Below are 215133 nucleotides of genomic sequence, written 5' to 3'. Positions count from 1 at the left end.
TCACTTAGTTCATAAGTGAACTAAAGATGGATGAGTTACTTAAGTTAATGAAGTTTTTACAGCATAGGAAATGCCTGCATCATGATGCCATATGATGGCAAGATACAAATTTTCTACCGTCTGACCTTCAATATATTAAAAAATTCGTAGAGAAACTGTAAGGGAATAATACACTAAAAGGTTAAGAATTTGGGGGCTTGGTTGGGCAAGTTATGAATAATATGGTTCTTGTTATTTCTCTTTATTTTCCAAATTTTCTAGAATATACACAATTTTATCATCAGAAATACATTTTTGAGAACTGTGATCTAGAGGCTCTTCCCTGGTGGCTCAGTAGTAAGGAATCCGCCTGCCAATGCATGAGACACAGGTTCAATCCTTGATCTGGGAAGATCCCACGTGCAGCAGAGCAACTAAGTCCAAGTACCACAACTACTGAGCTTGTGCTCTACAGCCTGGGAGCGGAAACTACTGAAGCCTGCATGTCCTAGAGCCCGTGCTCTGCGACAAGAGAAGCCACTGCAATCAGAAGCCCATGCACCACAGCTAGACAGTAGCCCCCTCTCACGGCAACTAGAGAAAAGCCCACACAGTAATGAAGACCCAGCACAGCCAAAAACAAATAAATTAATTAAATTACTAAAAAAATAACCGTGATCTAGCCCACAACTTTTTAGTGACACTGTCAGTGGAAAGAACATAAGAACGAGAATATGAGAGTCAAAAAACTAGAACATTCTAAGAAAATCAGCTCCACTTCCCTAGGGGCCCCATACTGAAAGTCATCTAGCTCCATGTACCCAAGTCCTGGGCAAAACAAGAGGATTGAACAATGACCTTCAAGGCTCCCTTTATTTCCACAGAAGTTCATACTGCTGTTACGAATGCTCCATTGAGTAACAGTGGTGGCCATGGGAATTCAAGGTGAAAACTTTCAACTACAGGAAGTGTAATTGATCTGACTGTCCAGCTGCATGCTCTGAAATCTATCATCATGTTCGCATCAAGGTCATGCTTCCCATAGGTTGCTCCCAACCAATGACTGAGCACAGCTGGGCACACCTGGGAGACATGGGACTCCTTTCAGACACGGGCCCTGTCTTCAGCTCAAGGATTCCCCAACAGCCTTGTTGAAACTTCCTCAAATGGCATAGCTATTTTGCACATTTCCATCCAAATTTTCTTCCTTGTCTCCTTCACTCAGGGTCAGGCTTGCGCTGTGGTCTGATGGCTCTCCATTCCTTCCTGGCTTTCTCATTTTTTTTCTCACACAGGTATTTCCTCTATAGACATCTTTGCACATTAATCTCATCTTGCCATCTACCACTCAGAGGACCCAGACTAGCCCAGCCTATTGGTAGACCCACAGACTACACCTGTGGATAGAAAGACCAAACAGGAGACTGCCAGGTTGGCACAGTTTCTCATCGGACCGCACACCTGATTTGTGCTTTCCTTTGTTGTTGTCTTTGTCATTTTCTCCCTTTTAAAAACAAATGTCAATTATAGCCCCAAAAGAGCATTATTCTATCACTTACAGAGCAAAAAACTAATTATATTTCAATAAGCCTTTCCTGGGATTATTTTAAACTCGCTCTTGTTTCTTCAGCCCTATCAGCCATATGTATCTCTTCAGCAACTTCTAACTCCCTATTTCAGATCAGATAATAAGGTCCATTCTTCATTTCTGTCATCCACAACTTTAGAGGAATCTTCCTCTGAGATTTAGAGTACAATTAATCACTTTCATTCAGTGTGACCCCCTTCAGACGGCTAAGGGAACTTTTCTCCCTAAAGTCCTTTATTTTCAATACAGTGGCTTCCGCCTTCCAAGGTTGTTTGTCAGTCTTTGTTCCGCTTAACCACTCCTTTGAAAATGTCAGCAAGTCAGTATCCCCACGCTTCTGCTCACCTCTCCCAGGTCGAGGAATCCTTTGGATTCCTGCCGAGCTGTTTAAAATCTTTTTTTTTTTTTGCAAGCTAAATGAGGCACAGCTTTAAATTCAGAATCTCCAAATCAACACTGCAGAAAAGACACCCTCATGCTTTGGTAATTAGGAGGAAAAATAAGCAACTCTGTAGGAGAGTACTGTCCTTTCTTTGATGAGCTCTGAGTAATTCAGGGACTCCTTGGGAGACATTTCCTCCTCCGAGTGAGGGCCAGGGGAGTGCCACCATCCAGGATGCAACCAGTGCCCCCTTCTGTCCCCTGAGCAAGGGTCCCGCGTCTGCGGACCTTGCAAAAGGAGCATTTCCTCTTCTGGGTGATGTAAGATTTGGCTCTGATTCATGGATTCTTGTAGCTGTTGTTCCTGTGCCAAAAGCCTTACAGAACTGGTACTCAAAGAGAGTAGGGAGGAGACAGCGCCGTGCACGTGCACAAACAAGATTGCACCTTTGTCACAAAAGGTGCTTTGGTTTTGACCCTTTCTCTCCTTCAGCCAGGACGACAAAGCTATCTCCAAACTCATACTGCACCAGAAACCTCACATTGCAGGAGATAAAATGGAACAGACACATAGTCAATGAGGGACAGCCCCGCCAGTAACACAGAGAAAGAGCTGGTCCAGTCTTGGAGGTGTGGGAGTGGGCCTCACAAACTGGATATCTAACTCCAGGGTCCCAGAGCACTCAATCAGCTCAGCACCAAATGTCCCTATTCCCTTGTTTGACCAAAATGACCCAAAGAGAAGGCTGACTCAGCGAACTAATAAAAGATTTTATCCTCCTTCTTTGTGTGCCTGTTTCTGTTTTATCGTCCTCAGGGAATGTAGAAAAAGCAAATATTATCTAAAGCGATTTCCTCTTCTTTAGAGGCCACATGCATGAGGCTTTATGTCCCCAAAGAATTCATAGTCTTTCCCGAGGAGACTTTTCCTAACATCCTCTCTTCGGTTATTTATTGTGACATTTTCAAAACAAACAACTGGACAACTAAAACCCTGTCTCGGATAGAGAGACTCTGGGATATGAGATTAGTGGTCATAGGTAGCAGGAAGGATGCCTGCCTGCGGAACCCAGAAGGCCATCTCGTCAACTTCCTGAACCCTGTTCAATTTCTCATCACCCGTGAGGATTTCAACAACACAGACCAGCTCCTACTCTTCCCACTTGTGAAAGACCACTTTGCAACAGAGAGACTCTGATTTCTGAACATAAATCTTCTGCTAATACTGACATTCCCTGCACACCATTAAGACAAGATTTGGGATTTTCTTAGCGAAATTAGACTGAAACTTTAATGCTTGTTGTTGATCAAATTAAATCCCAGGTTACAAATAATCTCACTAATAAGGAAGGAATTCTATCCCCATTGGTATGGGTGCAATTCTCTTTCTTCCAAAAGTATTCTTTCTAAATCTAAACTCTACTGCAAATCTCCTAACATGGAAGAAATCAAGCAGTGGGTGTCAGAGGAAGGAAATTCTAGAGTTAGCAGCTAAAAGTATAATGAAACAGACCAGGCTTTGGGGACTATGAAAATGTCCTGCATTTAGCAAGAGAATGATGAAAGAGAGAGAAGACACTCCTAGCCAAGTCTGGGGATTTAGAATACATTCTATATTATGAATGGTGTCTCCAAAGGAACTATCTTTAACTACACTTACCTCGATCATGTACATCTCTGGAGACTATTTCAGAAATGATTTGTTGTTTTACAGGTGAACAAAAAAAAAAATACTCATCCCTGAGAAATTAATGTGAAGCTAAATTTTTAACCTGGATAATACAATAAAATGGGATGACCCACTGCTATAAGTTAGTGTGAAATTATTGTGTCAACAGCTCAAACTTAAAAAAAAAAAAAGTTTAATTGACAATAAAATGAAAAATGGGTCAGAAAATACATCATACAATTTTCTCGAGACATTGGGTAGGTAACACATAAATAGTAAACTCATTTGAGGACATTTTTGATCACTGGGCATCTTTGTTAATGACCTGGATGATGAAGAGAGGAAAAAATAAACAAAATGTAAAGGAAACCTGGAGAGAAACAAAATGGAGCTTCAGATGTGAGGTTTAACTCAAGAAAAATTCTACTTCCAGCAGAAAATCACTCAAAATGCAGACCTCTGAAAGCAAGAGTGAGCATGGAGCAGAGTAAAGAAATCTGAGGAGGCTGTTGGAAACCCATGACCGAATTCCTGCTGTGTAATAGGGAAACCAAAGGCCAGTGTTCTGTAGGGATCAATGACACCATTCCCTATAAGAAACATGACTAACCTATTCCCTAAAAGTTGATTAATTTTCACTTCCAATTCTATAGAAAAGAATAACTAAATTCCAGTGAGCTGAGGACAATAGAAGTTTGGACTGTATTTACTGTGATGGGTGTGGGGACCAAGATTCTCACCAACCTTAGGGATGATAACCCATATGACACCAGAATGTTGTGCTTATGTTTCAAAGTCCACAATGTTTGTATTACATTTATATGGTTAGCTTGAATCCACACATAATGACAATGATCTAAGGGAAATTTTTTTTTTTTAAACTCAATGTACATGTTTTGCCTGAAATAGCAGTGGGGAAGAATGGAGTGAAAGTGGAAATTGTTACATGAGAGGTCTTAGCACTCCTAACAGGCAGGGAATAGGTAAGGGAGATATTTTAGTGCCATTTAAAGGAAACACAAGAACCCTGCTCACATGAGTGACTATGTTATGAAAAAAGGTTTCCAGGGGAGTAGCTTAAGTCATTTTATGCTACCCCTTTAATGCCAAAACAGACAGTCTCCTAAGGATGTTAAAATTATCTTGGAGTAACTGTGAAGAAAAGAACAAGTGCTATATTTGTGGAAATGACCATCATCTTCATTAGTGACAATGCAGAATCAATCAAGCAAAGATTACTTATTTGCAATTATTATAGTCCTAGGACTGCTGGGAACATGTTAAACACACTGGAGAAATATGTAATAGAATTATCATTTAAACAAGACTTTTTTAATTTGGAAAATCAAGATTTGAAAACAATTAGTGGGTAATAGAAGTCAATACAAAACTCTCTAAGTTATTAGAGAGTTAGTCATGAAGCTCAAGAGAAATTCAAAGGAGAGTAAACACAGAAACATCCATGGAGGCTCCCTAAAGGATATGGTCCTGAAGATTCCCTGGTAGTTCAGCTGGTGAAGAATCTGCCTGCAAGGCAGGAGACCCTGGTTTGATTCCTGGATTGGGAAGATCCCCTGGAGAAGGGATAGGCTACTCACTCCAATATTCTTAGGCTTCCCTGGTAGTTCAGATGGTAAAGAACCTGCCTGAGATGCAGAAGACCTGGATTTGATCCCTGGGTGGGGAAGATCCCCTGGAGGAGAGCATGGCAACCCAGTCCAGTAATCTTACCTGGAGAATCCCCGTGGACAGAGGAGCCTGGCGGGCTACAGTCCTTGGGGTTGCCCAGAGTTGGACACAACTAAGCACAGAACAGGCAGAAGAGAAGATAAGGTGTTAGTCCCTCAGTTGTGTCCGACTCTTTGTGACCCCATGGACTGTAGCTCTGCAGGCTTCTCTGTCCACACAGTTCTCCAGGTAAGAATACTGGAGTGGGTACCCATTCTATTCTCCAGAGGATCTTCCCAACCCAGGGATCAAACCCATGTCTCCTTCAATGCAAGCAGATTCTTTACCATCTGAGCCAGCAGAGAAGCCTGAAGAAAAAGTACACTCCATAAAATAAAACAATGAAATTTAAATAAAATATAAAAGTAAAATCAAATATGACAGCAAGCGAGTTTCAGAGAAAATGCTCTGGGGACAGCAAAGATCAGAGGGTCTGTGATGAAGAGTGGAGACAAAATATGACACATCTTTGAAGGGCTTGTGTGAGCTCAGATGAGAAAGGAGCTTAGACCAAGGCAGGGGTATGTGCACTTCATAATAAGAAAATAGAGAGCCTCTTAGTTTCTAAACAGGGATTGAGGCTGACTTGCTAATAAGACTCATGCCAAAGCCCAAGCTTGGGTAATTAGAGTCTAGATAAAACATGGTGTTTATGGCAACACAGTGGGCAAAAGAAGAGAAATATTCCAAAGGGGGGAAAAATGAGAGAGACAGTTCAAAGGCACGTTCCTGAGGACATTGTGTCTAACTATCTAACCCAGATCCCCAGGGAGGCAACCCCTGGAGTGCCTGCCACCAAGGGTCTACTGAGTCATCAGAGAAGGACACCAAGTGTAACTCATTTTCCCAAAATGTTCTTTGAAGATGGTAGATGCAGAGAAGAACCTGGACTCTGTCAACTCAAAAGGCAATGTCTGAGTATTTGGAATAAAGACCATAGTACGTGTTGCTAAAAAGAAAACAACTTAAACTTTAAGACTACATGTTAAAAAGAAGATGGAATGAGGCACAGCATAGCTTGTTGTATGAGCCAGAAGCCTCAAAATGTCTACACTGAGGTTCCCCCCATCAGCAACATCACTGGTTCCTAAGGAGAAAGCAATGAGACAAATTGGTGATAGAGCCCCTTGATGAAGGGGGAAAAAAATGGTTACATAGTTAAGAAGGATGGCTAGTCTTATCATGCTCCTACCCTTCCCCAATCCAGCCCTCATACCCAAATTCACTGGAATCTCAGGCTCTGGTATTTACAATGGCACCCTCTTCCCAAATAGTCTCAATCCATACCACTCCTGTAGCTTGCCCACTGGCTCAGCAGTAAAGAATCCACCTGCAATACAAGAGCCACAGGAGATTCGGGTTTGATCTCTGGGTTAGAAAAATTACCTGGAGGAGGGTATGCCAAACCTCTCCAGCATACATGCCTAGAAAATCCCATGGACAGAGGAGCCTGGTGGGTTACAAAGAGTCAGACACAACTGAAGCGACTTCGCACACATGCACGCATACCATGCCTATACCTTTTTGTACAGGAGACCCTTTCAGAGTCCTAACTTTCTATCTTATGCTTCTGCTTCACTCACATATTCTGGGTAAGGGTGAAGCAGTTAATGCTCTATCTTCTTTGCCCGTAACCAATTACAATAACTCAAAGGGGAAGACTGGTTAGGACACCTCACTGATTTCAAGATTACCCTTTGTCTCTGTTTTCATGACTTCCTGATCATTTGTTCTAGAACATTAACCAGAAAGCAATAAATGTTATTCTAACTGCAGTCAGATGACTAATAGAGATGGAGAAGAAGCAATTACTGGAAGAGAGTGGCAGTGCAGATTTCCCCTAACTCTTAGTCCCTGCTTAAGGCTATTTTGCAATGCTTCCAAGGTCTCTTGGAGTATAATTTTTCATTTAATCAGAGTTCACCAGACTATTCTGAACACACTTCCCTAAACTCCTTATTTTTATTACGTATCTTAAAAGTTAACTGTGTGAGTAAAATCTCATCTAAATGAATAGACTAAACACATAACAATTTGTTAGGACAAACAAAACAAAAGCAAAAATACAGTATTTGTGTAGGAAATTTTAGAGAAATCATCTCTGCAAAGGTATGCTTCATAGAAATCTCATAAGAAAATGTCAGTGCAAGCATCATTCAGTTATCCCTAGGAATTGCTCTTTTAGAATATTATCTGTGGACGTTTTTTAACCATAAGCTGACTTAACTCACCACGTAGCCTATCTGGAGGCCTCCTTCCCTCATGCTTGGTCACTATGTGCTCAAAGCAAACAGTTCTTCATTGAGGCTGTTCCTATCTCGCCTCATTCCCCAGTCCCTAAACCCCTTAGATACAACCAGGGCAGATTAGACCATGGAAACCAACAGCTTTATTCTTGCCAACATAGGGGGCTTACTTGACCTGGAACATTACCAGCTAAAGTGGTCATCACAACAGGAAGAGAAAGTCATTCCAGTAGACTAAGATTGTTGTCCTGTTTGGATGAAGCAAAGATTGGCAGATGAGCTAGGAATTTAAAAGGCAGTTCTAAGAGGAAACACAGCTCTGGGGGCTTGGTAAATTTTCCAGCTATCCCAGGTTGACTGGAATCTGTTTGTATATACAGCAGAGTCCAGAACAAGACCAACTCATTCACACACTCCTGGCCAACAGATCCTGTGTCCAAGCACAAAGAAGACATAAAGGAGCCTGAAGGGGAAAAAAAAAAAAAAAACCCAGACCAACTTGAAAATGGCCTGAAGTTTGAATTTTGTCCACAGCCCCCTTCCCCTGTAGATATCAGCAGAGAGTAGAAGCCTTACAACCTGGTGGGATTTAGAGCACAACCCCTGATGTATCTTCAGATGAATGCAAACACACAGCAGCAACTCCACAGAAATGAGACTTAAAGATAAAAGCAAGAAAAAAAATTAGTGTCCACGAAGGGCAGGAGAGAGAGAATTCACAGATTCAATCCAGGTGAGTTACTAAAGGAAAGGGGAAAAAAAAAAAAAACTTTTAGAAGGAAGGAAAGTCAGACTTGATAGTTGCTACAATGTGTGCTAAGTCACTCAGACATGTCTGACTCTTTGCAACACCACAGACTGTAGCCTGTCAGCCTCCTCTGTCCATTGGATTTCTCAAGTAAGAGTACTGGAATGGGTTGCTATTCCCTTCTCTAGGGAATTGTCCTGACCCAGGGATCGAATCTTCGACTCCTGTGTCTCCTGCATTGGCAGGCAGATTCTTTACTGCTTAACCACCTAGGAAGCCCAAGGTCATTATTACCCTGATATCAAAGCCACAAAAATATACCACAAGGGAAAAAAATCCTTAAAGAATAGAGACACTAAAATCCTTAACAAAATATTAGCAAAGTGAACCCAGCTACATATAGGAAGAATTATACACCACGACCAAATGAGATTTACCCCAGGAATGCAAAGTTCGTTTAACATCCAAAAATAATGTAATATATAATATTATTAACAAAGGAGAAAATTCACATGATCCTCTTAAGAGGTGCAGAAAAAGCACTAAAGTGACTATAATAATAGATAAAGTACTGGCAAGGACGTGGAGCAACAGGAACTCTCACACATTGCTGATAGGATTGTAAAATGGTACATCCACTTGGGAAATCAGCTTGGCAGTTTCTTTAAAAGTTAATAGGTTCCCATAGAAACACTCTTAGGGATGTAACCAAGAAATATGAAACATGCATCCACAGAAAGACTTGTATGTAACTGCTCATACCAGCATTATTCATAATAGAAACCGGAAGCAATCTTTGTGCCCAACAAGAGGTGAATGGATAAACAAAAAGTGGTACATCCATACAAAGGGATATTATTCAACAATAAAACAAATGAAGTACAACATGGATGTCACAACATGGATTAAGCTCAAAAGCATGATGCTAAATTAAAGAAGCCAGATGCAAAAGACTGCATATTTAATGATTCCATTTATACAAACTATCCAGAATAGTTAAATTTATAGAGCTAGAAAGTAGAGTCTGTGCTTTACTAGAGGAAAGACTAGAGATTTACAGTATATGGTCTCACAATAATTTTTTGACATGATAAAAATGTTCTAAAAATGGATTACAATGAGAGGTGCAAATATAATGTGTGTGTGCTAAGTCACTTCAGTCATGTCCGACTCTTTACAAGCCTGTAAACTGCAGCCCACCAGGCTCCTCTGTCCATGTGATTCTTCAGGCAAGAATACTGGAGTGAGTTCAGGCAGGAATACTGGCAGATTCCTCCAGGGGAATCTGCCCGACCCAGGGATGGAACCCACGTCTCTTACATCTCCTGCACTGGAATTCAGGTTCTTTACCACCAGCACCACCTGTGAGGCCCACAGGTATAATACATTTATTAAAATTCAAGATATTAAAAAAACTTTTTACAGGTAAATCAGAGGAAAAGCAGGGGTCAACTCAGGTAAGATCTTGTTAGCCACGGTAAGGAATTTGAATTGGAGTTTGGTGGAGAGCCATGGGGCAGTTTCAAGAAAGAACTCCATAATTTAATTTCTTGGGGCTTTTGTGGGTTAGTTTTTATATTTGTTTTGCTTTGTTTATTTCTCTTGCTACTATGTGGACAGTGGACAATAGGAGAATCAGAATGAGACCAGTTGTACAGACTCTTACTCATTCAGGCAAGAAACAATGCTTGCTTAGATGAGGACGACAGCAGTGGGGATATCCGAATAAATTTTACACTCAAGAAAATGGAAGTATTGCTGTTTAGTTCAGAAAGCATGAACCAGGAGACCAGAGGATAAAAAAAATACCAGATTTCCCTTACCTCCAGACGCACACATACAGTGAAAAAGCAAAAGTCACCTAAATCACCTTCAAAGAGAAAGCTGGGTGAGTGTATGACTTACTCAGTGGTTTCTAAGTGATGAACATGGAGTAAACAAGAAAACAGAATGACTTCTAATTATGCAGCAGCCAGACTGGTATTCAAAACGTTATTTACATTTCAGGAATTTTTTTCCTCCAACTGTCTTATGTTTGTTTGTCCTAAAGAAATCACCATCATCAAAAATCTGGGGGGTCTGTCTATAGTTAGGGAATTGCATGTTTGAGGAGTACACGCATGCCTGTTCTTTGCATGGATGTGTGGAGTCCTTGATGGAGTCAGTAAAACTGGGAAAAAAGAACAGAGGCCAAGGAGAGATGCCAACTTTATATCCCTGTGCTGGCGCTCAAAAGTCTTGATATTTCCACGTGTATTTGAATCTCCTGCTTGTTTTAATTATGTTCATTCAGTTCTAAGTGATGCATGGTATCAAGCATGACCAGGAATGGAAATATTTCTCTGTGGAATTTTCTAAATCTTGATTGCTGCAAGGGAAAGTCCTTTAAGAAAACAATTTTTCCAAACACAGATGAGATCCCTGTAACTAAGACCATTCTCAAATGGAATCATATGAAGCTTGTGGCCTATTTGCCCAACTCCTGTTAGTCTCAATGATACGCTCCCCAAAAAGGCAGAAATCCGAGAGAATGCAAGAAAGGAGTGCAGAAAACAGAATCTAGCAAGCAGTGAGTAGGACCCCAGAAGTGTTTTTCATGTCTTGGTTTGTGAGAAGAAAGAGCTGTTTATTCAAAGTGCTGCTTCAGGGGACAGGAAAACACAGAGGAGGACGCCGACCTAGTGACCTCCATGAATTGCTGGCTGAGGCTCAGCCTCCCAGCCTCGCCTGCAGGAAGTCAGCATCCAGACTCCCAACTTCCAGGACTAATCAGGGCGGGTGAGGGGGCCGGCCTCTGGTGAACAAGTCATGAGAATGCTATTAGCCACATTCAAAGTTCAGGGCAACCGTTTCCTCCTCAAGCATTCTGGGAGCAGCAGGCAGAAGCTCAGAGGCCAAGGGAGCAGGCTGCTCCTCAGAGGGCTGGGAGGCGGCGACATTGCTTTTCTGTCCAGGGAAGTTTGATGACAGTGGGTGGTCAGTTTTGGCCCAGAGTCCTGGCTTAACAGGAAATCCTCCTTTCTTCAAGGTCACAGAGTCGCTGTCTTAGAATCACTACTTTATTCTCTGAGTCCATCCTTGAAGCCTCAGGTAAGGCCACCTTGACCAACCTATGATGTTAGCATAATGCAATGCCCTGTCTCACCATCCAGGTGACTCACTGGGGAAAATGGCTTTGACACACACAAATTGTCCTGTCCTCAGTACAATGAAGGAAATGGCAACCCACTCCAGTATTCTTGCCTGGAGAATCCCAGGGACAGAGGAGCCTAGTGGGCTGCCGTCTATGGGGTTACACAGAGTCGGACACGACTGAAGCGACTTAGCAGCAGCAGCGCAGCAGTACAATGAAATGCCAATCCACTGTTAGGAGGACGTGTGTTTCATTAGACATTTTCTGGGGCTGAGACTGCTTCACCCACATCCACTGTCACCCTCTTTTAATGCCCAGGATGACTTGCCCATAAGAACTTGTCTGGGTTATGTGGCACCAGTTATAATCTGAGAACTAAATTCATATCTCACACAGCCATGCCTTTAGTTATAGCATGGTTGTTGCTGTGGGAGCAGTGGATGCCAAAAGAATTGGGCTTACAAGGCACCACCCTCGCTGGGTCCAGGAAATAATGAGAGAGGGTGAATGTTTGGGCCAGGAATAATTAGAGTTGTGCCTTAGGAAGACTAAGTCTGGTCACCTCTACAGGAGACATAAAGAGGAGACATCAGACATTAACTGCAAGTGATCAGCCTGAAACAGAAAAGGCTGAACCTGGAGAGAGGCAGTGTCTTAGCCCCTCAATGGGAAGAGTGTCACAGAACATGCAGATATGTTTCAAAACTACCCCAACTTCTTTTTGTTTCGTTTCTCCTCTCCACATCTTCCTCTCTGATTTCTCTGTTCTATTTCCCCCTCTCCTTCCTTTCCTCCAGAGGATTCCCTTAACTTCCATTAGCCAAACAAACTATTCAATCATTCTATGCATATTCCTGAATGCTCAGTCATGTCTGACTTTTTGTGACCCTATGGACTGTAGCCTACCAGGCTCCTCTGTCCATGGGATTCTCTAGGCAAGAATACTAAAGTGGGTTGCCATTTCCTCCTCCAGGGGATCTTCCCAACCCAGGGATCAAACCCATCATCTTTGCTGCTGAGCCATCAGGGAAGTCTTATGAGACACAGCCTTTCTCTCAAATAGTTTTCATGAGCTGCTGGAGCCCTTGGAGAGGTCTTCCTTCAATCAGGGGTAACCAGGATTGCAGGACTTTGGCCAGACCACTGTGTGAAAACTTCAGACATAGGTTCATTATTTCACAAACACCATTTTAAATATTGGGTTGGCCAAAAATCTCATTTGGGTTTTCTCATCTTATATAAAAATCTGCACAAATTTTTGGCTAACCCAATAGTACATCTTTCAGAAGAGGATCAAGGAGTTCATCCGATTCTAGTGAGTCTCTTAAGAACTTCAAATTTAAAGGTTAAGCGACTTTTAGGAAAAATAAAATAAAATAAAATCACAGAAAAGGCATTGGCTCTCCATATAACCATTGCTTGATGAAGGAAATTATAGTTAGGGAGGCTTCCTTTATAAAATACAGAATTATGAACTTCCTTAATTTTAACAAATATAAACTACGTGGCCTTGTGGACTCCAGACATAATCTATCATCTGGTCTCACACGACTTACTTCTGTTGACATTAGGGTCCCTCACAAAATGAAGGATTGTTCAGTGCTAACATGGAAAGTGACATAAAAAGTATGTTAAGAAATGATAAAGAAAATTCTTTTTAGTTAAATGAACATAGGGAAATGTCACCCTTAATGAGGTCAATCACAAACTTTATAATGCAATTTAATTGGAGTGGAAAGGAACTAAGGAAAAATTCACAGTTAATTTCAAAACGTTCTTCCATCTAATAGTGTGTGGTTCTCTGGTGGCTTACCTTTGAGCCTGTAATTATAAGCTAAGGAGTATCCAAACCCTTGCTTTGATACGAGGAACCAGCTGAGCCCTATGTTAAATGGAACTCTTCTTTCCTACTCTACATGTTTCCGTGTGGAGGGGCCTCCATCAGGGGAACACTCCTGGTCTTGCTGCATATTATGTTCATTCTTTTCCGGAAGACAAGGGTGCATAGTTATTTGTGACAAATGTTGGTCCACATTTCCCAACTAGGCAGAGGGTAGATCCTACATAAACACGTAGGATCCTATCTCTTTTCTTCTCTCATCCCTCACTCTTCTTACCTACATGACATATCTTTCCAGTGTGTTTTGAAGAAGAAACTCAACATTCCACCACAGGTCCTTCATTTTCTTCCTAAAGACTTATGTTCTGGCCTGCTCTCTGCTGACAGAAAGCAGTCTACCTTGTGAGGGAGGTCTATGGTTTTGGAGTTTTGCCAGTAGCCCTGTAAAGTACCCCAAATTTCAGATGAAAGCTTAGCAATCCCATTAGGCTACAGACCCCAAGCTACCTTCTCCCAATAATTCTTCCCCCACAGCAAAGGGGAATTATTTCATATACATCCACCTGACTTCTGAGTCTATCTTCCAACCGAGATTCATCACCAATAAAGTGTTCATACTCGGAATAATAGTAGGATTCTAGATGTTTTTCTTCTGAAAGCATCCATTGCAAATGAAATGAGTCTTTACAAACCCAGGCATATCTCAATATATCTTAGTCTACGTGGATGAACAACTACCATTCAGGCAATTCAAAAGCATATACTCTCATGACATAAATATAACTTACAGAATATAAATTGTAACTTGCACAATAGAAGTCTAGTTGAATCATAGTTGGATCTAGTTGATCATGCACATGTTCTTAGAGCCACTTTCACCCTATCACACTTTATACAACAATAACTTTAACCCCAGAATTGTCTAGGACTGTGTGCTTTACAAAGTGCCTTTCCACTCATCTTCCCATTGAATTCTCACCATAACTCTAGAAAGTAGGCACAACAGTATCAATCCTCCCATTTTACAGAGCAAAAAAAATAAATCTCAGGGAAGTCACAGTGTTTTGCCCAAAGCCACACAACCAAATGGCAAACCCATGACTGTAAGTTTAGTTTCCTAACCTTTAGACAGTCGTTTGGCAAGGCTCCAGCCAGACCTCATTTCCTAGGATGAGCTCTCTCCATGAGGTATTCAATCCGGCCATTCCCAGACTGGCTGGTCAGGAAAGTGGTCATGATTAGACGCACACACCACAGATGGCAGAATAACTGCTTCAGTCTGTCTACAGTCAAGTTCCTTTAAAACGTCCAATATACAATTCAACCTGAAATCAAAAGGCACTGAAGAGCTCCAGCCAGCAGACAGGAGTTCAGTGATGAGAGAGGAGAGCATAGGCTACTTTGGACCTTGGAAAATGATGCTCTTTGAGCATCCCTGTTTTGTAACCACAGAAGTTCCATGGCAATACAATATCTTTTAAAAAATGAAAGACAAAGGAAAACAATTACATCAATACAGTGATAGTGCATTGGGAGAAAGTACAAAAACTTCAGCTCTTTTATTTCTTTAAATTATTCAGACAAATTTCACAAATATCTTAAAATTTCTGGAAAATTTCTTTTTAAAGCGCCAAATCTGTAGAGTAGAGTGAATTTCTATTTTTCATCCAGATAATTTAACTTTGTTTAAAATAAAGCAATCTAAAAAGGGAGATTATATATAAAAAATTGTTTAATGTATAAAATAGCTTGATAAAATGTTTCATTTTCTGCTGTCTTTTTAGAGGAAAAAAGACAAAGATTTTTCCCAGCTGGGGAACACTTTAGAGAGGTGACAGCTCTGATAACAGAATAAGCTACAAACTATTCCACTGCACTGAAACAAACCACCCAGAAGCTAAATACCATGTTGCTCATATGAGTAAGAGAAAGTAACTAATGACTGAACTCTCAAAACACTTACTAGATTTCCTGGAGATTACTAAGGTTTGGAAAGCAGTTGATACAAGCCCGTGGTTTATAGAGTCAAGAACCAGGAGAGTAAAGATTAGTAAATAATAGCATTGGTGGAAGAAATCTTGACACACATGTATGATTACTTGATGGGAAAACACAGTTTAACTTTAAATAATACATAATAAAGCAATAGAAGGGAATAAAGACCAATCTACTAGAACATAGGTATTCCATCACATGACTGTATGCAACCCATAATTACCAAAATGTTCTTGAAAATTAAATAATAATTGAAAAGCACTGCAAGGTTATGAAAATAATAGGACACAAAATTATATATAAGGTATAGGCTAAATTTTGTAATTATATGTATAAACATGGAAGAACTACACAAAAAAGATCTTAATGAACCAAATAACCACAATGGTGTGGTCATTCATCTAGAGCTGGACATCCTGGAGTCTGAAGTCAAGTGGGCCTCAGTAAGCATTATTATGAACAAAGCTAGTGGAGGTGATGGAATTTTAGCTGAGCTATTTAAAATCGTAAAAGGTGATGCTGTTAAGTGCTGCACTCAATATGCCAGTAAATTTGGAAAATTCAGAAGTAGCCACAGTGGCCACTGGAAAAAGTCAGTTTTCATTTCAATCCCAAAGAAACACAATGCCAAAGAAATGTTCAAACTACTATACAATTGCACTTATTTCATATGCTAGCTAGATTATGCACAAAAGCCTTCAAGTTAGGCTTCAGCAGTACGCAAACTGAGAACTTTCAGATGTACAAGTTGGGTATAGAAAAGACAGAGGAACCAGAGACCAAATTGCCAAAATTCGTTAGATCATAGAGAAAGCAAGAGAATTCCAGAAAAACATCTACTTCTGCTTCATTAACTACACTAAAGTCTTTGACTATGTGGATCACAACAAACTGTGGAAAATTCTTAGAGAGATGGGAATATCAGACCATCTTTCCTGTCTCCTGAGAAACCTGTATGCAAGTCAAAGTAACAGTTAGAACCAGACATGGAACAACAGACTGGTTCAAAATTGGGAAAGGAGTACAACAAGGCTGTATATTGTCACTCTGCTGATTTAATTCATATGCAGAGTACATCGTGTGAAATGCCAGCTGGATGAATCACAAGTTGGAATCAAGATTGCCAGGAGAAATATCAATAATCTCAGATATGTAGATGATACCACTCTAATGGCAGAAAGTGAGCAGGAACTAAAGAGCCTCTTGATGAGGGTGACAGAGGAGAGTGAAAAAACTGGCTTGAAACACAACATTAAAAAAAAAAAAACTAAAATCACGACATCTGGTCCCATCACTTCATGGCAAATAGAATGGGAAAAGTGGAAACAGTAACAAATTTTTTGGGCTCCAAAATCACTGTGGATCATGACTGCAGCCATGAAATTAAAAGACGCCTGCTCCTTGGAAGGAAAACTATAACAAACCTAGACAGCGTATTAAAAAGCAGAACAAACTCTTTGCCAACAAAGGTCCATATTGTCAAAGCTATGTTTTTTCCAATGGTCATGTATGGAAGTGAGACTTGGACCATAAAGAAAGCTGAGCGCCAAAGAATTAATGCTTTCTAATTGTGGTGCTGGGCAAGACTATTGACAGTCCCTTGGACAGCAAGGAGATCAAATCAGTTAATCCTTATGAAAATTAACCCTGAATATTCATTGAAAGACTGCTGCTAAAGCTAGAGCTGCAATAGTTTGGCCACCTGACGCGAAGAGCTGATTCACTGGAAAACACCCTGATTTTGAGAAAGGCTGAAGGCAAAAGGAGAAGGGGGCAGCAGAGGATGAGATGGTTAAGATAGCATTACTGACTCAATGGACATGAGTTTGAGCAAACTCCGGGAGATATTGGAAGACAGAGGAACCTGGCATGTTACAGTCCATGGGGTCGCAAAGAGTCAGACATGACTTAGTAACTGAACAACAACACATATGCATTATACATGTACAATACATATATGCATATCATAGAATACATAATATTTATGATACACATATAAACTATATATTAAGACTGGAAGGCAGTATACCAACATTTTCGTAGTGTTTAATCTCTGGAAATTTTGATTGTTAGGGATATTTATTCTTTTCTTCATAAATTCACTTTAAAAAATATTTACTTATCTGGTTGCGACAGATAGTTGCAGCACACATGATCATCTTCATTGCAGCATGTGAGATCTTTGATTGTAGAATATGAACTCTTAGCTGTGGCATGTGGGATCTAGTTTCATGAAACCAGGGATCAAACCTGGGTCCCCTAAATAGGGAGTGCAAAGCCTCAGCCACTGACTCACCAGGCAAGATTCAGGATATTTATTCTTTTCTTGTTATTTTCTGAATTTTTTAAGTGTTCTACAGGGAATACATACTGATTGAATAAATATGTATAAGTATAATAGCAGTATAAAAAAGAAACTTGTGGTTCTTGCTACTAAATTTAACCTCACATTCAATACATTTATAAAGCTAATGAACTTGTATCCTGCAGCCTATCAAACTTTCCAGTGTTTGTGTACAGTGATTTCCTCATATTCAGATAGTTTTACTGAAAGCAAAGAAATTACTTGCAGTGAAGATGCAATGAATATCAGGTTCATAAGACTTTTTCTTTCTGTTTACCAAGGATTAAGGAAAAGGGACACCTTAATGCTTCACCTAAATATTATTCTTTTTAATTAGAAACTAGATGTACTTTTAGAGATACATTTCTGTATAGTACTCAAAGAAAAATGCAATGTTAGGGTAATTTACATCATAGAGATTATTTAAAACTATACAACAATAATCCTATTTATCAATAATCCTTTGGTATCACTTAAAGGAGCTTCCCCTTAGGAATCATTCACTTCCACAAGTCATTGGAGGTGAATTACTTACCTTCAATTCCAACTCAAGCCACCTTACTCCAGATTCATCAATTTGCTCATCAATTTGGCTCATCAGAGAGCCACAGAAGGAAAATCATTTAGCTCTACTCACAGTGTCAGCTGGTCCAGATACAGAAAAAGGATCACTCAACCAAACTAGATAAGAGAAAAGAGAGCTTATAGCTTCCAAGATTTTTTAAGGTTCTTCAAACCCAGTAGTCTTATATGGTTGTGAGAGTTGGACCATAAAAAAGGCTGAGTGCTGAAGAATTGATGCTTTTGAACTGTGGTGTTGGAGAAGACTCTTGAGAGTTCCTTCAACTGCAAGGAGATAAAACCAGTCAATCCTAAAGGAAATCAATCCTGAATATTTATTGGAAGGACTGAGGCTGAAGCTAAAGTTCCAATGCTTTGGCCACCTGATGCAGAGTTGACTCATTAGAAAAAACTCTGCTGGGAAAGATTGAAGGCAGGAGGAGAAGGGAATGAAGAGGAAGAGATGGTTGAATGGCATCACTGACTCAAAGGACATGAGTTTGAGCAAGGTCTGGGAGATGGTGAAGGATAGGGAAGTCTGGCGAGCTGCAGTCTATGGGGTTGCAAAGAGTTGGACACAACTGAGTGACTGAACAATAGAAAGGTGAATGATGGGAGGCATAGAACCTGCACATCACCTTCCCAGGATCGCAAATATTTTCTAAAGACTTCCTTAACTAAAATTGGGTGTTTGCAATTTAAGTACTGTCCCACAGAGAACAAACATACAACCCTGGCCTGATCTAAAAGCAAAATGCCTACCCATCTGTTCCCCCCCGACCCCCAGAAAGAAGGTGGTCCTGTTTTCCAGCAAACAGCTGGCCAGCTGAGGGCCAGGAGCCAGGCCCTCTGGTGCACGTGTGCAGGATTTCAGCTCCACTTCATGGGGAGGAGGTTACTGGGCTACCCTTTGCTCCAGGAGACAGGCAGAGATATTTTCCTGTTGATTTATATAAGGTGATGCTCTCTAAACAAGACATGAGGCAGCTGCTTGGGCGAAGGCAGTGCCTAACATGCATTCCTCATCCCAGTGTTGGTGTTGGCTCTGCAAGGAGTAAGACATGAGCCCAGTCCAGTTATCACAACAAGCAGGGAAATCGGGAACTGGAAACCATGCCAGTAGGAAAGGCAAATCCTTTGATTTCCGTCCACCCTTCCCCTAGCCATCACATGATCTCATAAAAGCAACTGATCTTGGGTCGTGCATTCTTCCTGATAATGTTTCTGGTCCCTTGAAAGATGACATTCTAGGATTTTCAAACCTTTCAAGGATGTCTTTTTCTGAATCACATTTTGCAGATTTCTGCACTGCTTTGCTCCATGGTATGTATAGCTGTTCGTATTTGAATGTTCTCCCTGCCTATTTGGGGTCCTCTAAAATAAATATGACTTGCCCCAACTCTTATCCTGCTTCTTCCTTCCGGGATGTGGCTGGCTGCCATAAAGTCAAGGGTCAAGATCAAAGGGAGGTTCATCCTACGCAAGAGAAAACAGAGATTGTCAGCTGTACTTTCTCCCACTCCGTGAGACCTCGAGATTCATAGGAGGGGGGAAGCAAAGGTTTGGGGATGCTCTCCACCGATTAATGGTCTGAGAAAACAAGGCTGGTTGCCAGCAGAGGGAAGGAAACCATCTTCTATTGAGATTTACAACCAGAGCTCAGTGTAGCCTGCTGGAAAATTACTAAAAGATTGGGTGTGAATCTCCCACTCTGAAATTTCCCTGTACCCTTTTGATAAACCCAAAAAAATCAAAAATCCAATCTCACAGGATCCCCTCAGCATGCAGTGTAGCAAAGCAAGAAGGAATAAAGCCATTCCACTAAAGTCTTTCCCAAAGCCACTGAAATCTCCAGTCTTATGTTTAACTACTCTCTGACCTACAGGAGTTCACGCTCTATAAAAGGACTTCATCCCAAGATCAATTCTAAATTAAAGGTGTCTTCCTTTTAAGAGCTAAGGGAATACAGCCATTACAGGCAAATTTGCCTTAAATAGTTTTCTCTGTCCGACATCTAAGGCAGGGCTTCCCAGATGACTCAGTGGTAAAGAATCTGTCTGCCAATGCAGGAGATGCAAGAGACGCAGATTCAGTCTCTGGGTTGGGAATATCCATCCCTTGGAGTAAGAAATGGCTTACCCACTCCAGTATTCTTGCCTGGAAAATTCCATGGACAAAAGAGCCTGGTGGGCTACAGACCATGGGGTCACAAAGAGTTGGATATGGCTGAGCACATACCCATACACACACATACAGCAAAGGCACAACAGTTATTTCCTTCCAGGCTTCTTCAGCTTGTACAAATCTTGAGAAAGAGACAGAGAAATGATGAGACAGAGATAGAAAAAGATAAGACTTAACTAATAATGCATGTCCACCAAGAATGGATCCACATTTAGGAAGCCACAACACACACCCTTTGAAAGAGGGATTGTTAAAAACCAAGTACACATTTGAAGGTGTACCTACTCATACTTCCAGCCCAATCTGGAAGCCCAGTTCTCCAAACAATCTCTCCACTTCTTATTGACTTACTTTGTCAGTTGTGTTTCAAAAGAAATGTTTTGGGAAATAAAATTATTCATCCTCACTAAAAAATAAGAAGCAGTAACTGCTTCAATTATGCAATGTGTGTCTCAGTTAAGTAATGATAATTGAGCCTATTCAATTGTTTAATAATAGCTGCAGTACTCAGAGTAACAGGGATATTAGTAATGACATTGATGCTGTTATACACAGTGAAAGGACAGCTTATCTTTAACTAAGTATCTCAGATTCTCTCTCTATTGGACAACCATATTGAACTGGAACTGAAACTATAGCTTTACCCTAACAGACTGCATAAAATATTGGCAACATTGATCCCCACTTTTCACTAGAACTTGGTCACATCAATCAAAATTTCATACTTCCAACTAGAGATAAATACTTTACTCCATTCCATTGAGAGCTGGTAACTCTTTTTATTTGTATAAATATGGCTTTTGTCCATGAAAGAGGCTTAATCAACAGAATCAAAATTTTGTTTTCAGACAAGGTTTTTCTTAAGCAACTCTTCGCTTCTCATTTTCAGAGCTTAGGTCAGTCCTGGTATAGACAGGGTCCTAATAAATGTTTCACAGCTGATTGGTAGCCCTTAGGACATGATAAATAATCAATCAACTGACAATGTATTTTGTCAATAGCCACCATTTAATTCATCTTAAAAGGTGGAAGAAAACAACACTTTTTAAAATGAAGTTTTTTCAAAGGCTGAATGAATTTAGTTCACGAACAGGAGTGCCTCTTTTTATCTCATTGCTGTTGCTCTATGCTTATTTCATGTTTCTTTAAAAATGTTTTGGTTGTGGTAAAACCACATATAACATAAACTTTGCCATGTAATAATCTTAAGTATGTAGTTTAGTGACGGTGCATTTAGTGTTATGGAACCATCACCACTATCTAGTTCTAGAACATTTACATCATCCATAAAGGAAATCCAGTACTGTTTTGCCCCCCAATCCCTTCCCACAGCCCACCCAACTCCCAGCCCTGGCAAACACGAATGTGCTTTTGTTTCTGTGGACTTGCCTGTCCTGGATATTTCATATAAAGGAGCTGTCACGTATGTGCTTCCTGTGTCTAACCTCTTTCTCTTAGCAAAGTGTGTATATTTCAGTCTTCACGGTAAGAATCAATATCATTTTTGCCCTCACAATCAAGTTCTAGATTTGACTTCCTCTCTGAATTTATGTGTGACTCCTCTGATTCCTGATATTTAATCCAGAACTTAATTTTTTTCTTTGATAAAGCTTCTTTGAGAGAGCTTCAACTCATATCAGAGCCAAGAGGATCAGCCTTGCTGAAGGTTTCAGAGCTTGACATCATGCTTTCAATGGTGATATTACCCTGGTTTCATGCTTAGATCTGTTAGAATGTTTTTCAGCTGCAAGTTGCAGAAAACTCAAATAATGGTATATTAGGGGCCTTATTAGGGGGTACAAGAAGGGGTTCATTATCCCATATAATTTTTCAAAAAACCCAAGGAAAGATGGTTCTAGGATAATTAGCCCTTCAATGAATGTGTTTCTGTCAATTTTCCATCCTCAACTTGTTAGAACTGCCACCCGCTCTTCATTTCCCACCAAAAGTGGCAAGACTGGTACAGCAGCTTCCAAAATCATCCCATCACAGAAGCTTGTCCAGAGGTGGAAAACGATGGCTATTCCTCCCATACTGACTTTTCACAGAGCACAAAACTTTCTCAAAACCTCCAGCCAATTCCTTCTCCAGATATTTGACTCCTTATGTCACATGTCTGAATCCGTGTATTCCTGGAACAGGCAAGGGAAATGGACTTACAGTGTCAATGTTCACTCCTGAGGCTGGGAAGACCCACCAAGCACATTGGCCCCAAATACCTCAGTCTGCTGGGGTTCTGTGAGTGTGGAAGTCTAGGGAAATGAGAGGGTAATAGGCTACCTACAGTGTCTGCTATAGCATCTCTGTTGGTTTTAAATCACTTTTCCAACCTGAGTGTTTCCCTCAGGTTGGATAGCTTATGACATCATATCCGAATAACTTGGGGGACCAGGAATTCATTAAAAGGGGTTGTTATGACTGACCGCCCCAAAACTCACATTTTACTGACACCCCATAGCTGGTTAGTGGGCTTCCCAGGTGGCCCTAGTGGTAAAGAACCTGCCTACCAATGCAGGAGACATAAGAGACACGGGTTCGATCCGTGCGTTGGGAAGATCCCCTGGAGGAGGGCATGGCAACCCACTCCAGTATTCTTGCCTGGAGAATCCCATGGACAGAGGAACCTGGCAGGCTACAGTCCACAGGGTCGCAAAGAGTCAGACATAACTGAATCGACTTAGCATGCATACATACACAGCTGGTTAACATAAAATAATAGACAGGTAGCTATACTTGGCAGAAACAAGACTAGAATTGCTATGCCATAGAAATAGGGGGTGCAAAAGACATCCTGTCAAGGAGATATTTTGAAAAGGCTTCAGATTTCCTTTCTATCACACTGTCACAGAATGTTCCCTGGTTATTTCCTCACAGTTCAGGGGCCACTTGGACAGGTTCTAGTCAACTGAGCAGCAATCAGGTCATTCCTTTTCATCACCCAACTCACCACTTCCATCAGGAACTAGACCAAACCTACCAGTTAGCGTCATGTAGACAGAGCCTTAATTGAACCAATAAATCTAGGAACCCATCAATTACAGCCATGGCTTACGAGGGAGAAGAGCAGAAATCATTCACAATTCGAAGGAAAAAAGCAATGCACAGTACAGAATGGGAGTCGTCCTCTTCCTCCTCATCCTGTGGGGAGAGGAAACCTTATGAAATGTGAGGAACTCTTGAGCCAAGAGAATAATGAGGCATAAATCCTGCTGATAGTGAGAAGCCCAGCTCAGGAAGTCACACCATAAACCAAAGGATCCTCTGGCCCTAGGAATAGTGATTAATGGTGCTGACGTGACACTCATTAGACACTGTTCTGTGACTTGGAAAGAGTTTGCACTCTTGGTTTCCACTCTTGGGTTGCAGAAACCAGGATCAGTGTGGGTGACCAATGTCACTGATCTGCCAGTTTCCTTTGCACAGCAGCTAGGTTAAGGAGAAAGAAGAGACTTACTTACAACCTTTTCCCTCCAGATGGGAAAACCTGAGACTGTTATCTTTGTGGTGGGTGTAGCTGACTCCCCTCTGAAACTGGAGGATGAGCTGTTCATATTACAATTTATGGAGCGCTTATCAACAGGTTTCAGCTGGCAGGTGGCTCTGGGCAATCAACTTCATTTTTATTTTTATCAGACTCTCTTCTCTTGGGCTGTCATTTGCTGGTCTTGGATATTCACATGGGCAGAAAGCACTGTTGTCTCATATTTGAAATGAGAGTAACAAAAGTTTGAACAGACTGCCCTTTGGAAACTGAGCTTCTGTCACCTCTTCAGATGCCCATCACGTCTCTTTATCACTAAGTTTTAAATCTCACATATTTCTCAGAACACAGAGTTAAACAGGAAGACCAATAACTTTTCAGGATGCACAGAACATTCCTAGGAAGATTGCTGGGATTTTTTTTAAGTTTAACTTAGAGAAAGGACAGGTTTCCACCAGTTATTCAGCAACCAGCTGAGGCACAAACAGATAAGCAATTTGGTTGCTGGAAGAATTTTAGCCAGAGAGAAAGCTATCTGTTTCTCCAGTCTTACTGTCAATGAATACATTTTCTGTAATTTGTTACTTTTTAAAAATAAGTATCCCAAAGGACCACTGTGTCCCAATGATTCTTTTGGTTAAGACTCTATGCTCCCAATATAGGGGGCTCGGGTTTGATCCCTGATGGGAAAACTAGATCCTGCATGCTGCAACTAAGAGCCTGCATGCTGCAGCTAAGACCTGACTCAGCCAAATAAATAAACAAAAATTTAAAACTATACAATTGGGAACTATGCTCAATATTTTATGATAACCTCCAAGGGAAAAGAATCTGTGAAAAATATATGTATTTGTATATATAACTAAATCATCTTGCTATGCACCACTGTAAATTTAAAAAAAAAAAAGGTGGGGGGGGTGAAATTGAGGGGAAAATATAAAAATTTAAATTAAAAAACAACTCTGCAGTTATTCTGCTGTTACTGTCATACTTGAAACTTTTATGGAACTACACCCACAGAGCCACTCACACATAAGAAAATTGGGCTCATTACTTTAAACCTATATTTCATTTAGGGAATAAAATAGAATTCTCTAGCTTATAGACTCACTTTCCTCACTAGTCTTGTTTCTAAATGCTCTTGGTTCAAAAGGATACCTTAGAAAGACTAATATTTGGCCCACAAAGAATATTTGATTAGTGTAGTCATCAAGGGCTCTTTTTATTTAGAAATGAGAGTTCTAGAGATGTTCTCATCAGTAGGAGCATAGAGGTAATAATGCAATGTTAATTTTTTAATATATTAGTTTAGAAAAAGTTAATTCATTGCTGTATCATGATGTCACTTAGTTACAGTGAGGCTCGTTGCTATTAAACTCCTTCTCTCAATGCTATCAGTGCTACCAATTATCCTCCACTATCAGAAACAACCAAAGTCAAATAATTCTACATGTTGGGACTTCCCTGGTGGTCCAGTGGCCAAGACTCCACACTCCCAGTGCAGGGGGCCAAGATTCAATCCCTTGTTAGAACTAGATCCAGCATGCTGCAACTAAGACCCAGGGCAGCCAAATAAATAAGTAAATAAATGTTATTAAATATATGTGTATGTGTGTGTGTGTGTGTGAGTGTGAGTGTGTGCGTATTTCTACATCTTGACAATAAGATCCAGGGAAGCCAAATAAATAAATAAAAATTTTTAAAAATATTTCTACATGTTGATAACATGGATGTAATCACTATACTATTAGAATATTTTCCCAGCTTCTTGCCTGTGACTTCTTTACATTAACAACAAGACATTTATAAGCACTACATAAAAATAGGGTCATGATAGCTGAGCCAGAGAAAAAAGCTATTAGAAACATCATAAAAAGTCCACTGGTTTTTAAGTATGTGTGTAACTATGCAGTATAGAGTTGGGTTAAGAGTTTAAGAATCTGGAAGTCAGATCAGGATTCAAGTCTTGACTGTGCCACTGCTAGCTGTATAGACTTTACCACGTCACTCAGCCTCTCTGAGTGTTAGTTTTGTCATCTCCATAATGGAGATAATAGCAAGGTGCACTACCCACCTCATGTTGTAAGGACTACATTAGCCAATGTATATAAAGCCCTTGCATCTTTCTGGGTATGTGAACACACAGAAATCCTAGTGCTTTTTCTAAAAGTCCACACAAAGCTAGAATTCTGAATGAAGCATCCTTCTGATGGGTGACTATGTTCTTTACTTGCCTAAACTACAGTAAAGTGAATGAAGTGAAAGTCACTGAGTGGTGTCCGACTCTTTGCGACCCCATGGACTATACTGTCAGTGGAATTCTCCAGACCAGAATACTGGAGGGGGTAGCCTTTCCCTTCTCCAAAGGATCTTCCCAACCCAGGGATCGAACTCACGTCTCCCGCTTTACAGGTGGATTCTTTACCAACTGAGCTATGAGGGAAGCCAAACTACGGTAAGCTGAGTTTAAAAAATGGAAATTTGAGAATTTGGAAAGAGATTTTGAAACCTTGCATGAGACTTTATCTTTTCCTCCTAGAAACTGCCTCTTAGCCAACTAAAGTAATTCTCAACACAAAACAGCATTTTCTTTGCATGTGATGCATGTAAATCTGAGATTTGTTTGTTTGTCATAAATCAGAGACTCAGTCTAGCTTAGAACATGCACTCAACAAACATCTGAAGACGAATGCACGGGGTCATCTGATTCATCGTAGAAGAATAGAAACATAGCTTTCTATGGGTAAGTGGCTGTCTAAATACTACAGAAATCAAACAACACTGAAGTATTGGGTTGACCCAAAAGTTCATCTGGGTTTTTCTCACAGAAAACCAGAACAAAGTTTTAGGCCAATCCAATAGTATGACATTAAAACCTACCATTTGCATTGAAATTGCCATAGGAATACGCAAGGAATATGTGTTGAAAAGGAAAGGTGAGAAAGGACAGTCTTCTCTTGAAGCAAATAAACACGGTCTGCATCCGCTGCTAGCCTGATATGTGAATATATGGGTAAGGACAGGTTTGGTTGCTGTTAGAGAAAGATTACAGCAACTAAGGCTTTAAAAAGCTGGTCAGCTATTTCTCTTTCACATGAAAGTTTGGGAAGGCAATCCAAGGCTGGAATGGAAACCATATAATCATCAAAGATCCAGGTTATTCTTTCATGTGCTCTGTCATCCTCCAGTTTCCATCTCATGGTTCCAGCCAGTTGCTCTATCACACCTACCTACTCGCCTGCAGAGCAGAGAGCAAAAAAAGGTCATGGCCTTGCCCCTTAAGGACAGAAAGTACAAAGGAGGAAGTGGTTCACCTCCCTTCACTTGTAAACCACTGGCCTGTCTTGGTCACATGGCCATATCCAGCTACCAGATCCCCAGCTCAGCCAGTAATTCAATAGTATGAAAAAAAGGGCCGAAAAGACAGTGGGAGAAAACTTCAGCCTAGTTCAGAAAACTTCAGCCTAGCCTGGGTGGAAAGTTAATCATTCTTTAAGGACACCATGAATTGGTTCAAATGCTGCTGCATAAAAATGTAGCAAACAGGACTTTTCTGGAGGTCCAGTGGTTAAGACTCCATGTTCCCAATGCAGCGGGCATGTGTTCAATCCCCAGTCAGGGAACTAAGATCCAAAAAAAAAAAAAAAAAAAAGAAGTAGCAAACACCATTGTTGCTGTGCCTTCCATAGTTTATTAAGGAGGCATTAAACTGGAAGGCATCTCTTACTATAGAGTAGCCTGGTTGCAGCATAACCACATTGCCTCTGCACTTTCAGATGCGCTCCCTGCAAATACTTTAATCAGAGTTTAATTTCCTCTGTCTACTAAGCATCAGGTGTTTCCAGAGGCTATCATAGGAAGGTCAACTTTGGCTGGGACCTCCCTCTGGGGTCCATCTTCGTAGCAATCACTGAGTCCCCAGTAAAGATTTTCATCACAGAATCATCCAAACCTACAAACCCAACAGCCTTTAAAGTAAGTATTGAGGGATTTCCCTGGAGGTCCGCTTGAGGTCACGGTTGAGAATCCACCTTCCAGTATAGGGGATGTGAGTTCCATCCCTGGTCATGGAAATAAGTTCCCACATGCCATAAGGTAACTAAGCCCCTGCACTGCAACTAGAGATGCCCCTGCACCACTACAAGAAGTCAGTACGTTGAAACAAAGACCCAGGGCAGCTAAAATTCTATGAATAAATAAATAAATAAATAAATTCAACTTCTTTAAGAAAAAAAAAAATAGCATCAATACTGAAAAATGAAATCAATTTAAATAATAGGAACAGAATGTTATATCAAACTCAAGTAGAGATTGACACTCATTCTAAAATATATATTTTCTTATTTTTTTTAAATCCCTTTATTTTTCAACTTTGACACCATTACCCCTAATTATTACTGGAATCATGGGCACCCCAGCAAAGCCCTCAGGTGAGTCCCTCGCTCCCTTTCACTCTCTCAATAGACAGATTCCAGGCTACACCTTGCCCAGGGTTTCAATTTCATTTCTGCCCCATTGGCAACTCATCTCCAGAGTTACGGGATTGTTGGCCCTGGTTTCAGAAAGAAGGGAGTTGTCTCTGAAAGCTGAGTGTGGAGTCTGCTGCCCTGGTATTTGTGAGCAACTCACATTTGCTCTTAGAATAGGCCATGGGTTGTGAATGGTGTCAACGTGGACAAGAGGCTGAAGCACCTTGTTCTCATCTTCCTGGTTGGCGAGGGGAGCTCAGTTAGTTTCAATAATCTTTCTCTGTGCCAATCTCTTTAAAAAGGGAATTCAAATCTACATAGCAGAGGTAAGAGATTAATGGCCTGAAGCAGCATGGGTGGGGGGCAGGGGGTGCTGATGGTGGTGGAGGAGGGAGACTTAACAGAAGACAGAGCCTTGAGAATGGGGGATGCAACTCAATACCCAAGAATGATTGCCTTTCTAATCATTATTTAGATAAGGTTAATTTCAAATATAGAAACACATTTCCAGGGAGGATTAACCCTAAGTTGACCTCCATTTTTCACACCTTGAGTCTACACTTTGATCACCCAAGGAAATCCAGATCTCCCATGGACTTCAATGGAAGGGATTCTTGCATTCACTTAAAATAATTACAGCAGTGGTAATAATGACATACCTGAGCCCGACACCCCTGGGGTGCTGAAGAGAGGGAGGGAGGCGTGACTCTAGCCCAGACTGTCACACTCACACGGGGGACAGGAAAACACTGTAAGTTGTCTTTTTAGCCCAATTTAAAGTCATTTTATCCTATTATGTAGTCCACAAGGGGACGTCTGAGAATAAATATCTTTCTATCACTCCTGCAAGCTTCCCCTCCCCACTTTTTCACTGTGTGTGTGTGTGTGTGTGTGTGGACATGCACATATATGCAAGCAAACATGCATGCTATGTGGGGGAGGGGGGTAGTGCATGGCTAATCCCTGCCTGTCGGAAGAAAAGCCTCTTTCTCCCAAGATTTCCAGACTCTTCTTACCCACTCAGACCCTTCGGTCCTTTCCTCTCTCCCCTCCTCCCCTCCTCCCCTCCACATCCCACTTCTGTTCTAGTGGAGGGATCCTTTAGCTCCAGGGACTCCCTACTAAGGGTGCAGTGCCAACCCTGTGTAATAGAGGAGGGATGGGGGGTGGAGGTGGGCGAGGGAGACCTCCCAGGGGGCTGCCCTCAGGAAACAGCATCTGCACAATATAAGGCCTCATCATAGCTCCCAGAGTTAACAACCCTGTGAACAGCCCCTGTACGCTGTTAGGTTGAAAGAATATCTGTAGCCCTCTTACTATGTTTTATTGACATATAGCCAATTTACAATGTTGCATTAGTTTCAGGCGTATAGCAAAGTGATTCAGATACATATATATATATATATTCTTTTTCAGATTCTTTTTTATTATAGTTTATTATAAGATAATGAATACAGTACCCCTTGCTATACAGTAAGTCCTTGTTGATTATCTATTTTATATGTAGTTGTACATATCTGTTAATCCCAAGCTCCTAATTTAGCCCTCCTAATCCTGTCCCCTTTGGTAACCACAAGCAATTTTTCTATGTCTGTGAAGCTATTTCTGTTTTACAGATAAGTTCATTTGTATCATTTTTTAGATTCCACATATAAGTAATATTATATATTTGTCTTTCTCTGACTTGCTTCACTCAGTATGACAATCTCCATGTCCATCTGTGTTGCTGCAAATGACATTATTTCGTTCTTTTTCATGGTTGAGTAGTATTCCATTGTATCTATGTCCCACATCTTCCTTTTTTAAATTTTACTTATTTTTGGCTGTGCTGGGTCTTTGTTGCTCTGTGTGGGCTCTCTCTAGTTGTGAAAAGTGCACGGGCTCCAGGTGCTCAGGTTTCAGTAGCTGTGGCCTGTGGCCTGGGTAGTTACAGCACAGGGGCTTAGTGCTTCACGGCATGTCTGACCTTCCCGGAGCAGGGACAGAACCCATGTGCCCTGCACTGGCAGGCAGATTCTCAACCACCAGACCACCACAGAAGCCTATACCACATCTTCATTATCCATTCATTTGTTGATGGGCATCCAGGTTGCTTCCATGTCTTGGCTACTGTAAACAGTGCGACTGTGAACATTGGGGTTCAGGTATCTTTTCAAATTAGAGTTTCTCCGGATATATGCCAGGAGTGGGATTGCAGAGTCATATGGTAACTCTATTTTCAGTTTTGTAAAGAACCTCCATACTGTTTCCCATAGTGGCTGTATCAATTATATTCCCACTAACAGTATAGGAGGATTCTCTTTTCTCCACACCCTCTCCAGCATTTATTATTTTAGACTTTTTGGTGATGGCCTTCTGATTGGTGTGAGGTGGTACCTCAATTGTAGTTTTGATTTGCACTTTTCTAATAATTAGCAATCTTGAGCATCTTTTCATGTGTAGGATTCCTATTATTATTTCTACTGTCACTGTTACTGTCCACTGTTGTTATGATTTACTTCCATGTTCTTTTCCAGTCCCTTTGCTTTATTATCTCCTTTAATTCTCAAAATCCAGATAAGTAGGTCCTGGTATTGTTGCTGTTGTTTCTATAACGATATTGCTGTTTGGAGGATGAACTCACTTGTATAAGGTTGCACAGCTGATGAGGGGCAGCGTTGGGATGTGACACATTGACGTGAGTCTGAAAAGTGAGGCTTCCCAACTCTGAAGGAAAAGAAGCTAATCAGGGCTGGACTGTGCAGATTAGACGCGTGTAATTGTTTTGTCGTGGTCAGCTTTGAGGAAAGCCAATCTCCCTCGCTTAACACTCTCCTCTGTCACCTACTGTGCTCTCATGAGTCCACACTCTTTCATCTCACTTACAAAGGCTTTGTGATTGGCCCCCTGCTTGCTTCCCCAGCCTCAGCTCTCAATGCTGTCTGTCTTCTGTGATCCGACTTTGGGCAAAATCTTCCTAGAAACCCACTCACTGGAGAAACTCACTGAACTGTGTGTTCAGTGTAACCTTCAGCTCTCCCATCAAACAAACTGCAAACCCCTGGAAAGCAAAGAACATGCCTTCAGTCTATAAACTCATCAATTCCTACTCTTGACACCGAAGGTCCAGCTGGATGAGGAACATTTGAGGAGGTTCTCAGACCTCTCTGAGTCACAATTTGATACTGTCAGTCATGAGGAAAGTAACAGCTGCTAAGTCAGCCTCTAACAGGGGCCTCTAACCCAGACTTGGAAGACCCGAGAGGGCTGCCCTGAAGAAAGAATGGTAAGCAGAGAGAGAGGGCTGCCCTGAAGAAAGAATGGTAAGCAGAGACTTTCGGGATGAATTAGGGTTGGTCAGGTAAAGGACAGCAGAGGCTAGGGATCAGGGAGCCATGCTCTAGGCTGAGGAGCAGTACACAGCAGAAGTGAAGGCCAGGGACTTCCCCGGGGTCCCATGGCTAAGACTCCGCATCTCCACTGCAGGGGATGTGAGTTCAATCCCAGATCAGGGAACTAAGGTCCTGCACGCTGTGAGGCACAGTCAGGAAAAAAAAAGTGGAGAACAGAAAGAACTTAACTAGCTGCAAGAACTGGAAGGTGTTCCATGGGGAGGCCTGCAGGGAGTGGATCAACGGAGCTGGAAAGGCAAGTAGGGGCTGAGCAAGAATGTTCTCAAGCCGGAGCTTGCACTTTGTCCAGAAAGCAATGGGCCACTTTTAATATTAAAATGTCTTCTACATGGGACTTTCCTGGTGGTTCAGTGGCTAAGACCCCACACTCCCAATGCAGGGACCTGGGTGCAACCCTTGGTCAGGGAACTAGATCTCACATGCCACAACTAAGAGTTTGCATGCCACAGTTATATTGCTGCATGCAGCAATGAAGAGCCAGAATCCTGCGTGCTGCAACTAAGATTCAGCACAACTCAATAAACAAATGAAAATTTTTAAAAAATAAGCAAATAAAACGTCTCAGGCAGAGGAGTGGCATGATAGGAAGGGCATTTTTTTTTTTTTAACGATCACCAAGTTCTCTATTTCTGTTACATATTCCTTCAAGCTATAGAGTAGAATTCTCTGCAAAGGGACTTAAAAGACATAGTGCTTAAGGTGCTGCTGTCCATGGGGTTGCAAAGAGTCGGACACAACTGAGCGACTGAACAACAACAGCAAAGATGTCACTAGATTTCTGAAGGAAGACTCAATGTGTAATTTCCCCCCACTCAGGTCTATGTAGATAGAGGCCAGAAAGTTGCATCCATTGCTATGGAAGCAATCCTCTCCAGGAGTCAGCAAAAGCTCCTAGAAACCCCAGCATTTCGCCTGTGCCTTTCACCATGCTGTTTGGAAGGTGAAAACATTCAGCCTTTTATGTTTGGATTAAGTAAGGAAAGTTGCAGGGGCCACATACATCCTGAAGACACTGGTTTCAACAGGGTAAAATAATGACTTATTGTCAGCCATGTTTAACCAGCCTCCTGAACAGGAGTGCAGGAAAAGCGGGGAAAGCTTTGGGTCCCCTGAGGAGGGTGATATGTTAATAACAGCCACAGGCCAACAACAGAGGAACACATAGAGAAGATGTGGCACTTATATACAGGGGAATTCTACTTGGCCATTAAAAGTGCTTGCTTTGGCAGCACATATACTAAAATTGGAATGTTATAGAGAAGACTAGCATGGCCCCTGAGCAAGGATGACATGCAAATTCATGAAGCATTCCATATTTGGGGGGTTTCCCTGGTGGCTCAGATGGTGAAGTACCCATCTGCAATGCAGGAGATCTGGGTTCGATCCCTGGGTCAAGAAGATCCCCTAGTGAAGAGAAGGACTACCCACTCCAATATTCTTGCCTGGAAAATTCCGTGGATAGAGGAGTCTGGTGGGCTACATCCCAGGGGGCTGCATAGAAAGGAAGGAAATTAGGTCATCTGTAGAGACTTGGATGGAACGAGAGACTGTCATACAGAGTGAAGTAAGAAAGAGAAAAACAAGTATCATGTATTATCGCTTATATTGGAATATAGAAAAATGGTACAGGTGAACTTATTCCCAAAGCAGGAATAGAGATACAGATGTAGAGAACAGACATGTGTATACAGAGTGGGTGGGGAGCTGGGGGAAAGAGAGAGTGGGATGAATTGTGAGATTAAGTTTGACATATATACACTGCCATGTATAAAACAGATAACTAGCGGGAAGCAACTGTAAGCACAGGGCGCTCAGTTAAATGCCCTGTGATGACCTAGAGGGGTGGGATGGCGGGAGGGAGGCCGAGGAGGGAGTGGATATATATGTACATAGAGCCAACCCACTTCTCTGTACAACAGAAACTTACACAACATTGTAAAGCAATTATACTCCAATTTTAAAAAGCCACGGATGTATAGAATTTATTATGTGCCAGGCACTATCTTAAGGATGCTACATACATATTAGCTCAGTTAATCTAAGCCATAACCCTATGACAGAAGGACCTTTCAAACCCCATTCTCCAGATAAATAAACTGATGCATAGAGAGGTCAAATACCTTGCCCAGGTCAGCCAGTGGATGAGTGACAGTGCTGGAATTCATGTCCTACCCCTCCAGAGCCAACCACACCTTTTCCTCCACCCCCTGTCATCCCAGCTTGAAATGTGGGTCACGGCTTCACAGGAACTGGGGGTATTGCCGCCCCTTCACCCCTTCTCAGATCCAGTAGCCCAGCCGCAACTCTGACATTAGTCCCCTCCATTCCCGTGGCTACAGAAGATCTCTAATTCCCTGGTCTCTTTGTGATTCCAGAAGTGGGGCTGTGGTCCCACTTCTGGGGACAACCTCCATCCTAATCTTGAGGGAAAGAAAAGAACTCCCTAGTTTTAGTAACAAATCACACACATGACTTGTTCACGCCTCATTCCAAGTGCTCTGTTGAAATAGCACCTCCTCCTAGAAGCCTTCCCTGATTCTTTATCAGTTAAGCACAAACACATTACTCTTTAGTCCCTGGTTTATTTTACTTCCCAGCACCTATTACCAGTTGAACTTACATGGTCTATTTATTTGTTTAATGAGATACCTGGTTATCTGTCTCTATTACTGGAATATCACATTTACAATGTTAATTTCTACTCTACAGAAAAAGTGACTCATATGTATACATATATACATTCTCATACATATATATATATATATACACACACATTCTTTTTCCTATTCTTTTCCGTTATGGCTTATCACAGAATATTGAATATGCTTTCCTGTGCTACACAGTAGGACCTTGTTGTTCATCCATTCTATACATAATAGCTCATATCTGCTAACCTCAACCTCCCACTCCATCCCTCTCCCAGCTCCCTTCCCCTTGGCAACCACAGGTCTGTTCTCTCCATCTGTGAGTCTGTTTCTGTTTCACAGATAAGTTCATTTGTGTCATATTTTAGATTCCACATACAAGTGATAACATATGGTATTTGTCTTTCTCTTTCTGGCTTACTTTGCTTAGTATGACAATGTCTAGGTCCATCATTGTTGCTGCAAATGGCATTATTTCATTCTTTCATTCCATTGTGTGTGTGTATATATATATATATATGCCACGTCTTCTTTATTCAGTTTATTCATAAATTCCATGATAGGAGAGACTTGGTCTTTCACTAATGGAGTTTTGGCTCCTAAACAATTATCTGGCAACAAAAGGGGGCCCCTCAGATATTTTTTTTTTAATTCAGTCATTGCAAGGTGAATAAACTTATTGCTGACTGACTTCCCAGCCTCACCTCTGCTAGGACTGCTTTCCTCCATGGAAGCATGAGTCCTCGTCCTTCTTACCTCTTTTTCTCCTTTCACTTCTACAAGGTCTAAAACCACAAGTTTTGTTTATGGGTTTTTTGGAGTTCCTGCTATGTGATGTTCCTCCTCGCCCTGTGAGTCCGTGCTGGGTTCCCCTGGCTGCCTTCTTTCTCTGTAAGGAGAAGTGCACATATCTACCTTCTGGGGTGTGGACTGTCACTGAGAGAGTCTGCACATTGCCAGGCAACTGACTCCCAGCCCTTGGCAGGTTTCCCTTCCCTCTTCCCCGCAGAAGGGAGCTCTGCCATCCCAGCACTACCCCGTGTGGTGGGGAACTCTGTCTTATGAAGTTCTGTCCAGTTTATGGCAGAGAGTTTGTCTAATGGGTAGTGGAAAGATTGGGAGATTGCAAATGACTGCGAACCCTGAGGGAAAGGAAATCTTCTGACCTCGGTGAGAATTAAAACAGCCCTATGTAGGATGTGCCCGGAGGCTCCTCGTCCTGTGGTGAATGAAAGGCATCTTCCCTGAGCAGGAGAGGACACTCCGTTCCCCCATCACCCCACAGCCAACTTCAGATACAGCTCAGGGTCAACCGTCTTCTCCATTCCTTCACCCCAAACAAAATCATGGAGGCAAAACAGGGTAAGAAAGATCGGCCAACTGGACCCTGGCAGCAAAGCAAATCTGGTGAAAAATCCTCAAATGAAGGAGTATGCATTTCAAATTGTCTTTGTTTTTCTAATTCTGGACTCCCCTCCAACAAACTTTGCTCTAAAATGGAAAAACATCAGGGCATTATCTTTGTGTAAATACTAGAATAAAAGAGATATTCCCTAGAAGAAAGGAATCCTAGGAGAGGAATCTATCTTGAAAACATTTCTTTAAGAATAATCAGTGGGGGCTTTCCTCCTGGCTCAGTGGTAAGGAATCCCCCTGCCATGCAGCAGACACTGCTTCTATTCCTGATCTGGGAAGATCCCACAAACCCCAGAGCAACTAAGACCATACACCACAACTACTGAGCCTGCGCGCTAGAGCTCTGGAGCCACAACTACTAAAGACTACACACGTTAGAGCCCATGTTCTGCAACAAGAAAAGCCACTGTAAATACAAGGCTGAGTTCCTCAAATGGAGAGGAGTCCCTCCTTGCCCCCACCCCCTCTCCTCAACTAGAGAAAAGCCCTCACAGCAACAAAGACCCAGCATAGCAAAAAATAAATAAATAAATAAATGTTTAAAGGGAACCTATTAAAAAAAAAAAAAAAGAGTCAATGGTGACTTTCCTGGTGGTCCAGCGGTTAAGACAATGCAGGGAGTGCAGATTCTATCCCTGGTTGGGGAGCTAAGATTCCCACATGCTTTGCAACCAAAAAACCAAAAATGTAAAACAGAAGCAATCAATATTGTCACAAATTCAATTAAGGCTTTAAAAATGGTCCATGTTAAAAACCAAAAAAAAAAAGCTTGTCAACATGTGAACTTCAGAAATCACAGTAAATATTTAATATATAATCTGAACAGTTATCTATAACACATGCTTTTACCAGGTTAGGTGAATCACTGAACATTGTATGTCAATAAAAAGCTACTGGGGGTTCCCTGGTAGCTCAGCTGGTAAAGAATCTGCCTGCAATGCAGGAGACCCCAGTTTGATTCCTGGGTCGGGTAGATCCCCTGAAGAGGGATAGGCTACCCACTCCAGTAATCTAGGGCTTCCCTGGTAACTCAGTCTGGCAAAGAATCCACTTCCAATGCAGGAGACCTGGGTTCAATCCCTGAGTTGGGAAGAGCCCCTGGAGGAGAGCATGGCAACCCACTCCAGTGTTCTTGCCTGGAGAATCCCACGGACAGAGGAGCCTGGTGGGCTACAGTCCATGGGGTTACAGTCCATGGGGTTACAAAGAGTTGGACACGACTGACTAAGCACAGCACAGAAAGCTACGGAAATTCAATTTTTATTTCTATCTGAAATGTTTTAGGGTAGAATGAATTAATTTATTTGCTCACATAATCACTTCAAATCTTTATTGTATACTTGAAGAAAATAGTTTACTCAGTTATCTATATACCTTTTTAAAATTTTGTATTGTAGTTGATTTATAATGTTTCAGGTATAGTGCAAAGTAATTCAGTTATATGTACATATTTTTTTCATTTTTCAGATTATTTTACATTATACGTTATTACATGACTCAGTTAACTTTACTCTTTTTAGCTGTGCAGCCTATGTGGTATGCAGGATCTTAGTTCCCTGAACAGGTATCAAACCTGTGCCCCCTGCATTGGGAGCATACAGTCCTAACCACTGGACCACCAAGGAAGTTCCCAGTTATCTATATTTTTTAAAATATTCTAAGGTCATTTAAGACATTTGTGATGTATTGTCTTACAAATTTCCTTTCCTTCGTCCACAAAATTCCTTTTTTCTCCATAATAAACTTTTCATCACCAGCAACAATTTTTACCGAACGCCTCTCTACATGTAGCAAAACACCAAACGCTTTCATCTTGAATGACAACTATATAGGTCAACATGCTTTGGAACCTTCAAATTGTCATAAAAATCCCTTTCTCCAATGGGTTCTCTTGTTTTGTGTCTCAAGATATTTTTTCTTGATTCTTTTTATCACCTGCCTTTGAAACACCAGATTTTCCCCAAAGCTTTAGCATGCTTCCAGTCTGTAATCTTTTTTTTTTTTTTCATTTCCACAGCTTTTTAAACAATGCAATAGGGACCACATTAAGAAATATTTAAATTGTCAACACCCTTTAAATTTTTATATCTTCAAAATGGAGTCCGTATTAAGTAATCATCAAATCCAAAATATAGAAGTCTCCTTTGCTTCTTTGAAATATCAACATTCCTTGAAAATATTTTTGCCTCAAGATCTCATACAACTGGAAATTATTTAGATATAGCAATAGTTTTCACCTATTCTTCTAAATTCTTCTAAGTCTAGGCATAGATTTATGTCTAGACAAAACAGAATAATCCTCTATTCAACTCCAGATTTTTTTTTCCCATGCTGGACATCGTTTGCCAGCAAGATGTGAGAAGGGAAAGGCTGCACACTCAAGTTATTCTGAGGGTTTCAATCCAACTTTCATTTGCAACTAATTGGTGCAGAAACTAGGCATCTGATTTTCCCACCATGCTCATTTCTAGCCAATATCCTACACCAGCTGCTCAATGCTGATGTAGGTAAGTGTGTTATGAGTTTGGTAAACCCCAAGTTGAGGAGAATGTGTATAAATATGAATAACTGCATGACCACATTTTAGATGGGACCTCTTTAAAACTCAGATCAGGAAGCTTATAAAACTATGATGATAACTGACCAATCCTTTTGAAAATAAAGTAGTTTCAAACATTGGGGAAAGGAGCGCATTTTCTATGAGGAAAAATAAAAACTAAGGAAGACGAAATAGACAAAATGAAAGATTCTTGCTTGCTCTTTGTAAAACAAATTTTATTTTGTCCTTTTGTACTACTTGAGTTTCTTTTTTATCATGTGCCTGCACGTTCCCAAGTAAAAAAGAATCAAAACTTTTTTAATGACCATTTATCCGGGTTAGTAAAACAGAGCTCTGGTGTCAAAATGGTCCAGGAGAGGCACTGCTGGTGCAAACAAGGCCAGCCCCACCTTGATTGCGAGACCTAAGTATTTTGTTGGAAACCTCCCCTGGGACAACTGTCTTACTCCCTCCTGAGCTCCCAGGCACCCCACCTATCGCATACCTCAGTGTCTAGCCCAGATATCCTTCTTGCTGTCAGCTGTGAGCAAATCCCCTTTAAGATGTTCAATTTTTAAAGTACATAAATGTATGTTTCAAGCAATGGTGAACTCCAGAGCCCTCTTCAAGTGGCTATAACAAGGAATGCCCCCCTCAAGGCATCATTTCAGACCCCTCCTTTGTCTTCTAGTATGTAAATCAGAGGCAAGGCAAAGACAGTGAGTGAACTTCTATGTGTGTCAAAATGTTATAGGGATGGTAGAGTTTCTCAATGATGACAGAATCTTCATTTAATCCGGCTAGGAGTTCGGGCTACCAAAAACAAAAATAAAGAAAGAATGGAGCTAAGATCTCATCTTAGAGGATGCTTGTGTAGAAGGCAGGCACATAAACAAACCATTGCAATTTCCTATGATAAATGGCTAAAATAGATGCCACGGAATCCCCTAAAGAGACAATGCCCATGAAGAATTTTAAACAAGAAAGCTGTGTAGTCATAAATACCTCTCTGGCAGCACCATGGAAGGCTAGAAACCAGGAAACCAGAGGGAATGCTCTGACACAGCCCAGACCCCAGCAGATGAGGGCAGGAGGTAACTCAGGGGCAGGGAAAGCAAGCAGACAGGGGCCCAGTCCTTCCTGCAGTAAGTTATATCAGTAACAAGTCAGATAATGTTCACCCTCCATGGAGAAAGAGAGAATGTGTGCCACCCTCTGGTGGCTGACTCCTCAAATAGAAGAATCCCTATTGTTATAGACACACACACACAGTTAATCCCCTACATACAACTCAGTTCCACTCTGAGAGCATGTTCGTAAGTCCAATTTGTCTGTAAGTCCAATAAAGTTAGCCTCTGTACCTGACCAACACAATTGACTATATACCACTGCTTTTATGCTTGCTTCCCAACATCCGGGGCTTGAAATAAAGATACTGCACTACTGTACTCTATCAGTGCCGTACGGTAAAGTACACAAAATCACAACCATTTGTAGAGGATGGATGCACATGACAGTGTACACCAGACATGTGAACTAACTTACATGACTGGACATAGGAACGCATGTTCACATCTTCGAAACTTGAAGGTTTGTAAGTGGGGGATTTTACTGTATTTGTGTGTTGCTTTTGAGAGGAAGGGGGCAGTGCAGCATGTGGGATCTTAGTTCTCTGGCCAGGGATCGAACCTGCAACCCTGCAGTAGAAATACAGAATCTTAACTAGTGGACTTCCAGAGAAGTCCCTGCATTTGTGTATTGTTTACCATCACTCTGAAAGATAACTTTGCTGAAGATATTGTTAATCTTCAAATGTGTAACTGGAAAACGTGAAAAAAAAAGTATTAACACAACCTTAGATCTGAAGTCTTTGTTCTGGTCTGTGGCCTTAAACAATACAGCATTCATTTAAAAACACCATTGTCTGGGGACATACCTAACAGTACAATGGCTGAGACTCTGCTTCCAATGTAGGGCACATGGGTTCAATCCCTGGTCGGGGGACTAAGATCCTGTATGCCATATGGCACAGACAAATTTTTTAAATTAAATTAAAGATAAAAGATACTCCAAAACTGAGTGACTTGAAACAATCATTTATTATTAAAAATTGTGTGTGTGTGTGTTGCTCAGTTGTGTCTGATTCTTTGCAACCCCATGGACTGTAGCCCCCAAGGCTCCTCTGTCCATGGGATTCTCCAGGCAAGAATACTGGAGTGGACTGCCATTCCCTTCTCCAGGGGATCTTCCCAACCCAGGGATTGAACTCAGACATCCCGCATTTCAGGTAGATTCTTTACCATTTGAGCCACCAGGGAAGCCCTATTAAAAATTAAATCACATTAGAATAAAATAAATAAAACCACCAGGGACTGGTTGTAACGTGTGGTTTTCCCTGCTGCCCTTCAGGCTTACTAAGGCACCAGAATGTACTGAGAGTGACTCAGAATCAGGGTTTCTTAGATCTACTTCTTGCTCTGCCCCTAACAAGGTGTGAGATGGTGAACTGATCGGTTATCCCTTCTACGCCTGGTTTCCCATCATGAAACGACTCTAGGCTTCCTCCCGGGTCTAATGAGCTGTGGGTCATGCCATGCATTTCTCCTTTGCCTGATGGAAATGGACCCTTTCAGTAAGTGTGGCCCTGGCCTCCTAATTTTCCTGCACCTCTCATCTTGAGTAAGATAGACTGCTTACTCATTAGTGAACACTTTGTGTTCAATGATGGTAAATAATTACTATTGAAGAAATTCTTCAATAGCTATCACAGCTTTAGAAAGCCTAACATTTAGTCATAGAGAAAGTTAGTTAACATCTCCATCCTGCAAAATACTTTCTCTGTGTGTCCACACATACTCTTAACAGTCTCGCAGAAAAAAAATTTTTTATTTTAATCCATCAACCATCTAATTATCTATTGATCAATATTTAGATTTTATTTTTAATGAGTATTTTACTGAAGTGAATTTAAACAAAAATAAAGGTGATCAAAAATGACTATTTGTTAAGGGAGATGGGGTAGGGTTTGGGAGGAATAGGTGAAAAGGATTAAGAGATACAAACTTCCAGTTAAAAAGTAAATGTCATGGAGATGTAATTAGTATACAGCATAAGGAATATAGTCAATAACGCTGTACTGTATGGTTACAGAGGGTTACTGGGCTTGTCATGTTGGTCATTTGGTGATGTATTTGATTCTCAGATTACTATGTGTACACCTGAACTAATATACTATTGTACGTCAACCATTTTCTAGTGAAAGTCACTCAGTCATGTCCAACTCTGTACAGTCCGTGGATTTCTCCAGGCCAGAATACTGGAGTGGGTAGCCTTTCCCTTCTCTAGGGGATCTTCACAACCAGGGATCAAACCCAGGCCTCCTGCATTGCAGGCAGATTCTTTACCAGCTGAGCCACGAAGGAAGCCCAAGAATACTGCAGTGGGTGGCCTATCCCTTCTCCAGCAGATCTTCCCGACCCAGGAATCAAACTGGGGTCTCCTGCATTGCAGGTGGATTCTACCAACTGAACTATCAGGGCAGCCCTATATTCAATTCTAAAAAGGCAACAACAACAAAAAAGATTCTTTTTTAAACACCATGACAAGCAATGACTTAAACAATGTCCCCACTGTAAAAAAAAAAAAATGTATTTACGTGAAGGAAAACGTGCCATAATATGGTAAAAGCAAGAAAGATACTGGCATTATCATCTCCCTGACTCCAACCCAAGATTAAGAAACATAATAGAGAATTTTCTTCCTTTTTTTATTTGTGATTTTAGCGATAATTTGAAGTTCCATAGATACTTAGATGAAGCATGAAAACGCCAGATCCCAGTCTAGGCTTATGATTTTCCCACCAATTTAAACCAGAAGGCTCCTCTTTTCTCCATGTTTTATTTTGTTTCTTTGGTTTAGTCCCTTAACTGAGAATTTAAAGAGAAAAAGGGATAAATATGAAGTTAAAGTTCAACAATATTGTAGACCTGTTTTCTTTCTCCCCTTTAACATATTATTCACCAAGTTTATGAATATAAGAGAAAATGTCATATCACTTAATTTTCTCTGGGGTTTTAGGGGAGCAATTAGCTTTCACTCTGTTTTGCCTTCTCATAATTCAGCCAAATAGCCTGGATAGATGGAAGGTTATCTGGTTTACTTTTTAATAATTAAATAGAACAATATAAGAGAATTTTTAAGTTTTCTGGATTCCAACCCTGAAAGCCCCGGGTGCATGAAAAATAAAATTAGATTATAAATTGGAGAAGAAACTTGGGCTTGCAGAATCCAAAGCATATAAGGAATCATTTTGGGGAAAGAAGTTATTATTTGGATGCAGCAAATGTTTCAGTTAAGGAACCCCTCCCAGATTGCCATTTAACATAGGTGTAGAAAGAAGGGGAAAACCACGTATAAAATGTACATGAATAACTGGGAATTCCTGCCTCTCATTGTTTGAAATGTGACCTTAGTTTTTGCAGAGAGGCCCAACTCCTTGACTGGAAAGAGATCTTGAGAGGATGTACTGGAGCACTTTGCAAACTGGGGCCAAAAAACTGGACTTAAATCCCATCAAATATGACACCAATTTTCAGAAAATATGGAGACAAAGGAGCAAAGTAAACAACCTGGGGCGCAATCAGCAAAATCCAGATTATGGGAAAGTCTATAAGATGAGCAGCCCAGTTTTTTAAATACATAAATATCAAAGGGGGAGGAGGGAGACACAGAGAAAAGAATCCATAGATTCAAAGACTTTAGAGACACACCTATGTTTGCATTTTATGTATTTTACTTTGAATCCTGAGTCAAACAAACTGCAAAAAAAGGCGATGGGACAATTGTGAATATATGTACCTTGACTAGTTATTTTATGTGATTAAGGAATAATTGCTGATTATTTTTAAGTGTGATACTGGTATTGAGGTTAAGTTTAAGAGAAAGAATCCTTATCTTTTAGAGTAATATCCTGGGATGATAAGAGTTGCTTAAAATAATCTGGGGGCGATGGATAGGTATATATGAGTCAAGATGGGCCATGAATGGGTGCCGAAGAGTTGATGATTTCAAACTGTGGGGCTGAAGAAAGCTCTTGAGAGGCCCTTGGACAGTAAAGAGATCAAATCAGTCAATCCTAAAGGAAGTCAACCCTGAATATTCTTTGCTGAAGGTAAAGCTCCAATAATTTGGCCTCCTGATGTGAAGAGCCTACTCATCAGAAAAGACCCTGATGCTGGGAAAGATTGAGGGCAAGAGGAGAAGGGGATGATAGACGGTGAGATGGTAGGATGACTCAATGGACATGAGTTTCACCAAACTCAGGAAGACAGTGAAGGACAGGGGAGCCTGGTGTGCTGCAGTTCATGGGGTCACAAAGAGTCAGACATGACTTAGCAACTGAGCAACAACAGTATTTAAATGATGAAACATAAAAGTTTATTCTATTTTTGTATACACTTGAAATTTTCAATTTAAAAAAAGTTTTTTAGGAAAAGGAGATTAACAGAGTGTTAGGGAAGATGAAGAGCAGCCAAAGTTTCCACACAGACACAGAGAACAGACTGGCCAAGGGGGACAGGGGCTGAGAGAGGTAAGGACTGGGAGTTTGGAATTAGCAGATGCAAACTAGTTATGTATGGAATGGATAAACAACAAAGTCCTACTGTATAGCACAGAGAACTAAATTCAATATCCTGTGATAAACCCGTAATGGAAAAGAATATATATACATAAAACTTTGCTGTACTGCAGAAATTAATGCAACATTGTAAATCAACTATGCTTCAATACATTTTTTTTTTTTAAAGAAAAATACCCAAGGAACAAATATTTTCACAACATTTCTAATTTGTTCAAGGTGCAGAATTTTAACGGGTTTGGAAAAAATGAGACTCAGAATGGACATCTGCCTAGAACTAGGTTAAGAAATCTGAGTTTCCCTCCCAACTCCTGTTGTAACTACATAAGTTTTTGACTAGTATCCCAGAAAGCAACAAGTCTTAAATCTGACCAAAAAGATAGTGTAGCAGCGCCATCTACTGAGCCCTAGATAATTTTACACAGCAACTTGAAAAATGTTCTATGGTATACAAAAAGTAGGCTTAAGTCAAGCAGAGTGTAAACACAATGCCTTAGAAGAACTTGTACGATTACTTTATTCTATTTTTTCTTTAGTTAAAAATATGAAGATGCATCATGTAACAACAATACATGTAAAGGATGTATACCAAATGGTGAGGCTTTGTCTTGTTTTCATTTTTCTAATTACCACACTGTCGTATTAACTACCACACTGCCATAACACTTCTCACAAAAAAAGACAGACTTAAAACATATTTTGGGCTTCCCAAGTAAGCGCTAGTGGTAAAGAACCCACCTGTCAACTCAGAAGACATAAGAGACACGGGTTCATTCCCTGGATTGGGAAGATTCCTTGGAGAAGGGCATGACAATCCACTCCAGTATTCTTGCCTCCGGAATCCCATGGATTGAGGAGCCTGGCTTCAGTACATAAGGTCACAAAGAGTTGGACACGACTGAAGGGACTTAGTACACACTCAAGCAAAGATATTTCACTTCAGAATTGTGGGGCAAAATGAGGTCCTCCAAATTTCTAAGGTGGTGTGGAGCCCACGTGAGCCGTGTTTGCCAAGGACTACTGACTGCGAGCTCAACCCAACAAGGTGCCTGCTGAGTGCGCCTGCTCCCGGAAGCGGAAGTGATGGACTCCCAGAAGCGGAAACAGTTATAGGAGTTCAGGCTCCGGGAGACGCCTTGGGCCTCTTTTACCACTTCATGTTTCTGGGCATTCGTTTTTCAGTCTGTGAAAAGGACTGTGAGGCATCACTAACAGGTTTTTAATGGAGATTTGAGAGCAACAGCATCACTTCTTCATGCCCTCCGGGAGAAAGGACAAGGGGTTCCCTGAAGCCTCTCCTCCCCTGTGCCTGAGCCAAATTGGGGAATATCCTGGCTTCTACCCAGGGGACCAAGAGAAGATGCTGATGCTGTGATTCTTTCACTAGTAAGTGTGAGGGAAAGATTCATGTTCGAAATCAGGAAAGAGAATAGGAGTCACTTGGTGAGGAATATTTAAGTTCTTCCTTGCAAGACTGTCTTAATCCTTTTATTTACTGAGCTGGTCCACAAGGATGTCAAAACGCCAAAACAGATCCAGCTGTCCCAGGATTGAAGGGGAATCTGGCCTGGCCTGGCCACGTGTCTCATTGCAAAACTGTGTTTTCCATAGTAGGGCCAAAAAATGATTCTAAGTAGAAGGGAAACCACAGCAATGAATGCTCAGAGAATTGAGTTCATACTCAGTTTTATGTCAGGGGTTACATCTGGACAAGGAAAAAGAGGCAGAAAGAAAGCATGGACCTCAGGGTTCTCATAATTTCCAAAGGAAGATGTCAGCAGTGTGTCTTAGAGACTGAGGATCCCTGGAATCCTTGAAAGTGCAGCCAGAAAGCCTTCCAGGTGATCCTCACATGGAGTCATTCAGTTCACTTCAGTTCAGTCACTCAGTCATGTACAATTCTTTGCGACCCCATGAATCACAGCACGCCAGGCCTCCCTGTTCATCACCAACTCCCGGGGTTTACTCAAACTCTATCATCGAGTTGGTGATGCCATCCAGCCATCTCATCCTCTGTTGTCCCCTTCTCCTCCTGCCCCCAATCCCTCCCGGCACCAGGTGAAGCCTATTTATTCATTCTACCTTTAATTATTTGGGTGTTTCCAGCTTGAGGTTATTACAAATAATCTGCTCTGAATATTCTTATAGATGTCTTATGTTGCTTTTATGTACATAGGTTGGGCCTATCCTTTGGAGTGAAATTGCTGAGTCACAGACAGAGTGACCATGTATTTTAATCATCTAAACCGAGACACTTTTGAGAGTAAAGAGTAGTATTAAAAATAATTAAAATGTAGGGTCTTCCCTGATAGTCCAGGGGTTAAGATATCATGCTCCCAACCCAAAGGGCAGGGGTTCTATCCCTGGGTGGGAACTAAGATCCTGCATGCTGCATAGCTTGGCATTAAAAAAAAAATCCCTATTGGGCCAGTGGTTAGGATACCATGCTTCCACTACCAGGAGCTTCTGTTCAATCCTTGATCGAGGAACTAAGATCCTGCAAGCTTCGAGGTGTGGCCAGAATATAGAATAAAAAATAAAATTTATTTACTAGCCAACAAATTTGTTCAATAAATTGGTAGGCCTTTATAGAAAGATGATTCAAAACTGATTTTCAAAAATAAAATCTCTTCTAAAATATTAAAATAACATATACCTCAGGTGGCACTAGTGGTAGAGAACCTGCCTGCAAATGCAGAAGACAAAAGAGAACACAGGTTTGATTCCTGGGTCAGGAAGGTCCCATGGAGGAGGGCCCAGCAACCTACTCCAATATTCTTGCCTAGAGAACCCATGAACAGAGACGCCTGGTGGGCTATAGTCCATGGGGGTCACAAAGAGTCAAACATGACTGAAGAGACTTAGCACAAATGAACACATACCCATGTACCTTAAAGTAAAATTCTAAAAAACATTTGTATTCATAATCTGAATATTTTTTTACAAAACAGGGTAACTATTCTTGGTACACAGTCACATACATAAATTAGAGTGTTAGCCAGATCTAGTATTTTTTTTTTCTGAAGAACATATATTTTAATACAGTCTTACAAATATGTTTTGCAAAATTTCATCAATATTGCATTTTATGCCTAATAAACTTGGTGATTGACACTTTCAGTGGACTCTTCTCCACAGAATATATATTTTAATACAAATGCTCTTTCTATGAGAGAAAGCTCATAGGTACTATGTAAGCTCAGAGCAAAGTGCTTAATGAAAGATCATCTCAATTCTAGTTTCTGTCACCTTATAATGTGTAAATATAAAGCCTAATATTTTCCATAAATACTGTCTTTTTTCTCTATTTAAAATAGTTTTCTTCCAGGGCAGGAATAGTGATGAAGATGTAGAGAATGAACATGTGGATGTAGAGGGGTAAGGGGAGGGTAGGACAAATTGGGAGATTAGGACTGACATATATACACTACTGTGTTTAAAATAGATAGCTAGTGGGAAGCTGCTGTATAGCGCAGGTTGCTTGGCTTGGTGCTCTGTGATGACTTGGAGGGATGGGATGTGGGGGTGGGCAGGAGACTCAGGAGGGAGGGTATATATGTATACACATATCTGGTTCACTTCATTGTACTGCAGAGACAAACACGACATTGTAAAGCAGTTATATTCCAATTTGAAAAACAAACTTTCCTTTAGCAAATACTTTATAAGCAAAACTTAAGAAATAAGTTGTCTATCTAAATTTCTTTCAGATGTTTTGCCACATATTTTTATAGCAAAATTAAAGGCCTTCTCAATTAAATTTACTTTTGGTTAGAATATAAATGTCCAATTAAAGGTAAGAACTCTATCAAACATGTCAATATAGTTCAAAATACAATTTCAAAATTAAATCTGGTACAGTATTTGAGTTTTTTTTTCATTTATTTGCCCCCACCTACTGCCAATTGTTTCTCTAGGGATAAATATCAATGCTTTTCTCATTATAAACTCAGTTTTAAATAATTCAAAGTAGTAAAAGCTTCAAAAGCTGCAGGGTCTTTTAACATTTTGGTTAATATTTTCAATATATTGTGAACAAAATTCAACCAAAATATAAAGGACCCTCTTCTAATACCATTGCATGACACTAGGTATATTAACAAAGTAATATTAAAATGCTCATATATTTCTAATATGTAGAGTACATCATGAGAAATGCTGGACTGGAAGAAGCACAAGCTGGAATCAAGATTGCTGGGAGAAATATCAATAACCTCAGATATGCAGATGACACCACTCTTGTGGCTGAAAGTGAAGAGGAACTAAAAAGCCTCCTGATGAAAGTGAAAGAGGAGAGCAGAAAAGGAAGTAAAAGGAATCCAGATAGGAAAAGAAGAAGTGAAACTCTTGCTGTTTGCAGATGACATGATCCTCTACATAGAAAACCCTAAAGACTCTTCCAGAAAATTACTAGAGCTAATTAATGAATATAGTAAAGTTGCAGGATATAAAATTAACACACAGAAATCCCTTGCATTCCTATATACTAACAATGAAAAAACAGAAAGAGAAATTAAGGAAACAATACCATTCACCATTGCAACAAAAAGAATAAAATACTTAGGAGTATACCTACCTAAAGAAACAAAAGACCTGTACATAGAAAACTATAAAACACTGATGAAAGAAATCAAAGAGGACACAAACAGATGGAGAAACATACTGTGTTCATGGATTGGAAGAATCAATATTGTCAAAATGGCTATTCTACCCAAAGCAATCTATAGATTCAATGCAATCCCTATCAAGCTACCAACGGTATTTTTCACAGAACTAGAACAAATAATTTCACAATTTGTATGGAAATACAGAAAACCACGAATAGCCAAAGTAATCTTGAGAAAGAAGAATGGAACTGGAGGAATCAACCTGCCTACAAAGCCACAGTCATCAAGACAGTATGGTACTGGCACAAAGACAGAAATATAGATCAATGGAACAGAATAGAAAGCCCAGAGATAAATCCACGAATCTATGGACACCTTATCTTTGACAAAGGAGGCAAGGATATACAATGGAAAAAAAGACAACCTCTTTAACAAGTGGTGCTGGGAAAACTGGTCAACCACTTGTAAAAGAATGAAACTAGAACACTCTCTAACACCATACACAAAAATAAACTCAGAATGGATTAAAGATCTAAATGTAAGACCAGAAACTATAAAACTCCTAGAGGAGAACATAGGCAAAACACTCTCCGACATAAATCTCAGTGGGGTCCTCTATGACCCACCTCCCAGAATATTGGAAATAAAAGGAAAACTAAACAAATGGGACCTAATGAAACTTAAAAGCTTCTGCACTACAAAGGAAACTATAAGCAAGGTGAAAAGACAGCCCTCAGATTGGGAGAAAATAATAGCAAATGAAGAAACAGACAAAGGATTAATCTCAAAAATATACAAGCAACTCCTGAAGCTCAATTCCAGAAAAATAAATGACCCAATCAAAAAATGGGCCAAAGAACTGAACAGACATTTCTCCAAAGAAGACATACAGATGGCTAACAAACACATGAAAAGATGCTCAACATCACTCATTATTAGAGAAATGCAAATCAAAACCACAATGAGTTGCCATTACACGCCAGTCAGGATGGCTGCTATCCAAAAGTCTACAAGCAATAAATGCTGGAGAGGGTGTGGAGAAAAGGGAACCCTCTTACACTTTTGGTGGGAATGCAAACTAGTACAGCCACTATGGAAAACAGTGTGGAGATTTCTTAAAAAACTGGAAATAGAACTGCCATATGACCCAGCAATACCACTTCTGGGCATACACACCGAAGAAACCAGATCTGAAAGAGACACGTGCACCCCAATGTTCATCGCAGCACTGTTTATAATAGCCAGGACATGGAAGCAACCTAGATGCCCATCAGCAGATGAATGGATAAGGAAGCTGTGGTACATATACACCATGGAATATTACTCAGCCGTTAAAAAGAATTCATTTGAATCAGTTCTAATGAGATGGATGAAACTGGAGACCATTATACAGAGTGAAGTAAGCCAGAAAGATAAAGAACATTACAGCATACTAACACATATATATGGGATTTAGAAAGATGGTAACGATAACCCAATATGCAAAACAGAAAAAGAGACACAGAAGTACAGAACAGACTTTTGAACTCTGTGGGAGAAGGTGAGGGTGGGATGTTTCAAAAGAACAGCATGTATATTATCTATGGTGAAACAGATCACTAGCCCGGGTGAGATGCATGAGACGAGTGCTCGGGCCTGGTGCACTGGGAGGACCCAGAGGAGTCGGGTGGAGGGGGGGGTGGGAGGGGTGATCGGGATGGGGAATATGTATAACTCTATGGCTGATTCGTGTTAATGTATGACAAAACCCACTGAAATGTTGTGAAGTAATTGGCCTCCAACTAATAAAATAAAATTTAAAAAAAAAAAAAAAAAAAAGGAAAATGAAAGAGGAGAATGAAAAAGTTGACTTAAAGCTCAACATTCAGAAAACTAAGATCATGGCATCTGGTCCCATCACTTCATGGAAAATAGATGGGGAAACAGTGGAAACAGTTTCAGACTTTATTTTGGGGGCTCCAGAATCACTGCAGATGGTGATTGCAGGCATGAAATTAAAAGACACTTACTCCTTGGAAGGAAAGTTATGACCAACCTAGACAACATATTAAAAAGCAGAGACATTACTTTGCAAACAAAGGTCCGTCTAGTCAAAGCTATGGTTTTTCCAGTGGTCATGTATGGATGTGAGAGTTGGACTGTGAAGAAAGCTGAGAACTGTGGTGTTGGAGAAGACTCTTGAGAGTCATTTGGACTGCAAGGAGATCCAACCAGTTCATACTAAAGGAGATCAGTCCTGGGTGTTCATTGGAAGGACTGATGCTGAAGCTGAAACTCCAATACTTTGGCCACCTAATGTGAAGAGCTGACTCATTGGAAAAGAGCCTGATGCTGGGAGGGATCGGGGGCAGGAGGAGAAGGGGATGACAGAGTATGAGATGGCTGGATGGCATCACTGACTCAATGGACATGAGTTTGAGTAAACTCCGGGAGTTGGCGATGGACAGGGAGGCCTGGCGTTCTGCAATTCATGGGGTTGCAAAGAGTCAGACACGACTGAGTGACTGAATTGAACTGAACTGAACTGATATTTCTAAATAATGAGTAGCAAATAGAGGAGGGTTTCCCAGGTGGCTCAGTGGTAAAGAGCCCACCTACCAATGCAGGAGACTTGGGTTTGATCCCTGAGTTGGGAAGATCTCCTGGAGAAGGAACTGGCAACCAACTCTGGTATTCTTGCCTCAAAAATCCCATGGGAGACGAGCCTGATGGGCTATGGTCCATGGGGTAGCAAAGAATCGGACACAATTTAATGAATGAGCACTTTGGAGAAATAAGACTCTTGTCCATTTTTTAACTGAGTTTTTTTTTTTTTTTTTCTTGTTAACTTTTAGGAATTCTTTATATATTTTGCATATTAATACCCTATCAGATAAATGATTTGCAAATATTTTCTCCCTCTCTGTGGGTTCTTTTCACTCTTTTGATAGTGTCCTTGGATGCACAAAAGAAAAGAACATTTTTTGACACATTAGCAAAGTGTATGTGTACTACAACCAATTCCAAATACATTTCTACTCCATAGGGTTCTTTATTTAATAATATGGTTTTTATCTCAGTGCAATATTCTACCAAACTTCATGTTTGTGCTATCACCGCAGAAATATTATCTTTAGTGTTGTTTCTTTTAAGTGAATCCATAGTAGCATTCACCACCATGTCATACATTTTTCTCTTTAATGGAATGAATTTTATAACTTTTACATTGACTCGATCAAGTAGAGTTGAAAATTCAGCTATTTAGCTATTGTGACTTTCTATTTAACATCACTGCATTGTTATCAAATTGTTATCATTTAATAACTGAAAAGTTCCTGTTCTGCTCGTGGAGTGAACACATTGGCACCTATCACTTCATTTTGTATCTGCACAAGATAATTTGAAACTTTAAAATGAGCAAAGTTAATTTGCAATGGTCATTTCATCTTAATGAAAAGTCATGCTTTATGAATGACATGTAAATCCTCCTTTGTGGCTGCTTACAGACTTCCTCAAATAACCACTGCCTTAATGTATGTGCAGACATTTCTTAGATCTATTTGTGCCTTTGGGTTCTCACGTGGTCAGTGATGTCGCTTTGCCTCAGGATGAATAGTTGATATCAACAAATATTTTGTGAAAATAATATATCATCACTTTCCTTGAGAAACTACAGCAGTACTTTTCTTATTACGTATACACTACCATTTATTTGAGCCCACTACTCCCAAGAAAATTTATTGTGAAAGAAAGCATCACCAAATAATGGCATAAGTAAATAGACAACTGTAGATTTATATCAAGCAATACATAGTAAAACCACTGTAGTAAGAGTATTTATATTACCCTTGATTCATTTTATTTTCTCAGCCTCTATTTTCTACATATATTTCAAGTACATCTAACATAATTTCTGAGCTTTCCCACTGACTATACCAGCTGGCAACTTACTGGCTCTATGCTTCTTTCAGGCTGGTATTACACCAAATGGCCAGCAGGGGCAGCAGTGTCAAACGCTTTCACTACAAGTTAAAAACTGGAAATACCTTAGCTATCCCTGGGACTTGAGTGTTAGAAGTGTGTTATCTCTGGTTGCCTTAAAGATTCAACAGTGTGTTACAGTAGAAACTATCTTCAGTGCATATGTGTCCCATGCTACAAGACAAGATCCTAGCAAAAGATGTATGAATAAAGTAGAAGTCCATGAAACCTTCCCTGATTTATTTGAGTACAACAATCAGTAACAACATTTTGCTTAAATGAAAGAGTCAAGGACAAATGCTAAACTAAAAGCATTCTGAAAAAATATACATGAGTCAAAGCTGTTCACAGAAAACCAGGACAAGGCTCCCTGACCATAGGGAATGGCCACCTTCCACTGGCGATTCCCCAAAGTGATTGTTGGAATTTACATCCCCACCAACAGCATAAGAGAGATGCAGTGATTCCACTTCCTCACCAACATTTGGCACCATTTGTCTTTTAAGTTTTGACCATTTTGGCATTTATACAATGGTGTGATTTTACTTCCTCTGTTTAATGAACAGATGAGCACGTGTTTATTAGATATAAGATTTTTTGAGGTGCCTGTCCAAATCCATTTGTCTATGGAGTTGTGTATGTATGTGTAATTTTCTTATTGATTTGCAGCAGTTCATCTGCCTGCAATGTGGGAGACCCAGGTTCAATCCCTGAGTCAGAAAGGGTCCCTGGAGAAGGAAATGGCAACCCACTCCAGTATTCTTGCCTGGAGAATTTCATAAACAGAGAAGCCTGGGGGGTGACAGTCCATAGGATCACAAACAGTCAGACATGACTCAGTGACTTTCACTTCATTTCACTTCACTAGCAGTTCTTAATATATTTGATAAATAAGCACTCATTAGCTATATATGTTGTAAGTATCTTATACTACCCTCAGGTTTGCTTTTTGGCCTTCAAATGATTTGTTTGGGAGAATGAAAATTCTTAATTTTTGCTGTTTGCCATATCCTGTCTGATAAATCATTCTTTTTTCAAAGGTCATGAAGATATTATCCTATGTTGTTGTCTCAAAGCTTTTTTTTTTTAAATAACCTATCATATTTAGATATACAATCCTGCTGGAATTGATATTGAGATAGTATAAGATAGGGATGATGGTTTTTTGTGTGTTGATACAGACTTGACTGAACTTTTTTTTTTCAAAAGACTGTCCTTTTCCTATTGAGTTTCAGTCGGGATCCTTCAGAAATCAGGTAATCGCTGTGTTTAGGTCTGATTATAGAATCTCCATTCTGTTCCACTAATCTGTTTGACTGTCCCTCTGCCCAGTATCATCCCCCATCTTGATATTATGATAACCCTACAATAAATTGATTTCTAGTGGTATGAGTATTCATTTATGTACTTATTTTTAAAGTCTGGCTTGAAGATCCTAGGTTCTTCGCATTTCTATATAAAATTTAGAATCAGTTTTTCAGTTCTCACCAAAACTAAATTCTGCTCAGATTTTTACTGGGCTGCAACATGTCTATGCACCAGTATGGGGGGAGTTGATAGCATACTGAGTCTTAGAGCCATGAATACAGCATATTCCTTTATTTCTTTAGATCTTTTTTCATTTCTTTTGGCAATACTTTGTATTTTTCAGTGCAGACATCTTGCTCTCTTTTATATTTATTCCTATATGTTTTACAACTTTGTGTTAGTATAAACCTTATTTTAACATAATTTTCTAATTGCTTATTGCTATCATATAGAAATCCAACTGTTTGTATTCTGAACTTGTATCCAACAACCTTGTTAAATTCACCTAAGTCCAATGAGTTGCCTATACATTCTTGTAGATTTTTCTGATACACGAAACCATGTAATATGTGAGTAATGACAGCTTACTTCTTCCTTTATAATCTTTATACCATTTTTTTTTATTCTTCATATAGTCCTAATTGCATTAGCCATGACCTTCAGGATTTCTCTCCTTCTTTTTATAATTGGATTTCAATTTGCTAGAGTTTCATTTTGGATTTTTTTCTTCTGTGCTCATGAAAGGGATTGGTCTGTAATTGTCTTTCTTCTAAAATCCTCATCATATTTAGTATCAAGTTTATACTGGCCTTGCTTTTTAAAAAAAGAAAAGGTGGAAAACATTTCCACTTTTCTGTTCTCTGGTAGGGTTTGGTAAGATCGGCATTATCTGTTCCTTCAATGTCACTAGTAGAACTGGCAGGGATTGTTCTTTGTTGGAAGGTTTTAAATGATAGACTTCATAGATTCCAATCACTTAACATACATAATACTATTAAGTTTTTCTATTGCTTATTCTATTAGTTTGGGTACGTTCTGTTTTTCAAGGCATTTGTCTGTGTCATCTTGTTTGTTGGATTTATTGGCAGAAGTTGTTCATAATGTTCTCTTGAAAGAAAGTAAAAGTGGAAGTCACACTAATATAGAAATAAAAAGAAAACCTAACTGTAGCTCTTACAAGTGATTTAAAAAAATGTTCTCCTAGCATCTTTTTATCATTTATAAGATCTGTAGTTAGGTTTCCACTTTATTTCTCATATTAATGTGCCTTCTCTTTCAGAGATTAATTCATTTTATTAGTCTTGTTCTTTATTTCAGTGCAGTTCTGCTGATAGCAAGTTCTCTCCAAAAATATCTTTATTTAATAACAATTTTAGAAGGAAATTTTGTATTACATATAGTGTTCAAAGTTTTCAGTTATTTTCTTTCATCACCAAGAAGATGTTGTTCATTGAATTATGGCTTCCATTGTTTCTGTTTTGGGGTCAGCTGTCAGTCTTATTGTTCCTTCTTTGAGGTTATGTTTTATCACCCTCCAGCTGCTTTTTGGTATTTCCCATTGGCTTTGTTTTTTTAGCAGTTTTACTATGCTGTGCCTACATGTGGTTTCCTTTATATTTACCCTGAGTGGGGATCACAATGCCTCTTGAACCTGATGTCTTTAGTGGAAACTAAAATTTGTTTTGCTGTCTTTTAAATTTCTCTGATTTCAAAGGTAATAAATAATCAAATATTTTCCTCTGATATATAAATTGAAGAAGTAATTAAGAATGCATACAATAATCACAGATATGAGATCAAAATATTAACTTTATTCCAAATAAGTTTAGAGTGGAGGAAAAAGAGAACTAAGATGATAAGCAGCTCTCTAATAATCCACTTGAAGACTAGACTTCAGAACAACTTTCCCAAGAGAGAATTTTCATCTGCAGAACAGGCATCTTTTCTCTGAATTGCAGCCTAACACTTATTAAACCACAATAGTAAGGAAAGAGGGAAATGATCCCATAATCTAGAAGGTGGAGCATGTATGCTTACCTCATGGAAAACTGAGGCAGAAATCTATAAACATTCTCTGTGGCCAAATAAGCCAAAAAACCAGGAAGGAGATAATTTTACATACTCAGTTCTTTCTTTTAGCCTCATTGATCAGATAAACCACTGCTTCTCTCAGGTGAAGGGACAGGAAGGGGTTTCTCCCATATTTTTCCCTCCTGAGGAATCAAGTTAAAATTTCCCCCACTCCATGGTGATAAACTGCCTGAGATTAGCATTTCCCATAAGGTAGATAATCCCTACACTAAGAAGTGTTTTTTTCTATCTGGTTCCTGATCTAAAAGTTTAATTAATTTTTTAGTGCATAATTTAGATTGTCTAGAAATTCCTAAAGACTTGATCCATATTCCTTTAGCTTGTGAAAACTGGCAAAAGTAAATACAAGTATATTCAAATTTCAGTGAAAAAGAACTCATGGTTAGAGAGAGAGTACAAACTGACAAACTATGATTTAGTCAGAAAAAGGAATCATGGAAAGTAAGAATGGCTGAGCTGAATTATGAAGAATAAAATAAATATTCCAAATCCTAGTGTGGAAACAGAGGTATAACAGGGTTAACTTGGGCAATTCATAACTTTTTACTGCTTTACACTACTTACCAATACAGTGAAGGTAGACTAAATAGTCTAACATTTCTTCTAGCTCTAACAGCTCATGTTCCTTCCATGGATAATGTTATGGACGGAATTGTGTTTCCCCAAAATTTGTGTGTTGAAGTTCTAACCCTCTAGTACCTCAGAATGTGACTGTTTTTGAAGAAAGTATCTTAAAAGAGGTAATTAAGTTAAAATGAGGCTGTTACGGTGAGCCCTTATCCAGTTGGACAGGTGTCCTCATAAGCATTAGAGATCAGGATTTACAGAGAGACACCAGAGACATACTCTGGGATGTATAAACAGCAGGAGGATGGCCATATGCAAGCCAAAAAGAGAGACCTCAATGGAACCCAACCCTTCTGGCACCTTGATCTTGGATTTCCAACTCTAGAATATAGAGAAAATAAATTTCTGTTGTTTAGCTATCCTACCCGGGGTATTTAGTTATGGCAGCCTCAGCAGACTAATACACAGGGGGACCCCAGTCAAAAGCTCATTAAATCAGGCTACCTTGAAACTGGTTTTAGCAGGATGACACAGTGAGAAGGAATGTCTACAGCTCCAAAATGCCTCAGAAAGTAAGGTAAGTCTTTCCAGAATGTCTCCTGAGGAGACACGAAAGGAGAAATTACATTGTACAACACAAAGGAAAACTTCCTAAAACTTGTATTAAGCCACTGCTTTCCCTAAAATTCCACATCTCATAGCAACTGCTTATCATCTCTCCATTTCCTCCTCTTCCTCCTTCAAAATAAAAAATGAAAAGCTCCTCCAAACTCTTCTTCTAAGACATTTTAATCTTACCAAGATTAAATGAATTTCCTTATATATCTAAATTGAAACTTTTCTAGACTTCTCCCTGGAAAAGGAAATGGCAACCCACTCCAGTACTCTTGCCTGGAAAATCCCATGGATGGAGCAACCTGGTGGGCTATAGTCAATGGGGTCGCAGAGAGTCAGACACAACTGAGCAACTTCACTTTCACTCACTTAGACTTCTCCCAATCCTCTCTACCTGTCTTGCTATCAGCATAACAAAAACTCATTAGTGAATCCAAGCAATCCTTAAATCCTTTCTCCTTCAAAGCTGGAAAAGTATAGAGAAACTCTAACTCATATATGTGAACATATTTAATGTGTCTTTTGTTATTTCTAACATAGGTTATGTTATGTTATTTCAACCATACTAGAGTTTATGTTAATGTAGTGATTTTTGGAAAGCACCTAAAGATGGAGGCTGGTTGCCAAGGGAACCAATGATGGCTAGAAGGTTGGAACTTAAGCCCCCACTCTCTGATTTCTGAGGAGGGGAGAGGAGCTGGAGGTTGAATCAATCACCTGTGGCCAATGACTTAATTGGTTATGCCTGTGTAATGAAACTGGGTTTCCCAGGTGGTGCTAGTGATCAAGAAGCCACCTACCAATGCTAGAGATGTAAGAGATGCTGGTTCCATCCCTGGGTCAGGAAGATCCCTTGGAGGAGGCAACAGCAACCCACTCCAGTATTCTTGCCTGGAGAGTCCCATGGACAGAGGAGTCTGGTGGGCTACAGTCCATAGGGTTGCACAGAGTCGGATACAACTGAAGTGACTTAGCATGCACAAATGCGTGTAATGAAGCCTCCTTACAACTCAGAAGGACACAGTTTGGAGAGCTTCTGGGTGGAGGTGTGGGAACACGAGGAGGCTCTGAAAGAGTGTGAAGCCTGGAGAAGGCAAGGAAGCATCAGGCCCTGTCCCACACCTCTGCATCTTTTCCATCTGTCTGCTCCTGAGTTCTCTCCTTTTATAATAAACTAGTGACCTAGTTTATTATAGGGCTTTCCTGATAGCTCTGTTAGTAAAGAATCTGCCTGCAATGCAGGCGACCCCAATTCGATTCCTGGGTTCGGAAGATCCGCTGGAGAAGGGATAGGCTACCTACTTCAGTATTCTTGGGCTTCCCTTGTGGCTCAGCTGTGGACTCAGCCCACAATGCAGGAGACCTGGGTTCGATCCCTGGGTTGGGAAGATCTCCTGGAGATGGGAAAGGCTACCCACTCCAGTATTCTGGACTGGAGAACTCCATGGACTGTATAGACCATGGGGTCAAAAAGAGTTGGACACAACTGAGCAGCTTTCACTTTCAGTGATGTAATATGTAGTGCTTCTCTGAGCTCAGTAAGCTGCTCTAGCAAATTTATCAAATGCAAGGAAGGGGTCACTAGACCCTCTAATTTATCACCAGTCAGAAGCACAGGTGATAACCTGATCTGTGACTGATATCTGAAAGGGGTTGGGGGGAGGGGGTAGTCTTATAGGACTGAGTCCTTAACCTGTGAGAGCTGTCTCTAAGCAGATAGTGTCAGAGTTGAATTATAGGATACTGTGTGGTCAGGTCAGTTAAGGTGGTTGCTCTCTTGCTCTCTATACATCCCCTGCCTGACCAGTGCCTGCTTCACCTACACCTACTCACTCAACTGACCTTCCTGGTAATTGCCCCAGGTCCCACCAGCTGGTGATTATTCTTAATCAAAGGGGAGGTGAAGGGTGTGTTCCTCACCTGGTTTTCCTGGTAACTAATGATCCCACCTGAGGTCAATTTCCCTGTAACTGGTAATTCCCCACACTCTCCTACCCATCCTACCCACCTTCCAGCTCTAAACAGTGGGTTTTTGCTCCAGGACCTTGCTTCAGACATGTAAGATCCCTCCTCACCCATTAAACCAGTGATGTCTCTATTGCTGACTTCGGACTCTCTCTTCAGTCTTGAAGCACAGCCTTGAGATTCCCAATTGCTGTCTGAGAATGCACAGTGGTCAAGGAAATCCCCGTGTCATAATTGGGTGCCGATCCTTTTTTTTTATGTCCCATTTAGGAAAACTCAGTGATGTTTAGAAAGTGAAAATTTCAAGAAGCCAGGTTGAGGGGATAAATTGCATAAATTTATTGATAAATTGACATAAATTGCCAAAACAACAATTGTGCATTTCTTTGGTTTGCTTTCTTTGTTTTCTAATTTGCTTTCTTTTATTCACAAATTACCATCTGTGTGAGTGAATCAAAACAGTTGTTTTGATTTCATATAGAAAGAACTTAAATATTGAATCATCTAACGACAAGAGAAATGTTGTTTCATAATGAAATTATTAAGTGAAAAAACTTCAGTATGTTGATTTAAAAGGAAAACCCATGCTTTAATTTGGGGGGGAAAAAAAACACAGGAAATTCCCTGTAATAAAAAAATGTGTTTTCAAGGACACACTGAATTCCCGTGAGGCAATAGAAACATTTTGTGTTGTATAGTTTTCCAAAGATGAACTCTACAATGCCAGGGCAGGCTCTGTTCTTACATGTAAGAAAGATGTAAGATCTTTCTTAGGTCTTCAGTGCCAGAAAGGAAGGGAATCAGCAATTATCCTAATATTAACAAGTGATTTTGCTTTGGTGAGTATTCTCCAAAGAAAATAGAGGTGGTTTACATAAGCAAAGCCATCAAAACAAAAGGGTCCATTCAGGAGAAATCAGCAAGAATTTGAGCAGCTACTGAAACTACTCTCAGCCAATTCCAGCAGGAAACTTACAGTGTTTTCCATTTCAGAGAAACACATCTTACCTCAATAATTATTTATCAAGACATGTGAAGTAAAGCAACTCTTTTAAGTATTCTATTTTATAGAGAATAGCACAAGGGGAATTTCTAGAGAACTTAATGATCATGTGTGTGCCATCATAAATTCCTTCAATTTTGTCTGTCACTTAACGATGGGGCAGGGGCCCAGGTGGGTATACAAGGAAATCTAAATCTACAACACCAGTCCTCCAGACTCCTTGAGAATCAGGGCATTGTCTTATTCATCCTCAAGGACTCAGTTTAGTAGGTCATCAAGATGTGTTTGTTTAATTAAATTACATTAAGTCAAATGGTATTTCAAAAGCTACAGTTTCATTTAGAAAAGAACAGAAAATAATGACAATCTCCTTGTACTTTTTCTTTGATCCAATTGAAAGCTTCTTTTGCCTATCTCTTTATTCCTTTGCTCTACTTGACAGCAAACATCTTGAGGAAAAGGAACCTGCCTTACTTGTCTTCCTACTCTCAGTGTAGCATAATAAGAGTTCAGTAACTAATTTTTAAATGAATGAATGGTCAATAAATAGTTCTTTAGATTCCCTTTTATTAAAAATTACAACACTATCCCCCTGCAGAGAATCTGGTTAAAGAAATTGTGACTCAGCGAAACTGAAAAATAAAATTCAATATAGGTGATGATGGGATGACAATAAGAAAGTAGACTAAGCTTGCATGTCTTGCCTCTGTCCAGTAAAAATTTCAAATCTAAAATAGATATTCTGGGATCAGCAGAAATGCAAAAGACCAATAGAATAATACTAATAAGGAATGAACTATGGGTGCATCAATATACAGTCCAAACTTTACAAGTTTTAGTATTAGGAAATGATATAAACCAGATCAGAAAAAGCCGTTTAAATGCTAAGTGCAAAACAAATGGTCAAGATAAGCAGTGACAAAAGGGACATATAATTAAAATGACGATAATCTTGCTCTAGCTGCCCCCTTGACCCCAATAACTTGCATTTTCTTCATGGATTCCTGAATTCCCATCAACTTGGAAAAGATAATAACAAATCCTTCTTAAATGTTATTAACAGTTTGGCATTTGTCATGTTAATCCTCATAATACCCTAAGAGGAAATATCATTGATCCAGTTTTATAGATGAGCAAGTTGAAATTCAGGTCTGCCTGACTCCAAAACCTATGCTCATCTTTATTTTTTAACTGAGATATAATTATATATAATAACGTGTAAATTTAAGGTGCATTGATTTGATACATTTGTGTATTGCAATATGACTACCAGCTTAGTGCTAGCTAACACCTCTAGCATGCAACATAATTATCATTTCTTTTTTCTGGTGGGAACAATTAAGATATGGTTTCTTAGCAACTTTGAAGTTTATAGTACAGCATTGTTGACTATCATCTCTACTCTGTGCATTAGCTCTCCAGGACTGATTTATCTACCAGTTTTAAGGTTTCCCCTTAAAAAACATCTCTCTTCTTCCTTCACATCCCTACCCCCTGGTAGTCACCATTCTGCTTCTGTGTTATTGCTGTTATTTAATTGCTAAGTTGTGTCTGACTCTTTTGCAACCCCATGGACTGTAACCTGCCAGGCTCCTCTGACCATGGGATTTTCCAGGCAAGAATGCTGGAGTGGGTTGCCATTTCCTTCTCCAGAGGATCTCTGCTTCTATGAGTTTCAGCTTTTTAGGGTTTTCTTTTTTTTTCCTGCTTCTATGAATTCAGATTTTTTAGATTTCACATGTAAGTGATATACACTATGTGTCTCTTTCCTCCTGACTTGTCTCAGTTAACACAATGCCCTCAAGTTCCATCCATGTTGTCACAAATGGCAGTGCTTACTTCTTTCTCATGGCTACATAATATCTACCTGTCTGTCTGTCTATATCACATCTTCTTTATCCGTTCATCCATTGATGGACATTTGGGTTGTTTTCATATCTCAGCTATTCTGAAAAATGCTGCAGTGAATATAGGGGTGCAGATATGTCTTCAGACTCCTGATTTCATTTCCTTTGGATGAATATCAGGAGTGGGATTGCTAGATCATATAGTAGTGCTGTTTTTAATTTTTTGAGGAAACGTCATGCTATTTTCCAAAGTTAAACCCATGTTCTCTATCACCATCCTCAATTACCTTGTATCCTTAGTAGTTTATTGACATCTGGAGCACAAATAGATCAATTTTATAAAAGTAACAGGGTCTCTCACAGACATAGAGAACAGACTTATGGTTGCCAAGAGGGAGGGAGTTGGGGGAGAGATGGATTGGGAGTTTGGAATCAGCGATGCAAACTGTTATATATAGAATGAATAGGTCCCACTGTGTAGCACAAGGAACTGTATTCAGTATACTGTGCTAAACTATAATGAGAAAGAATATGAAAAAGAATATATATTTATGTATATCTGAGGCCCTTTGCTGTAGAGCAGAAATTAACACAATACTGTAAATCAACCATACTTCATAATTTTAAATAATAATAGAGTCTCACTAGTTGCGGATCCAGGGCTTGAATTCACCTGTTTATATATTTAATTCGGTATGATTTCCATGACACCCCTCTGTCTCTCCATTGCTAGATGCTCTATTGCTTCTTTCCAAACACGTTTGCTCATCTTTTTCTAATGTGAGTCATCCAGTCCCCTGTCCTTTTTGTTGAGGTTATAGTAGGTTCTGCCTCTCTGCCCCTGAGAACCATGTCATTTCACTCAGGTTATTGCAAGCCCGGTCACTGCCTTGTACGGAACAGGGACAATTGCCAGTTCTAAGAACTTGACCTCTACTATCTGCTCCTGCTGCAGACATCTCCCCCTCCTGCTATAATCACACCCATGCACACACACACTGCGTGGCCGCCACCCAGCTATCCCAACCGCCCAGGAACTGCAGACTCTGTTTCTCGTTTCCACCCCCTTGTGCCTGACCCTTTCTAGTCCAACTGCCCTCCTTGTTTATTTCCTCAATTCCTAGGTCGGCGTTTAAGAAGTCCATAGTGCCCATCACCAAGCACACATCAGAATTTTAAAAGAATGGATCCACAGAATCAGACTTCAGTTCCTGGAAAGATGATATAGCCAAGATAGCCTGAAACTTTCAAACTAAAAATGCTAGGTCAAATATAAAAATCACCCTTTTGTGTGCACAAATCAACTCAGAAGATAATGAGGTGAATTTCTAAGGCCAGGAACAAAGAAGAAATACAAATCCTTTTAGGGTAGGTGGACACTGAGGCCTCCTGTTACCTTCGGGCCCTGATTGATAACAGGTGACTCAGAGCTGCAGACAGTGACTGCAGCCATGAAATTAAAAGACACTTGCTCCTTGGAAGGAAAGCTATGACAAACCCAGATAGTGTATTAAATTGAGACATCAGTTTGCCGACAAATGTTCCTATAGTCAAATCTGTGGGTTTTCCAGTAGTCACTTATGGATGTGAGCAATGGACCATAAAGAAGGCTGAGCGCCACAGAATTGATGATTTTGAATTGTGGTGTTGGAGAAGACTCTTGAAAATCCCCTGGACTGCAAGGAGATCAAATGAGTCAATCCTAAAGGAAATCAACCTTGAATGTTCATTCGAAGCACTGATGCTGAAGCTGAATCTCCATACTTTGGCCACCTGATGCAAAGAGCCAAATAATTAGAAAAGACTCTGATACTGGGAAAGATTGAAGGCAGCAGGAAAAGGGGGCCCCAGAGGATGAGATGATTAGATAGTGTCACTGACTCAATGGACATGAATTTGAGCGAACTCTGGGAGACAGTGGAGGACAGAGGAGCCTGGCGTGCTGCAGTCCATGGGGTCTCAAAGAGTCGGACACAACTGAATGATTGAACAACAGCAATAGAGCAGGGAAGGTGAATGACAAAGCTGGGAGCTCTTGCAAAATAGGAAGTCAGGTTACAACCTTCCCTGTCCCTGCTCATTGGTTGTACAGTGCTAAAGCCTCAGGGCACAGATGTACAGAACAGACTTTTGGACTCTGTGGGAGAAGGTGAGGGTGGGATGTTCTGAGAGAATAGCATTGAAACAAGTATACTATCAAGGGTGAAACAGATCACCAGCCCAGGTTGGATGCATGAGACAAGTGCTCAGGGCTGGTGCACTGAAAAGACCCAGAGGGATGGGATGGGGAGGGAGGTGGGAGAGGGGATCGGGATGGGGAACACATGTAAATCCATGACTGATTCATGTCAATGTATGGCAAAAACCACTACAATACTATAAAGTAATTAGTCTCCAACTAATAAAGATAAATGAAAAAAAAGAAACAGAGAACAATCATAAAAAAAATAATTAATTAATTAATTAATTAAAGCCTCAGGGAAGGTGTCAATGAGAAAAGGCATTGCCCCAGCAGGAGGATTGTGAGGGACATAAAGGGGTGGATGGCTCCCTGTCATTGTGGCCACAGGAAACCTTGCACAAAGGTGGGACATAACTTCACTATCTCTGCAGCCTAGAAAACCATAGCCAGGAACTTTCTTCTAGAAATGCATCAGCAGAAGCAAGTGTAATTTCTCTCAGCAGGGTGGAACCCTCAGCCCATTTTGACACCTAAGAGACCACAATCTGAGATTTTATTTTAAAGGCAGGTCAACTCATTGAAATAGTCTTGCTGTGTGGTCTGAACCATGGCAGACCTCATTTAGCTATGGTTGAACATCTTAGGTCTCCTAGAAAAACACAGCCCCTATAGGCAACTGGACACCAAGTTGGAATAGACGTTCTTAATCCTTGCATTCTAGAAGAATCACCAGTGGCAACCATCATTTTGCATTAAAGTTTTGATATCTATCTGGGTATCCACAATTCATTTACATCCACACACAGATCCAGATCTATTTATAATCAGTATTCTGAAAATGAAGTTACATCATTAATGTCTTATTTTAAATGCTTTCACCTATAAGAGAGCAAGGAGCCAAGGAAAACAGGTGGCATGATTTATTCCTATTTCCTTTGTTTTTATTGGAAACCTGAACTCAGAAAGAAAATGTATTTTTTTTTGTTGTTACGTGGTTATGATTTTGTTACCTTAGACTAGCAATTTTATACTTTGCTTCCCACCCCCACCCCACTTTTCACTCTTAAGGAATAGAAGCATCCTCTGTAACATGTTTTGAGCAGATAAAGGAGAGTGGTACTCAACAGCATCTGTCTCTGCAAAAGGCCTTGACAGAGAAGTGTGGGAGGGGCTTTGGCGGCCCCTTGTGAGTCAGGGGCAATGATGAGTACCTGGGTACAGCCCGTGTGTCATCGCTAGGGGACTTTAGCTTACAGGAATGGAACGAGAGGAAAAGAGGAACCTAGTCCACTATCTTGCTCCATAAACACGTGACAGGTGGGAGCCCCCAGACACACATCAGAACCAAATGACAAAATACCCAAATAGCAGTCAGTGCTCACAAACGGTTCTCAACGGTAGGCACACATCAGCAACAATTGGTAAAATGCCCAAAAAGCACTTGGTGCTCAGAGGAGCAGGTAGCCTGGGTGCATGCTGGTGGACTTACCTGGTTTCGGAACTCGTCAGCTAGTCCAGATGCATGTTTCCGTTCCACGAAGGAAAAGTGTACATTGACAGTCAGTGCCAAGCAGTGGAGAAACAGAGAGGATCCCCGAAAGAGATGGTTTCGGCAGCTGCCAGGAACATCCCCCCAAGCTCCTATCTCAGGGCCAGGGAGCCTCAAGCAGCAGCTCTTCACAGCCATCCTGGGGTGTCGTCCTGGCGGTTCTGCTCAGTGAAACCCCCCCAGGAGCCAGATATCGTGAGAGCGCAGTAGCCGCACGCTGGGAACCAAAAACTGTAAGCAATGGTGGGTCCACCGACTTCCCTGGTGGTCCGGTGGCCAAGACTCCCACTGCAGGGGGCCTGGGGTTTGATCCCTGGTCAAGGAACTAGATCCCACTTGCCGCAACTAAAGATCCCGAGTGCCTCACCAAAGATCCCACATGTGGCAATGAAGATGCCGCTTGCTGCAACTAAGATCTGGTACAGTCAAAAAAAAAAAACAAAAAAAACCAACAACGTAGAAGTTCTGAAATACAAACATCATTTTAAAACAAAGTGGGTCCAGCTGCTTGCCACTCAAAAGCCAATAAAGAACCAATAAAGAGGCGGTCATGTCTAACCCTTTGCAACCCTGAGCCCAGGTGGCTCAGACGCTAAGGCGTCTGCCTACAGTGCGGGAGGCTTGGGTTCAATCCCTGGGTCGGGAAGATCTCCTGGCGAAGGAAATGGCAACCCGCTCCAGTATTCTGGCCTGGAAAATCCCATGGATGGAGGAGCCTGGTAGGCTATAGTCAGTCCGTGGGGTCGCAAAGAGTCAGACACAACTGAGCAACTTCACTTTCACTCCCATTGCAGGTGGATTCTTTACCAGCTGAGCCACAGGGAAGCCCAATAAAGAGGCAAGCTTGATGAAAAGTTTGCTTTCTTTCAGAGACCAGCAACCTGGGGGGCAAGGAGCTTCTGTCCAAAGGCCAACTTACACCGCCCCTGACAAATGACAGTCAGTGGGCAAGAGCTTTTATAGATGGGTGGGGGTGAGGGGTGGGCTATATGCATAACAGCACAGTCAGCTCTGACAGTCATCTTTTTTTTTTTCCTTTTGGATTATCTATTTTATTTATTTTTTCATTTATTTTTATTAGTTTGAGGCTAATTACTTTACAATATTTTTGCCGGAGAAGGCAATGGCAACCCACTCCAGTACTCTTGCCTGGGAAATCCCATGGATGGAGGAGCCTGGTAGGCTACAGTCCGTGGGGTTGCTAAGAGTTGGACACGACTGAGCGACTTCACTTTCACTTTTCACTTTCATGCATTGGAGAAGGAAATGGCAACCCAACTCCAGGATTCTTGCCTGGAGAATCCCAGAGACAGGAGCCTGGTGGGCTGGCGTCTATGGGGTCACACAGTGTCGGATATGACTGACGTGACTTAGCAGCAGCAGCAGTGGTTTTTGCCATACATTGACATGAATCAGCCATGGATTTACATGTGTTCCCCATCCTGAACCCCCCTCCCACCTCCCTCGCTTTCCCATCCCTCTGGGTCATCCCAGTGCACCAGCTCTGAGCACTTGTCTCATGCATCCAACCTGGACTGGCATCTTGAAATAGGTCATTGGTGGTCTGACCAGCGTCATCTTGATTGTCTTAAGTACAGTTAATGTTCAGTTCCAGGGTTGGTTTGTTCCTATTTCCTTGAGGCCAATTCTCAGAACTGTGTCAGCTTTTGTGATGGAATAGGAAATGCCAACCCACTCCAATATTCTTGCCTGAAAAACTCCAAGGACCGAGGAGACTGGTGGGCTATGATCTAAAAAGTCAGACATGACTGAGTGATTGAGCATGCAGATGTCATGGCTACAGTCTGTTCATCATGTGGTTAACTTCTTTCAGCTGGTGGGGCTTTCAGTATCTGTAAGACAGCTCACAAGATATGGCTCCGAATATTGCCTGTTGCCCTTGAGGAGGAGCAAAAGGTCTTTGACTTTTGCTTACTTGACTCAACAATTATTGTTTTGTCCTGTTTGACTGCTCTTATTTGCTTATGCATTTTCTCCCTTCTCTGATTAAACTTTTTCTCTGGCTAAAGTTTCTCTACAGACAAAAGACAAAGGCCACAGGGGAGAGACCCCAGGGTGCTGCTGCATTTCATTTGGGGTTGTATATAGGATAATTGTATAGACTTGGGTGGAAGCATGACCTTGTCATTGTCTTCATGGTTTAAGGGGATGGTTATGGGTGTTCAGTAGACAAAGAATAGACTGTGATTATCAGTTTTATGTGTTGGCTTGGTTAGGCTACAATCCCAGTTATTCAAATATGAAACTAGGTATTGCTGTGAAGGTATTTGAGGGTATGAACAAGATCCATAATCACTTGACTTTAAGGGAGGTTATCGTTGATAATTTGAGTGGGCCTGATTTACTCAGTTGAAAGGCTACAAGAACAGAACTGAAGCTTCTTTAAAGAAGAAGAAAGTTTGCCTGTAGAGAGAGCTTCAGCATATGCCGGAGGGTCCCACCCTGCTCTTCTGGATCTCCTGCCCTGTAGACTTCAGCTCTCCTCCAGAAGCTGACTCAGATGAAGGTTAGAATGCAGACATTGCATTGGGGCTATAAATGTGCATAACACCTATTAGGAAGGAAATGGGAGCAAGATTGGACAGAATGCATGAGTCTACTGGACTCAGGTTATAACCCTCAGCCTCTCAGGAAATTTGGAGGCTGAAGAGAATTTGGACAGCGAATTTAGAATACTTTGACGAGCTAGCTGACATGTATATGCAGAATAAAATCAGGTACAGAGGCCAACACAATACTGTAAAGCAATTATTCTCCAATAAAAATCATAATTAAAAAAAAAACTATGCATTGAAGTTCCTGTAAAAAAGTAAATCATGTAAAAGAAGAAATTAAATAGAAAACAGTATGTTTAGAATGACTAAGTTGCTAAGTAAATTTCTGAGTAAACTAAATAAACTTCTGCACACACACACTCTCGTTGTCTTTTTAGAACATAATTCTTAACAATATTGGCCCAAGGTAGAGGGCAGGATTGCTTCTTGAGGAACAAAAAAAATCATACTTTTTAAATGTATAAACCAGATGTACATGAAGTGCATAAACAGATATACGATATATCTTGGCATTAAAATTTCATGGCAGGAGTAATCGGGAAAAGATGTCTTAACAAGGCTCCGTGTGTGCTAAGTCGCTTCAGTCGTGTTCAACTCATTGCGACACTATGGACTGTAGGCTGCCAGGCTCCTTTGTTCCTGGAATTCTTCAGGCAAGAATACTGGAGTGAGTTGCCATTTCCTCCTCCAGGGGATCTTCCTCACCCAGGGATTGAACCTGGGTCTCTTACATCTTCTGCATTGGCAGGCGGGTCCTTTACTACTCTCGACACCAGGAAAGGCCTAACAAGGCTCCTTGCTGCTGCTGCTGCTAAATCGTGTTGTGTCCAGACTCTGTGCGACCCCATAGACGGCAGCCCCCAGGCTCCCCCGTTCCTGGGATTCTCCAGGCAGGAACACTGGAGTGGGTTGCCATTTCCTTCTCCAATGCATGAAAGTGAAAAGTGAAAGTGAAGTCGCTCAGTCGTGTCCGACTCTTCGCGACCCCATGGACTGCAGCCTACCAGGCTCCTCCGTCCATGGGATTTTCCAGGCAAGAGTACTGGGGTGGGGTGCCATTGCCTTCTCCAAACAAGACTCCTTAGGGGATGGTAATTTAAAAAGTTTTAGAGACACTGTTTTAGAATGGATTTTTTTTTTCTTTTTGAATTAGTGTTTTTATTTTCTTTGGATAAATACCCAGTAGTGGAATTGCTGGATCATATGGTAGAATGGATTTTTAAATACTGTCTTTTGTGTGCTCTTAAAAAAAAAAATCATGGTAATAATGGAAATAGTATTGTTGTATTTTTTACTAAAACAATAATACATTAATGTTTGTTAGGAAAGCAAACATGAAAAAAGGTCACTAAAAATTATACCATCTGGACATAACTAATATTACACATGTAGGGATGAGTGTGTGCACACATACACACTTTTTTAAAAGATAATTTTACTTTTACTAAGATGGAATTATACAATGATTGCCATTTTGTAAATTTTTCCACTTCGTATTTAGAACAAAGATAAATTACAGCATAATCTTAATGTCTGCATGATATTCCATAATTGCATTATAATATTTTTAACCAATCTCAATTAATAGGGCTTCATATTACAGCAATATGTATAACAGTAAACGTTGCTCCGCTGAACATCCTGGTCTTTTTTATTATTGCTGTTTGAAAATAAATTCCTAAGAGGAAGAGTTAACATCTACATACTATTTTTGAAGCATGGATACATGTTGCCAAGCTACATGTATTTTGTCACATCAATGACTAGGTTTTTACCATTCTGTTAATGCTTTCATAGCATTACTTTGTATAAGAATAACATAACTGATTTAATAATGCAATATTTAAGCTGCTGCCTTTTTTTCCCTCTGCTATTATAAGCTATAAAAACAATGTAAAAGCTGTCAAAGTAATGCAAGTCTTGACTGATTGTTTTTGCAGAAAGAATTCCTGAGTCGGATTACTGGACCAAGAGTAAACAATTAGTGCAATGCTCAAATGTGTCTGACTCTGCAACCCCAAGAACTGTAACCTGCCAGGTTTCTTTGTCCATGGAATTTTTCAGGCAAGAATATTGGAGCAAGTTGCCTATCATCCTCCAGGAGATCTTCCTGACCCAGGGATCGAACCCACATCTCTTTCATCTCCTGCATTGGCAGGCAGATTTTTTACCACTGCACCACCTGGGAAGCCTCAACAATTAGTGGATATTTATCAGTTTCATACTTTTGGGAGTCATGAGGGACTCCCAGAGGAGGAAAGCTACACTCCAAGGAAGGCAGACCTTCATTTTCAAGGCAAAGTAGGATTTACATAGCTTTTGGCTCTAAGCATCTCTATTTCAATGTGTTCAAATATGGAGTATTCCCAAGTTTCTTGTGCTGATGAAATGTCCAGAATCCTGCTGTATGTTCAAAAAAAAAAAAAAAAAAAGTAAAGAAAGCACTCACACCAAAGTTTTAAGGTCCTTGAATACCGTTCCAGTTCAACCTCTCTTTGAAGGTAGTTAGCTATTTGCAAGACACAGAATTTCTGGCCTCACGGCTCATCATGCATGTATGTCTCTCATAGAACCAGCCTCATAGGATCTACCTGAAGTCCCACCTGCTTCCTGTTCTGCCTCCTTGTGGGTCATAAGGAGAGCAAAATGTTTCTTCCACTCCTAACACCTGAGGCGTCTGCTGTTTCCAGTGTTAGGGACAGGCATCAGGCTGGAAAATCATAGCTCCTCTCTAAAAAGCAGCTTCCAAAAAACAAAGGATAAGAAGATTTGTACTGGTTTCCTGGTCTACAGTTACTGTGGTTTATTTTGTTTACATTTTTAGCTTTGGACTTTCCAGGGTGAGAATATTGTGTTATACATCACCTGTTGACACAAATCTTGGAAAATTATTTCTGGCTAAGGTCCTTAATCCTGCTCCCAGAGCACTCACTTGCTTATTTTTGCTTCTGTTTCACAGTGAAACCACCAAGGGGCAGGATATCCAATATATGAGCCATCAGAGTCTTTATAAAATCATAATGAGTCTTCCTGTTATCCAGAAAGGCACGGAAAGTCACTCAAAGTTACATCATTCTGTTGTGGAAACTCATGCTAGATTGTTTGCGTTTTTGTTTTAGATTTCAAAGCGCCTTTCCCATCTGTTTCCTACTCCTCTCACATAGAGCCAGTCTGAGGGAAGAGAAGTGAGACTACTGACTCTGGGCCAGAGGTTTGATTGCCTGAAGTGGTATAGAAGAGCTGGTGACAGAAGCTCCTATGTTGGTGCTGGTCAGAGCTGGTGTTGGAAGCATCATCTGGTGGAGAAACATCTCTGCTTCTGGGCAGCCAGCTGGGAGTCAGAAGTATTACATCAACATTCATTGACTTCTGAATCTCATCTCCTACCCTCTCAAAATCTCTCCTCAGGTTATCTCATCTAATTAAAGAATGAATGTAGGATCAAAGGTGATTCATAACTTTTCTTCATAAGTTTTTAAACTGTGGCCACACACACATAAAATTTACCATCTTAACCATTTTCTCAGTGTGCAGATCACCTACATGAAATACATTCACGTTGTTGTGGTCCTGTCATCACCATCCATCCCTGGAACTCTTTTCATCTTGCAAAACTGCAAGTGTTTACCCATTAAACACTAACTCCCCTCCCTACAACTCATTGGTTTTTTGTTTGTTTTTGTTTCTAAAGTTTTTATTGGAGTATTTACCATGTTGTGTTAGTTTCAGGTGTAGAGCAAAGTGAGTCAGTTATACATATACATACATCCACTCTTTTAAAGCCTCTTTCCCCATATAGGTCATTACGGAGTATTGAATAGAATCCCCTTTGCTACACAGTAGGTCCTTATTACTTATCTATTGTATTTTGCATATAGTGTGTATGTGGCGATCCCAATCTTCCAATTTGTCCCTCTCCTCCTCCTTGCCCACCAGGAACCATAAATTTATTTTCTACATCTGTAACTCTATTTCTGTTTTGCAAATAAGTTCATTGTAGCCTTTTTAAAAAAGATTCCACAGATAAGAGATATCATATGGTATTTGTCTTTCTGTGTCTGACATTTCGCTCAGTATGACAACCTCTAGGTGTAGCCATGTTGCTGCAAAATGACATTATTTTGTTCTTTTACCCTCAGAACGGGAGAAAATATTTGCAAATGAAGCAACCTACCAGGGGTTAATTTCCAAAATATAAAAACAGCTTATGTAGCTCAATATAAAAAAACACAACCCAATCAAAAAATGGGCAGATGCTCTAAATAGACATATCTCCAAAGAAGACTACAGATGGTTAAAAAGCACATGTAAAGATGCTCAAGACCACTAATTATTAGAGAAATGCAAATCAAAACTGCAATGAGGTATCACCTCACACTGATCAGAATTGCTAACATCAAAAAGTGGCTCGTTAGGGACCTCCCTGGTGGTCCTTGCTATGCAGGGGACACGGGTTTGATCTGGTCGGGGAACTGAGATCCCACATGCCCTGGAGCAGCTAAGCCCATGTGCCACAACTAGAGAGTCCTTGTGCCACAACAAAAGATCCCTCATGATGCAACGAAGATCCTACTGCCACGACTAAGTCCTGAAGCAGTCAAATAAATTAAGCACATACATTTTTAAAAGGGACTCATTAGTTTTTAGTCTGAGTGACAGAAGAGAGGCTGGTCCCCACCCTTTTCCTTTATATATGATTGCCACTCATCTTTTGATGGTATCTCCTTTGGTTTGACCACACTATGCTTCAATGCTTATTTAAAGTTCATATAGAAGTATTGTTAGTTGGAGTCAAACATAGTGATTTATGTGTGTGTGTGTGCTCAGTCACTCAGTTGTGTCCAACTCTGGGACCCCATGGACTGCAGCCTGCCAGACACCTCTGTCTGTGGGATTTTCCAGGCAAGAATACTGGAGTGGGTTGCCATTTCCTCCTCCAAGGGGATCTTCCCTGGGTTTACTTGGGACAGCCACCTAAATACAACTCATGGTGATTTTTAACTTCAAATTTTCCAGATGTCTACTCCACGGTGCTGTTATTTCTAATCCCCCAATGGCCAATGTTTAGTGTAATCTAAAGAGGGTATCTAATCCCTAAATTTACTGAGAAAGTCATGACTTCCATGGATATGACTTGGAAAGGAAGACAAAGAAAATTTGAAATAGTAAGGAGTTTACAGTCACTATTGTTATATATTTAGAGCTTTCAGGTTGCTGAGTGCTTTTATTTCATGTATAGTCATATTTTGTCACCTCCACAGACTCTGTAAGTTAGTTGCTATTTTCATCCCATTGTTCAGAAATGCAGAACATAAGTCTGAAAGAGAAAACTCAGCAAAAATCATGCTAATAGTCAGGGTCTCTGTCCCCAATTGTCCTCAAAAGGGAGAGTTTTTGAAATTGTAGAAAATCCGAACTGAGTACTGTAATTGTTTCCTTGAAAATTAATAATCCCACGAATAAACTAACCAGCTGAGTTTTGGCTACTATTTTAATTTGGCTAGGAGAGATTCAAATCTAAATTTCTCATCTCGGTTTCATTTATTTGGGTCTTTGAATTACTGCCATCTTGAAAACTTGCTTAAATATTCTATTTTTTATCTCACTTATTCTCTTACCATAACAAGGTATATATCTTCATCTTAATTCCTCTTCATAAATTTAACTGCTCACTGGTCAGTCATAGAAAACTGATGTTCCATTTCCTCTTAAATGGTCCTAGTGCCTCTCAGATTCTCTTCAGCTTACCCTCATTTTTCTGCATTTGTGGCACCAGAGTAAATAAATGCACCTATATCAAAGTGGTAAAAAATCTCACTCTGTCCTTGTTCATTCTGTCCTTGTTCCTCTTCAGATTTTCCTTCAGCCCTCTTCTTCTTCTTCTTCTTTTTTTTTTGCCACCCCATATGGCATGCAGGATCTTAGCTCTCTGACAAGGGATCGAACCCATGCCCCCTGCCTTGAGAGCCAGAGTCTTAACCACTGGACCACCAGGGAATTTCCCAGCCCCTGTCTCTTTATAATTGGCCACCTTTCAGCTCTCAGGACCTCAGCACAAATGGTTACCTTAGGAACAAGTTGAAACACTAGAAGAACTTGTCTTTATCCATCATCTTCCCTCAACTGTACACTTTACATTGATCAACTTAGCATGAGGAGTTTTCCTGGGCTTTACTCCTCAGCAGCTGGCCCGAGGTGTCTGTGGTGGGGTTGTGTCTGCAACGGCTCCTCAGGTCTGAGCCTCCCTCATCTTTCACGAGGACAGATGGTGCTCTCAGTGGGGGAGGAACCGAGCAGATGTGAGCAGCTATCTTCAGGTTGTGGGGGAGAGACAGGAGGCCTGAGCTCCAGGAAAGGGAAAATGGTCTGCTTTCAAGTCCCAGAGGCCCTGCATCTAGCAAAGGCTGATCCTGTTCTCACAACACCAGGTGATGTGTGTAATTCTAGAACACCATGGAAAGGGGTGGTTTCCTCCTTGTTTTATGGGCCATCTCATCCATCGTTAACTTTGTAAGACTCTGGATGGAAGAGAAGGACTTGGATCTTCGTGAAATCCTGTGGAAATCTTCTGTGCACTTTCACACTGAGACTTTTTTCATCAAAGTATAGCTATTTACAATGTTGTGATAATTTCAGCTGTACAGTAAAGTGATTCAGTTGTGTGTGCATAAATATATATATATTCTTTTTTCAGTTTTTTTTCCATTAGAGGTTCTTACAAGATATTGAGTGTAGTTCCCTGTGCTATATGGTAGGTCCTTGTTTATTTGATATATAGTAATCTGTTCATTTGTTCATCAGTAATCATACTGATCATAATCAATTCATATAGTAGTCAGCATATCTGTTCATCCCAAACTCCTAATTTATCTCTCCTTCCCCTATTTTGTTAACTATAAGTTTTCTCTATGAGTCTACTTCTGATTTGTAAATACATCCATTTGTATTTTTTTTTTTTTGATTCCACATAAAAATGATATCATATGGCGTTTGTCTTTCTCTTTCTGACTTACTCCACTTTGTATTGTAATCTCTAGGCCCATCCATGTTGCGGCAAATGGCAATATTTCATTCTTTTTATGACTCAGTCATAGTCCATTGTTTATATGCACCACATCTTCTTTATCCGTCCATCTGTCAATGGACACTTAAGTTGCTTTTCAAGTTATTGCAAGACTCAGTCCTACTGACATATTTGCAGCACATTGTGTTTTCTGTTTTTTAATTTTTTTTCTATTTGGTTTCTTAATGAGTTGTCTTTGAGTCTCCACAGTTCAAGCAGAGAAAGATTTCCCTTCATCCTACGTGTTCCTCCAACTGCTTTTCTCCCTCTGCTCATCCTCCCCTTTCTCTACAGAATATCGTCTCTGCACTTACTTTTTACAGCCTTCTAAATCTCTTTGACATGTATTATCTTGTCACCAAAAAGTATTTTGGTACATCTACCTGCAAATCCCAGTGTGATATTGTAACCATAAACCTCACTGTTTTGCATGATACTCTCTGTAGATAACTGATCTGCACAAACAGTTTTATACCTCCCTGCCTTCCCTCCAGGCATGGACTGAAACTGCACCAGGGATGAAATCTGTGACTTTGCTTTTCTTCAGCACCCAACACCCAGTCCTTGCTGTAAACCTCCCATTCTTCTCATGTTCCTGCTTCTTTGCTGATAAGCTCTTCCTTCCCCTGTAATAAAAGCTTTGGAGACAGGAAAAATAGCAGTTTCCTGTTCCGCCTGAACTGTTTATTATGTTTAATTAACTCCTCTATAGTGATTTCTATTTTTATTGGCCAGGATAACACTCATATTCAAGAATTCAGTTTTCAGCGATGGTTATATTCTACAGTATATAGCAGCCAGTCTATATACTGACTGGCTTGTGTGATTTACTCCACACCCACACAAAAAAGACTGTCCCTTCCTCCTGCCTGGGAGGCACCACAGGTGGTGGTGTATGGTGACCACTTGGGCATAAAAGACAATTAAGTTCCCATTAGGGAGGTCAAAGGCAGATCTGGTCTGTTGGTGTCTGTGATGCAGATGTATGTGTGACAAACAAAAAAAGAGAATGATTGTAGGTTAAATTTCAAAGCGTGATAAAAATTTAGGATCTAAAACACAAAGAATTACCATGCTTTTAGGGTCTTTCTTCCCCTGGTGTAAAGAAAGGCTAAAGAAGGAATTAAGTGTCAAGTCCAGAGTTTCTGATTTTGCCATTGTACATACACTTATCCACATGGAAAATATCCTAAAAGTGCCATCCTGAAAAAGTTCAGTCTTCCGGAAAGTTTTCTTCATTGTGATAACAACCACAGTCAATGAGCATCAGGGAGTTAGGTAAATGCCACTTCCTCCTGAGGGAAGCAGCAAAAACCAGTAGACTGTGAGCACTCCCCATCTTTCTTCTCCAACTGCATAAGCCAAATTCTTTGGGTTGAGTATAGAAAGTCCAATTCAAAATGGCTGAAAGAAAAAGAAATGGAGTTTATTCACTCACCAGGTGAAAGTCCCTGGAAGATGCTGGCTGGATTCACACTACTCTCTCCATCTCTTACTCCTGCTTTGCTTTGCTTTGGCTTCATTCTGAGGTTCTTACCTCTTGGTGTAAGATGGCTGCCAGAGGTTGCCATCTTTTATCATCTTCTCTCATTAATTCCAGCTAGAAAAGCTCTCCTCTCTCTCAAGAGTTTCAAATTCTAAAAATGTTCTGGAATTGATTCTGATCTGAACTGACTGAATCATGATTCGACCTCTGAACTGGCTAGATGTGGGGGTGAGGGTTTCCATGCTGACTGGCCAAACCTGGATCACATGTCTCCCCTTGGAACTTGGACTGAGAGGAAAGTGAGGGTAGATGCTTTAGATAAGTATCAGTTTCATTACCAAATGCAGGGAGCCCGGATGCCCTGCAAGCAAAACAATGAATGTGCACTGGGATCAAGTCATAGCTGCAGCTGCCTCTGGAGAAGTTTAATGAATGCAGCTTTTTTCTAGAACTCTTTTCTTCCCCCCTCTTATTTTACTATTGAAGTGTAATTGTTTTCTCTATAACTCATATCATAAAGAATCTGCCTTCAATGCAGGGGACCCGGGTTCAGTCCCTGGGTCAGGAAGATCCTCTGGAGAATGGAATGGCAACCCACTCCAGTATCTAGAGAATCCCATGGACAGAGGAGCCTGGTGGGCTATAGTCCGTGGGGTTGCAAAGGGTCAGACAAGACTGAGCGACTAACACTACTACTATTGCTATAATTGTTTTACAACGTTGTGTTAGTTTCTGCAACTGTATGTGTACATACAAATCATCCCTCTAAAGCCTCCCTCCCACCTCCCTTTTCTAGAATCTTCTGAGGTAGATTTTATTCGATTCATCCAGCTACCATCTTCTCCCACTTCTTTCCTGGATGGCTGTGTCCATTTTTGCATAATTCTAACTCATGTATAATTTTCACTTGCAAGTGCTATTTCCTTTCATGTCAATGGGCAGTAGATCACCATCTCTCCCAGGTTTTAAAATCTTTTATTTTTATGTGCTCAGTGTCTGACTCTTTTTGACCCCATGGACTGTAGCTTGCCAGGCATCCCTGTCCATGGAATTTTCCAGGCAAGAATATAGGGGTGGGTTGCCATTTCCTACTCCAAGGGGTCTTCCCAACCCAGGGATTGAACCATGTCTCCTGCAGATGAATTCTTTACCACTGTACCACCTGGGAAGCCCTTTATTCTTACGCAAGCTTTAAAAAAACTAGGCCATAATTTTTGGTGTATGGGTGTGTTTGAGGGCAAAAGTTGATAGAAATTATTTCTAAGTTCAAAGTTAGATACACTGTCAGAATCACATTCAAGCTCTGTCAGCTACAAGTACCTACCTGCTCTTGATTTGGCTCTCAGTTTAGAACACAAATTTCCAAGGACGCCAGTAAAACAAAACGCTTTATTTTTTCTCCTGTATTCCAGTTTTAACTTGCAAACATTTTGTGTAATGATACTTATAAAAGAACAAATTCCAGATTATGTTTCACTCTTTGTGGCTTTGTTAAGAGGAAAAGAATCTTCATACTTTGACAACTTGGTTATTTTTTTAAATGTGAACTGGTAAATAAATTAACATTAAAGACCTGAGATTTTTTCCATGTCCTGACTACTGTAATTAGTGCTGCAATGATCATTAGGGTACATGTGTCTTTTTGAATTATGGTTTTCTCAGCCTATGTACCCAGGAATGGGATTGCGAGGTCATATGGTAGTTCTATTTTTAGTTTTTAAGGAACCGCCATACAGTTCTCCATAGTGGTTGTATCAATTTACATTCCCACCAAGAGCACAAAAGGGTCCCTTTTCTCCAAACCCTCTCCAACATTTATTATCTGTAGATTTTTAGATGATGGCCATTCTGACCAGTGTGAAGTGATACCTCATTGAAGTTTTGATCTGCATTTTCATAACAGTTGCTAATCTTGAACATCTTCTCATGCCTTTTTGGCTATCTGTATGTCTTTTTTGGAGAAGAGTACATTTAGGTCTTCTATCCATTTTTTTATTGGGTTTTTTAAAACTGAGTTGCATATTTACAAAATATACTTGTAAATATATTTTGGAGATTAATCCCTGGTCAGTTTCTTCATTTGCAAATGCTTTCTCTCATTCTGAGGGTTTTCTTTTTCATCTCGTTATGGATTTCTTTGCTGTGCAAAAGCTTTTAAGTTTAATTAGGTCCCATTTGTTTATTTTTGTTTTGGGGCAAATGTGTTTCTCCTTCCTGACTTCTTCAGCTGGTCCCAGCCTGCACACTACTAAAGACAGCCTGCCCATTCTCCCCCTCTGTTATGCTTACCTGGCTCTCCCTCGGATGGGATAAGACAACGTGACAGATCAAGGAAAGCAGCCCAGGGACCGCTGATTTCCACCCTCCTCCATGAAGCAACTGTCTTAGTCCAGGAGGCATCTGCTTCCTTCATTCCTCGCATCTGGGGGTCTGTGCAGGGTCCACAGCCCAGCAGAAAAGATTGTGAACAAGAAAGTTCGAAGTCACATGAGTGACTGTCCTGGAAGGAACAGCTTGAAAGCATCTCCACTTCATCTGAAGAGTCAAAGCCAGCAGCACCTCACAGGGCAGGTTTAAGGCCAAGCCGGTGGTCCCCACCGCTGCCCAAGAACATTTCAGCTTCAGAACCAGCCTACTTCTGCAGGGGAGAAATGACCACTCTGCATACAGACAGCTGCTACCACAAGCCAGGCTCTGTCCATTACCTCACCAAATCTACATGGCAGCCCCTGGACAGAGGTACCACTCTTTTTGTCCCCATCTGACAAAGGAGCAAACCAAGACAGGGAACAATGAACTGACTCTCTTAAGAGTCACAGAGCTGAAATCCAAGCCTGGTCAGCCTGGAGTCAGCAAATTTGCCTCTGTGTACAGAGGGTTTATTGTATACGGGAAGACACTGAAGCCTTCCAAAGAAGGCTCCCTGCAAAGGAATCCTATTTTTAGCAAGGCATTGATTTGGGAATGGGTGAAAGGAAAATCTCTAGGTTGTGGCATTCCTCAGTTCATTTGATGCTTTGTGTCAGTTTAAGAATGTTCCTTTTGGGACTTCCCTGGTGATCTGGTGATTAAGAATCCACCTGCCAATGCAGGAGACATGGGTTTGATCCCTGGTCCGGGAACTAAGATCCTCCATGCTGTGGGGCAAATAACCCCTGTGCCACAATTACTGAGCCAGGGCTCTAGAGCCCAAGCTCTGCAACAAGAGAAGCCATCACAATGAGAAGCCTGAGAACCACAACCACTTACGGCAACCAGAGAAAGCCCTCTGGCAGCAATGAAGACCCAGCACAGCCAAAATAAATACATTTTAAAAATTTCTGAAACAATGTTGCTTTTAATTTTCCTCTCCTATGCTTCCCCTCTGGGGGCTCCTGGCAGTCAGCTGTCAGTGTGTACAGAGTGAGGATCTGGCCTCTTCCATTCACTACTTAGTTTTGCAATCTGTATTTATGTACTTGGCTATGCTGGGTCTTAGTTGTGGCACACAGGATCTTCTATCTTCATTGCAGCATGTGAGATCTAGCTCCCTACCAGGGACCAAACCCAGGCGCCCTGCATTTGGGACCTGGAGTCTTAGCTACTGGACCACCAGGGAAGTCCCAGCCAGTATTACTGAGCATCTATTTTGTGCCAGATATTTTTTTCTAGATGCTGCAAATATGGTAACGAGCTGGACAGATGCCCTGTTCTCAATAGAGAGTTGGACATGACTGAAGCAACTTAGCACACAGCACAGGGCATTAGGAGAAATGACCTGGCAGGAGGTAGCTTTGGGTCAAGAGCCTCAAAATTAAGCAAAGAGGAAATGATGTTAAAGGAAAAGGGTAAGCAAGTACCACTCAAGTATCAATGCAGGAGGCATGGATTCCATCCTTGGGCAGGGAACTAGGGTCCCACATGCGATCGTGTGCAGCCTGAAAAAATACAAATAAATACCACTCAGATAGAGTTAACCTGAAACGGACTGGAGCCTACAGCACAGTGAAGCTTTCTTTCCTGTTCGGGGTACAGAAGGAGCCACAAAACATGAGCTCCATTACTGTTAATTACCTTCTCTGTTTTCACCATTAGCTTCCTGTCTTTTCCCGAACTATGTTTTTGTGCAGCCTAAAAGTAGAGAATTGTATTTATTTGGTGGACATACTGGGGACTTAAGCCTGGGAGACAGCCTCTCAGATAGCTCGGAGGGACTGTCCCACAAAGGCAAGCGAGGAGCCAGGAAATACCGAAATTTGGGGGAGGGGAAACCAAACAAGCAAACAAATAACCCCCCAAAGCAAGCTGTTGGAACACAAAAAGATTACTGCTAATTAAAGAAACACCAAACATAACCAATTAATGAATTTAGCCCATTTCTGTGTATGGAAAGATGCAAGAGACGGGACTCACTGAAATCATTCCTTTGTTACGCAACTTAGCTATTCAGGGGGCCAGGATCCTGCTTTTCTCCATCCTGAATCCCCTCAGGGTGCACAGTGAGGGTGGGGGGCTGGCCACAGAGACTGAAGACTTGCTGGCTGCAACATCCTTTGCTTAGTGATTTGACAGATGACATTCTTCATCCACAGAAGCTGAGGTTCCTACATTCCTTGAGCCCCCCTGGACTATAGGACTGTCATTCAATCGCCAGCAAAGGTTTGAGTTAATGGAACAGGCAACCAGGTTGTAAGGTATCCACCAGACTCTGAATAGCCTCTTCAACAGCCAAGACCTACTGCTGCATCCCAGACTCCTCTAGGGATGCAGAGGCATGTAAAGAAGAACAATCATACAGGAGACCTGAATCCCCCACCCCAGGGAGTCACTGTTGTAGGTTAATACACATTTGCAACTTCTCTCGGGAAGCTTAAAGAAGATCCTATTTGAAAGGCTCATGGATTGACATGGGTGTGACTCACCAATAAAGGGGAATGTGCAAGCATTAGGAACATCAGTTCCTTTTCAGTAATTTCTTCACCTTTTGTCATTGTCTTTTCCAAATGGACGGCCAAGATGTTTTGAAAAAAATTGCTGAGCCCTTCCAATTTCCACCTCTGGCTACATTTTATCTAACTTTAATAAAAGCGTCAGCAAACAGGAGTTGGAATGGCCATGACACACTTCCTGATCTGTACAGATCTCATACTGAGTTTGTTGTTCACAGGCTGTTTCTCACTCAGGAGCAGACCAGAGGGAGCAGGGGGTCAGGAGGAGAATGGGGAGAAGGAAAGACACACCTCTTGGAATAAATTCAGACAATTAAAATTCCACTTCACGGGCACCAACATCAGGAAAGATTTCAACGGGAGAAATAATCTTGGACTAAGATGCCTTGACACAGCCTCTGAAGTCAAGGTCTCTGGAAAAACTCAGCCAGGAAAAGTTCTGTATATGGCATCACTGCTTTTGGCAGAGAACTTGAAAATTGAAGTGAAATGCAGTCAGGCAACTTCTAAGCAATTTCAAGTAAGTACAGTCATAATTCATCTTTAGTCAAACAATGTGAGATTTTAATAAGAGCAACAGGAAAAGTTCTAGAAGGAAAGAACACTTCTGATTTCCATTGTTCTGCAAACACTCCCTCCCAAGCAGTGACTCCCCCACCTCCAACAACACTGTTACTAAGTGGGAGTCTGGTTTCTGAAACAGGAGAAAAGGTAAACCATATTCTTTTATTCCGGTAGTGGAGAAGGGTGATTATTTAATTCTTATGTAATGCCAGGCAGATAATATGCAAAGTGCAGATGATGGTGTGATTTTGCAAAATTTCTGTGTTCTTAGCTTCCCACCCAAGTAGCTAGAAAACATCCATGTGAGGACACAATGCTTATGGGGGCCTCAGCTCTCTCCTTGGTTTTGAGATGGGTATTTAACCTCTTATGCAAGGTATTTAACCTCTTTCTGTTTCATCTTCAAAACGGAATGGGGCTGGTAGTTCTGAAGCTATTTATACAAGCCCCAGTGTTGCTATCAAGATATATAAACTGCTCCTAAAGTGCCATGTCATCCACAGAAATTTTGTTACACACACAGTAATGACAACTGTTATCTTGACCATCTACAAGTCCTGATTGTGACCCAAACTTGATTAGACTAAGCAATGAGTCTTTAGTTAAGCTTCTCCCACTCTTAAGAGTTTTAGAACTCTATATTAGCATAGATATAAGATCCCCAATGGAGAAGGAAATGGCGACCCACTCCAGTAATCTTGCCTGGAGAATTCCATGGACAGAGGAGTCTAGCAGGCTATAGTCCCTGAAGTTGCAAAGAGTCAGGCATGACTGAGCAACTATCACTCACTCAGGATCCCAAATACCAGTGTTTTGGGTAAACAATAAATCTTAGGGGAAAAAACAGTATAGAAGAAGGGTTTTTTTTTTTTTTTTTTTTTAATTTTATTTTGAATAATGATAGACTTACAAGAAGTTACAAAAGACCTGCAGAAAGGTCCCCAGCTCCTCACAGCTTCCCCCAACTGTAACATCGTATATAATTAAAGCACACTATCAAAACCAGGAAATTGACATCGGCACAATACCATTCATCACAAACTGTTAACAACATTCAGCCCTTACCAGGATTTGAATCCCTGTTTGTAAAACAATGTGAACACAGCTAGAGGTAACTGGAATCATTGGCAAGAAATTTTTTCTTGGAGGTAACCTGATATAGGGAATTTGAGTTTACTGCCATCAGACCCAGATATTGTGGGCAAATTGTCACTGAGCCTCAGTTTGTTCATCCGTAAAATAGGAATAATAATACCACCCAAGTAAGTTGTTATGAGAAAACATCTCCAGTCTAGTGAGGGTGGCATATACTAGGAACTCCAAATATAATTGTATCCTCAGTTCCCTCATGAGACCTGACACGTCGCTCACAGGATGTTGTAGGAGTCCCAGGTAAAGTGTATAACTACCTAGTTCTCTATTATTATTTTGCTCAGGCTACTCCTGTCTCTTAGAACCAACATCCCAGACAAAGGCACATTTTCAAAAGATATGAAGGGAGAAGTTTCAGCTCTAGGATGGACTTAATGTCTCTTTTCTTAGAAGCAGCCCCCCAGCCCAAAAAAGAGACTTGAAAACTTTGAGACCGCCCAACTGCAATAGCCATCCTCTACCCAGCAAGCTCACTGGCCTGGACTCTGTGCTCCTGTGGGCAGGAACCCAAGCTGGACTTGAGGACAGACTGATCTCGATGGTCCTCTCACATGCTCCTCTCTCCTGGCTCTGATGTGGACTCTGGAATTACCCTAAGGCTTTGACACTGGAAGTCAGGAGGAGGAGGTATCAGGCAGTCCCTAACTGTGGGTTTTCTTTTCTGCCTTCTTGACTACCCCCCACCCTGTGCAGGGGCCCAGTTTGCACTCATTGAGGCATTGGTCCTTGGGGTGCGAATAACACACACAAGGGCTTCCCCTCCTCCTGGGTTTTATTGTAGCTCACAAGGATTGTCTATAATAAGCCAACTGGGCAAGCGCCATCCTCCATTCTCTTTTTGGTACAGTGCCTGCCATGCCTTAATGCCCAATTAATAAAATTACAGTAATAACCCTCCTCTGGCCTACTGCTCTGGAGGCAGCACTGAGCATCTGGTGAGCCAGGTGTGGTTCTCCCCAGAGCGGAGGTCCCGGACAGAGGTCCCAGGGTCCCCACAGTGCTGGTTGGGAGATAGGGTGGAAGAGGGTCAGGGGACATGAGGGTTGTATGCAGGAAGGCACCCAGACACGAGCAAGTGCTGGAAAGGAAGTTGGGATGAGAGGTGGGAGTACCTCCAGACCTTTTTGTGGAGAGCTTCAACCCAGGGCCAGCAAGACTGTCTTACTGGAATCTGGAGCTATGTGCTAAGGACAAATTCCTTAAACAGCCTTAGGCTCGATTTTCCCATCTGTAAATGGGGACTACAATACCTACCTCTGAGATCATAGATTAGAAGATAGATTAGATCATAGATTAGAGATCATAGAAGACAAAAATGGGAAGTAAAAAGCACTTAATAAATGTAAATTTCCTCCCCAACCTAATCTTCAACCTGGAGACGTTCCCGGTCAACGCTTAAGCGCTGAGGGCCGTCTGCTGCGCACACGGCCTGGGCCTTTCTTGCCCGCAGACCTTGGACGTTGGGTGTGGAATCTCCACTAGGGTTCCTGGGTGGATTGAGACAGGAAGAGCTGCACGGAGGCGCGATCCTGCAGAAACCAAGTGAAGTCACACGGGAAGACCCCAGTGCCTCCAGAGGACCATCAGCTAACCAGGTGCGAGGGTACGGGCCTGAAAGGGGGGTATAGTCACTCCCAAGCGGCCGGGAGGTGTGGGCGCCAAGGTCGCGTCCACGGCCCCCCGAGGTCGGTGGGAGCGCAGGGTGGACCCGAGGAGGTGGCGACGCGGGCGGGCGGGTGGGCGCGCGGCCGCCAGGTGGCACCATGGCCCCGGGCCTGGGCGCCTCGGCGGGCGGGGGCGCGAAGGGGTTAAGGCGGCGGCGGCGGCGGCGCGGTGGTGGCTCTCTTCGGGGAAACCCACCGGGGCGCGCGGAGGCGGGAGCGGCCGTGGGCTGCGGGGCCCGGCGCCGCGCCGGGCGGGGGCGCGGCCAATCGGGCGGCGGGGCCCGGCGCGCGCGGAGCCAGGCGACATGGAGGGAGGCGCGGCGGCCGACCGCCCGTGACGCGCCGCTCCGAGCCGGTGATCGGCCAGCCCGCGCCGCCCGGGGCCCTGCGGCGCGGAGATGAGCAGGTCGGCGGCGCTCCTGCTCTGCCTGCTGGGCTGCCACGTCTGGAAGGCGGTGACCAAGACGCTGCGGGAGCCTGGCGCCGGAGCCCAAGGTCGGTAGGCGGCGGGGCCCGAGAGGCTCGAGGGCCGGCGGCGGCGGCGGGCTTTGTGTCGGCCGCGGGCCTGCGGCAGAGGCGGCGGGGCTCCCGGGCCGCATTGTGTCCCCGCGGCGGCCGAAACCCGAACCCAAGCCGTCGCCACCGGGCCCGCAGCCCCGTGCCGCGCTCCCGACCGGGGTGGCGCCGCCCGGGGAAGCCGCGATACCCGGGCAGATGCCCCCGAGGGGCCGCGGACCGCCGGGAGCGCGGGTGGCACCCGCTGCAGGCGCCCCGGGTGGCAGGTTTGGATGCAGCCGAGGGTCCTTTATGCGCGACGCGGACACGCGGCTCCATCTCCTGCTTCGCCCGGGCGACAGCGGTCGCCCCCCGGTCGCCATCGCCCGCTCCCACCTCCGGGCTCGGGTGCTCGAAGCCCGGTCGCGAAGGCTGCGCTCGGCCCTTTTGTTGCGGCGGCTGACGGGGTGGCCGCCGCCCCTGAGGTGCCCCCTGCGCCCCGGAACCCCTAGGTCCGCGGTCACTGCCCGCCTCCAGCCTGCCGCAGTTTGGGAAAGTTTCGGGGTCTCCTCCCCCTCCTTATCCCACGTCTTTTCCAGGCCTTAAGGGATTTGCTGGATAGCCCAGGAATCATCCCCGGAGGGGAGACAGAATTGGAACTGGGAGGCCCTAATCAATTTTTTGTTGTTGTTGTTATTTTAAATCATTTCCAGGGCTCTTGCCTTTTGTCTAATCTTTGGCCTTTGCAAATCTGCTTTCCAGCCCTGGGAGGAATGTGATCGCCTCTGAGAATGGCCACAAGCTTGTCTTTTGTTTTCAAAATAAGAATGTATTTGTGGGGGACGCCCAAAGCTTCTTTTGCACCGTTTGTGGGGTCTAAATTGAATGCTTCTCTGTTGCCTGACTTTTCAAAACGGTGAGTGAGGCCGCCCCAGGTAAACGTCGGGCATCCACCCAGGACACCTAAACGTCGGGCATCCACCCAGGACACCGATGCCGGGCCTCGCCGGGCCTTTCAGGCCCACCTGGAGGATTTCCCTGCGGCTCTGTAGACCCCCACCCCCGCCCCGACTCCCAGACTCCTCGCCTGGAGGTGTCCTTTCCCCCTGAAAGGTGTGTGTTCTGTGAAGTCTGCCTTGCAGACTGAATCCACGGCGAGCGTTCCATCCTCCTGCTGGACCTTACCTTTCCCTCTTTCCATCTTGCCCACTGCTCACCGTCTTCCCTTCTGACAAATTTTCAGAGCCCAGGAGTGCCAGGGAGCAGAGAACCCTGGTGGATTTCCACCTCTGATGTTCCGATAGGGAAAGGAGGTGCTCCCCACAGTCCGCTGGGTTTAGTTTGTTTCCTACATGTTGAGTTAAAGGTTTTCCTATTCATCGCCTGCCACACCATTCGCTGGCATCTCTTTCATGCACTGCTTTTTCTATAACTGTGCTGGAATAGGACCATTCTGAATTGTGTATAAATTTAGTCATGTATATCAGGGAAGGGGGGACCTTGATAAGGTACAGGAAAGACTCATGTATCTCTTTGTGTACGAAATAAATGTTTAGGACATTAGCTCATCAGTGTTGAATTGCAGCCTTCTTCATTAATACCCTCCTGATGTTTGAATCAGCTATTTCAATGAATATGATATTTGTGTTTCCACAAGGTCATTAATTCCAAGGAATGGGTGGAATTTTTTGTTTTGCACTTGAAATAGGAATATGGAAATAGTAAGTTCATGTATGTATAAAATAGGAGAAGGTATAACCATAACTGGAACAAAAAAGGTCTTCTAGGTTTAGTTCTAAGACCACATTTTGCAGAGATCTTGCTGCTGAAAATCTTACCTGGTAACTGAAGTCTCAAAAATGGAATATTCTGTGCAGTGGGTGAGAAGTGCTCAACCTGTGAGATATTTATGCACTGCTAGGAGTACCTTGGGCACCCAAGTGGCACGAGTGGTAAAGACCCCATCTGCCAATACAGGAGACATAAAGAGATGTGTGTTGATCCCTGGGTTGGGAAGATCCCCTGGAGAAGGAAATGGCAACCCACTCCAGTTTTCTTGCCTGGGGAATCCCATGGACGGAGGAGCCTGGTGGGCTATAGTCAATGGGTTGCAAAGAGTCGGACATGATTTAGCGACTAAACAACAATAACTAAGGTACTAAGGAGTCCCTTAGTATGTGGTATGTTTGAAGTGGGAGATCCAAGTATCTTGGAATACTTTTCCCCAGGATTACTTCCTTGACTGGGTAGGATGGCCTTTTTTGTTGTTGTTGTTTCCATGTCTTTATTTTTTTTCCCGTTTATTTTTATTAGTTGGAGGCTAGTTACTTTACAATATTGTAGTGATTTTTGCCATACATTGACATGAATCAGCCATGGATTTACATGTGTTCCCCATCCTGATTCCCCCTCCCACCTCCCTCTCCATCCCATCCCTCTGGGTCTTCCCAGTGCACCAGCCCTGAGGACTTGTCTCATGCATCCAACCTGGGCTGGTGATCTGTTTCACGCTTGATAGTATACTTGTTTCAATGCTATTCTCTCAGAACACAGGATGGCCTTTTAAAAAGTTGAGCCCAGGAGCTCAGCCATGACACAGGGTCTCACTACCTGGCATCTGGATTTTGAGCTCATACCATTTTTCAGGCAATGGGGCAATTGCTCCTTTGATATTAGAAGGGCATCTTCATCCAGCTGAGTTCTTCAGAGGATCTTGACATTTACGTTTGTAACATAGTTTTAAAATTCATGTCTTCTCTATTCTCCGGGGCCACATACCCAATGAAAATGAATAATCCCTCTGATTTCACTTTGCATTTTCCACAGCAGATTGTAAATGGTTTTGCACAGAGCTGGTGCTCAGGTAGTGTCGAAAGGGTAAAAAATTGAAGATGGCTAGCATGGCATTGGGGTGTTTCCAGTCCATCTTATGAAAGACCCAAATTAAGTTTTTGGCCAACCCAATACATGTACTATAGGGCACCATGCATGCATTTTAAGGAAAAAAAAAAACCATCAATGTTTACCTTCTTGGAAACTTAATTTGTAAGAGTTTTTCTTTTACTGTAGTGGAAGCTATTCCATGAATCATACTTGGGGATTTTGTTTGTTTGTTTTGTCTTCGAAAGCTAGGCTTGCAGTATCTTAGTTCCCCAACCAGGGATTGAACCCATGCCCTTGGCAGTGGAAGCTCAGAGTCCTGACCACTGGACCGCCAGGAAAGTCCCTGTGAATCATGCTTTGAACTTGCATTGTGTTCACACAGATGTTATGCACCAACCAAGTTTAGATTAGGAAAAACTACTTAGAGACCTTGAGCACACAAATCATAGACCAGAGTATTCTCATTATATTCCTGGGGCTAAATGACACCTTCTTTATTAAATGAACCTATGTCCTGTCATCCAAGGGAACTAACATCTGCAGAATTTCTTGGCATCACTTTGCTCTTTATATATTCAAGATAAAATTTAAGGTTTGGCTCTTCCTACTGTAGCTGCTTTGAATCACCAAACAGGCTTCAAAGGCAATGGTTCGCTGTCACCATGAGGCTTAGCTTTGCTGATTATGTATTTGAACTAGCTCCAGCATATGATAGCAAGTTTTTATGAAGTGTTTTCATCTAAGTTGCCCTAAAGTGTTTACAGTATCTAATTTTTTTCTGGGAATTTTGCAGAAATGGTATTCACAAGCATCCACTCATTCAGACTTTCTCCCCCTCTTACACAACTGTGCACTGAGACTGGCTTGGTGGGGGCTGGGGGCTCAGGGTCAGGCTACTTGAAGAACCATAAGCTGTGCAGACGTGGCCTACAGAGATGTATTTGTGAACTCCAACACTTTCTTTATGGGGCTTCCCAGGTGGTGCTAGTGGTAAAGAATCCACCTGCCAATGCAGAAGATGCAAGAGATGCACGTTCAGTCCCTGGGTCAGGAAGATCCCCTGGAGGGGCAAATGGCACCCCACTTCAGTATTCTTGCCTGGAAGATTTCATGGACAGAGGAGCCTGGTGGACTACAGTCCAAGGGGCTGTAAAGAGTCGGACACACACCAAAAAAAAAAAAAAAAAAAAAAATCCCAGAAAATTCTCTTTATATGACAAAAGAAAAGTCAGAGCTAGGTTGCCGCTCACTGTCTAACAGTAAGGTATTTTGTAATGATGTGCAAACTTTTTGTTCATCTCAGAAAAGCAACAATCTGTCATAACAACTGAGATGAATGGTTGCCTCTCTCTCTTCTCTGTGAGAGATCTGTTCTTAGCCAAATTCAAATTTCTGTTGTTAGAATGTCATGATCAGTTGAAAGACCACGAAGGGATGAAAACTATCAGGAGGTTCATCCAACAAGCATGACTTATGCTGACAGTATATTAAGAGCATAACATCTAAATAAAACTCACATCTAAATAGGCTCACATCCTGGGAAACTGTGGGACTTGAACTTGCCAAGACTGCCGGGCTTCCTTGCAAGCCAGGTGTGGGAGGGCTGTGCAGAAGCAACAGCACTGTCTAGAGAATTTCTGGCAAAGTCTTCGAAATGACTTTAAGAATTCTTTTTGTATCCTGTTTGTACTTGGTAACTTACAACTTATTGGCTTAAAAAAATCTAACCAAGAGAAAGAACCATTGGATGAAGTTCTGAACTAATAGCTTGCAAGTGAAAGTACTTTCTACATTTTAATCAAACTTTCATTTTTAAACACATTACTGATATCTCTGAAAATCTAGTAGTTTATCTTTACTATTTTTGGCAAACACTGGGCTGTGCTTAGTCACTCAGTCATATCCAGTTCTTTGCAACCCCATGGACTGTAGCCTGCCAGGCTCCTCTGTCCATGGGAATTCTCTAGGCAAGAATACTGGAGTGGGTAGCCTATCACTTCTCCAGAGGAACTTCCTGACCCAGGAATCGAACTGGAGTCTCCTGCATTGCAGGTGGATTCTTTACCAGCTGAGCCACCAGGGAAGCCCTGCTAATTTAGTAGTTTTAGTAAATGCTACTTACTAAAAAAGCAGAGGAAAAACAACAGACTGTGTGTGGAAGGAGAATTGGGTGTAAAAGCATTTCAGAAGTCTAATTGGAAGAATTTGTCCTGTGATAACACATATACTTCAATAATGCTTTTATAGTTTGATCAAGTTATAGAGTAATATTGTAAACAAGTCGTTTTTATTTGATTTCACCAGATATGACTTCAGGACTTTTTATTTATTTTATTTTTGGCTGAGCTGGGTCTTTTTACCACTTGTGGGCTTTCTCTAGTAGTAGTGAGCAAGGCGGAGAAGGCAATGACATCCCACTCCAGTACTCTTGCCTGGGAAATCCCATGGACGGAGGAGCCTGGTGGGCTACAGTCCATGGGGTCTCTAAGAGTTGGACACGACTGAGCGACTTCACTTTCACTTTTCACTTTCATGCACTGGAGAAGGAAATGGCAACCCACTCCAGTGTTCTTGCCTGGAGAATCCCAGGGACAGGGGAGCCTGGTGGGCTGCCGTCTATGGGGTCGCACAGACTTGGACACGACTGAAGTGACTTAGCAGCAGCAGCAGCAGTGATCAAGGACTACTCTCTAGTTGCCATGTGCGGTCTTCTTGTTGCACTGGCTTCTCTCGCTGCAGGGCATGGGCTCTGGGCACCCGGGCTCAGTTGTCGTGGTGCACTGGCTTAGTCACTCCGCTGCATGTGGAATCCTCTGGACCACAGATTGAACCTGTGTCCCCTGCATTGGCAGATGTATTCCCATCCACTCTACCATCAGGGAAGTTCCCACTTCAGGACTTTCAAAGACCACAGCCCTGGCTGAATTATTCAGTTCCAGCAAACATGGAAATGAATGTGCTTTAAAAGTATTTTTTAGATTAAGCTTCAGCACCCTAAATAGACCAATTCGTTGTATGAAAGTAATCGTTCTTAAATTCTGCAGTGTGACCCAAAACCACCCACTTTAGGAAGGGTTTCATAGTGAGTTCCCTTAAAATTAATAGTTCAGTCTGCATATTTAAGACGTCTCCACCTTCCTCTGATCAAGCCTCTGTTTGAAATGATTTGCCAGCTCCTCCTCTTCTCGGTAAAAGTGAAGCTCCAAACGTTTGCTCTTTCTTCTTTCCTTTACCCTTTGAAGGATCTATTAACCCACAGAGATCCCACTAATTAAATACTATGGATGATTCCAGATTTTCTTTCTCTGGCCTTGACCTGGTGTCTTTGCTCTATTTCTTTCTGTCTAGCAAGCTACTGGACATCTCTAATCAGCGCATGGTGTTGACAAACTCAACTGCCAGCCTCCTTCTCCGATCCAGCTTACCCTAACTTAGCAGCTTATCTATTAACTAGACTCAAATCTGGATGTGCCCTTAGATGCTTTCTCTCCTTTAGAAGCTATTCAGTTGGTAATCATAAGGGCGAGTCTATAGAGTACAATTATATAGATGTCTTTAGATCCTGGTAGATGGGTTTATCAGAGAAGGCAATGGCAACCCACTCCAGTACTCTTGCCTGGAAAATCCCATGGACAGAGGAGCCTGGTAGGCAAGAGTCAGACACGCCTGAGTGACTTCACTTTCACTTTCAATGTGTCTTTCTGTTGTGGTCCATTCTTTCAACCTAAGCTCTCTCCATGTGACCCCATACAAACACCATTTTATTCATGTTTCTCTCCCACAGAAAAACTTGACTTTCTGTTGCCCAACGTATGGAGTCTAAATTATGACATCTGGCCTTTCCTCACATGTCTGTTCCAACTTTATCTCCTGTTCTTCGCCAGGTTAAGTCATCGCCTCCAGCTAGAATGTTCCATTGTCATCCCCTGGGTGCTGGTTGTATATCTTCACTTTCTTCACTCACAGCCATGTTCCTCTTTTTTGTCCTTAAAATCCTAAATGCTAAGCATCTGCTCTATGAAGTGTGTGTGCTCAGTTGCTGAGTCATGTTCGACTCTTTGTAACCCCATGGACTGTAGCCCCCCAGGCTTCTCCGTCTGTGGGACTTCCCAGGCAAGAATACTGGAGTGGGTTGCCACTTCCTTCTCCAGGGGATCTTTCCTACCCAGGGATCGAAGCTGTGTCTCCTGCTTGGCAGGGGATTCTTTACCGCTGAGCCACCAGGGAAGCCCCTCTGTATGAAGACAGTGTGCTAAACACTTGTCATGCAAAAAAGGGTGATGTGGAAGGGACAGTATGTTTTGGGGTAAGCTTTATCACTTAGGGGTGCTTACCCTCTCATATTTTACAATCCAGTCGGAATAGAAATAGAAAAATAAATTAGGAAGGACTTCACCAAGGTACTTTAATGTAATTAGACAGGAGTCTCTTGAGTATGATGAAACCTGTTAACACTTGCATGACTAAAATCCAGCTGTAAGGTCTCTGTGATGTTTATTTCTAGATATTTAAGGATTTGTCCACAGTGGGACACAAGAAGTTGCATTTGAGAGAGCATAAGCACACAGAACACCACTTATTGCTTCCAAAAGTTGTAAGTTAGGTAAGAGGTGTCCTTTCGGTGATCAAATATTTAAGCAGGGACAGCATTGATTGGACAATATTGATACCGTGGTGTTTTCCAATATCAGTTGAAACTGGGAATAATAATTTTCATTAACAATTAGGTAAAACTCATAGTACTTACACTGGTGATAGTATGATCAAATACAGATTTAATATGTTCAAATAGTTCAAACCCTGAGTTTTCTATGAAATACATAAACATACTCAAATATGAGAACAGGCAAGATTTTTTGAGATTGTGGAAAGTAGAAAAGGGTTTTGAAAAAGCTCGCTTAAGAGAAGTTAGCATGGAAGTGAGCTATAACAGGCTGGTTTGTTTCTCATTTGTCTTGTTTTGATCTGTGCCCCACAGGGGTAGAGACACATGAGTGTAATGAGCAGAGACAACCATGTCCAAGTCAAATGAACATTTCATGTGCCTAGACTGACTTTTCTGAGCTCAGAATTTGAATAGAAAAATGGCTGAATTCATATCGAAGGAAAGAATTTAATGTCATTTTGACAGAGCCGAACTAAAGACTAAACACTGGTGAAAGCTAGCTCAATCCGTAAGGTGAGTCATATTAGTAAGACCTCTGATTTCAAACCAGTAATTAGTAGCAGAGTCTCATGAATGACTTTGTACTGATCATACTCAAGTGTGGTTGTGGTTTGTTTCCTTTGCACCACAATTAGAGCTTAGATCTTTCCTCTCAGAGAGAAGGGTCAACAAGAATCATTTTTAAAATGGAAATCTGTCTTAACAGAGAAAATTAAAGCTTGTGTGACTTGGTTCTTAATATTTTGTTGTTAACAGCATTCTATTCATCTTGTTCTTATTATTTATAACTTATAGTTGGTTTCTAATACTATTTTATTAGTGATTTGAATGAGTACTTTGTTGGGAGAGTGATCATACTTTCTTATTAAATAAAGGTGAACAGTGGATGTCTTAGTCCATTCAAGCTGCTGTAACAGATTACCATAGACTGGTTGGCTAATAAGCAGCAGAAATTTATTTCTCACAGTTTGGGAGGCTGAGAAATCCAAGATCAAGGAATTGGCAGATGTGGTGTCTGGTAGGAGCCCACTTCTGCTTTGCAGATGTCCTCACATAGCAGAATGGGAGAGGGAGCTCTCTGAGACCTCTTGCTTATCAGGGCACTAATCTCATTCATGAGCTCCCCACCCTCATGACATTAGCACCTCCCAAAAGCCCCTTCTTCAGATACTATCACATTAGAGATTAGGTTTCAATACATTAATTCTGGGGTGGGTGGTACACAGACATTCCATCTACGGCAGGATGGATTTTGGACTGCCTTGAGTTTGTGGTTTCTAAAAGCAGATTCAGACATAAACCTGCTATGTCATGTGCTGCTCTCACCACACTTGGAGAATTATATTTGGTCGTAGGAGGCCAAATTTAAGCTCGCTGTTTACCCTGCAGAACATATTCCAAGGAGAACTTGAAACTGGGTCTCTTGACTTTGTATGCTGTGTTTTCCATTTCACGTCCATAATGTTAGCAAGTGCAGGGCTGGACCCAAGGCCCCAACATTCGCACAGTCCTCCAGTAGAACTTCATCCTGACTGGTCCTCACAGGTTCAGCCCCAGAATAGCTGAACCGAGCTCATCAGATGAAAGAAGTTGGGGCATCTCATTGTTGTTCTTAAAAGCAGGGCAGCTAAGTGAGCAGCCTCAAAGCCTTGTTTATGAAAGATGATCCAGTCCCAGAGAGTGTTTGCTCTAAACAAAATAAATAAATAAAGATACCAGAAGACCTGCTGGGAAACTCAGATATTTTAAGGGCCATTAGATTCGTTTTCTATGGCTGCTTCACAGATTAGCCCAAATCAGTGACATGAAGCAGCACGGATATGACCCCACAGTTCCTGCTGGTGGGAGGTGTGGGCGCCGCTCAGCTGAGCCTCTGCTCAGGGCATCACAAGGCCAAAATCAAAGCACCAGCAAGGCAGGGTCCTTCTCGGAGACTCCAGGTTAGAGTTCGCTTTCAAACTCTCATTCAAGTTGTCTTCAGAATTGAGTTCCTCACAGAAAGCAAGCAGCGGTCCCTGTTTCTTTGCTGGCTGACAGCCGTGAGCCTGTCTTCACGCCTTAAGGCCACCTGTATCCTTTGTCACCTTGCCCCTTCCACTGCCAAACGGGCCGCAGAATGCGGAGTCCTATTCAGATGTCATATATCTCTGACTTCTCCTTCTGCCCTGTCTCTCTGATCATGACCAGAGAAAGTTCTCAACTTTGAAGGGTTCGTGTGGTTAGGCTGAAAGTGAAAATGTTGGTGGCTCAGTCGTGTCCGACTCTGCGACACTATGGACTATGAGCCCGCCAGGCTCCTCTGTCCATGGAATTCTTCAGGCAAGAATACTGGAGTGGGTTGCTATTCCCTTCTCCAGGGGATCTTACCAACCCAGAGATGGAACCCAGGTCTCCCACACTGCAGGCAGATTCTTGTTGGGCCCATAGGACAATTCAGGACAACCTCCCTGTCTTTGAGTACGTGGCCTTCATCACCTCTTCTGTAGTTCTTTTTTCCATTCCATGTGACATTAGAAAGTGCTACAGTGAGGGCGGGACAACTTTGGGCATCTCATCCTGCCCACATAGCCACAGTGTAAAGATGGATCATGGCGTCTGCAGTGGATAGAGAGGTGGCAGGCAGGTTTCCCTGCTGCTGGAGATGCTGAGAGGAGCAGAGAAGAAGACAACTGTGGGTTTTCTTTCCAAGAGTCTCAGAAAGGACTGTTATAAGGTAGTCTTCTCTGTCCCTTCCTGCCCTGAGACTATAGGACCCTAAACTCTATGGACTAAGCTCTAAACTCTGGAGGCACATGTGAGGAAAACCTAAGGCAGCTTTGTTCAGTTGCTCATTCGTGTCTGATTTTGTGACCCCATAAACTGCAACATGCAAGGCTTCCCTGTCCATCACCAACTCCCAGAGCTTGCTCAAACTCACATTCATTGAGTCAGTGATGCCATTCAACCATTTTGTCCTCTGTCGTCCCCTTCTTCCCCCTGCCCTCAATCTTTCTCAGCATCAGGGTCTTTTCCGATGAGTCAGCTCTTCGCCTCAGGTGGCCAAATTATTGGAGCCTGAGCTTCAGCATCAGTCCTTCTGATGACTATTCAGAGTTGATTTCCTTTAGTATTGACTGGTTTGATCTCCTTGCAGTCCAAAGGACTCTCAAGAGTCTTCTTCAACACCAAAATTTAAAAGCATTAATTCGTTTGGCTGTACCAAATTCTATATTTAAAGTGGTCCTGAGTTTTGTCACGTTGACCCTGAGAATGTGGAAATGAAGTTTCTTTCTATAATTCAGTTCAGTTCAGTCACTTAGTCATGTCTGACTCCTTGCGACCCCATGAATCGCAGCACGCCAGGCTTCCCTGTCCATCACCAACTCCCAGAGTTTACTCAAACTCATGCCCATCGAGTCAGTGATGCCATCCAGCCATGTCATTCTCTGTCTCCCCCTTCTCCTCCTGCCCCCAACCCCTCCCAGCATCAGGGTCTTTTCCAATGAGTCAACTCTTCGCATGAGGTAGCCAAAGTACTGGAGTTTCACCTTCAGCTTCAGTCCTTCCAATGAACACCCAGGACTGATCTGCTTTAGGATGGACTGGTTGGATCTCCGTGCAGTCCAAGGGACTCTCAAGAGTCTTCTCCAACACCACAGTTCAAAAGCATCAATTTTTCGGCACTCAGCCTTCTTCACAGTTCAACTCTCACATCCATACATGACCACTGGAAAAACCATAGCCTTGACCAGACGGACCTTTGTTGGCAAAGTAATGTCTCTGCTTTTTAATATGCTGTCTAGTTTGGTCATAACTTTCCTTCCAAGAAGTAAGCGTCTTTTAATTTCATGGCCATAGTCACCATCCGCAGTGATTTTGGAGCCCCCTAAAATAAAGTCTGACACTGTTTCCACTGTCTCCCCATCTATTTCCCATGAGGTGATGGGACCAGATGCCATGATCTTAGTTTTCTGAATGTTAAGCTTTAAACCAACTTTTTCACTCTCCTCTTTCACTTTCATCAAGAGGCTTTTTAGCGTCAATCCTACAATAGCTGTAAATACCAGCTTCATTTTATAGAAGAGGAATGTGAGACATAAAGAAGTTCAACCATTTACCCCAAAAAATCACACAGTAAGTGATAGAGTCCGCCATGTGACACCAGGCAGCCTTCACTCTCACACTGGGCTGCTTTATGAGTTGGAGGAATAAAGTAGAATTTCACACAATTTTGACCCTCTTGGCATTTTACCAGTATAAATAAGGGGGCTCCGGATGGACCTGTTTGTTTTTATGAAGAAAGACAAAAATATCGACTGCGTGATCCTTGTTGGCCTTTGAGCCTCGGAAAGCCACCCTGAACAGTTACTTCTGAGCATCCTAAGAGCATCTCCTGGGCTAGTTGTGGAGAATGCAGATGTGTAGAAGATGTAAGGGGCTCTCACCAGGAATTCTCTTGAGCTCCTGAGGGAGGTCCAGTTGAACAAGGTGGGATTTTGGAGTTACACCTAGCTGGGCTTGGGGGAACCTTCTGGTTTGTGTTCAAAGCCCATTAGTATGTGGCAAGCAGTTTTTGTAACAAGAGGGACCTGTTAGAACCCAGCAACTGGAGAGTCATGGGTAGGAAAGTATGTGGTTATTTCCAAAATAGTCTTTCAGGTATATTTGGATTGTAAATATGCCCTTGTCCTTCTTGGGCATCAAGTGGGGGCTTTATTCACTCCAAAGTAGGTGTAAAATACAGTGTTTATTTGGCATTTGGACCTACTTGCAAAAGTTTAATCTTTTTCACTCTCAAAAAAAAAGAAGACTTCTTAGGTCCTCTTTGCTTATACAATGATCGTGAAAATAAATTTCTAAATGATACCATTATGGGACTATAATAAATTTTTTTCCAACTTACTTCCAATATTCATGAAAATATTTGTCCACTAAAAAAATTAAAAGAAATTTACAGGGAATACCCCATACTAACCACTGGAATTCTCTAATTAACATTTTACTATACTTGCTTTATTGGTGGTGCTAGCTGTAAAGAACCCGCCTGCCAATGCAAAAGATATAAGAGATGCAGGTTCAATCCCTGGATTGGAAAGATCCCCTGGAAGAGGGCATGGTAACCCACTCCAGTATTCTTGCCTGGAAAATCACATGGACAGAGGAGCCTAGCGGGCTACAGTCCATGAGGTTGCAAAGAATGGAACACAACTGAAGTGACTTAGCACACAAGCACACACTTGCTTTATTACTTATCTCTCAATTCATTCATCCTTCTATGCATTAATTAATCCATCCCCTTTTTCCATGAATTTTAAAATATGTATCAAATTACTGTGCCCTTTCTTCCAAATGCTGCAGCATGAATAGCATTAATTAGCATTCAATATGTGTTTGATTTCTCTCTCATAGGAAAATTTACATACAAAGAAATACACACATCTTAAGTGTTAACATATGCATTCACCTGTGCAACCCTAAATCCCATTGCAGTACAGAATATCATTCCAGAAATTTCCCTTATGCTCCTCTCAGTAAGTTTCTGCCCCTGCCTCTTAGGGGAAACCACTGTTCTAATTTTTTCCATCTTAGGTTACTTTCTTGCCTGTGCTAGAACTTCCTATAATTGGAATCATGCAATATGGACCCTGGCTTCTTTTGTTTACCATAATTTTCTTTTGAGATCTATCCATGTGTTTCTTGAAACAATGGATCACTTATTTTTATTGCTGAGTAATATTCCACTGGAGGAATATTCTGCAGTGTGTTTATTCACTCTCCTATAGAAACAAGTTGTTTCTGGTTTGGGGCTGTTGTAAATAGAGTTGCTGTGAACATTTTATAAAGTTGTTCTGTGGATATATATGTTTTCATATGCTTTCATTGCTCTTAGTGAAATAAATACCCTATAACCCAGCAGAATGTTTAGTTTCATAAGGTACTACTAGACCTTTTTCTAAATTAGTTGTATCTTTCTATACACAAATAGAATATATGTGAGAATTTCTATTGTTCCGTATTCTCACCAACTTTTGGTGGTGCTAGTCCTTTTAATTTTAGCCTTTTTAGTGAGCAGGTTTATATATACCAAATAGATAGATACGTAGATGCCCAGATAGATAATATAGTGCATATGTTTCATTTTTCAGCTGTAAATGGCTTTAGTTTTTGAAGAATCTTGGAGCACTTTTAAAAATTGAAATTAAAATTTCACCATTATGCTTATTTTCATGCACACTTTTATTTTTCTTTGATATTTTATTGAAGACTGTCACATGACCAGATTACCTCCCCAATGAATATCCATCCCATCTGATCATGTAGAACTATTTTATCACATATCAACCAGATATGCCATGGTGTGTATGTGTGTCAGGGTGGAGAAGGAATAGAAAAGAAAAAGAAAAGAAAAGTAACCCTTCCAGAGTCTATTATTTGCATCCTACTAATGCAAAGCTAGAAGTTCTGTAGGACTGTTTCTATGCCTGTTCTCCTCTTTAAAAGAAACCTCAACATGCGTACCAGTTGGAAGGTGCAAGAGTTGAAACATTCCAAAAAGTGCTAGGATCTCTTAATGACTAAACAGCTTCTAGAAATTACTGGGGGCACATCACTATCCCTTTTGAGTCATGAGTGTATTGATTCAATTCCTCAAAGTATTTTAATAACCTTTTTTAAACTTAAGATAAACAATAAAGTTCTAAACATATCTATTCACAGAAGTAAGACATTTTGGTTCAGAGCTAGGCATACCAAGAGATGATCTACTGTAATAAGTGAAATTCCTTGAGATTTAAAATACTCTCCTAACAACTGAGTCTATCATTTGGAAATTGAGAATAGATAGGATCAGGTGACGCAGGGGTAAAGAATCTGCCTGCCAATGCAGAAGACTTAAGAGATGCAGGTTCAGTCCCTGGGTTGGGAAAATTCCCTGGAGGAGGAAATGGCAACTTGTTTCAGTATTCTTGCCTGAAAAATTCCATGGACAGAGGAACCTAGCGGGCTACAGTCCTTGGGGTCGCAAAGAGTTGGACACAACTGAGCATGCACGCACATAGGATTGTCTGCTTATTTCCTCTGCTGGTGCTGTTAACCTGTGAAAATATACGCTGGGTGTCTTTAGATGCATGTGCATGTCTGTATGTGGATTTCACAGAACCAAGCTGTTCCAGAGAGCCACATCTGGAATGGGGGCAAAGGTGGGTGTCTGAGTCAGGTCTTCTTTTTTCAGTTCTATTTCTTCCCTCACATGGCCTTTCCTAACTTTTCTTCTACTTCAGAGCAGCCTCTAGAGAAGGAAATGACAACCCACTTCAGTATTCTTGCCTGGAGAATTCTATGGACAGAAGAACCTGGAAGGCTACATACAGTCCATAGGGTCACAAGAAGTTGGACACGACTGAGTGACTCTCTCTCACTCACTCAGAGAAGCCTCCTTTTTTTTTTAAGAAACTGTATCCATGCAGAAACAGTGACTCCTGTGTACCATTTCCCTGCTATGTATACTGTTGCCTTTTAGTGGAGGTACTTTCCCCAAGTCCTTTGTCTGGCTTCTTTGGACTTCTACCCAGACATACAGATTTAGTAGCATAAATAGCCTTTCTGTTGTTTATATTAAAATAGAGATTTCATGAAAGGAGAGGATTTTTTTTTTCTGAACTTAAAACATTTTCTTGCCATGATGCTAGTGAGATGGAATTGTTCAGTCTGATTCCTGAAGTGCTAACCCTGAGAGCCCTGCATTTGTTTGTTGTTTAATGTGGAGAAAAATCACCGCCTGGGAACTGCTGGTGGCTCTATTATTGTGTCAGTATTTTTTGATATTAAGAAAATCTGTGATTATTCCGAGTTAGGAAAACAGACTAGCGTTAGATCCATGAAGTCTATTATCTCACATATTGTAATACAAAAGGGCAGTGCTTCTTGAGGATGGCAGGGAAGACATTACTTGTGTTTTGTGCCATTTGATTATTTAAAATATTCCCATCTAATCAGAGGTTGGAGGAGATTGGATGCCTCCTTTAGAAAAAGGTTTTTCACTTTTTGCTCAGCTGATCGATTTCTTTCTTTTTTACCTACCATCTGCTGGACATGTTTGTGACTGTGTGAAAAAGCATATGGGAAGGGGTAGAGAAGTTAATGCGTTCAACTGGTGAGGGTGGAGGACACGGTGTCTGCAGTCTGGTCAAGTTTGCAGTCCATCTGCTGGGGCACAGGGAGCCCTTTTAAAATGTGGCTCTGCTCTCCAGGCAGTGTCCCTGTATGGCCACAGCAAAATTAAGTCTCCTTCCTAAACAACCTCCCTTGGCAGATACTTGGCACACAGTTTATGGATATATTTTTCCTTTACTGTAAACCTAAACACTGCCTAGTGAAATTAAACTCAGAAAGGGATCTTTTTTAGTTCATTCACCTCTTGACAGAGAAAGCTGTTCAAATAATTTTTAGTGCACACTTTGTGTTTTCTTTAGACCCGATTCTTGTGCTGCAACTTGCATTTTTAGTTGAAGTTAAAATTGATGAAAAACTATCCTATTATGAACTTTCTCCCCTATTCTTTGAACTAGGTTTTTAAACTATCTTGTTGAAACTCATTTGCCTTTTTTAAGTTTAAAAATAGAATCATTGCCTCTAGTGAGGGTTCTTTGAGAACCTTGATGGCAATCTATTTATGTCACATTAAATATTAAACTTATGCATTCTAAATCAATACATGTTAAAATACTACATAAATGCTAAGTAAATATGAGAGAGGAGTTACTAGCTTTTAGACCAGGGCTGTTGTTTATGTGTACTCATTAGATAACATTTTGTTAATTAGGTGGGGCTATTCCCTTCTCCCATCTTCCCATTTCTAAATTCAGAATCCCTGGGGAGATGTTTCCCTGAGAGGATGGTCTGGAAAGACTTGAAGTTAGATGCTTCCTCTCTCTATCTTCCTGTTAGCTGCTTCATGGCTGGTTAACTACTCTTTATCCACCCAACAATCCACCTATCCAACCATTCATCTGTCTGCCCTCCCACTTACCCATGCATCCATCCACCCATTCATCTATCCATCCACCCACCCACCTACCCACCCGTCCATCCACCCATCCATTCACCCATCCATCCGCTCATACACCCATCCATCCATTGATCCATCCAATAAAGAATCTGCTTTCCTTAGCTTTTACCACCAAAAAGGTTGATGTTACATTTATGGATTCCTTTTGATTTTCAAGTGCTTTCAGATTCATTTTGTTTCCCACAATCCCAAGAGATATTTGGGAGAGAGATTATTCCCTTTTATACATGAAAGACAACATAGCTTGCAGTCACACGTCAGTACCGCGTGGAAGTGGCCGTCCCACCTGCACCCTACTGCACTTCTCTTAGCATCTCTCAGTTGTTCCAGGGATTCACACTCACTGTTTAGAGATCATTTTCAAAGATGATTAAGATCCAGCCCCTCTTTTCAGGAACTCAAGACCCCTTGAGGGAAGCATCGATAAGCGAACAGCAGAGCGTGCAGGGATGCAGAGGAGGAGATGACTTACTGAGCTGTCAGAGAGGCTTCCCAGGGAAGTGACTTTGGAGCCAGAATTTGAAGGCTAATAATTAATCATGTAGAGAAAAGTGGGGAGGCATTCCTCGGGCCACACCCCCATCCGTGTGAATGGCAGATTTTGCAGGGACATGAGAGTAATATCACCTGCACCCAAGCCTTCTGAGTTTATAAAGCATTAGAAAAAGAGCATTAGAAAAACAACTGGTTTTTTTTTTTCCTCTAAGAAAAATTATCAGTGGAGTTGCTGAGCTTGCTAATAAACTGATCTCTCATCCCATAGGAGCATAATGAGTAGTGGGTGTGATTCTAAGTCTGTGAACTAGTTGCCATGTCTGCTCTGGCTTCCTCTTCCCGATTATTATCAATCCTCTTTCCCATCTTTTCTGCTTGGTTGGTAAATCTTTAACCAGATAGTCCAATATCAAAGGCCTTTTTAGTGTAACTGTCTGTAACCCGAGCCTCTTCTGCTAATACTAATCATGTGTAATTGACTGAGAAGGCAGTTACCCTCTTTGTTCCCAATCTCCTCTCCTTTCTTTCCCTATTGTTGTTCTTGCTTTTTCAACTGAGTTAAGAGAAAGCATCTACATCACAGCAGCCAAAAGAGTACAGAAAGGCCAGCCTCCTTAAAGTCAATTTCAGCAGCAGGAGGAGGAGACTTTGATGTTCTGTTGTGGGTGTTTAGTTTTTATTTTATATTGGACTGTAGAGTTGACTCATTGGAAAAGACTCTGATGCTGGGAGGAATTGGGGCGCAGGAGGAGAAGGGGATGACAGAGGATGAGATGGCTGGATGGCATCACCGACTCGATGGACATGAGTTTGAGTGAACTCCGGGAGTTGATGATGGACAGGGAGGCTTGGTGTGCTGCAGTTCATGGGGTCTCAAAGAGTCAGACATGACTGAGCAACTGAACTGAACGGAACTGAACTGTAGTTGATTTACAATGTTGTGTTAGTTCCAGGTGTACAACAAAGGGAGTTAGTTACATATCTATGTGTGTCTGTTCTTTTTCAGATTCTTTTCCTACATAGGTTATTATTGAGATTGAGTCGAGTTCCCTGTGCCATATAGTAGGTCCTTGTTGATCATCTATTTTATATGTAGTAGTATGTATATGTCAGTCCCAATCTCCCGATTTATCCCCCCCTGCCTGCCTACCCACTGGTAATCGTGTTTGTTTTCTACATCTGTTATTCTATTTCTGTTTTGTAGATATGTTCATTTGTACCTTGCTTTAAGATTCCACATATAAGCTGTAACATATGATATTTGTCCTTCTCTTACTTGCTATGATATTCTCTAGGTCCCTCCGTGTTGCTGCAAATGGCACTATTTTATTCTTGTTTATGGCTGAGTAACATTCCATTGTATATATGTCCCACATTTTCTTTATCCTTTTTATCTGTTGATGGACACTTAGGTTGCTTCCATGTCCTGGCTATTGTGAACAGAGCTACAATGAACATTGGGATGCAAGTATCTTTTTGGATTATGGTTTTCTCCAGATATGTACCTAGAAGTGGGACTGCTGGATCATATGGTAACTCTATTTTTAGTTTTCTGAGGAACCTCCATACTGTTTTTCACATTGGTGCACCAACATACATTCCCACCAATAGTGTAGGAGGGTTCCCTTTTCTCCACACCCTCTCCAGCATTTATTATTTGTAGACTTTTTAATGATGGCCATTCTTACTAGTGTGATACCTCATTGTAGTCTTGATTTGCATTTCTCTAATAATTAGCAATGCCGAACATCTTTTCATGTTCTTATTGGCCCTCTGTATGTCTTCTTTGTAGAAATGTCTATTGAGATCTTCTGCGTATTTTTGGATTGGGTTGTTTGCTTTTTTTGTTATTGAGTGGCATGAGCTGTTTGTATATTTTGGAGATGAAGCCACATTGTTGAAAATAACCACCTATACCCAGATCTTCATTTATATAAGGGTTATTAAAGATGCTGTGTTTATCTTTCCAAGGCCTAAAGTAAAGGAGATAAGGGAACTGATGGTAACTATTGTAGTAATGGGGTGGGAGTGATTTTGTTCCCAGAGGAGAAGGCCCCTCCAGTGGCCATCATGGGAGCCTCAGAAGAGACATCTCAGTGTGGGGAGTGGCTGTCGGGCAATCCAGAGTGGCCTGGGGTCCCCTTGAATTCTCTCACCTTTGCAGGGAATTGAAAGATAAGGTGCAGCGTGCTGTAGGGAGAACCTGGATTCAGTGCTGTTCGTTTATTCACTCACTCATTCATGGATATTTGTTAAGCCCCTCCTACACTTTGTCAGACAGAATAAAATAGATTTGTAATTCCCACTGTGCCAGAGTTTACAAGTATCATGGATGCATTGAGCTCTTCAGTTAGCAGGACTGCCGTTCCAGATGGAGGTGCGTACGCTCAGGTCTGCTGTGAACACCTGTGCACACAGCTCTGTTCTGTTCTTTTAAAAAAATTTTTTTTAATTATTTATTTATTTTTGGTTGCGCTGTGTCTTCCTTGGTGCTTGCGGGCTTCCTCTAGTTACAGCGAGCTGGGGCAGCTCTTGGTTGCCATGTGCGGGCTTCTCATTGCGGTGGCTTCTCTTGTTGCAGAGCACAGGCTTTGGCACGCAGACGGGCTCAGTAGATGTGGTACACAGGCTTAGTTGCTCCAAGGCATGTGGGACCTTCCCCTACCAGCGAAGGAGCCAATGTACTCTGCATTGGTAGGCGGATTCTTATCCACTGGACCACCAGCGACTTCTGTGTTCCATGCTTTTCATGGCACCAGCCCTGGCTCTTCTGTGTGGTTCTGATTACATGTCACTTTTTTGGATAATGCTCCAAACAACTTCCTAGCTTGCTGGGGAAAACACCTGATTTGCTAATGAGTCAGTTAACAATTGTCCCCCCCTAAAAATAAAAAGAAAAAACATATAATCATATCTAAAGTTGAACTTGAAAAAAATGTTTCCTATTTCACCCCACCCTATTACTGGACATAATATAAAGCTGGCATGACCTTAGATGGTATCATGATGCCAGACTGCTTTGAAAACTTAAGGCCTCTGGATAAAGAAAGAGAAGACTCTTACTTTGGAGAAAAAGTCAATAAAATTGGAAATGTTATACAATGAAATGTAATGAAAGTAGCACTTGATAACTTCCTGAGGCAATGTGCCTGGTCTCTGTATTAGTATTATCTTTATGTGTGCAGTAGGACTTCCCTGGTGATTCAGATGGCAAAGAATCTGCCTGCAATGTGGGAGACCTGGGTTCAATCCCTGGGTCGGGAAGATTCCCCTGGAGAAGGAAATGGCAACCCACTCCACTATTCTTGCCTGAAAAAGTCCATGGACAAAGGAGCCTGGCGGGCTACAGTCCATGGGTTTGCAAAGGGTCAGACATGACTGAATGACTAACACTTAGGTACGAGGTAAACCAGACTGAAAGCCAGACAGTCTTGCTCCTCTGACCACTGCTTCCCAAACTCCAACATGGATGAACACCCCTGGCGGGTCTGGTTAATGTGCATTCTGATCTAGTGGGTTTGGTGTGGCCCCTAAGATGCTATGGCTGTTACCGTGCTGCTGGCCAGGGGATCACACTTGAGATAGTGATTCTGCCCACTGACCTTCAGATCCTAATGTTTAGAGACAGACTGAGGCAGAACCAGGAAGCAGTTCATTGGGTCTGACTGCTCTCATATGGCCTGTTCTTCAGCCACTGTGTCTGCCACCAGGTATATGAGCTGCTTCTTTTTCCTTAGATTTTCAACATCTCAGTTGAAGGGATGATAAAAGATGATAAAGAAAGGATGATAAAATAAAGCTACCTAGAGAATTTATTCTCACCTTATTCAAAGCATAGCTTCAATATAGGTAGTCGGTGTGATCCATTCGGTTGTTCGGATGGACACAGATGTCTTGGAAGGGACTGTACCACTTTTTCTCTATAAGTAGTCACTCCCTTACACATCCATACAGTTAAAATGCTTATTATGTACCTGTTATATACATAATAAAAACTCTCCATAGCCCCTGGTGACCCTGATTGTGGACTTCAAGTTCCATTATCTTTATTCTGTCTTTAGACCTTCTCCAGCCGGACTGTGTGTGTTTATGACCTGACGAAAACAATTTCAAGGAGCAACAGAAGTTGGTGGTTGGTCTGGTTCCAGTTTGCACTTGATATTGAACTGCCTTTTTATACTGTTTCTTTTTCAGTGGAGTGAGACTCTTACAAACTGTGAAGCTTAGAAGTTTTTAATCCATGTTATGTTAGTGCGGTTTTTAGGATTGTGCAAATGGCATCTTGAATAAGTCATTTATTGCCAGTTGTTTGGGACTCATTTAAAGAAGTAATAGTTGACTGTTGTTAGGCAGAGATGTAGAGTGCCCGATTTCGTTTCCATAATTTTTTTAGAGAGTAGAGACTAACTAGATCTTTGAGTTGTTTTATGCAAAAGACATGGGCTTTGCACCACTCCTAGATAACACAGTGCCACAGCAGCCAGCGGCCCCGGCTGCCTGTTCTTCATTGTCCCTGCACAGAAGTTGGTTCAGTCACTGCTGAGGCAGCAGAATTCCTGGGTGACCTTTTTGTAATTTATCTCCATGGAGATTCTTGGCCGCCCAAAGAGTCGGAGACCTTAGAGGAGCCAGCAGAAGGACTGATCTGTGTGAGCCTTCCTCTTTCCAGCTCACAGGGTTTTGTGGTTTTGTTTTGTGTTTCTAAATGAACGGGGTGGAGTTGGATCCTCTAGTCAACAACCTTTTGCAATGTTCATTTTCTTGCCACTTGTCTGGTAAGAGCCAGGATGCTGGGGAGTGGGCTGGGCCATGGCTAGTTCATACCGTAGGGCTTCAGGGGCTTCCAGAAGGGACCCAAGGGAAAGGAATTTTGAAAAATCCCTCCCACTGCTGTCTTGGCTCGCTGCATCCCAGCTTGCTTTCATCCCTGAGCTGTGTGATCAGCATTTTCCGGCCTGGGACTCCATCTCTGCATCTCAGCATATCTTGAGGCCCCTCTCACCGTAAGGGAACACCTGTGAAACAGCACCTCTGTGGCCCCATTGTCCTCGGACTATCCACTTCTCCCACCCCGTTGCCACAAACGCTGATTGATGTCTGCGCCCAGTTTTTCCACTTGTCACCCCTAAGTCATCCCTTGGTGGTGGTGACTTAGTCACTCAGTTGAGTCCGACTCTGCAAGTCCATGGACTGTAGCCTGCCAGACTCCTCTGTCCATGGGATTCTCCAGGCAAGGATATTGGAGTCAGTCGCCATTTCCTTCTCCAGGGGAATCTTCCCGACCCAGGGCTCGAACCCACATCTCCTGTGCTGCAGGCAGGTTCATTACCTTTGAGCCACCTGGGAAGCCCCTGAATCATCCCTTAACCCTCTGCTTTCTCTCTCCTCTGACACCAGCCCCTCCGTCTCTGGGACACGCTGTCTGGGCTCCTGTGACTGTGACTTCTCCTGGCTCCTCTCCTCATGTGAGGGTCCCCTTCCTTAGTCTCCTTTGGGTCCCTCCTTTCCTCCACTTTCCTTAAGAGGAAGGTGTGACCCAGAGCTCCCCCTCTTTACCCTGGAGCATCCTCTCTCCTCTGGGGCTTCCATTTCCGGCCATCTTCCTGATGGACTCGCCGATCTCCATCCCAACCAGCCTCCTTCCGGACCTCCCACCTGTGCTCTCGCTGTTCAGTGGCGGATCTCTTCACTCACGGGAGCCCGGAGCTTTGCAGCAGTCTCTCCTCCTGGCCAGAATGCTTTTGCCTGACCAATTCATTTTCACTTTTCCCAGAGCATCAGGCATCATATCCTTGGGGAACCATCTCTGATCTCCCCTTTCCCTTCTCCAGGTCTGTACACATACTTTTGCTCTTTACCCGACAAATATTGAACATGAATATGAATGGTTGAATCACCGATGGCTCAGTGGTAAAAGATTTCGCCTGCAATGCAGGAGATGTAGGAGACATGGGTTCAGTCCCTGAGTTGGGAAGTTCCCCTGGAGAAGGAAATGGCCACCCACTCCAGTATTTTGCAGCTGGGAAATCCCATGGACAGAGGAACCTGGTGGGCTACTGTCCATGGGGTTGCAAAGAGTCAGACACAACTTAGAGACTGAACATTAATGGCTGAATGCTTCTGTGTTACAGGCACAGCTCCAGATGCCGAGGATTCAGTAGAAAACTCCATCCTGACACTCACCACCCTGTCGTGTGTGTCCGCCGTCCATCTGTCTCTCCTCGGTCCTCTGGTCCTCAGGATTTGCTGAAAGAGTAAATCCGATTATGCAGATTTTCTCCCTTCTCCTCTCTCTCCTTTTCTGCTGGTGTTTTCTCTCCATCTCTCTCTAGGAGCAGAAACCGGAAATCAAACTTCATAATTACGAGATTAGCCAGATGAAATTTCCTCACCGTTTCTACTTTCTCTATAGAGTTTGCTGAAGTCTCTGTGTGTGTATGTGAGATGCAAAGCTTGAGCTGAAAGCTTCCTTTGTTTGATCAATTTGCTCAGCTGCAGCCAGCAACAAAAGTTTCTCCTCCTTCTTGTGCTTTGTTCAGAGCTAAAGAACTCAGTTCTTTGAAAAGGAGAGAGGGATATTCTGTTGATATTCTGTTCTGGGTAATTTCTATACCATGAAGACCGAAGTGTTTTGTTGGGGAGCAAACAGAGGGTTTTCAAATGTTTTTTTTAATCTTGTAATACCATCATCTCTTTCTCCTAAAACAAAGTAGCAAAAGGCGACAAATGGACTCTTTGAGGGCTGGTACTGGTACAGGTGCCAGATAAAACATAGGACACTTGGTCAAGAGGCCTTTCGGTTAAACAGTGAATAAATTTTTTAGTGTTAAGTTTGCCTAAATATCGCACTGGACGTAATTACACTCTGAAAAAATCATTTGTTCATCTGAAATTCAAACTGACCAAGTGTGCTGCATTTTTATTCGCCAAATCTGGCCACCCTTAGGACTGGCAGAAGGTAGTTAGTTGCTGGGATTAGCTTGTTTTTGGCTCTTATTTTTGATAATGGTGACTTTTCAGCGAGACGTCCCAGGATTTGGTGAAAACTGTTGCCTTTGCCAACTTTGAGAACTTTTAGAACATGTCTCAACCCAGCGCTAGAGGCACAGTGAGAAGGCAACTCGATCGTTCCCGGACCGCCTTCACACTGGAGGGGAGGTGACACCAGGTGTTAGAGCGTCACATGGTCAGTCTTCATCCTTGGGGTTGCTTAGCTGTTACGGCAGTAGAAGCTGTCTGGTATGTAAGTACAGTCAGTTTCATTCAGCAGTAATTGATTATTCCATTTGTGAGGCAGGGCACGGAAAACTGTGTCCACTTGCAGGATGTCCATCTAGAGAAGAACAAAAGTGTTCCCGGTGGGTCTCGCCCCTGGGTGGATGTTAGCAGTACCTGTGAGCCTCTTAAAGCAACGCTGAGGCCCAGGAGGCAACCAGAAATTTGGAGTCAGGGGTCTGGTGGGGCCTGAACACGGGTAACCTTCCAATGCCCTCCCGCCTGGGGCCTCAGCCAGAGTTGAGACCAGCTGTGTTTCAGCATCGTGCGTGGTCATGAAGGATTCTCTGAGCTCTGGTGCGGAGGAGGAAAGGCACGTGGCAGAACCTTAACTTGTGGAGGGAGCACTCGGCAGGTGTCCTTCTGAGCCATGACTCAAAGGGGAGGCTTCCAGGCTCTTTCAGTAGCAGCAGGATGCTTCCATTTCTGAGATCACTGCTAAGTGGGGGCGAGGAGACTCTGACTGGGAATACCAGAGAGCCTCAGATTGGAGCTAAGATTTTACAGGAGCAGAATTCATACTCACTTTCCATCTGTCATTAGTCCTTCGTGCTGACCAGCTGGTTGATGTGACCTGAGGGGAGTTAACCTACGAGAGTTATCACATGTGGAATTGAATGTAATTCAGGGTAAGGACTGGCTGAGAGAAGGCTGACACGGCAGCACTCCCTAACTCTGTAACATGTAATTAGGTTGACATATCTGTCCTATGGCTGGCTACAAGTCCTGTGGGGCAAGTCCCTGGGTGGAGAGAGCTGGTTTGGCCTGCAGGCCGCCTGTGGCTTGTAGCCCCAAGTCAGTGTCTTCAAGTGTCATCAAGGACGTATATCTGAATCCTGAGATGCTCGTGAATTATACGGATTCCTGGGCCCTGCCTCAGAGCTGGGGAACTAGGATCTCTTGGGGGGGGGGGCCTCCAATCCAGTAAAGGACCCTTGTGATTCTCGTGCTGAGGTCCAGGGCTTAATCTAAACTGCATTTTGGAGGTAGCAGAGCTCTGAAGTCAGGTGGGAGTAGAGGCCAACCTTCTCCTCCTCCTCCTTTATTATTATCATTGAAAAAAATTACTTCTGTGGACCTCCCTCTGTTCGGGGCAGTGGTATCTGACTTCTTCACTTCTGCAGAAGAGTCAGGATTCCCTGGGCATCTTCAGAAGTACTAGGTACCACCCGAGGTTGTTTCCAGCTCTGTGTAGTGACTGATAACTTGAGGACAGCTTGTCTTTCTGCTTTGCTGAAATGTATCCCTTTTCCCTCTCTGATCCGTTCTTCCAGTTGTTTTGAATGCAGATTTTTGAAAAAACTGTGAGCAGAGTCTTCCACATTTAGTTGATAAGCAATGCCAAGGATCTTATTGCAAGTCTTCATTAGTGAACAGTAAAGCTAAAACTAGGACAATGATTTTTGCCAGCAATTGAAAAAAAGACAAGGAAACTCTTGAATCAAGTTTTAAACTTTTACCTCTTTTATTTTTTGCTAATTTGAATTTTGTAGTGATTTAGGGAATGATCTCTAGAGCATATCCTTCAGTCAATTGAAAATAGGATTTGTTACATAAATTAGTGACAAACCAGGAGTTCTCAAGTAGGGCTTTTTTGTGCGCTGAACAGAGGTGTTTTGATACCAAGAATGGAGTATTTGGGAACTTTCTCCAGTTTGTTCTAGAAATTATTAGATGAACCCTTAGATAAATGAGATGGGATTTTAAATGAAGTTTTCCTTCAGTAAGTTTTTATTATCCATGCTGCTTATCTCTACTAGAACCTCTTGCAAAATGAATTCTCTCCTACTCCAAATTGGAAACTTATTTTAAGTTTGATAAATGTAGATCTCAGTGAAGATTTCTAGGTGTTCATCATAACTTCTAGGTGTTCTGCCTCCTGACAATTTTGATGTCTATTATTACTGGTTCATTAATTGTAACAAATGTGCCAATTTAATATAAGATGTTAGTAATAGGAGAAACTGATTAGAGATATATGGGAACACTATACCATCTTTGCAGTTTTTATGTAAATTTAAAACTGTGCTCAAATTGAAAGCTTTTACTGAAAAAATAATTTCAAGAAGGAAGGTAACTGTTGGTGTTAGGCATGGAAGGCAAGAGTTTTACAAAATGATGCTTTTTAACTAAAAACACAAGTTTTATAGGAGAAAATATATGCTATATTCAAATTTGAGGTTCTTAAGACTGTCAGAATATATTCTTCACAAGTGTCATTGGTCTCCTTTATTTTTTATTTCAGGTAAAATGTATATCTAATAGTATGTCTCTACTGTGAATTTATTTATTTATGACTATTAACAAGTGTAATGAAGGCAAAAAATGTGAAAACGGTTTGTTAGTCATGACAACAGAAGCAAAAGCATACCATAATTAATGACTTTGTTAATTATCCTTAACCTTTATTAACTGGCATTCATTTTAGTCTGACATGCACATCATAAGTATTGTTCATTCTTATATCTATTGTGAAGGAGCATACAATATAGTGATTTTCCCTCAACTGTTCCAGGTCTAAATTAGAACAAGATGAAATTCTGCTTGTGCTTGGAGATATACCAGTTTTAAACAGAGAGCTATTAAGATTTCCCTTGTACTAAATTTATTTTTTGAATAGGTGAGATCCAGGTGAGCACTGATTTTCTGTAGCTCTGAAAATGTCACACGCATCTGAATCATACATCAGGATGAATTCCAAAGTCAGTATTTCAGTGAAGATATTTAATTTTTTGGACTGCTTATGTGATATATCTGCTAAGAAGAATGTTTTGTTTCTTGAGTGAAAGTTTATTAAAATCATGATAAGTGAGCCATAACAGTCTTGAAAGAGGATTTTTTTTCCTACTGCTAATTAAAGTGCTGTGGATTTCCCTCCCCACTATGTTTCAAAGGCCTTTGGTATATTTAAACTAAAGATACCCTTTGGATACCCTGTTCAGTTGAAGCCCCCCAAAAATGCTCAAAGCTACTATGAGCTATATAATTTAGGAATTATCAGAAAAGCTTAAGGTTCTAGTGCGAAGCCATGGGTAAAATATCATCTCTTTACAATTCTTCCTTAGGAGTTGATCCTCCAATTATTCCTACTCAGACTCCGTGCAAGACAGGCCTGAATTGTTTTTTTATAGAGACAGCATCACTAAAGAAGATGTGGTACATATGTACAATGGACTTCATGCATGCGTGCTAAATCACTTCAGTCATGTCTGACTCTTTGTGACCCTATGGACTGTAGCCCTCAGGCTCCTCTGTCCATGGGATTCTCCAGGCAAGAATACTGGAGTGGGGGATCCAGGGGATCTTCCTGACCAAAGAGATCAAACCCACATCTCTTAGGACTCCTGCATTGGAAGGCAGGTTCTTTACCACTGTACCACCTGGGAAGCCCACAATGGATGATGACTCATCATAAAAAAGAATGAAATAATGCCATTTGCAGCAACATGGATGAATCTAGAGATTATCATACTAAATGAAGTAATTCAGACAGAGAAGAACAAATATCATATTATATCACTTATATGTGGAATCTAAAAAAAGGATACAGATGAACTTAGTTACAAAAAGAAACAGACACACAGACATGGAAAACAAACCTATGGTTACCAGCAAGGTAAGGGGATAGGGGAGGGATAAATTGGGAGTTTGGAATTAACACTATTATATATATTAATAAAATAGATAAACAACAAAGACCTACTGTACAGCACAGAGAATTATATTCAATATCTTATAATAACCAATAATAAAGAATCTGAAAAGTATGCATATAAATCTGAATGACTTTGCTGTACAGAAGATTAACACAACATTGTAAATCAACTATACTTCAATAAAAAGTATATACATACATGCATCCATACATACATACATAAAACAGATTGATTTCTGAACTCTCAGAAAAACTACAAATGCCTCAAAAATGCTAGTACAAATTTTTAGGTATTCTAGATATTAGTACTTGAGCTCCTAAATCTTAATTTTATTTTTTGAAAAATATAAAATCAGTGCTGTCATCAGCCTGTGTTTAACTTTTGAATGTTAGGTCTTTCAAGTACCAGCCAAAGCTTTGTGGCCAGTGGGGATTAGGAATAGAAGTGTGGTAAAGGGGGGTGTGTTTCTAGGGGTAACTTTTAAAATTCAGATGTTGGTCGTTTTCTTTTTTAGACTGTCCATCATGCTCATTTCTTAATCTTTTGCTCTTATAGGAGGTCTGAGGAAAACCTCTTTGGTGTCAGCCTCCTGTCTTTCCTAGACATGAGGTACCTCCCGAACCACTGGGGACACACAGGGTGCTCTGAATTTGAGCCAGAAGACCTGGGTCCACCAATGCCTGGCCTTTCCCACTTTGTAGTCCTGTGAACCTGAGCAAAGCCTGCAGCTTTGCAAACCTCAGTTTCTCCATTTTCAGTGCAGGCTTGACATCACCTCCCAGCCCACACCCAGGTCCTTATGCTGCAGGAATGTCCTTGCAGGGGGTGGAAGCATGCTACAGGGAGCATTTCTCAGGCAACATTTTGGAGAAGGTTGATAAAAGACTACCTGTGGGTGGCTTTACATTTGTGCCAGAAGGCATTGCATTGCTTTTGATTGATTGGTGCATTGCTCTTGTTTTATTATTAGGTGATCTTATTAATAATGACCGAAATAAGTTTCTGCACCAGTCTGTGAAATCTGGTTGTCTGTCATCTCTCTCCCCTGGACTATTGCACAGAAGCTTTTCTGCTTTGTCTTTCACTTCTGTTTGCTCTCTTCTTGGCTCCCAAAGCTATGGCTTTAAAAAAAATAGTAGGGAATCATGATTTTGACAGTATAGTAAAATAATTCAGTCTGAAATAGACTGAAGCTTACTGTTTATACCATCCGTCTCAAGAGAGAAAAATATTTACCAAGTGAATTAAACTCACAGTGTTCAGCAAGTCGCATTGCCATGCTTTGCAATCAAGTGTTTATCTTAAATGCATCTTGCAACAGGACTCTTGAGATGGCAAGTAAAAGAAACACAACACAAGGCTGGTTTAGGGGGCTTCCCTGGTGGTCCAGTGGTTAAGAATCCACCCTGCAATGCAGGGGATTTGGGTTCAATCCCTGGTGGGGGGACTAAGATCCCACATGCTGCAGAGCAATTAAGCCCATAAGCCACACCTACAAAGGCCTCAAGCTGCAATGGAAGATCCTCTGTGCCCCAACTAAGACCCAACACAGCCATATAAATTTTGTTGGTGGTGGTGTTCATTCTCTCAGTCATGTCTGACTCTTTGTGACCCCAAGGAATGCAGCACACAAGGCTTCTCTGTCCTTCACTACCTCCTGGAGTTTGCTCAAACTCATGTCCAGCCAGTGATGCCATCCAATCACCTCATCCTCTGTCGTCCCCTTCTCCTCCTGCCTTCAGTCTTTCCCAGCATCAGGGTCTTTTCCAATGAATCAGCTCTTCGCCTCAAGTGGCCAAAGTTTTGGAACTTCAGCTTCATCATCAGTCCTTTCACTGAATATTCAGGGTTGATTTCCGGTAGGATTGATTGGTTTGATCCCCTTGCTGTTCAAGGGACTCTCAGAAGTCTTCTTCAGCACCATGGTTCGAAGCCAAATAATTAAAAAAACAACACAAAAGAGCCTGGCTCAAACAGCAAAGGATGTATTGGTTTATGAAACTGAAAATCCAAAAGGCATGATTTTGATGCAGCTCAGCACATTCACTAAGGGGTCCTGATTTCTTTTTTCTGTTTCTCTGTTCTTGCTGTCAACTTTATCCTGAGGATCTCCCCTTGAGATCTTCAAATGGCTTTCAGTGGGTCATGGGGCCATATGCACCCCTGTTCCCAGCAGCGCCAGAAAGAACTCTGCTATTCCTTTTTTTTTTGGATCTGCTCTGGTCATGTGCCCAGGATGAAATCACAGTGGCGAAGAGGAACAAGCTATGCTTATTGGCCCAGTCCAGATCATGGGTGTCACCTCCAGAGCCAAATGGAACCCCCAGTAGAAATCAGGGACTCTCGGACCCCATCTGTTCATTCTGGCCTGTTGGTCAGGAGTCCTGTTGATAAACTTTTAGTTATTAGTTCAAGTTAGTATATATGATTATTTTTTAGCTAATTAGTGAGTTTGGCCGTGTTGGGTCTTGGTTGCAGCACGCGGGATCTTCGTTTCATCATACGGGGTGTTTCTTTGCAGCACATGGACTCTCTAGCTGTGACGGGTTGGCCCAGTGGTTGCGGTGTGCAGGCATAGTCGTTCCCCAGCATGTGGGATCTTAGTTCCTCAACCAGGGATTGAACTCGCCGCCTCTGCATTGCAAGGCAGATTCTTAACCACTGGATCACCAAGGAAATCTCAGTATATTTTAAACTCAAACATGAAGATCTGTCCAAAAACATGCCCCCCTTGTCTTTTCGAGTTTCTTTGCACCCGAGCATCAACCGTCTCTCATTCTGCCCTCATCTCTGCACCTGGGGGCTTCCTTCCACCTGGAACCATCGGAATCTTGGTCATGGTGACTCCCTGTGGTTTTGCCAGTTCCCCTTAGGTGTTGCATGAGCAAGGATGAATTAGTTTGGCCCTGAGCCACAGGTTCTTTGTGTAGTTTACCCTCTCAACAGGGTTGTTTGAAGTATTTTCCAAGGCGATGTTATCCATCCCAAGAAGCAGCTCAGCCATGAATGTGTGGTTTCCAGTCTCAACCGTGATAGTCAGAGGCCAAGTCTGCTGCTGATGCCCTGGCATTAGTTGCAGTCACCAGATACTAGAACTTGGAGTGGAGATGCTGCCAAGGCCTGAACTGTTTGGAAACTAGGTTGCCAAGTCCCCAGGGCTAGACAGGGATTCGAGACAAAAATCGGTGAGGAAATCATGGAAGTCAATGAAGGGAAAGGGCTGTCTTTGCCCAAATGGAAGTAGCCAGACTCCTGCTTAACTTCAGGGCAAAGAGACCCATGTGTGGGTTCATTCTCTTCCGCAGCAAGTGATGTACAGAAGGACTGGTTCCTCAGGGCACCAGTATTCCTGTACTTAGATGGTTAGATGCCAAGTTACCTGCCAGTTCTCATTCAGAATAGCCTAGCTTCTGATAAAAACCCAATAGTGTAATGTTTGTTTTTAAAAATTGTTTTCTTTTTTAAATTAATTTTTACTGGCGTTTAGTTGCTTTACAATGTTGTGTTAGTTTCTACTGAACAGCAAAGTGGATCAGCCATCAGTATACATACATCCCCTCCCTTCTGGATTTCTTTCCCATCCAGGTCACCACGATGCATTAACTAGAGTTCCCTGTGCTATACAGTCGCTTCTTATTATGCAGCCCAGTGGTTAGGGCTTCTTGCTTTCACTGCTCAGGGCATGGGTCCAATCCCTGGTCCCCTGGGATTGAAGAGGGGATCCTGAGAGCCACACAGTATGGGGAAAAAATCAGAACAGTGCCTGGTTAAGTACTCACCAAGTCCAACTACCACTGTTAATTCTACAAGGATATTCAGTTCAGTTCAGTTCAGTTTCTCAGTCATGTCCGACTCTTTGCGACCCCATGAATCGCAGCACACCAGGCCTCCCTGTCCATCACAAACTCCCGGAGTTCGCCCATCGAGTCGGTGATGTCATCCAGCCATCTCATTCTCTCTCCCCCTTCTCCTCCTACCCCCAATCCCTCCCAGCATCAGGGTCTTTTCCAATGAGTCAACTCTTCGCATGAGGTGGCCAAAGTACTGGAGTTTCAACTTCAGCATCAGTCCTTCCAATGAACACCCAGGACTGATCTCCTTTAGGATGGACTGGTTGGATCTCCTTGCAGTCCAAGGGACTCTCAAGAGTCTTCTCCAACACCACAGTTCAAAAGCATCAATTTTTCGGCACTCAGCCTTCTTCACAGTCCAACTCTCACATCCATACATGACCACTGGAAAAACCACAGCCTTGACCAGCCGGACCTTTGTTGACAAAGTAATGTCTCTGCTTTTTAATATGCTGTCTAGGTTGGTCATAACTTTCCCTCCGAGCAGTAAGCGTCTTTTAATTTCATGGCTGCAGTCACCATCTGCAGTGATTTTGGAGCCCCAAAAAAACAAAGTCTGACACTGTTTCCACTGTCTCCCCATCTATTTCCCATGAGGTGATGGGACCAGATGCCATGATCTTAGTTTTCTGAATGTTAAGTTTTAAGCCAACTTTTTCACTCTCCTCTTTCACTTTAAAGAGGCTTTTTAGTTCCTCTTCACTTTCTGCCATAAGGGTGGTGTCATCTGCATATCTGAGGTTATTGCTATTTCTCCCAACAATCTTGATTCCAGCTTGTGCTTCTTCCAGCCCAGCGTTTCTCATGATATCCTCTGCATATAAGTTAAATAAGCAGGGTGACAATATACAGCCTTGACGTACTCCTTTTCCTATTTGGAACCAGTCTGTTGTTCCATGTCCAGTTCTAACTTGCTTCCTGAACTGCACACAGGTTTCTCAAGAGGTAGGTCAGGTGGTCTGGTATTCCCATCTCCTTCAGAATTTTCCACAGTTTATTGTGATCCACACAGTCAAAGGCTTTGACATAGTCAATAAAGCAGAAATAGATGTTTTTCTGGAACTCTCTTGCTTTTTCGATGATCTAGCAGATATTGGCAATTTGATCTCTGGTTCCTCTGCCTTTTCTAAAACCAGCTTGAACATCTGGAAGTTCTCGGTTCACGTATTGCTGAAGCCTGGCTTGGAGCATCTAAAAAGATGTTTCTTCCAACTTACGCTTGCTGCAGGGGAAAGGATAGTTAGGACATTTGGGATGGACAAGTACACACTGTTATACTTAAAATGGATAACCAACGGATCCTTCTGTATAGCACAGGGAACTCTGCTTAATGTTATGTGGCAGCCTGGATGGGAGTGGGGTTTGGGGGAGACTGGATACATGTGCATGTATGGCTGAGTCCCTTTGCTGTCCACTGGAAGCTATTCCAATACTGTTATCCAGCTCTACTCCAATACAAAATAAAAATAAAAAGCTTATATATATATATTCTTAAAGGGTGCAAAAGCACTGGTAGATTTATGAAGCGTCTACATAGTTATCCCTGTCTAGACTGTTCTGAGGCAAGTTAGGAGGTAGAGAGAATGGCCAACTAGGTCATCTTTGCTATCCTTGTAGAGATAACAATAGTAACTAAGATCTGGTAAACTCTTAGCCAGGCACTGTTCTGACTTTTTCCCCCAATGCTGCATGGCACAAGGGATCTTAGTTCCATTACCAGGGACTGAATCTGTACCCTCAGAAGTGAAAGTGCAGAGTCCTAACCACTGGCCCACTAGGGGATCCCCAGCCAGGCATTGTTCTAAGCACTGTGGATGTGCTGACTTACTCCTCCCCTAACATCCCATGAGGGCCGAGACGTGAAGGGTAGGCCCCTTGCTCTAGGTTACTCTGCACGAGGGGTGAAGCTAGGATTGATCCCAGGTGCTCTGGTCTCAGCTTTTAGCCGCCATCCTGTACTGTCTCCTGGTGATTTGATCTCAGTTTTTTAAGTGAATGCTTGCTCTGAAACCTAGAGTGTATATTTATTTATTTTTTTACTTCTACATTTGTTTATTGAAGTATAGTTGATTTGCAATATTATATTAGTTTCAGGTGTAGAGTACAGAGATTCAGTATTTTTACAGATTATACTCCAATTACATTTATTGATTTTAAATGTCAAATATAAGTGTATATTTTATATCATTTGATCTGCATAAGTAGATTTAGCCCAGTGCCTGCCTCTGAGTAAGCAGTCAATACAATTTTAGATGTTTTTTCAGCTATCTAGTTCTGTAACCTAGGGAGTATGTTGATTTATGATGGGTACTTGAGGGAAGAAAGAGATGGTGAATCATTTCACATGCATTGTGGCCACAATTGAGTGGCAAAAAACCACCATGTTTGGCTGTGTCCTCCTGGCCAAAAAAACCAAAGGTAACAGGAAGCTCTTACTCCTACTTGAGGCAGCCAATTGAGACATTTTTAATTACTTACTGAATCTGCATTGACAAACCCACTGTGAATGAAATTGTGGGTTACGGGAGCAAAGGGGTGGGAGGGAGAAATTGAGTCCAGTTGACTCTTGTATGAATTATTAATAGAACATAACACAGAAGAATCTAAACTTACCCAACACATAAATTAAGGAGTGATTAGCTGCCATGGAAAAATGATTCTCTATCTGCACAGTTCATCATAAATATCCTAATCTTGTGCATCCTTGAAGTGTTTAGAATGTGCTTTGCCCTGGATCCCCTGGAGGAGGACATGGCAACCCATTCCAGTATTCTTGCCCGGAGAATTCCATGGACAGAGGAGCCTGGTGGGCTGGAGTCCATGGGGTCGCAAAGAGTCAGACACAACTGAGCAACTGACACTTGCCCTAGATACATTTCATCAGTACTAGGTTGAAGTCAAAAGTGTAGTGTATGGGACTTCCCTGGTAGTCCAGTGGCTAAGACTCCACACTCCTAATGCAGGGGGACCAGGTTCAATTCCTGGTCAGGGAACTAGATCCCGAGTGCCACAACTAATACCCAGTGCAGCCAAATAAATATTTTTTTAAAAAGAATGTTTATTTTAAAACATAGTTCACAAGTAAGGAGTCTGAAATGATGTTTGTTGAAAAATGAATAAAAGATAAAATGATGTGATGGAGAAGAGCAGTTTTTCTTGACCCTTTACGACACGTCCTCACCCAGGTCTGAGTCAAATGGCCTTTGCCTACCAGTGTCCACTCTCAGTGTCCACCCGTCACTCATTTCCTGGCTTGATTGGACCTGGAAGCCAAGTCCTGCCAGGAGTGAAGACGAGGGCATCATTTGGAGAAGAGAAGCAAGGGGTGCATGTTGTGGGATTTAGCCAGCTGTAGAGCGTAATTCTCCTTGAGGGCTCCCATGTAACACAGTAAGCCTTTGAAACTCCTAAGTTGCAGAACATAAAACACTCTGCCATAGACGAGGCACGTGTGTTTGGGGTACACAGCATTGGGGTACACTGAACATGGGGCAAGAGAAGATGGAAACGAGCCCATCCTAGAAGGGCGGGGGGAGGGGGCGCGGTTGGATAGCTGGAGTAGACAGGAAGGGCCGGGGGAGGGCCAGAGCCAGAACCAGTCACATCAGGAGAGCCTGAGATGGAGGTGGAGAAGGGGAACGCCCAGAGCCAGGGATAAGGCCTGCAGGCCCAAGTCTGCAGCGTCCACAGGCCACGGAAATCAGTTTAGACTCAGTGCCAAAGATCAGTTGATGGCTGTGTGGTGTTGAGCAGAAAGGTGATCTGGTGAGAGCCCTTGAAATATCAATAATTAAGAGGAGTTTTACCTTATAATGAGGGCTTCCCCTGTGACTCAACTGGTGAAGAATCTGCCTGCAATGCTGGAGACCTGGTTTCGATCCCTGGGTTGGGAAGATCCCCTGGAGAAGGGAGCAGCTACCCAATCCAGTGTAATGGCCTGGAGAATTCCTTGGACTGTATAGTTCATGGGGTTGCAAAGAGTCGGACACAACTGAGCACCTTTCACTTTTCACCTTATCTTATAAAGCAGGCACCATCCTCCTTTTTCCTGGTGGTGGATTGCAGTGCCATAAGCATGCCAAGCTTGCCAAGAGCTCTCAGTCTCAACTGATGTCTTTTGGCTTGTGAATGAGGCCCCGCCAGCCTCGTCCCCTGCTCTGGGCATTCTCCTCCCCCACCTCCATTTCAGGTTCCCTGAGTGTCCCTGGTATGACTGGGCCAGCCACTACAAAAAAGGTTTGGGTTATAACAACCATAAAAAAATGGGGAGGGGGGCGACATTAAAAGCTAGAAAGATTCTGGAGCAGGTTGTTTCTCAAGGGTTTTTAAAAGTTCTCTCTCGGAACTTCCCTGGCGGTCCAGTGGTTAGGACTCAGTGCATTCATTGCCAAGGGCCCAGGTTCGATCCCTGGTCGGGGAACTAATGTCCCACAAGCTGTACAGCGTGGCCAATAATAATAATAATCATAAAACAAATAAAAGAATCTGTGATAGAAGAAGTAGAGCTGAAAATTAAAGGAAAAAGAAAATTTTTTTTTAAGGTTCTCTCTCTACTTAAAGAGAAACCGGAAATTGTAGACAGTGCTTTATGTGTAGAGATTTTGCCCGAAAGGTGACCAGGCACTCCACCACTCCCAGGGAAGGAGGCAGGAAGTGGAGAGCATATCTTACAATTTTTTTCTCTAACTGGTTTATTCCTTTTAGTTGTTGATTAGACAGATGTGTCATGTAATGTGCCTCTAGCTCGTCTCAAGTCTTGTCACTTCCTCTGCTTCTCCGTTTCGTTCTAAGTCCTGAGCTGTGAGGGAACCGGTGTCGGTGAGAAGACTGCACGGCAGATGTTTTCATTCAGAGAGTGATTAGAAGTGTAAAGGCCTTTATTTAGTCGGGGTTGGTCTGCCTGAGATTTGTTATTAGATCCATGACTAAATTGTGGTTCCTCCCCTGACAACGAGGATATGGATGGGCTGGTTTAGTTTTTTGCTTTTTTTAATGGACTCTTTTTTTTTTTACCCCCCTCACCCTTGCATATAAACGTTTAATAGACACTGGTGGTTAAGTGGGTTTTAAGACTGTCGATGGGAAACCTCTTAACCATTCCTTGGGTAGATGTGTGTGATGTGAGTCAAACAAATAGTCGATCTCGGATGGGGATGTGTGTGATAGATGGATAGTAACTGAGGCCAGAGGTTGACTGGGGTTAATGCCCTCCAAGTGCTTTGGGGCAGTGCAGAGACTGCCAGGAGACAGTGAGTAAAACTTGGAACATTAACAGTATGTTATGCTATGGGAATAAAATATATCTGGTTACAAGATGTAAAGAATGTTTCCCTCAAAGAGGAAAGAGGATGGAGCCCTTCAGGTATGAAGACTGGAGGACTGGAGAAGGATCTGCATTGTACTGGGCTGGCCTTCCATTCGCACCCTGCTGGGGGTGGACTTCTCTGCTTCAATAACTTCATGGTCTTTGAGGAAAAGGTGGAAGTAAAGAAAGTTGGGTTTCAGTTGGACATATGACAAGTCGCTGTGACAGGTAGATGCCTGTGTGTTGAATTTCCAAGTCACACTTTATCCATGTCAGTTTCCCTCTTCAGTCTTACACATTTTGGGGTGGAGACTGAGACTCATATTTATCTTGTTGTCATTCACTTCACTTGCTATCTGTATGCATTTCAAAAATTCGAGCTAAAAGTTAGGTGATAGCACTCTGGCAAAATTGATTACCCACCAGCCTTCCTGTTTTTGATACTCCATTTTGAAATAGTGTATGTTCTATGTGGATTTTATCACCATTATATTTTCAGTAGTACTGAAAGTAGAAGCTTTTTCTGGCAGATGGATGGCTGTAACTTTGGAAGTGTTTGTGCTGTGTTTAAGGACTGTTTTTAATAGTGAAACGAACCTAGGTGCTGTATCACTTTGAAGTCTTAATACCATGTTCTTTTCTCCCAACTGTATTCCTTCCCACTTACTTTAAGTAAAACCATAACACAAGGGTAGGAGTTATCATTGGTCCTTATGCCTTGGTTTATTTTACCCTGATGCTATGTGCTTGAATCCTATAGTTAGCCCTCCCTTTCTAATTCTAAGTGATACACCAAGTAAATTTCTGATTATAAGTTGGCTTCATGGGTTGATCAACTTTCAAGGGAGAGAAAGTACCAGTTATCTGGTGAAAGTACTGCCACCTTAAGGGGAGGTGTATTTTTCATTGCAGATTAAGACGCTGGCATTTTGTTTTCATACTTCAGTCTCCATCAGCCTGGTAGAGGTGAGTCCATTTGGGGGCAAGATCTCCATTGGGGTGAAGACCAGACCTGGACACTGAGATGAATTTCCCATCATATCCCCACTCCAAGAGACCACTTGATGGACAGCTTACTTGCTGCTTCTGGAAGAGCTCTACCATCCTCATGCTTTTCATCTGAACGTGAATTTTGTTGTTCAGTCTCTAAGTCATGTCCAACTCTTTGCATCCCCTTGGACTGCAGCACACCAGGCTTCCCTGTCCTTCGCTACCTCCTGGAGTTTGCTCAGATTCGTGTCCATTGAGTCGGTGATGCTATCTGACCCCCTCGTCCTCTGCCACCCTCTTCTCCTTTTGTCTTCAGTCTTTCCCAGCATTAGGATCTTTTCCAGTAGAGTCAGCTCTTTGCATAAGATGGCCAAAGTATTGCTGCTTCAGCTTCAGGATCAGTCATTTCAATGAATATACAGGGTTGATTTCCTTTAGGATTGACAGGTTTGATCTCCTGTCAAGAGAGACAAGGGTCTCCTCCAGCACCACAATTTGAAAGCATTAATTGTTCAGCACTCAACCTTCTTTATGGTCAAACTCTCACATCCATACACATCCATATACAACTACTGGTTTGTATGGACTATGGCATAGTTACCATGAAGTGTTCTGGTAATGGTGACTAATAGTGTCAGCTACGGATCATTGTCCTTGAATGAGTACAGTATCCAGTGGAAGATAACTTCAAGGCAGTCAGCCATACCTCCGCCCCAGGAGGGAAAGGATATATGTATATGTATAGCTGATTCACTTCCTTATATGGCAGAAACTAACACAGCATTGTAAAGCAACTATATTCCAAAAAATAAAGTTTAGGTGAGTGGAATTGCCTTAGCCTTAAGGCTGTCTCCTTTAAACCCACAGTTCACGTTATCTAACAGGATGGAGCATGATGGAAAAAAATTCAAATAAGGGTCTTATTTTTTAATGTGCTCAGGATAAGACTCGTTTGAATGTTGGAAAGCATCCTGGAAAAGAAAACCTGGGGCAAACCAAATAGAAATCTCTTGGCAGCTGTCTCTTCTTCCCCAGCTGTATTCAGTTATTGAACAGCTGTCAAAGAAAGCAGAGCATTATTTGTCCATTTTGAACAATTTTGGAAAGCTGTTTTTAACCCCAGTAGTCTTTTTCTACAGCCTTCTAATCTCTGTAAAGATTTTAAAAGATCTAATAACCCTCACTTGTATCAGGCCTGAAGTTACTACTTAAACATAAAGGGGAACCCAATAAGTGTTCATGTGAAAGGAATCATAACCACTAGAGTTTTATTTGTTGCAAAATTTTGCACTGTGGCACACCATCATATGTATTAATAGATGTCTTAGCTTGCAGTCAGCAACAGTATCTACTATTTGTTTCTCAACTGCATAATAAATAATATAAGATAAAAGTCAGAGCTGTATGTATTTTTTGCATAACTACAGAGCTGGAAACGACTGTCAGGTCAATTTCTATTCTAAACATTTCATCTTATAGAGAGGCTGAGTCTCTGCAGTTTTATGAGCTTATGATGATTTGAAATGCAGTCAGCATAGTCTTTCTTTTGCCTCTGAGGCACAAGCCATTCTGATTTTGAGCATCCATTTTTTTCTCTCTGTTTTTATTAAAGGGTTTAGATTTCTGACAGGGAAGGCTAGTGTTTGAATATATCGAAATTTGAGACTTAGAAAAAATTCAAAATATTTGTGTTTCGGTTCTTCTTTGTGGTTGAATGGTTGGCAGAAAAGTTTTTATTTCAGTCAAAGTTGTACCGAAGTGTAAATTGGCTATTTGACTGTGACACTGGGTCATAGTTTTAATGAAAAAAAAAAAAAGTATAAAACAAACCTCTTGGGTGGCTTCTAAGATTCAAAGCTGATTCCCTCCAGGGAAATCTCATGAGCTACCTTATCGCTTACTTAAAGCATTTATTATTTTGAGTATTCTAAAGAGTAATGTAGGGTCTTCCCTGTCAGCTTAATGGTAAAGAATCCACCTGCCAATGCAGGAGACATGGGTTCGATCCCTGGTCCAAGAAGATTTCATGTGCCATAGGGCAACTAAGCCTCTGCCTTACAACTACTGAGCCTGTGCTCCAGAGCCTGGGAGACACAACTGCCGAAGCCCTCACACCCTAGAGCCCGTGCTCCACAAGAAGAAGCCACTGCAGTGGGAAGCCCGCACACCGCAGCTGGAGAGTAGCCCCCACTAGCCGCAACTGGGGAAAAGCCAGCGCAGCAGTGAGGTCCCAGCACGGCCAAAACTAAAATAAATAAATTTTTAGAAATTTTAAAAAGAGTAGTATATCATCTGAATTACCTTTCTTCAGTAGCAAACTTGAATATAGAAGGAAATTCTTTTATATGGTGGCCTTCTTGAGTCAGGCCACAAAATGATTAAATGTAAGATAACCCATGTGCTTGTGACAGTGATGTGAATTTAAGTGCCAAGATCAACACACAGTCTGCCCACATTCCATCACCATTAGACTCTCTTTTCAAATTTGTTTTCTAGAAACCATTTGAGAGTGATTAAAAGTCAGCTGAATTACCTAAACTCTTCTATGCCTTTCCCTGGTAATTTTCAACACATGCACTGCACAACATTACTCTAACTATGTAGGTAGAACACGGAGAAGACAATTTCCTAAGGGCATGACTGCCATATAGTTTTAAATGATCTATTTAATATAAAAGTTTAAGTAGTTTTACCTGCTGTTTTTTATCTCTTTAATTAAAAGGGCTCCAGATGGTGAAGAATGTTATAAAAGTATTTTTGTATATATTCTGTGCCTTTCTTGAGTTCTTGGATTGAGGATTTTTTCACGTTTGTTGGTTTCCCCACTCCCACTCCACTTTTTAGAGTCTTCCCCATATGTGTTCAAAAATCCTTGGCCATGTCTTCTTTTTTAATTGAGGGGAGAAGTATTGTGTGTGTGTGTGTGTGTGTGTGGCAAACATGTGCTTTCTACTGGAAAGAACAAGTGACAGAAAAGAGGGCCCAAGTTTTTGTGACTCAGTTAAGCATTAGTAAACTCAGATCCAGCTGCTCAAAAGCCAATATTTGAGAGGCAAGTGTTGGTTGAAAGGAAAGGTTGCTTTATTCAGGACCCTGGCGACCTGGGGAGAAGGCAGCCTCATTGCCAAAGGCCAACTCCCCCTTGTCAATCAGGGGGAAGAGTTTTGAAAGGGGAGTCAGGGCATAAGTAGAAGGAGGGGGCTACATGCAGAACAGCACTGTCAGTCCTGATGATCATCTTGAAATTGATCCTCCATGGTCTGATCAGTGCCATCCTAATTATTTTAAGCACAGTTAATCTTCAGTTCCAGGGTTGGTTTGTTCCCATTTCTTTGAGGCCACTTCTCAGAATTGTGGCACCTTATGTCATGGCTACTATTTGCCCATCAAACAGTTAACTTCTTCCACTCGGTGGGGGTTTCAGTATCTACAAGACAGCTCACAGGATATGCCTCAGAATATTATCTATAGCCCTTGAGAAGGAACTAAAGGTCCTTGACTTTGTTGAATGAGGAAGCTATTATTATTTTGCCCCATTTGACTGCTTTTCTTTGCTTCTGCATCTTCTCACTTATCTGATTAAATTCATTCTTTTACTGAAGGTTTTCTACAGACAAGAGGCAGATGGAGGACACTGGAGGGTGGTGGTCAGTCCTCGGAAGGCCCCTGGGATCTTGCTTGGTTTTAGGTACTCATGCCATCCCCAGGCTTGACTCTGGAGATCGGCATGTGTCCTGTGCTTCCTGAGGTCCCTTCACCTTCCTTTTGAGGCTGGTTATCTCCCCAGGGTAGCTACCCACACACCAATTTCCTTGCTTGTTCTCTGAACACCTTGATGAGCTTTATACTGAAACAAGGGTTGGGGGATGGGCATCCCACTGGCGACTTCAGGGTTTTTCTTCTTTTTTTCCTTCCGTTCCCTCTGAGGCCACTTATTCCTTGGAATCCATCAAGAGGCCTCTGAATTTTCCTCTTGTGGCTGTCAAATGTCACTGCTTTCCCAGGAACAGTGTAGGACTGCTTCATTGTTTGCTTTTAGCAAGAGAGACGGTACAAGCGTGGTTCCCAAGTAGGAAGGATTTCTGCACCCATGGGGTATGGGCCAGGGCACTGTGCTCCCACGGTAGTCACTCATAGATGCTTAGGAAGTTTCCAAGTGAAGGAAGAGAATTAGAATATTAAGCACACTTTGAAGGATATAAAAGAAAAGGAATTAAATGTAATCTAACAGAAAAGGGCTTCCCTAGTGGCTCAGATGGTAAAGAATCCACCTGCAATGCAGGAGATGCAGGTTCGATCCCTATGTCGGGAAGAGCCCCTGGAGTAGGAAATGGCAGCCCACACCAGTGTTCTTGCCTGGAGAATCCCATGGACAGAGGAGCTTGGTGGGCTACAGTCCATGGGGTTGCAAAGAGTCAGACTCAACTAAGCAACTAACACTGAACAACAGAGGAAAAGTAAGACTGCATACACTTCACAACTCCTAAAAAATAACCAACAAAGTTGATATTTTCTGAACCACTTGAGAGGAACCAGTTTTAGCCCCTGTTAGGGCATTTAGCCCAAGATGCTTTTTCCTCCAAGGTCCGAACAGCTTTCCCTGCAGTAGGGTTAAGGTAACTGCAGTCTTTCTGTTCGATGTGCTGCCGGCAGATGTGCATCCAGGCTCGTGGCCCCTCTCTCTGTGGCGGTGGGATTTGGTCTTTGATCTGAGTAGCTGTTCCCATCCCAGAGGGGCCGTGCTGGAGCTCAGGTGCACCTAGAAGGAATCCCTGATCTCTCTTCTCCTCCGGCTTCATTCCCCCTGAGAATTAAGATGGGGGAGCCTCGAGCCGCTGGTGTTCTCGTAACAGTGGATGTCATTATGTCACTTTCCTGCTAAGAAAATTCCAGGTTCCCCATCACTGAGCTCATTCATCTTAAACCCCTCCTGGCTTGCACATGTGCTAAGTCACTTCAGTTGTGTCCAACTCTGTGTGACCCTGTGGACCGTAGCCCACCAGGCTTCTTAGTCCATTGGATTCTCCAGGCAAGAATAATGGAGTAGGTTGCCATGCCCTCCTCCAGGGTATCTTCCCAACCCAGGGGCTGAACCCAGATCTCTTATATCTTAGCACAGAGCAGATAAATGTATATAAGTGAGTCCCATACTTCAGTTTAGTGACGAGCTTACAGGATCAATCCAGAACTTTTTAATGGCATCAGACTCATCTGCTGCTGACCGCAACACCAGCTCCATGACTGTACAGGTTTGCTTTGCTCTCTGTCTGCAGACAGCCATGCAGCCTCAATCCAGGTCTGGATCCTCGATCCAGACAGAGGACTGGCCCCCTTTGTCCTCAGACCTCCCCATTTCAAAGGTGCCTTTCTTTCTGTGCATACCTCACTTTGGCATGACCTGCCTTCCTCCTGCTTCCTTGAACTTAAAGTCTGCTTTCCCCCACCCCCGCACAACTGTCAGCACTTGTCATCTTTCATCAGCTTCCCCCAGAAGGTATCTGCTTAGACGGCTTCTCCTGTTAGACACTGAGAATCCCAAACGTCACTTGACTCTTTCCTCCCTGTGTCACCCAGACCTGCATCGGGACTCCTGGTGAGCTGAACAACGTTTTTTTTACCTTGTGTCAGAGAATGCATGAGTCTGTGGAATAGATTCATAAAAGGAGACTTGCTTGTCAAAGCACATGTGCATTTGTGACTTTGATGCATGCTGCCAAATTGCCCTCCAGAGGGGTTGTACTGATGTGTGTTCCCACCAGGAGGGAATGTTGTGTGCCCACTTTGACACAATTATGCCAACACAGTGCACCATCAAACTTTTCAATTTTTTCCTATCAGATGAGTGAAAAATGGTGTCTCACAAATACGGCCTTCTTTGTAATTCTGCTTAAACCTTCGCACTTGTTGGAGATTAGAGAAGAAAATGATGGTGTCTCAAGAGGTAAAAAGATCCCTTTGGAGGAAGGTGTCCATCCTGCCTCAGTCACTATGTCAGTATCTAGAAAGCTGGTCCTAAATGTTATAATGGCTTACTAGATGTTAAGAGCCAAGTGCACTGGATCCCCTAAAAAGAATTTTCTCATCGGAAGAGTAGGGCCATAAGAAGCTCTTTACTTAGCAAATGCTAACTTGGCAGTTTGGACAAACACCAAAGCACATCCTTCCAACACATGGAGAGTAAATGGTTTGGTGAGGAAGGCAGCCACACTCTGGGGTGATGTCTGTGCATTCCCAGAAGCAACCCAGACAGTCTAAACGGAAAATACAGCTTCTCAATAAACCCAGGAATGCCTGTCATTCCAAACCCGGAAATTATACACAAGGATACTTGTAGCATTATTTATAGTAATGCAAAGCTGGAAACAACCTACAAGTCCAGAATAAAGGATACTTAGATGACATATCTGTAAGATGGAATGTTATATAATCCTTAACACACATTTTTAGTGACAAGGGAAAATATGTATATGCTAAATTTAAGTTAGAATGTAAAAATGTATATGTAAAATATAACCTTTTACTATGGAATGAAAAATGGCAATAAATCAAAAGCAAAAAAAAAAAAAAACCCCTCTGAGAGGAAGTATGCCAGAATGTTAGATTTAGTTGTCTCTCGGAGTTGGGGTTGTGTGTGGGGGATTTTTTTTTTTTTCTTTCTGCTATATTGTATTAATTTCCTACCTTTTACTGGCTGTCAGGGGAGAAAAAGGTAAAAATCTCAGTTCTTTCCAGCCCCTCCTTATCTTCAATGAAAAGGACATTAGACTGTCTTAAGGCCTGAGCTTGGGATTGAGGGGACATCAGGTTGATCCCAGAGGAACAGAGAGGGGTTGCCAATGTGATCAAGGTCTCAGCAAGCTTGGTATGTTAGAGAATAGTAAACTCTTTTAATTGAGAAGAGTATTACTGAGACCTTTGTGAATAACTCCATATTTGCCAAGTCACTGAATGTTTTAGAGTTATGGGATGATGTGGTATTAAAAGACGATTCCTCCAGGACCCTGTCACAAGCACCCTCCATAGTAGAGAAATTCAGTCACAGAGAAGGAAGCCCAGCCTTATCTTGTGATGATGAGGATGGTGATGATGGTGAGGATAATGATGATGGTGATGGTGATGATGGTGAGGATGATGGTGGTGATGGTGTGGGTGATGATGGTGATGGTGATGATGATGATGATGGTGGTGGTGGTTGTGGTGAGGGTGATGGTGATGATGATGGTGAGGGTGATGATGATGGTGATGGTGGTGGTGGTTGTGGTGAGGGTGATGGTGATGATGATGGTGAGGGTGATGGTGGTGATGATGGTGATGAAGGTGGTGAAATGATGTTGGTGATGATGACAATGATGACAGTAGTACCACCTGACACATATGGAAGGCTAGCTACACACCAGACACAACTCTAAATGTTCTGCACTTAAAATATCATACACACAAAATATATGATGCATTAAATGTTATTACTGCTCCTAATTTTTAATATGGAAAACCCAAGAGAGAGATTGGATAACTGAATCCAGTCATGCAGCTCTTAAGTGGCAGAGCTGCATAACACCAAAGCAGAACCCAGCCTGCCTTCCTTTATCAGGTGGATCTCAGGTCTAAACAGATGAGGGGGCAAGGAACTTTGGGAGGTGATGGCAACTTCTATTCATATGCATTGTGGTGGTGATTATGTGGGTGTGCACATTTGTAACAATTTATCCAACTGTACACTTAAGATGGGTGGGCTTGATTGCATCTAAATTATACCTCGATCAGGTTAGTTGTTTAAGAAAGTCCTGGAAGTACCCTCTTTCCCTGATTCCAACTGGTACCTGAGAATTTACTGCTGTGATGTGAGGACAGGCTAGGCTCATCCACAGCATACCTCTGGACTCCAGAAGAAGAGGAGAGTGAGATGGCCTAAATGGAGCTGGTTCAGCCCCTTTCCTGCTGCTTTGGCCTTGCAGGCTCTGGGCCTTGGGGGCAATCCAGAGAGGGGGATGGGGATCAGGGCGTCACATCACCCTGACCTTTCCCCCAGGCACAGTGGGAAGGTGGGAGTCATGCTCCCCCTCTGTAGAGATGAGATGAAATGCCTTGGTCTGCCACAGGGTTGGGGGTTGGGGTGGAGTCCCTTGAACTCTTTTCCCGGAAATCACATGATACTAACAGGGACCTCCCTGCCACGTTCAGCCTGTGGTGTTGGGTAGCTGGCCAGACAGACCCAGTAACCATCTTCCTTCTATAGTGAACATGGTTCATGCCCAAAATTATGCTTTTCTACATATTGCTGGCCTTTAAAAAACTCGCAAATAGGCAATGTTACAAAAGTTCACATCTGCGAGTGCGCAAGTCTGCTGTGTTTTTAACAATGAGTGTTCGGTTAATCAGCTAAATTAAAGAATTCTCAAACTTGCCAAATGGGTTTTTCTTCTCTCTCTCACTCTTTTTTTTTTTTTTTTTTTTTGCCAATAATGATAAGATCTCAGTGAAGATGATGATGTGCTGTCAGGCCTGTGTTTTTATACCGTTGTATGTGGCCTCCTGTTTGAAGTCCCTTCCAATGACAGGGTGGTGGTTTATCCTACCCGAGACTGTATGATCAGACTCAGCATCTCACCCCTGCGCATCATCGGCTTTTGGCAGTGGAGTTGGCTTCTCTGGTTCTGATCAGGGAAGAGTATTGTCAACAGGAAATATCTGTCAGCAAGACAGAGGCGACTTCAGGCAAGACTGTGGGAGGAGAGGCCAGATCTCTGCGGGTCCCTGTGTTGAGTCCTGTAGGTCAAGGACAGGGCAGGGGCAGTTCCTACTTGCTCAGAGTGTGGACTCCACGAAGCTCTGCTCAGTTCTGGCAGGAAATGAACTCCTCTCTTTCAGGAATGGTGGAGACTTGCCCTCCTGAGATCACACATGCCTGCAAATCCATAAATGCATTATTTTTTCATTTTTTTCCCAAATTCAGGATGGCAGTATGCAGAGTGAATGGAGTTACCCATCCGGCAGGGCTATCCTCTTCTTTACCCATGGAATGTGCATTTATGTCTCTTAATTTTCCTTTTAGTTTAGATGCACTTTGTTATAAAAGATTTGGAAATATGCAAAAGCACCAAAATTAAGATCTACATGCACTCAGGTCTCCTGTGTTTTAAAAATGGTCAGTTCCTCTTTTATAGTAAAGTCAGCTTGTGAAAGTTTATCTGATTGGTATAGAGGCAGCCTACTTTTTTTTTTTAACTTTTAATTTATATTGGAGTATAGCTGATTAACAATGTGATAGTTTCAGGTACACAGCAGAGAAACTCAGCCATACGTATATATGTATCCGTTCTCCCTTAAACTCCCTTCCCATCCAGGTTTCCACATAACATTGAGCAGAGTTCCATGTGCTATACAATAGGTCCTTGTTGGTTATCCATTTAAAATTTAGCAGTATGTACATATCCGTCCTGAACTCCCTGACTATCCCTTCCTTCTTCATCCTTTCCCCCAACCCACCTATGCTTTAGATACTGTCTCCAAATTCTTGCTGGGCTGGGTCTTTAGGAGGGAAATTAAGTATTAATTTTTGACTCTCAAAGCCCCAGTTAGAGTAGCAAGGAGAGAAGTTACAGAGGGAAACATGTTAGGTTGGGAAAATGAAAGATTTTCTAAAATACAAAGCCGTTGGACTGTGGAATAGGCTGTGCCTGGGTCAAGGGGTCTGGGGGCATTTCAGCCACTGGTGGTGGAATTCTCTCTCCCGAGGCTGCTGGATCTCTCAGATTCCCCTTCTCTAGCTGCTGATTCCTGGAACAGAGAGAAGTTTTATGGCCGCCAAGAAGCTTGTACTGTTCCGAGTAGGAATTCCAGATGTGTTTCCATGGCGGAGGAAACGCATTCTCATCAAGGGCTGTTTGATTCCAGGACTCTCTGGAGCTGGTTCCCCAGCCCCGTGCTCTGTGGCTGGCATCCAGGGAGGTACAGAGCTCACAGCAGAATGAACTCAGCACTCTGCTTACTTCATCAAGAACGTCTTGCTCAAAAAGCAGGAAGTGCTGAACTCAGTAGTTGGTTGATGTTCTGGTGCCAGATTTTTTTTTTTTTTTTTTAAGTCACAGTTCAATTTGCAGAGAGCACTTCTGTGGCTCTGCAAGTGGCCCGGCCCTCCAGATGTGGGGAGACAGGTGAGGGGCTCAGAGCATGTGGTGCTCCAGGGCACCCTGCTGTCTCCAGCCTCCTCTCACTGGTTCCAACCAGAGCCACCCCCAAACTCCTTCAGCTTCAGTCTGTTTTCAAGAAGGGACTCCAAGGCCAAGTAATGTTGGAAACCTCCCCGCATAAGCGGAGTCTTACTTCCTTAGCTCAGCAGCAATGTGGCACAGGGGCTGGGGGTGAGGATGACAGGTCAGTAGGAGTGTCACCTCTGTGCCTAACCTTACTTCTTTGGACCCTGAACATTCTTCCCTATTGTTCTTTCCAGAGCACTACTATATGCAGGGAACTCTTTAGCTCCTTTTTTGGTGACCTTCTGATCTGGTCTGGTTTGAAAAGCAGTGCCTGGGACTTGGATGGCAGGCAACTTTGGGGATATAGTGTACCAGGGACTTCCCTGGCAAACCAGTGGTCAAGACTTTGCCTTCCAGTGCAGGGGGTACAGGTTCAATCCCAGGTCAGTGAGCTAAGATCCTACATGTCTTGTGGCCAAAAAATCAGAACATAAAAAACCAGAAGCAATATTGTAGCAAATTCAATAGAGTTTTAAAATATAAAGTTATTTTGAAAACAGAGAAAGAAAAGGTGCACTAGACCCAGCAGATGTGAGCTGAAATTTCAGTCTAAGCCCCCAAATCAGCATTTTAGAGCTTGTTTAAGGGGAGTCTCCGGAGAAGGCAATGGCACCCCACTCCAGTACTCTTGCCTGGAAAATCCCATGGACGGTGGAGCCTGGTAGGCTGCAGTCATGGGGTCGCTAAGAGTCGGACACGACTGAGCGCCTTCACTTTCACTTTTCACTTTCATTCATTGGAGAAGGAAATGGCAACCCACTCCAGTGTTCTTGCCTGGAGAATCCCAGGGACAGGGGAGCCTGATTGGCTTCCGTCTGTGGGGTCACAACAGAGTCAGACACGACTGAAGCGACTTAGCAGCAGTAGCAGCAGCAAGGGGAGTCTCAGGATGACTGGTGATCATCCCGCCTTATTGACTATTCATTTTTAATGACAAGAGGGAGATGGTATCTGTTTAAAGGAGGAAAGAAAAGCATTTGCACAGAGAAGGTTACTTCACATAGACTGGAGCCTTCAAATGCCATTCCCCACTTTTGCAGCAAATGGGTCAAAAGTAATGGAAAGGGAGTCTGGGTTTAATTTTTTTCCATCTCCTCCCTCCACTCTTTTCTTTTTCTAAGATTAATTTTATTTATTTATTAATGGCTTTGCTGGATCTTCATTGCTATTCACGGGCCTTCTCCACTTGCAGCAAGCAGGGGCTATTCTCCACTTGCAGTGCATGGCCTTCTCATTGCAGTGGCTTCTCTTGTTGTGGAGCACGATCTCCAAGCGCTCAGGCTTCAGTAGTTGCAGCACACCAGCTTAGTTGTCCCACAGCATGTGGGATCTTCCCAGACCAGGGATAGAACCCATGTCCCCTGCACCGTCCATTGGCAAGTGGATTCTTTTTTATATATTTTTAAAATTTATTTATTTTAATTGGAGGCTACTTTACAATATTGTAGTGGTTTTGCCATACATTGACATGAATCAACCATGGGTGTACATGTGTTCCCCATCTGGAACCCCCCTCCCACCTCGCTTCCCATCCCATCTCTCTGGGTCATCCCAGTGCACCAGCCTTATCCACGGGGCCACCAGGAAAGCCCCCTCCCTCCATTCTAATTGATTGAAACATTAAATGCGAATGGAAATTTTTGAAATGATATGTTCATATTATACCTGTGTTGGCAGAGAGCTTGTCCCACACACTACTTGTAAACATACAAAAGCCTGCTCAGTCTTCAAACAGGAGTGCTTAGACTTGGAATTTAAAATTGGTGGCCCATTTTTGAAAAGGAAGGCAAGAGTTGTAAGTGTGTGTTGCCTGGGGGACCGGAAAGGACCACTGTGGGCTGTAACTGCAGACAAAGCAGGTGATGCTCAGGGCACTCTCCATCCTGCATCTGATCCTCCTGGGTCTCTGCCTTCCCCGCCCCCATCTTTCCCAGTGGCTAAGGTCCATTCTGCCATAGAGCCGCTTTCCAACTCTGAGAGGTGGAGAGACGGAAGATTTCTGGAGGCTAGAGGCTGAAACCCAACAGATCTTTCTCTAAGAAGGACTTTATGTTTTAGAAATAGGCCAGGGACTTCCCTGGTGGTTAAGACTCTGTGCTTCCAGTGCAGGGGCTGTGGGTTCAATTCCTGGTCAGGGAACTAGATCCCACGTGCTTATAGTCAAATAAATAAATAAAGCAAAATAAATTAACAAAAAAGCAGGCCAGGTGGGGAGTGCTTTTAGATAGCTTTTAGTATAGAGTTGTAGCCGAGAGGGCGCTGGGGGAGCCAGCTGCTGCTCCCCCACAGAGCCAGCCAGGGCCAGTCACAGGCTACTGCACGGCTGGGCTGCAAGACCAGTCCAGCTTGCCTCTCACTTCTTCCATGTTCAGGGTGGCTCAGATGTTAAAGAATCTGCCTACAATGAGGGAGACCCAAGTTCGATCCCTGAGTCACCCAAGTTCGATCCCTAGGTCAGGAAAATCCCCTGGAGAAGGGCATGGCAACCCACTCCAGTATGCTTGCCTGGAGAATTCCATGAACAGAGGGGCCTGGCAGGCTATAGTCTGTGGGGTAACAAAGAGTCAGACACGACTGAGCGACTAACACTTTCAAACTTTTTAGGTCACACTTACCTTTAAGGGGACATGACCTATGCTGGATCCTGAGATTATTACCAAGATCAAATAATAGAACCCATGTGATAGTTCTTTGGGAGCTTTAATACCCCACACATATATACGGTTTTTTTAAAAAATCATATTTATGGTTCCGTTTGCCACCCATTTCCTCCCTCACCAAACTCACTCCCTAGATTCATACCCATCCTCATACAATCATGGCAGGAGGAAGTGGAAGCAGATCATTCTCTTATATATTTGGTCATTCAAGGCTAGAAAGAAAAATGTAACTATCAAATATAATTGCTGGTGAAGCTCAGCTTTCTCTTATGGCTAGAATGGTTGGCCCTAGGCCCCAAAGGCAGCTTGTTTCTAGTGCTTAAGAATAAACCCCAGGGATTTCCTTGGTGGTCCAGTGGCTAAGAGTCCATGCTCCTAATGCAGGGGGCCTGGGTTCAGACCCTGGTCGGGGAAGTTGATCCCATATGCTGCAACTAAGACCCGGCGCAGCCAAAAAAAAAGAAAGCATAAATCCCTGAGAACTATCAAAGTTAGAGATCAGAATTTAGAAATTAAGCATATCTTTTACGCTCGTCTTTGCTCCAAATTGAAGGTTTACCCTATCATTAAGCAAAATAATTTAATGATTACTAAATACTTTCTATATTAAAATGTTAGCATTTTCCCATGGTTTTCATTAATCAAAGCAAGAAAATGCAGATTTCCTTCAGGTCCTAAAGCAAACGTTTAGAAGTCAGAGTCTTCACTTCTGAAGAGTTTTTTTCTTTGTAGGTTTAAATTCACATGCTATATGCATGGAATCTAGAAAAATGGTACTGATGAGCCTATTTGCAGGGCAGGAATAGAGACACAGATGTAAAGAGGGGACTTGTGGACGGCGGAGGGCGGGAGCAGGAGGGCAAGGACCTGGTGGGACGCCTTGGGAGAGCATCACTGACATATGCACACTACTCTGTGTGAAATGGATGGCCAGTGGGAAGCTGCTCCATGGCACGGGGAGCCCAGCTCGTGCTCTCTGATGACCTGAAGGTAGTCCAAGATGGCACGGGTGGTCCACGAGGGAGGAGATATGTGTACACATGTAGCTGATCCCTGTTGCTGTACAGCAGAAACTAACACAACATTGTAAAGCAATGATAGTCCAATTTTTAAAAAATTTTAAGTAAAATAGGAAATTCCACATTAAAAAATTTACTTGCTATAGAGTATTTCACTGTAAAGCAATATTGGGGCTTGTTTTAGGTGATTTTTAAAAGTGTGACTTACAGAGAGTTCCTTGAATATCAGTTATTTCAGTAAATATGTACATTGGAAAATAAGATGATTTGGTTTCTGCTTACCTCTAGTATGTATTATATTCATATTTAAGTTTTCTGCATTCGTTAATTTATTATTCACAAATTACATGGTAATAAGGAATGAACAAAAAAGCAGAATGTGCAAAGATTAAAGTAGGACCACGTTTATACCAAGAAATAGCTGTTTGTGGTAAGACTGTATTTTTTTTTTAAGTTGAAAAACTAGGACAGCTATTTATGGAAATATTGATTGAAATAGGCTTTGTCGAAGTAATGTGTCTAAGCTGTTCCATATCTTTAAAAACTTTCTGCTTTTAAAAACTAAACGTTAGCAGATGTTTGCCTATTTGCAAGTCTTTCTCTTCAAACATTTATTAACTTTCACAATGAGGTAACAGTTTTGCTTTCTGCCTAATTACAGTACACACCCTTCCTAAGAAAACCCTCTGTGTGTACTTGGATTGTATACTTGGACATGGAGTAGAATATATTGCATTTGGGTTGTGTGCTGTGTCACTGATTTTGAAAGATTAAAGTGTGAATATGGACAACTTGAAAATGATAAAAATGTTTAATCCTTTCTAATAATTAAAAGTAAAAGTCTCGGGACTTCCCTGGTGGTCCAGTGGTTAAGACTCTGTGCTTCCACTGCAGGGGGCGTGGGTTTGATCCCTCGTTGGGGAACTAAGATCCCACATGCCAAAGGCGCAACCAAAAAAAAAAAAAAAAATGGTATAAGTCTTCATTTTCCCACATTGCCTCCCTGTTCCCAAATAAGCACTAAATATTCAGCTAGCTGATTGATTGGAAAGGAAACATCACAATGCTGGAAGAATATATTTACATTTTTGTGGTAGTCAATGTGATTGTTTTGGAGTCTTCCTCAAGTTCCTTCCTATTTTAGGATAAAATCATAACTGTTTAATCCTGTATGTGACTCGTTAGCTCAAGCTTTTTAAAACCCCATGGATGTTCCATGAGGGTCATGGGTTCAGTCCCCATATGGCCCATGTATATGGTGTCCAACTGCTCCAGGCAAGTGAGTGGGAAGTTATAAGATTTGTGTGGATTCACAGCTTCCTGAAAAACAAGTCAGCATTTGGCTCACTGAGGATGTGTGGGTGGTGTCATCCATGCCTGGGTTAGCACATGGGAGCATGAAATAAGGTCACTCAACAAAGACCATCTCACAGTACATTGAATCTAAGCATGTGTCTGCACTCACAAAATGACATAATCCGGAGCCCTGGAAAGGATCACCAGGTCTTGTTAGAATCACTGGGGGCTGATGGAAAGCCATGTTCTAGGAAGTGATCACTGTGGTGGGTGTTTGCTAAATTTAGTTCTGATAAGAAAGAAGGTAGCTGTGACCTAATTGAGCAGAAAAACAGGAATCCAGAAGTAATTGCTAGTTCTTTGTGTGAAGATTATTGTGTCCAGGATGCAGTTTTCTGCCACTGTCCTCATTTTTATTTTTGGGGTCAACCTTGAGAATCTTCACCCCAATTGGATGATCATGACCATCAATTTCAAAAGAACATCTCATCCTAAAAAAGTTAAGCACATGACTAAATTTGCTGATATCAATGACAAAATGATTTAAACATTTTCCTTTGCACAATTATCATAATTGAATGTGACTTTTTCAAAGGAGAACCAAAAGATACATTACCTGTACTAGCCTCAGTGAAAGACCTGAACTTAAATCCATAACTTAAAATCTTTTTGCATCAACTGATTTGGATAAATGTGCTTCTGAGTGTGAAGATGGGGTGAACCTGGCAAGAAATATACCAGTCGAGTTGTACCCAAATGTGAAAGCTGTGATGTGTTGATTGTAATAAGCATGAACTGCTTGGGTAGGTCCTTTGTAGGTCAGTGTCCAATGTTCTCAAACCCTGCCCTCGTAATATTTTGACAGCTGTTCCACTTGGAGCCTCTTCCCAGGTCTCTCTCCTCACCTGTGTTGAGAAGGGGGAGTCAGGAAGGTTTACCCTTCCTCCTGTTTCTGTCCACACCATTATGCACCCCACATATGCACCAGAAAGTCATTCTATATGGTCTTGGGACTGGACTTCAATAGGAATCCCTCCATTAATTCTTTTGCCGATAATCTTCCTCTGTTTTGGTCCATTTTGCCTATTTTTAAAAGGTGAATTGCTTCACTCTCCTGCTCGAAAATCTTCAGTGACCCTCTGCTATCAAGAGTCTGCAATTTCTCACTCACTTCCTGATACACAAAGTGCTTTCATGACTGTCACAGAATCTGGAAGGTAACTTAGAGGTTCATCAGGTCTGATCGAAGTGCTCAATTGTGCCTGCTTGATGAGCCATTTCTTCTCACTTCTTAAATATTTTCTGTGATGTGGAACATACTGTTTATCCATGCAGCCAGCACTTTTAGAAAGTTCTTCTTCATCACAAGTGTAATCCTAACTAATTCTGCACCAATTCTCTGGTCGTGGTTTATCCTCAACCAGGAAAACCTGGAATCACTCATTGTTTTGAAATATAGACTATATTATATATGTGTGTGTGTAGATATACACACACATATATATATGGCTGTGTTGGGTCTTTGTTGCTGTGCTTGGGGTTTCTCAGCAAGCAGGGGCTACTCTCGTTGCGGTGTCCGGGCTTCTCACTGCGGTGGCTTCTCTTGTTGCGGAACTCGAACACTAGGCGAGTGGGCTCAGCAGTTGCTGCCCACGGGTTTAGTTGCTCGGCAGCCTGCGGGATCTTCCCAGAGCAGAGGTGGAACCTGTGTCCTCTGTATTGGAAGGTGGTTCCCAACCACTGAATCACCAGGGAGCTCCTGGATTGTATATTATTCAGGTATGGGGAGGTCAACAGACCAGGAGATGACTGCCGTGGAAGAGATCATTTGTTATACTCATTTTTTCCCAAGCGTAAGGGGTACATCACTCCACGGGGGACACACAGGGAAGCACCAGGGCCAGCCAGGAGGCGAAGGGCCTGAGAGGAGAACATAGACAAAAGCCTTTATTGTGAATTTGCTGTAAAAGAATGGGTGAAGCAGGGTAAGCAGGCCAAGCAGGGTTAGGATTGGCTAGTTTGAATAACTTCAGCAGGCTCTGGAGCATGGGGGCTGTCTACAGTTGTCTGATATCTGGCCCTGGGAAGATTAGAGCAAGTGGATATCAACCTGGGGCTGGAATTTGAGCTCCATAAAGGAGATTGTTGGGGTGTGGGCTCTGGATGTGTTAGCTTGCAGCTGAAGGCATGCTCACAGGTGAGCCCTCCAAGGTAATAATTTACCATCTCGTGGAATCAACTAGCCTTAGGAAATGTGGTCCCTCCTGGGTCAGAAAAGACCCAAGAGATCACAGTGGCAAAATACAGAATAAACGACAAAATTTTTTAATTATTTGTTTTATTTTTTAATTTATTTTTGCACTGGGTCTTTGTTGCAGTACATGGGCTTAATTGTCCTGAGGCATGTGGGCTCTTAGTTCCGTGATCAGGGATCAAACCCTCATCTCCTGCATTGGAAGGTGGATTCGTAACCTCTGAACCACCAGGGAAGTCCCTAAAAAGACATAATTAATACACCTGTCCACTCTGATGATCCCATCTCAGGTACAAACAAGCTATGTAACTTGAATGAAAGCCTCCAGCTCCTCATGGGTACAGTGAAGGGGTCAAGGTTATAGCACAGCAAAGAGCTCACTGTCTTCTTTGTAGGGGTGAAGCCTCCATCACTTCCTACTACTTCTCCCCATCCCCGGGTTCCCAGGGGACATTTTACTCACAGGCACTCTCTCCATGCCTGATAATGTGCAGGGAAAACCATTCGCCCTGGGCCACCCTGGAACTTCATTTTAATCTCTTTCACATGTGGACTTTTCTGCCTACCTTTGTGTCCCGAATTCTTTGGGCCAGCGGGCTGTCTTTGGGGCACTCTTTGAATTTTTGAGTTCTGGTTGTTGTTGTTTAGTCGATAAGTCATGTCTGACTCTTGCAGTCCCATAGACTGTAGCCCGCCAGACTCCTCTGTCCATGGTATTTCCCAGGCAAGAATACTGGAGTGGGTTGCCATTTCCTTTTCCAGGGTATCTTCCCGACCAGGGAACAAACCCACATCTCCTGCATTGGCAGAGAGATTCCTTACATCTGAGCCACCAGGGAAGCCCAACTTGAGTTCTGGGCCTGAGCCAAATGATTATTCTCTGTACACTCTATACCTGTGTTCCATTTAACAGATGACATTTAATAATGCCTTTGTGAAGTGAGTGTTAGCCTCTCAGTTGTGTCTGGCTCTTTGTGCCATGGACACAGGCTCCTCTGACCATGGAATTTTCCAGGCAAGAATACTGGACTGGGTTGCCATGCTTTTCTGAAGGTGGAGCTAAAAATAGCCTGGATTTCCAAGTATAAGACAAAACATGGCAGACCTTCTGTACTACAACCTGGAAAAATAAATCTCCATCTTATGTTGCAGAATTATTAACTGAGTTGGCAGTGAAGAGAAGCATGGAACTCATTTTCAAGGCAGGAGCAGAAAATAAAATCCCTTTATTGACGTTGATGCCAGTACATGAGCTATAAAAGTTAGAAGGCAAAATATTAATCCATTTGGCACAAATGAAGAACCAATTCTATAAACGTAAACGGTGTGGAAAATATTATATGCTGACCATCACTGTGGAAAAACATCACAAGGACCAACTCTTCTGTTGTTCAGAAGAGTCAGATTTTTTTTTTCCCATTCAGATCAAGCAGGAAAGTTAAATTGTGTTGTGAAAACTTTTAAATTTCTTAGAAAACGCCTGTAAATTGGATCCCATAAATATTTGTGTTAATTAGAACATTATAAGGTTTTATAATGTGTAGGCGTGAGCATAGTTTACAGTGCTGTCTCATTAAACGAGCATTTACTCAAACAGATGTAAAAAGCAGAAATGGTGTTTCACTAAACAAATGTACATTTTCAAATGTTAAATGGATAGCAGCTAATTAGCAGAATTTTCATTGCCCTCCTCAGTTTTTGCTTGTGATGACATAAATAGGACTTTTCAGCTCTTTAAGTTTGAAAGGGAGCTTAAATGATCAGTCCTTTGAAAATAAATACATGCATGCTGTGCTAAGTCACTTGATCATGTCTGATTCTTTGCACCCCATGGACTGTAGCCCGCCAGGCTCCTCTGTCCATGGGCATTCTCTAGGCAAGAATACTGGAGAAGGGTGCCATGCCCTCCTCCAGGGCATCTTCCTGACCCAGGGATGCACACTGCACCGTAATGCTTGGAGGGCAAACCCTCAGATTCTGCATCTCCCTCTTGTCCTGCAGGGAAGGCTGTACCAGTGTAGAACATATTGGAATAACCCCGGAAATTTAGTGCAGCAGAGTGGTGGGTAGGTGGGAGTAGGTGTAGAGGTGTGGGAATGAGTAGGATTTGCCAAGAGAAAAGGGAAACCACGGTCCTTCCTGTTAGACAGTTATTTTAGAATTTAAAAATGTGCTAGTTAAAAAGACCCTAAGCCAAAAGGCACTACCCAAAGCCTGGGACTGTCTTGTCCCCGTTGTTTTTTCTCTGACTCTCCTGCCCCTTCTCCCAGGATCCTAGCCTCAGTACATTCACAGTTCCCGGGACTTCCTTGGATTCCTGAGTGGCTGTCAAGAACTATAAAAAGGGGACTGCCTGGTGGTTCCACAGTTAAAACTGTGCTTCCTTTGTAGAGGGCACAAGTTCGATTCCTGGGCAGGGGCACTAAGATCCTGTATGCCCTGCAACCAAAGAAAGAAATAAATATAATTGATATCTACAATATTAAAAAAATATATATTGTAAAGGTACTGAAAGTCTGCCCTCCTTGTCAGCTAGTCAGCTAGTCAGCTGTGGTTTTATAGATGCCGGTAGAAGACACAGGGTTTCCCAGGTGGCGCTAAAGAACTTGCCTGCCAGTGCAGGAGACGTAAGAGACGCAGGTTTGATCCCTGAGTTGGGAAGAGCCTCTGGAGGAGGACATGGCAATCCACTCCAGTATTTTTGCCTGGAGAATCCCACAGACAGGAGCCTGGGTGGCTGCAGTCCATAGGGTTGCAAAGAGTTGGACAAGTCTAAAGCAAATTAGCATGCACACACAGAAAAGAACACAGCATTTTGGAATCAAAGACTCACAGCAGGAGCATTACCAGAGGATCAGCAGTCTCATCCTTATGCTTTTCCTAGAGGGCAGTTCACAGAGGGCCAGTGACATGTGTACATGAGGTGGGTTACGTCACAGGAGAGAAGCCTGTGCTAAATTGCTTCAGTCGTGTCAAGCATATTTGTGCCATGTTTTACATTCCACATATAAATGATATCAAATGGTATTTGTCTTTCTCTTTCTGACTTACTTCACTTAGTATGATAATCTCCAGGTACATCCTTGTTGCTGTAAATGGCATTATTTTGTTCTTTTTTATGGCTGAGTGGTATTCCATTGTATATATGCACTGCATCTTATCCATTCATCTGTCTACGGACATCTGGTTGTTTCCATGTTTTGGCTACTGTGAATAGTACTGCTATGAACATAGGAGTGCATGTTTCTTTTTCAGATTATAGTTTTGTCTGAGTATATGCCCAGGAGTGGGATTGCTGAATCATATGGTGATTCTATTTTTAGTTTTCCGAACAACCTCCATACTATTCTCCATAGTGGTTACACCAACTTACATTCCCACCAGGAGTGTAGGAGGGCTCCCTTCTCTCCACACCATCTCCACCATTTAAATAAACATCCTTGAAGAGACAGTCCGCAGCCACTGGGAGTCAGCGCCTGGCTCATGAAATGTGCAGAAGTGCGGGAGCCCATGAGAATTCATGTTCAGCAGAACATTAACAACGACTTCTGCCACCCCTCCAGCTCTCTGTGTCCTTGGGAATTGTCAGTGATGGGTGTGAAGGAGAAGGAGTATCTTCCACAAACCACAATCAGCCGTAGTCAGCTCCTTGCGTGAACCTTTTTAGGAGGGCACTCATAAACTTCCTAAAAACCTTTGACGATCATTGTTTCAGAGTCAGATGTTGAGAAAGAGGAAGTTCATTAAACCCTCACCATGTGCTGTGCTGCATGCCAGCCCCTTACACTTACCATCTCTTGGCAGCTCTCAGAGACAGTTATGGGGGGGCATCACCTGCATTTTTTACAGATGGGAAAACTCCAGTTAAGAGCACAGAGCAGTAAGTGGAGAGAAGAGAGACAAATCAAGGTAGCCAGAGTCCCAAGCCGTGTGCTCTGCAAAACGCACTGCAAGATGTCTTTCCTTTTTTATTTTTCTTCCATTGAGAGGCTTTTGGAGGAGGAAGAGGTGTGAGGGGTGGTTTTGAGATTCTGTTTCACCAGGTAAAGTTAGAGGAACACTGGCAAGGGGGCAAAATCAGGAATGACCTTGTGCCCACAGACACCTTACATACATCTCCCCCGTTCTTCTCCTATGAATCCTTCAGTGCTTTCAAGGCAGTTAGAATCCCTGTTATATGGATGAAGAAATGGAGACTCATGAGGACTAAGGTCTTGCCAGCTCCTTCTTTTCCTGACCTCCCTCATGCTGGTTAGCTATGGTACTTTGGGATGCCATGCCTCCAGTTTTCCCCTTCTCAGAGCACAGTCTACCCATCAGGATGCTGCAAAATTGGACCCCTGACCACTTTTCATTAACCTACTCACCTGAGTCCTGGGATATGGAAACCTATAGAGATTTCCCAGGACAAATATTCTAGGAACATAGTACTTAGTTTTGTCTCCTGGAGACTATGAAAACAAACACGTTTCTCTCTGCCTTTATGTTTCTTGGATTCTGGAGTTTATTTGCCTGTTTACTTAGATTTAATCAAAGTAAACAAAAAAAGGAATGGAGACTCAAAGAGGCTGACGGGTTTGACTGAGACCACATAGCTCTGAAATGAGGAGCCTGCAACATCACTCATTATCAGAGAAATGCAAATCAAAACCTCAATGAGGTACCATTACATGCCAGTCAGAATGGCTGCTATCCAAAATCCTACAAGCAATAAATGCTGGAGAGGGTGTGGAGAAAAGGGAACCCTCTTACACTGTTGGTGGGAATGCAAACTAGTACAGCCACTATGGAGAACAGTGTGGAGATTCCTTAAAAAACTGGAAATAGAACTGCCATATGACCCAGTAATCCCACTCCTGGGCATACACACTGAGGAAACCAGATCTGAAAGAGACACGTGTACCCCAATGTTCATCGCAGCACTGTTTATAATAGCCAGGACATGGAAGCAACCTAGGTGCCCATCAGCAGACGAATGGATAAGGAAGCTATGGTACATATACACCATGGAATATCACTCAGCCATTAAAAAGAATACATGTGAATCAGTTCTAATGAGATGGATGAAACTGGAGCCGATTATACAGAGTGAAGTAAGCCAGAAAGATAAAGACCAATGCAGTAAACTAATGCATATATATGGAATTTTAAAAGATGGTAACGATAACCCTATATGCAAAACAGAAAAAAAGACACAGATGTACAGAACAGACTTTTAGACTCTGAGGGAGAAGGCAAGGGTGGGATGTTCTGAGAGAACAGCATTGAAACAAGTATACTATCAAGGGTGAAACATATCGCCAGTCCAGGTTGGATGCATGAGACAAGTGCTCAGGGCTGGTGCCCTGGGAAGACCCAGAGGGATAGGGTGGGGCGGGAGGTGGGAGGGGGATCGGGATGGGGAACACAGGTAAATCCATGGCTGATTCATGTCAATGTATGGCAAAAACCACTACAATATTGTAAAGTAATTAGCCTCCAACTAATAAAAATAAATGGAAAAATAAAATAAAATCTGCATTAAATGAAAAAGAGAAAAAATGAAACGAGGAGCCTGGAAGCTGGCCCCAGATGATTTGGCTGTGAAACAGGTTTTCTGTACATGCCCCCTGCACCTCCCACCCTCCCAGCACCACCACCCCCCACTGTAGTTCATATCAAAGACCCTAAAGCACACTAGTAATTAAGCTTCATCTAAAACAGAAAAGAAAAAATTTTATGGATATATAGAATTTTTAAGAATTTTTCATTTGTATACAATTTTTAAAGATTACTTTCCATTTACAGTTCTGAAAAGAAAATCTTAATAATAGGTCCACTATAGCTTGTTAAGTAATTCTGTTTCTTTGGAAAGAGAAGCACATGTGTGTAATTTAACCACTGCTCTGACCATAGTTGCTTCAAGAACCTTTGTCGCTCAAGTTTTGATCTTGTATATCTTTCATGTAGTGACATTTCAAGTGCCAGCGAGCCTCACATACTTGGACTATTCATAACCTTCCAACAAGTCTCTTTGGTTTGCCTTTTTCGCCCCTTTTTAAAAATTCTAAAAGTAATTAATGTCAGCTTCCTCACAACTAGAACCATTTAGCACTTTCTAACTGGTCTCTTCCTAGAGAAAGAAATTTAGCAAGAGAGACTTGCTAAAAAATTTTTTTTCATAATAAACATCTGAAAGCTTCTATTAAAAAGAAATGCCATGTAATTTTGCTCTTGACTAAGACCTGGACAAACTATTAAAAGTGCATATCCTTAGCTATAAGGTGATCTGGAAAGACATACACATGCAGAGAGAGAATTTTTCCTCCACCAGGTTCCCTTGGCAACCATTCCATGAACATCTTCCAACATATCTTTAAAGCTTGGCTGTGGTGTGTATGTTAATTTTATAGACATGCTTAATGTTGCTCATTAACTTCACAGTTTGCAGATTCTTCCAAATTCTCTTAAGGGGACTTTGTACCTTTGTGAAAAGCTTAAAATACCAATAAAACCGAAGTCGTCTTCAAGTGGTTTCTTATAGTGATTTCCTTACAAATCCCTCCAGGTTCTCTTGTCACTGCGGTGTTTATCCTCACTATTCATTTGTTTAACTGTGAAGGAGATTGTATGAAGCTTAGAGAAAAAGTTACATATTTACACTCCTCTTGGAGTCATTACATACTTTCCCATAGTGGCTCAGATGGTAAAGAATCCGCCTGCAATGCAGGAGACTCGGGTTCAATTCCTGGGTCAGGAAAATCGCTCTGGAGACAGAAATGGCAACCCACTCCAGTATTCCTGCCTGGGAAATCCCATGGACAGAGGAGCCTGGTGGGCTACAGTCCATGGGGTCGCAAAGAGTCGGACACGCCTGAGTGACTAACACTTTCACTTTCATATCTGAGGAAAACAAGGATGCTCTGTTAGGTTTATAGGTGTATAGGTTTATATATATGCATCGATTTTTATGGGGAAGTTCTTAAAAACTGAAACTGAAGCTTTTTATTTTTGATATATTTAGCATCATTTTGGTGTTCAATAACTGCTTCAATTCTGATTTCTTTTGAAGAGTTAAGGCGTTCTTTTATTTTAAATTGGTTTGAATTTTTTCAGAAAAGTTTCCCCCAAGATAAGCAATTATACTTTCATATAGTACTTTTAAAGCTACATCAACGTGATTTCTGCTGCCATTTAAAAAGAGTGGGATTGTGTCAGTGTCATTTGCTGTCAGATAACTTTTAGGTGCAATCATAGAAACCCAGTTAAATTATTTTGCTTAAGAGCACTTGTTTATATATATAAGTTGTACAGCTGAATCAGGTAAACCCAGCAGTGGTTTTTGGTTTATCCTGGGATGTTTACTCTAAATAAACCCTTGATGAGTTGCAAGAGTATAATCACTTAATAGTTGCATTTATAGCATAACCTACGTGTGGAAGCGGCCTCAGAAAGCCTCGTTTTGTACCAGGTATAATAGCAGAGAATGACTTCTGCCATTTAACTTCATAGGAGGTTGTTGGTATTTGAGTATTGAATTTTCTATTTCCATTATAGAGTGCTTCAAGTACAGGGAGAAAAGGCATCCTGTCGCTTGAAAAAAAGATGTCATACATGTATATATCATGTATTCTATGTACATTATCATAGCTTCTCTAATTGCTGTACTTCTGTGAATGTTTGTCGTGTATTTCTACGTTCTTGGCAGTTTGGTGGTGTTGCTTAGAAAGTGTAGTTAACGCAATGATCTGCAGTTCCATCCTCTTTATACAGCTCTTATGGAAAGGGAGAGGAATTCACTGGTTTATGGCACCAGAAATCCTGGCAGCCCTGCCAAGACATAAGTTCAGGTATGAGAGGATCAGACACAAGGGGTTGAGGTGAGAGAATATTCTGTGTGAGAGTCTGTGGAGATGTGATGGGGAGTAAGCTCAAAGCTTTTGCCCTGCAGAGCGTGGGTGGCCAGCAGGAGGGTGCCTGGGACCAGCACTTACTTGCTTCCCACACCAGGGCTTTCATCCATGTTCCAGACTGAAGCTGTGACTGGGAGTCATCACTGAGCCGTCTTTTCATGAGATCCAGGTAGGAGTCAGTTGCTAGCGATTGGAAAACACAAAAAGGCGCAAAGTGGGAGATCCTAAGTTCCCAGGGCTGCAGCAGCAAACATACCTTATGGGCTTTTCCAAGTGAGTAGAAGTTCAAATGGAAGTTAGGAGATCATAGTCCTCCACTGATAATTAAGGTATACATTTGTGAGGAAAGGCTCACATGGGTGGAAATTCTGTGTCATATTGTGACCTCAGGTTAATAGAGAGGCTTTAGGGCACCTCTTGGTACAGTCAAGAGCAAAAGGTGGTTAACTAGAGGAGGGATGTGAGGGGAGCCAGAAGACACTCATGCCAGCCTGTGTGTCCCTCTGACACACGCCTGCATATGTCCCTTCTCTTCTGCACAGAACACCAAGCTGAATATTATTTTTAGAAAGAAACACACAAAAATTGTCAAATGCTTCGAGCTCTATTATATATTATGGGCTTCCCAGGTGGCTCAGTGGTAAAGAATCCTCTTACCGATGCAGGAGACACAGGAGACATAGATTTGATCCCTGGATTGGGAAGATCCCCTAGAGAAGGAGATGGCAACCCACTCCAGTATTCTTGCCTGGAAAATCCCATGGATAGAGGAACCTGGTGGGCTACAGTCCATGGTTTCATAAAGAGTCAGACACAACTGAGCACACATGCATGCATTATATCATACAGACAATATGTAAGAATGTTATATAATATTTATATAACCTATATAGCTATATATATTATATAATATAACATAATGGTAATATATAATGCAAGTAATATATTAATACACATTACAATTATGTAATTAATATACAATGCACTATTAATATACTGATACTGATATATTGGTATCATATTTTAATATATTTGCATACTATAGTGATATAATTCATATTAGTATATAGATTATATAGTGCATCATCGCTGCCCTGAGTGCAGCTCTTAGCACACGGTGACGCTGTGCACCGTTACCCCCTACCCTGTTACCAGGCAACGGTTGCCGTGGGACTACTCAGCCATTGGTCAGCACCGCAGTGGGCCCTGCCCACAGCAGCCAACTGTCAAAGAGTGACCGCTAGTGGTCCTATTCAGCCATTGGTTGGCACCTCAGTGGGCTCCACCCCCAAGCAGCCAACTGTCAGCGAGCAGCCGCTAGTGAGGGCATTTTCAGCTAATGGTCTGTGGAGTGGTAGTTGTCAAGCAGAGAATGAGGTAAGAAGCGGATCCAAGCCTTCGCCTTGAGGCCCTCCAGCTCACTCACCGTTGGGCCAGCGGATGAGCGAGGGGCCCAGGGAACAGACTGGGGGCTGTGTCTACAGGGCCAAGGCCACCCAATGGCCAGACCCAGACCTTGGGGCTGCAGTGACCCTTTCCCCCATCCCCACCTCATGGCAGCAGCCATCTGCATAGGACACAGTCTGTGGGACCCAGCCCCCGCTATTTGGGCCACCCGAGGAGCCTGAAAGCCAGTTGGGTCCTGGGCGCCTGGCTCCCTCAGCCATAACAGCTGGACAGCTTCTGGGGACCTGGCCTGAGGAAGCCACCAGCCTAGATCTTCTTCCTCTCAGCCAGGACTGGACCTCGCAGGGTGAAAAACAGTAACATTGGCGTGGTGGAGGTTTACAGGAATGTCGTTAGCTGACTGTGACCTGCCCTCAGGAACAAAAGCTCAGACACCGAAAAGTTTACAATTCACCCCTCCCCTCCCTCACCTTTCCTACAAAAGGGCTTCACTGAGAGTTTTCGAGGAATTTGAGGTTTTTAAGGCATGAGCCACCTGTCTTCTTGCACAGCCCTGAATAAACTTTTCTCCTCCACACTCCGATGTTTTGATATTGTTTGGCCTTTCTGTGCATCGGGCACACCGACTTGTGTTTCGGTAACAATATTACATAGTCTATAATATTATAAATATGTCTCTTTTAGAAAATATATAATTTGCTTAAAGGATGTGATTCACTAAATTTTTTTAAATCAAACTGTTGAAAAACAAAGGCAAAGTACGCTTGAGTCCCCTACATGTGAATGAGTTCCATTCTGAGAGTGCATTCATAAGCCAAATTTGTTCATAAGTCCGACAGAGTTACTTTAGGTACCCACCTAACACAATCGGCTATATAGTACTCTACTGTAATAGATTTATTATACTTCTGACACAAATGATACACACAAAAACAAAAAAGAAAAAAACATTTTTCACCTTACAGTACAGTAATCTTACAGACATGTGAACTAACATGATTGTACATGAGAATGCAGATTCACACGATTCGCTAAATTTTAAGAAGAAAATAAAATTGAACAATGTAAGATGCATATGCACTGTATGAGACCAGAGAAAATAAATTGCAAGAAAACGCTAGTGTAATAAAATGCATTCTTGTTTCATCAGATATCTTACAAAGTAAGGTAAACCTTTCGTATTTCCAAGAAAAGTAAAGAAAGTGGATAGAAAAGTGCCCCTTTACATGGGCAGCTCAGGATATACCTGTAATTGCTGTATAAAGAAGTGGCAATTCTATAAATATACAGATATTGTTAAAAGTTAGCACCAAGTAGTATGAAGCAGAATTTCTTCAAGCAAAGGTCAGGTAATGTTTTATTTATTTTTTTTCATTTTTTTTTTTTTAAATTAGTTGGAGGCTAATTACTTCACAACATTTCAGTGGGTTTTGTCATACATTGACATGAATCAGCCATAGAGTTACATGTATTCCCCATCCTGATCCCCCCTCCCACCTCCCTCTCCACCCGATTCCTCTGGGTCTTCCCAGTGCACCAGGCCTGAGCACTTGTCTCATGCATCCCACCTGGGCTGGTGATCTGTTCACCATAGATAATATATATCAGGTAATGTTTTAAAAATAACCTCCCATTTAGAAAATATTTTCAAATGACTAATTTTTTATATTTTGACATAAGAGATGGGAAGCTGTTGTGACTCCCCTGAATTTGGGTTAAATATAACTAATCACAGCGCTGGAGGCTGAGTCCGGTGATTGGCTTTTCTGCCGCTCTCCCTGATGGTCAGCAGCACAGGGCATTTGGACAGCTTGGACTGAAAGCCTTTGCTTGATCTGCTGGTGGAAATGGACTTTCTTTCCACAGAGCCTGATGGGCCAACCCAGCAAACACTGGGTTCCCAGCGAGGTGGGTTGCTGTGGAAACCAACAGCTCTAAACACCAAAAGGGAAGAAAAATATTAAAATCCCAGCATCAAGGCCAATTTGAGGGAGTATAAAAAACCATGAAAAATGGTCAGAGGGAGTCAAAACTTCATAGAAAGAAACCAAAAAAAAAAAGAATGATGGAGCCCGTAGATTTCACTTTTCCTTCCATGATAAGTCAGATCTTTTTCCAGTAGATGTGAAACCGAGGCTTGGTGGCTGTTCAGACTGAGATGAGCATAGTCCTCCCAGCTGTGTTCCCGGTGAGAACCACAGAGGGGGCTGCGATCTGGAGTAGTACCCTCCAGCAGGTGACTGTAGGAGAGATGAAGAATGTCGATTATAGAGTTGGCATGAGAAGTTATGAAGTAAAAGTCTGTCATTTGTGGGAAAAAACTAAAGACATACATTATTACTATTTGAAGGTAAAAGGGGAGGAGAGGAGGCATGGCCCCTCAGTGTCTACAGGCAGTTCTGCTAAGTACTTTGTACCTGTGAAGGGTGCACTGCGATTCTTTCCTCTTGCTCCTGCCGTGATGTTTGCTCTAAACTTGCTGTGTGGGTGCCTCCTCTCCAACCAGCAATTTGAAACAGACTTGTCTCCTTTAGTTCTAAGTCTGCGGCAAATAGAAAGGAGATGATGAAAAGATCATGTTGGACTAAAAGATAATGTTTAGTGTTCTACCCGCCAAGCAGATATGCTCTTTGAAAATGACTTGGTTTGTGCCCACAGAGTCAAACTCTTCAAATCTGCCAAGAGTAAAGGAGTTCTGAATTATAGGGGAGGAAGAATTCCTGAGCACTTGTTTTTTCCTTCTTGATTCTACCACTGGTCCATGAGAATTTGAGAAGCATGCTGTAGAGGCGGTAACTGAATTCCTGATCATGAAATAATGCTGAGTAAGAGTGTGAAACAAGAAGAGATCTGAGCACACACTCCCAGGGTCCACCCACCATGTGCTGCAGAATTGGAACCCATGATGGATACAGCTAGAACAGAGCCAATGGGATGTATGGGCCTATAGGAAGGGATTTATTCTAAGGAACTGGCCCACATGATCATGGAGGCTGACAAGTCCCAAGGTCTAATGGGTGAGCCGGCAAGCCGGATGTTCAGGAGAGATGATGGTATAGTTCTAGTTCAAATGCTGGTAGGCTTGAAATCATGGAAGAGCTGACATTCAGTTCAAGTCTGAAAGTAGGAAATGCCAGTGTTCAGAGACCGGTAGGAGGAAGTCTCCCTTTACTCTGGAGGGGACTTTTTGTTCTCTTCAGGTCTTCAACTGATTGGACAGGGCCCACCCACATGAAGGAGGGTGATCTGCTTTACTCAGTTAAATGTTCATCTCCTCCAAATCACTGTTACAGACATACTCAGGATAATGGTTTTTTGTTGAAGCATAGTTGATTTACAATGGTGTGCTAGTTTCTGTTGTATAGCAGTATGATTCAGTGTATGTGTATATATATGTGTGTGTGTGTATATATATATGCTTTTCCAGTATGCTTTATTACAGGATATTGGATGTAGTTCTGTGTACCATACAGTACAACCTTGCTGTTTATCTATTTTATATATAGTAGTTTGTATCTGCTAATCCCAAACTCCTTATTTATCCCTCCCCCATACCTAACTGTAAGTCTGTTCTCTATGTCTGTTGAGTCTGTTTCTGTTTTGTAGATAAGTTCATTTGTGCCATATTTTAGATGCCACATATAAGTGATGAAAGTGTATTAGTTGCTCAGTTGTGTCTGACTCTTTGCAACCCCATGGACTGTAGCTCACCAGGCTCTTCTATCCATGGAATTCTCCAGGCAAGAATATCAGAGTGGGTCTCCATTTCCTTCTCCAAGTGATATTGTTGGTGTTTGTCTTTCTTTTCCTGACTTAACCTCACTTAATATGATAATCTCTCATTCCTGTTGCTACAGATGACATTTCATTCTTTCTAATGGCTAAGTAACAGTTCGCTGTATATATGTACCACATCTTTTTTATCCATCTGTTGATGGATATTCAGGCTGCTTCCATGTCCTGCCTACTGTAAATCGTGCTGCTATGAACACTGAGGTGTTCTTTTCAAATTGGAATTTTCTCTGGATATATGCCCAGGAGTGGATCCTACTGCATATTTAGGTCTAGGGCCATTTATAGGATCTTCCTTTTCTCTGCAAAATGAAATAAATAAATAGTATGTAGTGCCCCACCTTTTCTCAGAGGGTGAGATAGTTGGATGGCATCTCTGACTCAATGGACATGAGTCTGAGCAAGCTCCAGGAATTGGTGATGGACAGGGAAGACTGGTGTGCTACAGTCCACGGGGTTGCAAAGATTCAGACAAGGCTGAGCGACTGAACTGAACTGCTCCACCTCATGATAAGATCACTCCCCTGGTTGTCTTTTAATGGGAATAATCTTGTTTGCTGTTGAATGGATAATATAAGTGTTGCTATAAAAATGATGCCCTAGTGGGACAGTTCTGTAACTTTCACTCTATTTTGCTATGAACCTAAAACTGCTTTTAAAAATAAAGTCTAATTTTTAAAATATGAGCTAAATCTAGACCTACTGAATGGGTGGGCTGTTCCTGCTGTTCTTTATATTCATATAAATAAAACAAATTGCAAAATTTTAATACATATGACACCTCAGTAGTCTGTAATAATTACCTAACCACAATGGTGTGTTTTCACATCCTGTTACACCAAAAGAAGTAGCTAAATAATATTTTTCAAGGTATATAATTGCAGAACATATACTAGGCTTCCCATGTTAGAAGAAATTCAAGTGGTAGAACCCAGGGCATTGATTATAAGAAAACTCTTTTCTTTTTTTACTTAATTTTTATTGGAATGTAGTTGCTTTAAGATGTTATGTTAATTTCTACTGTACAGCAAAGTGAATCAGCTATATACATACATATATCCCCTCTTTTTTGGATTTCCTTCCCATTTAAGTTACCACAGAGCACTGAGTATAGTTCCCTGAGCAATAAACTCTTTACTAGGTCCTCATTAGTGATCTGTTTGATACATAGCAGTATATGTGCGTCAGCACCATTCTCCCAATTTATCACTTCTTTATTCCCTGCTTGGTGTCCATTCCTTTGGAGAACTCCTTTCTTGTGTTTATTCAGAAATTATTTCACTTTTTCCAAATCTCCGCTGCTTTTGCCTTCTCAGCCAACAGTGAAGAGAAAGCAGAAAACTTGTAATCCCAGTTGTTAGTGAATGTTGCATTACAAGACTATATAAATCATCAACGTGCAACACCACAAAGCACCTTCCCACTTGTCCTGTTCTAGAGGATTTCTGCTATGAGAGTATTAATTCATTTATAACTTCCCATACCACTAGGGACAAGTAAGACCCAGTTCTGTAAGAAAGCAAATGTGTGCTGCAAATCTGCATTAAGATAACACTGATAAGATTGTCAGGAATGACATGCTTTGTAATGCCATATGCCTGATTTTCTTGATGTTGATTTTATCCCTCTTTTGGCAGTAGTTTTCTACTCTTATAGTAGGGAGTAACCAGGTTCAGTTTTTGTAGCACTTTTTTCCTCTACAAGGTTTTTGAGAGATTTATTTGGTGCAGACCTTATGTAACTCCTGGGTCTAGGGTTCTTTAGCTATTCCTTATGGTCATCTAGCCAAAAAATGTTTTAACTCTGTGACACCAACTGAGCCCTTGAACTCTTAATCAGTAGAAATCAGGAAGGGAAGTTCAATCAAGACTTTTTTGGGAAGGCTGCAGCGTGAGGGATCCAACAAAACCAAGTAATAGGTGCTTTTCCTCCCTCCCAAGGAGGGGCGAGCTGGTTCCTTAAATGGGGTATCAACTGGGGCAGGTCCATGGCTGGGCAGGATGCATTGCTTAGATAGTCTGCCCACCCCTTGGTGGTACTGTGTGCAGGGACGACTTTTCAGTCATGTCTTCATGATTACTAGCACAGCGACCTTGAGCTATACACATCCATGTTCATCACAGACTGTTGAACAACTTTGCTGCAAATTAGTGCCTGCAGGGTCCTTGTGTAGCAGCCTGAGCCTTGCTTAGGCTGTGTTTACCAGCAACACTGGGCACGATCAGAAAGCATTGTGTTTGCTGCACAGTGTCTTAAAGGAATAGAGATTTTCTCTCAATTATTGGTGGGGGAAGCCGGGAGGAGCCAGGAGGAAAGGAGTTTGTTATAGGCGGTGGTTTTGAAGAAGATAAGGAATCATGCAAAGTACAAAAGAATTGCTAAGAAGAGAACGTTCCTGGTTAAAACGATTTATATTTTAGATGTAGATCTAAAATTGTTTTTCTAATAAAAAAAATTTTTTTGGCTGCACCTTGTGGAATGTGGGATCTTAGTTCCCCCACCAGGGATCAAACTTGTGCACTCTGCATTGGATGCATGAAGTCTTAGCCATTGGACCACCAGAAAAGTCCCCAGTCTAGATTATCTAAGCGTATCCCGTGAATACTTTCTACCTCCCTTTGCTGTTATTACAGAATCACTGTTGGAGTTCCCCAGTTAATAACCAGTTCTTTGTTGCTCTGTCCTTCTTCCAGAGGTCACCCTGAAGGTCCACATCAGTGATGCCAGCACCCATCAGCCCGTCCCTGATGCGCTCATTGAGATTTTCACCAACCAGGTCTCCATTGCCTCTGGTACCTCGGGGACAGACGGCGTTGCCTTCATCAAATTCCAGTATAAGCTGGGCAGTCAGTTGATTGTCACGGCCACAAAGCATGCCTACGTGCCAAACTCTGCCCCCTGGAAGCCCATCCGGTTACCTGGTAAGGTGGTCTTTGCCTTTCTCTGAAACAGGGCATATAATCAGGATAGGGGTGGAATCAGACACAGAAATGATTTTGTAAGCGTTAAGTCAGACAATTAGGAAAATACATGTGCATTCTCTGCCCTAGTTTTTGGCGCCCCTTATGTGCAGGGAAGGTGGGATCTGGTGTGAAGCTTGGTTGGGCTTCACATTGCTATTTGTACAATGGAACCAAAGCCTTTTCTACTCATTTCTCCACTGTTCTGTTCTGTACATGATGGATCATAACCAGCCTGTGGCATTGGGACAGTGCACTGAAATGGGGCTTCCTCATCTCACTTTAGCATCTGAGAGCAAGGCTGCCAAAAGGTGGGCATGATGGCCAGACTATTTTTCTCTGTCCCACCTTCTTACCTGCTCAGGAAAAGCACTCCTGCTGCTCCTCCACTCTCAATACTCCATTCCTCTCCTGGCACGTCTAATCACCAAATGTGTCGTGGTGTTTCCACACATCCAGCAATGTGTCGCCGAGTCTGCGAACCCAGCTGGTACTTGCTAGCTTACCAGTTTATTATAAAGGCTATTAAAGGACCAGTCAGATGAAGACATGTGTAGGGCAAGGTCTGTGGGAAGAGGCGTGGAGCCTCCATCCCTGGCCAGCTGTACCACCTCCTAGCACCTCTGGTGCTCACCAACCAAGAGGCTCACCCAACCCTATCCTCTTGGGTTTTATGGAAACTAAATCATGTAGGCATAACTGATTAAAGCATTAGCCGTTAGTGATTGATTCTACCTCCAGCCGCTGTCTCCTCGCTGGAGGTCAGGGGAAGTGGACGGTGAGGCTGAGAGATTCCAGTCTCTAGTCACACGTTCCCCTCCTTAGGTTATCATGAAACTTTCCAAAAAGTCATTATATTAACTGAAACTCCCATTGAAAGCCCCATTCATTTGATACGAATAACAAAAGATTCCTTTATTGCCCTTATCACTTAAGAAATTCCAAGGGTTTTAGGAGCTGTGAGCCAGAAATGAGACCCAGACCAAATATATATTACATATTATAAATCACAATATCGCATGACCATTCACCCCTGCAAAGCAGTTGGCCTACCACCAGGGGCAAAGATGGTGCCTGACGTGAGTTCAGCTGGGGATGGGGTAGGTGGGAGCAGCAGATGGTGCCCCCTCTGTCCCCTTACTTCAGTCTCCATCTAGTGCCTGGACCACATTATCTGCCAGCACACTTGTTGCCAGGGTAATGGGGGGAGGATGGACTTTGGAAACCAGATAACCTGGGTTCTGGCTCCAGATCTATGCTTGAGCCCCATCAAAGCCCCATCAAAGCTCCAGCTTTGATGCCAGTCTCTGCAAAATGGAGCTGATACCACCTTGTAGAGCAGTTCTGAGTAAAAGGTATTTAACGTAGATGCACTCACAGTGTCTAAAACATGGTAGGTGCTCAATAAATGCGTAGCACCTAACACAGTGCCTGGCACAAGGCCAGTTTTCGTGCTCACCTCTGCACCACTGGACCTGCCCCATCAGGGTTCCCATTGCCTCTGGGGCCCATGGAAGCGAAGTGTGGCTATGCCTGTCTCATCCAGCCCCAGCACCTACCCTCATCCACAAAATTCTCTTTAGTTCAGTTTATATTTGTCAAGTGCCTACTATATGTCAGACACTGCCCTGGCCACTGAGAATACAAATCTAGAGACTCAGGACTTGCTTCTAGGTTTATCCATTACTTATGAAGTCAGCCACAGAAGCCAGTTCCTCCTGATGGGATCAATACTCTGATAGATTTATGTGCAGATGGGGATGCTGGGGAGGACAGGTCCACCAGCCTACATGAGCGAATGAAGGAGTTTTCTGGGGAGGCGGAGAGGGCAGCTGAGTCTTGAGGATGAATAAATATTAGCATCAGAAGATGCTTGTAAAAACATACAGATTCCAGGACTCACCCATTTGACTGGCCAGATTGACCAAGGAATCTGGATTTTAATAAGCAGTTTCTACTCCCCACAATAACCCCCATCCCCCAGGTATTTATGGATAAAAATGTTCACTGTAATTTGGGACCACTGCTTTGAGAGCTATGGAAAGTGGGTTGAAAATAGGTACAGTTGAGGAAATGCTTTAGGAACATTTTAGAGAAAAAGAGATAAACCTGAGGAATATTTAGCAGGCAGAATTCAGAAAGCCTTGAAGAATGGGTGGGAGGGATACAAGGGAAAGAACGTTGGATGAATGTGAGTTGAATCTCAAATTTCTGACTGGTGACGGAGTGGATAGAATAACAGGTGGGATATGGGCCACCTGGGGTTCCCTAAAGTTGACTGGATTAATGCTGTTGACTGAAAGAAATCCCTTACTCGCTCCCTGTATGTATCCCTCTCTCCAAGCTTGGGGCTCCTACAAAAGTGGGTGGAGATGGGGGTGGAGGTGCAGGAGATGGGAAGGAAAAGAATGAGTGTTAGGGTCATAGTCAGTGATGAATATAGCATAGACTGGATTTAAGCTGCCTGTGGGATGCCAAGCATGTTCGGCCTTTCGTTTCCACTTTCTGGCTATTATGAACGATGTTGCTATGAACTTGCATGTACAAGTGTTTGCATGAACACATATTCTCAGTTCTCTTGGGCATGTACCTGGGAGTGGTGTTCCTGGATCGCATGGTGACTCTATGTTTAACATTTGGAGGAACTCTGGATTGTTTTCCCAGCACCAAGGTCCATCCTTATCTTTGTCAGGGCACTTTGTCACATTCTGCTTATCATGTAGCTATTGGTTGTATGTCTTAGCCTCCTTCTAATGTAGATCCCTTAAGGGCACCGACTGCCCCCCAACAGTGATCTATTCTGTACATCTAGCTCTGGGCCTTATATATGATGGCAGCTAAATAAATGGACTGTGTAGAAAGAGGGGTCATATCCATGGCCAGCCCTTCATTGGGCCCTCTGGCACTATCCAGAGCCAACTGTGCTAAGTATTGGGTTGGCTAAAAATTCATTTGGGTTTTTCTGTAACAGTCTACCAAAAACCTGAATGAACCCAATAATTACTCTATTTAGCATTTGATATTTCTGGCTCCTAATATTTTCCTTGAAAGTTACTTTACCTCTCTAGGCCTTACTGTCTTCCTCTTTAAATGGAGAGACTGCTCTCAATGGGAACATATATATTACCATGTGTAAAATAGATAGCCGGTGGAAATTTGCTCTATGACTCAAGGAGCTCAAACTGGCATTCTGTGACAACCTGGAGACGTGGGATGGGATGGGAGTTGGGAGGGAAGTTCAAGAGGGAGGTAGCATATGTATACCTGTGGCTGATTCAATCTTCCCCATTGGCTCAGCAGGTAAAGATTCTGCCTGCAATACAGGAGACGCGAGTTTGATCCCTGGGTCAGGAAGATCCCCTGGAGAATGAAATGGCAGCCCACTCCAGAATTCTTGCCTGAAAAATCCAATGGACAGAGGAGCCTGGCAGGCTACAGTCCACAGGGTCCCAAAGAGTCCGACACAACTAAGTGGCTTGAATCTGAAGCAAATATGACATCTCTTCAATGTGGATGATGGATACACAGATACCTATGGCTGATTCATGTTAATGTATGGCAGAAACCAACACAATGTTGTGAAGCAATTATCCTCCAGTTAAAAATAAACAACAACAACAACAACAAAAAAAAAAAACATAGGAACTTAGGCCTGGATGGAGTTTAAGAGGCCTTTGAACTTGACCCTGTGAAGCATAGCAGTGAAGATCAGACTCCAGAGTTCAAATCCTGGATCCAGTATTTATCAGATTCGGGATCTTGGACAAGTTAATTCCTTATCTATAAACCTGTCTCCTTACCTGTCAAAGGGGCATGTTAATAATACCTCTTTCAGAGAGCCGTTTTCAAAGTTAAATAAGTTGCTCAAATTAAACCACCTAGAATAAAGTCTGACATGTCAGTGAGGGTTCAGTAATGTTAGTGATTATTGTTATTCCATAATACATTGATTTGGTTTTTTTCTGAAGTTCATGTTCTACCCAGAAGCATTAGGTTTTTCCCCCCTGGCCACACCTTGCAGCTTGCAGAATCTGAATTCCTCAATCAGGGATAGAATCTGGACCCTGGCAGTGAAAGCACTGAGTCCTAAGTGCTGTTCAGCCAGGGAATTTCCAAGAAATGTGTAGGCTCTGTGAATTTGTAGGTTGGAAGTCGAGGTCTTTAAACAAGAATTTAAAGTCGCACAAGTTCTGTCGTCTTGTGTTCTGTTGCTTCAGTCGTGTCCGACTCTTTGCGACCCCATGAGCTGTAGCTCGCCAGGCTCCTCTGTCCATGGAACTTTTCAGGCAGGAATACTGGAGTGGGTTGCCAGTTCCTACTCCAAGGGATCTTCCCCACCCAGGGATTGAACCTGCATCTGTTATGTCTCCTGCATTGGCAGGAGGATTCTTTACCATTAGTGCCACCTGCAAAGTGTCATCTTATTAGTTCCCAAAATACAGTGGAAAAAAAAAAATGTTTATCATTGACTTATCCATTAACCTATGCACATATTGTGAGTCTTTTTTAATGTTAATATCCAATACTTTACATACATACAGTGTGTGCATTGTAACTTTTAACAGATTCCTAATGTGAAGAAGTTCAGATACTTCACTAAGAACTTCTAAAGAATAAAAAATATGTAGCTAACTGTTGTAGGCTAAGCAGTTGTTATAGAGAGATTGCACGACTCATGGAGTTTTGAAAGACTTTTGCTAACAATACTTAAAGGACAAACTGTTTCCTTTTTCTCTGTTTATGATATTTCTGACACCTAGTAGGTGGGTTTTCTTCTCAAACCAACCAGTTCTCCACCTCTCTGGATACCAGCTGGGTGTCTTACAATTCAGTTTCATTCTGACAGTTGTTGTTCAGTCACTCAGTTGTGTCCGACTCTTCAAGACCCCCTAGACTGCCATCTCCCGGAGCTCGCTTAAACTCATGTCCATTGAGTGGTGTTGCCGTCCAACCATCTTGCCCCCTATCATACCCTTGTCCTCTTGCCTTCAATCTTTCCCAGCATCAGGATCTGACAGTAACTGTCCAAAATTAGCCCAAATGCTACCGATTAAGGGCTCAGTCCCATGAGACTGTCCTCTAATTCAGACACAAGCCCTAAGTGGTCACCTGTACTTCTGACCAATCAGCTATAAATCAGAGGTTCCCATGAGCCCCTCCCTCGTTTCTTTTACTGTAATGACTCCCAAAACTCAGAAAAACAATGACTTACATTTGCTGGTTTATAACAAGTATCATAATGGATGCAGATGAACAGCCACATGAAGAGGTACAACGGGGTGAGATCCAGAAGGTCCTGGCCATGGAAGCTTCTATCCCCGTGGAGTTGAGGTGCACCACACTCCTAGCACATAAATGTACTCGCCAGCTTGAAGTTCCCCAAGCCTGTACCTTTGGGACTCTCATGGTAGCTTCATCAGTCATGGCAGGCGTGATCAATCATGAACTGAACTCTCCACCCCATCTTTTCTCTCTGGATGATGGGAAGTGAGCCTGAAAGTTCCAAGATTCTCATCATGGTTTGATCTCTTTGGTGACCAGCCCGCATCCAGGAGGCCACCCAGAATCTCCTCATCAGATCAGAAAGATACTCTGGTGACTCAGGAATTTACAGGGGTTTTGAGCCAGGAACCAGAGGCGGAGAACAGATATATATTTATTATTATGTCACATTAGTAAAAAATCAATGTTGTTGATTGATTTTAACCCAGAGAATCCAAAGAATGCAGAGTACTTAAAAAATTGGTATGAGCACTTTGATTTAGAAGTCAGAATTCCCTCATATCCATATTTGTTTCCACAGTATTTTCTTCACTAAGCCTGGGCCTGCTTCCAGAACGATCCGCTACCCTGATGGTGTATGAAGACGTTGTCCAGATAGTCTCAGGATTCCAAGGTATGTCTGATATTTAAAAATAGGAGCGATGGTAACTTTGGGGCCAACTGTTAAAATGTGAGGAACGGGTAGTCAGGTAGTGATGGCCACGAGCATGTCCACAGCTGGACATAATGGCTGTAGTCCCTACAAGTGCACGGACGTGTTGGCATTTCAGTGAAACTGTTGGCTGTGGCCTTGTTTGTTATCAGCCCAGCCTTTGAAGTGCAAAGAGGTAAGAAGAGGCCCCGCCCTCTGTTCACACCACGTCTCTCTCTTCTCCAAAGGTGAGAAATTTCATCCCAGGGTCAGAATCCAGACCCTGCCTGGGCCTCACTGGTCAGTGGATACGGTCACTCTGAAAAGTTTCGTAAGCATTTGAGTATATAGAGTTTCAGGGGGGGTTGTTTGTTCGTTTTTAATTTTTTTGGCTAGGCCTTGTGGCTTGTGAGATCTTAGTTGTCTGACCAGGGGTTGAACTCACACCCCCTGCAGTGGAAATGCAAGTCCTGACCTCTAGACCCCCAGGAAACTCCCTAGAGTTTCAGTTTTGCAAAACAGGACAGTTCGAGAGATCTGTTGCCCAACGGTGTAAATATACTTCACATTGGCGCACTGGACACATAAAACTGGTTAAGATGGGGACTGGCTTGGCAGTCCAGTGGGGTTAAGACTCTACGCTCCCAATGCAGGGGACACAGATTTGATCCCTGTTTGGAAAACTAAGATCCCACGTAGCACGGAAAAAAAACAAAAACAAACAAACAAACAAACCTGGTTAAGACAGTAATTTAATGTTAGGTGTTTTTTACAATAAAAAAAATTTCTTCCCCCACCCAAAAAAGAAAACAAAAAATTCCCAGGCGTTCAAGTGTGGCCTTTTTCTATCTCTTGTCCCCTTGTGTTTTTAGCCCATCTCATGTGCAGTGGTGTAAAGGTGACCTCACCCCTCTAACTGCTCTTCCAGAAAATCTGGTACAGAAGGTTTGTGGAATTTGCCCTCTGTTTGGGGCTGGCCTTGGAACTCGGAATCAGACTTGTGTCAAAACTTTTTTGTGCTGAGATGATTGGTTTCTTCCATCTTAACCATGGGCCTGAAAATGATATTTCCTGTCTTTTACTCTTTCATCAGATTATTATTATTATTTTTTTTAACTTTTTGTTGTTGTTCAGTTCCTAAGTCGTGTCCAACTCTTTGTGACCCCATGGACTGCATGCATCACACCAGGCTTCCCTGTCCTTTACTATCTCCCGGAGCTTGCTCAAACTCTTTTGTCCTTTGAGTTAGTGATGCCATCCAACCATCTCATCCTCTGTCACCCTCTTCTCCTCTTGCCCTCAGTCCTTCCCAGCATCAGGGTCTTTTCTAATGAATAGGCTCCTCACATCAGGTGGCCCAAGTATTGGAACTTCAGCTTCAGTATCAGTCCTTCTAATGAATATTCAGAGTTGATTTCCTTTAGAATAGATTGATTTGATCTCCTTGCAGTCCGAAGGACTCTCAAGTCTTCTCCAACACCACAGTTCAAAAGCATCAATTTTTTGGTGCTCAGCCTTCTTTATGGATCTCACATCTGTACATAACTACTGGAAAAACCATTTTTTGTTTGTGCTAAGCCGCATCAGTCGTATCCTACTCTGCAACCCCATCGACTGTAGCCCACCAGGCTCTTGTGTCCATGGGATTCTCCAGGGAAGAATACTGGAGTGGGTTGCCATGCCCCTCTCTAGGGGATCTTCCTGACACAGGGATTGAACCCAAGTCTCTTATGTCTCCTGCATTGGCAAGTGGGTTCTTTACCAGTAGTGCCACCTGGGAAGCCCCCTTTTTTGTTTGTTTTATTTATTCCTTTATTTTAATACTATTTACACCAATTATTATCTGCCTAACACATCCGTGTGCCATCTGCAAGTGAGATGACTTTATTCCTTTTTTTATTGAATAGTTGTGGGAACATACAAGGAGGTTAACATGCTCCTCTTAGAAGTATATAAAGAGAAATAAGGAGAAATGTCTGGGAGCATATGTGACCTGAGTTTGGGAGAGATAACAGGAATAGATACATAGATTTTAATGTCATCTGCACAGTGAAAGCCCTAAGTCATCTCCTGCTTTTCTCCTAAGAGACAGCAGAGCTAGGCCTGAGTCCTCAGCATCCTTTCACATCAGGACCACAATGGGGGCTGTTGGGCCTGGGACCTCCAGTTTCTCGTTAATTACCTTTGCCATTGTTTTTTCACAACTGAAATATAATGGTTCCCCACCTCCAGTCTTACTGGGATATAATAGACATATATCTTCAATGATTTGATATGTGTATATTTTACACAGTGATCACCACCATAAGTCTAGTTAACATCCATTATCACACAGTTTTTTCTTGTGATGAGAACTTGTAAGATCTACTCTCTTAGCAACTGTCAAATATACAATCAGTTCAGTTCAGTTCAGTTCAGTCACTCAGTCACGTCTGACTCTTTGCAACCCCATGAACTGCAGCACGCCAGGCCTCCTTGTCCATCACCAGCTCCCAGAGTTTACTCAAACTTATGTCCATTGAGTCCCTGATGCCATCCAACCATCTCATCTTCTATTGTCCCTTTCTCCTCCCGCTTTCGATCTTTCCCAGCATCAGGGTCTTTTAAAATGAACCAGTTCTTTGCATCAGGTGGCCAAAGTATTGGAGTTTCAGCTTCAGCCTCAGTCCTTCCAGTGAATATTCAGTACTGATTTCCTCTAGGATGGACTGGTTGGATCTCCTTGCAGTCCAAGGGACTCTCAAGAGTCTTCTCTAATACCACAGGTCAAAAGCACCCATTCTTCGGCGCTCAGCTGTCTTTATAGTCCAACTCTCACATCCAGACATGACTACTGGAAAAACCATAGCCTGGAAGCTGAAACTCCAATACTTTGGCCACCTGATACGAAGAGCTGACTCATTTGAAAAGACCCTGATGCAGGGGAAGACTGAGGGCAGGAGGAGAAGGGGATGACAGAGGATGAGATGGTTGGATGGCATCACCGACTCAATGGACATGAGTTTGGGTAAACTCTGGGAGTTGGTGATGGACAGGGAGGCCTGGCGTGCTGCAGTTCATGGGGTCACAAAGAGTCAGACTCGACTGAGCAACTGAACTGAACTGAACTGACTAGATGGATCTTTGTTGGCAAAGTAATGTCTCTGCTTTTTAATATGCTATCTAAGTTGGTCATAACTTGCCTTCCAAGGAGTAAGCATCTTTTAATCTCATGGCTACAGTCACCATCTGCAGTGATTTTGGAACCCAAAAAAATAAAGTCAGCCACTATTTCCACTGTTACCCCATCTATTTGCCATGAAGTGATGGGACCGGATGCTGTGATCTTAGTTTTTTGAATGTTGAGCTTTACGCCAACTTTTTCACTCTCCCCTTTCACTTTCATCAAGAGTCTCTTTAGTTTTTCTTTACTTTCTCCCATAAGGGTGGTGTCATCTGCATATCTGAGGTTATTGATATTTCTCTTGGCAATCTTGATTCCAGCTCGTGCTTCATCCAGCCCAGCATTTCTCATGATGTACTCTGCATATAAGTTAAATAAGCAGGATGACAATATACAGCCTTGACGTACTCCTTTTCCTATTTGGAACCAGTCTGCTGTTCCATGTCCAGTTCTAACTGTTGCTTCCTGACCTACATACAGACTTCTCAAGAGGCAGGTCAGGTGTTCTGGTATTCCCATCTCTTTCAGAATTTTCCAGTTTGTGGTTACCCACACAATCAAAGGCTTTGGCATAGTCAATAAAGCAAAAATAGATGTTTTTCTGGAACTCTCTTGCTTTTTCGATTATCCAGCAGATGTTGGCAATTTGATCTCTGGTTCCTCTTCCTTTTCTAAAACCAGCTTGGACATCTGGAAGTTTGTGGTTCACATATTGCTGAAGCCTGGCTTGGAGAATTTTGAGCATTACTTTACTAGCATGTGAGATGAGTGCAATTGTGCGGTAGTTTGAGCATTCTTTGACATTGCCTTTCTTTGGGATTGGAATGAAAACTGACCTTTCCCAGTCCTGTGGCCACTGCTGAGTTTTCCAAATTTGCTGGCTTATTGAGTGCAGCACTTTCATAGCATCATCTTTCAGGATTTGAAATAGCTCAACTGGAATTCCATCACCTCCACTAGCTTTGTTCATAGTAATGCTTCCTAAGACCCACTTGACCTGCTATTTACCTGGGGCCATACTATGGTGGAGGTAATGAAAATAATAGCGACCTCCTTTCAAAAGGTCCCATGCATGCATTGCTACACTCGGTGCCCCCAACCCTGCAGCAGGCCACCACCAACCCATGCCACCACCAGAGTTTCCTGGACACTCACAGGCAAGTCTGGGTCAATCTCTGGTGGGGTCACTGCTCCTTTCTCCTGGTACACACAAGGTTCTGTTTGTGCCCACCAAGAGTCTGTTTCCCCAGTCCTATGTAAGTTCTGGCAACTCTATGGTGGGGTTATTGGCGACCTCCTCCTCCTCCGAGTTTATGCCATACCCAAGTCTGCTGTAGGCACCAGGCCATACATTATGTCCCCAGAGCGTATTCATCTTATAACTGAAAGTTTGTGCCTTTAACCACCTTTATCTGTTCTCCTCATCCCCTGCCTCCTGCCTTTGGCAACCATTCTAATTCCACTTATAGGTGAGATCATACAATATTGTCTTTCTCTGACTGATTTATTTCACTAATATAGTGTCCTCAAGGTCTATCCACGTTGACCCAAATGGCAGAATTTCCTTCTTTTTATGGCTGAATAATATAAACATGCATACATTTCCTGTATCCATTCATCCATCAGTGGACACTTACATTGTTTCCATGTCTTGGCTCTTGTGAATAATACTGCCATCTTTGCCTGAATAAATAACTTCTGACCCTGGGTGACACAGCCACTCATGGTCACAGCAGAACATGTGGCTGGAGGAGTTACTTGTTTTCCGACTCTCCAAGATGGCTATTTCTTACGCTCTAACCCCTGCACCACTGTTTTCTCCCATTCTGCGTTGTTGTTCAGTTGCCAGTTGTATTCTGACTCTTTGTGAACCCATGGGTTGCAGCACGCCAGGCTTCCCTGTCCTTCACCATTTCCCAGAGCTTGCTCAAACTCATATATCCATTGAGTCACTGATGCATCCAACTAGCTCATCCTTTGTCGTCCCTTTCTCCTCTTGCCTTCAGTCTTTCCCAGCATCAGTCTTTTCCAATGAGTCAGCTCTTTGCATCAGGTGGCCAAAGTATTGGAGCTTCAGCTTCAGCATCAGTCCTTCCAATGAATATTCAGGGTTGATTTCCTTTAGGATTGACTGTTTGATCTCCTAGAGCAGACTAGAGATCTCCCACTCTTTAGTGGGCAAGTATTCAAGCCCTTGTGTCTATGCTTAGTTGCTCAGTCGTGTCCAACTCTTTGCAACCCCGCCAGGTACATCTGTCCATGGGATTTTTCCAGGCAAGAACACTGAAGTGGGTTGCCATTTCCTTCTCCAGTGGATCTCCCCAAACCAAGCTCTTCTCTCTCTTCCTTTTCCTGGAATTGAACTAAGAACCCAGAAGAGGTGAGGATCTTAGCTAATGGTAGAATCATGAGATGCAGCAGGTCTGTGATCACACCAGGCCACCTACAGGGGAACAGAAAGTATGAATCCAAAAAGGGTGCCAGCTGGTAGCAGAAAAAAGCAGACTGGGGATTCATGGAGTCTTGTTAATGGTACAACATTCAAGTGAAATCTACCAACTCCTGCCACATGGTCCCAGAGCTTCCCCAAGCCCAGAACTAGGCGTCCATGTGCCTTCCACACCTTCTGGCTCCAACCTTGGATTCCACCCATTCCTGCCTCCCTTATGCCCCCTTCTTTCCTTATCAGTAACCAGGAAGGTGAATTAAAACAGCCCTCCAGCTGAGGGTTCAGTATCTTATCACAAAAACCACCCTTCCTGCCATATCTGGCAGTAATGTCTTAGCTCCCAGACAAAACTGAAAAACCTGAAGAGTGGGGGTCATATTCACCTTAACACTCCCAGGGCCTGGCCCCACACCCACTTTAGTATCCATATACAATGAGCAATTCATTGAAAGGCTGAGTAAATAAATATTTTAAAAACCATCCAGATCCCACTCTTTTTGTACTTCCTGTATAGATCACTCATGCTACAGTTAATTATTTGCTTTGTCATGGCTGCTAAGAGGAGGACAGTTCATCGGTACCCACATGCACACAGACACACAGTCAGAGTATTAGAATTGCTCTCTCTCTCTCTCTCTCTAAGGAGCAAGAAGTATGGTCATATTATAAGCTTAGGGATGTAAGACATCCAGGTAGTTTTTGTCATGATTAATTTATTCAGTCTGCTGTATCACTTCTCTCTTTTATGTAACCAGAAACTGAAAACCATTTATTTCTCCCTTTCCAAAATTTCATTTGCATTCCAACTTTTAAAAATTGTCTACACTTCGTTAATTTTTTAATTCACCCTACTTTTTGAGTTGTACTAGTTGTACTTTTCCTTGTCTCAGTAGAGTACAGACATGCCAGGATAACACTAGGTGATCTTGTTTCTTGTTTTCTTACCAGTTGGAAGGAGAACCATATGTAGATAATTTTTGATCTTTGCAGCTCTGTTCTGAAAAACCAATACAAAACTGAATTTCTAAATGATATATTCAAATTTTTAATCTCAAACTGGTCAAGTATAGGTGCATTTCTTTATTTTTTAAATGGAGTCAGAGGAGGAAAAAAAATAAACTCTTGCCAATCAGAAATGTAAGTGCTGTCAGTCATTTGAATTTTTGTGTTGTAACATCATGTGTCAGACTCCCCCAAAGGAAGGGGGAGATGGTGAGATGACAGTTTGGTGACAGCCTCACACGTGTTATGTGCATAGTTTTGGGTGATGCCCCGTTGTTTGGTTTTATGTGACACTAGAGCAAAAGATTTGAAAGAATGAAGGCCACTTGGCTGAGAGGTGGAGATGGGAGAAGCAGAGGTGTTCTCATTAGCAAGATTTAATGCTTCAGGTGAAGTTTTGTTTTGAAATGTTTACAACCGAATAAAATAGAATAAGCTCATGGTTAATGAGCATTTTCCTTGAACAATAAAAAGACTGCTCACTTGTTTTCCTGTCTGTAGGTAGGTATCTAAATTCAGACCACACACACCCTAAAACTGTTCTCATCAGACCAGGTGGAATTATGGAGACTGCTTTCTCTGTCTCTCTTGCTCTCTTTCACACACACACACACACACACACACGCTCACACACACATGCGTGCGCCCACACAGGCACACACGCACACGTGGTTCGAAGTAAACTCATGTTTCCAGTGGAAATAACTTAGCACTTGATTTCATTTGGAAAGTCAGGAAAGTGGTTGTCTTATCATTGTTGCCTTTTCATACTGTTCATAGGGTTCTCAAGGCAAGAATACTGAAGTGGTTTGCTATTCCCTTCTCCAGTCATTGTGGACAGTGTTTTATATAGAAAGCCGGGAGCAGTTTCAAGTTAACAGTGTGGTGAAGCGGAAGGGCCAGCATAGGCACTGATTAACATAGGGCTCTTTACCACCATAGACTGGATCTATAAATATGCTCCTTGTCACAGAATGCTTGCAAATTGCCTTTTTCCCCCCTACTTTTTAAAAAATTGAAGTATAGTGGATTTACAATGTTAAATTAGTTTCAGGTGTCCAACATAGTGATTCAGTATTTTTATACATGATATTCCACTTGAAGTTATTATGAAATATTATTTATATTCCCTTTGCTATATCTTATATCCTTGTACATATTTGTTTTATACCTAGTAGTTTATACCTCTTAATCTCCTACCCTTTATTTTGCCCCTCTCTCTTCCCTATCTCTACCGGAAACCACTAGTTTGTTCTCTGTGCCTATGAGTCTGTTTCTGTTTTCTTATAGTCATTCATGTTTTATTTTTTAGATTCCACATAAAAGCTGTATCATATATTTGTCTTTCTATGTCTGACTTAACTTCACTCAGTATGATAATCTCCAGGTCCATCCATGTTGCTGCAGATGGCCTCATTTCATTCTTTTTTATGGCTGAGTAATATCCCATTATATATATGTACCACATCTTCTTTATTCTATTGTAGATTATTAAGGAGATTCTCAGGTGACTCAGTGGTAAAAGAATCTGCCTGCCAATTCAGGAGATGCAAGAGACTCTGGTTCAATCCCTGGGTCAGGAAGATCCACTGGAGAAGGGAATCGCTTCTCCAGTGCTTCAGTACTCTTGCCGGGAACATCCCATGGATAGAGCAGCCTGGCGGGCTACAGTCCTTGGGGTCGCAAAGAGTCAGACTCAACTGAGTGACTGAGTATAGCACACACAGATTACTAAGTGAAATAATATGTATACGAGAACTTTGTAAATCCTAAAATGCTGAACTGCACCTCTCGTAAGATAAGAGGAGGTGCAGTTTGAGTCTACATTGGTCTTTGATTGTTGCCGCCTTCATTAATTTTGGAAGTGGTGGATCCATTGAAAGTTTCTGGGTGGGGAAAGGTCATGGTCAGAGCAGAATTTGAGAATCATCAGGAGATGAGGCAGGAAGGGATGAGGCTGGAGCACAGAGAAGTTAAGAGACTTTTGTGATGGTTGAAGCCAGGGGTAGCATAAGGTCATGTAGGGTGGAGGCAGAATGGAAGAAAAAGACAATGCTAGAAATGTTAATACGGGAAGATTGGGGAGTCCCAGCACTTGAATGAATGTGCAGAAGAGTAGAAAGGGAAAACAATGTTGACAACCTGTAATCAAACCTGGGTGTTGGGGGAGAGTAGGTCTTTGTCAGTTGGGAGAGAAGGTAGTGATGGTTTTCATGCCTAGTGGGCATCCAGGTCGAGGTGCTGAAAAGACATAGAACTTGGCAGAGTCCCCGGCAGGACAGGAAGGCAACTGTGAGGCTGCAGCAAGGGCGACAAGTCAGGAGAGAGTCAGGGACAGCAGAGGCAACTGTGCTGAGACTTCAGGATCTCTCATCAGAAGTAGGAGGAAAAGAAAGCACTCGTAGAGCAAAAGGCCTGCGACTCTGCAGAGAGCGGAGGGCAGGACCGCCACAGCCAGCAGGGAGGGCTGCTGGGCGGGGGTGGGAACAGTGCACATCATTGTGAAGAGCTGGAGGGGTGAAGGCGGGCGGGGGTCACAGGGTTTGCAGATTATGCAGTTGTCAGTTGACATTTCCAAGGGCAGCATGTATTGAGGGTGAAAGCCACGTCCCTGGGCATTGGGTGGAAGGAGAGGAGACTGATGGGGAGAACAGAGTGAAAGTCGTGTGTTATTGTTATTTTTCTCAGTGAGGAAGTAAGGAATATATGTGTTGACTGGAGAAGAAAAGCCCCTAGAGAGGGATTTTTGATGAAGTCCAGAAAACTGGTCAAATAACAAGTCTTACAATAAAACAAGCAAAACTCAGAATACTTGGGTTCACCTTGGGGGAGGGCAGAGACAGGCAGAGAGGAGATGGAAGAAAGATTTTGAAGTGCAGACAGAAGTGGTGCCCTGGTGTTTTCAGTACAATTAGGTCTAAACACATGGGGGATGGCGGTGGAGCCCCAAGTTTGAGAAGAACAGCGGATGTTTGAAGCAGCTGCTGTGGGAAGTGTGGGGAGGGACATCCACAGAAGAGACAGCCCTGTCCCCCTCCACCATCCATCCACACCCAGTCCGGTCCCTTCTGAAAAGTGTGGGAACGTAGCAGCTTTCATACATAAATTTAGGCTTAAGAACATACCATTCCCTGCCCAACCTACACACACCCACTTTAGATTGTATTTGCACTGTGGCTTAGAATATTTCAACCCCTATACTCCTTAGATGTTTCTTTGGTCGTTTCACCAGGCAGAGGCCTTGCCTGTACTCCTGGGAGGACTATGTTTGATCCCCCACAGGTATCAGGGCGTGCTGGTCCCAGCGTGTGTCAAAGCAGCTGGACCAGCCACATCTCCTTGTAGGAAACCTGCCTCCACATCACTCTTCTGTGCCCCCCCTCCCAATACTCCCCCTGCCACAGAAAACAGACGCGTGTCTGGCCTGGGAGCAGGTTCTCCTGCACAGAAAAGGGAAGGAAGGCAGCAGGGGGAGAGGAGAGGGGAGGGATGCAGCTCCCAGTGAAATGCACGATGGGCCGGGGAATAAGAGCAGGCACGAGAGAGAGACAGAGACAGAGGCAGAGACAGAGAGGCAGGAAGGGCAACACACACAGAGGCAGAGAGAAATAGACACGCAGAGACAGAGACAGGAAGATACAGAATTGGGGTGACCTATGATGCGAAGAATTGACTCATTGGAAAAGACCCTGATGCTGGGAGGGATTGGAGGCAGGAGGAGAAGGGGACGACAGAGGATGAGATGGCTGGATGGCATCACTGACTCGATGGACATGAGTTTGAGTAAACTCCAGGAGTTGGTGATGGACAGGGAGGCCTGGTGTGCTGCAGTTCATGGGGTTGTGAAGAGTCTGACATGACTAAGTGACTGAACTGAACTGATGATGTATCTTATATGTGGAATCTAGCAAATACAAATGTGTCTATTTACAAAACAAAAATAGATTCACAGACATAGAAAACAAATTTATGGTTACCAAAGGGGAAAGAGGTGGGCGGGGGTAAACTCGGAGTTTGGGATTAACAGATGCACATCACTATATATAAAATAGATAAGCAGCTAGGATTTACTATATAACAGGGAATACTATTCAATATCTTGTAAGGACCTATAATGGAAAATAACCTGAAAAAATTTTATATGTTTAACTGAACACCTTGCTGTTCACCTGAAGCTATCATAATGTTGTAACTCAATTATACCTTAATTTTACAAAATAAGGAGCTGGGGCTTCCCTGGCAATCCAGTTAGGTGAAGACAGCATGCTTCCACTGCAGGGGATGCAGGTTAAATTCCTGGTCAGGGAAGTTCCACATGCTAAGAGATAAGGCCAAAAGAAAAAGAATAAAATGAGGAACCAATGACAAAAGTAGTCACCTATTTAAAACCCCCCTCAATCTGAAAAGGATACCTTTTTAAATAGAATTTAAGGAGAACTTTTTAAAACTAAAGCGTCAATTTATTAAAATTTTAAATTAAAAAAAAAAAAAGAATGGAGATCTGGGAACAGCCTTGGTTGTGGTATTGGGGTCCTAGGCTGATCCCCATAAGGCCTGGCTGGACTGCTCTCCTGGGGTTCAACAGGATTCCCTTTCATCTTTCAGCAGCCTCCCCTTTTCCTTGGTCTAGGCTGAGTGGGTTTCTGTTCCTTTCAGCGAAAGGAGCCTTCATAGTGACCTCAACCTGCCCATCTCAGGGGGTCTGAAGGGGCACACAGTACCTGACCCACGTTCTGAAGTAACCTGCCTGGCCTCTGCGTTCTGCCTCGACCCTCATGAGGAAACGGCCCCTCTTTGCACCTTTACACTGCAGCCATGCCCTTCCTTCCTTCATAGTAGTGAGTGTCCTATTTCTCAGTGTATAAAACCCAGACATCAGCAATATTGTTTAGAATGAAGAACAGTGGAGAAAGGGAACCGAATCCCAGAAAGTTCACCATCATTGAAAGAAAATAATGGTGACCTAATGGGAGGGCTTCCCTGGTGGCTCAGAGGTTAAAGCGTCTGCCTGCAATGCAGGAGACCCGGGTTCGATCCCTGAGTCAGGAAGATCCCCTCCAGAAGGAAATGGCAACCCACTCCAGTATTCTTGCCTGGAGAATCCCATGGAGGGAGGAGCCTGGTAGGCTACAGTCAATGGGGTCGCAAAAAGTCGTACACGACTGAGCGACTTCACTCACTCGCTAACTCACTCAGTGGGAGGGAAATCCAGGAACGAGGTGGGTATGTGTATACTTACAGATGATTCTCTTTGCTGCACAGCAGAAACTAGCACATTGTAAAGTAACTGTGCATTTGTGCTCAGTCGCTCAGTAATGTCCAGCTCTTTGCAACCCCATGGACTGTAGCCTGCCAGGCTCCTCTGTCCATAGAATTTTTCAGGCACCAGTACTGGAGTGGGTTGCCATTCCCTCCTCCATGGGATCTTTCTGATCCAGGAATGGAACCCACATCTGCTGTAGCTCCTGCATTGGCAGACAGATTCTTTACCACGGAGCCACCAAAGCAACAATACTCCAATAAAAATTAATTTTAAAACATTTAAAAAATAAAAGCAGCTCAAGCAATTTGAGACCACTCCAAAAGTCATTTGTCTATCTAACAAAAAAAGAATGGGAATAGGAGGACAGGATGTTGTTATATAGTTGAGGGTGAGGAGATGGATGCGAAAGGGTTTGCTTTGACCTTTAATCTCTGAGGGCAGCTTAGAGAAGAAGGAAAGAGGCAGAGAGCAGGTGTGGGAGGTGGATGGGAGAGGGATCCAGTGAGGCCAGTGCTCCCAGCATGAGTGGAGCACCCCCAGAGCATGAGGCGCCCAAGCTCTGTGCAGACCACAGAGGGGACAGCAAGAAGACATCACTGTGGTGTGAGATCAGAGGAAGAGGACAGAGGGCTAAGGCGAGCTGAAAGTTAACAGATACAGCAGCAGGGATGCCAGGGCATCACCATGGCTGTGTTTTAGGGGTAAAGAAAGGACACTGATGGAACAGGACTGATGTAAGTGTCCACCTAGCTTAAGTGGAGGCAGCCGGATTAAATAGGACTGTTGTGAGCTTGGGCATCTGGCTCCCACAGGCTCCAGAGCTGGGCCAATGTTTATGGAGGACCAGTCATTTGAGAAATACAGTCAGTAGTTTCCAGGAGGTAAGGGTACCATCATGACCTCCTTAGTCATCCATGGTCAAGGCAGCCCACCCCGTAAGTCTGTGTTGGTGATGAGTCCATTTGGATTTTTGTGGCCTCACCTATCGGAAGAGACTTGGATTAGTTGACCTTGGAGTTCCAGAACTCCCTTATTGAGAGCAATTCTGGTTTTTGTTTGGTTGGTTTTTGGTCATGCTGTGCAGCCTGCAGGATCTGAATTTCCCAACCAGGGACTGAACCTCGGTCTTCGGCAGTGAAAATGCCAAGCCCTAACCACTGGACCACTAGAGAATTCCCCTCGAACACTTCCTGACAGGCTTATTCCTCCCCTAAAAGCTTCTGATCCAGAGTGAAAAGGAACCTTGGTGTAGACATGAAAGACCACGAGCTCTGGGCAGAGCTGCTGTGTCAGAACAACCACGAATTGGAAGGAGAGGGAGCGTCCAGCTGACCCCAGAGAAATGTGGTCTCCCTCAATCCTGGAGCAGGTTATACAATGGCCAGAACATCAGGGCAGACCACTGTGTTTGAGGAACCACTTTATTTAACCCAGAGAGATGTGTACTTCCTTCAGAAAATGCTCCTAACTCCCATCTCTGTGAGTTTTTGTCTTCATGATGTTTTTGCTGCTTGTGTGCAAACTGATTTAGTACGTTTATGTCTCGTGACCCTCACTACATCATTAGATGTAGTTCAGGTTTTACAGTCAAAACAAGATCTGGAGCAAAGTCAAACTGCGGATGGTGTCACAAGGTAACTGTCTAACGGGGCTGTCGGCTCAAGTCATCTGCACAGGGTTTCCTGGAAGGATCGGTTCTCACATCCGTTCAAGAGGCTCATCATAAAATCTGTAGCATGATAGTCAGGAGTTGGATGCACCCACCAGAGTAGACGGAAGGCCAAGAAGCATTTCACTGTGGGTTCTTATTTGCGTTTCTTGTCCAGCTGTACATCTGCTGCCTGCTCTGCTCCAGTGTGGTCTGTGCACTTAGACCAGATTTTACCAGGAAGGCTAAGGATGTGTTTGTAACAATCTCAAAAGATTTCTCTTGCCTTGTGCGTTTCAAGATGTTAATTGCCATCTACTCATTTCACTTATGTAGACGTTCTTTCCCAAAACGATACCCCTACCCATAGGCCAAGACTGGGCAGTGAAAAGACCGCTCACAAATAGAGCTTTTTGTGAAAAACCTAAATAACATCCTGTGTCAAAGCAGACGTGACAATGGGCTATTATTTCTGTCCCCATAATAGCATGTTGTCACATCTCTGTGCCCCGAGTGAATGGGCCATGGGAAGGGATGTGGGGAGGAGCGGGGGCAGGGGAGCCACACTGAAACCTTAGAGGAGCCTCTCCAGGGTTTGTATTTTCTAAAAACAGAAACCGCTTCTTCAGGAGGTAACTCAGAGGTTCATATCTGCAGGTGCCCGGCCGCAGCCTCGAGTGCACTTCCAGAGAAGAGCCCTGAGGCTGCCGGAAAACACCAGCTACAGTGACCTGACCGCCTTTCTCACAGCCGCCAGCACCCCCTCCGAGGTGGACGGCTTTCCTTATTTGCGAGGATTAGATGGAAACGGAACAGGTAATAATCTCATCTCTCTTCTGCCTGGGGAATCTGTGTTTGCATCTTTTATAGGTGTTTGTATCTTTCTAACTGGGAGACCCAGAGGTGCAAAAGGGGGGAAATCTGTCTACAAGTTCTGGTGCACTGAAACCATCATTTAAGGAATTCAGTCTGCACCACTTCGGGGTTGAACTTTCATGAATTTTAATCACTGAACCTTTCTGCTGGGACCAGTTGCCTTAAGCACCCTCTCTGAGCTCTCCTTTGGCTGCCTAAATGTATTTAATCCCAGAAGTTCTTTTCATTGAATTTTTCAAGTGTCAGATCAGAGTTTGAGGTTTTCTGTCCTGTTTTCAACCTCACTCCACTTGCCCCTGCAACATTTTTTGGTGGAGCAGCCTGCCCAGCTGTGCAGAGATGTCCACGCCCACTCGCCACATGTCACAACTGGAAGGGGAAGGGTGGGTGGCATTGAATCTGATTCCCAGGGGAGCACAACAGCGCCCCCGCCCACCAGCACTGGGAGCGCTTCGGGCCGGGGAGACTGGGCTGCAGGGGCTGAGTCTTTCTCATAGCCTCCCTTTTTCTGAGCTTGCTCTTTCTGCCTTCCACTTGGCGAAGAGTGTTCAGGCTTTATAGTTGATTTTGAATCATCTCCTGGCAGATCTGTAAGTCCACTCAGTCATTCTTACCCTATGCTGGCGAGACCCACAGTGCTCAAAGATCACAGAAACTAAAAGCCACCAGTCAGAAAATAGGTAATAATTCCTTATCAGTAAAAGACCGCCTGTTACCTCCATTTATGGCCAAGAGAACTCCGTGCTAATGTGGTCCCTGTTCCTCCTCCTGGTGAACAGAGGGTGGTGGAGTCTCAATTCCTGAGTCATTTTCTTATCTCCCCCTTTTTCTTTCCCCAATACTTTACATGAGTCACAACATAAACTTGAAAAACAAAGGCTGTTCTGGGTTGAATCCCATGAGGTGAGTACGTTGCTGCATTTCCCAGGGACGCTTTGATTGAATTTCACCTAATTGTCTAGTGCTTTACAGAAACTGATCGTCCTGCGAAAGCTTTTTATCCCTGCAACATATGATCCATTTTGTAGAATGTGGATAAATGTCTGGTTACAGTTCAAGGTCACCTGATGATTTGTTACCCGCTTTTCTTCCCTCTGTGGTACTGTTTTGAGAAATGTTTCTTCTTCCTTGAATGTTTGTGTGATAATGACGCAATAAATAGTCAATCACCAACACCCCGAAGAGTTGCATGGTGTTCATCTTAAGTGAATATTGTTGGGGAAAAAGTTGATTTTTCATTTAAATGGATAGGCCTGGGAGGGAAGTAGTATTTCAGGGAACATGATAATCTGAGGCCATCATGAAACCTCCAATCCAGTCTCCATAATAAAACCCCCAAGTTGGCGGGACGACCTCATTCATTTTTCTGTTCCCCAATTCCAAGATGTCTTGAATAAATTATAAAATGTGAGATGACGGTAAGAGAGAGAGAAGACATAGGGCAATTGATTTTAGAGAAGTTGTTTTCTTTTAAAATCACTCTGTTATTTCAGAGGGAAGAGAGAAAGTCTTTGGAAGGTTATATTCAGCTTGTTTTCCACAGAAATACCTGGCCGTTGACCTAGGAAGAATCAGGCCTCCTCCCAGGAAAGGCAGTCACCAGCGTGGTGTCCACTTAGCACCCCAGCAACCCATCAACTGGGGCTTCTCTTCTGCCCCACCTTTGCCTTCTGTTTTATAAAATGCATCGAAGAGGTTTCAACTTAGTGTGAGAGCCTGGACCACATTAATCCATGTGAGATGGCAGGTTATCAGTAGAATTCAGGGAAGTAAACAGAGACCATAAATGTGACTGGTGAGTGACTGGCTTCCCTGGTGTGTCCTAAGGGGGGTTGTTTATCCCCGCCTCCACTTTGAAGGAGTTTCCAGAGCTGTAGAAACGCAGCCACATGGAACTTTCAGTTGCTTTCTCACTCTCTTCCCCGTGCATCCTCACAGCATCACGCTTCCCCTGTGGTTGCTAAGAAAGCCCAGACCTGCTCTGTGATGGTCTCAAGGGTTTTTAAGAAATTACTTCTGCTGGCAACTCCAGAAAGACAGAGAGGAGTCAGTAATATGACTAGCATGCAAAGCCATACAGAACTTTGGATGCTATCTGGGCAAAACCTCTTTTGTTCTAAGTGATGAGTTGGTGGCCTCGTAGCTTGGCCCTGGGGTGCTGCTTTTGCTTGTCTTTATTGGAATGTGATGGGGGTCAGGAAACATCAAGATAGAACATCAAGAAGGAGAGAGTCCTTGGATACAGAACTCAAGTGTTTTGTGAGGAGCTGCAGTCTCATAAGAAGGGCTGGAAGGTAAACAGTGTAGCCCTTCAAAGCATGAGTGGTTCTAGAATAAAGAAAATGGGAGGGTCGAGAGTCCTTTGGAAGGTATGGAGTGGAAGCACTGAGAGAGGAGAGAGCCCTCAAGAAAGCAGATATAATTGCCTGTCATGTCTTTGAACAGAGAACTTTCTAAAGAACGTTAAATCACATGCACCTACCAGTACACAAATATGCCTCTTTCTTCAGTGCTGTTCTTACTTCGGAATGTTTGTAGTACAGTTCGTTATTTTCTCCAGATTCATAAGAAAGCATCTAGTCCAACCTCCTCAGTCTTGCAGCTCAGAGCAACAGACCCCAGAAGAGTGAAGTAACTTGCGGAAGGCCACATAATTAGTTGGTGGCGGATCTGGTACTGGGACTCAGGCTTCCTGAGCCAGGGATATGCAAGATTATAGGAAATGAAGACTCAAAAGGGGATGAGTGGGGACAACGGGGATGCCATTTCTAAGAATCGAGAGTCAGTGTTAAGTGGAAGGAAAGGATATAAGGTGAGAGGGGAGTACTTTTCTACTCTACCTGCTGCTTCCGGGAGTAGACTTCCTGCCTGGCATTTTAATGAAAGAAGCAGCCTTGGGGACTTCCCTGGTGGTCCAGTGGCTAAGACTTCATCTTCCAGTGCAGGGGGTGTGGGTTCGATCCCTGATCAGGGATCTAAGATCCTACATGCCTCATGGCCAAAAAGCCAAACAAAAAAAAGGCAATTAAAAAAAAACAGAAGCAATATTGTAACAAATTCAATAAAGACTTTTAAAATGGTCCACATCCCAAAAAAAACTTTTTAATTGTTTTTTTTTTTTTTAAAGCAGCAGCATTACCTAACTGAAAACGTTATCTGTAAGTTGCTTATATAAAGTCAGGTCACATAATCTCTCTTTAAGTCCTGTCTCATCTGGAGAGTTCAACAGAGCCTAGAGAAATCTGGCTTTGCTTCTGTGTCGCCTTTGGGCAATGGATACATTTAGGGCCTCCATCCACAGGATGTTGTGACTAAAAAGATGGCAAATTCTGGGTTTTGGTTCTCTTCACCCTACAATGAAGTGGTCAGGTTAAAAGATTTCAGAACTTGAATCTATGCTTCCGATGTGGACCTTTTGACGAAATCCTCATTTCCATCCCTTTTTCTTCATTGGTAAACAGAGATGGATGTGAATCATAAAAGGTAGTGCTAACATTAGCTGTATAGAAATTGCTCTGCAAAGAGATTAGCTACCACTGGTTGTTGAAACTCTCAAATTTACTAGTTTTAAATGTTTACATTTAGTCCTAACTGGAGGTTTGCATTAACTCAGGTAGTTAATTGATAAGTAGATAGGTATATAAGGAGCTTAATAAGAAATCCTATAAATTATGTTCTAATGTAGCTTAAATTTTTCTGTCAGTGTGTTTTCATTGTATTCAAGGGAAGATTTTAAATTATGACTGAATACACTTTGTATGATATATTATATTTCACTGGAGAAAAATTCTTCTCAAATGGATCCCTTAAGTATATAAATATAATACCACTTTCATAAGCATTCCCCAATTTATCTATAAAGTAGATAGTCATTAAACCATTGGCTTGGAGAAAAGGCCTCTAATGTAGAATAATTGGTATATTAAATTCCTTTTAAACAGATCAAAATAACAATGGCAACCAAAATAACTCATAAATATTTCAAGTGCAAGTTTTCAATAGTGTCCTTTTAGTAGAAGTTAATATTCTGAAGTACTCCTTGAAGAAATGCATTTTTTTTTTTTTTAAAGCAGTCTCTGATTTAAAACATTTGGCTCCACTGTGGTGATCTGCCAAGTAATTAACATGTGTATAGGGCTCGCTTTGTAGAGAAGTTGATTTCAGGGTTTCACACACATACCTTCCCTCCCAATACAGACAGTCCCCCTTCCCTTTTGAAACTCCTTATCGAAGCACAGGACAGTGGTTAGAATGGACAGACCTGAACTTGGATCCCAGCCCTACCACACACTAATGTTATCTATGCGCCTGTTTCCATGACTTCCATCTCTGAGCTTCAGTTTGTTTCTGTGTAAAATGGGGATTTTACCTACTTTAGGGTGTCATGGTGAGGATTGTGCATATAAGATACTGAATGCAGTCCCTGGTTTGTAGGAGGCCCACTCCTTGTAGATGTTAGCCGTTACATTTTTCTGTAAACAGTTTCTGCAGCCCCACCTGGGTCCTGTGCGTGCATGTGATGGAGACTGCCTCTTGCTTCCAGGAAACAGCACCAGGTATGACCTAACCCCTGTCACAGCCGTCAGTGTCCACTTGCTCAGCAGTGATGGAACCCCGGTGCTGGTGGATGGCCCCATTTATGTCACCGTGCCCCTGGCCACACAGAACAGTCTGAGGCACAATGCCTATGTTACGGCGTGGCGATTTGACCAGAAACTGGGTAAGCAAACTCCCGTGCCAGTGATCGGCTAGTGGACGACTTCATTACTGTTCGATTTCCCTTTTAAGAAGCCTGTGCCAGTCTCTTTTCCTTGAAGTTATTGAATGCTGCTGCTCACAATGCTTTGCATGGTTTCTGGTGGGTAAAGCTTACACCTTTTTTGTTTTTTTTTCACACTTAAGCTAATTTGCTTGAAAAGAATCTTTAAAGGTTATTAGACTTGAATTGCCTCTCCTAATCTTTTATCCTTTTATTCTTTAGAAGATCCCATAATCTCTCTTGGTCTTATGGTTTTCTTTTTTCTGTGTTCTGAAAAAGGAAGAAAACATTGCCAATATTATACAAAAAAAGGAACTAAAAATCACCTAGAGAAACCCACTAATCATATTTTGGATTACAAGTAGACTTCGCTTTATTGCACTTTGCAGATACTGCATTTTTTACAAATTGAACATTTGTTGCAACCGTGTATTGTCAGATGATGGTAGGCATTTTTCACAATAAAGTATTTTTTAATTTAAATAGGTACATTAGCTTTTGGGGCCATAATGCTGTTGCATACTTAATTGACTAAAGTATAGTGTAACAGAACTTTTAACACACTGGGAAACCAAAAATTCTTGTGACTCTTTTTATTGTGATGCTTAATATAGTGCAGTAGGCCTGGATCTGAACCCACAGTATCTTGGAGAGGAGCCTGCATTTCCTTCCAGCCGTTGCACTATTCGTGTGTATATTGGTTATCTTTTGCAGCATAACAGACAGCCCTAAAACTCAGCAGCTTTAAACAACAGTGAACATCACCGTTTCGGGGAGTCAGGACCCCCAAGTCAGGAACCCAGGCACAACCGAGCCGGGTGGTTCTGAGTCAGGTCTTGAGCAAGGTTGCAGTCAGGCTGTCAGCCAGCTCATCTCAAGATCCAGCAGGGGCTGCCAATGTGCTTTCAGGCATCAGATCCACACTGGCTGGTGGCCAGAGGCTTCAGTGCCTTGCCACGTGGGCATCCCCACAGGGCCACTCACAACCTGACAGGTTGGATCCACTGAGCTGTGGAGCAAGTGACCCAAGAGAAAGTGACAAACAAAACGTGCAAGATTTCAGGTGGCGCAGTGGTAAAGAATCCACCTGCCAGTGCAGGAGACATGGGTTTGATCCCTGGGTGAGGAAGATCTCCTGGAGAAGGGCATGGCAACCCCCTCCAGTACTCTTGCCTGGGAAATCCCATGGACAGAGGAGCCTGGTGGGCTGCAGCCCATGGGGTCACAAAAGAGTCGGACATAACTTAACAACTAAACAATAACAACAGCAAACAAAGGGGCAAAGAGCAAAATGAAAGTCACCATTAGGTGACTTAGGTCTTTTGTCACCAAAGGTCAAAGTGGCCCCTTCTTCCTTCTTTCCAAATGCTGGTGGTCACAGAGCCCAGTGCTACTCCAATACAGGAAACACCACGAAGGTGTATGAACAGCAGGTGTAGGCATCATCGGCCCTCTTAGAGGCCGCCTTCCAAAAATACACATTTAACATGAAGGGGATTATATGCTATGTACTGTTCTATAACTTGCCTTTAAAAAGCATTTGTTATCATGAACATCTTTCCCTGGCATTATTATTCCATAGCAACAGTTATTCTGCAATGTCAATATTAATATTGCATAGTATCCCCTTGTATATTTGTGTCATAATTCAGTTGCTCAATCTCCTACGATTAGGAAAAAACATTACTATTCTTACCAGTGCTGGGATAAATGTCTTTGAAGTTAAATCTTTGTATATGGCCATGATTATTTCCTTAGGATAAAATTTTAAAAGAAGAATTGCTGACTTCAAAAAGTAAAAAATTCTAAAGCTTTTAATATGTATTTACGACTTTTCATCCAGAAAGTTTTACACTTGACATTCGTGGTAAGATTACAGGAAGGAGTACATGCTTGTGTTGAAGATTTTGACAGCACATTAGACCTTATACCCCATTGGTTTCTCAATCCCATGAAAGTAAAACTTGAAAAGACAAGTTTTCAGATAACGTAATTCAGAGTTTTAAATTGTTAGGCCATACATACAAATTCTTGGGAGAATTTTGGTATCAAATGTATTTTCAAAGACACCTAATTCTTTAAGTAGTCAAATTCTAGTTCTAGGAATTTATATTTGGAATTAAATGCTTGTTGGACTTTCTGGAGTTTGCAAGGGTTGTGGTTTGTTTTATGTTTGTTTTGTTTCATTTTCCAAACAATTACCAACAGACTGTGAAATTATTTGTGTTGAATTCCATGCCTTTACCGGATGCACCAAACTTGACGTTGTTAGAAGGGTCATCCTGACACGTGGACATGTGGTGCTGGGTCACATGTTCCTGGTCAGGATGTAAGGAGTCCTGGGCTCCCATGAGAAAGCGATTTGAGGGAACCCCTGAGGAAGATAGGAATTCCGAAGAGAAGAAAGGATGTGGATGATGAAGCAGGGAGAGAAAGTAGGAGAGGGGAAAGCTTGCGTTTTGCCTCCTGAAGCCCTGGATCTGCCATTTGGGAAACTCTGAGGCCCACCTCAGGCCAATCACCTGTCCTGTTTCCTCACTTGTACAGTATGCATTTGAGTTGAGGCTCTTAGTCCCTGTATGTTCTCCTTCTCACCATTGTCCACCCAGGTTGGTCCCCAGGTTGGCTCCTGGGTTGGTCCCCTGGAGCATGTCACGGCAGTGCTCCAAAGTAGGGTGTGTGGTTAAGAGCAAGGACTCTGAGGCACAATGGATTAGAATTTCAATTCTGCTAGTTATTGGCTGTGTGATCCTGGCCAAGTTACATAACCTCTCTGTGCCATAGTTTTCTCAACTGTGAGATGGGAATAATAATAGTACCTAATGTTATGGAGAGTGTGTTTATTTGTCAGAGTACTCTAGAGAAACAGAACCAATAGGATGTGGATGGTTGGGTGGGTGTGTTATGTGTGTGCTGGTGTGTGTGTGTGTGTCTGTGTCTGTGTGAAGGAGAGAAATTTCTTTTATGAACCTGGCTGATACACTTGAAGAGGCTGGCAAGTTCAAAATCTGAAGGATGGACTGGCAGACTGGAGACCCAGAGAAACACTAATGTTGCAGTTTGAGTCCAAAAGGCCATATGCTGGCAGAATTTCCTCTTGCTTGGGAGAGGTCCACCTTTTTCTTAAGGCCTTCGACTAATTAGATGAGGCCCACCTACAGGAAGCATAATCTACTCAATCAATTGATTTAAATCTACTGACTTAAATGTTAATTTCATCTTAAAAATACCTTCACAGCAACCTCCAGGCGTGTTTGATCAAATATCTGAGTGTTGTGACCTACTTAAGTTGACACATCAAGTTAACCTCCCCAGGGAATAATGAGTTAATATTTGTAAGAAGCGTAGTTCAGTGCCTGGTACATAGTACACCTTAAGAATTTATTCAGTAACAAAGATAAGGGTTGCTTTACCACTCTGCAGAAGGGTTTCTCGAACCATGACATCTAGACCACTTTTTTCCAGATTCCTGTTAGCTCAGTTTTTATTTATTTACGTATTTGACTGTGTTGGGTCTTACTTACAGCATGAAGTATTCTTGTGTCCTGTGGGATTTCTCACTGTGGCACACAGACTCTGGTTGCAGCGCATGGGCTCAGTAGTTAGGGGCACGGGCTCAGTAGTTTCTCCACGGCATTTGGGATCCTAGTTCCCTGACCAGAGACCGAACCTGCATCCTCTGCATTGCAAGGCAAGTTCTCAACCACTGGACCACCAGGGAAGTCCTAGTTAGCCCAGATTTCTTGAAGGATTGTTGTCCACATGCTGCTCTCACTTCTCACTCACTTCAATCCTACTTCTGTCTCCCATTCTCCTGAAACCACAGTCGTGATACTCAGCAGCAGTTGCCTGATTGTGAAATCAAGTGACCTCTTCATCCCATTCATGTCTCTGAAGCATTAGAGGGTTTCTTTCCTCTGGACATGAAGGCCCACCTCCCCCAGCTCTCTGACTCAGTGTCTCCGAGGGCCCTCCTTTCCTGCCACATGGGCTCTCCCCTGGGCCCAGCTCCTAATTCCCTTTATATGCCGTCACTGGGGCTGCATCCACCGACTTCTCATACTCGCCCAGCCACCCATGCACCCAAGTCTGCTCTCTGATCTGTGTTCCTGACTGGCTATTAGACATCTGTCTTTAGATACCCTACAGGAAACTCAGATTCATGTGCCTGTAACAAACAGTCACGCTTCTACCTTTATACCTGTTCATTTCTGTGTCTCCTCTCTTTGTTAAGGGTACCATCTACCAGTAGAAACCTCAGAGTTACCCCCCGATTAATTCTTTTCTTAAAATATTTATTTATTTAGTTTTTATTTATTTGGCTGTTCCAGGTCTTAGTTGCAGCATGCAGAATCTTCTTTGCAGCATGTGGGATCTAACTCCCTGACCAGGAGATCAAACCAGGCCCCCTGCATTGAGAACCCAGAGGGATGTTCCCCACCCCCCTCATTTATTCTTTTGCTTTACCTCCCTGCACCACTGGCAGCCATGACTGGTCCTTTGCAAGGTCATGCTGATGTCAGATCAGCGTTTCTTCAACCTACCCTCTTATCTCCTCCGTTAACCTCTGCCTGGGTACAGACTCTGCCTTCTTTCTGGCCAGTTCCTGCAGCTGTCTGCCTGTCTGCCACTCTCCTTCCCTCTACCAGGGCTTCTGGGTTGCCACTTGGGTCACTGTCAGAACCACAGACCCTTTGCCACGCGAGAACATCTCAGAGCTACTCATCGTGAGATTGCCCATGCTCATTAGCACAGCACACAGATGTCTTCAGAGCTGCCCCCGCCCAGCTCTCCAGCTCACTTCCAGCCACTGTCTCCTGCACACCCTGCATTGTTCCCACACCAAATTGCTTGCTCTTGCCTGGATGTACCTGCGTCTCCCTCATCACTTGTCACATTGCATGATTGCATGAGCAGTCTCTCCTCTCAAATTACATTCTCCATCCTCCGACCAGTAATTTGGTCCCTCCTAAGCATATTGCCCATTTAGCAGTGGCACTAGAAGTCTTTAAGAACATGGCATTACAGTGTCTCAGTCATGATCCGTGTCCTCATTGAGTCTTCCTTATCTCTGAATCCTCATGATCCAGAACAGTCCCTGGCACTTGCGAGGCACCCAGCTAAACTGTTTGCTGAATGAATGAATCAGATGAGGAACATTTAGATATTTTAAGATTCAGAGCAGTTTAAGATATTATAACATTGGTAATAAAGATGATTCTATACATAGAATTTACCTTTACATATCTATCTATCTATATCTATATATGTTTAGATCTATATCTATATGTTTAAAGAATGATGCTTTGAGTGGTTGTCTGGAGAGAGAACAGTTGTATTGCATTTTCTCCATCCTAGAGCTTCTATCCCTGCTGCTATGCTTCTTCTGCTCCTTCCTGCCTCTTCATTTTTGAATGGATGTATTTGAATATAGATAAATAAGGCTGGGGTATAAAAGGCTATATTCCTAATACAGTGATGCTTTCGCTAGGGAATCATACACAGATTCATCATAATATGACACAGGTCTGTAGAAGCAGCATCCTTGCTCTCATTAGTTTATTTTGTATATAGATCACAAAGATCAAAAGTTTATTTAAAAATTTTTTTCTTTCATGTCTGTGGTAGACTGAAAAATTGCCCCCTCCCCCAAAGAGCTCCATATCCTAACCCCTGGATCCTGTGAATGTGACTTTATATGGTACAGTAACTTTGCCGATGTGATTCAGTTAAGAATCTTGAGATGGGGAAATTCTCCTGGATTATCCTCATGGATCCACTGTAATCACAACAGTCCTTATACGCAAGATGCAGGAGGAATCAGAATCAGAGGTGGCGACATAATGATGGAAGCAGAAATTGGAGGGATGCACTTTGAAAATGGAGGAAAGGACCACAAGCCAAGGAACAGAGACAGCCATGAGAATCTGGGAACATGGCACTGAAATGGATTCTTCCTTCAGTCTCCAGAAAGAACCAGCCCTACTGATCCTCTGACTTAAGCCCAGTGAAACCGATTTCAGGCTTCTGATCTCTAGAAATAAGAGAATACCCACTTGTGTCATTTTAAGCCCCTAAGTTTGTGGTTGTTTATTACAGGAGCAAAAGGAAATTAATACACTGTAGAAATCAGTGAAAACAAAGAAATATGCATTGTCATGAAGCCTCTAAAAAGTAAGTTATCCAATTCTCTCCTTCCTCTCTGGAAATAATCTTGATGGCATTGAGCCTTTTGTCATTGAGAATCTTCATTGTATGGTTGATCTAGTTCCACCTAAATGGTCTTTTTAACTTAGCATATACAGTGAAAACTGTAACTGTCGAATTCCAGGCTCCAACAGATTGTTTGAAAAGGCAACATTTGGAAAGTCATTCAAAAATGATCAAATGAAATAGAACAAGTTTTCTGAAAACTTTATCTTTAAGATTGGATGGACGTTTCAAAGAAATCATATGTTCTTTAACTTACTAAGCTCAATGCTGCTGCTAAGTCACTTCAGTCGTGTCCAACTCTGTGTGACCCCATAGACGGCACCCCACCAGGCTTCCCCGTCCCTGGGATTCTCCAGGCAAGAACACTGGAGTGGGTTGCCATTTCCTTCTCCAGCACATGAAAGTGAAAAGTGAAAGTGAAGTCGCTCTTTCTTGTCCGACTCTTAGCGACCTCATGGACTGCAGCCTACCAGGTTCCTTTGTCCATGGGATTTTCCAGGCAAGAGTACTGGAGTCGGGGTGGGGGGGGGGTGCCATTGCCTTCTCCGTACTAAGCTCAATAGAAGCCTACGTATTTCATAAGGATATTTCTACTATTATATATAATTCATAATATCATTATTTAAGTAGAAATTAAATTATTGCAGTTAAATAACAAGTTCCAAGAGTATTATAAGATCAGGGGAAAAAATAGGAACACATCTTAAGCATGTAGCACTGTTTACTAATTATCTACTATTTATGATTAATTCAAATACAATTATCATTTCAAACCATTTTAACACTTTAATTGATCTACTTTTTAGGTAAATCAAAGTACTTTAATTTCAAAGTGCTTAACAGCCAGAAACAGTAACTTGTGAATCCATTAAGAATTTCTCACTTAAGTAAGGGTCAACAAACTATGGCCTGAAATCTTTGAATGGTTTTTACACTTTAAAATGTTGGAAGAAAGAATCAAAAGAGGAGTATCTAATGATACATGAAAATTATATGAAATCTAAGCATCCCTGAATAAAATTCTATTGAGTACTATGGACTGAATGTTTGTGTATTCCCCAAATTCATATGTTAGAATCCTAATGCCCAAAGTGATGATGGTATTAGCCAGGTAGGGCCTTTGGAGGTCATGAAGTCATGAGGGTGCAGCCCCCATGAAGGGGATTAGTCACCTTATGAAAGGGGCCCCAGAGGGCTCCCTTGGGTCTTCCACATGTGAGGACACAGCATTTGAGGACACAATGAGAAGGCACCATCTGTAAACCAATGAAACCAGCTCTCACCAGACACTGAATCAGCCAGCACCTTGATCTTGGACTTGGCATCCTCCAGAATGAAGAAGTGCATTTCTGTTGTTTATAAGCCATCCAGTTAATTTTGTTACAGCAGCCCAAGTGGAGTAAGACATTAGAACACAGCCTTGCCTATTTGTTCATGTGTGGTCTGTGAGAGCTTTTCCTGCACCAATGAGTTGTTCCCACAAAGTGAAAAGTATTTGCTATCTGGACTGTTACAGAAAAAGTTTGTGACCCCTGATCTAAGATGCATTCCACAGGGGAGCTCTTACCACTTATTATTAAAATGCAAGTGTATTCTCCATCTGCAGGGCCAAACAGGGTACCTGATTCAGTCAGTCTGTACTTCCTGTTATCCAGGCAACCTTCCAGCACTTTACCCCAAATGGCAGCTGATGCTTAGTGATAACACCTTGGTTATAGGGCAATATACATTTTAATGCTAATTCAGTTACTTCCATTTCTGACTGCTGGATAACTGAAAGTTTACTCATGAGAGAAACGTAGAGGTACCTACTTTCTTTTTCCTTTTTTTAGATTCCACATATAAGTGATATAATATAATTTGTCTTTGTCTCACTTACTTGGCTTTAGTATGATAATCTCTAGGTCCTCCCATGTTGCTTCCAAATGGAATTATTTCGTTCTTTTTTGTGCCCAAATAATATTCTGTTGTATATTTGAGCCACATCTTCTTTATCCATTCATCTGTTGTTGGGCATCTAGGTTGCTTCCAAGTCTTGGCTATTGTGAATAGTGCTGCAGGGAACATTGGGATCCTTGTATTTTTTCAAATTACGGTTTTCTCTGGATATATGTCTAGGAGTAGGAATGCTGGATCATGTGGTAGCTCTAGTTTTAATTTTTTAAGGAACCTCCATACTGTTCTCTATAGTGGCTGCACCAACTTACATTTCCACCAACAGTGTGGAAAGGTTCCCTTTTCTCCAGCATGCTCTCCAGCATATATTAGAGATACCGCCTTCCCAATACCATTAGAGTGGATTAGATTTGGTGCTACTGTTTTTCACAGTTTTCTTTTTCTTGAGTGACAGCTGGGTTTTTTGGGGGGGTGGTTTTTTGTTTGTTTGGTTGGTTGGTTGGTTGGTTGGTTTTGTTTTGGAACTGGCAAAGAATTTCCCATTAAGAAAATTATCATCTCCATATTTTAACCCACATGTTCATCCAAGGGTGACCTAATAGAGTAATAGTCTCCTAGAACAGAAGTGAAGTTGGATTTTGTTTAAAATGTTACAACAATATGAATTGACTGATAGTGGTGTGGACTCTCAGGAAAAAAGATTTTTGTAAAAAGCCTGACTTGCACGCATTAGAGTCAAAACTTTTGCCGCATTTCCTGGCAGTGCCGATTTTGCTGCAGCTGCCGTGTTAAAATGTCATTTGATTTGCGGTACAAGGTAGGGCCTCTATTCAGTGAGTGTACGTCTTTTCCTTTGACGAATTAGCAGATTTCTTAAACTCATGATCTGATGATGATGCTGTCTCTTTTGCAAAGCAGTATAGTGCCAGGACCTGGGGCCTGAGTATGCAAGTGTGTCTGAGGGGATGGGATAAAGTGACCTCATCAGGAATGTTCAGGGGCCAGTTTTACCTTTGAAAGAAGCTGCTTTTCTTCCCCAGTAGGGCAAATGCAGTTTTGTCGGTCATGATGAATGCATCTTAGCCAAGGCTTTCAGGACAGTAAAAGATGGTGTGCCGGCTCATTTTTACAGCATTTCCTCTCTTTAGCCTGAAACTGGGACAGCAGATGGCTGCCCCATGTCCCAGGTGGTCAGACTGCAATCTGATTCGATGCCCTGGGGAACGGTCACTTATGAATAAGCAAACCAGGTCAGTGGTTTGAATTGAAAGTGACCAACTGACCTTGCGTGGCTGAGAAAGCATGATTTAAGATTCTCTCTATGATAAGTTGCTGCTGATTCGTAATAACTTGGGTTACTTGGTTTGAATACTCTCATTCTAATGAGGTGACGAAAATCAAAGCAGATTCCAAGTGAAGCTACATTGCAGAATCCAGTTTTAACTGCCTTCCCAGAACACAGCCTGCAGAGCAGTGTGCGTTGCTATAGAAATGCTGGTTACTGAACCAGCTTCTTATCACGTATGGCGCATACGTGTCAGGCATTCAGCGATACTTGCTCATAATTGGCCAGTAGTGGGTTCGTCTCTGCATAGATGGTGAGCTTTACTGTTGATGGTGTTGCTTATCGAACTAGCCCTTTTAGGTAAGTCATGGCCAGCCTATCCCTGACAACGGAGCTTGATTTAAAGTACAGATCTAGGATTTTGTTACATTTCATTGTTTTTCAAGGGGAGAAAGGGACGGGAGTTCTTAAAACACTATATTCCATTTGTCACTTTAAGAAAATGAAAATAGTATTACTGGTGTGTCTTTTTCTGTATATACCATGAGCCATGCATCTTACATAGCAGGTGACAAATTGCCAGACAGGTGTAGTGACTGAATGACAAGAATGAGCCATAGGGCATTGTGTAAGCAAAAGTTAGAACAAAAGAAAGGAATTAATGTTTCTAAAAGTTAAGTATGTATTTACATCTGTGATGTTAACTTTAGAACCATGCATATCATCTTTATATTTTTTTTTCCAAAAAGGCCAGACTCAATAGTTAAGGGAATTAAACAAAGAAAGAAGCAAACTTACCTGCTGCAGTGCAATGTCAGTATATCCTTAAGAAAGATCATCTGAAATGGGTCTTCTCACAATGAAGGTGATCTCTTAGAAACAAAGAAATAATTCTCAGGAAAAGAGTCCCTGTGTTCTCAGATGTAATGTGCACATGGGTACTTCAGTTTTTAAAAAATTGCCCATACCAGTGAATCAGGCTTCCCTTAGATATATAGTGGGGGAAGAAAAAGATAATTTACCTGCAGAGAAAGCTAATTGAAGTGAAGTAACAGAAAAGAACCATTAAAAGTGTAGGACTTAATCTGGATTAATGATACCAGTCCAGCAAAAACTTAGGCCGGAGACCTCAGCTGCCAGGTGGCCAGCGAACTGTGACCTGCTTTGGAGACACAGATTGGTGTCTTTTGGCTGCTCCAGACCATCAGCGTCACAGTGGGGATGTTCCACCCCTGTTGCCCGAGTGGGACGGAGTCTGGCCATGGAACACATACATTGCCCACGGGGAGACCGAATGCTGAGTGATCTCAGAACATGGACATTTGTTTCCTGATGTTGCCTAGCAACTCAAAAAACACTCTTGTACTATCAGTCCATTCCTAAAAGTTGTTAAGCCTTTTGTGTTTGTAGCCACCCCCTCCCCCCCAACAACAACAACAAAAAAAAACGAGAAAGTTTAGAAAATAATACCATCACTTTAGCTATATTGTAGCCATATATAGCTCAGGTCCACTTTTGTTTCAAAATCCTATCCTTAGAGACTTAATTTTCCTAAAGGGTCCAGTTTTTATAGGAGAACTTTTCATGCTGGTGTTGAATGGGAACAATTTTTGGCAAGTTTTACAAATGATGGCTGCCCACTTTGTGGCCTCAGAGTGTATAGATCAGTATGTTCCTCCTAAAAGAAAATGTCTTTTGTAGTCAACTCTTGATTACCACTTATAGAATAGTTACTTTGTGGATTATCTGTGGCAGGTGTATATTCTCCCCACTACCTGGGATCCTCAGAACCTTCTTGCTTTGCTGTCCTTTGGCCTGGATTTGAAGCACTGCATCTATTAATAATATACTTGTTCTGAGATCGGCCTGGGTGAAAAATAATTAGGAAGGCAAAGCTGCCATCATTTATTTTAAAGCCAAGTATTTTTTAAAAAATAACTTCTGTTTTCAGTGGTCTCCACGGAAATGAGAAATTAAGAGGTGAAATTCTTTTTGATAGATCAGGAATTGCACTGGTTGTACAGCCATTTGGCAGGAGTGTATAGAATACAGGCAGGCTGTAGCCCAGCAGTTGAGACAGCTTGGATGTAAATACTGGCTCCTCTGGATCTTGAGCAGGTTCGTTAACCTCTCAGGGCCTCGGTTTTCTCATCTATAAAATGGGAATAATCGTTATCATTCCCATCTCATAAAATTGTTGAGAATGGAGAGCACTTACAGTGATGCATAGTACTGAGTAAGGTGTTCTGTAAGCAATGATCATTATTATAATCATCATTGTTTTAATTCAGCCCATATTTAGTTTGTGCACTTTGTGTAAAGCATGATATAAGGGAGACGGACAAGACGTGCAAGTACAGTGAAGCCTTAGTATCTTTAAGTTGAATACCCAGGACTTCCCTGGTGTTCCAGTAGTTAAGAATCCACCTGTCAGTGCAAGAGACATGGGTTTGATCCATGCATTACAACTTGCCATTTCAAATAAGCGGTTTGAAATACACCTAAATTGGAGGGGAAGAAATATAGGACCATTTGGGGAAAGTATATATTTTTTTGGTCTACTCATTCTCAGCTGAGCTTATTCATTAGTAAAACAGGTAGGATCATAAACCAATGTTTTTCATCACTGTTTTCATAGCAACCCTACATTCTTTCTTAATCAGAAAGAAGCTGAGATTCAGCACAGGGAAGTACCTGGTACACATGTATGTTATCCTAGGGATGGAGAAGGGGAGATTCAAAACACAATTTCCTTCAGACTTTAAATCCTCTTCCTGTTCTAGAATATCAGATTTTGGTGCATTCCTGCTTAATGTGGCTTAACAGAATAATGGACTGGATCTGGGGATGCAGAACAACAATCCATTCCCAGATGTTTTGTTTGGCCCATACAGTTGATTTGGGGGCATTTATTTGTTTGCTTTGTTCTAATTTGCTGCCAACATTTAAATATTGAAAGATTTCCTTGGGAATTCTGTTCTTGGCTTCTCTTTTAAAAAATTGAACAATTCACTCATTATACCAAATAGATAGTGAACATCTTCTTTGTGCCAGATTTTACTCTGTTCTAGGCTTTTGCAGAAAAAAATGCAACCATGAAATTAAAAGATGCTTACTCCTTGGAAGAAAAGTTCTGACCAACCTAGACAGCATGTTAAAAAGCAAAGACATTACTTTGCCAACAAAGGTCTGTCTAGTCAAGGCTATGGTTTTTCCAGTAGCCATGTATAGATGTGAGAGTTGGACTATAAAGAAAACTGAGTGCTGAAGAATTGATGCTTTTGAACTGTGGTGTTGGATAAGACTCTTGAGAGTCCCTTGAACTGCAAGGAGATCCAACCAGTTCATCCTAAAGGAAATCAGTCCTGAATATTCATTGGAAGGACTGATGCTGAAGCTGAAACTCCAATACTTTGGTCACCTGATGTGAAGAACTGACGCATTTGAAAAGACCCTGATGCTGGAAACGATTGAAGATGGGAGGAGAAGGGGACAACAGAGGATGAGATGGTTGGATGGCATCACCAACTCAATGGACATGAGTTTGAGTAAACTCCGGGAGTTAGTGATGGACAGGGAGGCCTGGCGTGCTGCAGTCCATGGGGTCGCAAAGAATCCGACATGACTGAGCAACTGAACTGAACTGAACTGAATGACAGAACAAGTCAAGGAAGGCACCTGTAATTATGAAGTTTTGGTTCTGAATGGAGGAGACAGACAATGAACCGGTTTACTTTATTGGCATTAAGTAAGTGCTGTAGGACAATTGAATTTAAGCAGGGTGATGTCAGGGAGAATGATTGGCTGGACAGAGGCTTTGGAGGAGTGCTATTTGAGCTGAGATGCTAGAGACACATAGGAACCTAACATGGGACTGTCTTGGGGGGCAAGAACATTCTGGGCAGAAAAAAAATGGTCAACACAAAGGTCCCCAGATTGGAACCAATTTGGCCACACCTACAGCAGCCAGTTCACTCAGAGGCCCTCACTTCATGCGCTGCAGCCTATGGAGTGAACTCAGATGTTTGTCAACTTCCGACCGGTCGTCTGACAAGTGACTAGATTACTCATGAAATATATTAGAAATATTTCTGAAGTTGCTTCAAGTACTGGCCACCCAGTTGACAAACCCCGGCAATATTGTAGGAAATGGTTCTAGGGTTTTCTGAAAGAATCACCACACCCACAAAAGTACAAATAATGTGGAGCTTTGCTACTCAAAGAGTGATCCTTGGACAGGGAGTTTATTCAAACTCCAAACCTCATGATTTGCTCCAGATCCACTGAATCAGAATCTGCGTTTGAACAAGATCTTCCTTATACCAAGCTCTTAAACAAAGCTCTGGTTGAGAGCATCTTACTACATCTGTCCAGATGCTTGTCACCTCACTGTCTTCTGCCACCTTCGTTTTGAATGAGTCTCCTAATGCTGAAAATGAGTGGCCATGCCTCCTAAATCCTGGACCATGTACCTCACCCAGCCCCATCTGACATATAATTGCAAGATGAATGTTAGATTTAGTGGGTAATGAACAAAATTTCTCTCCATATGGGCTTAATTAGCTTCCACTCTGATAGTACTTTCTGGGAATTTATATATACCTATTGTAAATTGAAAATTCTCTCATTAAATTTTATTAATGCTATTATGCATGCTAATATTTCTGGCTACCTATTTAAGGCATGCACTTTGTCTAGCCCTCCCTGCCAGAAGCTTTACGGTTTCCCATTACTGCTGTCTCCTAAAATTTGTTTCAGTAAGACTTGTGATCACTCAGCTAAAGTTTAAAGGAGAAAAAAAAAATCAGTTGCTTGGATCAAATTTATTTTTAAGAATCTATTCCTCAAAATTTGCCCTAAAAATACCCAGGGAACATGTTATAGCTGAATACAGATGCACTTCTTGTTTTAATTTCTAATCATTCATTATACCTGTGATTTTATGCTTTGAACAGAAGGTCGTTGGTTGTAGCGAGTTGCTGTTAATTTTATTCTTCTTTAAACTGGTCCCAAAATGTACTTGCCTGAAGCTATAGGAATCCAACCATCTGTATATGACTTTCACTCTTCAGTTCCATTGCTTTCAACTAGCATGGTTAGATAATTGACCACCAGGTAAATAAATACTTTGCAGTGTAATTGACAAGGAATGTATCCTCCTCACAGAGTTCATGGAAAAATGATTCCAAGAAAGGGAACATACTATTCAAAGGCATAGACTTTAATTTGGAAAAAAGAAGGCTGCTCCACAGTGTCATAGAAATATGACACTGTTTCTGCTGTACCGATGAATGTGACTTAAAGGCTGGTGGACTTTTCTGGTTTTTCTGGGTGATCTCATCCCACTAAGGTTTTGTTAAAGCATGCGATAAAATAGACTCAGACTTTGACACTTCTGATTGTGCAGCTGGTAGGAAAATGCAGTAGTTATGGCTTAAGATAATGCAGATGGAAATCCTAGGAAGTAAGTCTATGCTGGTTTCTAGAGAAATGCAATGTACTTGGAAGTGGGGTTGAGGTGGGGAGTGGTTATGATTATAAGTAGTAATAGTAATAAGCACTCACTCTGGACTGAGCAGTGTATCTCTCTTAAGAAGTCTGCCCTCAAACAAGCTAATGCCCATGATATCTATTATTCAGCAAAAGTCACCACAGCCTAAGTGAGGAGACAGTCACTGGCCAAAACCAACAGTTGAAGGGCAGGAGAGAAAGAGATTCCTACCATCTAAGTTCATGCATGTGTCATGCACATGTATGTTCTCACATCTTGCCATGAATGTTTCCAAATAGTTCACAGTGAACAGTTAAGTCATAGGAATAGAAACATTCCGTTTCACAGTGAGTATTCACCTTTAAATTGATAGAACTTTTTTGAGATGGATTTTCTGCTTGGCTGTGACATTTCTTCGCATCCCAGCTTATAGAACTAGTCAAACTCACTGCAGACTCTTTCACAAAAAAAAAAAAAAAAAAGCATTAGTTAGAATATATTAGGGGAATTCCCTGGCAGTCCAGTGGTTAAGATTGCACCTTCCAATGCAGGGGGTGGGGTGTGGGTTCAATCCCTGGTCTTGAAGCTAAGATCTCACATGCCTCATGGCCAAAAAACCAAAACATAGAACAATATTGTAACAAATTCAATACAGACTTAAAAAAAAAAAGAATACATTAGCTGTGCATGTTGGTAGAATCCTCAGCTACAAGTGCTTAAGTGATGAAGCATCTATTTTTATGTGACAAAGGAAGTGTGAAGCAGTCATCAGGAACTACCTGTCCCCAGCTGGACCCTCCTCGAGTATCCACAGAGTTGGAAAGCTGCAGAGCTGGAATTCACACTAGGTGTTATCTTAGGAAGGGCGAATTGTCCATGCTGTCAGTTGATCCTTGATCGTGCTGGACTTTCACCTGCCCGGTGTCCCACGGTGTGACATGGTCACAAGTCCCATTGTAAGAGTCTTTCTCTGTATACTGGCTGAGGTGCAGGATGCCAGCTTCAATGTGTCACCTGTTCCCAGGGCACGTTGTTCACTTACAGTTTCCTTTTCAAAACCAATAGTGCTCCTCCTAACAGTCTTTTCTGCTTGTTACCGAATGCTGAGATGAGCTTGTGCAGCAGATAAAATAGAGGCATCCAGGCAGAATAAGTGGGCCAGTCAGGAAAAGCAAGGAAAATCAGAACCCTATCAGTCATATTCTAATAAGACATTATGTTTGGAGCTCTTTTTTCACATTTTAGAGTTCTTTTCCCTTTGAATCGCCTTTTGTTTAAAATTTGAACTCACTCTTCTTTATATTTTGCAAATAAAGGCTGGTTTCATTCCTGCTTGGTAACCAAGCAAGAAAGCGGCACCCCTGGTGATTGCTAAGAGATCCCATCAGATCTTATAAGCTAAATGTAAGGCGCTATCTTCCTGAGCCTGCCAATTACTGTGTGTAATCAGCATTGTGGTTCAGGGCAGCTTCCAAGTAAAGACCTTGTGGTGCTTTATACCCACAACAAACCTTACCAGCTGTATAGGTCACTAAAGTCTTTCTCCTTGAAAGGATCTCTGAATCTTTCCCTTGCACGAGGTTTCACTCTAGAGAATTCAGACGAAAACTGATCTGGGAGTTTGTGTTGAAGAAGCAAAGTAGTGAACTTGGATTCATAGTCTCAGCTCCACAGCTGGATTTGTCCCTCATGTGGCTGCCTGTGGACTTTATTCTAGATGCAGTCTTCATGTCACAGGCTATCTGGTTCCCTGATGGGGATCTGGGAGTTGGTGGTGGTGAGAAAGAAGAGCTGGTAAAAGCCCATAGGAAGGGCAGGGGAGGGAAGGGGCAGGAGGAAGTGGGAGAAGGAAGAAAAACACAGCCATGGTTGAAACTGTTTAGTATAAGAGCAAACAACTTTGCTCCTCTGTAGGGACCTAAGGGCGTCAATATTTAAGGACCAGCATCAATTGATCATAACAATGACCCTGAATTACCATGAAAAAATCAAAATTATATTCTACTTTATGAGCCTGGAGTAAATGACACTTTTTAGAATTATAGAAAACTGCCTTTTCAAACTTAGGCAGATCTGACCCAAGTTCTATGGAAGAATAACCCCCAAACCATGTTCGGGAGATGTCCTGAGGGTTGCAGGGTGGGGGAGTTCTCTCCATCTGTTTGCAGAGAAGCTTGTCCTTTATCTGTTTATCTGTTTTATATATTAATTTCTTAATTGTCTTAATACAAAGATTCCATTAAAGAGAAAGAGTTCAAATGCTTTAAAAACCACTTGGAAGCTGATGATCTAGAAATTTTAGTACCACGGGATTTCATTCCTGCAGTGATGCCAAAGAATGGCTCTCCTACCTTCACACACATGCAGCCTCAGTATTTGGCACAGCACAGCGCTCCGTCAGCACAGAGACACAAGCAGCCACCAGCTCGCCTGCTCCTGACACACCCACTTCACAGTCAGCCACCCTCCCTGGGCAGTGGCCGCATGCATGAAGGTGGCAACCTGGCTGGGCTGGTGCCATGGGGCACGAGGAAGTATGGAGTCCTCCTGCCTGCACACCATCACCAAATGACCCACCTTGAGACCTGCCTGGACGACCCACTCATGAAGAAGAGCCTGAGAGAGTTGACAGGAAGCCCCATTATGCTGTTCTGACCACAGGCGCTGCGCTAATGTCCAAACTACAGAGGAGACAAGCTTAACCTGGACAGCCTTGCGGGCAACTGTGCTGAGCCAGGAGTGTCCAGAGGCTGGCCCCACTTGGGAGGAAAGAGAACAAGCAAGAGACCTTGCACGTGGAGATTTCTAAGCAGGAGCAACCTGGATCTTCCCCTAATCTGAGCAGCGCTGAGGTGCCCACAGGGATGGGAAGTCCCCGCTCTTTGTACGCTGGCTGCAGGTCTGGCAGTCATATGACCCACTCAACAAAAGAGACTCTGCAGAGGTCTCTTTGTCCTGCCTCCATTCCAGGCACCAGCTCCCCATTCACAAGTACAAGAATCTCTTATGTGTGTAGTTCTTCAGGTGGGAAAACACCCTCATCCCACACCCTCAGGATTTCAGTGATGAGAAGCATATGTTTCTGGTACACAATTCATTAATTCTTGTGTTCCCTGCAGCCAATTTCCTCCCGCAAAACACAGAAAGCTTGGAAATAGTTTTTGCCAATAACAGCATGATTGTTGAATCCTAAAACGGCGTCACCCTGTATTCACTGAACACGTGTACATTTTCCGGAAAACTTAGTCTGAAATAAATGCCTCTTTCCCAGTTGGCTTTGTTCTTTCTGGTCGGAAAGAAGAGAATCCCAAGCTTAACTGCACTCCTGTAAGGAGATCTCTCCTGCCAACCACACCCAGCTTTGCACAGAAGGTCATCTGATATTATTTGGCAGGGGAGGGGCTTGCACGTCTGGCTTTCACACTCAAATACCACCATGTTCCCACGCCAGGAATATTTTTGGGCGCTGAGAAGACAGAAGGAATATAGGACTTGGGGTTAGCAGTTTAGGCAAGGTATGCTTCTGGAAAACAGATGATGTAGTAACATGTGCCCTGAGGTTGATGGGACCTGGAGGGCCCCCACATGCAAGAGGCACTCAGGATGAACAGGATGTGACTTGAATCTTGAAGGATGGGTAAGTTTTGGGAAGAGAGGAAAAGCACATGAGGTTGGAACAATGGAGGGCAAAGTCATGGACTCGGGTAAAAGTCTGTGTTGGGAGGACCAACCTGGGAAGAACTAAGGGGGTGGAGGAGTGGGGGAGGGCAGGCGGTCGGAACAGCTCTGACCTCACCTTTGTGCCTCCAAGGACAAGTCCTGGTGGCTCTTCATTGCTAATGGCACTGGGGACCCTGCGCCAGCCCTCCCCAGGCCCCCTCTCTCTTGTCCCTGGCATCATGCATCAAGCTTGCCCGCTGCACTCTCCATCCTTCTACGCCTCTGTTCTTTCCTCTTCCTCTCTGCTCGCCCCCACCCACCACCCCCATGTGAAGTCCTGCCTGTTCACCAGAGCCCACCTCATCCCCAGGTGGCATTCCTTCCTCACTGTGCTCCCAAAGCAGCTTGGGTTCTGCCTTTCTGGCTTTTCTGGCTCCCACCAGCATCATAGGCTAGAGTGCCTGTATGGTGTCTGGGTGTGTGGGTATGGGTGTGGGTGTGTGTCCACTCACTAGGCTTGTTCCTAGTGTAACTGGGAGATGTTTTAAAAGTTCATTTTAAAAAAAAAGGGAAAAAAAAAAGGTTCATTCCCAAGACTTCCTTGGTGGTCCAGTGGTTAAGACTCCACTCTCCCAGTGCAGGGTCCCAGGGTTCGATCCCTAGTCAGGGAACTGGATCCCTTATGCCACAACTAACAGATCCTGCATGCCACAACTAAGACCTGGCACAGCCAAATAAATATTAAAAATAAAGTCCAATTCCAGTTGATGCGGCTGTGTTGTGCTGCAGAAAGCCAGGGCAAAAGCCAGTCATCCAGGTAGGTGGCTTTCCCCTGAGTGATCAACAGGAATTAGGACTCTGAGCCCCATCTCTTTTCCTCTGGGTCCTTTTAGCCTGACCTCGTATCCGCTCCACTTGAAGAGCAGTGACTCAAGAATCTAATCTGAGGGAAACTGCAAACCAAAGAATGCAGGCCGCTTCCTGGCTGATAGGAGATCCTGGCCGGGCCGCTCCTGTGGGAGAGCATGTGGGAGTGGGGTGGGGTGTGTAAGTCATGAGCTAAACAGCGCGGGTTCCCCAGGGGAAAACCGGAAGCGGTGGCAAACAATCCATTCTCTGCCTTCAGGCAGACTTTCTGACTCAACACAGAACCCCTTTAGCTGCATGTGTCACATGCCCTGGTCTCCATTTCCTCAGCAGCTCCTGGAGTGAGTATGTGAAGCTCAGAGTGGCTGGACCATCTCTGGCTTGATGCTCTTCAGCCAGTGCATCCTCATACTCACTTTATAGAGCTTCCAGCTTACCTTCTCGTCTAACTTGAAATCCTCCGGAGCCATGGTTCAGCCAGTTGCATGGGGAGGTCGGACAATACAAAGCACCCACTGATGCCTGGCCTCCCCCATCTTCCTTCTTTGTTCAACTCCTGTCTTTGAGGAAGAGGAGGAAGAAGGGTGAGGAGGGAAGAGGGGAAGGGGGGAAGAGGAAGAGGAAGAGGGGAGGAGGAGGAGGAAAGCTGGGGGGAGGAAGGAGGAGTAACGTGGGGAGAGGGAGGGAGGGGAAGGGATGGGAGGCGTGCTGGGGCACCTTTCCACCCAATACATTTGAATGTTGCTATGGCAACTGATAGGCCCTAGAAGCCCTGCCAAGTATTGTTTTTTTTTCCCTTGGAGGGGAAGGAAATCCACTCTCGCCACCTTGTGCGTGCATGCTAAGTTGCTTCAGTCATATCAGACTCTTCACAACCCCACGGACTGTAGCCCACCAGGCTCCTCTGTCCGTGGGATTCTCCAGGCAAGAACACTGGAGTGGGTTGCCATGCTCTCCTCCAGGGGATCTTCCCAACCCAGGGATGGAACCCGAGTCTCTTATGTCTCCTGCATTGACAGGCGGGTTCTTTACCACTAGCACCATCTGGGAAGCTCAGTGGTGTGTGTGTATATACCTAGGAAAGGCAGGGATTTGGAGACCAGAAGGTGGAATATTTGGTGCATGGCTGATGCATTTAGACCTGGAGGGGACAGGAATCCACACATGGCCATTTCAGGGGGTGGGTGATCAATCATAGGGGGAGCTCTGTGTAAGTGACCCATATGTCTGGGCAGGTGGGTCCAGTGGGTGTGCATGGGCTGCTGGGGACCCTAGCCAGCACTCTCGTTGGGAACCTTACAAAGTGAAAATGCTGTCAAATGCTGGCAAGTTCAGTAGGGGATGCAGCAGGGCAGAGTAGAGGAAATGGCACCAATCTTGAGGACAGACAGACCTACTCTGCCCCTGCTTTGCTCTCTACCCCTGGGACGGCTCAGAAGAATTCCATGTCTCACCAGTCTCCAGTGTCTAAAAGGGGAACATGAGTCCTCTTCTGTAGAGTCGTCGTGAAACTACTGATAACATGTATAAAGTACGTTGCTGTGATGAGCCAGCACACAGTAGGTCCTCACTCATGTGAAATACTCTTTAAAGTATTAACTGAAAGGCAGCAAAGACCTGGACTCACTCAGTGTCTCTCAGCATCAGAGCCAACTGGAAGCTTCATAAAATATTCACCTGAGCCAGGTTTCTGGGTTAGAATTTGCAAAGATGGGACCAAAGAGTCTCTCTGTATATATATTTTTAAACTTCCTGAAGCAACTCTGATCGCACCAGTCTGCGATTCCAGATAGGAAATCCGTTTACTTGTTTGAAGATAAGGCATATAAACAGGATTGGAGTTTCCCCTCTTCTTTCCCCTCCCGTCAACTGTTTCTATGCTGCCTTTATTCTGCTTCTAAATTCCAAAGGCTTCTGGAGGAGATGGGCCATGGTGACAGACGAGTAAACTCCAAAGGCTTCTGCTAAAATTATCTGTGTTTGGAAGAAGGGACTTGTGATAAAGTGGCTGAGAGTAATGTAATCAGGAAGGCAAGGAAAAACGCTTTCCTGAAAGCTAGATGCAGTTGCTGCATAAGAGTTGGACCCTTTGGCTCTCTGATGGGTTCTAAATGGGAAACTTAAGGTGATTTGTACTATGTGCTTAAGCCTTAACTAGGAGTTCTGCGTGCATCTGGCTGAAGCCTTTTTCCACATCCCACAGGAACGTGGCTGAAGAGCGGTCTTGGCCTCGTGCACCAGGAAGGCAGTCAGCTGACGTGGACATACATCGCCCCTCAGCTGGGGTATTGGGTGGCTGCCATGTCTCCTCCCAACCCAGGTAACAGGATCCCCAACACCTGCACTGATGGCAACCAGTTTTTTTGAGGGTTCAGGCTACCTGTGCTTTTTAAAGTGACTTCAGCAGAGAGATCACATCTTTTTAAAATATGGTTGAATGTGTGAAAAATCAAATGATGAGAAGAAGGTATTTGGTGGGGGTGGGGGAGTTCTGGTTGGAACTGTCCCTTCCGGGGTAAGAATAATGCAAAGAAAATAGTCTTGTCTCAAATCTGTTCTACTCACACAGCTGCCATAGGGAATTCTTAATCTAAAGCCCACAGAAGTGGTTCAGACCTCCTCCCTAATTCCTGAAACAGCTGTGGCCTGATGGAAGAGAGGACATAGGAAAAGAGGGACCAGCAGCAAGTCACTGTTGCAGGCTTCCTGGGGCAAAAAACTTGACTGGGCATTTCTGAAAGGTTTAAAAGCAAACCTGTTGTTTTATGTCTAAAAGAATATTCCTCCATTCAGGATAGATGAGTTAACTCATAGTTTTCACTAAAATTTAATTTCACCAATATTTTCACTGAAAGTGTAAATTTATTTTTAAAGCTAACCACCCTGATTTATCCCTATGAGTATTCTAGAATTGCTGGGGGTTTTTGTGTTTGTTTGTTTTTCAAAATAGTTACCTTAGGAGAAGTCTTTCCAGTGATGGCTTCCATTACTCACAATGCCTTGCCTTTTAGAACCTGTCTCCCTTGGACTGCTGTCCTTGGTGAAACTCTTCATGGGTGGCCAGTCTTCATGCTCAGAGGGTTCAAGGGTCCGTTTGATTTTTCTTAGACATATCTAAAACTCACTGACCACCAAGATTGGTGAATAAAGTAAGTAGTTGAGCTAGGTCAACATGCTGGGGATTTCCCTGGTGGTACAGTGGTGAAGATTTCACCTTCAATGCAGGAGTGCATGTTTGATCCCTGGTCAGGGAGCTTAGGAGCCCAAATTCCTTGAGGCCAAAAATCCAAAGCATAGAACAGAGGCAAGATTGTAAAAAATTCAATATTGACATTAAAAATGGTCTGCCTCAAAAAAATAAAAATAAAATTTAAATATTTATTTAAAAAGATGTGCTATGATTAAAAGCTGACCCTTGTCAATTAACCATGAAGGCAGTTCCAAAATGGAAGTACAAAATATTTTATCAATGGAATTATCACTGGAATGAACACTTAGGGCTCCCAAAGTAACTGATTTGATAGAGGCCATCCCGAGATGGGTGTTGAAAAATCTGTTACCTTTACTTTGTAGTCCCACCCTTAGAAAACGTACACTTCACATCTAGGTTTTAAGAGTATGTGTTTCCCTTTACTGTATTGTTATTGTAGCCACGTGGGCATGAAGTGAGTACATAAATGTCCCAGTCTCCAAATCTGAAGTGTCTAGAATATGATTATGAGTAAAGAAAGAAAGTCCTTAAAAACCAAAGTAGAGACTACAAAACCTATGCATTAAAATTAAAGTTAAATTTTATTTTAGATCTATTTCCAAGAACCCTGATGATGTGTTATGTGACAGATTAATAGGTACTTCTATAAAGAAGAGAAAGAGAACTAGACTACTAGATGTAGGTTGACCCAAGCTTGCTGAGGAGCAATGAAGAAAGAGACAAGAGGCCATAAAAACATATAGTGTATAAACCCTGGTGGCATTTAATATAGGAATACATATACTGGTAATCTCATAGTCATCACTTTTATTAAAACAAATCACAGCAATGCTGTGCTTTCATGAAGCCAAAACCAACAAGAATATAATTAGAGTTTTCTCTTTCATTCTCTGGTTAAGAAGGAACTGAAATCTTTATAAAGATTTCCATTTAGCAGAAGATATTTGGTTGGCCAAAAAGTTCATTCAGGTTTCCCCATACCATCTTAGGGAAAACCCTGAAAGAACTTTTTGGCCAACTCAATAAAATAATAACATTTTAGGTACTTTAAAGGACTGAGCTTCCATTATTTGGAAATGATTTTTACGTGTACCTCAGATTTCTTGATGACCCCTGCCAAGGTATTACCTATGTTTGTGGGGTTGCTCTGTGTTAAAAAAAATGAAAAATTGTTTCTCTGAACAATTAAGACCGTAAACTGTTAAGGCCATTGTGGTCAGTAATTTTTCCAACTTTTGTAAGTATTCACTTTCACCCCATTGAAATGATTTATAATTGGGAGAGGATGATGTTGTCTTTTGAACTTAAGGAATGTCACTATTTTCAAAAATCAACAAGTCTCCTTGGGTTTATCTAGCTTAAGAGACTTACCTCCTAAAGATTTTAAAGAAATGTATCCCTTAAAATATCAAAAATCAATGAATAAATGGGTATTTATGGTATTTAATAATCATAAGAATGCTCCTCTGATGTTATGTGTAATAACTATATACCTTCCTTCCCATCTTTTGGTGCACTGTCTGCATACTTAGACACCAGCAGTAAGTGCCCAAGCATTACAATTTGGGGGAGATTTTCATTATTGCTGTCAATCCCTTGTTAGCAATGTTAAGATAGATTCTTACTGCTATTGAACATAAGGAGTAAGTTAAACTACCTCTTGGGATTCTTCCCAAGGTAAATTAAAGAGAAAATAGGTTTAGTTCTGATCACCTTGTCTGTAAGTTCTGAAGTCTGTGGCCACATCAGGTTAGCCATTTTGAAAAGATACTAGAAAGATTTTTTTTTTTTTTTTAATGGGAGGCATTTTAGAAACACTTGATATCCCTGTAATAGGCTGTGGATTTTTTTAAGTCATGGTAAATTTATTTCATACATTTCAACTGATTTGTTAAGGCCAAGGGCGCAGTACATAGAAATCATTGCCCAGGGAAAGTGTGAGTAAAATTTTGTGTTTTGATTTGTTTTTTCCTTCTGCAGTGTCATAAAATCTGCAGGTGTTCATGCCATGTCTGTGAGTGGATGAGTCCCGCTCATGAAATAATTCATGTATCTAGTTTTCTTATTTTCAAAGGTCATGTATTTAGAATGATGAACATGGCACCAAATGTGGCTGTCTTCTTGATTAAGGAGGGACCATGGATGCTACATACAGAATTTGAGTATTCACAGTGCTCTGGTCATGGTTTGGTCCCTTTCCATTGAGGGGAATTATGGTGATGCTGCAGGCACAACATCTAAAGGGTGTTTGCATCTGGCCCCTGTTCCACACTCCAGCCAATAAGAATAAGAAAAAAGGAACTTTCCTGGCGGGCCGATGGTTAAGACCTTCCTGCCGAGGGCCCCGTGTTCAGTCCCTAGATGGGGAACTAAGATCTCACATGACACATGGCCAGAAAAAAAGAAGAAGAAGAAAAACATTATGCTCTCTTTTTAGTGAAAGGTGTTCACAAATCTAAAATGCCCTTTTCTGACCTTCCAGGTCCAGTTGTCACACAGGACATCACCACGTATCATACAGTCTTTCTTTTGGCCATCTTGGGAGGAATGGCTTTCATTCTTTTGGTTTTGCTGTGTCTCCTTTTATATTATTGCAGGTAAAGTTTTATCATTGGGGCTCTGTCTTTTTTTTAACTTGGAATTTCTTGCACAAGTATTGATATCAAGGTCCTCTCCTGAGTTGAGGTCTTTATTTCTCATAAAAATGTATCTAAGGGTCTTCCCTGGTGGTGCATTGAGTTAAGACTCTTACAGGTGGCATGGGTTCGATCCCTGGTTAGGGATCTAAGATCCCACATTGCCACATAGTACGGCCAATAAATAAATATTTAAAAAAAAATTTTTTTGAGCAAGAACTGAATATCTGTCATATAAGTTGCAGACAAAGTGAGATATTACACAGTGTGTAATCTCTTTTAGAGAGGAGTCATAAAACAGTAAGCTCAATGGTTGTCACAATTCCCTCAGAATAGGTCCTAAGTGGTAATCAAGAGATGATATTCTCAAGGCAGAGCCAAACTTTTCTTTCTGTGACGCCTCATCTGATTGACTTTCGAGAATGTTTATTGTTGACTCTGCTTTTAAATGAATAATGTGGATGTACTTGGGGTACAATCTGCAGATTTCAGCCCTCAGCATCAAAACAAAGCTGAGGGTATAGGGTGAGAAGGCTTCTGGCTGCTGACTAGTGTTGTCTTGTTTCTTCCTGTGGGAACTGAGAATTCGGTTTAGACTGGAACCCTCACTGTTCTGATATTTTAATCTTGGGGTTTGTATCTTTGATCACAGGCGGAAGTGCTTGAAACCCCGCCAGCACCATAGAAAGCTGCAGCTTCCTGCCACCCTGGAGAGTTCCAAAAGGGATCAGTCGACTTCCATGTCACACATCAACCTGCTGTTTTCTCGTCGGGAATCAGAATTCCCCGGTCCACTCTCTGTCACCAGCCAGGGTCGCCCGCCGGATGCCCCGGGCTCAAAGGAGCTGATGAGTGGAGTCCATTTAGAGATGATGTCTTCCAACGGGGAGGTGGACATGCACACACCCATGCTGAAGCTCTCCTACAGCACCTCCCAGGAATTCAGCTCCCGGGAGGAACTCCTGTCTCATAAGGAAGAGGACAAAAGCCAAATCTCCTTTGATAACCTGACACCAAGTGGGACGTTGGGGAAAGACTACCATAAGTCGGTGGAGATCTTCCCCTTAAAGGCTAGGAAATCTATGGAAAGGGAAGGCTACGAGTCCCCTGGCAACAGTGACTATAGGAGGAGTTACAACGCAATGCTCTCTCAGCCTTTATTCGAAAAGCAGGACAGAGAGAGTCAGGCCTCCGTGACCCACATCTCCACAGGAAGTAAGCTCACCATTCAGGAACACATGTACCCCGCGCCTTCATCTCCGGAGAAAGACCAGCTGCTGGAGCGCAGACCTACTGAATGTATGATGTCGCGATCCGTGGACCACCTGGAAAGACCTACCTCTTTCCCGCGACCCGGCCAGCTGATCTGCTGTAGTTCCGTGGACCAGGTCAACGACAGCGTTTACAGGAAAGTATTACCCGCCTTGGTCATACCGGCTCATTACATGAAACTCCCAGGGGACCATTCGTACGTGGGCCAGCCCCTGGTCGTCCCAGCCGACCCGCAGCTGGAGATCGAAAGGCTGCAGGCCGAGCTGTCCAGCCCGCACGCAGGGATCTTCCCACACCCCTCCGCGCAGATCCAAGCGCAGCCTCTCTCTTGCCAGGCCATCTCGCAGCAGCACCTGCAGGATACGGGCGCCCGGGAGTGGACCCCACAGAGCGCATCCATGTCGGAGTCGCTCTCCATCCCAGCATCTCTGAACGACGCGGCCTTGGCTCAGATGAACAGCGAGGTCCAGCTTCTGACAGAAAAGGCGCTGCTGGAACTCGGGGGTGGGAAGCCCCTTCCCCACCCCCGGGCCTGGTTCGTCTCCCTGGATGGCCGGTCCAACGCGCACGTCAGACATTCCTATATTGATCTCCAAAGAGCTGGGAGGAACGGAAGCAATGATGCCAGTTTGGATTCTGGCGTGGATATGAATGAACCAAAATCTGCCCGGAAGGGAAGAGGAGACCCCTCGACTCTGCCGCAGAACCACCCACCCGTCCAGGAACATCCGCAGAAGGAGTCGAGGGCCGCGGACAGCTCGGCCTACACGCAGCTCGTGTACCTGGAGGACATGGACCAGAGCGGCAGCGAGGCCGGCACCACGGCCGGGACGCCCGAGGACAGTGCTCTGCGGTGCCTGCTGGACGGCTCCAGCCGGAGGAGCGGCGGCCAGCTGCCCAGCCTGCAGGAGGAGACGACGAAGCGAACTTCGGACGTTGCCCCAGAGCCCGCGGCCAGTCCCGACCAGAGGCGATCCGCTCCGCAGGATGAGGAAGACGACGAGGACGACGACGACCAGGGCGAAGACAAGAAGAGCCCGTGGCAGAAACGGGAGGAGAGACCCTTGATGGCATTCAACATCAAATGAGCGGTCCAGAGCCACCCAACCCGGGGCCAGATCCAGTTGCCAAAAATTCTTTCTTAAGGAAGCGCTTACCTGTTTGTGGAGGAAGTCGAGCCACGTCTGCCGTGGGCAGTGGACTTTTTTCTGCAGTTACCCTGTTCGCTGTCTAAGTGTTAGAGAGGAAGTCAAGTTCTTACTCAGAAGAAAGGATGATGATACGGGATGCCTCGCCTCCAGGGAGAGGGCTGAACGTAGTGTCTGTCTGAATGTCAGTGTCGTTCCCCGTACTTGATGTGTCCACCCCTGGAGGACACTGAAAAACCACACGTGATGTCCCGATGTCACTAGGTTCTGATGATAACCTCAGTTCTCCTCCAGATTCTGGGAACAGAAGGAACTCTTTTTGCATTGCTTGAATCCATTTTATCATGATAATGCTCCTGTGAAATTATTATTGAGAAATTAGCTTGGCACTTAGTGTCTGGAGGTATGCATTATCTCAAAGGAAATCTATGCATCGCTGCTTCGTGGTCTTACTTTGCTTAGCTTTGGTTAGATTTCGTTCCTGATTTGCTTTTTACAGACACACACACACACACACACACACACACACACAATTGGGTTGGAAGGATTTAATTCCTTCCTTGTCACCTGGTCTGCTTCTCGGTGGTTTATTTCGATATCACCTTTCAGGAACTTCTGAGTGTCACCTCTTAACATCCAAGCCTTTTAATGAAATAGTACTGAAGTTTTTAATCAGCTGCCAGTCCTTCAATTCTGGTCCCATTAACTCCAAGTGCCTTTTTTACAGTGACAACAGACAGTCCCTTACTTTGCTTTTTTTGTTTGTTTTTCTTAACTTCTTTGATTGAACTGCCTGGATTTTATAAAGTTATTAAACGATCCCCTTTTCTTTCAACTGCATGCTGCCAAGTGCCCATTTGTGCTCAGAAGTCTCATCTCTGCTCAGTGTACGCTCTCGTCCTCACATGTGACGTGGATTCTGTTTAGCTAAGCTAGCCTAGAGGACACTTTAGTGATCCCCTTCCCCACGCCACCCCTCTGACCACTAGGCACCATTATGGTTTTATTGGCTGTTTGTATATACGGTTACGTATTAATTCTGAAATCCTATGGGCTGATCTTGCTCACCAAACACGGAGTATGGGCTGAGCAAGTAGACTGAATGTGACTATTAAACAAATCTTATGTACTATCCAAAAGTGCCAGAATGACTCTTCTGTGCATTCTCCTTAAAGAGCTGCTTGATTATCCAAAAATGAAAACTCAGAATAAACTCTGAAGGAAAAAAAACCCTATCTTGTGGTCCTTTTCATTCATTCTGAGCCATTATTGCTTATAGAGTTGCCTTTAAGAATTCTCTTTTCTTTCCTTGGCAGTCTGAAAGGCCAGTTGTTGGACTTATATTCAAAGACTAACGTATGGTGGGGAGAGATAAATTGGGAGATTGGAATTAACATATACACACTACTAAATATAAAATAGAAAACTGTAAGGACCTACTATGTAGCACAGGGAGCTCTTCTCAATACTCTGGGAAAAGAATCTAAAAAAATGGAGCTATATATATATATATATATATATATATATATATATATGTATGTATGTATAACTGATTCACTATGCTGTACACCTAAAACTATCACAACATTATAAATCAACTATACACCAATAAAAATTAAACAAAAGAAACTAACACATAAGACACCTAGGAATTGACACAATGGTGAAATCCTAAAAGCCCACCTTGCTGTTCAGTTTCATTCAAGAAAACAAGGGAACATTTTATTGTGTTTCCGTACGTTACAAGAAACTGGTGTGTTCTTTTTTTTTTTTTTTTCAGTATTAATCCAGCATCAAAAAGATGTCATTCAAATGACCAGAACCATCCCAGATGTGTGAAACTATTAATCAAAATCATTCATGGAATCGTCAATATAGAACAAATCAGTGGAAATAAGTAAAGCTAGCTAGTTTCGTTATAAAATCTTTAGTCATGAATTCCACAAGGCAGAAAACAAGTCAAGCTGATTTTTATGATTTTAATTCTCCAATGTCAATGTTTTGTATTTTGCTTTTAAAATGGTTGAGAGATTCCCTGACAGTGTTTTGAAGTATCTGAACAGATGGGAGTCTGTGGTTTAACAAGTCAAGGACTGTTTAGAAGTAAACATTCTCACCAGTAGGTGGCAGGTGAACCCTGGCAGACACCATTAAGACTCCAGGTAAGCACCGTTTGTCAATTACCCTCCAAAGAAGTGGCCTCTGGAAGAATATTAGGGCAGACATAGGTGATGGGGGAATGCCAAGAGGTCTCCACCCACTTGCAGCTCAACCTGCAGTACTGTCACTGTCATTATCTCCTTAAAGCATTAGTAACAAGAAGAACTTCATTTACAATACATGTTACCTTTGTAACACATTACCTATCAGTGCTAATGATGTGAGATTCAGCAGGAGGATTGGGGGAGGGGGGCTTCCCTGATTCCTTCTCATTAGGCAGGAGAATAAAAAGTATGGAGCAGCCAGCCGTAAGCATGAGACACTGTTCCTCGAAAGACAAGGCCGTGTATTTGCCAAAGGGAAATTGATTCTGCCAAAGATGAAGCTCACTCATCTTACACTGATCCAAAAAGAGGCTCAGAGGCTAACTTTTTTGCTCAGGGAGCCAACTTGGGTCACCAGACTCAAATTGTCTGGAAAGAGCACCCTAACTGTGTGGACTTAAACAGTGTATTTATCTTATCACACATTTCCGGGTCAGTTGTATTGCGCAAAGAACTAAAGCTGTCAAAGGCACCTTGCTTCTGCCACCTAGTGGTGAGTTTTCACCTGCCTCTTAATGAGACTAAACAAACAGCTCTCTTCTGGGAAGCTGTCTTCTGGGAAGACAGGTGAGTGTGCATAGAAGATGCCCTGGGCGCTGCTTCTGTCTCCCAGGTGAGATGAGTGAGATTGGGCTGACGTTTGTTGAGTCTCTACCTGGAAAAATTATGTTGGAAACAATCATACATTAAATTGTCAAAATCTTGTGGGGTTTATTCTTTATTTTTCACCTAACTGAATGGAGGCTTGAGGTTAAGTAATTGAGGTCATTCAGCTAGAATCAGTGGTGTGTCTCATGCATGGCCTGCACTCTGGAAATGAGTGCATTTAAATTAAAAATGCATTATAAATCATAATAAAATGCATAATTGTAAATTCCACTTGATAACTGATTCTCACAGAATGCTTTCGTTGATTTCAGTCAGAGCCAGCCTATTGCAAGTGACAAAAGCATAAACATTTGTTGAGAGGTTTTTACATTAATGATTAATGTAACTGAAACAATGCATCTTGGAACCTCACTCACTGATCAGTCATGAAGTGACTTCTTTGCTGAATCAGATAGTAAGACTAGGGAGGAATTTATGAAAGAAATGAATTTATGTGTGCTAAACCATGCTAGGAGATATATAACATTATTTAAACACCAGAGACCCTGTGCTTTAGGGAACTCTATTTAGTAGAAACTAACACAGATAATGCTAAAACAGTGAGGCAGAGTGTCCAAGAAAATGAAACCAGAACCAAAAAGGAAATAGAGCATAAAATCTAAAAATAATCAAGCCACAAATACAATAAACTCTATATATGATTTCTCATGTTCTTCACCTTGAATTTTACTTTTGCAGACCTCTGTATTTGGAGGACAAGGAGATAAAAATGAATAGTTACAGATAGAAATGTGTGGTGATTTTTCAACTATTTCAGAGTCCCACAATTTCTTTTTCTTTTCTTTTTGGTCTTTAGAGTTTTTCTTAATTGAGCTATAATTGACATACAACATTATATTATTTAACATACAACCTTATATATACAGTATTATGATTATATATTATTGTCATTTTATTATCATTATATTATTTTCAGATGTACAACATAATGATTCTGTATTTGTATATATTGCAAAGTGATCATCACAAATAAGTCTAGTCAACATCTGTCACCATACATAGGTAGAGAATTTTTTTCTTGTGATAAGAACTTTCAATATCCACTCTCTTAGCAACTTTCAAATATGCAGTATAGCATTATTAGTATAGTCATGATACTGTACATTTTATCCCCATGACTTTTTAATTTTTTAACTGGAAGTTTCCAACTTCTTTAGGTGAAGTGGAAATTTCAACCCCCTTTCCCACCCACCTGAAACTATATTTTCAAAGCCATGATATAAATACACACCAAAATCTCTGATAAAAGTTTTTATAATTCTTTACAGAGATGGTGACTTGTTTAGTGCTGGTGTTCTTTTTTTATTATTATTGGTGGCTAATTATTAGTGGCTAATAATTCCTATAAGACTGTTTCCCCTCAGTAGAATGAACAGTCATTAGAGCCCCTAAGAGTGTGGAACATGAAAGAGCCTTGGTAATCTCACACAGGAGGAATTGGAGCCAAGAGTGTTGAAGTGACCTCCCCACACAGGCAGTGCGGGACCACACCAGGTGACTTAGTTTGTTCAGGCTGCTTTACAAAATACCATGGGCTGGATACCTTATAAACAATAAACGTTTATTTCTCACAGTTCCAGAGACCACAAGTCCGAGATCAGGGTACCCAGCATGATGGGATGAGGACCCTTCTGATTCCCAACAGACATCTTCTTGTCACATCCTCACAGTGTGGACAAGGGGAGAGAGAGCTCTGTGGGGCCTCTTCCATAAGGGCATATATCCCACTCATGAGGGCTCCACCCTCATGACCTAATCACCCTGAAGCTCCCACCTCCTAATGCCATCATCACCTTGGGCTCTAAGATTCCAACATATGAATTTGGGGAGGACACAGACACTCAGGTCATAGCACGAGACAGAGCCCTGTCTCCTGACACCTAGCCCTGTATGTGTCACCTCCTCAGATGGCTTCTCCATCTGCTGCTCTTTCTGGCAGCTCATCTGCACCCTCTGCCATCTGTTTACATGCCATGTGCAAACATAACCAGAGTATGCAGCCTTGTAAGCCATACTGATGAATAAAATTCCAGGGTCACGGAAAGAACCCTGGCTTTGGACACAGAACACCTAGCTCCAGGAATCAGACAAGTGACCAACTTGAAAGGTTTTAGAAGGGTACCTGCACTGCTTATCTCTCAGGAGG

At 42.5% G+C, this 215133-nt stretch overlaps 1 protein-coding gene and 2 non-coding genes across 3 annotated transcripts; all 3 read left to right on the top strand.

The window, feature by feature from the left end:
• The first annotated feature begins 32951 nt into the window (after positions 1-32951).
• On the top strand, positions 32952-33058 carry LOC136162102 (U6 spliceosomal RNA). Its single transcript, XR_010661951.1, has one exon. It is a non-coding gene; the product is annotated as a U6 spliceosomal RNA (small nuclear RNA).
• A 52259-nt stretch (positions 33059-85317) lies between these two features.
• FAM171A1 (family with sequence similarity 171 member A1) lies at positions 85318-211306 on the top strand. The gene is made up of 8 exons (XM_065921167.1): positions 85318-85598; positions 157035-157262; positions 163105-163197; positions 177398-177556; positions 182160-182336; positions 203991-204107; positions 207481-207595; positions 208287-211306. The coding sequence occupies exons 1-8, from the start codon at positions 85502-85504 to the stop codon at positions 209992-209994; spliced, it is 2694 nt and encodes an 897-aa protein (XP_065777239.1). The 5' UTR covers positions 85318-85501; the 3' UTR covers positions 209995-211306.
• TRNAC-GCA (transfer RNA cysteine (anticodon GCA)) lies at positions 174807-174879 on the top strand. The gene has a single exon. It is a non-coding gene; the product is annotated as a tRNA-Cys (tRNA).
• Positions 211307-215133: the final 3827 nt, after the last annotated feature.

This window comes from Muntiacus reevesi, chromosome 2, assembly GCF_963930625.1.
Source record: "Muntiacus reevesi chromosome 2, mMunRee1.1, whole genome shotgun sequence".
Taxonomy (NCBI): Eukaryota; Metazoa; Chordata; class Mammalia; order Artiodactyla; family Cervidae; genus Muntiacus; species Muntiacus reevesi.
This window is presented reverse-complemented; position numbering and strand designations above follow the sequence as displayed.

What these genes read in the sequence shown, in the direction of transcription:
- FAM171A1 (XM_065921167.1), top strand. Translation starts at nt 85,502, where the DNA reads ATGAGCAGGTCGGCGGCGCTCCTGCTCTGCCTGCTGGGCTGCCACGTC. An exon ending in ATTAGATGGAAACGGAACAG is followed by an intron (nt 177,557 to 182,159) that starts GTAATAATCTCA and finishes TCTTGCTTCCAG; the next exon opens with GAAACAGCACCAGGTATGAC. An exon ending in CTCCTTTTATATTATTGCAG is followed by an intron (nt 207,596 to 208,286) that starts GTAAAGTTTTAT and finishes CTTTGATCACAG; the next exon opens with GCGGAAGTGCTTGAAACCCC.